The sequence below is a fragment of the Helicoverpa zea genome, chromosome 28 (genome assembly GCF_022581195.2).
Source record: "Helicoverpa zea isolate HzStark_Cry1AcR chromosome 28, ilHelZeax1.1, whole genome shotgun sequence".
NCBI lineage: Eukaryota > Metazoa > Arthropoda > Insecta > Lepidoptera > Noctuidae > Helicoverpa > Helicoverpa zea.
The window spans coordinates 5,492,522-5,701,644 of record NC_061479.1 but is presented as its reverse complement, the minus strand read 5'-3'; the positions used below and the strand labels follow the sequence as shown (position 1 = coordinate 5,701,644).

At 37.4% G+C, this 209,123-nt stretch overlaps 9 protein-coding genes across 11 annotated transcripts; 4 read left to right on the top strand and 5 right to left on the bottom strand.

Annotated features, from left to right (window-relative positions):
* Positions 1–18,672: 18,672 nt before the first annotated feature.
* Positions 18,673–31,021, bottom strand: LOC124643850 (oocyte zinc finger protein XlCOF7.1-like). The gene is made up of 3 exons (XM_047182959.1): positions 30,676–31,021; positions 28,279–29,020; positions 18,673–20,419 (listed from the first exon to the last, which is right to left on the bottom strand). Exons 1-3 carry the CDS (start codon positions 30,742–30,744, stop codon positions 19,212–19,214), a joined length of 2,019 nt encoding a protein of 672 aa, XP_047038915.1. The 5' UTR covers positions 30,745–31,021; the 3' UTR covers positions 18,673–19,211.
* A 1,044-nt stretch (positions 31,022–32,065) lies between these two features.
* On the top strand, positions 32,066–42,398 carry LOC124643832 (protein dj-1beta-like). Its single transcript, XM_047182938.1, has 6 exons — positions 32,066–32,222; positions 34,403–34,532; positions 38,853–38,972; positions 39,445–39,559; positions 41,088–41,233; positions 41,878–42,398. Exons 1-6 carry the CDS (start codon positions 32,137–32,139, stop codon positions 41,980–41,982), a joined length of 702 nt encoding a protein of 233 aa, XP_047038894.1. The 5' UTR covers positions 32,066–32,136; the 3' UTR covers positions 41,983–42,398.
* A 6,380-nt stretch (positions 42,399–48,778) lies between these two features.
* LOC124643869 (uncharacterized protein C1orf198 homolog) lies at positions 48,779–54,595 on the bottom strand. The gene is made up of 3 exons (XM_047182991.1): positions 54,362–54,595; positions 50,969–51,563; positions 48,779–49,259 (listed from the first exon to the last, which is right to left on the bottom strand). Exons 1-3 carry the CDS (start codon positions 54,491–54,493, stop codon positions 49,132–49,134), a joined length of 855 nt encoding a protein of 284 aa, XP_047038947.1. The 5' UTR covers positions 54,494–54,595; the 3' UTR covers positions 48,779–49,131.
* A 5,946-nt stretch (positions 54,596–60,541) lies between these two features.
* On the top strand, positions 60,542–74,060 carry LOC124643802 (oocyte zinc finger protein XlCOF7.1-like). The gene is made up of 7 exons (XM_047182900.1): positions 60,542–61,814; positions 62,362–62,656; positions 66,501–66,681; positions 67,691–67,843; positions 70,571–70,669; positions 71,263–71,402; positions 72,074–74,060. Exons 1-7 carry the CDS (start codon positions 60,683–60,685, stop codon positions 72,165–72,167), a joined length of 2,094 nt encoding a protein of 697 aa, XP_047038856.1. The 5' UTR covers positions 60,542–60,682; the 3' UTR covers positions 72,168–74,060.
* An 8,684-nt stretch (positions 74,061–82,744) lies between these two features.
* On the bottom strand, positions 82,745–87,095 carry LOC124643752 (enhancer of rudimentary homolog). The gene is made up of 3 exons (XM_047182817.1): positions 86,935–87,095; positions 86,678–86,863; positions 82,745–85,936 (listed from the first exon to the last, which is right to left on the bottom strand). The coding sequence occupies exons 1-3, from the start codon at positions 86,935–86,937 to the stop codon at positions 85,814–85,816; spliced, it is 312 nt and encodes a 103-aa protein (XP_047038773.1). The 5' UTR covers positions 86,938–87,095; the 3' UTR covers positions 82,745–85,813.
* Positions 87,096–87,514: 419 nt separating this feature from the next.
* On the top strand, positions 87,515–101,241 carry LOC124643730 (breast cancer type 2 susceptibility protein). Its single transcript, XM_047182786.1, has 9 exons — positions 87,515–87,950; positions 88,932–93,937; positions 95,298–95,472; positions 95,951–96,158; positions 96,599–96,708; positions 96,955–97,068; positions 97,772–97,970; positions 98,493–98,589; positions 99,276–101,241. Exons 1-9 carry the CDS (start codon positions 87,693–87,695, stop codon positions 100,429–100,431), a joined length of 7,323 nt encoding a protein of 2,440 aa, XP_047038742.1. The 5' UTR covers positions 87,515–87,692; the 3' UTR covers positions 100,432–101,241.
* A 385-nt stretch (positions 101,242–101,626) lies between these two features.
* On the top strand, positions 101,627–134,787 carry LOC124643719 (glycogen [starch] synthase). Its single transcript, XM_047182767.1, has 19 exons — positions 101,627–101,827; positions 112,554–112,698; positions 119,260–119,337; positions 119,782–119,888; positions 120,523–120,714; positions 121,588–121,682; positions 122,656–122,758; positions 123,174–123,282; positions 124,009–124,162; positions 125,147–125,267; positions 125,758–125,924; positions 126,387–126,501; positions 126,847–126,924; positions 127,274–127,448; positions 128,689–128,818; positions 129,323–129,404; positions 129,958–130,090; positions 132,276–133,570; positions 134,133–134,787. Exons 2-18 carry the CDS (start codon positions 112,560–112,562, stop codon positions 132,371–132,373), a joined length of 2,076 nt encoding a protein of 691 aa, XP_047038723.1. The 5' UTR covers positions 101,627–101,827; positions 112,554–112,559; the 3' UTR covers positions 132,374–133,570; positions 134,133–134,787.
* A 25,436-nt stretch (positions 134,788–160,223) lies between these two features.
* Positions 160,224–175,512, bottom strand: LOC124643652. The gene is made up of 9 exons (XM_047182670.1): positions 175,203–175,512; positions 171,925–173,685; positions 171,384–171,581; positions 170,796–170,900; positions 169,537–169,572; positions 169,037–169,099; positions 168,173–168,290; positions 161,373–161,402; positions 160,224–160,248 (listed from the first exon to the last, which is right to left on the bottom strand). Exons 1-9 carry the CDS (start codon positions 175,510–175,512, stop codon positions 160,224–160,226), a joined length of 2,646 nt encoding a protein of 881 aa, XP_047038626.1.
* Positions 175,513–179,060: 3,548 nt separating this feature from the next.
* On the bottom strand, positions 179,061–201,680 carry LOC124643800 (carcinine transporter-like). 3 transcript variants are annotated; one of them, XM_047182897.1, is made up of 13 exons: positions 201,560–201,680; positions 193,127–193,292; positions 188,640–188,865; positions 187,544–187,727; positions 186,371–186,500; positions 185,701–185,829; positions 185,066–185,258; positions 184,405–184,510; positions 183,569–183,816; positions 182,974–183,053; positions 182,112–182,287; positions 181,361–181,533; positions 179,061–179,232 (listed from the first exon to the last, which is right to left on the bottom strand). In XM_047182897.1, exons 2-13 carry the CDS (start codon positions 193,209–193,211, stop codon positions 179,190–179,192), a joined length of 1,773 nt encoding a protein of 590 aa, XP_047038853.1. In that variant the 5' UTR covers positions 193,212–193,292; positions 201,560–201,680; the 3' UTR covers positions 179,061–179,189. The 3 variants fall into 3 exon arrangements, with proteins under 3 accessions (XP_047038853.1, XP_047038854.1, XP_047038852.1); XM_047182898.1 differs by lacking the exon at positions 201,560–201,680 and adding an exon at positions 197,239–197,262; XM_047182896.1 differs by lacking the exon at positions 201,560–201,680 and adding an exon at positions 193,904–194,053.
* Between the last annotated feature and the right edge of the window lie 7,443 nt (positions 201,681–209,123).

The following is a 209,123-nucleotide window of genomic DNA, read 5'->3' as shown; positions in this document are numbered from 1 at the left end:
CGAATAGTTTATTTAAATAAGACTTAAGAATACTCGGCTGTATATTCTAAAACTTACATTAATCTATCTATAAACTATAATATTTAAGAACAGGAAATTTATTTGTTTCTACCTGAAAAGCTAAAGCCATGTATTCACTGGGAAACAATGTTTCAGATACACAGTTTCTGAAACATCACGTAGATGTTTACAGCAACAATGTTTCGGAAACTGCCGTCCACACCGTCAGATGTTTACAATGTCGCCCGAGGAAGTAGTGTTGTTGTGTGGTGCCTACATTACATAGATCCATTTCTAGTAAAAAGAAAAAGAAAAGAGAAATTACTTGCTATGAAGACATTTATTTGGCGCTTATAAACAAATGAAACACGCGTCCACACTTGTATCCATATGTTGCGCAACTGATTTGTTTCTGTGCTCCCCGCCACGGGTGGGGAGCACAGAAACATTCGATAAACACGGTAGTGTTTACAGAAACAAAATTATATGTTTCTGAAACAAAATTATTTGTTTCAGAAACACGTAGATTTTGTTTCTGAAACAGTGTTTATAAACAATTGTTTCTCAGTGAATACATGGCTTAAGAAACTACTGAACCGAACTGAATTTGAAGAATTATTTCACTTTTGGGAAACCCCCACGTGAAAAAGGCAAGGTCAAAAACACTCTTAGATATAAGGCCATTCTTGTACATAGTTTAGTATTAAAGAAGTTTATAAATGTCCCTAGTATATTTGGTGCAAAACATACAATTTTTATTTGTGAATTCCGTCCTTTAAACCTATTACGTATTTGTTTTTTTTTTTTTACCAATGTCCTGCAGAAATATAAGGTACTACCTAGACGAACAATTAAATTGCGCAATATAATATTACCCCGTTGTTGTATATGTATAGAGCGCAGATATACGCGAGACACAATTGATTTTCTATGGTTTTATAATTAGCGACTTACAAGCCGTAAAAATTACAAGAAATTATTGCACAATCTTTATCATTAACCCTATGCGGTCAAATTTCTACCATTTGTCATATTGCGCAATGTTAATCGATCGTCTAGGCTACCCCTTATGTAATGAAACGTAATATACTTCATGCAGCTTAATTTAAAAATACTTATTTGTAACTCTTTTATTTAATATTGTAATTTCAAAGTAATATATATATATTTCAAAGTATTATGCACCAAAAAACAATGTATTTTGTAAATAAATGGAATGTATTTGTAATAAATAAGTGATCTCATAGTCTACTTTAAGAATCAAACTAAATTAAATCAAGATATTGTCATGACAACCCTTTATGTGAGAATATAAACGATGAAAAATGAAATATTGCCTTTTTATTAAGAAATAAATAATTTAAAAAGTACCAGAAAAACACGCATTAAAAAAGAAACCTAATCGTGATCGAAGTTCATAACAAAACTTTTCTAACAAGTCCAAACACAGCTATGATACGATTTTCCATCATGAAGTTCCAGTTCATATCTTCCGGCTCCATCATCAGATCAGTTCGACAGTACCACATTGTATTGTCATCAGAACTTCAAACAGCTGACAATTTTCATGACGCTTCGATCCTTGGAAGATGGTTAAGTTAGTTATATTAGACTCGACCAACTGCCCATTTGACCTTCGAAAACCTCATCAGTTTTCTTGTGTGTCAATTTTTAAGCAGCTTAAAATGATTTATAGTAATAAGATTAGATTAGATTATTCTTCATTTCTTCATGCGAGAAGCTGAAAATCGATCTCAGTGGCGTGCACTTGGAGAGGCCTATGTCCAGCAGTGGACTGCGATAGGCTGATGATGATGATGATGATAATGATTCTTCATTGTACACCAATAAAATTAACAACACAAGACATCACAACATACAAAAAACAGTACAAGTAATTTACAATACAATACAATACACAATAGTTTATAAGCCGTTGCTAGTCCCATATCCCGGTAAAACAACTTTCTACAACTAGGTAAAAAGCAGTATACATATTTCCTTTGAATAGCTTAAGCCTGATATAAAGGACATAAGCTGTAGGCATACTTAACTTTTACCAAATTTCATTTAATTCGGTTCAGTAGTTCAGGCGTATAATTTATAGACAGACACTTTTTATTCGGATTAGGTAAACGCCCCGTTGCAAACACGAGAAACAGCTAGTTCTAGTGTTAGTGGCGCTAAAAACGCTGGATAGAAATAATGAAAAACTATTCTACAGTTCTACAGAGTATTAACATTTCTTATAAAAAAGTACTGAAATATGAAATCTGAAAAGTATTACCAATTGATTGATAGCCAAGAAAGGTCATATTTACCCCCCACAACTGAAACACACTGAAACTAAAACACATCAAACCCATAACTCAAAATTACATACACCTACAGAAAAAACCGTACGAAAAAAAACACGCAATCAATAGAGGTGGCCAGCGCGTGGAATAGAGGTGTGAAATATAAATAACGCTTCGAACGTGCCACTGCAGTTGACAAGCGTTCGCACCTCTATATTTATTTATAATCTGTACCGCCTACTGGTCCCTGCCATGTGGTTTGTTTTTTTCTGTAAATAGGTAAGTATTTTTGTTTTGCAGGTGCTCTTGTTAAATGAAATGGCAAAACCTGAGAATCCTACGTATATTAGAGGTATTTACTAGTTCCTACCAGTGGCTTCAGATTAAAAGCCTAGATAAACGAGCTGTCGAATGTTTTTAAATCGGTTTCTGAGATAAACGTATTCAAACAGATAAACTAACTCTGCAGCTCTATAATGTATGGCGAGTTTTTACCTCCAGCATCACTGTTAGGGGACTACACTACACACTATAAAAGTTAACAACCGTCTCCAAATTCCTACATCATCTTTGTATCAAATCGCATTTCAATACTAGAAATGCGATGCGATAGACTATGATTAGAGATAGTCAAACGCTTACTGACTCATCATGTTCCTACTGAAGCCCACAGTGTACCAAGGTCGCGGTAAGCGCGCGAGCAATCCCGCAGTCAATATTTGCCAAATAAATGATTCTACATCATCCAATACGTACTTAAATTAAGCTTTCCCTACCCCTCCCTCCATTTTACAACCGACTTTCTAAGAAGGCAGATTTAAAAACCTCATCTTCAAAACCACTTCCCATTATCCCAATCCAAATAACCACTAACAGAACCAAAACAAATAAATGAATACTTAAATAAACTCAGAAATCAGTAGATCGATGTAACCCAGAGGCCACGTGCGAGCCACGCGCCAAAACTTATGTCAAACGCAGGTCGCCATGTTGGATAGATGCAGTTCCCGCCATTACATGCACGCCTGTGTCTAATTGAGAGGGAACTTATTTGGATACTTATTTAACGGATCACCAGAAGTGGTTAGAATATTTTCATACCTTTGCATCTTGTCAGGATATGAAATAATACCACAGTAGTCGTTTACATCGTCTTTTTCGTTTTAGTACTTCATCATCTCCAGAGCCTTATTCCAACTACATATGTTGGGGCGGCTTCCAGTCTAACCGGATGCAACTGAGTACCAGTGTGCCACAAGGAGCGACTGCCTATCTGACCTCCTCAACCCAGTTACCTGGGCAACTTGGTTAGATTGGTGTCAGACTTACTGGCCTTCTGACCACCCGTAACGACTGTCAAGGATGTTCAATGACAGCCGGGACCTACAGTTTAACGTACCATCTGAAACACAGTCATTGGTGTCCAAGATATACTTAGGAAACCGAAAAATTTGACATGAAAGGTTATTTCTATAAATTCACTCTTTTACGAAACTTCACATTCCGATATATTCAACATACATGGGGTGGGAAGTCTTATATTTTCAATCCACAAGCATACCCCTATATTTATACTTCAAAGCTGAGATAAGATACTGTGTGCGTCTGACATGCATAGTTACACCCCTTTAGATAAATTGTATGTTTGATTTTACGAACATTTGCTTTGATTTTTTTTCCTTTAATATCTACATACTCTTATCAAGTCGTAGTGGTCTACTGGGTAAAAAACCAACCAACTTTTCTTAGTTTGTACGTAGTTTCTAAGTATATCTTGGACACCAATGACCGTGTTTCGGATGGCACGTTAAACTGTAGGTCCCGGCTGTCATTGAACATCCTTGACAGTCGTTACGTAGCCAGAAGCCAGTTAGTCTGACACCAGCTCTAATCAAGGGGTATTGATAACTTTGCTATGAACATCGTAGCAGCGTAGCAGCCTACGCCGTAGCACAAGATCGTAGCAAGACCTACGAAAGTCGGCTATTAAGCATTTAATTTTTCTCGACTTTGTAAACAAACCATTATTCTTTTGCTCTTTCTAACTTATAGTGTTATCCCTCTCGCACACCATATGTCGAGTCGCGTGCGAGCCACGTGCCTCCTTAAAGATTAGCCACGCATTTGTGCGTCAGATCAAAAATGATGTGATTTCATAGAAATTAATTTTATTATTTATTCACAAGCTGTTCCTGAGATGGATTTGTCAAGGATTACATGTGGTAGATCGTTGATTAAATTATCGTCCTATTATGTGTTTATTAAGTAAAAAGCTTTTATGTTATTTTCTGCCTAGTCTTTTCTTGACTATGTTGGGGTCGGCTTCCAGGCTAATTGGATGCAGCTGAGTACCAGTGTGCCACATGGAGTGACCGCCTATCTGATCTTCTCGCATTTATAGTCACTATATACATAGTATAAAAAAGTCGCTATTTCTGTCCCTATGACCCCGTGTCCCTTTGTATGCTTAAATCTTCAAAACTACGCAACCGATTTTCATGCGGTTTTTTTTAATAGATAGAGTGATTAAAGAGGAAACTTTATATGTACTATAACATACATTAAATAGTGGGGAAATACTGTTATCCCGTCCGAAGCCGGAGCGGGTTGCTAGTATTAGTATAATGTTTATTTAGCCCCTTCATAATCAATCGTACTGTGTTTCCAATGGCACGTTAAACTGTAGGTAGGTCCCGGCTGTCATTAAACATCCTTGGCAGTCGTTACGGGTAGTCAGAAACCAGTAAGTCTGACACCAGTCTAACCAAGGGGTATTGGGTGGCACGGGTAACTGGGTTGAGGAGGTCAGATAGGGCAGTCGCTCCTTGTAAAGCATTGATACTCAGCTACATCCGGTTAGACTGGAAGCCGACCTCAACATAGTTGGGAAAAAGGCTCGGGAGATGTACGATCATTTAATAGGACGGCTATTTTAGCCACTAGCCCCTTCATAATCAATCGTACTAGCACTATTTGTAAATTGCAACAAAATGTTTGCGAAATTCGAGCTGTGACAAAGTGCGTGAACAAACAGCACTGGACGGACAAACGTGTTTACTTTATATATGTGTGTGTGTATGTGTGTGTTGTGTGTAGTTACGTGTAGTGAGGGGTTTTGGTGGGGTATCAAATTTTGTGTGGTTGTAAGTACTTCTTAGGTTTTGTTTTAGTAAATTATATTTTTGCGCTACATATTTGAATTTCTTTTGCAAGTCAATTGTTTTTCAGTACTGAAAGAAACATAATCTTCTGCATAGATCTACCTATTTATTTATTTATTTAGGCACACCAACAACTTATTTACAAATACTTTCACATATATAAGTTTACAATTGTAATAAGTCCTGCGTAAATATGTTAATTACAGGTGCGCACAACGTTCAAATTAAAAATAACTTAAATTAAACTAAACCAAACTATGCATAACAAAAATAATAATAAAAAAAAAGAAGAAGAATCGATAGAGGCAAATGACAAGGTACTATTCAAATTGGTCAATTTTGTGCAAAATTTAATTTTTTAATCTACCTAAGTAAGAGATCCTGTGAATTCTACATTTTTATTCATATTTAGGTGTATTTCAACTAAACAGGTTTTCTAAAACTATGACAACCCACTCGAATTGGATGTGTGACGCTAGATTATAAAATCTTTAAGAACACCCTTGAATATTACATTACTTTATTAGAAAACCTGTGTCCCATGAAACTTCTTCCTACGCCTGGATAAAATATAGCCTGTAACCAGGGGATAGTGGAGAGCTTCCAAAAATAAAAGTTTTTTTCCGAACAATGATAGCTATCGGTTCAGTAGTTTCCGAGCCAAAATACAAAAAGAAAGCTGTTAATTATCTTATCTTTACTACCGCATCTGCCGCAATACACATTATTGACTGGCGTGTAGTGCGTGTAGTGTGTTTGTTAACATGCCAGTGACGAGCTGCAGACACGGACTGTGATGACTGATGACGCAGGGAAATTATAAATAGTGATATATTGTCAAATACTGATAAAAATCTTTGAAAATGGTTAGTCTGCATGGGTTTCAATTGCCTGAAATAAGGAATATTTAATTTAATTTATCTATACTAACGTTAGTAACTAGCCGTTTTCTCGCGGTTTCACCCGCGTCCCGGGGGACCATCTTCGCACATCTGGATACAATAAAACCTATATATCTCAGAGATAGTGTAGCTTAATTGCCACCAGTGAAATAATTTTGAAAAACGCTCCAGTAGTTTCAGAGCCTTTTGGGTACAAACAATTCTCTTATTTTTCTGACGTATTATAATGTTACTTTTTAATAACTTGACACTGAATTACCGCATCTACACATTATAACTGGCTGGCGTGTAGTGCGTGTAGTGTATTTGTTAACATGCCAGTGACGAGCTGCAGGCACGGACTGTGATGACTGATGACTTGGTAAATAAATGGTGATTAACGTTGGATTCTATAACTCAGATATCCGCTGTATTGAGGTTAGTGATTGAATTTCGACTGTTACCAAGGTATAAATTACTAGCTGTTTTCCTACTCTCGTTTTTCGTGCAACTGGATAAAATAAAGCCCATGTAACGTGCGGAATAAATAGTGCAACTTCCCAACAGTGAAATAATTTTTCAAACCATTCGGTGCTTTTGGAGGCTTAGGTCATAAAACTTTTTTTCTCTTATATCATAATCGTTTTTTTCTTACATATCATATTACAGTGAAAGAATTATTCAAATTAGTCCAGTAGTTCCCGAAAACAACTACACTAAACTAACAAAACAAACGCTTCGACTTTATACTATTCACAAAGAAAAGTATAAATCAGTTTCAACTCAAACCAAAATACATTTATTTTCAGACTGCATTGGCCCATAGATAGGTACCTTAAAAACAAATAAACATATTATTATCAATAAAATTCGAATATGATCACTTCCCAAATACATCCCTGTCCGCCACTTAAATTCGCATCGTATTTCGTTTCACAGCGCTCCGTACATACAATACTATTTGTGTAACTTTACTGTGCTAATGTTACATATAAATAAATACTTGTTTGTGTGGGGGTAACGGCAGATATTGAGGTTAGCGATTTAGGTAGATCTGAAAAATGAAATAATTAAGTGAAGTTAAGTCGATAACAAAAGTCCTACGTCTTCTTATCGACCCCTCTTGAACATAATTACCTTCTTAAAAGAGTGTCCATGGTATTTCTTGCCAACTCATTGTGAAACCTGGGCTGTCTTTTGTTTCTAAAACCTACAAAGATTTCAGCTCCACCCAGGAATCGAATCCAGTAATTGTGAATGCAATCAATCCGGATGTTGACGACCTCTGTGGCGCAAAGGTCACCAAGCCGGACTGCCGAACCTGAGGTCCCGGGTTCGATCCCCGGTTCGGTCGACATTTGTGTGATGAGCATGCTTGTTGGCCGTGGTCCTGGTGTTACAATATGTATTTATAAATATGTATATATGTAGTTTATCAGTTGTGTTAGCACCCATAACACAAGTTAATTAATAACTTACCTTGGGGCTAACCGACCGTGTGTGAAAAGGTGTCCCGCCATTATTTATTATTTATTTATTTATTTATACTTGATTGCTGTGATGTTCGCATGCCATTTATCTCCATACTGATTTATGAGCCCGATCAAACTATCGGCAGACAAAAAGTTTGCTATATGATAGGCTCAAAGTTAGATTTGAATCACTTAAATTCCGTTACTTACAACTGGCTGCTCCTATAAACAGTTTACATCTTACAAAAGTCTACACATCTAATTATCAAACTCCCCTGTACCTGATAAACACACAAGATATTTAACCTCATGGGTGGCAAAGGGTTGTCACAAGTCACAACACTTTACAAGCCAACATAACTCTCCCACGTAAAAAAACGAACATAAGTTGCAAACTCGTAACATTTCTAAGCTCAACAATACATTCCTTACGCGATTACAACTTCAAAAAAACTCAATTTGATACCAAAAAGGCCACACACATACAAATAAGACACAAAAAAGTTCGCAACCCTAAAAAATCAACTGTTCGCGTGAACGCACCCGAATAGAACAATGACATTTTGACATTTCACAGGAATGGACGACCTAATTTGACATTAAAAAAGGCGCGGATTGAATTGTCAGATAATGTATCGATGTTGCTGTTGTATTTATTTGATGTGTTATTAATTATTGTGTTTTGAGCTCTCCCTTGAAAAAAAATTTACAATTAGTTATAGGTACCTAAAAAGCTCTGCAACCGTTTGACTTTCAAATGCAATACTGCGGCATGGCATAAAGATCAATTTAGTACCTAAGCACATTTTTTTTTAATAGATTGGTCCAGCTCTTGGATGAGACAATGTTTTGGTTTCATGAAACAACGAAAATACAATAAAATAATTGAACTTTGATAAAGTTCAATTATTTTATTTGCTTAAAAACATGGCTTAATTTCTAGTCTTTTAGGTTATATTCCAACACGCAATTTTTTTCCTAAAAACCTAGCTCCAATAGGTTTTAGGTACTGTCTCAAAAATATACGCCAAACTTAACATAACACACACCTCAAAGCAGTCAAAACTCAAAAAACGACAAACAAACCATTACTTCTAACGCACATTTTATTAAAAATCATAAATCTTATATTAAAATAGGACACGCTACAGTAACTTTTGCACTAATATTTACAAATGACAGCTCAAAACCGGTATTATGACTTGATTGCAAATTATCTCACTACATTTAACATTTACGAAGCTTATTTTGAACTTTTAAAGAATGTTTTTTTTTTTAGCTATTGTAAATGATGTGAAATTATTGTTGGGTTGAAAAATCTTGGTGGCTATATTTGTAATTTTTAATGATTACTCTATAGGTACTTTTAATATAGAAAACTTGCTGTTTTCCCGTGATTTTACCAGTGTTCCGTGAGAACCACTGTTCGTACCGGGATAAAATGGACAATCTAAGAAAAAATGGTCGTATTTTTTAAATCGGTTCAATAGTTTCGGAGCCTTTATGGTACCTACAAAAAAACAAACAAAAGATGTTTCCTCTTATAGTTCGGCCATTCAGAGAATGCGTTCCTGACACGTCGCGATTGAACTGACGACGTAACTTTGCAATGGCGTTGCAGTTACGATAAAAATATTTTTGCTGGTTGTTTACCGTTTTAACAATTGAGGAGCATTAAAACAACATTATTATATCAATAATCAATGAATGTTATTACGTCGTCAGTTCAATCGCGACGTGTCAGGAACGCATTCTCTGAATGGCCGAACTATAATTATAGGTATTCATTTAGATTAGTATGTAATGTAGACAGTATTTTATAGGCAGCTATAACAAATTCAGGAACTCCTGATTAAATGACAATACGAAACTTGGATAAGAAAACACATATTAGGTACCTATACTGACACACATTAGAACTAAATAAAATAGCAGTTACCCAAGTTAGCAACAAAAAGCAGGCTAAAATTATACTTTGGTTATTCCAAGAAGTTTTGGACTTATACAACCCGAAAACGATTTACACGTCTGACCTCTTATTTCGACTACGTAATATTGTAGTGTCAGATATATTCTCAAACAAAAAAATAACTAAGTATTAAGTACATGAAAAAACCAACAAAATACCAATTTTTCTCAACTCCACTACGGTCTGCGTTTTGTTCGTGAATTTCGAAACAAAAGTCAATAATCGTTCGCTGGGTTTAACACCTGTCAGTGTCAGCCATTTTGGATTTTAGAAAAGTTAGGTTAGGCTAACGAATTTTTCATTACAAAAAATACAATGTTCCTTGTTTAGGTATGTTTTTGGGTTCCTATATTGTTTTAAAAGTTTCGTTTTATTTTGTAATGGTTCTCGGAATAAAATCATTACTGGATGAGTTGATCTATGTAAATTAACTAGGGTTCGTTTGAATATGAGTGACTATTTATGCCTTACCTACTAGCTTTCTAATGCAGTTTCATCCATGTCCCGTGGATACTACTTCTCACATCCGGATAAAAAGTAGCCAATGACCTTTTTTGATAAATGGGCTACCTGACACTATATTTATTTCTTTAAATTGGACCAGTATCTCCTTAGATTAACGCATTCAAGCATACAAACTCTTTAACTTTATAAGTGCGCAGATACTCTCAGGGTACAAATAAATTATATTTTATTATGAAGTATAGATTAGGGATACTTTACGATATCTTAATAGTAACATTTGTGGACTCGTAACTTACAATACAAAATGAAAATAACGACATATGATACCGTTAATATTTTATTAATCTATATTGAGTGAATTTTTCGCGTCATTAGGTTGCAGATTTATTAAAAAGGGTGCGTTACAGATTATAAATATGAAAGGGGTATTTAAAATGTTTGATAGGCGAAGAATCGGGTGTAAGAAGTGAGATTTTTAGTTTAAATAGATTGTTATGTAAGAAAATAGTTTTTGAACATATTTTTAAGTTGCAGTAAGTAAGTAGTAGGTACCTATAATTTTAAATCTTTCAATATGGGGATTAGACTGACGGCAAATAATGTTTTTTTAGATAGGTATTATCTATAGATTTCTGGAAGAATATTAATAAAAATATGCGCATTCAAACATGAGGATATACTTACGTCATTTTATTTTTAAATTAGATAAGTACTTACATTGCTATGTACTTAGGTACCTATTAGATTTTAGGTTGTATTTATCACATCATAACTTTGGAAGTATTGATGTCTTATTTGTCTTCAAATTAACGGAAGAATAGCTGTGTTATGATCAGAAAATCTTTTCGTTTCTTTAATCTAAGCACTGAAAATGAAGTCTCCAGAACTTAAAATCGAATCCTATCAAGACTTTTCGGGTTCAACTGCAATTTCTTACTTGAAATCGAAACAAACGCACACCGTCGATAACGGACAGGCAAACAGACAGAACTATAGTCAAAATCTACCCCCGAGCTAAGAGCATTGAACAAACTGGAACCGCTACGAGCACAAATGACTGAGCTAAAATGTGTGTCAATTTACTTACATGCGGGGAGTGTTAAAACCTGGAACTCAATATTTATTAGAATATTCAATATTGGAATAAATAAATTAAATTTGTACCTTAAGGGAATACCTACTATGTCATAAACAAAAAAGAGTGACAGATTCTATATAAAAAAAAAAACAAACTCGTTAAATATGTCCTGTAAATGTAACAAATCTTGTCATGTACAGAGGAAGATGAAACACAACAAATAGTGATCTATAGCCATACTTATGTGTGTAGATGTGTGTAATTTACACAGCACATTTATTTGCATGTGTAAATTCACACGTGCACATGTATTTGTATGCGTAAATTCGGGAACGCTCTGTAGGCGCCGAGTAGGTAGGTATAGATAGGAGGTACCTATAACAATGTTCTTTTTTAGGGGAGGTGAAGTATGATGCTATTGTATGATGATAGGTACTGATTTCGTTATTGTGAAGTACCTACCTAACTGAAACTTAAAAGTGCCGAGTTAGCTAGGGTAAGTTAAATATAAGTTATATTGTAAATGTGTTGGGTAGGTAATACAGATCGGACAACCAAGCTATAAACATGTGTTTTCTTTAACTCCCTAATCCCCAAATAGAAAGACAATGTTCATGCACATTTATGTAGGTACATGGGAAACCTACAGCTAAAGAAATTAAACTAAGAACAGTATGGTAAACGGACAGCCAATTACAGGTCTCCACGTATAGATACAGATGTATACAAACAAGTCTGTGAACAACATTATATAAGAAGAGTACTGCCAACAAGAAAGTATGGCTCATACCCTTTCGTATAATAGCGTATCCAGTAGGTCAACTTATCTAAGCGTCCCACAGATAATTTTAACAGCTGGGATTGCGAAGCACAAGCCTCAGGTCATGTCAATCATTGCCCGGTAACAATTTAATAATTTTAACTGCGTTCCGAACATTGTAGACCACTCTAGAACATTCCAGAACTCCGGGAATTACGAATTAAATACTATGCGTGTGTCTGACAGTGATTCGCAGCGAAATATTGCAATTAAATAAATTATTTTGTTGTTTTTAATTGTTTTTTGTGGTTTTTTGTTGTTACATGCTTGGTTGGTTATTGGGTTCATTGGTCTAAATGAAACGGACAATGACTGAGTAAGTTTGGTTAGTTCGATTCCTGTCAGTTAAAAGATTTGGAATTGGAAGTTCGGAAACTGTAAAAGATATTGCTCATTTAGATAGGTCTATAAGGTGCTTTATAACGCAATACTACCCCCCATTCAAGTCCTGGCAGGTAATATTAAAGCACCTTATATAAAATTATCGGAGGATCTCGTGGGTATGTAAGCAGGTCGATCGACCAAAAGCAACATTTGGTGCGGCCGATCCGTGGGTCGGGGACTCGGTGACCATTCTTGCCATGACGAGCTCCTCCGTGTTTCGGCAGTCATCTTTGGCAGTCGATAGGTAAGAGTAGTCAGAAGCCAAAGTCTGACAACCAGTCTTGCCTGATTGCCCAGGTAACTGGGTTGAGGAAGTCAGATAGGCAGTCGCTCTATGCGGCACACTGGTATTCAGCTGCATCCAGTTAGACTGGGAGTCGACCCCAACATTGTTGGCAAAGGATACGCTGGTCATGGATCCCACAACGGAAGCAACGCCATTGTTGAGTTGAGTAGTCATTTTTTTGATATTGAAAACTTACCTACCACTTGTATCCAAAATATTCATACATCTATTATATTTGCATCCCATTAAAAATGATTAAACTGACAGCAAGCGCCATCTATTGGTGAGTAGTATAACCCTCTCACAAGGCGACACCTATATCAACCATGTTTAAAGTGGCGACGTCTATTATCGAGTGGATGTAACTTAGTGGCGCCATCTTTCTATGTTCAAAAACAGCGGTAATACTTGCCCTCGCCATACCACCACATACATTCTAATTTGATTGCAGATTTTATATTATTTAAAACGGCAACAGTTTTATAATAACACGCTAAAACGACCGATTGAGATCCAATTTGGCACAAAAAATTATTGATTTAGATAGAGCTGCGGTCAGTCGCGGTTGCGTTTACGTTTGGCTCTAGTGATTTTGATGAAACTTGGCAGTGATACATCTCATACATCTAGCTGCTTCCTTATACGGGTTGTGGAAAATAGTTTCCCCGGGAAGTGAGTGAAACCGCAGGCAGCAACTACTGTAACAAATATCACTACTCTAAATGCTTGTGGTGATCTAACCCTCTTTTTTCCTTTGAGACGGGTAAAACATGAGATCATTCATGAAACAACAAAATCACTTTGGTAAGCGGCATTTATTAAAAAAAGAACATACAAAAAATACTAAAATAAAAAAATAAGTACAGAAAGAGACTTCAAACGCAGTAGCGCCAGTCGCGCAACTATTCCTATGCAGACTAACAACTAAAAAGTTGCTTGATGCGATCAACGCATTTTCTACATCTAAAATTTTATTTCAAGTCTGTTTCTGCACTTAGAAGTCGTAAAATTAAAAAAAAAACGTTGTGATGTACAATATAGTAGGTACAATTGTTTGATTTCTTCTTGGTAACGATTACATTAATTATGACCGTCCGTCATGCGTTCGTCATTTGACGATTGCTTGCAACTTGCATAAAAACATGCGACGAAGGAGCCGCACTTTAACCTTAGCACGTATTTTTGTATGTTGCATGCATTCGTCAAATGACAGGCGGAAAGCGAACATATGGCCTTTGGTTTAACATTCAACCATAGAAAAATAATAAATCCATTTTAAGTAATTCCTTCCAAGTTTTACGACGATTAAATGTCGTTCACAAAACTTTTACGATGTGTAAAAAGATAGTCTCGGGCCTATTGAGGGTACGGCACGAAAATAAATGTTGCCACGATGAATGAAAATATAACTTAATGCTATAGAAATAAAGATGAAATTACAAAAAAAAATACTTATTGGACATAAGACACAAAATAGTCATTTGGATGAATTGAAAATGGACATATGATACAAAAAAGTCATTATAAATGAATAGAAAATAGACATAAAATACAAAATAGTCATTATTAATGAATTGAAAATGGATACATTTGACACAAAATAGTCAATGAATTGAAATTGGACAAATGAAACAAAACAGTCATTATTAACGCACTGAAATTGGACATAAGATACAAAATAGTCATTATAAATGGATTTTAATCATGCTTGACAAAAGTTCAAAATGGATTTACTATTCTGGCTAAAGCAAACGGGCGACTTTTAATTACAATTACAAACATTCATGGAAATGACGTCACAGCCTAATGGCATATAAAAATATTGATTCCATACAGTAACACCATTGTTCACAAAATAAAATAACTTTCTGTTATAAAATGACTAGCGACCCGGTGATTCCGTTAAAATGAACCGCTCCTAAATGACCGATTTTGTTCAAACTTCACATAAACCATCTACTAAATAGCCCGAGCAAAACCTAAACATTTGGTTTGTATAACTGAGGCCGTTCTTGAGTTATAAAATTACGACGAAAAGTAGTATTCCTGCCGGGGCTGCGGGTTGTTCGAAAGAGATACCGCGGCCCTGGTACATAAAAGGCCTACGACGGAACACGACGGTTTTTAGTCTGACACAAGTGGTAGGTATAGATTGACAAACAAATGAATTGATCAGTATATTATACTTATGAACAATGGTGATACGCCTCAGTTTCAAAGCATATTCTCTATATTAAAAGATAAAAAAGGGAAACGCACTATCCTTGCGCAGTCGGGTAAAATAAAATGAGTTTTTAAGCACGCAAGCGCATTCAAGTACATAGGTAGTTGTAATATTTGAAGAAACTTGACATTTCGTTGACAAATTATAATCTTCTATATTTTATAATTTTGATTTAAAATAAGCTTCATCGGTATTTTAGAAAAAGTGTGTTTTTTTGCGATGGCTAAACATTGCAAAATACACTCTGTATTTTCTGTTCTCTCTCTTAATATGGCAACATTTTATAATTCATACGTACCGATGTACAGGTAGGTAGTAAAGGTACGTTCTGAAAGTGAGTGTGACCGACTTAATGCAGTCGACAGTTGGCATTCAAAACGTACCCTTAGGGATCTGAATTACATATTTTGAAATTTTTCCTTGAAGTTAATAATAGCTTACTCAATTGACTTGGCTTTAAAAAATCTCGATTCACATGAAAATTATATCAACTGATTGAAGTTACCTTACATTATGTTTACTTCACAACCAAATTACAAAACGTCATATGTTTGCTCATTATCACAGCCACAAACAGTAACCAATGCTTTTTATTTAAAAAATGGCGTAACAACCGTATTTTCTGGAACTCTCGAGTAGGTTCGTAAGCACGGCCATTTTTTACAAGGATTAGCGTACGACCGCGGAGGAAAAAAGATGAGCAGCGATGCCATGACGGAAAATTTTCTAAGAAAATCGTCGCCAAAATGCGGGTGTTCGGGGGACGAGGAACGTAACTGGCTACTCATAAGCTTTTGCTCATTTTTTAACATGCTTTTATTAGCTTCTTTCTTGGAATCTTAATTTGACCCACTTCCCGGCGTTCGATGAAATTTTGCACACGCTCCGAGTTTTTTTTTAACCAATCAATAAATACCACTCTGACAGATTCTTGATTTTACAAGGAACTAGTAAGTGATCATGCCTGCCGTACGTTACTTGACCTACAAGAAGGCGTCTGACCTACCTGCCTTATGGCATCTCCGCTATCTTTCCTTCCTCCGTGGTACGGTCCTAAACACACTCTAGCCATTCAATATGATTTATCATAAGCATAATTTCATTTATTTAGCTTAAGCTATAGGACATAACCCTACCACAAAAACTTTTAAACGTCTGTCGAACACTAGTCTAAAAAATGACAGATTATGTCGCTGAAATAAGGTCCGTTTGCAGCCAATTTTTTTTGACAAGTGTGCAACAGATGTTTAAGTTTTTGTAGTAAGGCCAAATATCTTTTACTGCTATTTCTGCTGATCAAAAACGTAAACCTTCTAGCGCAGTCGGCTATATAATCAACGCCATATTGACAAGTAATTTTAAAAAGTATTAACCTAATAAGCAACAATTTTCTGCTCAATTTTAAAATCTCAATACCTATCTAATATAAAATTCTATACAGTATTAACTTTTTTTATAAAGTCCAATTTAAAAGCTCAGAAACATATTTGTTACACACAATCTTATATGTAAAATTTAGGATTATTTGAAGCCAGAAATTTTAGTTTTTTCCTCTTTTTAACCGACTTCCCAAAAAGAGGAGGCTCTCAATTCCGATATGCTTGCCAACTATGTTGGGGTCGGCTTCCAGTCTAACCGGATGCAGCAGAGTACCAGTGTGCAACAAGGAGCGACTGCCTGTCTGACCTGCTCAACCCAGTTACCCGGGCAACCCAATAACCCTTGGTTAGACTGGTGTCAGACTTACTGGCTTCTGACTACCCGTAACGACTGCCAAAGATGTTCAAATGACAACCGGGACCTACATTGGGCCTATCTACATTTAATTATAATCAGTATGTGACAAATATGTTCCCAGCTTTATTCACATATTTAGCAAAAAAAAGCATTTATCCATCTCACTCTTTATATACAGGAACAATATCTATGAGAGAGCAAAAGTTTCATCATAATCTTCACAATCATAAGCTATATATCACAAAATTATGAGGCATGTCAAAGTTTCAAAAAAGTTGCGCGATAGTAGGGCAACTGTTGCCCCACTTTTTTATTTTTTCAATTTGACATACTTCATTCACATTTGATTCTTATAAAAAATATTCTATTGTTAAAATTAAATGACTTTTGGTTAGATTAACTAGAAAAATGTAAGTGTTTAAGTTATACCCGCTGTCTCACTTATTTATCAACCACTTCCGGCAATCGGGTAAAAAGTTTTTTAATCTTGATTTGACATTTTATATCACTACGTTTCGTTTACCATTTTATTCATTTGTCCACTTACATATTTCTAGTTAAAACATAACCTAGTAGCTCCAATTTTACCAATACATATTTAACAATCTGACTAGCCTTCATAAAAATCGACATTATAATCGTGTGTAATTCCAGTATTTTAACCCACTTCTTAATAGAAGGAGATTCTTAATTGACCTTTTTTTTCGTATATTTATTCATTGTTATCATTCAACTTCAAATTGCTTCTCAAAATTATCATAATTCATGACTCAGGAGGTCAGTTTTCTTAAAACAACTCGTTTACTATGAACTTTCACGTTAAAATTTCTAAGTAAACAGTTGTTTTAAGAAAAACGGGTTAATAAGAACATGCATATTGGTAAAATTACGAGCTTAATAATCTCATAAAAAACGTTAATATTCTATCACTTACTTTACTAATATTTACAAAAAAAGCATTTCTTATTAAATAAGTACTAGATAAGAAAGCGAAAATTTTGAGCTTTTTCTGAAAGATACGAAGATATTGCACTTTTGGTATATTTTTATTGAATTTTGAAAATATTTTTGAATTACATTTCGGACAAAATATTTTTATGTATACAGGATTTTATTTTTACTAGCGTCCCGTAGATAACACTTTGCACAGAAAAAGTGAAAACATACATACAGCCTTTCTTGATAAATGGGCTATCTAACGCTGAAAGAATTTTTCAAATCGGACCAGTTACTGTTACAGCCTTTTTATCGTCCCACTGCTGGGCTGCGGCCTCCTCTCACACGGAGAAGGATTGAGCGTTAATCACCACGCTTGCTCAATGCGGGTTGCTGATTTCAGACTTTATAGTCCAGGTTTCCTCAAGATGTTTTCCTTCACCTTTTTATCAGCCATTAGCTTTTGCCCGCAACTTCGTTCGCGTGGAATAGTGACTACCAGCAGATTTTTGATTTGACCAATAGATGGCGCTATATGTCCGGAATATTTTTTTTTTTTTTTGTAATAAAAACTATCCTATGTCCTTTCTCAAGTTTCAAACTATGTCTGTATCAAATTTCACACAAATCGGTTCAGTAGTTTAGGCGTGAAGAAAAGACAGACAGACAGACAGACAGACAGAGTTACTTTCGCATTTATAATATTAGTTTGGATTGGTGTCTGTCTAAGATATACTTAGAAAGTTCATTCAAACTTAGAAAAGTTGCATTGGTACTTGCCAATCGGACCAGTATTTCCTGATATCATCATCATCTCCCGATCCCGAGCCTTCTTCCCAACTATGTTGGGGTCGGCTTCCTGTCAAACCGGATGCAGCTGAGTACCAGTGCAAAACTCTATAGCTTTGTAATATTATTATAGAAACTGAACCACAAAAAAAAATGCGCATTAGTTAAAAAATAATCCTGTATAGATTTAAAAATGACTAGACAGTCTGATATTTCGTTTTTTTTTCTAAATTAATTGTTAATTTATTCGTCTGTTTGTTATTCCATCAACTTATCTAAAAAAAGTTTATAAATAAATCATTTCTGTAATTAAAAGATTCGGATTTAGCTCCTTAATTACATTCGATTCATGCAAATTATTTAGATATTATGATTTAATCTAATTAGCCAAAACAGACAGTATAAAAAAATCCGGAATTAGCAAATACTTTTTGACCGTCAAAAACGCAAAAATATTGCTTACACATGTCGCCACGAAAAATGTCCTCAGAAATAACATAACAATTTCGGCCATAGCGGCAGTTCTCATATAAGGAGATCAGCCAGCTGCGCAGGACATATTATAGTGCAGGCACATTTGCTTGGACACAGGTGCACTCACTATTCCTTCACTCTCATAACCCGCAGGGACTTCAATCGAAAAATACACCAAAAATACAACAGACAAGAAACTTCGTCATCTTTTTTTTAAAAAGCTCTGAAACCTTAAAAACTATGACTGTTCACTTACACTATCTTTGTCCTGGCACTCAAAATCTTTTTTCACACTCAAATTTATGCTCTCCGCGTCCTCCGAGGATTTCATGAGGTTCAAACCTTGCTCAAATTCTCCATTTTCTTGCGTCCCGTGCTTAAATTGCATATGTTTTTCCATGCTGGACTTTTGTACACATCTGTAGGGACAATGTGGACATTTTACGGACTTCTGTCGAGGCCTATACGGTTTACTTTGGTTTTTAACATCGACTTTGTCGCCTTCTTTTTCGTTTAAATGCCTCTGCTTATGTTTTGTGAGGTTAGTTTTCTGTACACACCTATACGAACACATATCGCAACTAAACGGCTTTTGGTCTGTATGTAAGTACATGTGTTTCACTAAATTAGGTTTTTGTACAGTCCTGTAGTCACAAAATGGACACGCGAAAGGCTTGTACCCCGTATGTGTACGCTCGTGGACGACTAGGTTATTCTTTTGCGCACATCTATAGTCACAATATTGACATCTAAAAGGTTTCTCTTTCATGTGAACTAAAATATGTTTCGCAACGTTATTTTTCTGGCCAGATTTATAATCACAGAAAGTACACGAAAAAGGTTTCTCTCCCGAATGAGTGCGTTCGTGGATTTTCAAAATGGCGGGCGATTGACATCTATAAGCGCATTGGCTACAGCTAAATTTCCCAACTTTTTCTACTAACTGATCATTCTCAGTACAAGATTTAGAATGATGTTTCAACCCCCTTTTAGAAGGGAACACATCATTACACTTATAACAAATATATTGACCTTTTATATTCATTGATATATCTTCCGACATCTTATTCTGCAAGCTAGAATCATTTTCGTTTTTATTTTCTGTAAAATTCTGATTCTGAAACTCCGAATAGTATATTTTATTTTGATCTAATGGTTTTAGATTCTCCTTCGGTTCTTCAATTTTCTCTTTCCCGCTGTTTAGACAGTCATCGTGCCTTATTTTTTTAAAGTCTTCTTGGTAAGGGCTGGCGTTTTCAAACTGTCTATGCACAACTAAGTTCTGTGGGTTTTCTCGTATGTTCGTGTAATTTTGTACGTAGTTCTGTGGTCTAGAGTAGAGGTCTATGGAGTTTAAAGCTGGTACATTTAAGTGTGTGTTATATACATACATTTGGTTGTCTGTGTGTATGTTTGGCTGTTGCTGCGTGTGGTCCGGTGGGATACCTGGAATTGAGAATGAGAAAAATTATAACTTTTATAATAGAAGAGAAATCGCTGGTCGATGCAAAAAATATAGTATATTTAATTCTGTTTATGCCTAGACTTAATTAAGGTAGATTTATGTAGTTTAAGTTACTAAATATGTTTGTGAATGTTGGTTCACCTGTAATTGGCAACTATGTAAGCCAACCAACTTTTTGTTAATTTGCACACAGAAACTGTTGGTTTTCCTTTACTAAGAGCACGTTAATGTCGGTCGTGCTTGTGATCTCTCTCGTGGTGTCGGATTGGCGTCGCATCGCGCTATGAGAGTGAAGGAATAGTGAGTGCACTTATGTCTGCGCCAATGCTCTTACACAATAATATGTGCTGCGCAGCTTGCTGATCTCCTTATATGAGAACAGCCACCGTGGCCTAAATCGGCCGTGGGCGCCATTACTAATAAATAAATAAAAATGGCAAAGTTAACATTTATACTAGCTTCCACCTCCTGAGGAAATAAATTCCCGCATCCGGACAAAATGTAGCCTATATTATTCTGATGTATAAGCTACACTGCCAAGTTTCATCAAAATCTATTCAGTAGTTTTAGCGTGAAAGGGCTACATTCCTACATACTAACTTTCGCGTTTGTCATATTAGTAGATTATTAGAATGAGTAATACAGGGTACCAAAAATCACTGGTTCAACTTTTATACGAAAAAACCGGCCAAGTGTGAATCAAAGTAGTACATTAAGGGTTCCGTACCATTATCTATTAAATGGTCAGACACTCACTTTTATTTTTTTTATATTATTAAAACTAAAATATCCGAAACACAGATATTTCTGGAAGCCGACCCCAACATAATAGGGAAAAAGGCTCGGAGGATGAGGATTAAAACTGAAATATTTACTTTAGTCTAGTCTACTTCACAATTTTGTGTGTTATATGGGAAATAGAAAAAAACTGTTGAAACTACGATCTAACTATCACGATTCATGATTCTAATCTAGCAATAGGGTCCCATTTCACCCTTGTGATACGGAACCCTAAAACCAAATTGTTTACTAGTTTCTCACAAGTGATATTAAAACTAGTCGGCGTGACCTTTTACAACATTATAATATAATATATTCAGCAAAGGTTGAAGAGTCAATTTTTATCAAATATCTCTGAAGTTTATATTGTTGCTATGTATTGATTAATGACGTTTCAAAACAATTGAATAAGTAGATCATTTCGATTTTAGGTTGAAAAAATTATAACTTCCGATTTTCTCGGTTTTTTTTTTTCGAAACTAGCTTCCGCTAGCGGTTTTACCCGCGTTTCGTGAGAAATACTTTATGCGCCAGCCGCCAGGATAGAAAGTAGCCTATAGCCTTTTTCAATAGATGGGCTGTCTAAAAATTAAAAAAATAAAGGAAAGCTAATCATATCAGCAGTTCCTGAGATTATAACAAAACTCTTCAGCTTTGTAAGTATTGAGGATGAAAGTAAATAATCATTAGCTACCAAAACCTTGCTAGCATTTGTCATAGTATAGAAATGCTGTCTTGAGCCTCGGAAATATAAACTACTATACGTTTTCCCGCGGTTTCACCTGCGTTCCGAGGGATCTGCTGTCCATATTGGGATAAAATATAGCCTACGTTACTCGGGAAGAGTGTAGCTTTCCAACAGTGAAAGATTTTGTCATATCGATTGAGTAGTTTCGGAGCCTTTATGGTACAAAAAAAAGAATTACTTTTTATTATATTAAGTAAAGATGTAGGCCGGGGGCCGGGGGCCGGGGCTGCGGGATTGTTCGAAAGAGTTATCGCGGCTCTGGTACATAAAAGGCCTACAAAGGAACACGATGGATTTTAGTCAGTGAGAGTCTGACTCACGCTTCTAACCCACAGCGGGAGGGCTCATTTGATTTTTTCCCACCAAAACAAAAAATATAGATATAGGCTATACTTTATAGTGGTAGGTGTGGATACTAGTGCGACCAGGTGGTATACATATGTAAAAACTTCTAGAGAAAACCCACCAATAAAAGATATGGGATTTTCGTGTCTATTGTAACTCTGACATTTACAAAATTACGATTTTATAACAACTAATTTATATTGTATAAATAAATAAATAATTTTGCTTTGTTTAAAAAAATCAGTAATTTTGACATTTCAAAAAGCCAAACTAGTTACAAAAAAGGATGCTCTTTAATTGCATTTTTTTTAGAAAGGTATATAATAATAGTAAACAACATAATTATTCAGTATTGCTGTTTTCTTGTATGAATTAAAAATGTTAATTTTCTCGTCTGGCAAGACATTATGCTAAGTGCGTCAGACCTTATTATAAACTTGAATTAGTCGCGAAATAGTGGCGCCTAATAAATTTTAACAAAAACTCGTCAAGTGTGAGTTGTACTAGTTCTGAGTTGGGTTCCGTATTCTTATTAAATCTACCATTCATTTAAGATATAATTGTAAAATATTTAAGGGTAGTTAAAAAAAACTATAGAATTCATACAGAGTGTGTCGTTCATAATCACATTAAATCCTATCACATATACTTTATGATATTCTATGGCGAATTGTAAAAAAAATAACCTAATCCATTCAGTGGTTTAACCACAGGAGTTATTTTTCGTTTTTATAAGGAGATGGCCAAATTTTCATAGAAAAAAAACCCAGAATCGACAGCAATGAAATGGTTACCAATAGGTTCTTTATGATAGACCTTTGATGGTGCCAAAAAATCCAGACTGAAATCCATGGGGTATAGGAGCTATTTCATATTATCGCAAAAATAGGTTATGTTGAATACATGTTGATTTTAAAGATTATTAACATCAAGGGACATAAAAAAGCAAAGTAAACTAACATTATACAAGCCACTAGTAACAACCCCATAGTTTCAGAGTTGGCCTGGTGATTAAAAGGTCTTGTATTTAACCACTCCAGATACGATTAAGCACCGACCTTACCTACTTGGAGAGGTTTCGCAGTTACATGCAACCTTCACAACTGGCTATGAAATGTTTTTGGAGAAATTGTCTTTGAAAATCGCGCCATGTGACATTGTCAAATATAACAAATGACTTAGCAATGAAAAACGGTCCAATCACGAGTCTGCATTCAACTTCTAACGAACATCAAACAGTAAAAGTAAACTTTTTTGTGAACTAAAATCTTGATCGAAAAAACGTTATAAAAAGAGAACCCCATGGTTTTTAGATGTTTTGAAATACTTTTTAAAATCCACAAATTATACTGAATCCAATCATACATATGAAGTTCCTGTCGACTCTGGGTTTTTTTTTGGCCATCTCCTTTACAACATCATGTGTAAAGCAGAGATAAAGTTAGGAGTATCGAATGTTTTGCTCAGTTGACAGCTGTCAGTTTTCAAGGGAAAATTTCAGTTGTTTGTAATGACTGACTTTTATATGGTGTTCTAATTTTCGTACATTTTTATTCTATTTACTTTGTTTGAAAAATACATTTTTTTATTTTTACGTATTTTTCTTTTTTATTTCTGTTAATCGACATATATTAACCAGTATATTAACGCATTTCATTTAATATGATTATGAACGACACACCCGATATATAAATACAGCAACAATTTTGAAAACAAAAAGAAACCTAAAATAACGGATTTTCGTGCAATTCAAGGAATCACATCCATGTGGGAACTACTCCGCGCGATCGGATAAAAAGCTAGCCTATAGCCTCCTTCTATACATGAGCTAACTAACACTGAAATTTTTTTAAGAAATCAGTCCTTGTACCTGAGAATAACGCGACAAGCAAGTACACAATCTCTTCAGCTTTATAATATCAGTAAAAATTTGAAATTTGACAATTGTCCGGGTAACTGGGTTGAGGAGTTCAGATAAGCAGTCGCACCTTGTGGCACACTGGTACTCAGCTGCAGCCGGTTCAGCCCCGGATCTAGGGGGGGGCAAGCCGGGGCCCATGCCCCGGGCGGCAAATTCAGGGGGCGGCAAAATCAGGCGGCTGCCTGATTTTAAATCCTACATCACAGAATACCATAATTGTTACCTACAGGGCCGTCTTAACCTATGGTGCAGGGTGTGTGTATGTCTCAGGGGCGCCCCACCACCAGGAAATTTCGAAAAAATTACACCCGTTTGATAAAGAAGTTCCATTGTATCATGATACTGACAAGCAAAGTTTCTAAAAAAGTCGCCTTCGCTTTGTTTAATTGATCATTTTGATTATTTTTCACTTTTAACATCCTCCAAATAAGTGAAAAAATTCTCGCTCGCTACGCTCGCGGCTAAATGACAACGTATGTATTGTTTTTCTGATGGTTTATCATTTTTATTGACGCACCGAATCAACGAACACAAATGGCACTCGCTCTAATCACGGTTTCTTTTTATTTGTACATAATTCCCAGTTTCATTTGTGAGTCTTCAGGGCCGTCTTAAGCTATGGTGCAAGGTGTGCGAATAACCCGGGCGCCTCGGTCTCAGGGGCGCCGCGGGACGCCCCTGTTTGATAAGGAATTTCCACATTGTATCATATGATACAGACAAAAAAGTCGCCTTCGCTTTGTTTGATTGATCGATCATTTTGATTATTTTTCACTTTTAACATCCTCCAAATAAGTGAAAAAATTCTCGCTCGCTACGCTCGCGGCTAAATGACAAAGTATGTACTATTTTTCTGATTGTTTATTATTTTTATTGACGCACCGAATTACGAACACAAATGGCACTCGCTCTTATTACGGTTTCGTTTTATTTGTACATAATTCCCAGTTTAATTTGTGAGTCTTCAAACAAATCATTTAAAAAAGTTCGTGGCTTTACAATGTACTTAGTCACTTAATATTGTGTCGTAGACTCAAAAATTTCGCGCTCGCTTCGCTCGCGCAATATTACACATATGTTACTTTCATAACTTCATGACTCAAATCCACGCTATATTACATTTTATAAGTCAAATGTAGCAAAAAATATTTTTTATGGAGTCCTCAAAAACAAAAAAGTTTGCGCTTCCGACTGCTTGTTACTTTACAGCGCTTTTTAAAATTTATTAACTTTTTTGACCCAAAATTAAAAAATTTGCGCGCTTCTTTCGCTCGCACAAATTTTTACAATAAGTGCATTATTCTGTCTCGACTTTTATAACTTAAACCTGGCCAACAGTTTGAGCCTACAATTATTTGGACACTTTTTTTTAAGTCATTTACCTACCAAAAAAATGACTTTCGTTGGTGAAAATAAACATAAGTAGGTAGGCAGGCGGGGCGGCATTTTTCAGTTTTTGCCCCGCCTAAAAAAAATTGAAGATCCGGGGCTGAGCCGGTTAGACTGGAAGCCGACCCCACCATAGTTGGGAAAAGGCTCGGGAGATGATGATGACAATTTGTACCTCACGTAATCTGCGCTTCCGTATACAATTACTTAAGAAGACCTTACCCAATCTCTACGGAACCCCAAAAAATAAAAATAAACTAGTTATATCATATTATAATGCACTTGGTTTTACGGCGGCGTCAGCGAATCTATCTGAATTATTTATAAAGCCACTTTTTTATATAACACATATATTAATGAATACTTATTTCCGACCTAACCTTGAAAACTAAGTTAGAAAGGAGAAAATACAAAAAATATACACGATATTCTTCCTGGAACTAGTTATTATAAAAAACGGTTATAGATCAAAATTAACGCTCAATCCTTCTCTGTGTGAGATGAGTCCTGTGTCCCAATGGGGCCCACCAGGGCCAAGGCCTGCCGGGGTTGCGGGATTGTTCGCACGAGTTACCGCGGCGCTGGTACATAAAGGGCTTAAGAAGGAACATGGTGGGTTTCAGTCAGTAAGAGTCCGACACTCCCTCACGGGGGCACCCAGAGCGGAAGGGGGCATTTGATGATTTCGCATCAATCAAAAAAAGGAGGCCTGTGCCCAGCAGTGGGACGTTAAAAAGGATGGATAAGCACAAACGCATTTTGTCACATGCTTCTGTATAGCGAAAATTTTTAAATTACTTATCATATTCTTACGATAAAAAGCCTATGACCCTTCCTCGATAAAGGGGCTATTTAAGACTGGAATAATTTCTCAAATTGGACCAGTAATTCCTGAGATTACTGCGTTTAAGAAACAAACTCTTCAGCTTCATAATAGTAGTAGAAACCTAGGATAGAATTACTGCCAAGTTTTATCTAAAGCCATCTATATATTTTAGCGTGAAAGATAAACATAAATACAAACTTTCGCATTTATAATATAAGTCGTATTCCTAGTCGAACACATAATTTTGGACCTGTTTCCGAATGACTAATTATATGAGGAGTTAGGAGTTTCGTGGGAACCGATTTGTTAGGTGTAGGTATAATTTTATCTAGTTTTTTTTTGTATACCTAGTATCAAATTTTGATACAACTTTTACCAAAATGGAAATCGAAGTTGGATCTTTACGACAAAAAAGGTACCTAATGATCGAGAGTCTGGCAGGTTGTAATTTCTGGATCTAGTAAATAGTTCAATTTTTTAAATTATTTTTATGTATTAAGTTATTTTTTGGTGTCCAGACCAGTTGTCAGCCACTTCGGCTCTTCTCTCTAAAGAGATCAGCCAGCTGCGCAGGTCATATTATAGTGCACGAGCATTTGCTTGGACACAGGTGCACTCACTATTCCTTCACTCTCATAGCGCGATGGGACAATCCTACACCAGCGGAGAGAGATCAGGCGCAGGACCGACATTTACGTGCTCTCCGATGCACGGGTGTATCTATTACCAACTTTCAGACTCCAGGCTGCTTTGTAGTTAATCTATTAATATTTAGTTTTTCAAACCCCACAAATTGATTTAGACCCGACCCCAGAATCGAACCTACTTATAGACCAATGACAGCTTAGCGGGGCCAAACCAGGGCCAAGGCCTGCCGGGGCTGCGAGATTGTTCGAAAGAGTTACCGCGGCTCTGGTACATAAAAGGCTTACGAAGAAACATGATGGGTTTTAAACAGTAAGAGTCCACTCCAGAGTGATTTCTCATAAAAAAATACCAAAGAGACAGTAAGCTTAGTAAACTTGCACATACAAGGAAGAATATAAAAGTTACATGATCACAAATCATGTCATTACCAGTTTGAAAGAACTCGCTAAACATGTCATCAATATGAATACATAAATTAGTATCTATATATCAATGAAATAATATATTTAATTAAACTAGTTTCCGAATAAATTTACAACGAATATACTTACAATTAGAATAATTTTGAAAGGTTAAAATCGAGATAAAAAGGTGAACCTGTGAATTACTGATTCTCTAAGTACTTGAATTGCATAATATTTGTTTTTCTTCTAACTTCCGCCCGCTATTACGATTGGTAGTGCAGTCGGGTAAAAAGTAGCCTAAAGCGTTACTCAACAAATGAGCTATACTAAAATTAAATTAATATTGTTTAACAGTACATAGGTATAGACAAACTTTTCTGAATTTAAAAAACTCCTTTGGTATAATAAAAATCGTTATACCGCATAGATAGAGCAAGGTGGTCGTCAATGCATTCTTTGTATGAGAAGCTATTATAAATACCCAGTATTACTTCATAATGTTACTGTGCGTTTATGACGATGTTACTGATCATTTATATCAATGTTACCAGACATTTACACAATTAATGTTACAGCAAATTTAGGTGATGCCTAGTTGCAGTTTTGTAATTTCTTTGTTAATTTTCACAATTTTACGTCTGTAAAAGGTAATGTGCCAAGCCCTTTAGGTTAGAGTGCTACGTTTGTTAATCAAAAATGTATAGTAATGTTACTAAGCATTTATCGACGTTACGTGTTACTGCCAGTTTATAGTAAAAAAATAAATAGAAATAACTCACCATTTAAACTTCCAACACTATTGATAGCAGGATTAATACTTTCATAGAAGTACCCATCATCTTCCTGCTCCGATTTTATATGAAACGGCATTGGTAATAAATGTTCCTGTTGGTCCATTCTCTCATGAATATTTGTCACCAACCTTTGTCCCAAGTTTTGGTCCATCATATGCTGATCTTGTAATTGTACCACCATTGGCGTTCGTCTAGCCTCTTCTTGAGTCAACATTTCTTGTTCCATTGGTCTATTCAAATGATGGGACAAATCAATCTCATGGCTCAAATCATGAGGTATATCAGTTCTCAAATCGTTGATTCTACTCAAATCCGCGCTCAAATTCTCATTTAAATTCTGAGCCAGTTGATTCAAATTGCTCTGTAGTTCCAAATCATTACCGAGAGACCGTACTAATGACAAATCCAAGTTTCTACTGAGGTTTTGTCCTAACAAGTCATCATGCCTGTTCAAATTCTGCGGTAATTCATTCGTTAGATTATGTACTAAATCCAATTCGGATGTTAAGTTTCTTTGTAAATGAGCGGGAATGTCATTGAAGTTCAAGTTTCTTGGTAAATGGTTGGTTTTCAGCATGAGTGATGACATTTGACGAGGGGACAGAGGTAATTGGAAATTGTGAACGATGGTGTTGGCTACGGAAGTCTGCATCGCTTGATGAAGTTGTTCCATTGATAATGGGGAGTGTTGGTAATCTGTTGGTTCCAGTTGCTGTGATTTTTGCAGCTGTAAAAAGAAAAGGTGATGGTTAAAATGTGTAGGTAATAATGGTTTAGAAATTGTTAACTGACTTTTATTGATATGAAACAGTCTATAATACAAAATATTTTAGGTTAGTTATTAATTTCTTAATTTTGGATGCAATGAACAATGCATATTGCAAAAACTCAATTCCATTGATTCAATTCAGTTTTAATCGAAATAAAAAACCTCTACTTGATTTAGGCCACAAACACTGAAAAAAAATCTGATTACTTCAGTATTTCCTAAGATCAGCATGATTAATCACACAAACAAAAAAAATACTGTACAACATGAGTATGGGCTAGCCATTTTCTCACTGTTTCACCAGCATTCTGTTGTAATTACTGCCCACACTGGGATAAAATATAGCCTATGTTACTTGGGAAGAGAGTGGCTTTCCAACAGTGAAAGTATTATGTATACATAAGTATTATGTTTATGTATTGTGTAGTTTTACTACATAAATCATCATCATCCTCCTCTGAGCCTTTTCCCAATCATGTTGGGGTTGGCTTCCAGTCTAACCGGATTCAGCTGAGTACCAGTGCTTTACAACAAGCGACTGCCTATCTGACCTCCTCAACCCAGATACCCGGGCAACCCGATACCCCTTGGTTAGACTGGTGTCAGACTTACTGGCTTCTGACTACCCGTAATGACTGACAAGGATGTTCAATGACAGCCGGGACCTACAGTTTAACGTGCCATCCGAAACACAGCATTTACTACATAAATATGTTTAGTATATTGTTTTTTGAATTTTTTTGTTTAGTTATTAATGTTTTTATGTTTGTTGTTGTGCACTTTTGAATCTACCCTACCACCATCAAATCTCTCCATGGCTTTAAGGTTGGCTGTAAGAGAACCCAATTCTGGGTTAAGCTCGCCATTGTACATAAACTATCTTTATTCTTTTTATATGTATTGTTAAATGTCCAAAAAAGAATAAATGGAAGAATTTCTTCACAGTACAAACTAAATGTAAAAGTTTGGTGAGCTTAGATTTAAGGTAATAAAAAATATAATAAAAAACTATTCCTCTTTATTATAATATGTGTAGTATTCCTCTTTATTATAATAGTGTAGGTTATAAATATTACTAGGTTATAAAACTATAGTCAAATCCAAGTTGAATGGTGATTGTTTATAAGTTCAAATATAGGTCAAGGTGAAATTAAGTTTTGTGAACAATTGAGAACAATACTGAAGATTAAACTAAAACCATAAATTATTTTATGTCGATTTAACGAACGACAAAAAAGGAGTATGTATGTGTATGATTTTCTCACATTTGGTTGAATGTATATTGAAGTCAAGTTTATTTTTTGTAAAATAACTTGATTAATAAATGATTAATTACAATAAAAATGCATATTTTGAATGCTGAAACTGATCATAAAAATTTTTATTACTTTTATTTCATCATAGTAATCATACCTAGATTGTTTACAAAAAAAATCGTTTTCTTAATATAATGAATGACTGTTAAGTCTCACAAAAAAATCGTTTCGCGGAATAAAAACTAGAATACATCAGCCGGGAACCAAACCCGGAACTTCAGTCACGTTATCAACAGTTTTTTATGTAAAAAACGACCGCGGTTTGAAATAAAACAAACAATAGTTAAATAAACTTACACTTTCAATGTAAAACTTATAGTTTTCATCGTCGATAACATTCTGATCTTCTCTTTTCACGAAATCCATATTTCCTTCACGAAATAATAGTTAAAAATATAATTTTAACTCCAAAGTTATATGCGATCCATAGTGTTTCTAACCTAAGAAAAACACTGACTTAAAATATACACTTAAGTTACATATAAATGCATAAATTTACACTATATGTCGCTAATCACATGACTTTAATATTAAAATGTAAGAATTATGTAAAAATTGTTATAAAAAGTGGAATTCTTGTTCCCTTTCGGATTGTCTGAATGAAAGAAAGGAAGCTAGTTATAGACAAAGTAGAGTTGCCGTCAACGAACATCTGTCGGGGATACACTAGTTGGATTTAATTTACCCACATCACAATAAAAATTGTGTTTTGCGCACTTTCCTATTTACTATTTAAAAAATATAGTACGTACGCGGAAGCCTTGGAGTACGCGATGTCGCCGACAAACTACAAGAAAAACGGTTGCGATGGTACGGACATGTTAAAAGGAGACCACCTGAGTACATCGGCAATGCGACACTCAATCTCAATATACCCGGTCAAAGGGCAGGCCAAAGCTGCGGTGGTTGAGTGTCGTAAAAAAAGACATGGAAATCTGTGAACTCAAAGAGGAAGATATCCAGGATAGAGCGAAGTGGAAGAAGAAGATACGAAAAGCGGACCCCGTCACAAGACGGGATAAACGCTAAGAAGAAGAAGAAGAAGAAGACTATTTAAAAAATATACAAATTACAATATAAATAAAGAAATAACTGTAAAAAAGGATTAAACCTAAAAACTATGCTGATGAGTTTTTGTATACTTACGCTCTCAGAATAAGCTTTGTATTCAAAATGTTTTTGACAGCCCATTAATGGCGTGTGAACTCCACTGGACGCTTCTGTCCCCTATAGCAGTATTAACGTCTGACGCCCGCCCCAGGATCTTAGTGCTTCAACCCCAAACGGTTCACGTCTCAGACAACACATATTAAATAACCGCTGAGGATTATTTCATTTCCGCAATTTAAGTTTGATTAGTTTGGATTTAAAAAATAATGAAATTGTGTGTTTTCAGTTTTTCCCTTTAATCTGGGAGTAAATAAAAACTGGCAACTAACATACATATAAATCATAGACAATCGGCAGAGATTATTTGCGTTCAGAAACTGAACAAAAACCAAATTTGAAAAAATATATACCGCAAAGCTTTCGATTAAATTAGTTAAATGCTAAGTATGTGGTGATCATAAAATTTATATTATGGCAGGTAATGATTTTATTGAGATCTTCAAATATTGTGATCTCAAAGCCATTAAATGAATAAAGAAAATTATATAATTAACGTTTTATTGACGAGTATCCAACAATATGAAACCGGCTTTTGATAAACTTTGTTTGACCTTCCGATAAATTGACAATAATTGACATCTCGCCTTGATGGTGTTCGCAGTCGGAAGAATATTTTGGAAAAAACATTTACAAAGCAAAACTTTGGTTCAAAATTTGTGCATTGCTCAATACAGGTAAGCTTTTGTACATTTGGATAAGTTATAAATCATTTATTTTAAGTCGCGTTAAGTTTTCCGAACTAACCTCGATTAGGGTTCCAAAAAAGTTTCCTTTCGAATATAATCGGTAATAAATGTATACATTCTGGAAATAAGTGTTTATTTAAGGTATTTTCCAATGGAAATTCCTCTACTTTATTGAAATCTTATCACTGGCTCTTCATAATGAGCTATATAACCATTTTCCTGCTTGCTATTATTTCCTGTTACCTACTTATTTACGAATATAATATGTCTATAAACAATCTTTTTAAAACTCTAAGACGACATACTGACCAAAACTTATTACATAAATGCATACTGAACAAATAAACTGCTTACAATAATGTTTTAATACTTATCCAAGTACCTATTTAAATTGATTTCTAGCCACTTTCCTATATTTTATACTTACTGAGTTTTTAATCAAAGTTGTGTCATGATGAGAATACATTTGCATTTATGCAACATATAAATAAATTATAAACAATTATCTGCCCATTACAATTACAAATTATTGTGTAATTTTAACTTCTATCTTGCTTTTACTACTGATATTTGTAATAATTTATTTTTCTACACACCTCCCTACATCGTAATAACTACTTGAAATTGAAATCTATAAGTACTTCTATACTCTCTAATATAATAAAGTAGAAACATTTTTATTTATTTGTACTCTAAAGGCTCCAAAACTACTGTACTGAAAAAGTCTTTCACTGTGTCAAACCTACACTCTTCCCGAGTAACATATGCTATGTTTTCTCCAAGTATGGACAGTAGGTCCCACATTGGTAAAACCACAGGAAAACATAAGTCTTTAATATATTTTATTCTATCTTTGTTTTCCTATCTTATGCCAAAATTTAAATGAAACCCAGTCATTTCAGAAGTTAAATATTCATCATCATCATCTCAGCCATAGGACGTCCACTGCTGAACATAGGCCTCCCCCTTAGATCTCCACAGATACCTGTTGGAGGCGACCTGCATCCAGCGTCGGTGACCTTTATAAGGTTGTCTGTCCACTGTCTGTTTAATATTGTTTGTATCTAATCATGGGCGTAGCCAGCTTTGGGTTCAGGGTGGGACAGCAGTCAACCTATCCCCCGGGGGACGGCGGGGGCCCTTCGATTTTTGTATCTTGAGCTGTTAATCTCAAACTTGTTAATCTCTTAATTTGAGAGGTTTATATTTTCGGGTACAGAAAATAAACAATCACACACAAGACAAAAGCCAAAACCAAGGGTATAAAGTTTCTGAATACGCGAGCGAAGCGAGCGCGAAATTTCTATCGGACTTAAACCAAATATTACGTAAAATTTAGCCCAAACGTACTTAACTTTTTGTTTGTTGACAAAAGCAAAAATTAGGGCATATAGTTTCTGAATACGCGAGCGAAGCGAGCGTGAAATTTTTATCGGACTTAAACCAAATATTACGTAAAATTTAGCCCAAACGTACTTAACTTTTTGTTTCTTGACAAATACAAAAATAATATAGTTTCTGAATACGCGAGCGTCCTCAGGCACGGTGGAGTGATGACTTGCGCAAGACGGCTGGCAAGAGCTGGATGCGAGCAGCCGAAAATCGATCTCAGTGGCGTGCACTTGGAGAGGCCTATGTCCGGCAATGGACTGCGATAGGCTGATGATGATACGCGAGCGAAGCGAGCGCGAAATTTTAATTATTTTTTAAGACTCAAAACAAAAAACTACATAAAGTAAAATGGGGGACTAGGTACGACACACCCGATTTACGTCCATACGAAAACCCCCTCGCTCGCATAGATAAGTCGATAAAAATAAAGTTAGATAACGTATAGCAACGTCGCGCAGCTAAGCTTCGCGGACCACTTGGAATGCCTACAGGGACCACCAGTGGTCCGCGGATACCGCTCGCTTTCAAATGACGCGCGCTCTGCGCACGTTCGGGAACTCGAGCGTGCATTTTGTTTTGATCGCGCTCTTTTCAAAGTCGACAATTTTTTTTGTGCAATAACTTACGGATAGAACATATGATTGTTGATGTTGTAAGTTAGAGTTAGTAAAAAAAACATTGTTTAATCAGACACCTGGTCAGAGCCAGGGCCCAGGGTGGGGCAATTGCCCCAGCTTGCCCCAGTGTGGCTACGGCGCCCATGTATCTAATTTCAGATTACAGTACCACTATTCAACTGACAAAAAGATACCGAAGATGTCTAACAAGACAGCGCTAGTTATCCTGGCTCAGGGTGCTGAAGAGATGGAGACAGTCATCACGGTGGACATGCTCAGACGAGGTGGTGTAAGTATTTATTAGTTTATTTAAACTTTGTGCCAATAAACAATTTTGTCTACTTATTTTTATGGCTCCTTCGTTATTTTCGAAGATTTTGCCAATATATCAAATAATTGGTAAGTACCTATTGGTGTTTGTAGCACTGAACAAAGGGACAAAACCATTCTCACCACAAGCCATTCTCTACTAATCAACCGTAGGTTTAAAGGGAGATAAAAACTTAGAAGTATTTTTCTTAGTACTCATTGTTTTTGCGGTTTTGTCGCTTCTTGAGGAAATTTTGCACAGTAAAAAAGTAGTTAACATAGCGTTTCTTAATAAACAATAAAAATAAGCTGTCGGCGACGATGAATAAGTGTAAAAGTGATAACTAAATGATAAAAGCAGTGATAATCAATGTTTAAGTTTTTTAAGGTTTTATGATAGTTAGTATGTCTGTTGTTAATTAAAAGCTATTTTCTGTTGTTGTTTTTAATTCCTTTAAAGTTTAAGACTAAAATTGTAACACAGTTAAGCGTATTTAAGTACTAATTTTAAGTGTAACTTGTATGCCCTAGTTTAAGGATTAACGTTTTCAATAAAAAGCAGATATTGCTATTGTTTTAATTATAAAGATAGAATACTAAGGTTGCATAATTAAAATAGTCAGTACAAATAAGGTTGTTAAGTACTAAGTTTTGTATCTGTAAATAAATATAAGTGGGATGCCTATCTTATGCAACCTAGAAAAAACCCTAGAAATAGATTCAAATAGTAAGTCTAGGGTATTGGTACTTTTCCATTGTTGAATTCTAGTTTTCTTTTTGGCCACGAGCGGCGCTAGTAGGATGATCGACAAATTAAACCGAATGTCGTCGAAACCTTACCTTAACGAGAGCCGTTTGAGTTTTTTAAAAGTTTTCTAATTAAAAAGGGATGTTTTTAAGGGTGGATTTTTGTATAATATAAAGGAAACCGGGTTGCATAAGATAGGCATAGCTGGAACGTTATAAATATGCCAAATCACCTGAAAACTGCCCCAAAAAGATTCCCATACATAGGGCACGGGAACGCCCCTCGCTCCCATTGGCTGTCGCACCGGCCATATTGTGAACTACTTACCCGCGCTCTAGCGTATATAACGAGGGCATGTTTTGGTGATCGGGCAGGATCACACGCCACAAAGGCGGCACGCTTATCTATTATAAAAGATCGCTACATTGTGTAGAGATCACTCCCCCCGACTTAAGCTGCATTGAAGCCTCGATCTGTCGACTAGCCATGTCCCATCACCAGTCGATCACTCTCGTATCGGCCTACTGCCCTCCCACGTCCTCATCCTTTCAGTCCTACGACCCGATCCTTTTCACGAACGATCTCAGAGCCTTACTAGGCCTGAGCGACTCTGTAATAATAGCAGGCGATCTAAACGCCAAACATCCCGCCTGGAATAGCAACACTACTTCTCCAAGAGGCAGGTTGCTATTCAATCAGTGTGAATCCCTCAACTTCGATGTCATCGCTCCGATGCATCCCACTCACTTTCCTAATATAGTCGACCACCTTCGCGACGTTCTCGATGTAACGCTCCTCAAGAACGTAAACTTACGTTTACATTCGATCGAGGTACTACACGAGCTCACCTCCGACCACAGACCGGTTCTTGTGGAACTAGCCTCGCGCTCAGGCCCACTCGACCCGGATCGCCCTCCTCCCACCCAGATTGTCACGGACTGGAGAATGCTAAGCGAAAGCTTGAAATCCTCCTCCGCCCAGTTAGAATCAATTCCCGATGAAATCAACTCAGTCGCTGACATGACGGGCGCGATCGGCTCGTTCACCGAGCACGTACAATCCACCGTGGACAAGTGTTCACGTAGAGTTGAAGCGACGAGCTTTCATCGCTTCAAGCTCCCGGATGACGTGCGTGCTCTGGTGACCGAGAAGAACGCGGCTGTCCGTGCCTACAGTACTTTTCCCTGCGACGCTAACAAGTCTCACATGCGTAACTTACAGCGTGCTGTAAAGGAACGCCTTGCTGAGATGCGTCAAACGCGCTGGGACAAGACGCTGAGCGAACTCGAGCCGACTCATCAAGCCTTCTGGCAGCTTCAAAGGAAACTCAAATCCGATGAAGTAGCTTCCACCCCGCCGATCAAACGCCCCGACAATTCCATCGCCTTCGAGGACGATGAAAAAGCGGAATGTCTGGCCAACAGCCTCGAGGCTCAATGGTCGCCTAGTACCCAACCGGTCGACCCGGCTCACCTACTAAAGGTCGAAGCCGAGGTCGAGCGCAGATCCTCCCTACCACCCACACAAACGCAAGAAGACCCCGACGATCCCTTGCCTCCCGTCACTCCAGACGAAGTGGCAGAGATCATCAAACGTCTCAAACCCCGTAAAGCTCCGGGCCCAGATAGAATAACCAATAAAGTTTTCAAAATCTTACCCGCTTCCCTCGTAATGCTCATGACCGCGATCTTCAATTGCGCCATGACCCATAACCTGTTCCCACAGGCATGGAAAGAGGCAACCGTAATCGGTATTCCCAAACCCGGTAAACCAAAATCAGACCCGTCCAGCTATCGCCCTATCAGTTTACTCAATGTGTTCGGCAAGATCTACGAGATACTTATCTATAAGCGTCTCAAAGATTACGTCGAAGCAAAGAGTCTTATTCCATTAGAACAGTTTGGTTTTGGAACCCATCACTCTTGTGTCCAACAAGTCCACCGCATCGTGGAAGGTGTGAGTCACGGATTCCAACGTGGCCAACTCACCGGTACGATTCTCTTCGATATAGCAAAGGCATTCGACAAAGTCTGGCACAAAGGCTTGATTTACAAGCTTTACCAACTCGGTATCCCAGACCGTCTCGTCGTCATCTTACGAGACTTTTTGTCGAATCGCACCTTTCGCTATCGCATAGACGGCACTCTTTCTTATGCCCACCCTATAAAAGCTGGTGTCCCACAAGGCTCGGTACTCTCCCCCATCCTCTTCACGCTATACACTAGCGATATTCCTAAGAACAAGCATGTTCAATTAGCCCTATTCGCCGACGACACGGCAATCTACTGCTCAGGCCGCAGCCCAGCCGCCATAGTGAGACATCTCCAAGCCTATTGCAACACCCTAGGTGTCTGGACTAGGCTATGGAGAATCGAACTCCACCCCGACAAAAGCCAGGCCATACTCTTTTCGAGCCCTCGCCGTAGGCTTCCTCCCGCGCCCCCGTCAGTCACCATGTTTGGTAGGCCGATTCCTTGGAAGGAGCATGCCAAATATTTAGGTGTAATCTTAGACCAGCGCCTCTCATTCGCCGAGCACATACGTAAGGTGCGCTCTAGAGCAGCCTTTGTGTAGATTGCACTTCTTGCTCAATTCAAAGAGCAAATTATCTCTTAAATGCAAGTTACGCCTCTACGTATCGTGCATACGCCCCGTCATGATGTATGCTTGCCCTGTGTTCGCACAGGCAATCCATCGCCGCCTTCACAGAATGCAGGCCCTTCAAAACCGTGCTTTACGGAAAATCACAGGAGCTCCCTATTATGTTCGAAATGAGATTCTTCATCTCGACTTAAAAATCCCTACCATCCGCCAGTATATGAAGCGTACCGCCATACGGTACTTCGAACGCGCTGAGAAACACGATAACTCACTTATCGTGTCAGCCAGTAATTACACTCCCTCCCGCATCAGTAGGATTCGCCGCCCTAGGCATGCCCTTCTAGAACCTGACGATGAGATAACTGTCCTCCAAGAGAGTAGTAAACTCACTAGCACCCTACACAAACACAAACCGCGTTCGTACAAACCTCGCCGCCGAGGTCCGCCGCGACGTCCTGTTCTCTGTCCTCCCGACCCTTGCTCATCGAGCCAGCCCGCGAGCTGAGCCAGTAGCTTTAAATTCTCCATTTAATAATAATGATCATATGATCCAGCCTGTCCCTTTGCTGCCTCCCCAGCGACGCCCTAAGCCGAGGTCCGACCCCATAGGGGGTACCCTTAGCGCAGTCGCTTAGTTGATAAGTTGTTTACGCCCCTGGCTGGAGGCCTTTAATTCTAGGCATCCACAGGGAAAAGTCCGGTTAAGCAGTACACGGCCTCCTAGGCTGAACTGCGAGATGCCATACCAAAAAAAAAAAAATAGTGTTATTGTCTGCACCCTGCCTTGTTGAACAGCATCCCCGCCAGCAGCCCTATTCGGCACCACCCAATCATACAGTCCACACCCCTTCATAAGCTTTGTCTCACTGGTAGACAGACGCTGACGAAAAACAAATGACGTTAGGCGGTTAAAACGTTGTTCTCAAATAACGATTTTCTTATATTTTCTAGGTGAACGTCATCCTAGCTGGTTTGGATGGTAAAGAGCCGGTGCTATGCTCGAGACAGGTCACTCTCGTACCCGACGTCGCTCTCGCCGAGGCTTATGCGCATAATCCACTGTATGATGCCGTAAGTACCTAATTTATTTTTACAAAAAAGTAGATATTTATATTTGCCCTAGTGCTTAGCTTAGGGTAGGTAGTGAAGTCGTGGTGGCCTAGTGGATAAAGAACCAACCTCTCAAGAACATGTACGTGGGTTTGATTCCGGGTCGGGCGAGTGCCAATGCCACCTTTCTAAGTTTAAACTTTCTAAGTATATCTTGGGCACCAATGACTGTGTTTCGGAGGGCACATTAAAATTGTAGTTCCCGGCTGTCATTGAACATCTTTGTGGTGGTTTATTTATTATCATGATTTTTGTGGTTTGATTCCAAGTTGAATCTTTTGAAATGCAAATCCCTATCGCTCTGGGAGTGTTACATACGAGTTTGCCATAGTAATATTTCTTCTATTCTATTCTTTAGTAAAAAAACTTTCATTCTCACTCTAGCCTAAACTTAAAAACAATAAATATATACAATCCAAACCGTATCTTCCAGGTGATATTACCAGGAGGTCTGGAGGGTTCGGAACGCCTGTCCAAGTCCCCGATGGTCGGCACCATACTGAAGAACCATGAGATGGCCAACAAGATCATTGCTGCTATATGTGCTGGTAATATTCGTATTTTATTGAGAAAAAAAAAACTGATAAAAAGTAGATTAATTAAAAAAATTTAGTTTTATATTTTTTTATATAAAAAAACTTAGATAAATATGTAGATGATTAGATAGGTTTGTATATTATGAACAGCAATTTACATTTAAAAAAAAAAAACAAAGTTTTTGTGACACAGACGCGGTCTTTTTAGGTTTCCGTACCCAAAGGGTAAAACGGGACCCTATTGTTTTCGCTTCTCTGTCCGTCCGTCTGTCACCAGGCTGTATCTCATTAATCGTGATAGCTAGAGAGTAGAAATTTACACAGATGTTGTATTTCTGTTGCCGCTATAACAACAAATACTGAAAACTAGAATAAAATAAATATTTAGGGGGGCTCCCATACAACAACTGTGATTTTAAATAATGTTTGTTTGCTTTAATCCGCTAACAGGAACTACCAGATCTATTTGATATTTCACTGTTGGGTAGACTGTTTATCGAAGGAAATGATAAATAAATAATAAACAAAAACAGACAAATTTTTATGTAGGTACAGTCAGCAACAAGAATTCACACGATGAAAATTACGAATTTAAATACTTTATTAGTAATGCTGCCTCGTTGGTCTAGTGGTCGCGGAAGCGCGGCTGCTGTGCTCGAGGTCTCGGGTTAGAATCCTGGGTCGGGCTTTGTGGGTTTTCTTAAACTTTCACAAAACTGCCCGTAGTCTGGAAGTTGGTGATTGATTCACATGCTTGTGATCTCTTTCCGGTGGTGTCGGCTTGTCGTCCCATCGCGCGCAGAGAGTGAAGGAATAGTGAGTGCACCTGTGTCCAAGCAAATGTGCCTGCACTATAATATGTCCTGCGCAGCTGCCTGATCTCCTTAAATGAGAACAGCCGCCGTGGCCGAAATCGGCTGTGGACGCCATTATTATAATACAATCTTAATAAATACAAAAGCTGTGCTCGCCGCGTATATCGGGTGTGTCGTTCACAATCACATTAAATCATATCGCATATACTTTATGATATTCTATGGCGAATTGTAAAAAAAATAACCTAATCCATTCAGTGGTTTAACCACAGGAGACATTTTTCGTTTTTATAATTTACAACATCATGTGTAAAGCAGAGATAAAGTTAGGAGTATCGTATGTTTTGATCTGACAGTTGTCAGTTTTCAAGGGAGAATTTTAGTTGTTTGTAATGACTGACTTTTATATGGTGTTCTAATTTTTGTACATTTTCATTCCATTTAATTTGTTTGAAAAAATCATTTTTTTATTTTTATGTATTTTTCTTTTATCTTTGTGTTAATCGACATATATTAACCAGTATATTAACGCATTTCATTTAATGTGATTTTGAACGACACACCCGATATAACTAGCTGGTATCGAGCGACCTCGATATAAGATTTCACAGAAAATGTTGACAAGACTGATAAAAGTCGTAACTCTTTATTCATTCATAGGTTACAAACACATTCTTAACCAAAGGTACACAAATAAATTATAAATTTTTCCTATCTTTCCCCAGCCCCAACAGCCTTCGTAGCTCACGGCGTATGTGCGAACAAGAAGCTGACTTCGTACCCGACTACTAAAGACAAGATACCGACAGACTGCTACACTTATGTAGAAGGAAGTAGGGTAGTCGTGGACTGTAATGTCGTCACTAGCAGGGTGAGTTGAGGATGGAGAGCATATTTATATCTTCCGAAAGGTCATTTACTAGCTTCTGCCAGCAGTTTCACCCGTAACCTCTACAGGAATCCGGATAAAAAGTAGCATATAGCCTTCCTCGATAAATGGGCTATCTAACACTGAAAGAATTTTTCAAATTGGACCAGTACTTCCTGAGATTTGCGCATCATCTTTCGAGCCTTTTCCCAACTATGTTGGGGTCGGCTTCCTGTGTAACCGGATGCAGCTCAGTACCAGTGTGCCACAAGGAGTGACGGCCTATCTCAACTCAACCCAGTTGCCTGGGCATCCCAATACTCCTTGATAAAACTGGTGCGAACAAGAAGCTGACTTCGTACCCGAGTACTAAGACTGGTTGTAAGACTTACTGGCTTCTGTCTGAACAAGAAGCTGACTTCGTACCCGACTACTAAAGACAAGATAACTCTGTGTCGGATTGTCGTCGCATCGCGCTATGAGAGTGAAGGTATAGTGAGTGCACCTGTGTCCAAGCAAATGTGCCTGCACTATAATATGTCCTGCGAAGTCGGCTGATCTCCTTATATGAGAAAGCCACCGTAGCCAATAATCGGTTAGGAAGACACCACCACTTGTTATTTATCATATTCTTTGCCTCTTTACAGGGCCCCGGAACAGCGTATTGGTTCGGCTTGGCTCTCATCGAGCTGCTGGCAGGCAAAGAGAAGGCGGAACAAGTTGAAAAGGGCATGATCATCTCGGGATATTAAGATCTTAATCGATATATATCGATTGTTATTAATATCGACGGAAATAATAATTCGTAGTCATTTGGTGAGCGAGACATGTGTTTAGTGCAAAAAAAGTTTTGCGCAAAAAATTGCGCTAACTGCGCAAAGATATTAAGTGCTTTTTATTGGTATTAAAGCATGATGGTATGATAAAGACAGACTTGTAGACATTTCCGTTGATATAATTTGTCGATTTTAAATATGATTGTATATTCATATTATAATGCTTATGTATATGATTGGGGTTAGTTTGTATCCAAAAATTGCATTTAAGTTATAAAAGTTTTCTCACTAGCTTAGAGCTATGCTTGGCAATTTTGAAAAGATTGCAGTTTTTTTAAGTTCTTTTGTTTTTATTTGTATATGTTTTGAATAAAGTGTATATCCATCTTTTATTTTAATCTTTCATTTTCCACTTCCTTATTTATTGTTAACCAGCAATGTTTCTGTTTTAGGAAAGATTCACTGAAAAAAATGTTAGGGTGCGTCCACATCTGGCGAATGCGCCGCGAATGCGCAGCACGCGAGCCGATCGCGAGCTGTCCGCGAGCTGCGCGCGTGCATTTTTGTTCGTGCGCCGCTTCTGCTTGGCCCGCGCGCAGCTCGCGCGCGACCTAAGCGCCGCACGCGAGCGGCGCGCAGGCGGCGCGCGACGTCTGCCATCTTCGATAGTACTGAGCCAATATACGGAACTGTAAGGGCGAGAACTGATTGCGCGCAGATCGCGCGCCGCTCGCGCGCTCTATACGAGCCTTGCGTGAGTTGCGCTAAAGACAAGCACCGAACTATTGCAGTGACTGCACGCGCGCAGCTCGCGGACAGCTCGCGATCGGCTCGCGTGCTGCGCATTCGCGGCGCATTCGCCAGATGTGGACGCACCCAAAGACTGGTAATAAAAAATAATAAAATCGGCCCAGCCGTTCCGGAAATTATCGAAACATGAACAAAATAGAACAGAATATATGTTAATCCCTACTAATATAATATTATAAATGCGAAAGTAACTCTGTCTGTTACGCTTTCACTTCTAAATCATTGAACTGATTTTAATAAAATTTGGCACAGCGATAGAGTTGACCTTGAGAAAGAACATAGGATAGTTTTTACCCCGAACTTTTGAAGAATTCTCTCGGAAACGCGATATAACCAAACTCTACGTGGGCGGAAGCTAGTTTGAAAATAAAACAAATCATATGAATCTTTACTACTTATATTTGAGTACATAGGATTATACATTATTATTTAACACTAGGTATATAAATTTTACATACAAGTTTAAGTATTAAATGCAGATTCAAGCCTGAGAAAATAAAAAAGGTTTTTAAGAAATTTTAGTTTTTTAGCTCAATTGAAATAATTCATAAATTACTTGAGTAGGTATACTATATTTTTATAAAGTTCTAAATCTTATCAACATGCACAATTTCATTTCTTAATTTTAGGTTAATTAATCCACACTTCTGCATCACACAATTCAAATAAGTATAAAAAAATCTTATTTTTAGACTTAAATACAAAAACAAATCAGACTTTAATTTTAATACAAATCCTTTACCGTCGTACCACAATTTATTTTAAACTTGAATACTTGTTTAAAAAAAAATCAGATTGAAATAAGGTACTTTTTACAGCCACACATTTTTTAGACAAGTGTTCAACAGATGTTTAATTTTTTGTAGTAAGGCTGCTATTGTCTAATTTCATACAAGGTACCTACAAAACATATGAAAATTATATAGATAAATACAAGCTGTTGATTTGCATCCGTGCCATATTCAAGGAGGTAATTATGCTAATGATTCTCGACCCAAATCAATAAAAAAATTGGTACGTAATTTTTTTTCTTTATTTTTTTTTCGGAATTCCGTAAATGTCATCTAGCCTTATTTAAACTTCGTGCGTGTGTTACTGGCGTTAAAACCGTGCTGCACCCTCACACAAACGCAAACACAAAGCATGCGCAACGATCACTCATAAATTTCATTCATAAAATTGGATTACTTCGGAAATACCACGACATTACAATGACAAAAAAAGCAGTGCATATTAGTTTTTTCCCATCTACTGTAATTCCAATGGATTATTTACGTATTGTATGTCCTCCTCCTGAGCTATGGCACAAATGCAAATCAACACCTTGTATAGAGTAGTATTTCCAACTTCCAATTATTTTTGTGGCTCTGAATCTACTGAAACGATTTGAAAAATTCCTTCACTGTTGGAAGCTACTCTCTTCCCGAGTAACATAGGCTATATTTTATCCCGGTACGGGCAAAAGTTCCCACGGGACGCGAGACACAGCTAGTTTATAATATTATGAGTATTCCAATAATAAAATATATAAACTAAAGCAGTCTGTATTATTGAGATTCCTATGAGGAACACAGCTATTTGGCAAGTCATAATACTAAAAAAACTACACTATTGTTTTTTCTAACTTAAATATAAGAAAGAGAGAAAATTATAAGGCTGGTTAAAAACTTAGTTTTTAATTGCGAAATTGTATTGCCATGTGATTCATGGTATATGTTACAGCCTTTTTATCGTCCCACTGCTGGGCTGCGGCCTCCTCTCACATGGAGAAGGATTGAGCGTTAATCACCATGCTTGCTCAATGCGGGTTGCTGATTTCAGACTATAGTCCAGGTTTCCTCAAGATGTTTTCCTTCACCTTTTTATCAGCCATTGGTGTCCAAGATATACTTAGAAAGTACATACAAACTTAGAAAAGTTGCATTGGTACTTGCCTGACCTGGAATCGAACCCACACCCACATACTCGAGAGGTTGGTTCTTTTAACCACTAGGCCACCACGAACTTCATGGTATATACATTTTTTTAACTTGCTCTTTTTAATTATTAAAACAATGTTTTCATTCATTTTTCTATGAACCATGGACTTTTGAGACATTCATTGAGTTGAAGACGACATGATGAAGTTTGAAAGACAACGTTAATAAAATGTACCTCTAGACTAGATATTTCATTTCACGAAAGCGGTTGCGCCATACTTGTGTGTACCGACATTGTGTTTGCATGCGTAAACAGGAGCGCCCAATAGTGGTCGAGTCGCCGAGTCATACAAACACAATGTGCATGTACGGTAGACCGCACATCAGTGGTAACTGTCATGCACCTTAACTCAATAGTAATAAGTACGATTTTCCTATAAAACTGTTACCACTGACCCGAAGTTGACTGTACATTTACACTCACAAACAAACAAGGTCCTATGTACTTGTGTATGATGCAACTTTACCATAACACCTGTATCTAACACCGTGTCTCTGCAAATAAAGATCTCATTCTTCTCTCTTATGGCTCACCCGCTTTCGTGACACAAAAAAGTCGTAATGAGTGACCAAATAATAGTATTAGTGCAGTCATTTAAGCGAAAAATACGGTCTAACCTCCGAATTTTTTTACTGTGAACCGATTTGCATGAAATTTTGGTATTAGGTTCATCTTACCCTTAACTTCAAAAGTGAATATGATTGTAACTCCGCCACCCCCCCTGGGGGTTGTTGACACCCCCTTCTTTGGGGTGAATATTTTTTTTGCAAAATAATCTCGGATATCGAAAGAAGACCTAATTTTAAGCTAAAGTTGTCTTTAAAGTTTTAAAAAAAATCCAATACTTTTCAAGTTATTGGCAATTGAAAATTCCCAATTTTTCACGTTTTTCATCGGTTTTTTGCAAATATCTCCAAAAATATAGGTTTTATCGAAAATTTATAAAGAACAAAATTGTAGCAGGTAAAACAACGAACAATTTGTTTTTTTATAAAAGGTCCTAAGTGCAATATTAAGCTAGATATTAAAGATCAAAGCCGTTTTTTATTTTGTCTGAAATTTAATCGACGTAGTTTATGCCATCTATTATTTTAGTAAGTTGATCAATTTACCAGTTTTATTATTTTCCGGTGACATATGTACACATTACAATAGTTGTGACTCTTTATTATACTGCCTACTTTCACATTGCTCCAAATATTGACACTCCGAAGTTTTCAGTTACTAAGTAGAAAAAAATATGACAAGTTTTTGGACCGTAACTCCTTCAATTTTCATGCTATCACAATTTATAAAAAACCACTGTAAAAGTAATTAAGAGAGCTACAACATCCATCATTGCAATATATAGTAAAGAACTTTTTTCTAAAACGGTGAACGGTTAAAGTGCTTAAGAGAGGCTGTGATTGCGCTGCCACGCGCTCTTTAAACAATCATATCTCCGTCAATTTTTGTTCGACAGAAAAAACAAACAAACCAAAATGTTTGTCAGAAAAATACCTAATTTTTTTATCAGTACACTTTTATACGTATCTGTCGTAATTTTTGAGATATTATGAAAAACAAGTGGGTTTTTCTTTAATTTGAAATTTTGTTCTTTTCGTTAATCGTGACTTTTTTGAAAAATATCTGTCCTGAAGCAGCCAAACTGATACTATCTATCAAACTCTTCATAATAAAGTTAATCCTAGGCGGAATACGATTAATTTTAATTTTGGTGGAAATGGCACTTATGAAACCCATTGATTTAAAAGAAAAAATATAAGATGCTCCCCTTATTTGCAATACAGCTCACTTATTTTTTACGTGCAAAAGACTTTTAATAGTACTCATCTTAAAGCTTATTTCAAGCACTACAAAACCCATTTGTATTCGAATGCATAAAATGCATCTACTCGCCGCTACATGGCATTGACCACAACGATTAAATTTCAGACAAAATAAAAAACGGCTTTGATCTTTAATATCTAGCTTAATATTGCACTTAGGACCTTTTATAAAAAAACAAATTGTTCGTTGTTTTACCTGCTACAATTTTGTTCTTTATAAATTTTCGATAAAACCTATATTTTTGGAGATATTTGCAAAAAACCGATGAAAAACGTGAAAAAATTGCGAATTTTCAATTGCCAATAACTTGAAAAGTATTGGATTTTTTTTTAAACTTTAAAGACAACTTTAGCTTAAAATTAGGTCTTCTATCGATATCCGAGGTTATTTTGCAAAAAAAATATTCACCCCAAAGAAGGGGTGTCAACCACCCCCAGGGGGGGTGGCGGAGTTCAAATCATATTCACTTTTGAAGTTAAGGGTAAGATAAACCTAATTCCAAAATTTCATGCAAATCGGTTCACAGTAAAAAAAATCGTAGCAATAATGCTTCAATGACTGCACTATATTACATAACAGACTTCATAGAAAAATATTAAAATCGCAAATCTTACATATTTATTCACAAACTTTCTTACGTTACACAATTTAGATTCAAAATAACAATTCGTGCGATTTAATTACCAAACCTTAAACCTATGTATAATCATCGGCAAGGATATTGAGCCCTGACCTTCACCTGCGCAGAAGTGATTTATTGGTTTATTGCCATAAGTGTACAGTGCGCAAAGCGATCCCCACTTCCGCCGAGAGCTCATTATCCGTGCCGATAACTTATTTTCTCAAAATGGTTTCTCCAAAAAAAACTCAAAAGATCTCGTTCTCATTTTTGCAAACTTGACTAGGCTTCAAAGAATTTGCTTTCACATGAATCATATTTAAACAAACTATGTAAGTTGTGTCATATAATCATGTTACTAAGAAAGAATATAATACTATGACTAATGTTAGGTATACTTTAGCATATCTCAAGACACAAGATTATGGAATTTCAATGAGTAGGCCAAAAGCCGAGAACAGTTTTTTTAGGTCTTTTGCAACAAATTAATGAGATCTTTATAGTGTGAGTTTTATATTGTGCACATCGATACTAATATTATAAAAAGGAATAAAATGTATTTTTGTTTGTAGTGGATAAACTTAAAAAGTACTGGACAAATTATTTCACTATTGGAGAGCTCTTCCCGAGTAACATAGGCTATATTTTATCCCAATACGGGCAGTAGCCAGTAGATCCCACGGGATGCGGAAAACGGCTTTTTTTATATTCTTGTAATTCAATTGTTAAGTGAAGCATAGATTTTCATTATGCTATGTCCACATTATAAAGACTCACACTGCTACAGTTCAGTGATCCAAAGTTCCAAAAAATATTTTGTGCCGTAATTTTAAAATTGTCATACATAAGTATAGTTATCGGCACGAATCTTGAGCTCTGACCTACATCTGCGCAGAAGTGATTTATGAGCAGATAACCAATCCCGAGTGACGGCTATGACGCGATGCGCTGCGGGCCAATCGCCGCTTCAGCCCGCCCCCGCGCCTCACTTCATACCACAAAAGGGACCCAATAAATTACTTCTGCGCAGGTGAAGGTCAGAGCTCAAGATTCGTGCCGATAACTATAACTCTTAAGATATTGCATCGTAGTCTCAATTCACATAAAAATCGTAATACCGGCTTACATCAATTTACAAAAGTCATAAACACACAACTAAAATATGTATAACTAAAAACTAAATATTTACCCTAAAAAGTCTACAGAACACGGAGGATGAAAATATAGCGGAGATGCCATAAGGAAGGTAGGTCAAGCGCCTTCTTGTAGCTCAAGCAACGTACAGTAGGCGTGATCAGTTACCAACTAGAACTAACGAGGCGTTCGGGTTCCTTGTCAAATCAAAACTAATATGTCAATAATTGGTCTTGATTAATTGGTGATTTTATTTTGGAAATAATAGGCTTATAAGGGCGGAGCTAGTAACGTTCCTCGTCCCCCGAACACCCGCATGTTGTCACGCTACTTTCTTAGGAAATATTGCGTTATGACATACTATTTTTAAAAGGAGTAACCATGGACTTTCTTTCTTTATTTTCTACACGAAGCTGCTTTTGGAATGGGCAACTAGAATCAAACTTATTTATATTTTTTGACGTTCATAAGTGCTTGTAAATGCCTAAATGCTGAGGAGTTTTTTGCGCCACTTCTTTCCAGCAAAAACACATAAGAAGGGGTGAAGGGTGGGCGTTTTGAGGGCTGTCTTCTGTAAATTTCTGACGTTCGAAAAGTGCTGTTTTGCAGCTAAGTTTGAATAAACGAATTTTGATTTTGAATGATATAAATGACTTGACTTTGACATCTCCGCTAGTGATTTTCTTCTCCGTGCCACAGAAATACACCCACACATCAAACCGACTCAAATGATTAAATTAGTGTTAGTAACATTACCAGTTATCTAAAAAGTCGTAGCCAGTCTTAGGTACTGAATCCGTGAGGGTTTCAGTGGATTGGAAGTCTGTACCTGATGATGCTTGACTTGAAGATAGGAGACCTCTATTCTCTTCTGAAAGATCTGTAAGACAAGAAAATTAGAGATTAGAAGGACCAAAAAACATTCGAAATTTATATCTATAGCATCCTATTAAAAAAGTCGTGGTGGCCTAATGGGTAAAGAACCAATCTCTCAAGTATGAGCGCGCAGGTTCCAATGTAACTTTTCTAAGTTTGTATGTACTTTCTGAGTATATCTTAGACACCAAATGACTGTATTGCGGATGGCACGTTAAACTGTAGGTTCCGGCTGTTATTGAACATTCTTGGCAGTCGTTACGTTTAGTCAGAAGCCAGTAAGTCTGACACCAGCCTAACCAAGGGGTATTGGGTTGCCCGGGTAGCTGGGTTGAGGAGGTCAGATAGGGCAGTCGCTGCGTTATTGCGTTGCGTCATGATATCTCTTCTACTCATTTTGGTCTGTATAGTCTAAACTCTAAACCTTATAACATTCCACACTCTATAACCTATCATACAAAGTCTCGATACATGACATAACGCTACGTATGATAAAAACATTATACATACAAAGTGATATGTTTACAAAACAGCAACTATTCATAGGAGGCATATTATGTTTGATAAGACACGTATTATTAATTAATTGTTTATAATCATTGTGCGTTTGTATTCGCTTAGGTGAATTGATCGAGTGAACTGTGACCCTACTGAAAATAATTTTTAGTGTATATAGACTCTCCATCTATCTGTGTAGCCTTTTCCCAACTATGTCGGGGTCGGCTTCCAGTCTAACCGAATGCAGCTGAGTACCAGTGTTTTACAAGGAGCGACTGCCTATATGACCTCATCAGCCCAGTTACCCGGGCAACCCAATATCCCTTGGCAAGACTGATTGTCTTACTCATCACATACAGAAAATCTTTGGCAGTCTTTACGAGTAGTCAAAAGCTAGAAAATCTGACAACCAGTCTTGCCGGGGGTATTTTGCATAGTCTCAAGGCACACTGGTACTCAATATCATCCAATTAGACTGGAATCGAACCCCAACATAATTAAGAAAAGGCTAGGCGGATAGTTACTTAGTGAAGACTGGCTGATAATTTTATCCCGATGCAGAGAAACTAACCACATCTATAAGATGTAAATAAGGTTTAAGCAGATTACATATTTAACACTCGTATATACGCGATTTGTATGCTAACCGTGCTCAAGTTATTTATAAATTGTGTAACTCTTTGGAGAGCATTACGATTAATTCTCTGCGCATAGTATTTAATATTAATAAAGGAAACGGTAGACGTGGGATTGTTGCTAATGTTGCTTTTAGTAACGGAGATGTTTATAAAGAGGTTTGTACGGATGCGTGCTGCAATAATACAGTTCAAAACACGAAATATCGGAAACTAGGTATACAGGAGTGATACGATAAAGTTTAGTTTAGTTTTTTTAAACCCGTTCGTAAAGTCCTGCTATCGTGCTAGGAACAGAGAATAGTGCTAGGAGTGTAGCGAACTTGCCAAACTGTAGTCTAGATTTTTTTACACGGAATGGAAGAGGAAAACATATTGCGCCGACCCCAAATAAAATTAGGAACAGGGCAGAAAGAAGAAGAAGACTAGACTTTTTAAACGGTAACTTAAAGAGAAGAATTGTATTTTTTCCCTATTGACCAGCATCGAACCCGACGTAAAATATTTTATATGCAAGATATTTAGCAGGAAACAAAACTGCAGAGGCTTGTTAAAAAAATAAGAGTAAATATGTACTCACCACTATTAGACTTGACAACACTGCTTCTATAATCCTTTTCATACTTATTCTCAGCTTGAGGACTTTTAAAGTTAGTCCTAAAAAAGTTCTCCGACGAAGCCACAATCTGCGTTTGAGGACCCAACGAGACCAAACACTCTCTCTCTTCGTCTTTACTCTTAAAATTGCCTATAAACTTGCTTATAAAACCTGGTGACGTCACTTCTCGATTCGGGCCTTCTTTGTAAGAACTTCTTAAAACATCATGGGACTTTAACGCATTTTTCAGTTCAGAAACTACTTTTGAATGCGATAAAGCCAATTCTGACATAACCGGAGGAGGCGAAGTCGGTTTAACCTCCTTAGGCGTTCTGCAGTCACTTAAAATACATAGATTCAACTGGCTTTTGGTCTGATACAAAAAAGGACTGCTATGTTCGTCTCTGTAAGAAGTATTTTCGTCTTGTATAACTTTTTGGCCATGGTCTCGTCCAAAGAATGACATTAGATCATCCTTGCGGACTGGTGGATCGTTAATGTCAAAATCTAGTGAGTCTAGAAGTGCGTATTTTAACGCTATGTCTGGTTTGATTAGAGATTCGTTTATTATTTCAGTCTGGAAATAAATGAAAGAAGTTGTTATTAAATAAGTAATATCAAGGGTTTACATATGTACTTTGTCATTAAATATTCAGTATTTTACTGAGTTATGGTAGGACTTGCCATTAAAGTTCCTAAATATTCAGTATTTTACTGAATATTCAGTATTTTACTGAATATTTAGGAACTTTAATGGCAAGTCCTACCATAACTCAGTAAAATACTCTATGCATAACTCTATGCAACCAATGGGAATACATATGTATAGTTATCGGCACGGATAATGAGCTCTCGGCGGAAAAGTGAGGAGCGCGCTTTATGCACTGTATACATAAGGCAATAAACCAATAAAACACTTCTGCGCAGGGCACAATATCCTTGCCGATGATTATATCTCTCAATATCTTTACTAATATTATAAAGAGAAAAAAAATGACCGTTTGTAATGGATAAACTCAAAAACTACTGGGCCGATTTAAATAATTATATCACAATTAGAAAGATACATTATCTGCGAGTATCATCATCATCATCTCCGCCATAGGACGTCCACTGCTGAACATAGGCCTAACCCTTTGATCTCCACAAAAGATTAATAAGCAAAGATTTACAAAATTCCTATGCTTATTTCATATGAATTTTTATAAATAACTGGCTTCTGGTAGTAGGATTACTTCTTCTTCTTCTTCTTTTTGTTTATGGCTCCTTCATTTGTATCGAAGATTTTGCCAACGTCAAGGTAGGAAATGACACTGATCGGTTTTTAATTAAAAATAAAATAATACTTATTATTCTCTAGTGACTACAGCGATTGTAGAGCTGAAAAAGGGGGACAAAACATTTGTTAGTATTTGTGACAAACACCACCGGATTAAACCTGTACTGTGGGAAATAATTCATGCACCTAAAAAAATTAGCCTATACCTTTCCTCTATAAATAGGCAATGTAACACTGAATTTTTTTTCCAAATCAGACTCTGCTTGGGGTTAGTGTGCTCAAATAAATAAACGTAACAACATATAATCTATATTAATGAATATAATAAAAACATTTGATTGTTTTGAAAAAAACGTTCATTGTTGGAAAGCTATGCTCTTCCCGAGTAACATAAGCTCAATTTTATCCCAGTATGGACAGTAGTTCCCACAGGACGAGTGAAACCACGGGTAAAGAGCTAGTAGTAATATAAGGTGACAGTTTCAAGAGGTAACCAATTAATATAAATGTATACAGAATAGGTTGATTCACCAATGCTGACAAACAAAGCATATGATTTTGTTTATATTTCCTGATAGTTTTGTTGCCAAGTTAAATAATAAATCAATGAGATAACATGATAATAGCTATTGTGTTTATATGTTCATTATTTAGTATTAAGTTACATGTATTTCCTTGTTGTCCTACATTTATATCTACACTTAATATTGTTAACTTCAGTTTGGTTATTTAAACAAAGTAATCCCAAGAACTACTGCCAATCACAGGTACTACTAGTCAGATTTAAGTTGAGTGACTTGAAAGTTAAATAAGGATCAGATTACAGATCTGGGTGTAATGTTATCTTTAGTTAGTAAAATTTTCAGTGTGAAAGCATGAAGTGTTTCCCACAGGACAGGTGCTATTCCACTAGCAGAAGCTAGTTATTTATAAACATTCATACTAAATAGGTAACATATAATTGAAGAGGAGTATTTTGTAAATCTGAGCTTATTGTCATGTAACTGAGTCCATGTGAACATCTACACTAATATAGTAAAGAAGAGTCAGTTTTAGTTTGTTTACTTTAAAAGCTTTCAAACTACCAATTTGATTTTTTTTTTCATTGCCGGGAAAAGTTATATTTTATCCAGGTATGGAAAGATGTTCCTCTAGGATGTTGGTGTAAGAAGCATGAAGATTATTTGTAAAAAATAATCAAACAAAATATTGCTAGAGAATTTAGAAGACAATTATAGACATTGTTTTACTAAAAGAATCATGTTTTGGATTTGTAAACCCCCAAAATGCTGCATTAATAAAAGACAATATGATGTGTTGTCTATTGAAAAGAAATTGATCATGCCTTTAACAATACCTACCAAAAACAAATTAAAAATACATATTTGTAAAATTTATAATAAACAAACTATTATTTAACTTTCATTGAACTTAAGCATTTTTTTTCTATTATAAAATTAATTGGACTAATTTAAAGTAAAATATTTTCGCGTGATTTCCTGGATATAAATTATACTATTCGTGTAGCAGTTCTATAGGTAAATGAAGTTTCAACTGATTGAATTTGGCGGCTGGTTGACGCTTCGCGTGACCAGAAGGCTGGCTATTACCTCGGACAAAGAATCAGCATGGCGATCCAACGAGGTAATGCTGCCAGCCTCTTGGGCACGCTCCACATTGACAGCGATGGGGACGAATTTTTTGACGCTTTTTAGTTGTTTGTTTTACTAGGATAGTTTTCGATATTTATTGTAAATATCTATGTAAATAAAAGCTATAAATTGGGTAAATAATTGATTTTCTTTGTTTTTTTTTTTAAACATAGATAAGTTACTAAGAAACCGTTTTAGAAACTAATTAATTATAGAATTACTAAAGGATAAGTTAATGAAGCTTAAGTGGGCAATTAACGGTCGGCTATCACATAAATACTCCTTAGTATGATTCACATTTTAATAACTGACTACTTAACTGTAAACTGCCTACTACGTATCGTGCACGAATTCAAGCGTGCATTTATTAATTTTCTTCACATATTACTCAACATTAATCACTATTCACGAGTTATTTAAGTCTAAAGGAAGTAGTTTTTATACCTTTTCTTTTTCCGTGAGCGATTCCCATATATTTTCGTAAGAATTTTTTGCATCCTCTATATCTTCGTGGATTTTCGAAGCCAAGGGGTTCATAGAGCGAAAATATTCTTCAGCAAAGGCTCCCAGCGCCATGATGAAGGGTTTTTATCAAATAATTCACTGTTAACGTTGTTTTAAGTTATTTTTAAATCTTATTTAAATAAACACACGACCATCGCCCCAATGTCGGATAATAAATATGGAGTGAATGAATGAAACCGTTCGATGACAGTAATGAGGATCACAGACAGATGATATATGAATGATCGAGACGGATTCTCGCCACAGAGTGTCTTTGGTTAGCACGTGTGCCTAGAATTTTCAGCCGTTTTAAGTGTTTTGGTGAACTTTTGTGACTTAGTTTTGTGTTTGTGTGTTGTCCTTGTGTTTGTCTCCAGTGGTGTACTGTTATTTCGGTAACTTACTAGTTGTTTATAAGCATAATGGATCAAAATAAACCTCCCGATCCCGTTCCTCCCGACATCCCTGCATATGCTCCTCTTTCCCCCAACTATCCGCTATCCCAACTCGCTGATGTTGCTTGCAGCATCGCGGACTCCCAGACCCCATCAACCTCGTATACCAGGAAACGCTCCGGAGATGATGCTAACATTAGCGTGTCAACCCCGCCATCCAAACAACAAAGGAACCTAGTTGGCCGCAGCAGGTACTCAGCTACTGATAAGGCACCTTTTATCGTTCATGTCTCTCGATTGGAGCCCCAGCCTAACGCCGGTACCTCTCTACACCCTGTTACTTTCGGAATATTCCTACAAAAACATAATATTACTAACGTTGTCCGTGATGGTGTTAAAAAAGTTGGTAGGAACCGTGTGTCTGTAGAGTTTAAATCCCCTCAGGATGCAAACTCATTTATTATCAACAGCATTTTACATAAGAACTGCTATGTTGCCTCAATCCCCACTTTTAATATAACTAGGATGGGAGTTGTGACTGGTGTTCCCACAGATTTAAATGAAGAGGAAGCCCAAAAATACTTACAGGTCCCTTCAGGTTGTGGTGAAATCCTGAAAGTTCGTCGCATAAGCAGGAAAGTAGTTATAGATGGAGTAACTGAATTCAAGGCAACAGAGACATGTGTACTTACCTTTGATGGCCAAGTATTGCCTCAAAGAGTTTTTTGCTGTTACACTTCCCTTCCAGTTCAGCAATATGTTTATCCCACCATCCAGTGCCGTAAGTGCTGCAGGTTTGGTCATGTGGAACTAGTGTGTCGGTCCAAGCCTCGCTGCAGTAAGTGCGGCCATGATCACCCTGGTGATGGTTGCAGCACTTCTGAGGCGGAGGCATTCTGTGTGCTCTGCTCAGGGAATCATTTTGCAAATAGCAAGTCATGCCCGGAGTTGGGTAGACAGAAGGCCATTAAGACGGTTATGGCTGAGAAGTCCCTTTCATATGCTGAAGCTAGCAAATCTGTCCCACTTGCTTCTCGCAATTATGCGAATGCTGCAAAAGCAGTTCCCGCCCCCACTCAGTCATACCGCAAAACTGTTTTCCTTAAGCCAAGGACCCATGCCCCTCTATCTCCCTCTTATGATAAAGCTGCCCATCAGCAGATTATTAACTCCCCTGCACCTTCACAGCCTGATGGCTGCGCTCTGAATAACCCATTCATTGATAGTAATGTTTCCTCAATAATAGATATACTTATTAAACTTCTATCTACAATCCTATCCACCAATAATACCCAATTACCGTCCAACGTTGCCTACCAATTAACTAACCTTTTATCAAATATTAGAAATGGCGCCTCGCCAAGTATTCCTTCAATGGAATGTGAGGAGCGTGTGGCATAAAAAGCACGACCTCATATTCCTCCTCAACAAATTCAAGCCTCTGGCTTGCTCTGTAGCTGAGACTTGGCTCACCCCGAGTCTCAGTTTTAATATACCACTATTTAATATTCTCAGATGTGACAGATCTGATGGCTATGGAGGGTCGGCTCTCCTTGTTAATAATCGTGTCCCCCTCTCCACCTTGTCCCTTCCGGTTCTGGATGGTGATATGAATATAGTTGCGTGTAGAATTGAGGGTATCACTGTTTTATCGGTGTATATTTCCCATCCTCAGCGTAGGTTTTTAACCACCATTAGGGACATTTTGAATAGCATAGTAGGACCTGTGCTCGTCATGGGTGACTTCAACTGTCACCACTTTAGATGGGGCTCCAATCGTTGTGATTCGTTTGGGGAAGGTTTAGTAGAAATCTTGGATGATTTAGACCTTTGCATCTTAAATGATGGTAGCCCTACTCGTAGATCCCTTCCAGGACAGCAAAAGAGTTGTGTAGACCTCACATTCTGTTCAGTTGAGTTGGCGGCATCAATTCATTGGGAATGTACTACTCTGACGCATGGTAGCGACCATTTCCCCATTGTTGTAACTTTAATTAATAAAACTTATTTAGAGAAAACTTCTCCTCCACTATTGAAGTACAACTTGTCCAAACCTGATTGGTCGAAGTTTGCATCTTTACTGGAGGGGAAAATTAGTACGCTTCCAAATTTAAATTCAAGTTTCCAAGATTCTTCTGGTCACTGCCATGCTAAGGGCTGCTACGATGGCTTTATCTCGGCCATTACCTCAAGCGCAGACTCTACCTTTCCGTTGCGCAACTGTGCCAGAAATAAAATCCCGTCACCCCCGTGGTGGGATCAAGAATGCACATCGGTTATTAAAGAAAGAAAAGAGGCCGAAAAACAGTACAATGATGCGATGAATAGCGTCAATCTTATACGGTACAGACGAGTGTTAGCTCAATCTCGACGGCTTCTTCGCAAGAAGAAACGTCGCGGTTGGGTTAAGTTTTGCACTTCTCTATCCCCTTCCACTCCTATTTCAGCAGTTTGGAAGAGCATTAATCGTTTCAGGCGAGGCTGCTCCCCATCTATCTCTTCGCCTATCTCGAGACAAACTGCTGAATCCTTTTTCGACAAAATTGCTCCAGCCTATGTTCCTTCTTCCTCAGAACTTCTGCTCCCGTCTGTAAATATTTTGGACGATCCTATGAATGAACCATTTTCGTTGGAGGAACTTGATGCGGTGTTACGTCATGTTAGGGATTCCGCCCCAGGCATAGACGGCATACCGTACTCATTTGCAGTTCATTTTGGTTTTGAAGCAAAAAAGTATTTTTTAGGAATATTAAATTATTGTTATCAATTTGGTTGGGTTCCCGAACAGTGGAAAGCTCAGATAGTAATTCCCCTTTTGAAGCCCGGCAAGACTGCTGATGATCCGAATGGCCTTAGACCAATTGCTTTGTCCTCAGTGTTGGCCAAGATATTGGAACATTTAATTAAAAATAGACTTGAGTGGTTGGTGGAGTCTAGGGATTTACTGCCGAGCCATCAGTTTGGCTTTAGAAAGGGGCTTAGCACCATGGACAGTGTGGCAATTTTGGTTACTGATATCCGTACAGCCTTTTCCAAAAATGAATCTGCTGTAGCCACTTTCCTTGACATCTCTTCCGCATACGACAGCGTCCTTCTTCCAGTTCTCAGGCAAAAATTGCAACAGCTGAGGATTCCGGGTAAGATGGTACAATGTATATGCGCACTCCTCATGTCTCGCTCTTTGATGCTCAGAGTGCAGGGGGAGGTATTTGAGGTGAGACAGACGTGGAAGGGCCTTCCCCAAGGCTCAGTTCTGAGCCCACTACTATACAACCTGTATACAGCAGACATTGGCTCCTGCCTTAATTGTGACTGCCACCTTCTACAATACGCGGACGACCTAGTGTTGTATGTAGTAAATTCATCTATTGCGGACGCTGCCTCATCTCTCTGTCTCTCCCTGGACTCTCTGCACACATGGCTTTTGAACCATGGTCTCACGTTATCCGCCCCAAAAAGTTCGGTAGTGATTTTTTCCCGAAAACTACTGATCCCTCAGGTCTCAGTTAACATTCAAGGACAAGATATTCCCATAAATAATAAAACAAAATTTTTAGGCGTTTTCTTAGATTCAAAATTATCCGGGATTCACCACTTTAACTATTTGATCCAAAGATGCGAAAGAGCAATCTCCATCTTAAAAGCTCTCGCTGGTGTCTGGTGGGGGGCCCATCCCTTCACTATGAAACTGGTCTACAATGCCTTAGTCCGCAGTATCCTGGACTATGGGTCACACTTGGTGATTCCAAGCAACAAAGGTGCCTTGGCCGGTTTAGATAGGATTCAATCTCAATGCCTTCGAATCATCTCAGGTTGCATGAAGTCGTCGCCTATTAACGCCTTGCAGGTCGAATGCGCGGAACCTCCTCTAGCCCTGAGACGTCAGTACCTTGCTTCCCGTTTCCTATCCAGGGTTATTCCCAAGTCGTCCCACCCCCTCATCCCAAAACTCAGAGAGCTTGACACTCTTTGTCACAGCTCCAAACATTGGGAACACAAAGAAATCCCCCTATTCCTAAAAGCATACCGGTTTTTTCAAAATTTAGAATCCCCCATTGCTCCATATCCCAGACTTCCTCTATTTAATTACCCCTATGAAGTACTTTGCTTCACCCCTAAAATATTCTATAACATTGGCATATCCAAAAACTCCCCATCGGCAAATTCGGCCTTTAATGCGGTTTTGGGTGAACGATGGATTGGGTTTCAAAAGTTCTTCACGGATGCTTCCAAATCAAATGGTGGCTGTACTGGAGCCGCGGTTTACTATCAGAACTCTAAAATAATTTTGAAATTCAAATGTCCGAAGGAGTCTTCTGTATTTACAGGCGAGTGTGTGGCACTATTGGAAGCTTGTCGTTTTATAGAGTCCCATGAGATTAGCTATGGAGTTATCTTTACTGACTCCCTTAGCTGTCTCCAAGCCCTATCCCAGAATCCCTTTAGAACTAAACTCCATTTTCCTATTGTCCTGGATATTAAAAAGTCCCTTTTCTCCTGCACTAGGCAAGAGAAAGAAGTTCACTTAGTCTGGATTCCTAGCCATTGCGGTATAGCGGGCAATGAATGTGCCGATGCATTGGCCAAAGATGCGTGTTCATCTGAGTCTGCTGACCTTGTACACTTCTCCCTTCAAGGGCATGACCTGCTAAACCTCCCTAAATTGAGTCTTGAGACCTCGTGGCAGGAATGCTGGAACATCTCCAGCAAAAAGAAGGGTAGCTCTTATTTCGCCATTCAACCGGTTGTAAAACCAAAACCGTGGTTTTCAAAATTTAAAAAATACCCTAAAAGGGTAATTTCAGTCCTGTGCAGAATACGGTTAGGTCACTGTTGTACACCGGTCTTTCTGCGCAAAATTCGGGTGCAGGATTCATCCCTCTGCGAGTGTGGACTGGATGAGGGTACCCTGGACCATATATTTTTTGACTGTCCTAACAACTCATCCTTTGATTTATATGGTCGTCTCCAAAAACTTAAAATTCCTCTCCCTACTAATTTCCGTTCCCTCTTATCCCACTCCTGTCCAGAACTGCTCCAGATGCTGTTGATGTTTATACATCAAAACAATATTAAATTATAAACTGTGGCCTATATTTAGGCCTCAGTTTGTATGGTTGTGGTATATGTATGTTATGTGTTACTAACATTTTCTTGTTATTTTTATATATGTAAATGTATTTCTGTTTGTTTCAGTGCCGTCCTACTAACACACTAAGTTACACAAGATCGGCCACAGCTCCGTCTTAAATCAATATATAATTATTATTTTTATTTTTTTTTCATTAAAAGCACTACTTGCTTGTCATCCCACTTGTCATTGGCAGAATCGTCGAATTGACATCGACACGGATTGCCATATCCAAAAATAGAATAGAATAGAATGATCGAGACAGAAAGATAAACAGCTGTTTCAACACAACTAAATTTTTTATCAATTAAATCAGGTTAATGTAGAAATGTGATATGTTTACAATTATATAAGGCTGTTCCTAAGGCAGCACCTTATGATTAGTAAAAATCGTCAGCTTTCAACGATGATGAATAGTGAAATATAATAAAAATTTGACGTTACCAACATTTTCTGAAGCTTTAATTTCATACTTTGAAGCTGAAATATCTAAGCAGCAAGGTTTAAAAGTGTATCTTTTTTGGTTTTTTGTCTGACTTGACTGAATTATTTCATTCATGATTGAATATCAGGTCAAATATTTTATCTGTTTCACTTTTGTAATGGGTTATGGGTGGACATTGAAATGTCAAAAAGACAAAATGGCTTACATTAGCTTTATTTGTTTAGTGTTTTCGACATTAAAATGTAACGGTAAAACGTGAAAAGTGTGTTAAGTTATAAACTGTAGCAACTATGTTGCATAACACTGGTCCTTACGGGCCGAACGAGGCGCCGGTTAACATGGGAGCGCCCGTGAACATGACACCGATAAGTGGACACTTGAATATAGCTCATAACATCAATAATTTGAGCAAAATAGCGCAGCAAGGAGCCCCAGCGGCTAGCGGGCACTACAACCTACAAGACTATGCCCATTACAACCACTCTCCACTAGTTATTCCCTCACAAATGGGTCAATATCCGAACTATCAACAACTGGGTTTCCAACATACGTATATGAACCAAAATGCTAATAACATCAACGATTTGTCGTTTCCAAACGGTATGTTTCCAATGAATTTGAATATACAGAACGAGCACAATGCCAACATGATGAATAGCGCGTACGATAAGCGATTTATCGACGCAGCAAGGCACGACAGTTTACGAGATCAGAATGTAATAAAAACTCCTTTAAATATACCTCAGATACCAAATAAATCGTATATTAAACAAAACAGCGTCAACAACGACTATATACACAGCAATATATATCACAACGCGCCTAATAACTTAGATTTAAGCATAAAACCGCAAGAAAAATTACAAATAGACAGCACAAGGCGGAAAAACATTGAAAACACTGTGAAGTTAATTGAGGATATTCTAATAAATTCATCGAATAAACCTAGAGAACAGCCAAGCACTCCTATTGTACCGAACAATACTAAAACCAATCTTCCATCAGACGTGACAATTGAAAAAGCCCCAAAGCCTTCCAGAAGTACCGAAAACTCACAAACTACCACCACATCACCACAACCAATAAAGGAATTATCAAAAGAACAGTCAAATACGGACAATAATGAACCGAATAACACCATTAACAGTAGTAAAAGCAAAACGCAGTCTGAAAACGATTCTTCAAGTGAGGAAGAGGATTTAAAACCTTTAGGTATAATGCAACATTTCATAACGGAAGACGTAGAGGTCACTACGGACAATACAATCGAAATTAAAGTGGAAAAAGCCAGTTGGGCAGACTCGGATTGTTACACACCGTTTGTAAAAGATGTAAATGGTTTTCATAGAGAAGGACAAGTGAATTATAGGATTATTGAAGGAGATTGTAGCGTTTCTGAAGCGGTCGCTGCTTATAAAAATGGTGAATATATTTTTGATGTTTTAATATCTTCAATAATCTTTATTTGCATTCTATAAATTGTCAGCATTATCCTACTGCTCTCATTCCAATTTTTTAAGAGTTGGCAAAGCATGCACTAAGCATATACTGTTACAGCCTTTTTATCGTCCCACTGCTGGGCTGCGGCCTCCTCTCACACAGAGAAGGATTGAGAATTAATCACCACGCTTGCTCAATGCAGGTTGCTGATTTCAGACTAAATAGTCCGGGTTTCCTCAAGATGTTTTCCTTCACCTTTTCATCAGCCTTTGGTGTCCAAGATAGAAAATATAGTAAGAAATAAATGCTATTCTATTCTATACGTGTTGAAGCAATTATGGACCTTATCAGGCACAGTAAAATTAACTTTTAAGTAGGTTTGATTGCATAGAGTTTTTATCGAAATTTATTAAAAGCTTTCCTGTTTCACAGGAAAATTAAATTTTTATCAATTCATTTTTGTAAAAAGAAACAAACAAAGCTCCTTTATAATATTACTTTTATATGTAGATTAACATTTCAATTCCAGACATAAAACCGGAAGGAGTATTCGAATGTCCGCACTGTGCGCTCCTATTTAAGCACCCAAAACGGTTTCTAATCCACAACAAGTGGCATACCTTCGGCCTAACGAACATTAAACGCATGGAAATAGCCAAAGTAAGAGAACAAAAACGGTTTGAACGCAAAGAAGCAAAGATTATAGAGCGAATGAACTCCAAGGAGGTTACGGAAGAAGTGAACGTAGATGGTAAAACTTTTCCGTGTAAAGATTGTGATAAAGTGTTCAGTTCTAAAAGTAGTTTGAAGAATCATAGACAGAGGTGAGTTTTTAATGTAACTTTTATATTATTATAATCATCATCATCATCATCATCAGCCTATAGCAGTCCACTGCTGGACATAGGCCTCTCCAAGTGCACGCCACTGAGATCGATTTTCAGCTTCTCACATCCAGCTCCTCACATCCAGCTCCTGCCAGCCGTCATTTATTATTAAATTATAATAATAATTCTAAAGTAATAATGTAATAATTTTTGTGGGTAAATATTTCTGTTTCTTAGCCTCTTGGCTAGTTTTGACTGCATTTACGGGCGGGTGCCAAGTAAATGTAGCGTGTAGTGTGTATGTGTGTATGTATCATATCATATCATATCATTTATTGCAGTCCATAATGTACATTTGGTGGAAAATATAAAATAATAGAGGTAGTCACAATTATGGACCCTGATGGGCACAGCAAAATAGTTAGAAGAGAGGAAGGCGTTTAATGTAATATAGTAGTATCACAGATTATATAATAGTTAGTAGTATGAAGTATAATATTTAAGTATTTATTTATATTATAATATTACGTATATTTTTGTGTAGCATAACTTCGTTTTATAATTATTAATTATTTAATAATTAAATTATTATAATAATTTAATAATCATTTATTTGCTTGAAATATGGTGTTAAATAAGGTGTTAACAATAGGGTAATATCCAGGGTGGAAATAACGAAATAATATTTAGTCCGCTTTTTAGATAATCAAAAAACATCGGATACGTATTTTTTCTTTTTTTAATTAACCGTAAAATTACAAAGATACAACACTTCAAAAATTAGGAGTGGGGGCCTTTTACGTCAGAGATTTCTGAAAATTGTAGCACTTTGTGACGTCACACTCAACTTTAATACGCTATGGCATCGTTCAGACCAAACGTATTGTCGGTCGCTGACTGTGAGCGCGCGTTACGCAGTTTATTGCTTTTCCATATATATTGAAATTGTCGTTCACACCGAACCGACTATACGCTGTTACGTCGTCTGTTGTAGCTGACTCTCAGTGGCCGATTATTTTACTACGCGACTATGCACGGCGGACGCGGATTGGCTACGCGGACGCAGTTGCCGAATAGCGCCGCTCCGCCGCGTACGCACCGCCGCGCCTCGGTCGGTACAGCACGTCGATAATTAGTGTCCCTTTTATATAAACTTAAACGTATTAAAGATAGTAACTCATCGAATGTTTTACTGTCATACGAAAATATTTCTTGAACTTATTTGGATAAAGTCTATATTCGAAATATAAAGTATGAAATTGACCAAGAAAACATCTCTTCAAATTTAAGGGATGTACCCACAATCTCTTCTTTTTATTATTTTCGTCTTCCTCTAGAGCTTCGCAAATGGCAACTATCTGAATGCGCATCATTTAATTACCCGACTGCCAAAGAAGGAGGGTAATGTTTTTCGAGTGTATGTAAGTATGTATGTATGTCTGTTCCTTTGTGACCTCCTGTAGCCTAAACGGCTTGATGGATTTTGATGTATGAGGTATCGTTAGATTTGTCTTGATTACGGGAGTGTCATAGGATACATTTTATCCTAAAAGTCCCACGGGATATTTTTTCTAAATTTCCCTTTAAAAAAATATGTATGCGGTATCATTAGATTCATTTCAATCACGGGAGTAATAATTAATATAGGATACGTTTTTTCTCAAAATTCCCACGGGAACATGTTAATTCTGCGTCAACGCAAAGCAACTCATGCGTTAGCAAGCAAAAAGATAGGGCGTGGCCTGGCATGCGGCGCGCGGCGCGGTGCGGAGGGGGATAATATGCTCGAGTATACAGCCCGAATGCGGGCACACGCATAAGGGCACACGTCGTTGACGGTCTTCAGCAGTAATGACTCACCTAATTCTTTTTCTTCTTCACTACCAACAGTCCAGATTGGCGGTAAATTTATGTTGCGGAGTAACATCACTCGTAATCTAAAGCCAAATGTCGTCGAAATAATTTAAAATGGTACTTACATATACATAGTCTTCTACATCTACAACATTTTCGTTAAATAAAAACAGCTAAAAAGTTATAAATAAAAGAATTATTATTAAAAAAACAAAATACCCGACTGCACACTAAAAAAAGAGTAAAACAAGCCCCACAATAATATTTAATTTATAAATATTGATGGAAAGCATCGCAGGCGGGGACCACCTTGACCGCCACCAACGAAAATTCTGCTAAATGGTGCACAACCGAAATGACTATAAATAAGCCTCTGTTGGTCCCCGCCTGCGATGCTTTCCATCAATATTTATAAATTAAATATTATTGTGGGGCTTGTTTTACTCTTTTTTTAGTGTGCAGTCGGGTATTTTGTTTTTTTAATAATAATTCTTTTATTGAAATATCAGTAAAACGTCTGATTTGAAAAAAATAAATTACGCTAGTTTTGTCGTTTATAAAATACTACGAGCAATTTCAAATACTGAGCCCTTTTATGTGTAGAATAGTCAGCCGCTCAGCGTACGCATCTAGTGTGAACCTACAAGAGCCTATTCTTTTGTTCACACATGTAGCGCATCGTACGCTATAGCCTATTGTCGGCTTGGTGAGTACGCGTTCTGCAGATTGAGTCGACGTTCACACTGGGGCAGACAGTGAGTATACTCACAGTCAGCGGCGGACAATACGTTTGGTGTGAACAATCCCTATATCTTAATATGTTCTGATCCAATTTAAAAAAGGAAAAATACGTATCGCTTAATTTTGGACAATCTACAAGACGGACTAATTATTACTTTTTAGGAAACTAGCCTATTATGTAAGTTGTAGTGTACAAAACATATTTCACCCTTATCACGGGTATGAAAAATATTGGAAGTAGCAAAAATGTTGTGGTGACCTAGTTGGCAAAGAACCAACCTCTCAAGCATGAGTGTGGGTTTGATGCCAAGTTGTACAAGTACCTTTTATCAAAATGCAGCTTTTCTAAGTCTGTTTGTACTTTGGATCCGTTCAAGTATTACGTAAGCACTATGGGGGTGGGGGGTCTTTGTTTTGCTTATTTTGGATGTAGGGGAGTCCAGATGATGATTACGTCATCGATAGTTATTTACTTTTTTAGACGAATGGCAACGCTCACATTGTCTTTGCTTGAAAACGAAACGCATTTTCGGGGATTCCCGCAAATATACATGCATACGTATAGGCACTCGCTTTAGAATCGATTCGGGGAATTACCGCGCGCTATTCACTTATCTAAATTTCTTCTGTCAGTGTATTGTTTTGTTCGGATACTAAAACATTATAATTATAATATAAAAAAAATACATTTTTAACTGAAAAATGTTTACGTAAGCATGGGGGGGAAGGGGTAAAAGCTTTGCTTACTTTTGCTGACAAGGGGGATGGGGTGAGGGGGGGGGGGGTAAATAATTGTAATAAATCTGCTAATATTTGACTAAATACGTAATATTTGAACAGCCCCTTTCCTAAGCAGTATCGGGTTGCCCTGGTAACTGGGTTGAGGAGGTCAGATAGGCAGTCGCTCCTTGTTAAACACTGGTACTCAGCTGCATCCGGTTAGACTGGAAGTCGACCCCAACACAGTTAAGAAAAAGCTAGGCATATGATGATGATATAACCTGAGATACTCGCGTAGTGTCGACGGCGCGCGTTGTTCCACGAGCTCCTCATAGAGATGTCAGCAACCCCAGCGGGGCCCAGCAGAGCTAAGGCCCGCTGGGACTGCGGGATTGTTCGCGCGAGTTACCGCGGCCCTGGTACATAAAAGGCCTACGACGGAACATGACGGTTTTTAGTCAGTAAGAGTCTGACACTCCCTCACCTTCTATTTTGGAAATCGGTAATCTTTTTTCTTCTTTTCTAGGTCTCATCCGACCCGTATAAGAGAGTGTAAGATCTGTCACAAGTCTATGTCATCTTGGGCGGCGTTGAGAGTGCACATGGCTACCCATACAGCGGAGAGCGGCGCGGGGTACCAGTGCCGCGAGTGCCCCAAGCGGTTCAAGTACTCGCACTCGCTAGCCAAGCATTCTGATACACATTTGGTGAGTAAATATACTAATATTAGGCTATAGGCTACTTTTTATCCAGGTTCGCGAAGTAATTTCTACGGGATGCGGGCTATAGGCTACTTTATATCCTAGGTAGGTGTGGGAAGTAGCTTCGACGGGATAGGTACTGGTGAAACTGCTGTATAAAAATAGTAATATTAGATTTTTTAGGCTATATAGGCTACTTTTTATCCAGGTGCGCGGAATAGTTTCCACAGGATGCTGGTAAAACTACTGTTGAAAAATTAACATCAAGAAATGATTTCACATTTTTTGTTCGTTTCACTATTGGATAGCTACACTATCCCCGGGTTACATAGGCTATATTTTAATCTCGTGCGCGGAGTAGTGACCCCGGGCTAGCTAGTGCAGTAGACAGACATCTGTGTCGGGCGGATATCGCGGTGTTCGGCGTTGAGAGCGCACATGGCTACCCACACAGCGGAGAGCGGCGCGGGGTACCAGTGCCGCGAGTGCCCCAAGCGGTTCAAGTATGAGCACTCGCTAGCCAAGCATTCTAATACACATTTGGTGAGTTATATTTACTTAAATCGCATCCACAAGAGGATTTTCCGATTGGTTTTTCCACACTGGGGAATTTTCTGCTTGAACTTTGCGTGTGAAGCTAAATCGAGCGGCAAAAATCAGGCACTTGGTTTTAACTGTCATCTTTTGCACAGGTACGTAATTGTGAATTAATTATTTGAAAAACTGAAGCGTTTGTTTTAACATTCTTATTTCAGGAAATATACATACTTCAAACAGTATTTCTGTGTCTAGATGTCTGGTCATTATATTAACAATGGTTATTTTTAACCAGCTGTGCGGAGTGGTTCTTGATAGTGATTTTCAGTTACACCCGCTACCCGAAAGAACTACCCTCACTGGCATATAAAAAATAACCTATGTGTTAATCTGATTAAGCTTTATTACTGCCAATTTTCATCCAAAATGTTTGCACGTCAAACACACAAATATTCACTTTTATAATATTTTGTTTCAGGAAAAAACCCATGCCTGTACCGACTGCCCTAAGAAGTTCGGTTCTCAAGCGCTCCTGAAGATGCATATGAAGACACACGAGCGAATGTTACGCGGCGCCACATTCCGGTGTACCTACTGCGGGAAGGGGTTCTTTGAGTCGTATAGTTTGCAGGTGAGAAGGTTTGACTGAAGGTATTCAATTTGAGTATCATATCATATATATTATAAACTTCTAAAAGGTTCTTCTAACCTACAGACAGACATGTGTTGCTGAGGAGTTTGTTGTGCCACTTCGTCCCAGCAAAAAAACATAGGAAGTGGTGAAGGGTGGGCGTTTTGGGGACTGTCTTTTGTACCTAAATGTCTGACGTTCGAAAAGTGCTGACTGACTTTTGATTTTGATTTATCGTTTATTGCATTCCATATTGTACATTAGGCGGAAAATATAATATGATAGTCACAATTATGGACCCTGATGGGCACAGCAAGATAGTTAGAAGAGAGGAAGGTGTTGAATGTAAGATAGTATAGTTATCGGCACGGATAATGAGCTCTCGGCGGAAGAGTGGGGATCGCTTTGCGCACCAGTGGCTAGGCGTCCTTATAAGCCGATTCCCATCGGCTTCCCTTTCGAATTTAAAGAAAGAAGCATAGGTATAAGTTATAATAAAGGTATAGGTATAATTAATATAATCATTTAAATCACACAATTTAAATATGTAGGTATAACAAAACGCCTACCACCGTAAAAAAAATTGTCTATAAATTACTTGAAACATTTTGCTCCTACTAAACAAGCCGGTAAGCGCCTCGGCTTCCTCCTCCAAACAAAACTACGCTTGCGTGACGTCATCCACGCCGCGCCGCGCGATGTTCGCGGCATATGGGCGAGCGGTAAGCCGGCTCACGGAGCGGCTTCCAGCCAATCAAAACTCGCGACTGAACGAGAAAGAACGCGTCAAGAGTAGAGTAGCTATATCTGTCTACGCGCGAGTGACAGCGCGCAGCGCTTAGAGCTCTCAAATATGTAAACAAACAAATCAGACAAATTCCCTCTCATCTTATTCTGTTTTATCTTATTTTGTTTTAGATAATATCATTAACAATTTGTTCGTTGTATTATTTAATTGAATTTATTAGCGTGTGTATCATTTGGAAATAACATAGTTCGTGTGTGTATTGTGTAGTGAAAATAGAGAGACCTACGTTGAAATGAGTTATTTTGGTAAGTAGACACTTTGCATCAGGTTTCTTTTTAGTGTACCTACTTTTAAAACTTAACTAGGATAGCATTGGTCGCATTAGACTGTTTTCTGACAGATTATTTACTTTAGGAAGAAACTTGTTTTTCAAGGATATGTTTTGAGAATAAAAACGTGTTAGGTATAAAACTCGAGCACGCCGCTTGGGTGAATTACCTATCAATATTACGTCAATATTAAAATTACTAACGTCGTGACGGATTTATGAAACATGAAATGTATTCCTATACGATAAATATCAATGGCTAACAGGCCGTTGTAAATTAAATAAAATGTATTGTTTCTAGTGCCAACTTTTCTCAGATTCTAGTAGTTTATGGAATAAAGTTTTGTAGATATTAATAATCTGCAGAATTCCTCGAAAAACATGTTCAAACTATCAGTCTCTCAGTCAGTGCTAAAAGGTGGAGAATCCCCCCCCCCCAGTTTTTTTTTTTGCTGCGGCTTCCCTATTTCAATAAACCACCCTTCGCCACTATTGCGCACTGTCAACTTAAGGCAATAAATCACTTCTGCGAAGGTCAAGGTCAGGGCTCAATATCCCTGCCGATGATTATACAGTGGAGCGTCGATTATCCGAACGTCGCTTAACCGAACGACCGCTTATCCGAACGTCAATGGCGCGGGTCAATGCCCACCCCCACCACCGACCGCGCGGCGCAGGTTTCGCGCGCGCCGCCCGCGCGTGCACTTGTTATTGTACCTACTCGCGTGTTTTGTGTTTCGTTTTTAATTCATTCGTGCACTTGTTAATTTTGCCGCGTGAAAGTAAACTTTTTCTTTAAAATGCCTAAACGTAAACGTGTTGTTCTTTCTATGAAAGATAAATACGAGATTAATAAACGGTTAGAGGAAGGCGAATCTGCAACCAAGTTATACGTGATCTAGCCGCTCGTAAGCGGGTAGGCTTGCTTCGACAGACGAAAATTCAAGATTTTTTTAAGTGTTAATTGTAATTACATAGTAAAGATTAGTTTTACTACAAATTGTCTGCACTTTTTTTTTTGTTTATTTCCTATTTGTCATTAAAGATATTCATAAATGTAAATAATATGGTTTTCATTTACCTGAACGTAAATTCGTATGGCTGAATCAATATACATACATACATAATTACATTAGTTCGATTATCCGAAAATACCGGTTTTCCGAACACCCATGTCCCCCAATTAGTTCGGATAATCGACGCTCTACTGTACATAGTAGTGTATTATTTAGTTAAGTCGTGGTGGCTTAGTGGGTAAAGAAACAACCTCTCAAGTATGAGGGCGTGGGTTCGATTCCAGGCTAGGCAAGTACCAATGCAACTTTTCTAAGTTTGAATGTACTAAGTATATCGTGGACACCAATGACTGTGTTTTGGATGGCTCGTTAAACTGTAGATTCTGGCTGGTCTGGCTGGTCTGGCTGGTCATTAGAATATCCCAGTCAGAAGTCAGTAAATCTGACACCAATCTTACTAGGGGCTATTGGGCTGCCCGGGTAACTGGGTTGAGGAGTGCAGATAGGCAGTCGCTCCTTGTTGCACACTGGTACTCAGCTGCATCCGGTTAGACTGTAAGCCGACCCCAACATAGTTGAGATCAAGATAGATTTTATGTGAATATTTATGTAAAATTGTATTATTTTTTTTTCAGGTACACGAAAGAACTCATCGCAACGAAAGGCCATATTCATGTGATATCTGTAACACGGCCTTCGGAACTAACTCTAGTCTCAAGAGGCACTTGAAAGTGGTAAGTTACAAGTAATATGTCGTTGGTGTGTCGTACCTAATCACATTAAATTAAATACGTTAATATATGTTGATTAACTCAAACAATAAAAAAAAAATTTCAATCAAATAAAATAGTATAAAAATATGCGAAAATTAGAACACATTCTAAGAGTCAGTCATTACAAAGAACTGAAATTCTCCCTTGAAAACTGACAGCTGTCAACTGGTTAAAACATTCGATACTCCTAACTTTATCTCTGCTTTACACATGATGTTGTAAATTATGAAAAAGAAAAAGTACTCCTGTGGTTAAACCACTGAATGGATTAGGACATTTATTTTACAATTCGCTATATAATATCATAAAGTATATGTGATAGGATTTAATGTGATTAGGTACGACACACCCTGTATATATATATCTAGATGTACAAAATGAATCCTATATCCATTGGTCATGCGCCATCACGCATGAAGCTGGACTAATTAAGTTGAAAATCAGAGGGGAGGTAGCTTAGATCCGGGATATGGACATAGGAGTTTTTATTACCATATAAATATAATACCATACAAATAATACCCATATTTAAACATATTTTCCCTTGCCCACAGTCCCACAGCACTTCAAAACCCCATCAGTGTACAGTATGTCGGCGCAACTTCTCCACGGAGTCGATACGAGACCGCCACGAGTCCAGGGTCCACGGCAAACCCGAAGACTTCAAGTTTCCCTGCAAACAGTGCGCTTGCAAGTAAGTAGCTATATCATCATCATCATCATCATCATCATCAGCCTATCGCAATCCACTGCTGGACATAGGCCTCTCCAAGTGCACGCCACTGAGATCGATTTTCAGCTTCTCGCATCCAGCTCCTGCCAGCCGTCTTGCGCAAGTAGCTATATACCTAGTCCATTTACACAGTCCCATAGGACGTCGAAACCCCATCAATGTACAGTACAGTTTTCACCTTTTAACCGACTTCAAAAAAAGGAGGAGGGTATGAATGGGCGTGATCATCATCTCCGGAGCCTTTTCCCAACTAAGATGGGGTCGGCTTCTAGTCTAATCTGATGCAGCTGAGTACCAGCGTTTTACAAGGAGCGACTGCCTATCTGACCTTCTCTAATCCAGTTACCCGGGCAACATAATCCCTTTTGGTAAGACTGGTTGTCAGACTTTCTGGCTTCTGACTATCCGTAACGACTGTCAAAGATGTTCAAATGACAGCAGGCATCCACTAATTTTATGTGCCGTCAGAAACACGGAAAATCTCGTTATGCCAAGTTGTTCACCCATTCATTGACAGTATTATCAGGGTAAATATTTTATCCGGGTGCTGAAAGATGTACCCCGAGGACGCAGGCGAAAATAATAAATATGAAAATAAATAAGATATTAACAAGATATTATTTTCTTTCCAGATATTTAAAACTAAAAGATCTACAGAAGCATGTCTACAAAATGCATCCGAAAGGTAAAAGGAAGAAAAAGTCAAAATCTAGCGAATCTGAATGAACCTTATATATAACGGAATAAGGTACAAAATTCTATGCTCCCAAAAACATCTTTATGCATCATAACAAAAAGTTTATCACTTTACCATCTATTTGTATTAAGTTGATGTCAATTTTAAATATTATTTGGTCTTGTGAATCACATTATTTATGGTGAATTACTTTAACTTGAAAAAAAATCCACTACTGTATAAAAAAAAACCGGCCAAGTGCGAGTCGGACTCGCGCACGAAGGGTTCCGTACCATTATTTATAAAACCGCATTTACCTGTTGCCGTTATAGATATCGAGCAAAAAAAATCACGTTTGTTGTATGGGAGCTCCCCAAAATATTTATTTTATTCTAGTTTTCAGTATTTGTTGTTATAGCGGCAACAGAAATACATCATCTGTGAAAAATTCAACTCTCTAACTATCACGGTTCATGAGATGCAGCCTGGTGACAGACGGACGGACAGACACAGGAGCGAAACCAATAGGGTCCCGTTTTACCCTTTGGGTACGGAACCCTAAACATTGGGAGTCCGTTCCCAATATAATAACAGAAATTCAGTAGGATTCAGTTGTTGTTACAATTCGTAGCAAAATAGTAATTGTTTTGTATATAAAAAGACAGAATAATGTAAATATATATTATTTGAGTGTTCATTTCGAATGTTATTATAGAAATATTAATTAGAAAATGTTGTTATATATTTTATGTAAATAGACATTTTTTATTATATTTTATTTGTTTAAGATTATAAAGTTAGGTAATTAAATTATATTGTATGTAAAAATAATGAATAGAGAATTTGTTAGCAGACAAAATATTTTGTATATAATTTCTTAAAGAACAATAGAAAAATAGTGAAAATTATAAAATTCAGCAAGGAGATATAATTGTATACTTAATTAAAGATTTCATCATTATCATCCGCCTAGCCTTTTCCAAGATAATACAGGATGCAGCTGAGTACCAGTGTTTTACAAGGAGCGACTGCCTATCTGACCTCCTCAACCCAGTTACCCGGGCAACCCAATATTATTGCTATAACTTGGTAACTTAAGTTGTAACATTTTCTTGTTCATATCGATATGTCAAACTAGTTTTTGTAATTTACTTTTAAAAGATCTAGCGAGAGGTTTAACAAAATACCCATATGTAAAGACCTTTAGATAAGTTTTGTAATTAAATCTAGAGTAGTTAGATGTTTTGTAAAATCTTCTAGTGGAATAGAGATGGAGTAAAAGTTAGGTATTCGGCATTCGGCTCAATAATGGTCATGGCACATATGATCGTCACAGCATGGCGTAGATCTAACCCAGCGATTAACTTGTCATTTGAATTTGAACCTTAAATCGTATCTCATATGAATTATTTTATAACATCATCTGCTTAGATTTCTTACCAATTGTGTTGAGGTCGGCTTCTAGTCTAACCGGATGCAGCTGAGTACCAGTGTTTTACAAGGAGCAACTGCCTATCTGACCTCCTCAACCCAGTTACCCGGGCAATTATAAAACATTTTATATTGTCAATATAAAAAGTCGATGGTGGGGTTACAGCGGGCTTGTTGCTACCGAACATCAGCTGCATCGTGCCGTCCATGTGTGCCATGACCTTTAGGGTTAAATAGTGAATAGTTGGGGGATAGTTAATGGCCGAATATGATAATAATAGTCGTTAATATTTAATTTATTTAAACCTTACTTCAATATAATTTTCAAAGCCAAATTCTTCACCTAGGCCGAAAAAATTATTCGCCGAAACATATATTTGCTCCATCTCTATTTTAAGAACATAATAGAAAATAAATACAAAAATATCACTAAATAATAGTTTAAAAATGTAGAATAAAATGTTATATACGAAATTACTAAAGATATAGTAAATTACAAACTATAAGAACTATTATGTATTTTCATTGTGGAAACCTGTTAGTGAGTTGCAACATTTAATTACAACGATAACCGAACAATTTTCAGTTGTCAAATCGCCGATGTGACCAATGGGCGGCAAGTATACGACTGGTTATGGTTTGGTTATCGTTATAGTTAAATGGTGTATAACTCAGTCTTACTGTTGTGATTTTAACATGGGTAGTATGTTAATAAAATATGATTGTCTGCCTAGAATTTTGATTAAAAAGACTAGATTTTTTTAATTTAAAAAAATGTTTTACTGAAAATTCTTTGATATTTTGGATTCACTGTTCATTACGAAACTAGTGTTTTTAGATCTTTTAACCTAAAAAGTTGCTTCTTTCATGGGCGTAGCCACACTGGGGCAAGCTGGGGCAATTGCCCCACCCTGGGCCCTGGCTCTGACCAGGTGTCTGATTAAACAATGTTTTTTTTTACTAACTCTAACTTACAACATCAACAATCATATGTTCTATCCGTAAGTTATTGCACAAAAAAAATTGTCGACTTTGAAAAGAGCGCGATCAAAACAAAATGCACGCTCGAGTTCCCGAACGTGCGCAGTGCGCGCGTCATTTGAAAGCGAGCGGTATCCGCGGACCACTGGTGGTCCCTGTAGGCATTCCAAGTGGTCCGCGAAGCTTAGCTGCGCGACGTTGCTATACGTTATCTAACTTTATTTTTATCGACTTATCTATGCGAGCGAGGGGGTTTTCGTATGGACCTAAATCGGGTGTGTCGTACCTAGTCCCCCCATTTTACTTTATGTAGTTTTTGGTTTTGAGTCTTAAAAAATAATTAAAATTTCGCGCTCGCTTCGCTCGCGTATCATCATCAGCCTATTGCAGTCCACTGCCGGACATAGGCCTCTCCAAGTGCACGCCACTGAGATCGATTTTCGGCTGCTCGCATCCAGCTCTTGCCAGCCGTCTTGCGCAAGTCATCACTCCACCGTGCCTGAGGACGCTCGCGTATTCAGAAACTATATTATTTTTGTATTTGTCAAGAAACAAAAAGTTAAGTACGTTTGGGCTAAATTTTACGTAATATTTGGTTTAAGTCCGATAAAAATTTCACGCTCGCTTCGCTCGCGTATTCAGAAACTATATGCCCTAATTTTTGCGTTTGTCAACAAACAAAAAGTTAAGTACGTTTGGGCTAAATTTTACGTAATATTTGGTTTAAGTCCGATAAAAATTTCGCGCTCGCTTCGCTCGCGTATTCAGAAACTGTATACCCTTGCTTTTGGCTTTTGTCTTGTGTGTGATTGTTTATTTTCTGTACCCGAAAATATAAACCTCTCAAATTAAGAGATTAACAGCTCAAGATACAAAAATCGGAGGGCCCCCGCCCTTCCCCGGGGGATAGGTTGACTGCTGCCCCACCCTGAGCCCAAAGCTGGCTACGCCCATGGCTTCTTTATTTATATTTAAAAAATAATATTTTTATAGAATTGTTTTTGTTAATAACTGTTAATTTTAAAACTGATTTTAGTGTAAATAGTAAGAAATATGTAAATAGGTTTATGATGAAAATAAATAATTATGTCGATTTAAATTCGTTTGTGTTTATACTTACTATAGTTCGGCCATTCAGAGAATGCGTTCCTGACACGTCGCGATTGAACTGACGACGTAACTTTGCAATGGCGTTGCAGTTACGATAAAAATATTTTTGCTGGTTGTTTACCGTTTTAACAATTGAGGAGCATTAAAACAACATTATTATATCAATAATCAATGAATGTTATTACGTCGTCAGTTCAATCGCGACGTGTCAGGAACGCATTCTCTGAATGGCCGAACTATATAAATTACAAGACCCAGACCACAGCCAACAAACATATTCATCACACTGATGATGAAATGAATTTATTATATTTTAATGAGTTTATTCACGCACGCGTGTGACACTGCCTTACAAAAAAGAAATAAAAATAAAAATTACAGTCGTTAGAAATAAGAAAAAAAGACGAATTACAATTAAAATACAGTAATGGGAAATATGTGTCACACCCCGCGTGAAACGGCCCTCGCTCAGCATAATGCTGAGACCCTATACGGGACAAAAGCCTCAGCGCTGATTTTCAGCGAGAGCCGAAGCTGACGCGATGATGTCTGCCGGGGCAAGAATTAAATAAAGTGTAAAAAAAATAAACTAAACAGATATCATAATAGAAAAAATAAATAGAATAAAATCGACTAAATAAATAAATATTCCTTGGCAACACTCGGGACAGACTTTTGCGCAGATTTGGTTCATTCCATGCCAAATAATGTTGACTGTGCAGGAATCGAAACTACTATAGTTACCTAGTCACGCATTGTCAATCTATCAAATGGTAGTTTGATCTTAAACTATCACTTCGGCAGTTTGGCATGGTGACCATTGCACCAACCAAACAAATCAAATATCGTTTATTCAAACCTGGCAGCAAAACAGCACTTTGAACGTCAGAGATTTACAAAAGACAACCCCCAAAACGCCCGCCCTTCACCACTTCCTATGTTTTTTTGCTGGGAAGAAGAAGTGGCGCAACAAACTACCCAGCAACACATGTCTGTCTGTAGGTTAGAAGAACCTTTCAACCATGGTTTATACATATATGAATTTATATACAATGTTTATATTGTAGTATACAATATACAGCCACCACATGGTAGCTAGCACCAGCACATGGTAGCTGGCTGTCTGAAGGCACAATCTTAGAAGAAATTCCAGGGTACTACATAGACAGAACCTGTTCCCAAGTTAACAAAAACGGAGGTATTGTTACCTACATCAGAACAGTTTGGAATAACGTTACTATAGTTCGGCCATTCAGAGAATGCGTTCCTGACACGTCGCGATTGAACTGACGACGTAATAACATTCATTGATTATTGATATAATAATGTTGTTTTAATGCTCCTCAATTGTTAAAACGGTAAACAACCAGCAAAAATATTTTTATCGTAACTGCAACGCCATTGCAAAGTTACGTCGTCAGTTCAATCGCGACGTGTCAGGAACGCATTCTCTGAATGGCCGAACTATAGCACGGAAGCCAATCTAGCTGACGCTGACAGTTTGCTCTTAAACATCACATATGACATTACACTTCTAGCAATATACCGTTCCCCTTCTTTTACTAACGCAGACACCTTCTTCAGTTCCCTTGACGCTATACTTTCAGATCTAAAACATAAGCAAACAACCATAGTAGCTGGTGACATTAATATTAACATTATAGACTTAGAAAATAACCAGGCTTCTAGCTATTCATGTCTCATGGCTTCACACGACCTGACTCCCGCGATTACTGCTCCTACGAGATGCGGTTCATGTATTGACCACATATTTGTTAAAACCAACGCAACTGCAGTCGGTCTCGTCTGCAACCTCTCCATCACGGACCATGACTTAGGGCACCTACGCATTATGCGGTTAGCCGGAATGCGGTCAGCCGTCCGGCTAACCGTAGGAAACGGTTGCGCTTGCGGTTAGCCGGGTGGCGGATAGCCGCAACTCCAACCGGAAAGTGCGTTTAGAAACCGTAGTGGTTTGCGGTTGGTTTTTATCGGAATATTCTGCGGATTTAGTATTCCAGATTGCTGGCCTATTTTGTATCTCGATTATAATTTTTTCGGTAACGAAATCCATATTAATAAAGTATCAGTTAAATGCGCGAATGTTGGTGAACACGTTTACCGTCAATGGCGGGCAACCGCAAACTAGCATATCCGCGTAGTGTGTATGGCGACCGTCCGGCTGGCCGCCGGTCGGGCCGCAGCGCTCAGAACGACCGGAGCGGTCGGGCGGCAGCCGCGTCGTAGTGCGAATGAAAACTACATTCTCGTACAAATTTTTTATTGCGGTCAGCCGCACGGCTGACCGCAGTCCGGCTAACCGCATAATGCGTAGGTGCCCTTAGCGCTGTGCAGTGTACATCTTAAGCCGAACACGATACAAACCAAACGCTGGAAAACTAAAACTGACTGGGATGCTGTGGATGCCGACATCGCTCAATCCGACTGGGAACCCATTTACACTTCCTCCTGCGTTAATAACTCGATAAAATTATTTAACAATATTGTCACCGGCGCAATCAACAAGCACACAAAACAAATAAAGATCTCCAGGAAACTTGCTAACATCCAACCCGGCTTAATAAGATGCATGAGACAACGTGACAAACTACACCTAGAATGCAAAGCTAACCCTAGTGATGACACCAAACACCTAATCAATACACGTTATAGAAACTACGTGCACATGTTACTACGCAATCTTAAAAACACACACAACGAAAAGGAAATACACATAAATAAGGACAACCCTAAAAGACTCTGGGCGGCTATAAAAAACATCTGCGGAAACAAGAGCACCCAAAACAGCGCTACAAGACTAATTACATCTAGCACCTCCCCCACACAAGCACTTGATACCTGCAATCAGCACTTTGTCAACGTAGGAGAACAGCACGCAGCCAAAATCCTCAACAAACTCGGGATACCACACAACACACTAATAGACTCTTACCGGTCACAACAAAACAACTCACAATCATTCTTTATGAGTCCTACTGACGATGAAGAAATCACCAACATTATACGGAATCTAAAAATAGACAGTGCACCTGGTCCCGATCAACTCACAGTTTACTTAATCTCTAAATGCATCAATAGCTTTATCAAACCATTAACCCACATATTCAATTTAAGTCTAGAAACCGGTGTCTTTCCAGATTCCTGGAAGACGGCATCCGTGACCCCCATTTATAAAACTGGACCTAAAGACGACCCTAAAAATTACAGACCCATAGCTCTCTTAAGCATAGTCTCAAAAATATTAGAGAAAATAGTTAACAAAAGACTCACAGAATATCTCGATAAAAATAACATAATTTCAGATCGGCAATTCGGCTTCCGTCAAGGTAGATCCACCGAAGACGCAGTGTCACTTCTGACAGATCGAGTTTCCTTCTATATCGAAAACGGACAATACTGCATTGGTGTATTCCTCGATCTGGCAAAAGCTTTCGACACGGTGTCGACGGGACTGCTACTAAAAAAACTCGAGCTCATTGGCATTAGGGGCAACACACTGGAATGGTTCCGCAGCTACCTCACACACCGTAAGCAATACGTCAAAATAGGTGGACATAAAAGCAAACTCCTCCCAATTAAATATGGAGTACCTCAAGGCAGCACGCTGGGCCCCACCTTGTTCACACTTTACATAAACGACATAGTAAGCCTGCCCCTGAACGGTGCTGAAATTGTCACATACGCCGACGATACAGCCATTGTCTTTCATGGAAGGTCCTGGGACTGTGCACGGGAACTGGCTGAACGCGGACTTTCTGAGATAGCACAATCCTTAGACCATAATCTACTGACACTAAATGTAACCAAAAGCAAGTTCATTACGTTCTGCAAGACAAATTCTACCTGTCCTCCACGCTCATTCACTCTAAAAATACACTCGTGCACACAACCGCAAAATAATGACTCCCAACAACACTGCGCCTGCGACACAATCGCACGTACTGACACCATTAAGTACCTCGGAGTCATCATAGACCAACACTTAAACTATAAGGCACACATCTACTCACTGTCTGCTAGAGTCCGAAAACTAATTCAGGTTATGAAAAAACTTAGGGACTGCTCACCACTAGACGTACTGAAGACGGTATACTTCGCTCTCTGCCAATCCGTCATTCAGTACTGCATACGCATATGGGGGAGTGCTGGAAAAAGCACTTTTATAACTTTGGAAAGAGCACAAAGAGCTCTAATTAAGGTAGCCTTAAAATTACCGTTTAAATTTCCTACAGACACATTGTATGGAAAGTTCCGTGTACTAAGAGTTCGACAGCTATTTATACTCATGGCAACTCTTGCCACTCACGCCGTCATCAAAAAACGCGCCGACTACCAGGACTTACTTAGAAAACGGATCTTTAGAATACCTTTACCAAATGCCAACTCTGAATTAGCCAGACGTTGTACCCAATACTCAAATCCTAGCACGTACAACAAGATCAACAGAATTTGTGACCTTAGAGACTGTACTCACAATATATGTAAAAAGAAGATAACTGCAGCCCTACTAAAACTGTCTTACATCGAAACCGAAGCTCTGCTGTAGTACCTACAAAGCCACCAACACCATCAACATACCTACAAAGTCACCCACACCATCAACACTATCACTCTCACACAGACACCACACACCACACACTCTCTCACCTCACACATACACTCATTCACACATGCCCTCACATACACACCAAACTGGCATAAAAGCCCGATTAAATCACCTTGTTTTAAATTCATTTTCTTTATATTATGTACCTCAATTTAAGTTCCAACATCCTTAGCTCATAATTTCCTTTACTATTTCATCTCCAAAGATTTGGTACCTATGTAACTTTATAATATAAGCAATATTAAAGCACTCAGAGCCACAAGATACAAGCTGTGCTTAGTTTGTGGCTCAACAGTAACTACCACAATGTAAAGTTGCTTTTTTGACAATAAACATTATTATTATTTGTATGTCTCTTTCTGACCTCGGGACTACAGAGTCCCGGATTTTTGGAAGGCGAACGTGGGGCCGAAGCCAACACGCTGAAGCCCTTTTGAGACAACTTTAATGAAATGGTATATAACACACAAAACCGACGATTATCCCTGTATACACTATAGAAATGTACCCAAGGACAATCCCCGGTTCTGTGCTAAACTATTGCTAACTATGGATGAAAACTACTTAGGCTATTGTGATGGGATGCTAATGGACTAGGAATGGGGAAACTACGGGAACTATGGCACCTGCCGATGACAATGTATTAAATACATGTTAAAATGGCAGGTGGAGACTCGCCAACTCACTTACTGGGCCCCCGGGAATCAGTCACTGAAAAGCAACAAGAGGGCAACAGGGACATGAGCGGCTGAGAAGGGTGAGGATACCTCGGCGGACTTTAAACGCAGATCACGCGCTCCCTGTGGGTCCAGCATCACCGGCCCACTCGCCACTTACCACGAGGCACCTACCCTCCGAGCAGGACTAACCTTGCTCTAGCGACTCCACTCTGACCGGCCGATGAAGGCAAGCCAAGAGGCGGGAGACCTATCCCCCGTCATGCTTCACTCCGGCAAGCCGGATTATTATATTTGTATGTCTCTAACCGACCACGGGACTACAGAGTCCCGGATTTTTGGAAGGCGAACGTGGGGCCGAAGCCAACACGCTGAAGCCCTTTTGAGACAACTTTAATGAAATGGTAACACAAAACCGACGATTATCCCTGTATACACTATAGAAATGTACCCAAGGACAATCCCCGGTTCTGTGCTAAACTATTGCTAACTATGGATGAAAACTACTTAGGCTATTGTGATGGGATGCTAATGGACTAGGAATGGGGAAACTACGGGAACTATGGCACCTGCCGATGACAATGTATTAAATACATGTTAAAATGGCAGGTGGAGACTCGCCAACTCACTTACTGGGCCCCCGGGAATCAGTCACTGAAAAGCAACAAGAGGGCAACAGGGACATGAGCGGCTGAGAAGGGTGAGGATACCTCGGCGGACTTTAAACGCAGATCACGCGCTCCCTGTGGGTCCAGCATCACCGGCCCACTCGCCACTTACCACGAGGCACCTACCCTCCGAGCAGGACTAACCTTGCTCTAGCGACTCCACTCTGACCGGCCGATGAAGGCAAGCCAAGAGGCGGGAGACCTATCCCCCGTCATGCTTCACTCCGGCAAGCCGGAGGTGGGGGACAGTATACTCTCCCTGGAGCACTCGGATATATAGCCCCGCGGGGTCGCTACTCCCCGTCATCCGCCTCAGATGCCCTGCGGGGCGGATTATTATTATTATTTTCTGGTATGTCTCTACCAGACCTCGGGACTATAGAGTCCCGGATTTTTGGGAGGCGAACGTGGGGCCGAAGCCAACACGCTGAAGCCCTTTTGAGACAACTTTAATGAAATGGTGACACAAAACCGACGATTATCCCTTTATACACTATAGAAATGTACCCAAGGACAATCCCCGGTTCTGTGCTAAACTATTGCTAACTATGGATGAAAACTACTTGGGCTATTGTGATGAGATGCTAGTGGACTAGGAATGGGGAAACTACGGGAACTATGGCACCTGCCGATAACAATGTAATAAATACACGTAAAAATGGCAGGTGGAGACTCGCCAACTCACTTACTGGGCCCCCGGGAATCAGTCGCTAAATCGCAACAAGGGGGCAACAGGTACATGAGCGGCTGAAGGGTGAGGATACCTCGGCGGACTTTAAACGCAGATCACGCGCTCCCTGTGGGTCCAGCATCACCGGCCCACTCGCCACTTACCACGAGGCACCTACCCTCCGAGCGGGCTGCTAACCCTGCTCTAGCGACTCCACTCTGACCGGCCGATGAAGGCAAGCCAAGAGGCGGGAGACCTATCCCCCGTCATGCTTCACTCCGGCAAGCCGGAGGTGGGGGACAGTATACTCTCCCTGGAGCACTCGGATATATAGCCCCGCGGGGTCGCTACTCCCCGTCATCCGCCTCAGATGCCCTGCGGGGCTTATTATTATTATTATTTTTTTTTTATATTCACCCTACATTACAAAAGGAAAAAGTTTTGCAAATAAATAAAATCCAGATTTATTATTGCCAAATTTTTATTTTACACTTACTTAGGTACTTAATAGTATCTATCTTAAACATAGAGAGTAACAAATGAGGAAGTAAAAAAAAATGACTTACACATCTTGTACCTACATAACTTAAAATAAGGGTGCTTCTACACGGTGCAAGTAGCACATGCGCAGTTAATATGCATTTAAAACACGTGCGGGTCCAGCGACTCGCGCGTGTATAATCATCGGCACGAATCTTGAGCGCTGACCTTCACCTGCGCAGAAGTGATTTATTGGATCCCTTTTGTGGTATGAAGTGAGGCGCAGGGGGCGGGCTAAAGCGGTGATTGGCCCGCAGCGCATCGCGTCATAGCCGTCACTCGGAATTGGTTCTTTGCTAATAAATCACTTCTGCGTAGGTGAAGGTCAGCGCTCAAGATTCGTGCCGATGATTATACCAAAGAATTTTTCTTTCCCACCCGCGTGCACTTGTCACTTGCTCAAGTTAACTTGCTCCAGCTACATGCACCGTGTAGACGCACCCTTAAAAACACACTTATTAATAATAATTAATCATTTGTTTTAAAGAAAATATAGCGATCTTCGTTTTTAATTTTAATTTAGCTGATCAATATTTCTAGCTGCGCTGAATTGCACCATTTAACTATAACCGAGAAATGTTCAGTTGTCATATCGCCGATGTGACCAATGGGCGGCAAGTATACGGCTGGTTATGGTTTGGTTATCGTTATAGTTAAATGGTGTAAATCGCCTTTAAGGTTAAAACAATTAGGCGCATTCTAAAATCCAGTTTTAGAGCGCTTTTCAATAATCATCAGAATATATTTATTTATTTATAATTGTATATATATAACAATCATTACTTTTTCAATTGACCCGTTAATTAAATGACAGAAAAAAAAGATTCTGAAGTATTTTTGAACTTTTTGAAGTCTGTTCAAAATGGACGTGTTTCCTTATTCAATTAGACGCACACACAACAGCGTAGTAGAAAGTTATTTTGAAACTCGAAATCAACAGGAACGTAGTTTTCATAGAATATCTTTGCCAGTGTGAAGTTAGCTATTTGACTCATCGCATAGGTATACCTCGTTTAACGGTTGTTCACATTATTCTATATATTTGTTGTTATTCTTTATAGAATTGTATTTGTTGGTATTGTTTATAGAATTTATTGTTATTTCTTTGATTAGCCCTATTCAAGTCATGTTAAATGCCTGTCTCTAGGAAGCAAATCAACAGATACATAATGGAATATACAAAATGGCTGTAAGATAAGTAATACTTTTTTTTTCTAATGAATAATAATAATTTCTTTGTGTGACCAATCTGTTTTCTGATATGGGTGAACTTGCCTGATATAAATGACATTTTATTTATTTTTGAATACAGATTTTGTAAGTACATTATGACTATTGTGAAGTCATTTTTAGCTAACTTCGGCGTGGCATAGTTATTTAATGAAAACTATACTTTGTTTTATGATCCATTTTCTTACTTGAAAAGTTATTTTTGATACCCTTTTAAGAAGTTTTAAGCAAGCAGTCCTGCTTTTTTGAGTTCTTTTGAAATTTAAATCACACAACCACACTGTGTATCAAAAAACCTGATTTATTATTAATATTAAATTAATTAACATCATTAATTTAATTTCCTCACCACACAGTTTAATTAGGTACTTATTGAAGAACTAATATCGAAATAGTCTTTGTTATATACCAACAAAAAAATAATTAAAACGAAAACATATTTTGAGATATATTTTACAAATTAATGGCGATTTTTGGAGGCAATTTTTTTATGTTATAGCTAACTTCGGGTTAGCAAACTTATTTGAAAAGAACTATAAACCCCATTTATCCTACTTTTGAAACTGATTACAAATCTGTTTTAGCGCAGTCGGGTAAGACTGAAAGATGATTTTTACAGAAATTGCCTTCAAATATCACTAAGCTACAAATTAATGGAGTACTAGGCACATGGAGTAAATATGAATATACATATATATAAATATTTACCTTCTAACTTTTAAGGTAATGAAAGTATGTAGTAAAATTGGCGACTTCCGTTCACACATGTGAAACCAGTTTTAAAAGAAATATTTAAGCATAATAATAAGACAGTTTTTAAAGAATTTTAAAATCAAGAAACTGAGAGTATCAGGTTGAATTATCCAAAATTATTGCTGTATTTAATTAAGAAGCCTATACCCATATGGGATCCATTTTTTAAATAAACAATTAAAACAAATAATAATTAACATACTATTGTAAAGAAATGGAAATAAAAAGGCTTTAAATAAATATAAATAATAATTAAGAAAGTCTTCTCAACATCTTTGATTAGGAAAAGGCACCAGAATAATAGCACACAAATTGAATGGCCTATGAATGGGCTACATGAGCATAATTGTGCTCTGAAATTAGTTGCGATCCATCATTAACTTTGGTTCATACCTAAAATCAAGTTCAATTCAGTTTTGTATCCAAAAGTTTACATTTAAGGTTTCATTTCACATCCTTATTATGAAAGAAATGGAGTTATCATAGATTGAAATAGTATTGAGTACAATTAATTTACATAGTAACAAAACTAACAGAAGTGAAAATATTTGATACAGATTTATTTTAAAGGTATGTTAAACAAAACACACAAAAAATTCTTAACATTGAGTTTCACCATTAAACTTTAACGATAAACAATCCATTTTTAGTTGTCAATCACGTATTCCGACCAACGGGACAGCGATTTTACACCTGCTTATGGTTTGGTTATAGATACATAGTGCACACACCCCAAGCAAAAAGAACTGAGTTGACTTATTACCGTTAACCGATAGACGAAGACAATTTGTACGAAAGTTACTCAATTACAAATTCTAAACCCCATCTCTGTCGTACCACAAAAACTTTTAAACGTCAGTTTAACACATGTCTAAAAAAATGTCAATTTATGACACACTTTTTTTAGACAAGTGTTTGACACAGTTTAAGTTTTTGTAGTAAGACCACATATCTACAGTACTTAAATACTTACTCCATGTGTTTATACTCTGTTTAAGAATGTTGTAAACTAATCGCCCTGGCCTGCGGCTTGACGTAGTAAGACGTAGATCTTCTCTTTAATCCAGTCTTTGTTGTATGGTGCGTACGTGTTTGTGGATTTCTGGTAGACTAGACAGCTTAGGTCTGCGAGCTGGAATAACAAAAATCATTTTTTCGAATGTATTACTAATGATATTGGCAGTGACACTCAAGTCATGTCATGGCAGTAGAAGTCGTGGTGGCTCTCGAGTTTAAGGGCCCGAGTTTGATTCAAAGTCAGGCATACCAATGTAACTTTTCTAAGTTTGATGTACTTTTTAAGTATGTCTTAGACACCAATGACGGTGTTTCGGATGGCACTTTAAACTGTAGGTTGCCCTGCATTACGGGTAGCCAGAAGCCAGGAAGTCTGACACCAGTCTAACCAAGGGGATAGGGCAGTCGCTCCTTGTAAAGCACTGGTACTCAGCTACATCCGGTTAGACTGGAAGCCGACCCCAACACAGTTGGGAAAACGGCTCAGAGGATGATTGGCTGTGACACTCATGAAGGAAAGTCTTTGTGTTTGTTTTCAAATTGTGATCAAATGGCTGTATAGATTTGGATAAAACTGTGCAGTTATGCAAGTTACACATAAAAATTTTCATTTGTTGTTTATTTGGAGTGCAGGTGGTAGTTATCGCAGGAAGTGGCCAGTATTCTCTAGATAAAACTTTCGCCAGAACTGAAAGTAGTGCTGAGCTAAAGTTGTGGGTAGAATTGAAACTTGATCCACCAAATACATGCTATCTTAAGCATTCTGTAGGGACCCTATACATATTCATAAAAGCAACATTATATACAGTTAGTATACCATCTAATTATAGATAGTTACATTAAGTAAATTGCTTACCTGATCGATAAAATCGAACAATTGCGATATATCATATGTGATAGTCGGCGTATTAGGATTTCGTCTTTTCAGATGCTCCTCGTATATTTTACATACGCCTTCCATACAGTCGTTGACGCTCTCATAGTCGGAATAAGTCCTCGTCTCAGGCCTAGGCCCAGGTTGAACCAATAAAATCGTGTGGGACTGCAAAAAGTAACCTATTTTTACCCGCCATTTGTTTTATCAAAATACAGCGGCAATATAAGTTTACTTACCATTTTCGATGGAGAGGATATAAATGTAGAACGTTTGGATGTTCTTTATAAACTATTTGACTTTATTTAGGCTTTTATCGCTGTTTTTCCAGAAATTTACTAGCGGCCGTACCGAAGCTTGCCATCCGTTCTGAAACTGCGTGTGGAACAGATAAAAAATTGAGAAGGTTGCGTGGGATTCATTTCCTTTATATTTTATTTCGCTGATTTAGATGATTTGATGACTCGAGGTTGATTGAATAATAAAGTTGTCGTATTATATGTTATCAAATTTAATTAATGGACCCTAATATTTGGAATATTTCGATGATCAACATCAGAAAAATATTGATTTCTGAACATTTCATCGTCTACGATCAGATCTACGCATCCTTCTTCAATGACCCATTGTGAGCTCTAATATGTATGAAAGTTTTTGGTTTTCCAGCAGGTTTTGGCAGCTGAATATTTATATCTTAATATGATTAATATCACTTTAAAATTGACTCATTTGAAAATACATATTTTTTTAATAGATCCATAAAACTGCAGAAAATTAACCCGGAATGGAACGTAACATGATCTAACTTTTATCTGTCAAATTTGGGACGTAAATAGCAAAGATTTTTGTTAAATTCGCGCTAAAACTATGTTTAAAAATACAGTGTGTTTATTATATAATTCTTGTTTACACAGATTAAAAAAACTCTTACATTACTTAGAACCATTGTGTTATAATTGGAAACTTATTTAAAACTTAACTTTGTACTGAAAAGATAATGAGTGACCCTGTCGAAAACTTAGAGTTTATTTTCAAGAAACATGATGCAAACAAGCCTAAAAGTCTTTACAGTGACAATAAACAACAAAACCAAAACAATTTAAAACCCCAAGATGTGATATCCAGTGTTTTTAAGCAGCTTAAAGCAATTCAATGTGCAGATTCTGTGACAAACAAAAGTAGTGTAAATAAAGACTTCTTAAAGTTCAAGAAATCTAATTTCTTGAGTGTAAATAACTTGCCGGTGTATGAAGAGGTAAGTTTTAGTATATATTCATTACTCTTTTGGAACTATTATAATCATTCTTGCTAAGTTTTTTCAAAAAAGTTGAGGTTGGTTTCCAGACCAAAAGATGATTTTGAGTTCCAGTTTTTGTAATGTTTATTTCGCTTTGTTGGTTAACCGTTGGTCCTAGGCAAAAAGTGCCCAGGTGGTTTTCGCCTTACTTTTAGGTATTCTATACGATGGAAATGAAAAACTAGGCATTTTCTAAGTCCCAAAAACCTTGCACACCCGTTGCTACACTCCAACCGTAATGGGCCTTTATATCTGTTTGCTGAACAGCAAACAGGGTTATCAAATAGTTTCCTATTAGATTTCTTTTTCTATCTCCTATTAGATCATTATTAAATCATTTTTGGGAATATAAATTAGGTTGAGTCTAACTGGCCAATGGCACGGTCAGTGGGTTGTCTTAGTGGTTTGCTTACAATGCAAAACAACTGGCAAGAAACTATGTTAGCTTAAAAGTATAAACCATCATAATCATCATCAGCCTTTTACTGTCCCACTGCTGGTCTGCGGCCTCCTCTCATACAGAGAAAGATTGAGTGTTAATCAACACACTTCGACTGCAAGCAAGCAATACCTCCTATCTGACTCCGGGTGGATTTTAAAGGGGAACAATAAAACTTAATAAAATCCTTATTCCGAGGTAGGTATAATGAGATACTGAAAATCCAAGTTTTCTTTATTTACGCATAGTATTGATTAATAAAGTTTTTTGTTTTTATTTTGAATCTTAAGCTACCTTAAACCTTTTTGGTAGATACAAGTTTTTTGAAACAAAAATGTCAGATAGGAGGTATTGCTTGCTTGCAGTCGACTTGCTTAATGCGGATTGGTGATTTCAGACTTTACAGTCCAGATTTTCTCAAGATGTTATCCTTCACCTTTAATTAGTTTTACTTGTCCAAGATATACTTTAGAAAGTAACTATAAAATAATTAATTCCAGGTACCAAAATCAGCAAAATTTGACACCCAATGTGTGTCAGACACTCAACTAATAAACCTTATTGAAGATGCAGAAATAGTTGACACCCATAGAGGCATGACACAGGAGTTTGAAACTACCTTCTGTCATAATACTGAGAAAGAGAACTTTATTGATTATAAATCAGAAGAAGTTGATGGTAAAGGAAGTAAGGAAAGAGGTAAGGAAATGGAGAAGATGGTAACAATAGAAGAAAATAGAGATGTGATAAATGATAATATAGCAGAAGATAGAACAATTGTTAATGGAGAAAATAATGAAGATATAGATATGGAACTTGGTGTTATATCTCCAATAATGTGCAGTAATAATGTTCTAGACACAGTCTCAAAAACAGACACACAAGACAGTAACATAGAATATACACAGGTTGAAGATTTCAGTCAAATACTTGATGATGCAATAGAAACTGACATTGATAAGTCTATAGAAAGACCTTTAAGTCCGATAATTTTCCACAAAAATATAAAAATTAAGTCTAAAACACCATCACCTTTAGTTTTTGCTTTAGACAAATTTGAACAGTTTGAGAAGATAGCCGTGCCAATACTTGAAAGTGACAATGACTTAACTACTGTTAAACGTGTGATCAATTCCCAAATTTTAAATAAAGAACTTCATATACCAATTGGTGAAGATATACAAATAAATGAAGGTGATTTCAGTGCCATAGAGAGTAAAGATTTTAAAGAAATTAATATTCTGAAAGATAAAACTGTTGAACTTAAAATTCACCCTATTAAATCTCTAGATTCAGACACTTATTTAGAATTTATAGAACTAGACAAAGCGACATCAGATGACCTTATAAAAAAGGTAATGAATGAAGATTTTGAAAAATTAAGCACTAAAGCAGAAAGTGAAATTTTGAAAGATGAAATTTTATTCAGCAGTGATGAAGAAGAAAATTATGTACACAAAAGTTACCAGGATCTTCCATTTACTTGTGCTTTAGAAACTTCTTTCTATAATCAATCTGATGTTCTAGATAAAACTATGTATGTAGGTTTTCAGACAGCTAGTAATAAATCTATTCAGGTTTTCACTGAATCTTTTAGTCATGCTAAAAGCATTTTGAGTGGTGAAATTACGATCACAGATATGGTTAATAATTGTGATAGAGAGAAAAATAAAGAACTCGGTGATTTAGATGGTCAAGCCAAAATGGACTTTGATGCTGAAGAAAAAGAGTTCAATTTTAGACAGACGGAATTACCAGAACTAAAAACAAGTAATAGTATCAAAAGTATTGAAGACAAACTGCCAAGTAATAAGAAATTTGAAGGTTTCAAAACAGCTAGTAAAAAGGAAATAAAATTATCTCAGAAAGCACTGGCTAGGTGTAAGAAAGTCTTTCAGGATATTGACTTAAATGAGGATTTTGAGAGTAAAATTGATGAAGAATATTTAGAAGAAGAAATTGCAAGAGAAAGTGAGAAAATAAAAGAAGTCACTAATTCTCCAAGTAGGGAAATAAGTAAGAATATACCTGAGGAAGATATACAAAACATTGATGACGTAATTATTCAAGAATTTGAAAATATAGAAATGTCCTTAAAAGAGGATAAGGAACCGGACAAATATAAAGCTAATAGTGGATTTAAAACAGCAAGCAATAAAGATATAAAAATATCTGACACAGCCTTATCAAAGATTAAAGATATATTTAAAGACATTGATTTTGAAGAAGATTTGAATGAACATGATAATATAGTCGTTAATGCAGAAAATAATAGTTTTGAAACGAAAGATGAACAAGATCTAACTAATACTAATTTAGTAGGATTCAAAACAGCTAGCAACAAGAAAATAAATATTTCCGAAGAAGCACTAACTAAAACTAAATCTATATTTGACAATATTGATTCAGTGCAGTTACCAAATAAATCAAATCAAAAATTGGAAAAAGAAAAACAGGATACCAAAGATTATGAACAACCTTCTACAAGTAAAGCAGTGTTTGTTGGTTTTAAAACTGCCAATAACAAGAATATAAATATTTCAGAACAGGCTTTGGCTAAAACTAAGAATATTTTCAAAGATTTAGATGCTGTTAAACTTCCGCAGAAAAATAAAAAGGACATAAAAGACAACACAAGCGAAAATAATACTATAAATGAACATTCAAACAATAAAACTGGAGTTGATGTTATAAAAGGAACAAATAATGATAATCCTATAGACGTTATAGATGATAATGATAATATATTTGAAGGAATTCATTCACAAGAGTTTCAAGTACCTATGGAAATGGACACATACAGTCCTAAGAAAGACAAAATTGATAACAATGAATGTGATTCTGAATTGAATGGGCCATCTACCAGTAAATGTAGTTTTGTAGGCTTCAAAACTGCAAATAATAAGAACATCCAAATATCGGCAGCAGCGTTATCCAAAACTAAAAATATATTTAAAGATATCGACTCTGAAGATTTTAAATTCCCCGATAAAGGTAAAAATAAAGATGGAAATATATATGAAGCTGATAAAGAAGATAAAACACCTGCAAATGGACTTAATTTTGGAGGTTTTAAAACTGCAAATAATAAGGCAATTAAAATATCTAACTCTGATCTAGCTAAAACAAGGAATATATTTCAAGACATAGATTCTGATGACTTTAAATTCCCTTCCAAGGTAAAGAACAATATTTCTGAACGAACCATTGAAAATGACAGAAGAAATATAGATGAAAACACAGATTTTAATAAGCCTTCAACAAGCACAGAATCTTTTGTTGGCTTTAAAACAGCAAATAATAGAAAAATATCAATATCTAAAGAAGCTTTAGCTAAAACTAAAAATATATTTAATGATATAGACACAGTTAAATTTCCCGAAAAACTAGATAAACTTTCAAGTATAATTAAACCTATAGAAAATGATAATATAGTAAATGAAAAACTGAAAACAATAGAAGATGAAGATTTTAATAAACCTAGTACAAGTATAGCAGGTATCAAAGGCTTTATGACAGCAAGCAATAAAAAGGTAGCAATTTCAGAAGAATCTTTGGCTAAGACTAGAAATATATTCCAGGATATTGATGCAGTAGATGTTAATATTCCTGAAGGACACACGAAAAATGAATTTACAGACAAAGAAGATGTAAATATTGAGTTAAATGAGCCTTCTACAAGTAAATTAGGATTCGTAGGTTTCAAAACGGCTAATAATAGAAATATTAAAATATCTAAACAAGCATTAGAGAAAACTAAAAATATTTTCAAAGATATTGACGCTAATGATTTTGGATTTTCTAAAGACACAGGCAGAGAAATTATAAATGAAGGTAAAAGTGTATATCCGGAACCGGAAGATACTCCTTCGATAACTAGCAAAGGTTTTGTAGGTTTTAAAACTGCAAACAATAAAGTTATCAACATTTCTGAAACAGCTTTACTTAAAACAAAGAATATTTTCAAAGATTTAGGTTCAGTTGAAATTCAAAACTCAAAGAAGGCGAAAACAGATTACCCAGACATTGTAATAGATGATGATAATATAAAATTTAATCAAGATAAAGGTGATGACAATACAAAGTTCAATATTCCTGAACATAATATACCTACATTTCAAGGATTTCAAACAGCTAGTAACAAACAAGTCAAAATATCAGCTGAAGCTTTGATTAAAAGTAGAAAGATCTTTCAAGACATTAATACTTCTGAAGAATTTGACAGCAAAGAAAACAACACTATTATTGACTCAAACAAAGAAACTTTTGATGCTAATAAAGAAAAAACTAACAAACATGAAGATAATATAGACACGAATACAAAATCAAGTCCAATATTTAAAGGATTTCAAACAGCCAATAAGAAAGCTGTAAAAGTATCTAAAGAAGCATTAGCTAAAAGCAGAAAACTTTTTGAAAATCTAAACACTGATGATGACATTGAACCTCCTTTCCACGGATTTCCAACGACAAATAATAAAAAAGTTGAATCTTTAAAAGATTTGATTAAACCTACAACCTCTTTGGAAGGCAATAAAAAAACAAAAAACAATTTCAAAGGCTTCCAAACTGCCAGTGATAAAAAAGTTTGTATATCTGCAGAGGCTTTGGTTGAATCTAGAAAACTGTTCGAAGATTTTGATAATAATGACCTTATAAATAAAGAAAGTAATACAAACAATATAAAATTTGGTTTCAAAACTGCTACCAATCGTGATATCAAAGTTTCTGATGAAGCTTTAGCTAGAACTAAAAGATTATTCTCTGATATAGATGATGTTAAAGATAGCCTGAAAAATGAAGTAAATATATCAGATATAATTAACACACAAGTATTGAACAACTTTGACGAAAGTCTACATACAGAAGATTTTTTTGAAAACGAAGTGAAATCCAAAAGATCTGGCAGTCCAATACTGTCTTGTCCAAGAGCGAAAAGGAGGAAAAAATTTGAAATACCGTATTCACAGAAAATTAAAGAACCGGAGATTATAAAAATACCATCGGAAACTAAAGATGTAAATAAAATTATATTCACAAAAGATTATAAGAAACATAAGACTTTAAAATTGAAAGATTTAGCTAAACTTTCAAATCAAAATGAAGACAAAATTGATCCTTACTTACTAAAATTCACATTCGAAAATCTACTCGAATTTAAATTCGATAAAAATCGAAATGATATTTCTAACGAAGTTATGACTATAGAAAAACTAAAAGAATTATTCCAAAATGCGGTCAATGATAAATTAATACCAAAAGGATGGTTAGATAATCATTTAAAACTTATTTTATGGAAGTTAATTTCTTATGAATTTAAGTTTAAAATGTCCAATGTTTGTAATGCAAGAAATGTTATAGACCAACTAAAGTATAGATATGATAAAGAACTATATAATGCACAGAGGTCAGCTTTGAGAAAGATTTTTGAAAAAGATGATGTTCCATCTAAAACTTTGGTGTTGTTTGTTGCTGGGATTTTTGAAAATGGCGTCAGTGTTGCCAGGTATGTATTTTAAAATTATCGCTTTAACAGATTAAATGTTGCATATAACTGAGTTCAAATCCAAACTCTTATGAATCTCTGTCCCTTAAAACCTGTGTATACTTATAGCAATATGATAGTTTTCTGAGTCTTGAGTAAACTATTTCCAGCACCCAGATTAAAAGTAGCCTACGTCCCTTCTCAGACTCTAGACTATATGCCTACCAAATTTCATCTTAACCGGTTCAGTAATTTCGGCGTGAAAGCGCGATATAAAAAAAACTGTTATTATTATAGTTCGGCCATTCAGAGAATGCGTTCCTGACACGTCGCGATTGAACTGACGACGTAACTTTGCAATGGCGTTGCAGTTACGATAAAAATATTTTTGCTGGTTGTTTACCGTTTTAACAATTGAGGAGCATTAAAACAACATTATTATATCAATAATCAATGAATGTTATAATTTTGTGCCAAACTGAGTGTCAAATAACTTGGTAAACAATATTTTTCTAAATCTATACTGCGCTATTACAAGGTTATGTCAGCGGTTTATATTTTGTAGTGCTGTGCTAAAAATAACAGGCAAGTATCGTAATCTGTTCTTATACAGTTATAATATAAAATAATACGTTTTGATTTTCTTTTTAAGAATTGGAAAATAATGGACTATAAGACTTAATTATAACGTTTATGAAATATAAAAATAAAACTATGACCAAACCGCATTTTTATACTTAGATTAAAAATGGTAACCCCAAATGGCGTTATGGGCCGCCATTTTGTGACGCTAAAACAGTCGTCCGTTGTCGTTTCGTGCGCATAGACCACGTTTTTCAAGTGTTTTCGATCTGTTTTTATTTGATTACCCGGCTTTTGTTAGACCGAGATATCAGGATTGATTCTGTTATTGATAATAATATAATTATACATGTAGGCGAAGATGATGATGAAGACACCACCTCCTCAAGCAAATCGGAGTCTGATTAATATTCTGTTCGCACATTCAATTCAATGTACTTGTAACAAAGAATAAATAAAACAATTTTATTATATGAATATTACCTTTTTTTGGTTTCCACTTAAATAACTAAAATATAAAACAAATGATTCCGCCAATTTAAAACGAAAATAATCTTAAAATAATGCGGCGGTTCATTTTGAAGGAACGGTAACGAACTCAGTGTTATGTTGTGCCCATCACTATATAGTCGTGACTAACTGATAGGTGTCAGGAACGCATTCTCTGAACGGCCGAAGTATAACTATTACATTCTTTTTTTTTTATATATTCATAACAATACTATTACTTTAGAAAGTATCTGTCTTTTATCCGACTGCACCAAACAAAAAGGTTATAATATTTTTCTTTTTTTTTCAGTCCGACCACAGACAACCTAGATCTCCTACTGTCAGATGGCTGGTACTGTATCATGACGACTATAGACAAAATGTTGGCCCAACTTGTGTGCCAAGGTAAAATAGTAGTTGGTACCAAACTTGTCACCAATGGCGCGGAGTTGGTGAATTGTGAGCCGGGGATTTCTCCTTGGGAAGTAAGTATATGACATTTTTGAACTGGTTTATTTAAGACTTGCACCTCATCATCTGCCTTCATCAGCCTTTTTCTAAATATGTTCGGGTCGTCTTCCAGTCTAACCGGATGAAGCTGAGTACCAGTGTTTTAGGTGAAGCAACTGCCTATCTGATCTCTTCAACCACATTGATATGACTGTTTGTCAGATCTTCTGAGTACCCGTAACGACTGCCAAAGATGTTCAAATGATAGCCAAGACCCATCAGTTTATCGTGCCTTCCGAAAAAAAAGTTGAGGTGTTCAGATAGGCATTTGCTCCATGTGGCACACTGGTACTCAGCTGCCTCCGGGTAGACTGGAAGTCGACCCCAACACAGTAACATAGTTGGGAAAGGCTAGGCAGATAGATGGCTTTAGATATTAGAGTTAAATCCTAAAAAAATAGAGGAGGTACTCAATAGTGTTTTTCTTTAATTACTTTTCTAATCTTCTTACAGGATACTTCAGCAGTCCGTTTAAAAATATTCGGCAACTCCACCCGCCGCGCTCACTGGGACGCGCGTCTCGGTTACCATGGCAACGGCGCCATGTTGTCGCAGCTGTCATCTGTCAGGGTAGATGGCGGGAAAGTTGCAAGACTGAGAGTTTTTGTTACTAGAGTATATCCTGGTTTGTATGTTGAGAAGTTTGAAGATGGGAGTACGGGTAAGTTTTCATCATCATCAGCTTTTTCTTATGGCCTCTTTTGATATAGAGAATTATTTACTTTGTCATTCAGTCATTGGTGTCCAAGATATACTTTGAAAGTACATAAAGATTATATTGCTACTTTCCTGACCTAGGATCGTTCCCGCACACTTAAGAGGCTGGTGCTTTAATCATTAAGGCAGCACTACTTCTTTCACTCAGAAACGATAAATGGCTTGAGACGCTCAATTATGACGTCATATCTTCACTTCTTCACTACGGCCTAATCTGCCTTTTAAGGATTCGATCGAACGTCAAAAAATATACAATGACAGACCCCTAAACGCTCACCATTCACTTCTTCCTATACATACCTATGCCATTGCTGGGAAGAAGAAGACAATTTCCATTTGTTGACCGTTTCGTCTGTAGCTTACCTCGTTGTTGTGTTTTTTCAGTGACAAGATCTGAAAGATTGGAACATCTTCACCAGATGAAAAGTGAGGCTGAAAGACAAGCTGCTATGGAGAAGATTTACGAAGAAGTGGAGAAAGAATTTGCTGATGAGGTAAGATAAAAATAATGAGAGAGTTTGTCAAAAAAAAAAAAAAATTGTTTGAAAAATTCTAGGTATAATCGCTCCAAAACTGCTTGACCGATTGGAAAAATTCTTTTACTGTTGGTAATGTACACTAACCCCGGGTAAAATAGGCTATATTTTGTCCAAATACGGGTACTAGTTTCCACAAGACGCGTGTGAAACCGCGAGAAACGGCTAGTGTATATTAAAATAGGATTTTTCCTTACATTTCAGGACTCTCAAGATTCAGAAGGATTTTCAGAGTTGAGTAGCAAGAGGCCGTGCTTGGATAGCGGCTCGCAAATAGCTAAATTAATGAAGACTAGCAAGGATCCTTCCGAATTTAGAGTGAGTGCAAACTTTACTATAATAATTCGTATTCTCAAGATTTATTTATTTATTTTTACATTTATTCAAATTGGGCTATTTATGACAAACGCTCATCTATTGGATCCGAACAAGGTGATATAAAGGCCTAAAGAGTGACTGTTGAGCACGGGATCTTCGTTTCGATTTCTAGTTCGAGTCTTAAATAACTTTGTGGGTTTTAAAATCTTTTACAAAGTAGCCCGGAGTCTGTAAATGTCGACATTTCACACCCGTGTCTGAGAAGCTGTGTAAAACTTCTTTAAATGCTACTCAGTAGCAGTCGTTGTTACAATGCCACGTCAGAAGTCAAGTGGAGTTGAGAAAACTCTGACACTAAGGCTTGTTAGGTGATTAAAATTGCAGCTCACTCGATAAAAAGATGAGTCACAGCCCGTTGACTGACAGCAAAGTCTTACTAATAGGATCCCATTTTACCCTTCTTTGGGTAGGGGATCCTGAAAATTCCTGGATATAAGAAGTTAATTAAAAACTCCTGTTTTCATTATTTAAAAACACCTTAAACTATCTTTATAAGAATATCCTAATACGACTGCTAAGAACCAAACACTATTCAAAAACGACATCATTTAAAATCATGGTATTACGTCTAAGTATTCAAATAAAGTTAAAATTATACATTATTCTGCTTGTAAAATAAAATAAACAGACATATTTTCTCTAGGCCGGTTTAACAGCAAGTCAATCCCGTCTCTTAGAAGCCCACAACAGCAAGAAGCGAGAGGATCTCTTACAGAACATACAGCAGAAGATAAGAGATAGGATAGAGAAGACGGGAGTTGGGGGGAGTAGGAATGTTGTTACGCTGCTCAAGATTAGAGTGGCGGGAGTGAGGGAGAAAAGTGGGGTGGAGGTTGTTAAAGGTATTTTATTAATTTTGCACTCACAAAAAATACAGATCTTTCTTCTTTTTCATCTTGTGTAGACTGGCTGATTCCCATGGTTTTCACCCGCGTTCCGAGGGATCTACTTTCCGTACCGAGATAAAATATTGCAATATGATATTCATTAAAATCAGGTACTTGGGGTAGAACATAGTGAAAATCCATAAGAAAGAGTAGTATATAAGAGAGTACGCACATATAGGAAGAGTATATAAGAGAGCATACATATAGGGAAAGTTTGTAAGTAAATAAATAATGGACTACATAGGGGGTGAATGTAAGGAGGTACATAGGGGTGGTGCAGAATGGTGTTTATGAGGGTAATACATAGGTAAAGGACATAATGGCAGGAAATAAAATGATAGTCGTCACAGGTAAATAATTGTGGGCGTGCCTGCAGTGCCCACTCAAAATCTATTAAATAGAATCTGAAAATCTATTAAAAAAAAGCAGATTATAGTATCTTGGTGTTCTAGCGTCAGTATAAATTATATTTTTCAGGCATGATGTCAATATGGAAGCCGGCGGATGCAGTTCTGGATATAATTAAAGAGGGCGCTTGGATCGATGTGTTGAATGTAGTTCCTACGGCTGTCAGGTAAATATTAGCATTAGTTATTACCCGATTGCGACAGAAGAAGGGTTTTTAAAATATTATTTATTTTTTGTTTTTTTATTAATTACTATGGTAAAATGGCAGAACGAATTTTGATGTTTGGGGCGAGATAATTGGGGCACCCACCATGCCTTCTGGAGCCCTTTATGTACCAGGGCCGCGGTACCTCTTTCGAACAATCCCGCAGCCTCGACTGGCTTTGGCCCTGCTGGGCCAATCTGGTGTTTGCTGACGCTCTCTGAGCGCGTGGAATAACGCCAGGGCTTGGAGATGGTTTAATGACGGCTTGATCTGTCTGTGGGTGTTAGTGGGAAAAAGCTTTGGCCCTACAAGATACAATAAATTAGAATTGTTGCCATCTGATGTCCTCCTAGCCTATTATCGGCTACGGCGACTGTTCTCATGAAAGGAAATGAGTCAGCTGCGCAGGACATATTATAGTGCAGGCACATTAGCTTGGACACAGGTGCACTCACTACTCCTTCACTCTCATAGCGCGACGACAATCCGACACCAGCGGAGAGAGATACAAGCACGACCGACTGCAACGTGCTCTGCGATGCACGGGCCGATATGTGTTGCCATTTAAATATCCTTTGTCCATATATATCTGTAGTCATTTAAAAATAATAAAGCTTTGTCATTAATATTTCTGATATTTATTTCAGGTACTCTGAAATTCAAATCTCAGCGGGCAGACAATCAGTATTCAGCAAATCAAAATACAAAGAATCAGAAATCTTCAAGCCTTACACAAACCTACTAAAACGCAACTGTTTCACCATAAAAGATTTAGCCAAAAACACCACAATGACAACCGATTACAACGAAATCGATACAGTAGGTTTCATATTTTTAATCGATCCTTCGGTCCGAGATTTCGATTCTAACAAACAGCCTTTTCAAAATATATTTCTAGCTGATGCAGATAAAAATATTATATGTATCAATTTTTGGGGAGGACTCAAAAAGTTTGGTTACCAAAACGTTTTAGATACCGGCCAAATAGTTGCCTGTTTTAATTTGCAAAAACGAGCTGGCAACACTAGGAAAAGTATACCACAGTATAGAGTGACGGAATTTACGTATTTTACGAAAACTCCTAAGAATGAAAATGCTAGGAATTTGTTAGATAATTTAAGCAAAAAGTTTTTATCTCTAGACAGGAGGAAATTCATTGAAGACTGCGTTATTTTAAAAAATAATTTCGCAGTTTTGAAAGCGAATAACGAAAATATATCTCCGTATAGAATTAATAATTCTGATTTTAATATTTCTAAGAATAAAATGTTCATTGATTCTCCTTTAGCTAGACCTAGTAATATAGACTCAAATTTCAACCTTACTGGCTTAGATTTTGAGTCCACTTTCAAACAAACTGATTCGCAAAATTTATCTGAGGAAGTGTTATTAAGAAAGAGAAAAGTCAACGAAAAAATTGCTAGACTAAAAATGTATGGAGAACCTCCGCCGTTATCAACTATTCATATTATAAATAAATCTAAAAACGCTTCGAATTCATACAAAAGCCCCCTAAATAGGAATACCAACATTTCCAAAATTACAACTGAAAATCCAAAAAATAAAACGCAACTGTCAAATTCCAAATCTGACAGTTCTATCAATGTTGCCAGCGTAATAAAAACTCCCGAAAAAGGGGTGAATTTAAACGAGTCCGTACCAAGGAGTCCGTTATTAAATAGGACTTATGTAAAAAGTGTTAATCCGGTTAAAATTAATTTCGATGTAAGAGATAACAATGATAGTAATGTTGATCATTTTGCTGAAGAATTTGATGGTAGTCCGCCTTTGAGTTTGGATTAAAATTTATACAAAAAAACATAAAAAATTCAGTCATAGTCCTTTTGGTAACTTATTCGAAGTCTCAGGCATGTTTTATTTGTGTAAAAGTTAGCCATCTATCTATAAATCAGTCGCCTTGAGTAAGGGTTAACTTCGTGATTTTCTCAACGTTCAAAAGTGCCTTTTTTAATGAAGTTTAAAGTATTTTGAAAATATATTAAGTTGATGTGATTGATTAGTTTTTAAGTGTAAGATTTGCTACAGCGTTAAAAAATATAATATTACTGATAGTTATAGTAACATGTAAAGAAGACAGCAGGTCAACCTACCCGAATCTGTCAAACGTTACCAATCGAACATTAACCTTCCATATATATTCCGTATAATTTATTTAGTCATAATGTATTGTACAGGTAGTTATTTCCCGGCTGTCATTGAACATCTTTGGCAGTCGTTACGGGTAGTCAGAAGCCAGTCACTGACACCAGTCTAACCAAGGGGTACTGGGTTGCTCTGGTAAGTGGGTTGACGGGGTCAGATAGGGCAGTCGCTCCTTGTAAAGCGCTGGTACTCAGCTACATCCGGTTAGACTGGAAGCCGACCCCAACATAGTTGGGAAAAAGGCTCGGAGAGTCGGAGGATGTGTTGTGATAAGGTTGAAAATGTGTTGAAGAGATTTGACAGATTAGGGTAGCTTGATGTGCTTTCGTCTATACATATTGTTTTGTACTCTTTTTCAAATTGTGATAATAATGATAGGTTACTATTTTTGTTAAAATACTTTTATTGTTGTAAATATGTAAATTGTTGATTAAAACCTTTTAATGATTACTTAACTTTTTTTTTATTTCAATCGTCACAGTTTTCATAAAACTTATTCTAAGATTAGTTAATTTTCCGCGGTTTCACCCGCGTCCTGGATGAGAACTTCCCGTACCTGAAAAAATTATAGCCAGTTACTCGGTTATAGTGTAGCTTACCTGCAGTGAAAGAATTCAAATAGGTTCAGTAGTTTCGGAGCCTTGATAGTAATAACAAAAATGATTTCTAGTATAAATACATCAAAACGAATAATTTGAAACATTGGGAACTACATAATTTAAGAAAACTGACATTAAAATCGGGCAGAACACACTTGGCAACTAGTTCTTTGGTCTGGCAACCCTTTATAAAACAGCTGTCAGTTCAAGGTGACCTTCAAAGCGAGCGAGTTTGACGTTTTGTAACCTACAAAAAATATTTTCATTTGAATTCCCTACCCGCGCAGACATGCACTATGCGGTAATATCATCGTAAATAACTTCGTTAATCAAGGAATTGTGTAAAAGTATCATAAAAACTAGTTTTCAGTGTGATTTTATGTGATAAAAGTGCCTAGATCAGCTTCCGGCGTTCACATCAACTTTTTTTTTAATCCGTAAGTATTTATTACTTTTTATTTTCTTAGACACGTCGTTTCATACGGCCGTTCGGCGTGGTTAAAAATAGTTCTTTTTATAACATCGCATTATGTCGTAAACACGGAAGACGAATAAATTAATCTAGTGATTTAAAATTCGCGTTCAATAAAATTATGAATTCGAGATAAGTTTTATAAACCTGATTTTTTATTGAAATTGATATCGCGAAATATTTTTGGGCGTAGATAAGGCTCCACGGAATGCTGCCAATGCTTTTGTAATATAATTATAAAAAGCAAAGAGTTATTATCTATGAAAGAAATATGTCTTGTTTACTTTTGTATGAAAAACAATTGAATTATTAATTCAATTGAATAGCTATTGTTTTACATACTTTGCAATTAAACCAGTGACTTGTTTATTATTCAAACAGGTTTTTAGAAAATAATTTTCTAGACAATACTCCTTATTACCTTTGCAAAATATTAATTAGTTTTATCTTTAAACTAGCTTCTGTCGACGGTTTCACTTGTGTCCCATGGAAACTATTCCATACTGACTGATTAAAAGTAGCCTGTAGCCTTTCTCGATAAATGGGCTATCTAACACTGAAAGATTTTTTCAAATTGATCTATTACTTCCAGAGATAAACAAATTCAAGCAAACAAACAAAACTTGCAAATCGAATTAAAAAACGGTTATTCTATTGGTAAATTATAATACATCTGATTAGCAAATATATGAATTAATTTACATACACTATTTAGTGATCCTACACAAATTGATATTCAAATATTTTAATTCTGAACATATAATACCTATTTTGTTTAGCTGAAAATGATTGGTAAATATGTAAAATTCAGTAAATTGTTTGGCTTCGTCACATTGTTGATAAATAGATTGACAATTAGTCATGACAATACCTAATTATTTGTGTAATATTAATTCAATTCATGAATAAAAATCTTATGGGATTTTTAATTTTCTGAATTCACCAGGAAGGAAAAATTATAGCAATTCAAAATGAAAACAAACTGTTTCTGTGTGACAAATAAAAATAAGCTCAAATTTTACCTGCTTATATTTTAATTAATTATTACGAGAATATTGAAAACATACCTACTTTTTCAGAATCACAGTAATGAATTCTTGCAATTTATAGTTCATCACAGAATGTCACTTAGATTCAATTTTGTGCATTAAACCATTAAATGTTGATTACAAGTCGTTCTTCAATATTAATTTGTAAAATATATTTCTATATACAATCAGTATTTAGCCTAAATACAACTAGCCGGCTGGTACTGAATATTAATTTCAATGAACCCAACATCCAACATTCAAGTGTATTGCGATAAATATTACATAATCAACTAGTCTTTATCAGTTTCTCAGTTAAATAATTACTTCTCTTATAATGTTCTTTATTAAGGTCTTACAGTTTATGTTCTCCTAGTATCTAGCACTTTCGTTTATGACTGACACAGCTAGCTAAGTTAAAAGAAACGAGTAAAAAAAAAATAACCAAGGCAGGTGATCATCTGAGAGTCCAATCCCTAATGAATACATAGGTCCATTGGTTCATAATATTCATATTATTTATTTGCATTCCACAATGTATAGAGTAGGTATTACAATTTGGCTTAGAGCTAGGTACAATTGTGGACCCTGTAGGACACAGCTAATCAGCCCAGCGAGGCCAATCATTATCGGATTCGCGACACATAGCAATCAAAGAAAGCTATAAGGCTAGTTTTTATCCCGGTGTGTGATGCAGTTCCAACAAGACGCAGATAACATGAGTCGTCGGAAGCCAGAAACACTGACAACAAGACTCACCAAAGGGTATCGTTTCATTCAGGGTGTGATAGGTAATTGGAAATATGCTAGGTAGATGCTGATAATCAATAATGAGGGGTTCCACGCGCTCCTCAAGGAGACGTCAGCAAACCCTAGCGGGACCCAGCAGGGCCAAGGCCTGCCGGGGCTGCGGGGTTGTTCGAAAGAGTTACCGCGGCCCTGGTACATAAAAGGCTTACGAAGGAACTGGGAAGGATTGGGGGATTTTAAAAATAAACTTCTTGAACAATTAGGTAATATAGAGTCCAAAATTGACCCACAATCAGTTGCTATCCGTGTTCTAATCTGCGAACTCTGCTAACCCCGTGTAGGAAAGGCCTTGAAGATACCGCGAACAATAACAAACTCGTGTCGGTCGACACGCTAAATATTGTGAGTGTATGCGTGAAGAAGGAATGGTAAACATTTTTACTACGTACGTACGTGTTTTGAAAGGAAAACGTCATTCTTACAATATCAACGTAAAACTTTAATAAGCAATAACTGCTAGGCTCTATGGATTTCTCTTTACAAAAGTTTTCGGGCACATTTATTTTTCGGCTTTCTATATGCCTGTCATCAAAACGGAAAACGTCTTGAGGAAATCTGGATTTCGTAGTCTGAAATTACCAATCTGCCTTGAGCGTTTCATTCCTACTCTGTATGAAAAGAGGCTGCAGCCCTGTAGTTCATTACTGCTATGCTTTTAGATTTCAAAATAGCTCCTTGTTCCTTTTACGAGGTAAAGGAGTACACAGATTTATTGAGCCGTTTTTATAGGTCTTATGCCATCGAAATGTCTTCAGACTAGTCTAGTCAGAAGATTTTTACACTACGTTTATAACTCCTGCTATGTGTGTCCGCTGTCAAAATAAACACGACAATTAAATATGTATGCGTACATATTGACAATACACACACATCGATATCCTGATCTCCCATCATAGATATAATATTACTAAACAAGATTGCGCACGCTCAAAATATATATTTACGAAAATGAACTCTATTATAACGCAATAAGGTACTAAATTGGTTGCATAATACACAGAGGCAAATCCGAGCCGAGAGGGATAGTTCGAACGGAGGCTGTTTGTCTCTTTCTAACACATTGCCAGCATAAAAAAATGTTGTGATCAAAAGTTTTGTCTTCCTAAAAACAATTGAATCACTTATATTTTTATCTTATTTTAACAATTGTAAGTCAACAAATTAATAACAATTGCATTAATTTATTCGTATTTATTATTAAAACATAAACAACATAAATTTTTATTTTGCTTTTTTTTATTTTCTAGCGGTAACCCTGAACATTCTTGGCGCGTAATCAGCATTTAAAATTTTGTTTATATTTTTTTGTATTCAATCTATTTAAACTATTAAAATGGTGAAAAAGTGTTGCGTTTCTACTTGCAAAAGTGAATCCTATGGTGGTTGCAATATATCGTTCCACAGGTTAGCTAATAATAACATTTTCGTAAACCAAACAACTAGGGTGCCCATGAATTCTTGTAACGAGTCAAAATATGGGTGATGGATTTTAAAACTGTTGTACTATTGTTATAGCTTCCCAAAAAATGAAGAAAGGCGACATAAATGGCTCAGCAGTCTATATATGAAGTAGAAATACAAAAAAAACAGTCTTCACTTCGAATCTTCCTGCTTTTATACTGCTAATTTCCGCTAATTATTAAAAGCCTTTATTAGTATCTTAAGGTCACAAACTGCGTAAGTTAAAACTTCAATACTAATCTGTGTTTAATAATCTTAGCAAATTCGGATTTGTCTCACATAGCTTAATCTCATAGTCACCCTATTAGAAAGGGACAGACAGCCTCCGTACTAACTGTTTCACTCGGCTCGTTTTTTGGGTTTATATGCGCAGTCCTGTTTACTAATATTATGTCTATGTCTCCCATCCACTATTCAATGTATTGACATTAAAATCATGTATGTGTGCGTGACAAACCGCGTGGAAGATCATTATCATACAAAATTATATTCGTGTTTCGGTAATGACATGTTTGATGAGTTTGTTTTTAATATTAATGTGATAGGCAGATGATTTGAGAGTGAAAGATTGTGGTGATGCCTAAAAATGGACGAGTGATAATTATTTTGGTTACTGTAAGAGCGATAAGTTCCTTAAATAGATCTTTAGACAAACTTTAAAGGTACCAGCTGGTGGCGGAGGTGCCCAGCTCGTCATCTTTCTTTAGGTATATCTATTATCTTTCAATTTTCTATAATAATTATTACATAAATAATAGGATAACACTAGTGATGGGGAAAGACAGCAGAAAACTAGATTTTTTAAACTTCAAAACCATCATAAGGTATCGGGTTGCCCAGGTAACTGGGTTGAGGAGGTCCGATAGGCAGTCGCTTCATGTAAAGCACCCGTACTCAGTTGCATCCCGTTTAATTGAAAGTCGACCCTTGTATAGGTGGGAAAAGTTTAGGCAGAGCTTTTACATAAAAAGCATTATTCTTACAGCCATTTTATCGTCCCACTGCTGGGCTGCGGCCTCGCCTCACTCGGAGAAGGATTGAGCGTTAATCACCACGCTTGCTTAATGCGGGTTGGTGATTTCAGACTTTATAGTCCAGGTTTCCTCAAGATGTTTTCCTTCACATGGAAAGAATATTATAGAAGAGAGATTATGTATCTTTAAAATATGTTTTGCTCATCAAATAAACGCGAACTCAACAAAACAGTTTATCTAATACATTGACCGAGTAATCGTGAACTTGAAGATATTTGTGCTATAACAACTGATAAGATTTGTAATAATATCGATCTAATACTGAAACTACGTAATATTTATGTTCTAATTGGTGTTTTCACTTGTTTATTAGAGGAAACACAAACCTCACAGTTAGTAGGCCTAGATAATAATTGCTCTATGAACATTGGATATGAAAGCCAGTCTTATTTGTAGTCCTGGCCAGACTGCGGAAATGTCTCATCAGTCATCATATGCCTTTTGCCCAAAGTGCCACTGCACCTTTTACTGTATCCAAGACCCTTATAACTCCATTGACGGAGTCGTGTGCCTTGCAAAACACTGACCATCCATTTAATGTCGTCTGATATCAACTCGTCATGAAGAAGGAGATTAGCCTTTTTATTGGTACTGCGAGACTGGCATCATTTCATTCAAAGAAAGACAGGTATCGAATATACCCCTAAAAAGCACATAAGTATAAAAAAGTTACAATCGTACTTTTCTTTTTTTTTTAACGTCGTCAAAAATCATCAAATGACCCCTCCCGCTGTGGGTTAACAGCGGCGAGGGAGTGTCAGACTCTTACTGACTAAAAACCGTCGTGTTCCGTCGTAGGCCTTTTATGTGCCAGGGCCGCGGTATCTCTTTCGAACAACCTGCAGAGTTACAATCGTACTTGGAATTGAACTCGCAAGCGTAAACCAGTAGACTACCACGACACGATGTCTACGAATAGATTTGATACTCCAACCCCAATAAATTATGATTAGAGCAGGAAGATTGTCATGGTATGGGCATGAAATGAGGAAGGATGATACGCATGCAACAAAGTGTGTGCTAAGTATGAATGTAGATGGATGGAGAGGAAGAGGAAGACCTCAGAAAAGATGGATGGATTGCCTGAAAGATGACATGAATAGGAAGGGAGTGATGAAATTATCTTTCCTCATCTCTTTTCTCTCTTAAAGAGTTCTTCAGGTTCTTCTGAAATGAAATAAAAATACATTTATGCTAAAGACCTGACTATATACACTTGCAGATAACACGTTATCAGACTCTAGCGTATGTAATAGTGTTCTTATCAGTAGAACATATTCATTGAGTCTTCATTTACTACGGCTTATGTCAGCTCTGTGTGATAACTCAGCATTTATCTTGTTGCTATCAACTTGTAAAATATCGGGTGGTCCGAAAGGTTAGGTTGAGCCGCAAAGTCTAGATTCCTCATGCTTACACGAAGATGTGTGTTCCGCGATCTTTCGTGGTTTGAGAATGGTTGAATGAAACTGTTGGTTGAAGTTTTTTCTCATTTATCTTGACGATTAAGTGGTCTGATTTATTGGATGTTCCATATAATCGTATTGATAATATCATCATAGGCCCCGCAGGGCATCTGAGGCGGATGACGGGGAGTAGCGACCCCGCGGGGCTATATATCCGAGTGCTCCAGGGAGAGTATACTGTCCCCCATCTCCGGCTTGCCGGAGTGAAGCATGACGGGGGATAGGTCTCCCGCCTCTTGGCTTGCCTTCATCGGCCGGTCAGAGTGGAGTCGCTAGAGCAGGGTTAGCAGCCCACTCGGAGGGTAGGTGCCTCGTGGTAAGTGGCGAGTGGGCCGGTGATGCTGGACCCACAGGGAGCACGTGATCTGCGTTTAAAGTCCGCCGAGGTATCCTCACCCTTCAGCCGCTCATGTACCTGTTGCCCTCTTGTTGCTATTCAGTGACTGATTCCCGGGGGCCCAGTAAGTGAGTTGGCGAGTCTCCACCTTCCATTTTTACGTGTATTTATTACATTGTTATCGGCAGGTGCCATAGTTCCCGTAGTTTCCCCATTCCTAGTCCACTAGCATCCTATCACAATAGCCCAAGTAGTTTTCATCCATAGTTAGCAATAGTTTAGCACAGAACCGGGGATTGTCCTTGGGTACATTTATATAGTGTATACAGGGATAATCGTCGGTTTTGTGTCACCATTACATTAAAGTTGTCTCAAAAGGGCTTCAGCGTGTTGGCCTCGGCCCCACGTTCGCCTCCCAAAAATCCAGGACTATAGTCCCGAGGTCTGGTAGAGACATATCATCATAGTAATCCTAACATTATCCTTCGTCATTTGGATCTATACAGAAGTAAGATACAAGATTTAAATGAATAATTGTTTACAATTTATTTTACTTCATCTTAGCATAGGAAGTCGGCTGCTGAAAAGGGCCTTACCCATTGATTTCCAAAAGGGACGGATTTCGCGGATTTGTGTCCAGTACCTATGTATATTTTTTGGCTCTAAAAGAGTGACAGAAGATGAGGAAAATCTACGCAGAGACATTTTAATTCCAAAAGATTCATATCCTAATGAGCTATTGAATATGGGATCCGGTATCACAAAAGCCGGCACTAGTATTCCGCCATATCGCTCTTGTTTCTATATCATATCTCTAAATCTATCTACAATATAAATATCCCTTTCTAAATCCTCTTCCTGCATAATAAACAACAAACAATATTATTACTTGTCACTTATGCAAGTGCACGCTTTGGCTGATTGCCAGCTGTCTCCGACTTGACTTCTTTCAAAGACAGTTTCGTATGACGGTCGAAATTACATGTGGGAGATGATTTAGAAGGTTTGCTTGAAGAAAAGTAATATTTGTCATCGTCTCACTGCATAGTAACCTGCCCCTTTTGTAGAGAGGAGCTTCTTTTTGGAAGGTGGAAAAGCATCGTATAACCCCTTCTTGAGATTCCATAAAAATTGTCCGCGAACATTTTATTCATGAACAAATCTTGTAGGAGTCTAGAGGTAGACACACTTGACCTCATAAACCTTTATAAGCATTATTTTTTGTCTGTTTCACTCAGTAGAGAAACTGGCTTAGGCATTACTGACCTTATCTGCGGAAGAATTTATTTTCATTGCTTGCCTGAAAGCGGACTGTGGTTCGATTTGAAAAAATTGTTCAGTGTTAGACAACGTTTATCGAGAAAGTTTAACTGGGCGTGCGAAGTTATTTCCAATCCCAAAGGACGTGGATGAAACTTGGCGGAAGCTAATATGGAAATATATTTACTTACTTTGTTTTTTCTTCGAGAAAAACACACGTAATGTTGTGGCAAAGTGATGTCATATGCACGTGCTTGTAAGATTCGCTCCGATTGCCCCTAACAATTCACTGGTTAATTGCATCGTTTATGCACTAAACATACTTTCTTGTCGCGAAAATACTTAAGCATGGTCGTGTTAAAGATTATTATTTACTCTGTCCCCGCGGTTTCAGCCGAAACTTCTTCACGTACCGGGTAAGAATGTAGGCTATGTCACTCGGGAAGAGTGTGGTTTTCGACAGGGGAAGAATTTTTCAAATCGGTTCAGTATTTTCGGAGCCTTTAGGGTACAAACAAAATATGTTTCCTCTTTATTATAATACAGAAAATATCAGCGACGTACCTCTTTATTGCGTGCTTTAGTGCGTCCTACCTGTCATGACTTACGGAGCCGAAACGTGGACACTGACGGTACGGCTGGTCCACAAGTTTAAATTAGCTCAGCGGGCTATGGAAAGAGCTATGCTTGGCATTTCTCTGAGGGATCGCATCAGAAATGAGGTAATCCGTCAGAGAACCAAAGTCATCGACATAGCCCACCGAATCAGCAAGCTGAAGTGGCAGTGGGCTGGCCATATTAGCCGAAGAACCGATAACCGTTGGGGTAAACGAGTTCTAGAGTGGAGACCACGCCTCGGCAAACGTAGTGTAGGACGTCCTCAGGCACGGTGGAGTGATGACTTGCGCAAGACGGCTGGCAGGAGCTGGATGCGAGCAGCCGAAAATCGATCTCAGTGGCGTGCACTTGGAGAGGCCTATGTCCAGCAGTGGACTGCTATAAGCTGATGATGTACCTCTTTATTGTGGGATTCTCAGACTCCATTACACCTTTCTCTATATTACTAATCCGGATCTCTTGAGACCTTTTATTTAAGATGGGAATCGTCAAATGATCCCTCTCGCTGAGGGTGCAGCGTGAGGGAGTGTCACTTGCTAATGCACCAATGGCTCATTAAAGTTGAAGGAAACATCTCAAGGTAACCTAAACTATAAAGTCTGAAAGCGCCAACCCGCATCTCTCGCACGTGGTGATTAACGCTCAATCCTTCTCCGTGTGAGAGGAGGCCGCAGCCCAGCAGTGAGACGATATAAAGGGCTAATGATTGCCCGTTGTGTCACCTTGCTTTTTAATGCAGCTTTTTAATATTTATCTTTTTGTAATTTTAATTGGTATACATACTAAAGAATATATCTAGATATCTATGATGATGATGAAGTGGTACTTTTGATAAATTAATTACAAATGTTCACGGGGGCGCGTCTCCCTACGTCATTGGACATTCGTGCCAGAATTAATGTTTGCTATACAAACTACTTAATGTCTTCCGGACACAAATAAACAAGTTTTGAGCTACGTTCTAACTGGTTAACTAATTTATTTTGAAGGTTAAGATTTGAATTTCAGTCTAATTAGATTCGGTTGATTAGCTGAATATATTTCGCGCCAAATAGCTTTGTAACTCTGAAGTTAGCCATTTCACACCTTTTTTTTTTAATTTTTAACGACTTCAAAAATCATCAAATGACCCCTCCTGCTGTGGGTTAGCAGCGGTGAGGGTGTGTCAGACTCTTACTAACTCAAAACCGTCGTATTCCGTCGTGCGCAGTATTGTTTTGTTAATGTTTTTGACTGTTGTGAAGTTAATAGTAGCCAACTTCGGAAAAACAAAGCTTCGAGACAATATCTGTACGAAGAAACGCGTAACGAGTCGAATGGCTATCTTCAGAATTGTAAAAATATTTGGCGCGAACTGTGCAATTGAAATTTTTTATCCGGGTGCACGGATTAATTCCCTCTGGACGTAGGTTGAAGCCGCTAGTGTAAGTTACCCTATACTATTAGATTTCTGGTCTATTTAGACCACTATCGTTTAAATAAACTAGCAATCTTATAGTATACTACCGTCTACCGTCTACCGTCTATTGACTAGCGGAAATGCCATAAGGCAGGTAGGTCAGGCGTCTTCAAGTAGGTCAAATACGTCGCAGCATTCATTCTAGTCATTTTATCCTCTGTGATTTACACTCTCATATCATTCTTTATTGCACACTTAACAATACATAATAAAAAAAATAATAAAGACAGTTTATGTCATACATGTCATATCTATCTATATCTCCTATCATATAAAGGCTCAAAGGAAGCTACTTATTATTATAGAAGTCTTTAAAGATAATTATTCAATACAAAAATCGATTAAACAACATTGTATTCGATACTGAGCTCGTTTGACTCATTATAATACAGTATATTATGTATTAAGCTATGTAGGTAAGTAATGTAAAGTTTTGTTAATAAATGCGAGAGTCTGTGTACATAATCAGACGACTATTTTGTATTCATACAACGCAATTATTATGTCAACTTAGTTGCTGTATTTTGGCAAATTTTAAATACTTTATCAATACTGGGAACTTCATCCCCATACACGAATTTTAAAGAGCCTCTGTCACTATCAAATAAAATACCGTAGATCTTTGTTGGTAAAAGAATTTTCAAAATTTATTCAGCAGGCACAGATAACTACAATGTCATAAACATACATAACCTACGTATTTATAAAATTAGTTGGATGACGTTTGACGATAGTAGAATTTACCGCCCGCCCCGTGACAGTTTCTTTTTATTTATTTTTTATGTAAATAATGTTGCCAAGATTCTTTGGGATAGGTCAGAAAGAACATAGCTTTTCTACATGACGTCTAAAATATTTTTAAATACCATTGCCAAAATCAAAACGGAATGAACAACAAAAACCGGCCAAGTGCGAGTTGGACTTGCACATGCAGGGTTCCGTACCATCCCATTTATAAATGTGTGTCAGTATGAATAATCGTTTCTTTTTCACGCTAAAATTACTGATTAGATTTTTTTAAAGTTGACACCTATACACCAGAATATACCTACAGGCTACTTTTCATTCGGGCACGGGCAGAAGTTCTCTCGAGAAGCAAATGGAACCGCTGACGGACGCTAGTAAACAAATCAATCGATCAATTGTGTTCTGTATTCTTCTTTATTTACCTATCATTTTGATGTTTTGCAAAATTAAACCATATTTCTTCCCCCACAGGCCACAATGTCGCGCGACAGATCATCGAAGCGGTTCTACCGCGCTGAGTCTACTCATGACCTGCTCTCCTACATGGACAAGGGTCAGGCTGCCAGCGATGAGAACAGGTGGACCTTCGAGACTGCTTGGGAGGTCGCTAACAAAGGTACGTTCAACTGGCAAGCTTTTTTCTTAACTAAAAGAGTAGTAGTTTCATTACTCCAGTGTCGTCGATTAAAAGAATGAATAAAAATTAAAGACGATTAAATACTCATTTCACAACACTGGCATTTTAGAAAACCATTTTTCATTATAAAGTTATTAGGCCTCGGTCTCGAATTTTGCGGGCAGCGGGGCGGCAGCGGCGGCGGCGCGGGAGCGGCAGGATCTTACGCGTATAATCAAATGGACCGGCCCTCGAATACAGCGGCGCGGGCGCGGGCAACGAGCGGTGCACTCCAGTCAAGCGGTGACCGCCCGCGCCGCCGCCGCTGCCGCCCCGCTGCCCGCAAAATTCGAGGCCGAGGCCTTAAGAATAAATTGAGCAAAAACGCGATCGAAAAATACAAACCGTGCGTGTATGTATTTTGGTAGATGGTTAGACGCAACAGTGCTGCCATCTTATGGAAACCTGCTCAATTTAAATGCTCTTATATATTTTTTAGCCCGAAATCTTATGAGACCTAGCTTCAGTCTTCTAAAAAAATCTTCTAAAACAATGATATTTCAGCACAATCCCGGCGCCAAGTCTGTAACTTAACACTCAATTGTCTATGCTCAGGCGCTGTTAAGTCCTTGTAAAAACAAGAATGACTCGTTGTCTTACAAATACTGAGACGTTACAAGTGTGCCAGGGACTTCAAGAAATGGGATCTTTTGTGTAGACTAGTTTTAGTCTGCCATTTTATGCGCAAATGAAATTATTATATATTTGGGCCGTATATGTTACTATATTACTAAGTATGTTTAGGACAATAATAACTGATTAAAAGGTGAAGGAAAACATCTTGAGGTAAACACATAGGAAGTGGTGAAGGGTGGGTGTTTTGGGGGCTGTCTTTTGTAAATTTCTGACGTTCGAAAAGTGCTGTTTTGCAGCCTAATTTGAATAAATTACTTTGGTCATCTAGACTAAATTCTGCGTGTGTAAAAGCGTGGTGATTAACGCTCAATCCTTCTCTGTGTGAGAGGAGGCCGCAGCCCATCAGTAGGACAATAAAATGACTGTCATATTGCCTTCACAAAAGCCACATTTTTTTTCAGCGTATATGATTTTCAAGTCAAATGAGTCGATAGATTTCTTGTAAGAGAACCCAACTTTGGGTTAAGCTCGCTTTAGTACATAATCTTCTCGAAAATATATTTATAAATAGCAGCGTTTTACCTGAAATAAAACGCATATTAAATACTTACCTTATTTGAAGCTTACTAGTTTGAGATAGGCACCTACGTGTTTTCCGCTTTTATCTCCGTCCTTTTCTACCCCATATCTTGCATCTCTCTCGCACACCGACCAGTTTCACTCCCCACCAGGCAGGAGGCGACGAGTGTTCTCGGCGGCCACAGTTCGTCATTGAGTCGAAAACACCAGGCAGAAATTAAAATGTAAGCTTCAAATAAGGTAAGTATTTAATATGCGTTTTATTTCAGGTAAAACGCTGCTATTAAATTCTTGACCGTTATTTGAAGCTTACTAGTTTGAGACGTGTTTGTTATCGCCTGGTGGAAGTGGACGCCAATGTGAGCAAAAGCACAATGAAATTGTGTATGTAAATAGGTACTTAGGTACACGAGTAATCACATGTAAGTATGTGTATTGCGTCCTGGAATACTAATGTAATCAAAGTTAACTGGTACTGGTACTCAGCTACATCCTGTTAGACTGGAAGCCGACCCCAACATAGTTGGGAAATGGGCTCGAAGGATGAGTAATAAAAATTAAAAGAGAGATGCAAGAACAAAAGCAAAATTGATTTCATTTTCTAATAGTAATTAACAAAAACATTGCGATACTTCTTAATAACAATAGTAACAAAAATATAGACATTAATCAGCTGGATTAATTAAATAATCGAGATAACTTGCTACTTCTATTTAGTGGGTATCTTTCCCTTCTGTAAAAATGGGCAAATGTATTGCCTGATCGCCAATTACCCTTTGCTAATATATCGTCCAAAAGTATATTGTCAACACAGATTTTGACGCTACCGCCGAGTGGAAGCTTCCTGGGGTTGTAGTTATTCCTGCCTCTTTTAACAATGTCTTAATCCACCCGCATCATCGTTCGGGTGCCTGCCTTTGGTTGGCCTCTAACGGATATAAATAAATTTAAGGAATTAGCCGATGTCCGTCTATCTTCTAACAAGGCTTTAGTCTTTCTGACCCAATACACTGGACTTAGATTTATATTTTCCTGATTATCCATCAAACAACAACCCGACTGCCTATGACTAGAACTGTCGGTCTTAGAGCCAAAGACTGGCCATAAGATTAAATTATCTTTGTTGTTTTTGAAATGTTCTGGGTCTATTGCAAGCAAGGAAAGATCATGGACTCGCCTTTCCGAAACAAGCTAGCAAAAGAAAGAGCAGCAGTGTGCCTGGAAGTTGCAAATGGATTATTCTCGTCTACGTTTACTGCACTTAAGTAGGTTACCAATTGGTCATTATTCCAGATGGACGGCTTCCCGGGGAACAGGTTTGCTCAGCGCTATTGATTTTAAATTGTGTCCGACTAGAACGTGTGAACCTAGCTCTCCAGTGGTTTCTGCATTGCATAGTGTAGCTATAACTGACTTGTGTAATAAAATAGTATTGTATGTTAGTTTATTTACTATGTGTAAGTCTGCTAAAAATTGGGTAAGTATAGGTCCAAATAGGGATTCAAGGATTCATAGGATCCAATTTCATACTTTTCGCCCCAATTTAACCATCGACTCCAAGCTGATTGATAAGTGTTGCGTGTGGATTGAAGAAGACTTCAGTCGGAGAGACTCCTTGTCCCTCCCCCCCCCCATTTCCCTGACCTTGGCAGGGGGTATCCCCGTTGCTGTGTCTATCGGTTTCTGCTCGAGGTTCATCAGTGTGTAGGGTACTGCTAATGATCGGGACTTCAAATCTGCTCGCCAAAATACCTGGTGCCACCGAAGGAACTACTATGAGATTAACTCCCGTTCCTGAATTGAGATGACTGAGGACCTACGGTATAAGGTAAGGTGGCGGTAATACCCATGCTAGCGGGTAAGTCAAAACTTGAGAAAAAGGTATTGTGGAACCCCGCTTTCGGGTCCTTCAGATCTAGGGGCACGTAGTACACAACTATGTGTCCCTGGGCTCGCTTCGAGGCAAGTAGGTCCACTGCTGATACAAGATGCCACTCCGGTGGAGGTTTGTGTCGGGAGAGATGGTCTGCCTGACTGTTGAATAGGGCTGGTATATGATTCACGACGTGATAGATTTGATACAGCTCAAGATAACTGAATACTCTGTACGTCAAGTTCGGTAGGCTCCTTGATCGGGTGCCACCTTGATTTCTTAGATATGACACCACAGTCCCATTTTTGCATTGAAAAATGGCTGTTGATCTCTTTAGCAACTTGCCGTGATTTTCCAGTTAATACTGCAAGCATCTCTTTCAGATCGCAGTGAAAGCCTTTTTCTCTCTCGTTCCATGAACCCATTACGGGAGTTCCGTTCAGTTGTGCCCCCATCCTACATCGGAGGCGTCCGTGGTTATAAGGTGACAGGGAAGTGGCGAATGAATATCCAAGGTTTGGTGGCAGCTGACCAGCCACCACTTTAGATCTGCTAAGGCATCTGCTGGTAGGTTCAACATTGCTATACTCCATTCACCGAGCCGTGAGCCCACAATGTAACCAAAGAATGACACTTTTTCAAAATGGTGGGTATAACCCGACCGATGACAAAAACGTCACATTTTTATGTAAAATGTTCTTAGTATCGTGGTCTTCAATTAAGTAGGGTTCTATGTATGACAGTCAAGACTTCTAGGTTCATTTTACATGTAAACGATTTACTACATATTTCATTAAAATTAAGAAAATAATTTACGGCCTTTATTATACATATTTGATTTCAAATAAGTTTGAAAAGATTGCATAAGTTCCACAGACATCGTTCTAAAATATCATTTCTAATGTTGTCAGTATATTACTTTCGTAGTTATTTTTATAAAATATGATCATTACTTCAATCGTGACTTATAAGAACCCTTTTTATGGTTTGTTCACCGTTTGGCTCACGGTTCCATGAATAGGGTAGGTATAGATTGCTGTTCAACACTGCATTGAGGAAAGTGAGGAGAGCCCGGTAATGCAGTCTGCCGTATGGAACAATGAAAACTTGCGAAGTTTAAAAGTCCTATCAAGCTATGCAGGTCTTCTAAGTTTGTCGTGCTGTTTGTCACGTAGTGCGTTTTGTCATTATCTTGTTGATAATGCTTGCGATTTATTCACTTGCCATCCAAAACGTGGTGCAAATGATCCCAAAGTAGGCAAATATATCTTGGTGAGCCACCAGAAAATCGAGATACACAATTATAAGTAACCCTTGAGTTTTCAAAGTTTGAGCCACCCAAATTGGTCAGGTGGCGAAGGTCTTGGGTGCCGTGCTTAAGCCAAATGGTAGGCACGTAATCTGAAGCAGTCTTCTTCTGTATACTAGTCGAAGAACATGTCTGTGACCTCCGGCTACCGGAAGGTAGAAGTAAGCCTGGGCGAGATCCACTTGCACAGCCATTCGTCTTTCTTAAGAAACTCTAGCACCCGAAAAACATTTATTAAACTGAAGGGTTCCGTAATTATGAACTTGTTGAGAACCTTGAGATTGAGTATTGGACGGTTCTTTCCGTCGCCTTTTGGGCACAAGAAACGTATTGGAAAGAAAGCTGGCAGAATTTGCAGCTATCAATAGAACTTTTTGTTTTATCATTTGGGATATGACGACATCCATCTCTTTGGACTCTCTGGTCAAATCTGGCATTATCTATCAAAGGTGGCTCTTGGCCAATGGTATGCGATACCCAGTTATTATTTTTGACAAGAAAGGCGGAGCTCCCATTTCTTTCCATTGGTCTTGATATAATGTTAGGCAACCCGCCTGGAAAGTCATAACTTACGTGCCTTGTTGGACGCATCAAAGTCCGCCTGCGGTCCTGGACGCTTTCTGTTTCCTCTGTTGGACATGGTTCCTATTGTAATTTACTCGTGATATCCCAAGGGAGCTTTTAGAGTTTTGCGTCACACGCCATTCAGCGTGAGTGTGATTACCATTTCCCTTCGAGGGAAGGTTATAATGGCGACTCTTCGAAAGTCGATCCAAAAAGCCACCCTGCGAGGGTAGATTGCAATGATGGTACGACCCGCAACATGCATGATTGGTACCCTGCGAGGGTCCGTGATAATGAGCCGACCCCTGCGGGGGGTGGCTAGTATACTTACTGGTCCCTGCTTTGTAATGATGCTGCGACTCGCAAAATGCAAGATTGGTACCCTGCGCGGGTCCGTGATAATGAAACGACCCCTGTGGGGGGTGGCTAGTATACTTACTGGTCCCCACTTTGTAATGATGCTGCGTCTCGCAACATGCAAGATTGGTACCCTGCGCGGGTCCGTGAAAATGAGCCAACCCCTGTGGGGGGTGGCTAACATACTTACTGGCAGTCCTAGGCGGAGCGTACCAAGTCTTTCAAGGCCGAAAAGCATCACACGCCGAGATAATGAGCCGACCCCTACGGGGGGTGGCTAACAGACTTACTGGCAGTCCGAGGGGAGCGTACCAAGTCTTTCAAGGCCGAAAAGCATCACACGCCGAGATAATGAGCCGACCCCTACGGGGGGTGGCTAACAGACTTACTGGCAGTCCGAGGGGAGCGTACCAAGTCTTTCAAGGCCGAAAACCATCACACGCCGTGATAATGAGCCGACCCCCATGGGAGGTGGCTAACAGACTTACTGGTAGTCCGAGGGGAGCGTACCAAGTCTTTCAAGGCCGAAAAGCTTTCTTGACACCATCAGCCCTCTTCAAGTGCGGTAGTGATCAGTCCGAACTAAGGAGATGCTGGTTGGACCGCACCTCACACCATTCTTTTTTGTCAAACCGTTGAACGCCTTGCAGGATTGAACTAGGGCCACAGGTGCCTTAGGAACTTCGGGCTTGCTTTCTTTTCCATAGTCACGTGCACGGGCTGTGGTAGCTTTATTATTTACCGCATCTGTATTTGCTTTATAAGTCACTCATTCTGAAAACAAATTACTGAAAAAAAAGTACACGGAAGAAACTCGTGACAAAAAAGGGGTAGATGTACAAAATATTAACACTTGATTTCGCAAAATCGAATATCGAACGGTAAAACCGTTAACAAATTGTATAAAATATTATAAACTCACCTGTGTTCTGCGAGAGCACTGAGTTTATTTTTCAACGAAATACTACAGCGGTTGGTTAGACAACCTTCTCGGGCGGAAAACAAGACGCCAATGACGAACTGTGGCCGCCGAGAACACTCGTCGCCTCCTGCCTGGTGGGGAGTGAAACTGGTCGGTGTGCGAGAGAGATGCAAGATATGGGGTAGAAAAGGACGGAGATAAAAGCGGAAAACACGTAGGTGCCTATCTCAAACTAGTAAGCTTCAAATAACGGTCAAGAATTTAATAGTGTATAAAGGATATTTAAAAAAATATTATAATAGTTTTGCTTTTGTTTTCCAGTGGGAGGCATCTACACGGTGATCAGATCGAAGGCGTATGTCTCCACCGAGGAGATGGGAGAGAACTACTGTTTGCTGGGTAAGTTTCAATATTTTTGGCCAACTTACATCTGATTATTCTGACCTCGTTGACCTACTGTTCCCTAAGAGTGAATGAGTACTCGGTTTGGATTCCCGGTTCGGGTCGGTGATTTCCGAATCGGGGACCTTGGTTGGTGCGTATGAAAAAAATTACAGAATAATTTGGGTTCCATCAGCGCTTAAATTGCAAGATCATATAAAATCTTTTAGGTTAAGGGTTACTGGGTCTTGCAATGCAAATGATTAATGGAAATAGGATGAGCTTTTTCCACTAAGAATCTTACATTCACAGCTGGATTTAAAGATATACACATTTGTGCGATGCCTTTTTCTTTGCCCGACATTTCTGCCTGCACCACATTGACCACGGTGGGTGGTTAAAAAAAATTTAGTTATTAGAAATAACTTACAACCTTATATTGACAGTGTATATTTTTTCTAGGACCGTACAAGGAACAATGTGCGAGAACAGAAGTGGAAGAGGCTGAGTTTCCTCCTAACTCACCGCTCACTACTGCCGTCAATGCCATGAGGAGCCAAGGATATAAGGTATGTTGTAGAAAATATACCATAGCACACTCTTGCAAAAACACGGGTTCCAGTGGGAAATCTGAGTTTTAAGGACTTTATGCACGTTTCAAAAGGTTTTACGTTCACGTTTAAAAAACTGCGCATTTGAGAAAATCAACTGTTCTAAATGATCTATACTGATGATTGATGCCAATGTTAAAAGTGTCGGTATTTTTGTGTAAATCGTTCTGTTGTTTAGATATTGTACCCACGCGGTATAAAATATCTCTTTTGTCATAAATAAATATAATTTAGAGGAGTATGAGTGCTTTGAGCTGCGACGACATCAATTTAAAGTTAGCAGTGCCGATCACAACTCGTCTCTTATCAGAATTCCAGTCTCAACGTATGCAACTGAGTACCAGTGCTTCACTTGGAACGACTGTCTTACTGACCTTAAGCAATCTGATTTTAAGGGCTCAAAAATAGTACAAAAAATTACATGACAATACTGATTTTGACTGTCTCAACGCTTGCAACTAGTAGAAATACCAGTGTTTTACTTGGTTACTATTGCCTTCTCGACCTAGTTACACACGAGCAATATATTTTAGGGGCTCAAAAATACAATAAAGCACTTTCTAATATTAACCTTTCTTTTCCTTCTCCCAAGCTCCACACCGGCACCTGGCTAGTAGACGGCAACCCTCAAATCATCCTCTTCGACATCGGGTCCGGCGCGTGGCAGCTGGACGGCTACAAGCAGGAGTTGTGGAGCACGTGCGGCATAGGCATACCGCATCTCGACATCGAAGCCAACGATGCCGTTATACTCGGCTTCATGGTGGCGCAGTTTATTGGGGAAGTTAGTAAAAATTATTATTATTAGTAACCCTCGAATCACCACCAATGACTGTGCTTCGGATGGAACGTTAAACTGTAGGTTCCGGCTGTCATTGAACATCCTTGGCAGTCAGAAGCCGGTAAGTCTGACACCAGTCTAGCCAAGGGGTATTGGGTTGCCTGGGTAACTGGGTTGAGGAGGTCAGATAGGCAGTCGCTCCTTGTAATGCATTGGTACTCAGCTGAATCCGGTTAGACTGGAAGCCGACCCCAACATAGTTGGGAAATGGCTAGGCAGATGATGAACCCTCGAATCATCCTCTTCGACATCGGCTCAGGCGCGTGGCGTTACAAGAAGCGACTGCCTACTTGTACATACTCCTGAACCCAGTCAACACGATACCCCTTGGTAAGATTGGTTGTCAGAAACCTATTTCCAGTAGGTACCTGGTTGTTACAATTTTCAAATAACTTAATTTCAAAATTATAAATCAAATAGTATTTTTAAATGGAGAACCTGAGTTTAAAATAATTTGCCCAGGCGGGCATTCAATATGACTGTAGCTTCCGTCCATGGTGTTTTTGAATCCCTTTTGTACCCGGATGGGGATGATATTCCTATAACGAATTTATATATAAACTCTCGTCCCTCCCCGACTAAAGATTTTGTGTTATGAGTAGTGCAAAGCGGTCGCCCATGTCAGACTTTTTGAAGGACAAATAATCGGACTTAATTTTTGTAGAACGTGTGCGTTGCAATATTGCTATCAGCGTGTTCTTTTTTTCTACTACAAAAAATTGGTCACCGACTATCTGAAATGGGCAGGCAGCTATACTAACACTACTTTATTTTATATGTATAAAGATTTCTCAGTCTATATACACTTGTCCCCAGTTCCGCAAGGCGGCGGAGGGCTACAGCGACACGCCGCCGCGTGTTGTGGCGCACTTCCACGAGTGGCAGGCCGGCATCGGACTTATTATGCTCAGGTAAACTGTAGTTATTATTATTTGAGGAATGTATTATAAGACATACCGATAGTTGCCGAAAGATCCATTAAAATTAAAGCTTCTTTAAATCTATTTTTAACCCTCATTATCTTGTTCACAAAGAAAGAGTCGGTCATCATCATCCTCCGAGCCTTTTTCCCAAACTATGTTGGGGTCGGCTTCCAGTCTAACCGGATTCAGCTGAGTACCAGTGCTTTACAAGAAGCGACTGCCTATCTGACCTCCTCAACCCAGTTACCCGGGCAACCCAATACCCCTAGGTTAGACTGGTGTCAGACTTACTGGCTTCTGACTACCCGTAACGACTGCCAAGGATGTTCAATGACAGCCGGGACCTACAGTTTAACGTGCCATCCGAAACACAGTCATTGGTGTCTAAGATATACTTAGAAAGTACATACAAACTTAGAAAAGTTGCATTGGTACTTGCCTGACCTGGAATCGAACCCGCGCCCTCATACTCGAGAGGTTGGTTCTTTGCCCACTAGGCCACCACGTCTATACAAAGAAAGAGTCGGTAACAGATTTAAAGACGCTTTGACTGCGGATTGTTCGTTCGTTCGTTAGTTAGACAAACTTCCATCCAGACGCACAAACTTTCACTTTTGTTATTTTAACAGCACAGGCTCTTTCCGCGACCCTGGGAACTTCTTCACGTACATGGAAATATCGCTTTAATGTCACCTGTGGATAATATGAATTTTTCATATCGGTACCAAAATTGTGGAGCTAATTTAAAATTAGGTCAAATTACGTATGAAGCTATTTTACTACCAAGTTTCATTAGAAAAACACTCAGTAGTTTTTACGTGAGAGAGGAACAAAGACACTTATATACAGATAGATATACTGCCATTTTTTTTTTAGAATAGTAGGGTTTACATAAAAAATAACATTTAAATAAAAATGGCCTTTGAATCCCTAATTAAATAAATCATTTTATGTATTTCAGGACCCGTCACGTAGATGTGGCTACAGTGTTCACGACTCACGCCACTCTGCTCGGTAGATACCTGTGTGCTGGCAACACTGATTTCTACAACAATTTGGATAAGGTATTGCCACTCATATTTTTCACATCATCTTCTTATGTTTTATATTGAAAGGTTTACTGTATATAGTTGTAAATTCCAAAAAAAAAAAATGATACACATTTAAAATATTTCACACAAAAAGTTATAGTGAAAACTCTCACAGAGTTTTCATTCTGTATTTTTCGTTATAACAGCAATTTCGCAGACGATTTATATCTGATACATTGTCTTAGAAATAAGTGCCCGTTTTACTTTTTGGCTAAAAAACTTACTATTTAGGTCTCACGGGTTACTCCTTTAATAGAAATCGGTTAAAAGATTTCTTTTATTCATTTCTTGGTGTAATTTATTTCTCTTCCTTCTTAGGTTAAACACAATTTTCTTTTCTATATATAATGTTCGTCAATTTGATAGCAACTTATTATATTTCTTACAGTTCTCAGTAGACGAGGAAGCAGGCAAGAGACAGATCTACCACCGATACTGCATGGAGCGAGCGGCGGCACATATGACTCATATATTTACAACCGTTTCCGATATCACTGGTGAGTTTCATCCTTATTTGTTTAGCCATCTGCCTAGCCTTTCCCAACTATGTTGGGGTCGGCTTCCAATCTAACTGTAAGCAGCTGAGTACCAGTGTACCATAAGAATTGTCTGCCTATCTGACCTCCTCAACCCAGTTACCCGGGTAACACAATACCCCTTGGTTAGACTGGTGTCAGACTTACTACCCGACTGCTAAGGATGTTCAATGTCAACCGGGGTGTTACGATATACTGTAGGTATATCATCCGAGATAAGAAAAAGCTTTTTGGAAAGCTGCTGAATGTTAATGTAAAATAACGATAAAATTATTCAAGACTAGCCCCTTTCCCGCGGTTTCACTCGCGTCCCGTGGGAACTACTGCTCGTACCGGGATAAAATATAGCCTATGTTACTCGCAGATAATACAGCTTTCTAATGGTGAAAGAATTTTTTAAATCGGTCCAGTAGTTTTTGAGCCTATTCATTACAACCAAACAAACAAACAAACAAAGTTTTTCTCTTTATAATATTAGTATAGGTTATTTACATTTAAACAAATGCCTTCTGATATGGAGTCAATAGTCAAGTCAGAATCCGTCCTAAGGTTGTCTGAAAGAGATCGCTCTATTATAGGCTATATTTTATCCCGGTATGGCAGTAGTTCCCACGGGACGTCGGTGAAACCGCGGGAAAACTGCTACTACCTTATAAAGTATTAATATCTATATAATTTTTCTATCAGGTTACGAGGCAGAACATCTCCTGAAACGCAAGGCAGACATCATAACCCCCAACGGTCTGAACGTGAAGAAGTTTTCAGCGTTACACGAGTTTCAGAACCTCCACGCCTTAGCCAAGGACAAGATTAACGAGTTCGCTAGAGGACATTTTTACGGGTAAGTTCATATTTTATGTCCACCTAATATTATAAACTAGCTTCAGCCAGCGGATTCACCCGCATCCCGTGAGAGTTCTACATGAAAAAGCCTACCCTATTGCCTTCCTCGATAAATAGGCTCTCTAAAGCTGAAATAATTTTTCATATCGGACCAGTACGTCCTGAGATTAGTTCCCTAGAGGACATTTTTGTGGGTAAGATAATAAATTTAAACATTACAGTCTATAAATAGTCATGGTGAATGAAAAAAAAGTAACTAGTCCGTCTTTTAGATAACCCTAAAATAATGGACACGTATTTTTTCTTTTCTCTCACAAACAAATTATAACGAAGATATGAGATGCTCGAATTTTGTCTTATGTCAGTAGTAACTACACATAAACATGACGTTACCAGCCCCCATTTCCAACCTTTAATGCCTTGTATAGTTACCGGCACGGATATTGAGCTCTCGGCGGAAGAGTGGGGATCGCTTTGCGCACTGTACACTTAAGGCAATAAACCAATAAATCACTTCTGCGCAGGTGAAGGTCAGGGCTCAATATCCGTGCCGATAACTATATCTTAGTGATTTTTAAAATTTTATTAAAATAAAAAAATATGTACCCAATTTTTTTTTTTATCTAAAGGACAGACTAATTAAAATCACTATTTTTTAACCCTGTCACCGCGCTTATTCCTAGCAACTTCGTATATTATTTTACATTTTCATCATATCATCATCTGCCTAGCCTTTTCCCAACTATGTTGGGGTCGAATTCAAATATAATCGAAAGCAACTGAGTACCACGTGTCACATGGAGCGATTGACTATCTGAATTCCTCAACCCAGTTACCCGGCCAACCCAATACCCTTGGTAAGACTGGTTGTCAGACTTACTGGCTTCTGACTACCCGTAACGACTGCCAAACATGTTCAAATGACAGTCGGGACTCATCAGTTTTTCACCAATTTTTTAAAAGAATAATATTTTGTCCACAGTCACTTCAACTTCGATCTGGACAAGACGCTGTACTTCTTCATCGCGGGCCGCTATGAGTTCGGTAACAAGGGCGCCGATATATTCATCGAGGCTTTGGCTAGACTTAACCATTATTTGAAGGTAAATATTACTAATTTTAGTTGGTAGTTCTGTTCATTTAAAATATTTTTGGTAGGTTTTGAATGCGATTGGAACTCCTTCCCGCATATATTTAAAAAGTACAGCCCATATTGTTATTCTGATATATGTACATAAAAAATATACCTTACATACAATACACCAACTTTCATCAAGATCTAGGTATCCAGAATCAAAAAAAGAAGAACTAACATTCATATAATTTTAGCTATTATAATGGCTCGTACTTCTACTTCCTTTTTTAAGTAAAACAATATCAAACACCCTTTTTTTTGGATTTTTTTTTTTCAATAGGACGCATTTTTTTAACCGACTTCTCAAAAAGGAGGAGGTTCTCAATTATGAATTATGAATGTTTTTATTCTTTTTTGCAATTACATACTTATTTGTTTGTTTAGCTGGCTGACAAAAAGGCTCCGAAACTCCTCGACCGATTTGAAAATGTTGTCTAAATTATTAATTTTTTTCACAGTCATCAGGCTCAGACATGACAGTAGTAGCGTTCATGATATTCCCCGCTAAAACCAACAACTTCAACGTTGAAAGTCTACGCGGTCACGCAGTCACTAAGGCACTCAGAGACACCATCAATGATATACAGCAGAAGATTGGCAAGAGGATGTATGATATCTGTCTAAGGTGAGTGGAGTTAGGGTGTACGTGGCCGAGTTTAGGGCGTAAGTGGCCGAGTTTAAGGTGTAAGTGGCCGAGTTGACTTTAAGTGACTGGGTTAAAAGTGTAAGTGGCCGAATGCGGGTTGTAAGTGGCCGAGTTTAGGGAGTAAGTGGCCGAGTTTAGAGCGTAAGTGGCCGGGTATAAGTCGTAAGTGGCCGAGTTAGGCTGTAACTGGCCGATAATAGGCGCAACCCCTGATAAATAAAAAAACCAGTAGTACCTATAGACGTTTTGTGTCTCATACTCAGCACTCTCTCAGCCATACCTACTTTTATGTGTAAATGTACATAAATGTTTATTTTTGAATAACCCGGCGATAGAATGAATTTCGTACGAATTCAGTTCCACATGTTTTTCGATACGTTTTGTTGTATTTTAAGTAAATTATATATCTTATCTTTATCTCATTATATATCTTGTTTGTAGTGGTCATCTCCCCGACGCGTCAGATCTCTTACACAAGGAGGACACGGTGCGTCTGAAGAGATGCATCTACAGTCTACAGCGAGATGGTCTACCTCCCATCACTACGCATAATGTTGTAAGTATCAATTTAATACTAGTTTCCACCCACTTCCAAGGTATATAATATTAAAAAACACCACTAGAAATGACATTTATTTTGATAACATGTGTAAATTAACATTACTTTAGAAAAAAGCTACAGAAAGAAAAGTTAAAATAAGGCATCGAAAAACTTATCCTACAATTCCTAAAAAGTTATAGCATATTTTTCTTTTCTAGCACTTTTTCTAGTTACATTCAGAATAATACAGCACTAAAGAAAATGATTGTATAATAAATCTTTTCTTAATATATGTACTTGAAGCACTCAAAAAGAACCACGAAAGCTGCGGATATTTTAAAACCTTTTTATGTTTTCTAGGTGGACGACTGGAGCGACCCCGTACTGAATTCTATCAGAAGATGTGAACTTTTCAACACAGTTAATGACAAAGTTAAGGTAAGACAAAACATACAGCATATTATTATATTTTCAAATAATACTCACATTTTTTTTTAAATATAAGAACTTATTTTGGATACGTACATTTTGTACTGATTTTGCCAAATAAAATAAATAAAAAAATGTGTAAGAACAATAAATAGCCTAATAATGATGATATTATCATTTGAGACGGGTGGGTTGGACAACCTATAGTCCGTTAAAAGGCACAGTTACAGACGTTAAAAGTCATAACACCCTTTTTTCTCTTAGATCTAAGCAAAACTCTTATGTAATGTTCATTTAAACACCCTTACTAAGTTCTCAAATTTACTTTTTTTTCTCAAAAACCAACCCTATATTCCAGGTAATATTCCACCCAGAATTCCTGACCTCCACGAATCCCCTCTTCGGCCTGGACTACGAGGAGTTCGTGCGAGGATGTCACCTGGGAGTGTTCCCCTCGTACTACGAGCCGTGGGGATACACCCCCGCCGAGTGCACTGTCATGGGCATACCTAGCATCACTACTAATTTATCAGGTAAGATTTGGCGAGTTTTAGGGATTTTTCCGAGTTTGATGTCTTCCAAGTTTGATGACTCTTCCGAGTTTGATGACTCTTCCGAGTTTGATGACATTCCGACTTTGGTGTTTTGAGTCTGATGACTTTCACTACTAATTTGTCAGGTAAGTGACTTTTCCGACTTAGGTGACGTTTTCGACTTTGGTGACTTTTCCGAGTTTGATATCTTTTCCGAGTTTGATGACTTTTGATGATTTTTGCAAGTTTAGTGACTTTTGCGGGTTTTGATGACTTTTGCGAGTTTTGGTGACTTTTTCGACTTTGATGTCTTTTCCGAGTTTGGTGACTTCTGAGTTTAGTGACTAGGACGAGTTTGTGTTATCTATTGGCAGGCTTATTCTAGGTTTCTTATTTACTATACCTCCCACCAGGTTTCGGTTGCTTCATGCAGGAGCACATAGCGGACCCGATGTCGTACGGCATCTACGTGGTGGATCGCCGGTACATATCGCTCGAGGGCTCCGTGCAGCAACTCGCACAGTACATGTTTGATTTTGTGACCTTATGAGTTACTGACTGCTGTTGAATTCTAGTGACTTCTTTTGAATTCTAGTGACTTCTGTTGAATTCTAGTGACTTCTGTTGAATTCTAGTGACTTTTGGTGACTTGCTTGTCTGACTTTTTCGAGTTTGGTGACTTTTCCGAGTTCAGTGACTTACAACTTTCGTGACTTTCGCCTCTGTTAGTGACTTAACTATCTATAAAAAGACTAATACTTACAACTTTCGTGACTTTCGCCTCTGTTAGTGACTTAACTATCTATAAAAAGACTAATACTAGAATATCTCGTATGGTTTGGGGCAGGTTTCGGTTGCTTCATGCAGGAGCACATAGCGGACCCGATGTCGTACGGCATCTACGTGGTGGACCGCCGGTACATATCGCTCGAGGGCTCCGTGCAGCAACTCGCACAGTACATGTTTGATTTTGTGACCTTATGAGTTACTGACTGCTGTTGAATTCTAGTGACTTCTTTTGAATTCGAGTGACTTCTGTTGAATTCTAGTGACTCCTGTTGAATTCTAGTGACTCCTGTTGAATTCTAGTGACTTTTTGTGACTTGCTTGTCTGACTTTTTCGAGTTTGGTGACTTTTCCGAGTTCAGTGACTTACAACTTTCGTGACTTTCGCCTCTGTTAGTGACTTAACTATCTATAAAAAGACTAATACTACAATATCTCGTATGGTTTGGGTCAGGTTTCGGTTGCTTCATGCAGGAGCACATAGCGGACCCGATGTCGTACGGCATCTACGTGGTGGACCGCCGGTACATATCGCTCGAGGGCTCCGTGCAGCAGCTCGCGCAGTACATGTTTGATTTTACCAAGTGAGTATGTTTTTTTTTGTAATTTGTAAATATACAATGTTTTCCCGCACCCGGACAAAATATGTCACTCGGGGATAGTATTCCAACAGTAAAAGATTTGATCAAATCGGTTCCGTAGTTCCGCAGTCAAAAAATAAAATAAAAAGTCGTACATTTTTATTATGTTAGTATAGATTAGTCGATAACAGCTTTCGCCAGAAGTTACACGCGTGTTTTGTGTGAACTACTTCACGCAACCGGATAAAAAAATAACAAATAGTCTAACGCTCAGAGAATTTCACAAATCAGACCAACAAATTATTGATTTCTGACAGATACGCGAATATTAGACATTTAAATAAAACTAATTTTACAGATTTTACAGCAAGCATATTTACTCACGCGTTATATTTATTTACGCAGACCAGTAACTCCTGAGATTGGCGCGTTCAAGCAAACAGACTTACTATTCTTTAAAAGTTAATGAATAATGTGTATGTTTCTTATATTATTTCTATTTTTTAGACTCACACGGCGACAGCGTATTATTCAAAGGAACAGGACAGAGAGATTGTCAGATCTACTGGATTGGAGAAATCTAGGCATTGTGAGTACCGTTACCATTTATACCTTATCATCTTACGAGCCTTTCCCCAACTATGTTGGTATGTGCGAAAATTAGAACACTGTATAAAAGTCAGTCATTACAAACAACTGAAATTCTCCCTCGAAAACTGATAGCTGTCAACTGATCAAAACATTCGATACTCCTAACTTTATCTCTGCTTTACACATCATCCTCCTCCGAGCCTTTTCCGAACTATGTGAGGGTCGGCTTCCAGCCTAACCGGGTGCAGCTGGGTACCAGTGTGCTACATGGAGCGACTGCCTATCTGACCTCCTCAACCCAGTTACCCGGGCAACCTAATGCCCTTGGTTAGACTGGTGTCAGACTTACTGGCTTCTGACTACCCGTAACGACTGCCAAGGATATTAAATGACAGCCGGGACCTACAGTTTAACGTGCCCTCCGTAACAATATTAGAGATTGATATCTCACATAATTTAAATGAAGCTAATTTCAAAATTCAGTCTAATCGCAAATCAACCGATAGGTCATATAAATCAAAAATTAAATATATAAATAATATATTCCACAGTATTACCGCCAAGCCCGTGCCGAAGCGTTGAAGATAGTATACCCAGACTACGTAGACCACATGGACCAGGAACTGGGCAAGCGGTTCAACTACCCGCGGCCCATATCCGAACCTCCCAGTCCTACGCATTCTAGTAAGTGTATTAATTGCTTTTATACTTTTTTAATAGTTTGTATACTTTCGTTTAATAGTTTGTATACTTTCGTTTAACGGATTGTATACTTTCGTTTATTTGTTTGTATACATTCGTTTAACAATTTATTACGGAAAAAATGTTGAATATGTTTATTTCTATAGAAAGTTTTCTACTGGGGTAAGAAATTGGTATTCGGTTGTCATATCTTTTGCGAAAATTGACTATGATGGGGCTGATTAAATAAAACATTGACTAACAGTCAAATTGGAATTTCCTGCCGTGACAGAAAGAATTTCAAGTAACATCTAAAATTAAGTAACGATTAAGTATTTCGAGGATAGTCAAGTAATAGATTTTTGGATACCTGATAAAAATATAACAAAAACTCTAGGCAACTGGAAATAACTATAGAAAAAAATAAAGCAAAATTTTGAAACCACCAGTCCGCCGCGAACGCGACCAATCGCCATCACCCGACAGAAAAGACGAAGAATGTCAGACTTCTGACACTCAGAACGAAGTACAAAAGAAAAACTTAATAAATCTGCAGAAATCTTTGGAAATACTCGATATAAATGACGATGGGGACGACCCAAGTATCGAAGTCAGCTTTGAGAAACCGAACTTTACCGAGTCGGAACACGAGAATTACCGAACGCCGAACGAGAATTTTTTAGAGCCGTTGAATGAGGCTGTCGCTGAACAGATAGATCAGTTGATCTCGAAGCTACAAGATTGTGCTGACGGGAACTAGGTTAGGTTTTTTTTTGGGCTGTCTGGGTTTTTGTGTTTTCCCCGGGTTTTTTTCGAAAAATTATGTGGTAGTGATTTTGGTTGGGTATTTAGAAGGTGAACAATCTTGGTAAAACTTATTACTGAAATGGATATTAAAAAATCTACAGCTTAAAATAATGTTTATTGGTTGAGTAATTGTTATTATTCAATTTACATTGATATTTAACTGCATTTAATTTTCAAAATGTATCTAACAGGCTTTTGATATTTTTTGCTCCTGCACTTTCCTTCCTTGGAGATTTAGATAACATTTTTAACAAAATTCAAAAATTTTTAATTTTTAATCTGAGTTTTTTAATAAGATTGTTTACTTTTAGTTAAATGCCTAACCGAGTGGTTCAATGGTTCAAAAAGGCGTTATTGTTCTTTTCTGTCAAAATAAAGTTACATCAAAATTTCTATTTTAGACAGAGTTTTGAAGAACTTTATTCTAAACGACTTAGTTTTTTTTACACGTCTGTTCGTAAAAGATATAAATAGGGAGTTAAATTCATGTTATTATTCCACAACATATTTTTTGTTTACAACCCTAAGCGTCATCTGTCAATAACTATTCCGCGCCATACTTTTGACATAAGAATTCCAACATTCTTATTTCAAAAGTATGGCGCCTAAAATAGTTTGAATGGTGTTGACAGATGGCGCTTTGGTTGTCAGCCTAAATATTACGATGAACCCGGGGAAAATGGAAACTTTGGCGGCCCAGAATCTCGGTTTATCACGATCTGATTTCTGGTCACAGTTTGGCGGGACTTTAGAAAGGTTTTGAAAAAAAGAATAGCTTTTGTGGTAGTTTTTACTGTTAGTCTGGCAACACTTGAAGTTCGGCACGTGTTTTTTTTGTTTACACTAGGATTTTGGTGGATTTTATGCACAGGGTGATAAGCACGTTAAGTGAGCACTATAATGGTGCTGGTATTTTTTTTGAGTAGGTAGATTTTTGTTAGCTTTTGTTGTCCAGTAAGTGATAATAGATTTAGGTCACAGCCTCACAGGAATAGATGAGCTTTATTGATTTGTAAGGGTGAAAAATAAACAATTTTATGTCCTCAGAAATATTATAAAAAATTTTCGACATTTTTTATTTTGAACAATACTTGTGAAAAGGTTAAAATGTGTACCTATAAAAAAAAGAATGCTCAAGATCTTGTACCTAGAGTAAAAGTAAATATACTGTCTGGATTGCATTTATTTAAAACTTCAAAAAGACAAAACATACTAACTTAATTATTTCCTCTGCATTCCATTTGCAAAGACCCTTCAAAACTGTTAAACATAAAGACGAAATTGTATGTTCTTTAACTTTACATACAATATTTTTTGTCTCCTCTCCATTGTCAAAAACTCTGTCCACCACCGTGAACTAATCCCCCCCTCTGTCCACCAGGAGGTACAACACCGGCCGCGTCAGTCCACGGTTCTGATGATGAAGACGAGGTGGATGAGGAGCAGGAACTAGCCGAGCTTAGGATCAGCGATAAATAAGTATAGTTATATACTCTAAGTAAGTTATGTAAGTCTTTGTCTGGTAGAAACAGATTTGTGGAGTAATTTCTGCTGGAGGTCAAAGAAAGTTGTAGTTTGGTAGATTTTGAAATGTGTTTGATTCAATGTACATAGTTGAGGTTCGGTTTCTACCAAAGTTTGAAAAACTACTAATTTGGTAGATTTTTAATACGTTTTAATCTTCGCAGCTAAGATAGGAAATATTTAAAAAATATTGTCTGCATTTTTTTGGCAGAAATATTATGATGTTTTTAGGGAAGAACTACCATATTAGAACTTTTTTTGATCTTTAATACAGACCAGTGGCATGTCCAAAAGAGTAAACTTATGTTAATATCAGTAAAGAGAAGATTGAGATTTCCCATGAATCTGTTTCTATTAGATACAGAACGATATTTTACTATTGTGTTGGCAAAAATCGCAAAAACAATGATTTACTTTAAAAATCAGTGAAAAATGAAATACAAAATTGTAAACCGAATTATTTACAGAAAAAAATTGATAACAATTGATATATTCTATAGGCTATTTACACTCAGTTAAAACTTGTTTACAATTGGTTTAAAAGTTATTTACAATTGGTTAAAAAGTTATTTACAAATGTAATAATATCTCTTACTTTCTCCCCTTCGCCAATACTGTATTTAAGTCAATATAATCTATTTTTTATACTTTTAACGATCAGTCCTTACGGGTCATACAAGACGTTATAAGAATTAAAATTAAGAAGTGCAATTTTGAAGTATATTGTATTCAAATATATATATTTTATATTGGGATGGGTAAAAATTATCTTGAAAACATAATACCTATATTTTTGGTATCTTAATTGGTGGATGACAAAAAGCAACTTAATGAAATAAAATTCTTATTTAGGCTCTAAAAGCTAAAAATACTTTTTTATATATTTTATACGAAGTTTTCCTATAAAATTGATTATATGAATTTATTGAAAATAATGTCATTTCTTCCATTTCATAAGTTCCTGTTACATTTAAGATTAAATATATATATTTATATTTTTAATGAATTTCTAAAGAAACTTAAGTAATTATCGTGTTCCTTCTTGCCTCTACTTCACATATATATATTATATCATTTACTAAACATTTTAGTCTCGAAAAACGCTCGATTTTAAATAAGCAATAAATGATATAAGGTATATTTTCTTGCCCTTTTTAGGGTTCCGTAGCCAAAATGGCAAAAACGGAACCCTTATAGTTTCGTCATGTCCGTCTGTCCGTCTGTCCGTCTGTCCGTCTGTCACAGCCGATTTACTCGGAAACTATAAGTACTACAGTGATGAAATTTGATGGGAATATGTGTTGTATGAACCGCTACAAAAATATGACACTAAATAGTAAAAAAAAGAATTGGGGGTGGGGCCCCCCATACATGTAACTGAGGGATGAAATTTTTTTTTTCGATGTACATACCCGTGTGGGGTATCAATGGAAAGGTCTTTTAAAATGATATAAAGTTTTCTAAAAAACATTTTTCTTAAAGTGAACGGTTTTTGAGATATCAGCTCTCAAAGTCGTAAAAAGTATGTCCCCCCCCCTCTATTTTTATAACTACGGGGTATAAAATTCTAAAAAAAATAGAGGTGATGCATGCTAATTAACTCTTTCAACGATTTTTGGTTTGATCAAAGTATCTCTTATAGTTTTTGAGATAGGTTGATTTAACTGTAATTTACGGAACCCTTCGTGCACGAGTCCGACTCGCACTTGGCCGGTTTTATATGTATAATTTAAGTTATTTTCTTACATAATATATTTTTTGTACTATCTACCTATGAAAATGTATAACCCATTTACTGCGGATTCCATAATATAGATTGAAATAATATATTAGATTAACGACGTCAAAAACCATCAAATGACCCCTCCCGCTGTGGGTTAGCAGCGGTGAGGGAGTGTCAGACTCTTACTGACTAAAAACCGTCGTGTTCCGTCGTAGGCCTTTTATGTACCAGGGCCGCGGTATCTCTTTCGAACAACCCGCAGCCCCTGCAGGCCCCAAATTTCGATCTTATTGTAGGTATTCGTTTGTCTCTTCGCGGTCCTGGTATATAAAGGGTAAGAGTCTGACACTCCCTCACGCTGCACCCACAGCGGGAGGGGTCATTTGGTGATTGCCCAACAAAAAAAATGGATCAAAAATGTCATTGGTAGATAGTACTTGCAATAGTATTCTATGAAATATTTGTAGAATAGAATTATTTTTATATACATAATTTATGGTAAACTTAGTGTTTAAGAATTTTTAATTTAATATATCTTTATTTTTAAAATATATATAAGAGAAGTATACTCATATTTTATTAATTGAACAAAACAGAGTTGGAAATGCATTAAAAATTCATAAAATAAAAAATAAGTTTTTTAATATTATGTATTTTTTTATAAATAGGTATAAGGATAATATTTTCTTCTATGTAATTTTATTTCTTACATATCATTTATGAAATACTAGCTTTTGCCCGCAACTTCGTTCGCGTGGAATAGTGACTACCAGCAGATTTTTGATTTGACCCCATAGATGGCGCTATATGTCCGGAATAATTTTATTTTTATTTTTTTTTGTAATAAAAACTATCCTATGTCCTTTCTCAAGTTTCAAACTATGTCTGTACCAAATTTCACACAAATCGGTTCAGTAGTTTAGGCGTGAAGAAAAGACAGACAGACAGACAGAGTTACTTTCGCATTTATAATATTAGTTTGGATTTTTAGTATCTAACACCGAAATAGTTTTTGAAATATACCTAACAAGGTATATTGCGGTAACGGATAAAAAGTGCCCTTACGTTATTCTGATGTACAAGAGCAGTATGTTATTTACTGCGAAGTTTCATCAAAATCCGTTTAAAGCCATTCGCGCGTCAAGAAGTTACAAACATACACACTCATAATTTAAACTAGAAACACGTTTTATAATAATTTAGAAAATGTACGTTGGTCCGTATATTTTTAATCTTTCGTAAAATATATTGCGTATTCCATAAATGATGTGTGAGAAATATAATAATTTATATTTTTATATTATGTAAGCTGTATTTTGAATACTTAATATACTGCCATCTATCGAGTTTCCTTGTAAACGCTTTGTCAGACATTTTTAGGCTAAAATCATGATTTTTTTTTTTAAATTTTCTTTAAAATAAAATGAATAAAGGACAATGGGCACTTTGTATGGGATTTGGTACCCGCTCCAACAGTAACGTATGATATATCATTAGAAAGGTATTTACGTGAACAATAATAAAAACTATGGGGCTTGCCTCAATTAGCTGTCCGATCCGAGTAACGATAAAAATTAAATCGACATAGAAACAAGTATGTCATCCATATATGCAAATTCATTAAGAGGCATATGTCGTCAGTATAATAATTTTAAACTCAGTTAATAGACATCTTAAATTGTTTGAGATACACTCTATTATAATCTAAAGGTTGTAATAGTCTATGGAGTCATACTACGGAAACACAATCGTCATCTGATTTGACAAAAGTTCAAAACATTTCTGAAAACACAACTAATCATTTTAGTTACATACTATCTTTAAACATACTGGCTTCCATGTACCTACACATTATATGAAATAAAAAAAACCTGTTATTAAAACACGATAATCATTAAAAATTAATTGATTGTAAATACTGAAAGACTTTCATCAAATACATAAGCTATATTCTGCGTGAACTGCAAAGGTTTGCGCACAGACTTTTTTTAAAGCAGTGGGCAGGCAAACATTCTAAGAAGGCCAAATTCTTGTTTTTTTGTTACTTTACCAGTTTTTATTCAATACAGTTGGATTTAAGAACTACATCTACGTTGATGATTTATGAACATTATACATTCTATTAGTCGATGTCACGCGAAATGGACAAGGAATTGGGACTAGTCGTCATAGTAAACATTTTTTGGCTTGCCAAGACCTACGCAATGGTACTAGAATCAACACTGTTGGACAGGGTACCAAAACGCCCATCGTCCTTTGGGTTTTAAATTTAATAAACCAAATTTTGACTATCTTTTGGTCCAAAATTGTTATGAAAAATGTCTGACATAGCGCTCAAATGATTTTAGTCTTACAATAAGTCTGAATCGATATATTTCCATCTCCTCGTGCCATAAGGTTAGAACTTTGTTATCTAGTAATGATAAATAATAAAAATGTGTTTTTTGAATACTATTTTGTTTCATTTTTGTATACCTCAAGTTCTAACTATGTATATCTTGGACACCAATGACTGTGTTTCGGATGGCACGTTAAACTGTAGGTCCCGGCTGACATTGAACATGCTTGGCAGTCGTTACGGGTAGTCAGAAGCCAGTAGGTCTGAAATCCAGTCTTACCTAGGGGTATTGGGGTGCCCGTGTAACTGGGTTGATTATCGCCACAACTTCTAAAGCAAAATACATTTTGAAGTAAGTAGAACATTTTATTTATTCATTAATAAGCTTATTCTACAATCATCTTAAAATAGGCTACTTATTATAAATATGCTATTTACATAATTATCAAAATATCAACGTGCTGAGTTTACACAAAGTTTTGTGTTCAATGCTTAAACATCATTTTTCTCAGCAGCCGCATCAGTAGTTACATCAGAATCGACTCTTTCAGTAGTACTTTCTGTGTTTTCAGCTAAAACATTTTTACTGTCAACAGTAGCTTCCTTGCTATCTACATTTGCGTCTTTCTCAGTAGATTTGTCTATATTGTCAGTCTTTGTGGAATCATCTTTACCTTTATTTTCTGTAGAAGCATCCTTGATCTCAGTTGTGCTGTTTTTACTGTCAATTGGGGTGTCTAAATTGTCAACTGTATCTTTTTTCTCAGTAGAGGCATTCTTCTCGGCAGAGATATCTTTCTTTGCAGAGTCATCCTTTTTCTCTGCAGAGCCATCCTTTTTCTCTTCAGATGCATCTATTTTCTCTTTTGAATCATCTTTTTTCTCAGTGGAGGCGTCTTGGCTTATTGCGTCATCTTTCTTTTCAGTAGAGATATCTTTCTTCTCACCAGAGTCTACTTTCTTCTCACCAGAATCCACTTTGTTCTCACCAGAGTGTAATTTCTTCTCCAATGAGGCGTTATTATCTATAGGGTTATCTTTCTTTTCAGCTTCTTTGTTTTCCGTTGAAGTATCTTTTTTCTCAGCTGAGACGTCTTTTTTCTCTGCTGAATCAATTTTGTTTTCGGCAGAGTCTACTTTCTTTTCTATAGAGTCATTCTTTATCTCAGCAGATATATCTTTTTTCTCCACAGGGGTGTCTGTTTTTTCAGTAGAGATATCTTTTCTCTCATCTTTCTTTACAGGTTCTTCAACAGTTGTGGTATTTTTCTCAGTTGTATCTTTGTTCTCTGGAGAAACATCTTTCTTCTGATCTTTAACGTTTATATCCTCTGTCGATGTAGGTTTCACTTCATTGGATACCTCTTTATTTACAGCAGGTATTTCTACAGATGTGGCTTTATCGTCAGTAGGTTTATCTTTGTTTTCATCTAGAGGTTCTTTTTTCTCAGTAGATGAATCTTTTTTCTCAGCTGAATCGCCTTTGTTCTCAGCAGGTAATTCGCCTGATGTCGGTTTTTCCTCAGTAGGTTTATCTATGTTTTCAGTCAGTGGCTTCTTATCCTCAACTGACGCATCCTTGCCAGTGGAAACTTCGTTTTCAGCGGGTTTTTGTACTGATGACTCTTTTTTCTCAGCTGAAACGTTATTCTCGGGCAATATAGGTTTGTTTTCAGCGTTAGTATCTTTGTTTTCCCCAGATTTTTCTGTGGATGAATCTTTTTCTTTTGAAATGTCTTTCTTCTCAGCGGAATCTTTCTTTGATTCATCCTTTTTTATATCTTTCTCTCCGGAGTTCTCAGTTTTCTCTACTGATGCGTCTGGTACTTTCGACTCTTTATTTTCTGATGAATTTCCTTCAAGTGGACCTTTGCCTTCAGATGAATCAATAGATATTTCTGGCGTTATCTCAGTGGCAGGATTAGGTTCTGTTACTGGTACTTCCTCATTGACTGTTGTAGGCTGTTCAGTGACTTCTTTGTCTTTTTCTATATCTAAGTTGGAATCTGTCGTTATTTTATCTTCAGCCTCAGTTACTACATCAGTAGGCTCTGTTATATCTTCAAATGTGGGAGTAATATCTGTAGCGTTTTCTGTAATATCGTTGGGTAGTTCATTTGTTGTTACTTGATCTGGTTCTGTAGTAACTACTGGAACATTATCATTTTCGTTTGAAGCATGTTCTGTTGTGATTTCTGGATTAGCAGAATTGTTCTTATCATTATTACTATTCACATCTGTTACAGGTTCCTCAACAGACGGAATAGTTTCTTCATGTACTTGTGTAGTGGTTTCAGTGGAACTTTCAGCCACTGAAATACTTGGCTCAGTCTTAATTTCATTCGGTTCTTCAGTATTTACACTAGGTTCCTTATTATCGACTTCTGGTAAGTCTACATTAACACTTGGTTCAGTTTTATTTTCCTCAGGAACTTCATTATTTATAGTAGATTCAGTTACTGTTTCAGTGACTTTAGGTAATTCAGTTGGCTTATTTTTATCATGGTTATGTGGCCTTTTATTTGGCCTAGGCCTATGTTTTTCAGGAACAACATTTGGTTCAGTTACAATTTCTAACGGTGTTTTCGTAGTCTTATGTTTCTCGTGATTATGAGGCCTTTTCCCAGGTCTGGGTCTATGTTTCTTTGCCATATCAAACATATCAGGCTCAGTTTTATTCTCCACTGGTTCTTCACTATCGTAAGTTGGTTCAGTTACTTCAAGGCTAACATTTGGTGATTCTGTTGGCTTGTGTTTTTCATTAAGTGGTTTTTCTTCAGCGGTATCTTTGTCTTTATCAATGTTTACGCCAGGATGTGGTTTCTTACCATGTTCAATTTTATTTTTATCGGATTCTTCAATATCTATACTTGGTTCTTTATGAGTTACTTTCGGAAATTCTGTTGGTTTATGAATTTCATTTTCATGTGGCTTTTTATCAATATTTTTGTGAATATCATGAGCAGGTTTGTTAACTCCAAAAGTAAATATGTTAGTACTATTATTTCCATTTACAAGAGTTTTGATGTTATTCATTATGTCATCCATGTTTTTGTTAGCATAGAAAATGTACACGTTTGTTACTTTGTCATTGCCAACAGTATTGCCATATACCGTTTTAGCTTTAACGTGAACGGACTTAGTATTCTTAGGTGCATCTTTTCTAGACTTTTCTAATTGAGTATCTATTTCGTCATGTTTTGGCTCTACAATTTTGTCTTCAATTGTTTTCTTTTCATCTTTGTCAATGTTTTCATGTACATTTTTGAGGTCCTCAGGTTTGTTGATGTGTTCTGCGTCCTTTTCAGTATTTATTGTTGGAACTTTCTCAGTTACTGGTTTATGTTCATCGAAATATTTCTTTACTTGCGCTGCTATTTCTTCTTTGATGAACTTAGTTGTTCGCTGAAAAAATAATATACGATTTTACATTAGACTTAATATGGTTAGGCATCATTAATTAATGAGTTTTAGATTTGGTTTAAAATTCAAAAGCACATGGTCTAAATACATACCTCTGATAAAGATGCAATATATTTGGTTCCTAAGTCGCCCATGAAAGACCAGAATTTCTCCTGAAAAGCAAACAGGTTTGTTAAAAACAATTTCACAATCAACCTTGATAAGAAATAAGAGAGAATATAAAGTTTCAAAGCACTTCTTGAAATATTTGAGAAGCTTTAAGTAAAATTATATTTTGGATGCGATGTCAATATATAGGAATGATTTTACATAAAGAACTACTTACGTTGTTAATTAAATCCATCATGTAATCCAGTTTAGTGTTGTTTTCAGCCTCTTTATTGTCCTAAAAAGAAATAGGTGCATTAAAAAGATGAATTAGACTGTCGAAGATACAGACAGCAAAGGGAAATTGTGTACCAGTATATCTTATAGGTCTAAAAAGAAGCCGTGATTAAATGAATAGTATCTACAAATAAAATAGGATATCTTAGACACCAATGACTGTGTTAAACTGTAGGTCCCGGTTGTCATTGAAAGTCCTTGGCAGTCGTTACGATTAGTCAGGAGCCAGTAATTCTGACACTATTCTTGGGTCCAACCAAGGGGTCTTGGGTTGCCCGGATAACTGGGTTGAGGGGGTCAGATAGGGCAGTCGCTCCTTGTAAAGCACTGGTACTAGGCTACATCCGGTTAGTCTGAAAGTCGACCCCAACATAGTTGGGAAAAAGGCTCGGAGGATGAGGATCTACAAATCTCTGCCGACCTCAGCGTTCTTAAAAATGACGTGTAAAAGTGATTTTATGTCCAACTTGCAAAATAAACGATTTCATTTCATTTCATTTCTCATTTTTATTGAATTATTTACCTTGTTATTTTGGACAGGACACTTTTCCTCTTTAGGCTTCTCAACAGGAACTTTAGTTACATCTTCCACTTTCTCAGTATGATCTTCCAATGGTTTTTCTACGTCTTTCTCCTTAAGAATAGGCTTTTTTGTTGTAGTTTTAACTTCGTGGTCAACCTCTTCTTTGCTGTAGTGTTTTTCATCAGGTTTTTTGTGTTCAATTTCTTTATGTATTTTCTCATTTTTATCAACCTTGTTATCCTTGTTATGTTCAGGTTTGGGTTCTATAGGATTTTCATTATCTGATTCATCTTTTTTAGGAGCAATATCATCGGGTATCATTTCTATAGGTTTTTCTATTGAACTTACGTCTTTTGGTTTCTTTGTAACTGGCCTCTCTGCTTTAACTTCTTTCGGTTTTTCTGTTGTATGTTTTATTTCTTCGTGTTTCGGGTTTTCAGTCTCTTTCTCTTTGTGAGATTCTGTAACGGCTGGTTTATGTTGGTTAACATTAGGTTTTTCAGTGGTAACTTTATCCTTTTCAGATTTATCGGTTTTATCTTTTTCAGCATTGATATCTTCTAATTTGTTTGCTAAATCAGCAGGCGGATTGTTAATAACAATATTATTCTTAATAATGTTTGTGAACAAACCTTCCAATACATTTACCATATTAGGACTCTTTGGATCTTTATCTTTAACTTCAACGCCTGGTCGTAGAATTTCAGTTTTATTTTTAGGCTCACCCAAAATGCTGTCTATGACACTATTCACATCAATAGTTTTATCTTCTACTTTTTGGGGAATAGCTACAGAAGCATTGCCTTTCACGAATATATTGTGTAAATCTGTGAGTATCTGGTCGAATTTCTTTACTATATCTATAGGTGGTTCTTTTGTGACCTCACCAATAATAAGATTGTCACCATCATTCTCTGCTGAACCACTTTCATAAGACCCACTACCACTCTCACCAGAAACACGACCACTTTCGTCCGAACCGCTCTTACTCTCATCTGATCCTCTAATAGGTTCAACACTTAGATCACCCGTACTAATATCTTCATTTGAACCGCCACTATCTTCAATTGATCCGCTGTACAAAACACCAGAATCAATATCACCAACAGAACTGCTGATATCACCACTTTCCCCCGAATTTATACCACTTTCATCATCACCAGACACATTGCTTTCATCAGAGTTGCTGGTAACAGGTACTTCTTCGGAATTGACGAGGTAGCTTCCAGAGTTCTCATCGCTGCCTGATTCGGCACCTGAATGGGCGGCAGATTCACTGGAATCTGAATTGAAATCCACTTGGATGGAGCCCGAGCTGATGTCCGTGCTGATGGAGGCCGAGTCTTCGTTGCTGGTGCTGCCGGACTGGAAAATAAGTGAAGTTTAGGTATATATATAAGAAAATGGTAATTGAGTAAGGAGTGATGGAGTGGTGGTAGAAATAGAAGTTTGAATATTAGACCGTACGAATCATCAGCTACTGGAAACTTTACTGAGAGATATGCTTCCACCGGTTCCACGGTTTCACCCGCCACACATGAAAACTACTTTATATACCTCCGAATATATCCTAACCTATAGCCATAAGGGTTATCCAATTTCACAGAAATTTTTCTTATAGGACCTTGCTTGTTAAGCTTAGCGCGTTCAGACAAATAAATAAATGCTTCAGCTTTATAATATGTTCTTAAATACTTACGGCACTGTCCTCATTGCTGTCTCCATAACCGACGTGGAAATACACGGGAGGGTCGTTTAGGTTCTGAAAAAATTTTTAGATGTAATTCTCTCATATAACTTCCTAGTTCAACTTGCAGTGTATAATTTTTTTCAGGGTCAACACATAAAATATTGTAAGCACTTATTTTTTTAACGTTATTATCGTATGTATCAATACATACAAACCGTAACATCTATTATGTTTTAAAAAGAGTAACCATGGAGTTTCTTGCCCGTTCTTCTCCATAGGAAGCTACTTTTGGAGTGGGCAACGAGAATCAAACTAATTTATAATTTTTGACGTTCATAACGCTTGTAAAGGCCTAAATGGAATAAATGATTTGATTCGTTGACGAAGCCGTACCGTATTTTGAAATACGCTACGGTGGCTCTTAATACGGAGATCGGATATCGGCGTAGGAAATAGGTATTATAGTGCATAAGCATTTACGTAAGAACAGGTGCTTTCAAATGTCTCACTCACAGGGAGATCAGGTACAGGACCGACATTAACGTGCTTTCTGGCACACGGGTGTATTAGTCACCAACTTCTACACTCCAAAGGCGAATTCGGTCCGACTCAGGAATCGAACCCGGGACCTCGTGAACAATAGTCATGCTATGCTACTATTAGACCAGCGACCTTTTGATTGAGGTGGAAAAGGGACATTTAATAGTTCCCTTTAATCATCCTCCGAGCCTTTTTCCCAACTATGTTGGGGTCTGCTTCCAGTCTAACCGGATTCAGCAGAGTACCAGTGCTTTAGGTACAAGGTGCGACTGCCTATCAGACCTCCTCAACCCAGTTACCCGGGCAACCCAATACCCCTTGGTTAGACTGGTGTCAGACTTAGTGGCTTCTGACTACCCTAATAATAGTTCCCTTCAATTCCATACTTACATTCCAAACACTTCCTCCTTTGCCATTCAGGTCTACTCCATATGTTTTGATATCATTCTTAGCATCAGATGAAACATTGCCAGCAGCTTTGTCCTTGTATGAATTGATTACAGTGCTGTTCTCGACCTGAAAATAATTATTTGAAATACGATACGAATAACAAAACGTGACTCTTTATTCAGCCAAAAAAGGATGTTTTTGCTTAAACTGCAAGTTTAAGATAAACTCCCTTAATACTCTTATATTACAAAAAGGCCTTAAGGTAATACCTAAGCGTATTATAAACTAATATTAATATAAGCACATAGAAATAGAAAACGAAAGATAGAATGTAGGTAATAGAATGTAGGTATGTAAATAAAGTATTACATAAATAAAAAAGAGTCCTCTTACATACATTGTCTAATTTTGATTAGACATTAGAGGTGCACTCGCAAAAAAATGAAATTTTTGCATTTGCATTTTTGCTGTGATTAAAATTTGTGTTTGCATGAAAACAGATAGACTCTTTAGCTCTCTTAATAGTATCAGATAGTAACAAATTAATAATACTCACAATAACCGGTTTTTCAGTGACAGTTTTCTCTGCAGATGATAATAACTTCTCAATATATTTCGGTAGTTTATCAAGTTTGGGACGAGAAACCCTAGGACTTCTTGAGGGATGTCGCTAGAAAACAAAACACAATCAAAATATATTCAAAGAGGTACCTAATCCCTATTGTTTGTTTGGTTTTGTAGACAAAACTATCCTCTATTTACAATCATAGGTTTATTCATTTTTGACTGCCTTGAAATTGATTAACAGTCCTTATAAGTAATTTATTAATTAGGCAAAGTATTCTAATTTATTAACACATAGTTGCTTACCCCGTAACGCGACCGCCTTTTCACTCGCTTGTTCTCTTCAGGTACCTGTAAATATTAAATAAACAGATTAATTAAGTATTATAAAAAATCACATGTGGACGAATTGAGAGCCTTCTCTTTTTTATGTCGGTTAAGAAGTATGTCGGTATTTGATGTTCATCCTTTCTTTATAGATGAGCTATTTAACACTATTTAACACAAATAATTTTTCAAAACGGATCAGTAGCTCCCGAGATAAGAGCTTTCTAACAAACTCTTTGAACTTTATAAAATTAGAACTCACCGTATCTTTTCCCGAGACATCTCGTTTCCGTCTGCTTTTCACTCCGTCATAGTTGTCAGGGTACTGTGAGTCCTGAAGAAAAAATAATTTTATTCAAGAGAATTTAATAGCTACATAAAACAGAACATTATATGTAAGTAGAAGGAAATGTGAACGACTTTATGCAACAACATTCATAAAATTTGTAGTCAGATTTGAAGATTTTTTTTTTTTTTTTTTTTTTTTATTTTTTTTTTATCTATTTAACTACCCAATTATTAATATCAGCTTACAAAAAGAATACTGTATCATTTAATTAGCGTCGAATTATTAGGACCGTTGAAGATGTTTTCTTCAGGCTATTAAAAAATAAAACAATGCTGTTACGCGTAATGACGTTTAGGTACGTAATTTTGCTATTTTCTGCATCCATTTTGTTTGTCAATACCAACATGGCGGACTTTTATACATATATCAAGAGAATATCGATTATAAATGATCGCAAATGAAATGAAAGATGATAATGCTACAAATAGCTTACATCATCTTCATCGGGTGGCAGAAATTGGTATCCTTGTCCATTGGTGAAGTTACGCCGAGGTTCATTCGATTCCTCTGGTGAATCCTTCAAACATTTTAAGATTTTTATCATCATCATCCTCCTGCCCTTATCCCATCCATTGTTTCTTTGGTCGTCCTCTACCACCATATCCGTCCACGTTCATACTCATCACCTTCCTCACATCATCAACATTTTTAAACTACGTGATTATTGTAATGCACGCACCTACCATTCACCTCCATACTGATTTATGAGCCCAAACAAACTGTTAGCAGACAGAAAGTTTATAGGGCCCTTAGTAAACTGAGATAATAAAGTCGTGGTGGCCTAGTGGGTAAAGGACCAACCTCTCAAGTATGAGGGCGCGGGTTCGATCCCAGGTCAGGCAAGTACCAATGCAACTTTTCTAAGTTTGTATGTACTTTCTAAGTATATCTTAGACACCATGGACTGTGTTTCGGATGGCACGTTAAACTGTAGGTCCCGGCTGTCATTGAACATCCTTGGCAGTCGTTACGGGTAGTCAGAAGCCAGTAAGTCTGACACCAGTCTAACCAATTGGTATCGGGTTGCCCGGGTAACTGGGTTGAGGAGGTCAGATAGGCAGTCGCTTCTTGTAAAGCACTGGTACTCAGCTGAATCCGGTTAGACTGGAAGCCGACCGCAACATGATTGGGAAAAGGCTCGGAGGATGATGAGTAAACTGAGATAAGTAGTACAATGATAGTTATGTTATTCTTCAAAACAATTTGGGCCTTACTACAAAAACTTTAAACCCTGTTTTACACTTGTCTAATAAAATTTTGGCTGCAAAATGAACCATATGTCAACGTCATAATTTGACATTTTTTTAGACAAGGCATAAACTGACGTTTAAAAGTTTTTGTGGTAAGACGGTTGATGTTTATTTTAATTTTTTAAAATCAATGTAAATATTTGTTTTCTTATTTTCTTTGTGTTGAGAGTTGTTACATAAAGTAATGGTCGTGTCTAAGTAAAGAATAAAAAAAAACGTATGTGTGGATATGTAATGGATTTACGAAATGTAGGTTAATTATTATTTCAGTGAGATGGATTGTAAACCCGTTTTTAAATTTTGGACACTTATTTTGTTTCAACAGTGGACCATTTGATTAGAAATGAGAGCAAAAGGATAGTAGATGATATAGCTTACATAATCTTCATCTGATGGCAGAAATTGGTATCCTTGTCCATTGGTGAAGCTACGCCGAGGTTTATACGAACCCTCTCGAGATTCTTTCTAAAATTGTAAGATTTTTACTATTTAACGCGGTGTAAACACATGTGTTTATAATACCTAATATGTAGTACCTAGTATATATAGTTTATTTCCCTCAGTAGATTTATGCAGTTTAAGTTACGCCATGTCGTATGTTCGTAAATGTTGGTTCACCTGTAATTGGCAACTGTGTAAGCCCTATTTAAAGCCTCCTATTTTTGTTAATATGTACACAGAAGCTGTTGGTAATAAATAAAATGAAAGTAAGAGGGCAACCAACATCATGCTGCCCCGATTTGACAGTGGGGGGCAAAACAAATAATAGTAAAATTGCTAAATCTCACCTCATGTTTTCCTGAGACATCTCGTTTCCGTCTGCTTTGCTCTCCGGGAAAATTGACAGGATTCTGTGTGTCCTGAAGGTAAAAGTTATGCTTTTATTCAATGACATATACCAAATAGTGATGCTGATAGTCGAATTTCGACCTTAAACTGTTCAGTTAAAGTTGAATTTGTAGTTCTAAGCGAATGCAGAAGATCGAGTAAAATCACGGATCAAAAAAGGAAAATAGTATATGTTTTCTTACGTTTTCAGCTGCTTCCTCTGGTGTCATTTCAGTCACGATTTCTGAAGGATCCTGAAAATATTGACGGTACAAATTAACTCTTTTGTTACAGCCCTTCCAAGCGGATTTAATCATGTAGCTACTATCAACTAGTTTACGCCAGCGGCTTCACCCACGTCCCGTGGCAATTTCACGGACTCAGATAAATAGAAAACCACACAAACATAATACCTACTTATATACCAAAGTAATGCCTCAGATAAAATCATCCATATAAAACTCTAGTAGTCTGTTCGGTATTGATCTAGTTGAACAAGAAGTTGACCCTGAATATATTTGCAAAAAGGTTAGGCTGATAATTCACTTTATACTACAGACTCTTTAACTGTACTGTAGGAACTACATACTTCAAGCACCCGGATAAAAAGCCCATAATCGCTCTCGAACAGTAATTTACATAATATGTTATAATAATAATTTTCCACACTTACATTTTCAGAATGCTTGCCCCTTACATCCAGCTTAGGATCATCTTCTGGTTGGTCAGCCTGCAAAAGTATAATTTATGTTATACTACCGACCCGCTCCGGATTCACACGGGATGACAGTATTTCCCCACTATTTAATGTATGTTATTTTACACATGTACCTTCCTCTTTAATCACTCTATCTATAAAAAAAACCGCATGAAAATAGGTTATGTAGTTTTGAAGATTTAAGCGTACAAAGGGACATAGAGACATAGGGATATAGGGACAGAGATCCACCAACAAGGTGGACAGACGATCTTATAAAGGTCGCCGGAAGACGCTGGATGCAGGTCGCCTCCAACAGGTATCTGTGGAGATCTAAGGGGGAGGCCTATGTTCAGCAGTGGACGTCCTATAATGATGATGATGATGATGATGATGAGGGACAGAGAAAGCGACTTTGTTTTATACTATGTAGTGATTCGTCTGTCCTAGCGTTATGCGACCGATAATAGGCGAAGCATATGTTTCGTCAGATATGAACTTTCTTCAAACTTGCAGCTCAATCGATAAAAAGAAGTTCATCATCATTCTCCGAGCCTTTTTCCCAACTATGTTGGGGTCGGCTTCCAGTCTAACAGGATGTGGCTGAGTACCAGTGCCTTACAAGGAGCGACTGCCCTATCTGATCTCCTCAACCCAGTTACCCGGGCAACCCAATACCCCTTGGTTAGACTGGTGTCAGACTTACCGGCTTCTGACTACCCGTAACGACTGCCAAGGATGTTCAATGACAGCCGGCTGTTTTGGCGATTCGTGACCGATAAATACGCTACGCATGTTTCGTCAGTATGTCATCATCCTCCGAGCCTTTTCCCAATCATGTTGGGGTCGGCTTCCAGTCTAACCGGATTCAGCTGAGTACCAGTGCTTTACAAGAAGCGACTGCCTATCTGACCTCCTCAACCCAGTTACCCGGGCAACCCGATACCCCTTGGTTAGACTGGTGTCAGACTTACTGGCTTCTGACTACCCGTAACGACTGCCAAAGATGTTCAATGACAGCCGGGACCTACAGTTTAACGTGCCATCCGAAACACAGTCCATGGTGTCTAAGATATACTTAGAAAGTACATACAAACTTAGAAAAGTTGCATTGGTACTTGCCTGACCTGGGATCGAACCCGCGCCCTCATACTTGAGAGGTTGGTCCTTTACCCACTAGGCCACCACGACTTTTCGTACTGTTTCGTCAGTATGTACCTTCCCAAAACTTACAGCTCACTCGATAAAAAGAATTTAAATACCTATTTTAGTAATCTTACCTCATTGCTTGATTCCTCAGCATTACCAAAAGGCCTTTCTATGATATGATAGTAGATGATTTCTCTTAGAGACGATTTCTTTAGTTTTGGACCAGAAACCGTTAAAGCGCTCCCATCTTCATTTTCTTGTACCGTGTAGACTTGGTCTGATGGGGTTTTTAGCTGTAGAAAGAATGAATTAATAAAGTTAGATTAAAATGTTTGAGGTAGTGTATATAAACGCCCAGGCTCTTTCATACGTCTCTAAAAAGATCAGCCTGCTGCACAGAACATATTATAGTGCACGCACATTTGCTTGGACACAGGTGCACTCACTATTCCTTCACTCTCATTCCTATCTGTCACATGTCATACTAACAACTACTCCTTTATTATTTAAGTCATCTCTCAGGTAATCAGTCCATCTTTTCCTCAGTCTTCTTCTGCCTCTCCATCCTTCCACATTCATGTTAAACACTCTATAACATGCGTGCCACCCCTTCTCATCACCTGCCCATAGCATGATGGTTATGTAAGAAAAATATTGCAAGTCTCACCTCTAATTTCGATAGAGAATGTCCTGAAGTCCATTGTAATCCTATCCATAGGATGGATATACTTAACTGTAAAAGAGAAAACGTATTAAAATAAGGATAATTTAGCACAGTATTGGCCGGTTTCTGAACGCCCTTATCGGCAGTTCTATCTATTTGCTAGCTTTCGCCAGCGGTCCCACCCGCATCCCGTGGGGACTACATCGTGGCATAAAGCCTATATCAACACAGAATTTTTCAAATCAACCAGTTCCTGAGATTACAATGTTCAAAAACAAATTCTTGAGCTTTATAATATGAAGTTTATATGAGACTAGCTATGTATGTCCAGAGCGGTTTCACGACAAAACTATTGAATCTATTGGGATAGATAGTTCTTTATTTTAGCATTTTTGATCTTAATCTAGTTAAAGTAGGTGACATAATGGGCGAGATGCTGGGTGAAACTATGGGAAATAATAGTATAGAGGTACAAAAAAGAATCTTACCAATAGGTACTTCATAGTGGCACAACAAATTCGTCAATGGCGGACTTTCTAATTGATCAATCATTTATATATTATAGTAGTTAATTGTTATTTTATCTCTGCGTTGTCTTATCACTTTCTCATACATATTTGAGGTTCTGCTAACTGTTGTTTTAACTGTCTCAGTTAATTTGATTACTATGTTTTTTAAAGGGATCTAATTTGTGGGATAGTTTAAGTTTTGGGTTGGATTCGTAGGTTATTCTATTTATATTTTATTTGGAATTATATTATAATTTCAAAACTTTGTAAGAGTGTACTACTGAATGGGTTTTGTTAGATTTTTTGTTTGTTTTTTTAGACTATTTTTATCCAAATTCGGGAAATAATTTCCTCGGGAGGCTGGTGGAATCGCGGAAAACACCTAGTATATCTAGGTACTTAAATAGCTGAAAAAATTGGATGAATATTCTCATTTCAGGAACTTTTTTACTCGTTGTGAAAAAATATTTCAGCGTGCTTTATTGAAAAGGATATATTTTATTCAGATTTGCGTAGAAGTTCCCACGGGATTCCAGGCTAGTTTTGATCGCTTTTGATAAGTCATTGTAAACCGGTTTACACAAAAAGTTAATGACGTTACAATAACTGACAGTTACCGGGTCATTATTGAACTAATTGATTGATCATTACTTGGTAATAGTATCTACAATACTATATTTATTTTTTAGTAATTTCTGCACGTGACTATTATTATATTTTTAACCATCGACGCAAAAAGAGAGGAATTATAAGTTTGACCGCTGTGTATGTCCTTCTGTGACACCGTAACTCTTGAATGGATGAACCAATTTGGATGGTGTCTTTTTAGATGCAAGCTGGAAATCAGATAATAAAGTGATTCATTTTATACAATCGATATAGGTTATTTTGGTGGCTATGTAGATATTTGTTGCTCTCTCAGGCAAAAACTATTGAAATATTTTTTAACTTGGCTTAAACTTCATAACAACATATACTTTGTATACTTTTATCTGGGTGCGGGAAGTGGTTAAGAAGCTATGAAATAACTCAATAACAAAAAATACAAGTCCATTTTATTTCACGAAAACTCCATACAAATAAATACATACTTAAATTCTAAAAACGAAATCAAAATACTAAGCCAAAGTACCATTTAAATTGACCATATTATACTCCCGATTTTTCTTAACATCGCCTACTTGGATGACTTTATAATCGTTTTCTAGCTCATCGATAAAAAATCGAGACTGATTATTCGATTCTATCTTGTTTACGATTTTAGGTTTATCTTTATCCGTGTGTACAAGATTCTGACTTTGTTCTATATGACCGGCATTTGTATGTATGTGTCCGTGATAAACTACGTTAGCCATAGGAATGTTCGTTTTATGTTGTGGTAAGATCGGTTGTTGCAACGCGTAGACAAATGGTATCGTTATGTGGGACTCATTCTTTCTAATCATCATATTCTGGTGGAATGGTATGCCTTGGTGATTCCACTCATGTGGTATGTTCTCATTTTTTTTATGCACCGGCTTATGTGTTACTGTAGTTGGCTTAATATGTTCCGTTACGGGCGCCGGAGTGATCACATGTATTTTTTCCGTCAATTTCTTTAAAAACGCTTGTAAAATCTCTGTGTTTCTGTCGATTTTTTTCAAAATCTGGTCTGTTAAGTTACCGTTTCGTTCTATTGAAGTTATTAAGTTTCTTTTTACTTTGTCTGATAAATCTTTGGCTGGTGTTGTTAATGTCTGGTGTGTTGTTGTTGTAGGTACTGTCGTATGTATTGTAGTAACAGTCGTATGTTCTTTCGGTTTTGTAGTAACAACTGTCGTTTGTACCACTGGTGGTGTTACTGTAACCTCTTCTTTAGTAGGTGATATATACTTTTTAGGATAAGCATTTGACTCATCGTAATCCATATATTTAATTTCAGTAATATTATCACTTTCTATCAGAGATTCTAGGTTGCTCTTTTCTTTTTTTAGTCTATTGAGTTGCTCGTTAATATGTTTCGCGTGCTGTTTTAGCAAAAACTGCATCCTTTCCTGTTGATCTCTGATTTTCTTAGACATTGATGTTTCGTGATGGTCTTTGTGATCCAAATCCACTGATCCATCAGATTTTGATCTGTTGAGTTTCGTTATTTTAGATATTTCCGATACGTTTACTAAGGAAGAGTACAACAGTCCATTTTTATTAAATCTTTTGTTTATACTTGTGTGTACTTCTTTGAATCCTGAATGGAGACCTGTTGAATTCTTCGGTATTATTTTGACAGTTACCTTATAGTTAGCTTTTGGAGATGGTTCTAGTAACGCGTTGACTATATCTTGTTCTTTTAACACGTTTGGGTCTGTATCGTTCGTTGTTGTAGTAACCACTTCAATTTTCTCATCAGTTTTTTCAGTATCAAGGTTTTCACTAATCTTGCTAAGTCCTGGTATTTTGCCAAATAACAACGCGTTATTTGGTAAGTATTCCTCTCTTGATCTAGAAATCTCTTCCATGAATATGTGAGGGTATTTGGACATCAGTGGATTATGTCTCGATCGGCCGTCGAATATTTTAGTGACGAATGTCTGAGGCAAGGTATCTTCAGATTGATACACTGGTACAAAGTCATCATCTTGCTTATCATGCTCAGCTTCAGAAGTCTCTACTTCTTTCACAATAGCCCTGTCAGCAAAAACGTTTTCATCAGACACTACAAAAACATTTTCGTCTGAATGTTTCGATATGTGTGGGAGATCTGTTGCAATAATCCTTATCTTATTAATCTGTCTTTTATTCCGTTTCTTGTTTAAAAATATTCTCTTCGTCGCCATCGCTTTTGTGTTCAAATATCTACTCAACTTTATTTTGCTGTTCAAGTTCGATATCTTTTTGACATTTATCGATCGCTTCTTGCGCTTAAACAGATTTGCCAAGCCAAATATTTCTGCTGGTTTCAAGTTTTTATCAAATATGTTTTCATCGACCACTAAAGGCAGTTCTTTGTAATGGTTTTTGGGACTGTAAGGGCTTTTTTCTGTTTTAATAATATTATTGTCAAATATATCTCGATAGTCATCATAGGGCATGAAATTATGATCATATATCACTTTGTATTCATTGGAATGGTAGTCACCTTTATTTTTGAGAGATCGGCGCTCTATTATATGCTCATCGTTAGGAGATAATGCACCATATTGTCCTTCATTAAAATCTTGATTTACAATTGTTTCCGTAGTAGTTCCTGGATCATTGTTTGGATCGTAAGTTTGATGGTAAGTCTTAAGGACATTTTCTAGACCAGTAAACAGTCTCATAGTTTCACTGTCGGGGGCTTGATCAACGTATTGATTGAAACCAACTGAGAATCCGGACCCATCGATGTCTTTGATAAAGAATTTCATTTTTCCTACATCATAATACGACTTTGTATCGTAAGTTTCGTCGCTAAGTTCAACGTTTAAGGGTAACTGTAGTCTCTGTGGTACTCCATTTATGTCTAGAACTCTGTTATAGTCTACTTCGACTTCGCTCATTTCTGCGGAATTAATGCTTTTAGTATTTGTTAAGAAAGTAGGACCAAAGAATGGTTTTCTCCACTCTTCGCCAGTATTTGTCCCGATAGCTGGTGAACTTTCTTGCATGGGCACTGTTTTACTTATAGGGTGCAGCTGTCTATGAATAATACTATCCAAAGGTATAGAATATTTGTTCACCAAAACGTGATCATGATTAGCGTGTTTTAAAGGATCCTGTATCCGTTTCTTAAAATGAAGTTTTCTGCGCTTTTTAACAGGATTCTCCTTATTTGTATCTGGCTTAGAGTCCGCATTCGAGTGTATTGCATTTTGTATCTTATCTATTAAGTTCCGAATGAGTTTCTTTTTCTTTTCCCCTTGCATGCCTTTGCTGTCGAAATGCGTTTCTATTTCTACATACAGTTCGTCATCTTGATCTTCCTTTTTATGTTTGCTCTTGTGTTCATGTTTTTTTTTAAGTTTGACGTGTCGTTTTAATCTTTTGGTTTCATGTTCGTTAATATCATTGGTTACTTTATCATCGCGGGGAAACCGTTTGAAATATTCTTCAATGAATTTGTCAATGTGAGCTTTAGGTATGCTGTTGATATCATATTTTGCAGTGGTTGTTTCTGGTATACGTATTTTTAGTTTGACTGGTTTCTTTGGTTTTGATATTAATGGTGTCCTTTTTATTGGTATTGATGGTGGTGCTGTTGAAATATCGGCTTCGGGTCGACCGAATTTCATTTTCTTTCCATTGTAAATTACTTCTATGATGCCTTTTATGTTTTCTTTTGAGGATCTGAAATTAATAATGTTAATGTAACGATGGTAATGAGCAGTAGGGTCTTGAAAAAGGTTGTCATGGATGTAGGGTTTTCAGATTTTTTTTTCGAAAAAAGAGATACGAATTGCAAATCATTTGAAAGTCAAAATTAAAAAATTAATATCATGAGACTAGTTTTTGAAGAAAATATTCTACATGGATCATTTATTTATTTAGGTATCTTCGTTTACTTACTTGGTATCATTTTCTTTGATTGGATCATTCCCGTCAGATGTTATGTCTATTATAGTTTTTATTACCATATTCGGTGGTCCTGAAAGATTAATAAGATAAGATAAAAAAAATAAAAAGTCATTTATTAAGTAGTAAGTAGGCTGAAAATCAGCACTTTTTGAAGGTAAAATTTACAAAAGACAGCCGCCAAAATGCCCGCCTTCACCACTTCCTATGTGTTTTTGCTGAGAAGAAGAAGTGGTGGAACAAACTCCCCAGCAACACAATTGTGTGTGTGTATGGTTTTACCGTAGGTAAACGTACCGTAGGTTGGTAATGTGTAAAAAAAAAAAAAACAATTAAACAGTTTATCATGTTGGCTAGTACACACCTTACCCATACCTATTACTCAAGTAAGTACAAAAAAAATGTGTTGAAAACAAGTGAAATTAAAAAAATGATAATTACTCCATTCAGTGAACTGGTACTGGGTTGCCCTTGTAACTAGGAGGAGGTCAGACAGAGTACAGACAGAAAAGTGCCTGTGTTGTAACATACAGGGACAAGGCAAAATTTGGAATTAATTTTCAATAGATTTTCAACCTTATCACAATAGTGGAAGGTTAATATTCGATTGGTAAAATTTTACAGATTCTAGTAGTTTGAACTGCTGGCGTCTGCACCTTCTTGAGGTTTGATTGTTTCTAGGTTAATTTTCAAAAGTTAAATTAAGACTTCCAATCCTACCTCAAAGAGAGTCAGCAAACCCCAGCGAGGCTCACCAGGACCAAGGCCTGCTGGGGATGCGGGATTGTTCGAAAGAGTTACCTCGGCCCTGGTACATAAAGGGCTTAAGAAGGAACATGATGTGTTTTAGTCTATAAGAGCCTGACACTCCCTCACGCTGCTAACCAACGGCGGGAGGGTCATTTGATGATTTCTCATAAAAAAAAAGTTTACTACTTCTACCTTTAACTTTAATTGATTTCTTAATAACGCCTTCATCTGTTTTACCAGCTCTTTCGATCTGCTCTTTTAGTTCATTGCAATTAAGTATTTCAGCAATAAATCTGTCTTCTATTGGTTTAGGCAGTAGTTTAGTTTGGTCTTCAACATTTTCTGTTTCCTCTGGTTTAGTTCTTAATCCGCCTGTAAAATAGATTAATGTTTTTTTTTAGTTCTGTATGGATGATCTTGTTTTTCATTAGCATTTCAAATGTTATATAGGAATGAATTTTATTCAGTGCATAAACTTTATCAACTTATGGTTAAATAAGTTTTATAGATGCGTATAGTTTTATCTTGTTGTGTTTTAGTACAAAAAAGAAGCGAAAAGATATTTAGCGAAAGATATTTATTTTGTAACCGATTGTACGGTCACAGTCGTCATAGTAGGCACGGCGGCAACGCGAAACCGGCTTACTGACGCGAGCGCTGCTCCAAGCGCGTAAGTTGCTATCCATATTTTGCTGATTTTAGGGCGGATAAAAAATAGAAAAACAAAAAGTTCTGATGATGCAGATATTTTCTGTTAATGATTAACCATGAAGGACCACCAGTTTTTTTTGTGCACTGCTTAAAATTCATTCCTGTATAGTTGTTCGGTAGGCATTTTGATAAGATCGACACAATATGGATCAGCTTTATTTACTTTATTTGGACACAGCTTAAGGGTGATAGATACTTTTGCAGTAGCTTATTTCTAACATTACAATATAATACAATATGTTATATGACTGTATTACAATAGCATATACCTGTATATCTATAATACCTTTTTTATCAGGAGTCTCATGCAAATTCGTCATCAAAGCATAAACTTTTTTATAAACGTCATTCAAATCCATATGCCCAATGATGCCTTGTAAAAGTATATTATGTACTGTAAGATGCAACAGATCTTCTGCTTTCTTCTTCTTTTCATCTATTTGCACCTTAGGTGCAACAATGACTTGAGCATCTTTATGTGCATCTATTACTATCTTTTTATCTTTATTAGGTTTGTTGTTCATAGATTCTTCTGCGTCTAGTTCTTCAAGTAACGTTGAAAGACGGTTCGCTAATACGTTTTTGATTTTCGGATTTTTTATATGGAATAAAAAGCTTTGGGTTTCTGAAACAGAGTTTTGATTTAGTGTATTGAATAAGGGACTGAAAGGCTGATTTTTGGTCTTACATGAGTAGGGACTGATTTTTGCTCATAAATAGTTAGAGCACAATGTAATAAATAATAAGTAATAAACACGTTTCCCAAAGGAACTATTTCCCGCTCCTGGATAAAATTGGTATGTGTCCTTTCTAAGACTTGGCGTGGCTAAGTCAAAACCACGTGGATCGATCATAAGGATAAACAACGCTTGGCGCGATCAGTCTGTGTATGGGTGACCATCTCATCATGACTAGTTTCTCCATGCTTCGGAAGATATTTTTAAATTGGTCTCGGCTGCCACTTGAACGGGAACGGGTAAGTGGGTTGAGGAGGACAGATAGGCAGTAGCTCTTTGTGGCACACTGGTACTCAGCTGCATTCAGTTAGACTGGAAGCCGACCCCAACATAGTTGGGAATCGGCTCGGGAGATGATGATGCTTTACGTAACGCTGGCGACCCGTCCCGCCTCCGCACGATTGGAATAAACCTACAAAATAACAGTATTTCTCCACCATTTAATGGATGTTATTATACATACAATATACCTTCCTCTTCAATCACTCTATCTATTAAAATACGTTGCGTAGTTTTAAAGATTTAAGCAAACATACATAGGGCTATAGGGACTGAGAAAGTGACTTTGTTTGATACTATGTAGTGATGGTGGAAGATAGTTTTACCTGTAGAACGTTTAGTTCTGTATGAGTCATCATTTTCACCGTAGTTTATTTCATAGTTATTATCCGTGGCTTCAGAAGTGAACTCATCGCGGATTATTTTATCATTCATGTGGATATTGTGTTTATCTGAAATTTAATAATACAAGAAGTGTTATTATTTAATGTTTTGGTTAGTAGTTTAGGCATAAAATCTACAATAGAAACAACTGTTTACTATGCATTTTCACGTTTAATTTTCGAAGTAAACAATTGTTTTAAAACAAACAGACGTTTTGATTCGGTATTTGGCCTTGAAGTTTTTAATTTTTGTATTATTTTATCACTTGGGTAGTATTTTCCTCAAAGTTGGGAAAAAGGCTTTCCTCTTACGAATATTACATTTACTTCTGAAATACCTCTCTCCGATTGCAATACGTACTTGAATCCGAGGAAGGCCTAAGCGTAATACACTTAATATTATTTGATTTATAACATGTTTGGACTTTAAAGAGACTATGACCCTTGAGTTTGTTTCGGCGTTTCTTCTCAGGGATGAGTTAGGAAATGCCGACCCCAGCGTTCTATAAATGCGTTTAAAAGTGATGTAATGTCTAACTTGCAAAATAAACAATGTCATTTCATTTCATTTCGTATAAAGATGCCCCATTTTCTTATTTATACCCACAAATAACTTAAGAGTTTTTAACCAAAACATTACTATAATCATCATTTCATCTTCAGTCACAATATAATCAAAATTAGCCATTTAGCCACTTGACCAAAATTAAATAGCCAGGTGACTAAAATTGTTTTTAATACCTTTCTGACTAGCAAGTAGTCCATCAATGTCAATGAATACATTTGTCAGTATCACAGTGGAAGTAAAAGTATTGATTAATTAAGCCATTTTTGCCCAATGTTAAATAGCCACTCGACTAAAACACTTATGTAAGAAAATTTTGGAATCTTAATTGGACCCACTTTTCGCGTTTCGATTAGGATGAAATTTTCCACGCGCTCGAGTTCTGATGACAATACAACACTAGCTAAGAAACGTCATTACAAATCCAATATGGCGGGCTTCCCAAGATGGTGGACTGGCTTTTTGAAATACACCCCCACGATATGGGTATTAAACGATAGGGTTTGTTGTCAGGAATATGATTTGTGTAAAAAGTATTGAAAAAAATATAAGTTAAAATTAAAAAACACGATTAAAAAAAAAACATACCTTTTTTACTAGCAAGTAGTCCATCAATGTCAATGAATACATTGGTCAGTATGAGAGTGAAAGTGAAGGCTATAGCCAGAAGTGTAACACAGAACACCCTGTAGAATACCACGTCGTAGTCGCATCGTGTCATATGTAGGGTGTTGTTTTTTGGATTGCTGAAATTTTATAAAAAATATAGTGTCAATGCAAACGTAAAATAAGTAGGTAAGCCACCATCTTGTTTTAACGAGTTCTTCCGTGTTTCGGAAGGCACGATAAATTGGTGAATCCTGGCTGTCATTTGAATATCTTTGGCAGTTGTTACGGGTAGAAGCAAGAAAGTTTGATAACCAGTCTTACGAAGGGGTTACTGGGTTGAGGAGGTCAGATAGGCAGCCGCTCCATGTAAAACTCTGATACTCAGCTGCATTCGGCTAGATTAGAAGCCAACCTCGACATAATTGGTAATGCTGGGCAGATGATGAAAAGCGTGTTTAACGAAAACTAACGCTTGGTAAATAGTATGGTGGAATTCCTTATTTATCCAATTGTATGAAACCTATGGGCACTTGACAAGAAAGTGAATGCATTATAAGCATTTGTTTATGAAAACTTTTGGTCACAAAACGGTTACAATCGCTCTTAGATTTTCCATCCATCCATTGTTTTATTTTTACATAGTTTTTGTTAACATGCCAGCACAATAGCACAATTTAAAAAAGATTCAAACGAATTGAGAACCTCCTCCTTTTTGGGAAGTCGGTTAAAAAGATTTCAAGGTTTCATTTTTTTTTATGCTGAAGAGGTTTTTTTGTTTACTTGTCCCAAACGGTTTTGAAACTACTGAACCGAATAATTTTTTTTTTTCATTGTTGGGAAGATAGAAATCTTCTAATATCTTAGTTGGCTGGATTGGGGGCTACACCATCCCCGGGTAGCATGGTAATGAAATTCATTTCAATGTAGTTATTACAGGGATGTTTACAGGCTACTTATTGTCTGAATTCGTTAGGTTCCAAACCATTTTTACTTAGTAAAATGATCTTATTATAGGGAAATATTAAAACTAAGTAAGTATCAAAATATTCATCCGCATCGCTGTCAGCTGGGATCGTGCCCAAAAGGCTGGCTGCATTGCCACGCTGGATGGCAATGCATATCCTTTCACCGAAGTATAGGCCAGCCCTTTGGTCACGAGTGGACTCCACTAATCGCTTACTAATTTCTCGAAAGAGTCTGTGGGCACTTGGGCCCCATGGTCCCAGGGTTACAACCCCAAACGGCTCAAAAATGCAATTGCCGTTGAGGTTTACATATTTGTGCCGCTTGAGGTTTTCCGCGGCTGCAGCGTTTTACTTAGTTGAGTCCATGGAATGAATATAACAGGTTTGTGCGAGTAATATTCCAAACCTACTCTCACGCTTTGACCAGACGAATCCGAAACTTTGTTTTAATGCTTTTTCAGCAATATGGCTGAAGAGATGAGCAAGCTTTTTCCCAGCAAAAACAGGAAGTGGTGGAAGGGTGGGTGTTTTGGGGGCTGTTTTTTTTGCAATATGACGTTCAAAAAGCGTTGTTTTATAGTCAAGTATATACAAGTATATAGGCTGTTGATTTTATCATTTTACATGACCTTTTAAAATTTAGTTACACCACAGTTTAGACCACGTAGACTAACGTAAAACTAATGTTAAAAAATAATGCTTGTTCATACTTACAATTGGAACGTCCTTAAAGGCAGGAGCTTTAGCCACGAGTGGAAAAGATTTCATAAACAAAAGGCGTTATCGCAAAAAACTCTTTTATCTTTTAATCTTTTCCAAAGGAAAAAGGGTCAAATTTTACAACGATAAGAATTGCTATTGATTCCGAAGTAAAAAAATAGATTTTTTTGGTATTGTTGGCATGAAAATTGACCTTGATTAAAAGTGTTGGCTATTTCCCTAGTTTCGTGCGAATTCTGATAGAATTTTCACGGTGACAACGTTTAAAATCTAGCACATAGGTACGTTTTCAACACGTTTATATTAGCTTCACTCGTAACTATGTATTGTATGTAAGAAAATCTTGGAATACTAATTTGACCAACCCCGGTCTTCGTTTAGGACGAAATTTTGCACACGCTCTGAGTTCTGATGACATTATATGACTAGCGTGTTTTTTAGGTTATTAAATTTGTTTATTATTTGTTTATTTTTGTTCATCTTATCTTCTGTATATATAAAAATGAAACCCGCTTTCCGTTGTCACGACATAACATGAAAACGGCTTGACCGATTTGGCTGAAAATTAGAGGGGAGGTAACTTAGACCCGGGAGAAGGTTTTAGGATAGTTGTATATAGATTGTCACCATCCGTCTACGGGACGCGGGTGAAACTGCGGGCGAAAGCTAGTCTGAAATAAATTAACATAGGTTCAAGTTAGGATAATAACCAAATATACATAATTTCAGATTTTTTACAAAATATTCATCATCATCATCGTCCTGCTTTTATCCCAATTTTATTTGGGGTCGGCGCAGCATGTTTTCTTCTTCCATACTCTTCTATCTGCCGTCATATTACAAGTAACATTCTTCCTAACCATGTCGACTGTCACTAGATATTATTGTAATAATTTTGCTTTAAATTTTGAATAATTGTGCGTAGGTAAGAATATCGAAATTGTAGAAAGTTTTGCACGTTTTCTAAGTACCTACCTAACTTCAGTTTTAAAGGAAAACAAATCCGGATGGACTGTAGTTATATAAAGGGGATATCCTCGAAAGTAATATAAAAGTCGTGGTGGCCTAGTGGGTAAAGAACCAACCTCTCAAGTATGAGTGCGCGGGTTCGATTTCAGGTCAGGCAAGTACCAATGCAACTTTTCTAAGTTTGTATGTACTTTCTAAGTACATCTTAGACACCAATGGCTGTAAAAATGGTGAAGGAAAACATCTTGAGGAAATCTGGACTGTAAAGTCTGAAATCAGCAACCCGCATCTCTCGCACGTGGTGATTAACGCTCAATCCTTCTCCGTGTGAGAGGAGGCCGCAGCCCAGCAGTGGGACGATATAATAAAGGCTGTAACTGTAACTGTAAACTGTAACCCTCGTAAAATATTTATATTTATTCTTTATTTGCTTTTCACGAGTTTTATAAATCTATACTAATATTATAAAGCTGAAGAGTTTGTTTGTTTGTTTGTTTGAACGCGCGCGCTAATCTCCGAAACTACTGGTCCGATTTGAAAAATTCTTTCAGTGTTAGATAGCCCATTTATCGAGGAAGGCTACAGGCTAGGCTTTTTATCCGGGTTCACGCAGAGGTTCCTACGGGATGCGGGTGAAACCGCTGGCAGAAGCTAGTGGTATATACACAGGGTTTAATGGTACGAATAATCGTGGACTCCCTGTTAGGGCTCAGCAACATCAGGGTAAGTAGACGAATGTACTTTTAAAAAATCTAAAAAAATATAGTATCAGCTGCCAGTGGTAACATTTGGTTAAAACTATTGTTTGTTATTTCCTCGTTACACAAACCTGCTTCTGGTTTTTAAGAATAGTTTATAAACTTGGCTTATGGCCCTTTTTCGATTTAATCCATACTTGTATGGACATATATGTCCTGTACATGTCTGCTACCTGTTGTAGGTCACAAGTAGTACAGTAAACTGCACATTAGTGGTAACTGTCATGCACCTTAACTCAATAGTAATAAGTGCGATTTTTCTATAAAACTGTTACCACTGACCTGAAGTTGACTGTACCTACTTTATTTAATATTGATTACGTAAAAATCTAATATTTGTTTCGCAATGCAAGTATGTAAGTAGATACAGGTACCTAACCTAAAAATTTACTGTTGGTCTCCATTATAATGTTAATTTCAATTACAGTAGAAACATAGCTTGAATGCTCCGCTCCAATGCTTCGATTTTGAATAGGTTATTTACTTGTTGACACTTTATGTGCAAAACAATGAACGTTTTCCAATTGAGAGATTTGAAAGAATAACAATGTGTAGGTATGTATTAGATTGATAGTAGGATAGTAGGATATTAGTAGGATAGTGGGATATTAGTAGGATAGTAGGATAGTGGGATATTAGTAGGATATTAGGATATTAGTAGGATAGTAGGATATTAGTAGGATAGTAGGATATTAGTAGGATATTAGGATATTAGTAGGATAGTAGGATATTAGTAGGATAGTAGGATTTGTTCGCGCCCCGGAGAACAAAATGAATAGCGGAGATGTCATAAAATCTCCTAAGAAAGTAGCGCGACAACATGTGGGGCGAGGGGGACGAGGAACGTTACTAGCTCCGCCCATACACGCCTTTTATGAAACTATTTTTAAAATAAAATCACCAATCAATCAAGATAAGTCTTTGACGGATTGGTTTGATTTGACGAGGAACCCGAATGCTTCGCTAGTTCTAGTAACTGATCACGCTCTTTTTACCTATAAGAAGGTGACCTACCTACCTTGTGGCATCTCTATTATTTTTCCTTCCTCCGTGGTTTTCGCAAACATAGCGTTTGTTACTGTTTGCTAGAGCGAGTACACCAGAAGAAATATTTGTGTGCGTCACAGTGTTGCATACCATTGGAATCAAGCGTCAAAAAATTACTTGCTTCACTTGTAAAACTATGTAGGTAAGAAAATCTAAAAAACGGCACCCAGTAAGTATTCCTTTAAGCGTAAAGTTCGCCATCATTATTTAAACTCTTTACCTAATTGAGTCGTCGTCACTCTTATTGATTTTATATTTTATTTTTATGTTGTATGTATAATATATAAACAACGTTATTTTTTGTTTGTGCGAAACCTGAATATAGTTTTTTCAGAATCAGTAACTGAATCGATTCCAATAGTTTTTACACCATGTTATATTTTTTCCCAAAATTATCTAAAAAACTTTGAATGTTGGACACCACAGATAGGTATTTATTCTCGCACAACAAAGGTCACAGCGAGTTCATAGCGGGCGCGAGCGCACAGTGCTACGCGTTGCGCGGCATGTGTGCGTTTTGTGGTGATTATGTATTTTTACGGACAGTCCCGTAACTTAACAAGCATATAACTTTGTGATTTTTCATGATACGGTTTTGAAATTTCGTACATAGATTCTTTACATAAAAATACTAGATAGGTGTATCAGGTTTCGCATAAACAAAAAATAACGTTGTATATATATATTATTATGTATTGAGTATTTATGTATTGTATTATGTTTTTATTCATATCTATTCATGACTTTCTCTTTTTCTTTTGTACTACCTATTTATTCTCTCCCTTTAACCCGATGGTTGACTGGTAGAGAATGCCTTGAGGCATTAAGTCCGCCAATGTACCTATTTTGTACATAAAGTATAAATCTATATCTATATCTATACATATAATAAATCTGTAAAAAAACTGTGTCTGTACATTGAATATATTAAAAAAATAATAATTGGGTGGGGTTTAGGAACAGTAATGGAGCACAAATCCAAAAAAAAAATTATGTCTGTATGTCTGTATGTCTGTATGTCTGTATGTCTGTTTGTTTGTACACGCTAATCTTCCGAACTACTGAACGGATTTCAATGATTTTTTCTTTGTTGTATCAGTATTAGGCCTGGTCAACATATAGGCTATAGTTTATCTTCGAAACTTGAAGACCTGATGCAGAACTCCAACAGACCAATAAAACTATAAGAGATACAAATATGGTGCCGTGGCAAAAATTGTTTCATTTGATGAGCATTTTCAGCTGAGATAATAAATTTGAAGATCTGGAACACCTGATGTGGAACCCCAAGAGCCCAGCTTCTCTGTACCATATACAGGTATGTCGTTTTAGCAACAGTTGTTCAATTTGATAAGCACTTTCTATTGACTTATACAAATTGAAGATCTAAAACACCTAATGTGGAACTCCAGGGGCCCAGCTAGACTATAGCATATAGAGGTATAACGTTTTAGCAAAAGTTGTTCAATCTGATAAGCACTCTCTGTTGACTTATAAAAATTGAAGATGTAAAACACCTGATGTGGAACTCCAGGAGCCCTGCTAGACTATATGAAGCATATGAAGATATGACGTTTTAGCAAAAGTGGTTCAATCTGATAAGCACTCTCTATTGACGTATAAACATCGAAGATCTGGAACACCTGATGTGGAACTTCAAGAGCAATACTACACTTGAAATGTATAGAAATGAATGTTATGAAATAGGTATGGTGAATCAAAAAAAGTAATTAGTCCGTCTTTTAGATAACCCTAAAATAATGGACACGTATTTTTCTTTTCTCTCTCTCACAAACAAATAATAACGAAGATACAACAACGCTTGAATTTCGTGTTAAGTTACTGCTTAGTACAAATTTTACATACCAAGACGTGGCGTCACGAACCCCCACTCTCCGACTTTGTTGTGTTATATCTCATTATTATTTTGTAATTCAAAGGGTGAGGATACCTCGGCGGACTTTAAACGCAGATTACGCGCTCCCTGTGCTTACCATGAGGCACCTACCCTCAGCAGGGCTACTAATCCTGCTCTAGCGACTCCACTCTGGACGGCCAAGCCAAGCCAGAGGCGTGAGACCTTCCCCCGTCATGGGTCACTCCGACCGGTAAGTGTATGTGTGTTATGTTCTTAAAAGGGGAGTTGTTGTGTAATGAGTTTTTATATGAATAAATCAGTTGTTGTCAAGCACTGACGTCTATTACTACATACACTCCCTGGAGAACTCAGTATATATAGCCCCGCGGGGTCGCTACTCCCCGTCATCAGCCTCAGATGTCCTGCGGTGCCTATATCTCATTATTATTGTCGTTATTATCTCAAGAGCCTTTGTCCCAATTATGTTAGGATCGACTTCCAGTCACGATGCAACTGAGTACCAGTGTTTTACAAGGAGCGACTGCCTATCTGACCTCCACAACCCGGTTACCCGCTCAACCCAATACCCCTTGGTAAGACTTACTGGCTTCTGACTACCCATAACGACTGCCAAGAATGTTCAATGACAGTCGGAACCTACAGTTTAACATCCCCTCCAAATAACGGTCATTGGTATCCAAAATATACGTAGAAAGTACCTACATACGAACTTAGAAAAGTTGCATTGGCAGGCACTTGCCAGACCTGGAATCAAAGACGCACGCTCATACTTGAGAGATTGGTTCTCTACCCACTAAACCACGAATTCCACTAAGTCACCACGACTTTGTCATCTATTAAATGTTTTTTTACGTTATAATACGTGTAGTATTTTTGCCACACACAACTCAAATGCGGACTAATTAGAATCACTACTTTTATCCCTATGGTCACGTCTATTGCGACTATTCAGATCTTTGATTTTGCTGACCCCATAGTCGCTGGCATAAGGGACAGGATCCGCGTACGAAGTCGCGGGCAAAAGCTAGTAAATAAATAAATAAAATCTTGGAATCTTAATTTGACCCACTTCCCGGTCTTCGATTAGGATGAAATTTTGCACACGCTCTGAGTTCTGATGACAAATCGAACTCAGGTGATGTATAAGGTATTAGGTCTTCTGCCGGAGCTGTGGGATGGTTCGCGTGAGTTACCGCGGCGCTGGTACATAAAGGGCTTAAGAAGGAACATGGTGGGTTTTAGTCAGTAAGAGTCTGACACTCCCTCACGCTGCACCCGCAGCGGGAGAGTCATTTGATGATTTCCCATCACAAATTTTAGTCAGATATTTTCATGATAGCTATATTTTCAACAAAACATAAGGTACCTACCAAAAAAAAACAACATATAATATAATATTATGCATTACATTTATTAATCCAAATATTTTCATAAGAATGTTATTAACAATATAATTGCATTTTTGTTCACTATTGCTTCACATAACAAAAAAATAATCATAGTTTCAACATATTTTGAAACATTCAAAACCTCTCAGGCCAATTTCTCCGACAACATAAACCTCACTTTTCTTAAAACAATTGTTAACTATGATCTTACGTTAAATTTTCAAATAAAACAGTTGTCTAAAAAAATGGAAGTTTATATTGCGAATAAAATTGGGCCCTTTACAGCACCCGCACACTATAGAATGCAAAAAAATATTCAAAGAAAATCCTGATTCCAATCAAAGTTTTCAGTCGGTCTGATACCGGCTAAATACCTGATCTTTGTAATGTGCGTACTACCATTCATCTTCATACTGATTTATGAGCCCAAACAAACTGTCGGCCGACTCAAAGTTTGTGGTGTGCTGTTAATATGATTTTGAATTCGATCTCGTGGTTGCCCGAGTAACTGGGTTGAGGAGTTCAGATAGGCAGTCGCTCCTTGTAAAGCACTGGTACTCAGCCGCATCCGGTTAAACTGGAAGCCGACCCCAACATAGTTGGGAAAAGGGTCGGGAGATGATGGATTCGGTCTCGTGTCTCTCCTATTTGGTCCCCTACAGGAACCAAGAGGACCTGATTATCATTAGGATGTAGTTCCCATGTTTTTCGGAAGGCACATAAAATGGGGCCCACTTACCATGTGAACATCTTTGGCAGTCGTTACGGGTACTTAGAATATAGAAAGTCTGACAACCAGTCTTACCAAGGGGTATTGGGTTGCCCGGGTAACTGGGTTGAGTAGGTCAGATAGGCAGTTGCTCCATGTGGCACAGTGGTACACAGCTGCATTCGATTAGACTGGAAGCCGACCCCAACATAGTTGGGAAAAGGCTCGGCAGATGATGTTGGCTTTCCTACCAAGAGAGGGCATTTGCAGCCATTAAAATTTCAAAAATCTTCACAATTATTTGTCTATCTCGTATAAATAAGTACAAAAATTATAATAATTTAGCGACTGCATTATTTTTAAGTTAACATTTAAATTAATTTAAAATTAGCAATTCGATTAGTTTTCGCCTACAAACGGCTTGTTAATCAACCTAGAGACTTTTTGATTTTCTCGTTCAATCTGTAACAAGAGAAAATATATATTTTAATTCATGCTTCTATTATAAAATATAGCCTATGCCATCCGGGATAGTGTAGCATCCCAACAGTGAGAAAATTTTTTAAATCTTTAGGGTTCCGAAACCAACCCTTTTAAAAATTGGTCACTCCCGCTAACTTTTAAATTTCTACACATACTAAAAGACAAAAACAAGACATGAAAATCTGCGAACTCGAAGAGGAAGATGTCCAGGATAGAGAGAAGTGGAAGAAGAAGATACGGAAAGCGGACCCCGTCACAAGACGGGATAAACGCTAAGAAGAAGAAGACTAAAATACAAAAACCCACCCTGATTTCTAAAGCCCAACTTCACCAACAATATAAATAACCATTCTTCTCAAACCACTGTTTACTTTGAAACATGAAAAACATTTTCATCCAACAAAAGATTTCTAAAAACAACTGCCTGCTATCAATATTGTAAACAGTTCTTATAAGAAAACTGACGTAAGATTGTCAGTGAACTTGGAAACGAAGATGTAATATATCTATGTAAGTATTTGGGTCGACCATTGGGGTCGACGACTTTATAAAGGTCGCCGTCGACGCTGGATGCAGGTCGCCTCTAACAGGTATCTGTGGAGATCTAAGGGGGAGGCCTATGTTCAGCAGTGGACGTCCTATGGCTGAGATGATGATGATGATGATGATGATGAAGTATTTGGGTAATTATATACAATAATCCTCATAAGTATTAGGACTACTCAAATTTTTATAGAGTTTAATCCCCTTGACCCAGAGAGCGTAGAAAATGTATTGGTGGGCCACTTTTTCTTCCCAGCAAAAACACATAGGAAGTGGTGAAGGGTGGGCGTTTTGGGGGCTGTCTTTTGTTAATTTCTGACGTTCGAAAAGTGCTGATTTGCAGCCTACTTTGAATAAATGACGTTTGATTTTGAAAATACTCACTTTCTGACAAACGCCCGTCTCTGAGCTTGGATATCAAAAGCTAGGGGATCCATTTCGACCTTCGAGTTGCTCTCAAGACCTGGCATTATATCATCCATGCCTTGACTCTCACTGTCAACTGTGGAAATAAAAGATATCGGGTGTCAAACCTCATCACTTTAAATCCTATCACATATAGGTAGTTAATGGTATATGATTCGGTCAGTGGGTAGTCAAAAGCCAGTAAGCCTGACACCAGTCTTACCAAGGGGTATTGGGTTGCCCGGGTAACTGGGTTGAGGAGATCAGATAGGCAGTCGCTCTTTGTGAAACACTGGTACTTAGCTGCATGGGTTAGACTGGAAGACCCTAACATAGTTTGGAAAATTCTAGGCTGATGATGTGTGGGCTGCGGCCTCTTCTGCCTATCTGACCTCCTCAACCCAGTTACCCGGGCAACCCAATTGGTAAGACTGGCTTCAGACTTACTGGCTTCTGACTACCCGTAACGACTGTCAAGGATGTAGGCCGCAGCCTGCACGGGGGACGATAAAAAGGCTCTTTTAGTTTTCAGGGTGGGTTAGTTAAAGTTATTTTTAATTTTTTTTTTCGCGGTATGAAATAGAAATGGTCATGTTTCATATTCACACTTATATCACATCATATCATATTAGGAGCTCGCGCACACTACAAACTTTTGGTCAGCCGATTCATAAATCAGTAGGAAGATGATCAGGTATTTGCCCGGTATCGGACCAACTAAAAACTTTGATTGAAGTCACGATTTTTTTTTGTGCGCGAACTCTTGGGGAACAATCAAAAAAACAAACAAAATAATGTTACCTATTTATTATATTAATATTATAGATATATTATATGTGTTACCTATTTCACTGGCGTGGACACTGCCTTCGTAATAGACATTTCCTTCGTTATCCGGTTTAATATCTGAAAATATAAATATAATTTGAAATTACTTCATCATGAGTAATTCTTCATCTTATCACAAAACATCCTAGTGCCAGATTTTCACAAACCGCCTGACGGCTTCATCCTCCGAGCCTTTTTCCCAACTATGTTGGGGTCGGCTTCCAGTCTAACCGGAACCGCCTGACGGCCTCTGACGTAGAATTATTGGAGATTTATCATCAGCCTATCGCAGTCCAGTGCTGGACATAGGCCTCTCCAAGTGCACGCCACTGAGGTAGATTTTCGGCTTCTCGCATCCAGCTCCTGCCAGCCGTCTTGCACAAGTCATCACTCCACCGTGCCTGAGGACGTCCTACACTACGTTTGCCGAGGCGTGCCAAGGCGTGGCGTGGCGGGTATTGGAGATTGTAATTGAATAATTCGAGATTAGTATAATATTAGTAATTGATGCTTACCAAATTGTTTCAAATTCGATTCTAATTCCTCGTTGTCTGAAAAAAAAGAAAAAAATATTAAAAAAAAAAAAAAAACTGACTAAACCACCGTGTCACACCCGTGATTGGATCAAAAGATCGCCCAGATCCAAAGGTTAACATGTTTCATAACATGTTTAATCCAGAAGTTCATACATTACAATTTTAACATGATATCATTTGTTGGCCAATACGGCTGAAGAGATCAGCCAGCTGCGCAGGACAAATAGTGCACAGCATTTGCGCAGACACAGGCACGCCGACACTCGCGGAGACAGATCAGGCGCAGGACCGACATTTACGTGCTCTCCGATGCACGGGTGAAACAATCACCAAGTTCCAGACTACGGGCTGCTTTGTGAAAGTTTAAGAAAACCCATAAAGCGATTTCGGCAGCCGCGCTTGCGACCAGTAGACCAACGAGGCAGTAAAAAAAAATCTACTAAATCTTATAGCTCTATTTACTACATACTCTCTCATAGCTCTATTTAGTACATTTACTTTTACTATCAGCTTTTTAAATGTATGAGAAGTGGGCATTGTTCTTTGTTTACTTAGTGATATTGTAATCAAAATAAATACAAATAAAATATTGTAATCATTCCATTCTTATTTCGTTGTTGTGTTGTCTTCCGATTGTAAATTCCAATGGGCTGATTTTTAATTGTTTCGTCGAATTGACACTCGATTTTGTTTTGATATGACGAGCCCGTATTGTGAAACACTTAAATACTTGGAATGTAAAGTATTGTAGTATTTTTTATAGTTCATTTGAAGTTTGTATCATTATAGGTATTGTAATTGTGATTTGATATTTTTTGGCAGTCGTCACAGGTAATCAGAAGCCAGAAAGTCTGACAACCAGTCTTAAAAAGGGGTAATGAGTTGGCCGGGTAACTGTTTTTTTTTTTTTTTTTTTTTTTTTTTTTTTTTTTTTTTTTTTTTTTTAAAGTATAGAAGAGGAATCCTGCACCAACCACCTATAAAATTAGGATAAGGGTACAAGAACGATGCCGATTAATAAATACTTATAAAGACACTGGGAACAAAGAATAGGAATGCCACTAACTTCTTCTTCTCAGCAAAAACACATGGAAAGTGATGAAGAGTGGGTGATTTGAGGGCGATCTTTTGTAAATTTTTGACCTTCAAAAAGTGCTGAGTTACAGCCAAATTTCACACAAGCCAAGTTTGAGTTCGATGGAGTTGCTTTTACAGGTTTGATATTATTTTGAACCAACCTGGAAAGAATGCCGCTATATCTGCTTCAGTTATGGAAGTATCGTCAGTTGTGGAAGAAATCATTGTGGTCCCATCTGTCGTTGAAGATTGTGTAATCGGTGGAGCTGAAAACAAAGGAAGACATATTAATACATTCTAAAATAAAGAAGAAGGTTAATAGTAAGAGAGGAGTCAGGCAAATTGACACTAAATAGGTTTTCTAAAATACATGAGACAGTAACTCGGGTTGTCGCAGCTTCAAGGTAAATCTGCTAAATCGAATTGAATGAAAGTTCACACATATGTAGTCTATGGCCTAAAAAAGGGCATAAGCTTTTTTACTTCAGGTGTGGGTGGTTTCCACCGGGTAAAACTGCTGTCAGAAGCTATGTATGTGTATATAAATGCTTATGAAAGTTAAAAGAAGTAACATTGGATCCAAGATATTTGAATTGTAAACCACCTTAACGGCCGTTCTCCAATTCCTATACATAATTTTGACATTAGCTCCATAAAAGTCTACATAGGATGACTTTAAGATAAGACTGATGTCAATTTCCTATCCCTAGTAAATGAACCAACAGATGGATAGGATATAGAATACTTACCAGTTGTTTTAGTAACAGCTACAGTACTAACAGCAGAGGTACTATTAACCTTAGTAAGTGGAGTTAACTTTGGCGTTGAAGTTACTTTCTTAGGGTAAATAGTGAACAATCGGTTGAGTTTGGTATTCGATGGCACATTAACCGGTTTTGGGGCTGGCGTTGTGGGCGAGGCCATTGAAGCTGGTAGCGTTTTCATATCTGAAAATTAAGGTTTTATTGTTTTTGTAATGTTTGCAATGGCGTCCAGATTGTCAGTCATGACTAATCAATCTTTCTAAGGAGAGCAACCAGTGAAAGACATATTATAGTGCACGCACATTTGCTTGGACACAGGTGCACTCACTATTCCTTCACTCTCATAGCCCGATGGGGTGCCAATTCGATACGACCGGGGAGAGATCAGGACGGGCATTTACGGAAGGTACATTTTTAAGTCGTCTGTTTTACATACATATTCTGAAAATCTAGCGGTTATGTACAAAGATCATTACATACACAAGTGTAATGATATAATTAAAGTAAATATAGAAAAAAAACTTACCAAGAAACTGCAGCCGCCTCAAAGCCTTTTCCACGCACCACCTCAACATCTGCGGATTCAAATTTTGATGAATTTCATTGCAGAAATTCGTCGCCATTGTTGAGAAAGGATCGTTAAACATTTTAGTATCTTTCGCTTCCTTTGATTCCTTTGGCGCTTTCGTTGTTTCTAACACCAGTACATTTTTCAAAACCTTTTTTCGAATAAGCTTAGTATCTGTAGCATTAACTATAGTTGCTATAGTTGTCTTGCCACGATCCCTCCTCCTATTCTTATGTCTAGAATGATGGTTAATCCATCTCCTTTCTCTCTCTTTAGTAACAAATGCTTGAGAATCATTGGATTCAAAAACAGGCAGTAATATTGTAGTTTCTAGTTCATTACGTTTATTTTTAACGTTCCGAGGATGTCCTGTACTTTCAGAATTACCCATAACACTTGTTAGAACATTATTCTTCATTAAATTATCAATGAACGTGTTATTAAAATAGTATTTGTAGACTAAATCATCTATTGTTTGTTCATCTTTTTCTTTAAGTATCAAATCGTCTTGGTTTTCAATTTTGTTTGAAACTGGGATTGAAAATAGGTTTATTTTTACTGATTCTGGTGGTGGGGTTGATGTACTAGTGACGGGAGACATTGGTTCAGTTTTCATGGGCAAGTGATTAGCCTTCACTATACTTGAACTTAGTTTCGTTATTATAGGGTTCCTACTTTCTACGTAGAGCTGTTTTGCCTTCTTCAGTATTCTAGCGAAATTGTTCTGTCTGTGCGATATTTCGCTTTGTGTTTTTGCTATTAGATTTTGCTTCAAGTTTATCTTCTCGTTCTGCGCTAACATCAATTTCTGTATGTTATAAAACTGTCTCTGCTGTTGTAGAAACTTCTTCTGCTGGTTTTCAAATTCTTTGAAATTCCTCGCCATTTCTCGTTCTTTATTTTTGAAGTAATCCTGCTTGGTTGCCAATTTGGCATCAAAAAGTTTCAGTTTCTCATGAAACTTTATTAAATACAAGTATTTAAGATCGAAATCTTGAAATTTGTTCGTGATCACAGCTGCGTTTTTGACAAATTCGTCATTCACATCGCTTATTCGTCCATGTATGTCTTTTATTTCGTTGTGTTGCTTCATAATCTTCTTAAACGTCTTCGTCAACATTGATATTACTTTTATAAGACCTCTTTCAGTCACTGGCTTGCTTTTCTGTGGTTCTTTAGGCACAACTTTGTAAACATTTACATCAGGTATAGGAGCGTTCTGATGCCACACCGTATTATCTTTATCAAATATATTCCTATCCATGACTTTGCTGTCATTACGTACATTATTATCATGAGTCTTATTAATGTCTTCTGTGAATTCAAATTTTTTAATTATCTCAGTTTCAAAATCATATTTCATGCTTCTTTTTGGAGATGTAGTATTTTTAGTAATAGTGTCATTGTCTTTTATGTCTGAGCCAATAGCAAAACGTTCTGGCTCATGGAATCTTTCTCTAGTTAAAGTATAGTTGCTTCTATCGATTTTGTTTTCGATGTGTGTGTCGTTTTTATGTGTGTGTGACTCATTTTTGTTATTGTTTAGTAGGATGGCGACTTCGTATGGATAATCGTTGAATACTGAGGTGGGTCGCTGTTCGCTGGTTGGTTTAATTGGTTCGGGAGCTGGTTCGTGGTGTTCCTCAAGGGTTACGCTTTGGCAACCTTTGCCGATGCAGTTTTTTATCAAACTCTTTCTAGTACGCTGTTCTCGTATGCCTAGAATTAAATCGTTGTTTTATATTTCTTTGGGATAAGTGTGTTCTAAACAAATATGAAAAGAAACGAAGAAGAATTCTGTTTTCAGTTACATAGTCTTGTTTGGTACATAAAATTGAGAACCTCCTTTTTTGAAGTCGGTTAAATATTGTTTTATCTATCTACAATATGTTATTCTAAAGGTTTGGTAAGTCAATCTGTTTCTAGTTTAGAAAAACGCCGGAAGATTTTTTGATAATAATTGCTTGAAAAACAGATTGTTTTCAAAACTTTAGCTACACACTTTCGAACACGCATACTCTTGTGCTTGACATTGATAAGAAAATACTTTAGAAACTAACGTAGTAACGTTAGTTTCTAGAGATTGCAGTATTTTTTTAGAAAGATTAAATAATTTTTGAACGTCGTTTACATCAAACATATATTCTTTATTACGTACACCAATTTATATTATAAAAAATGCTAAACTATCAGAAAGGTGATTTTTTTTTATTTGTATTCTACTAAAGGTATTATGGCATTTTAAGGGCTTAAAGAAAATATGGTCTAAAACTGCATTAAAGGTACTTAAAGATAGCCACTTCACTATCGACAATTCACTATACATTTTAGAAATAAGAGGAATACCTTCTCCAAGAGTAAAATTATCATTGAATATGTAAATTGTAAGAATATCTTAAAATGAAAAGGCCTATAAAAAGAGCCAAAAGTAATGATAATGAACTCCATTAAATCTCTGGTATGAAAGCAGTTATAAGACAATAGAACAAAATACCCATTTGTTTTATGAAACATAGAAACCCACATCACAATACAGTGAAATGGACAAAGTCAATACTTTTGAAATGGGTCTAGAAGTTGTTGTCTGAAAGTCTCCTGACTGTGTTTATTTTGCCACCGACTTCTAGAGACATGTTATATTATTGCATACGGAGTTTATATATGAGACCCTATAAAAAGTGTGTCAAACCTTATCATATTAAATTAAATACGGAAATATAATGGCTTATATACTTCGTTTAGCGCAAAGAAAATAATAAATACACCTTTGCAAAAAAAATAGAAATTCGAATTAACTTAATAGAATAAAAATGTGCGAGTATTAGAACACCATTAATGAGTCACTCAGAACAAAAGTTTTTTTCTTTGAAAACTGACAGCTGTCAATTGCACAAAATATTCAATACCCTATATTTTCTGCTTTACACATGATGTTGTAAATTATGAAAACGAAAAATGATTCCTGTGGCTAAACCACCTAATGGATTAGGTTATTTTTTTTTTTAATTCGTCATAGAATATCATAAAGTATATGTGATTTGATTTAAGGTTTGACAGACGCGATATAAAACACTGCTTTATACATGATGTTGTAAATTATGAAAACGAAAAATGACTCCTGTGGCTAAACCACTGAATGGATTTGTCCTCCTAGGATATCGTTAAGTCTATGTGATATGATTTAATGTGATTACGTTTGACACATACAAAAGTATAAAAACCAAAAAAATACTTACGGCGAATCGCCCTTTTGGCCCTTTTAACGTATTCAGAAACAAGTGGAGAATCCTGCATATAATTCGCGCCGAACGCATCGAAATTATTTTGCAATATATTGTCCACATCTAGCGAATTCTCGCGAAATATAAAATCTCCAATCCTGCCTTTATCGAACAAATTTTCTTTTAATCTATTCCGAACCCAAACACCTTTGTTTACAATGTTATTTCTCTCTAATCTCGGTTTTTGGTAATTCACTTCTGCTTCCAAGAAATTGCAGTTAACTGATTTAAAGAGAACGATTAGAGTAATAATTTTGGTGTACATATTAAGCGCATAGCTCGCAGTCTACTGAGTAATGATGAATGAAAGAATTCTACGTATGACTTTGCTGTGAAATTTGAGCTCGTTTGTTTGTAAATTTTGTTAAATAGGCTAGTGTTGTGCTTTGGATGTTTTGTCGATAGATTTCTCATGAGTATTGTGTGCAGTATATCTTATTTGTATTTAGTGTTCGATGTCAGAATATAGATATGTATAATGTATATGTTATGGACCATGTGATTAATTCGGGCATTATAAATAATGCCCGAGCATTATGAATAATGTCTAGCTTTATCGGGCCAAGTGATTAATAACTATCTTAACTTAATTATTTATCACATTGCACGGGCATTATTATATTGCTACATGACAGTAGGGCAATTTGATAATAAAGCTATATATTACGCGGAGCGAGGGCGGGGAGGGAAGTACGCATGGCGTGACACGCTTTGACCAATCAGAGACAGCCATTCTTAACATTTATATGCAAAAAATAGTGGATTTTTAAGGCAGAAGTCCTTGTGAGGAGGCGCCCGGGTGTCAACACTGTGTGGACAGCCCCGAGGACACGGTGGACCACACAGTCCAGGAGTGCCCTGCGTGGGAAGAGCACCGCCGGGTCCTAGTCGAGGCTTTAGGCGGCGGCGACAGGGAATGGGATGCCGTCGCCTCCTTCTGCGAAGCAGTCATGCTCGAGAAGGAGGCGGCGGAACGTCAGAGAGTTCGCACCTCTCATCCGGGCCGCCGCGCTGGACCAGGTAGACCACGGGCGCCGGGTGTCGCGAGATGACTCCCGGCCACCGTAGGCGTGGGTCTGTGGGCGGTGAGTTCGGGTGGCTCGCTCATGTCTATTTTTAGGCAACAGACCCGTGTCGGTGGCGCGCGTTGTTCCACGCGCTCCTCAAAGAGATGTCAGCAACCCCAGCGGGGCCCATCAGGGCCAAGGTCTGCCGGGGCTGAGGGATTGTTCGAAAGACCGCGGCCCTGGTACATAAAAGGCCTACGACAGAACACGACGGTCAGTCAGTAAGAGTCTGACACCCTCACCGCTGCTAACCCACAGCGGGGGGTCATTTGATGAAAAAAGGCAGAAGTCCTTCATAATTAATCCAAATCATGAGGCTGATTATTTAAGTGGTTTAATATTTAGTTTATTTTAAGTTAAATGGCAATAACAATAAAAAAATTGAAATTAAATATGTTTGTATTACTTTGCCCAAAAGATCACGGGCAATATGTATAGTGCCCGGTCAATTTGATTATTTGAATAATTATTATCAAATTGCGCTCTCATATTGGGCATTTTTCATAATGACCGGGCATTATGTATACTGCCCAATTTATCACTTGGTCCGTAACATATATATCCTTTAAAAGTTAGTCACGTGCGTGATATTTGGATAGGAAGAATTGTGTCAAAACCAACACTTCGAAAGGATTAGGATTATTGGAAAGAATTTAAAAAATCTAAGGACAACATAATAATGACTTACAAGGCCGATTCCGGCCACGGTGGCTGTTATGAGGACATCAGCCAGCTGCGCAGGATATATTATAGTGCACGAGCATTTGCTTGGACACAGGTGCACTCACTATTCCATCACTCTCATAGCGCGATGGGACAGCAATCCGACACGACCGTAGAGAGATCAGGCGCAGGACCGACATTAACATGCTCTCGGATGCACGGGTAATATTGAATCAATCACCAACTTCCACGAGCTGCTTTGTGAAAGTTTCAAAGATGAGAAATTAAAACTATCGATATTTTCACACATATCGATAAAATCTTTTTCCCTTCCCTCATTCTCAAAACCACAATATTTACGTTCGCCAGCGTATCGAGTTCGGATATTCATTATGATTCACATTTTTTTATTTATTTTTTCTACAAACATCTAGTGTTTACAACTGCAAACTGTTGAATTGGGTTTTATCTTATTTCTTGAGATAAAGGATCGATAAAATTGTCCCTGCTTCACATTGTAGGTTTCTAGGTATTGTATTTTCATCTCGTCATTTCATCCTTATGCCCGTATTCCAATTTATTTGTGGTCGGCGCAGCATGTTTTCTTCTTCCATACTCTTCTGTCTAAGTTTGTATGTACTTTCTAAGTATATCTTAGACACCAATGACTGTGTTTCGGATGGAACGTTAAACTGTAGGTCCCGGCTGTCATTGAACATCTTTGGCAGTCGTTACGGGTAGTCAGAAGCCAGTAAGGCTGACAACTAGTCTAATCATGGGTTATTAGGTTGCCTGGGTAACTGGGTTGAGGAGATCAGATAGGCAGTCGCTCCTTGTAAAACACTCAGCTGCATCTGGTTAGCCTGTTAGCCGACCCCAACATAGTTGGGAAAAGGCTCGTTGGCTGGTTGGGAAGATGATGACCGCGAGAAGAGTAGCGTGGTGACTGTTTGAAGACGGGAAAGAGAAAGAGCCTGGTTGAACATTCCTGGGCATAATTTCTGATAATACCTATTTGCAACAAGGAGCAATAAAACCTCTACAGTGTTTAAAGAGAAGTTGGGAAATTCTTCCTCATTTACTTTTACACAATTCCTCAATTTACGTTCCCAATATTTGTATTTGTTCGCCGACCCCAAATAAAATTTTGAACAGAACAGAAGGAAGAAGCTTATAAGAGCTAGGCATTTGATATTACTCGTATGAGGCTTACGTCAAAACCCTTTTCTAGCAATTAGTTCAATAGACAATATTGGGAACGGCCATGAATTAATTTTTAGTTTGGTATTTAAAGATTGCGGTATGTAAATACAACCAATTTATATTGTTTTCTTCTTTGGTGGGAAATCATCAGGTGACCCCTCCCGCTGTGGGTGCAGAGTGAGGGAGCGTCAGACTCTTACTGATTAAAACCCATCGTGTTCCTTCTTAAGCCCTTTATGTACCAGCGCCGCGGTAACTCGCGCGAACAATCCCGCAGCCCCTGCAGGATCCATTTTAGTCATGACTTAATTTCATGTGCTATGTATAAGCGTTAACAACTCTGTATTAAAAAAAACAGGTTGACACGTTTGCAAGAATATATTATTTTATACCAATTTGGTTATTGTGCCTACTGTATTTTTACACTTCTGTGGTAAAGTTAGAAAAATTGGCAGACTTTGATGATCAATGTCAATCTACTGAGCTTTTTAAATGAAATTTTGTAGGCTTCTAAAGGCTTCTGGGATAGGTAAAACGATATTTTTAGGTAATTCTCGTATTCCCAATTCCCATTCCCAAAAAAGTGGGTTTTCATTGCCTGACTAGCCTATTTACCAACTATCTTGGGGTCGGCTTTCAGCCTCACCGGATGCAGCTGAGTATCCGTGAGTATGAGTTTTACAAGGAGCGACTGCGTATCTGACCTCCTCAATCTAGTTACCCGGGCAGCCCAATACCTGTAGGTAAGCCTGCGTGTCAGACTTACTGGTTTCTGACTACCCGTAACGACTGCCGAAGATGTATATACATAAGACAACCGCGAACTTCATTTTCCTAATTAGTTTACATAGGAATAAAAAAAATAAAAAACTTATACCTATCATTTTACACATTTAATTTCGTCATTGTGATTCTACAAATAAGTAGGTACATAACTTAAGTCATCATATTTGTGCACATAGTAAATAAATAGATTGATGAGAAAACAAAATTAAAAACAATATTTTCTTCAGTAACGAGATTCTTCTTCAGTCACCTTCTTGTTCTTCTTCCTGAAAACAAAATAGTATTATATATATTTTTTAAACTTCTTCGATAACTTATATCGTAAAAAAATCGACTTAGTCAGACAGGTCGGTTGCACCATGTAACTGTAATCCCACCCAAAACAAAAATGTGAAAGACTGCCAAGTTCGATAATATGGGAATGCTTCGCCTATAAAAGAAGTGAGATCTGAATAAGTACCAAGTTCCATACATATACCTCAGTTAAAAATAGTTACTTTTTAATGATGTTACTTGGAAAGTTTTCATACACCTTGTTGATGATGATGATGTCCTCCTAGCCGATAATCGGCTACGGCGGCTGTTCTCATGTAAGGAGATTAGCCAACTACGCAGGACATATTATAGTGCACGAGCATTTGCGCAGACACAGGTGCACTCACTATTCCTTAACTCTCATAGCCCGATGGGACGGTAATCCGACACGACCGGAGAGAGATCAGGCGCAGGACCGACATTTACGTGCTCTCCGATGCACGGGTGTATCAATCACCAGCTTCCAGGCTCCGGGCTGCTTTGTGAAAGTCTTCTAAAACCCACAAGGCGATTTCGGCCCGACTCGGGAATCGAACCCGAGACCTCGTGCTTAGCAGCCGCACTTGCGACAGCTAGACCAACGAGGCATCACCTTGTTATAAACCTACTAAACGCAATGAATCAAGTATTTAATTTTCTATTAAAACTTGCCAAGTAACATCATTAAAAAGTAACTATTTTTAACTGAGGTATGTGTATGGAACTTGGTACTTATTCAGATCTCACTTCTTTTATAGGCGAAGCATTCCCATAATATCGAACTTGGCAGTCTTTCACATTTTTGTTTTGGGTGGGATTTCATTTATTTTTGTAAGGTTGTTTATTTTATTTTTTTCTTATGATGAAGTTAGTTAAAGGAATGTCTCATTTATACTATCTTTTAGATTTTTTAATAAGCACTATGTTTCTTACAAAGAAATGAACTAGATTAACTAAATGGACTAGATTTATTTATGTTATCATATATTATGTTCGTGGATCAAAGTTACACATTCGTTATTTTCGAAAGTGATTCACACTTGGCCGTTTTCAGATTTTTATTTTACTTCTAACTACACTATTTTACTTCTAACTAAACTAAATACAAACCATTCGAAGATATATTATATAAATATAGATAAATTTAGTTCGTTTTAGTTCCTTAGGGGTATAAATTTACACCGGGTATAAAACACCTTCATTATTTTGAAACCGACTCACACTTGGCCATTTTCAGATTTTTCCCTTTACCTTGACATAAAGACCTACCTCCATGCCAAATTTCAAGTCAATACGACCATTGGAAGTGGTCTAGGTTTTTGATGAGTGAGTCAATGAATCAGTCAGTCAGTGAGTGTATAGTAAAAATAGCGATTTTCTGACGTCAATATCTCAAGACCTACAATAGGTATATTAATGAAATTTTGTATTTTAGATAAGTGAGGGGGTCTCAATAGATACTAGAAATTTGATATGCGTAAATAAAATATATTTTGAGTTACAGGGGGGTCGAATTTGGCCCGAAATGGTTCGTGTAATATAACCCACGGCCGGTGTGTCGCTTTTTTTGCTCGAACTTGGCGGACACACTGCCGTGTGTCACACCACACCACACCAAACCATACACAGCTAATAAGGCTAACGGCCAGTTTCTTCATCAAAAGTTAAAGTTAAAGTTATGGCTAAAGTAATGTCTAAAGTAAAAGTAACGGTTAAATTCAATTTTTCTATTCGTTTTGCTGTCACTTTAGCCTTGAAAAAACGAATTTGATCGTTACTTTTGCTTTAGACATTACTTTAACTTTAACTTTTGATGAAGAAACTGGCCGTAAATAAGGCTTAGCTAAAATTGGGCTTGCCTAAAAGCTGAGTTTTCCCAAATTGGGCAGGTCGATGTAGGTTTCGTTTTTGTTCAACTTGAAAAAAATAGATTCTCACTTTGCACTGTATGTATGTACGAGTAGGTATGTTTGTGTAGGTACATCTCACACAAACATGTAACATTTCTCTAAACCGGTTTTGATGCGTTTTTTTAAATTCTAGGTTATTATTGAACTTGGTTTATGTTTTTTGTAAAAGGGTTTTAGCACCAAAACTTACCTATTACAACACGGGAAGTCCCAGAACTTTTGATCCAACCCGTATTCTTCGCCATCTTGTATAGTCTGTGGCATCTCCTTGCCCATAGACTCGGGCAGGAATAGACAGAGACTGCCGCCGAATATACCGAGCGCGCCGAGGATTAGTAGCGGGATCTCTCTGGCTATTGTCGCCTAGAAATATACATATAAGATTGCCCTTGTACAAAATTGTGCAGAAGTGTTAAATAAATAAATAAAGATATGCAAAAATAGAGGGGTAATTTAGAAACTCTCTTTTGGGGAAGTCGGTTAAAATGTGGATTATTTCTATAATAAAGACAAATCTTTACTGATATTTTAAATCCTCGGTATGTGTATTACGCAATTACACTACGGCTGAACTGACGGAAAAAATATAGGTAAGGATCTCCGTTTTTGGAAGTCGTTTAAAATGTGAAGTATTTTTTTATTTTATAGACAAATCTTGACGTCTTGACTAATTGGCTGTATGAGTGTCAATAAAGAATTGTTCAACTCAGAAAATGCAACTTTTTTTGGAAGTTGTTTCGGTGAAAGAGTGGAGCCCAATTGGAAGTTTACTGTGATTTGTTATTGTTCGTGTAGAATAGCATGGTATAGTCTGTGGCATCTCCTTGCCCATAGACTCGGGGAGGAACAGACAGAGACTGCCGCCGAATATACTATATAAGATTTACTTTAAAAATGATTCTTTGCCAACCATGAAAATAAAAAAATGAAAAATCACTTACCATATAAACAATATAAGGCGTCAGAATCGTAGCCACATAACCGGTGATATGTATGAGCGCGACGCCCTGAGCCCTCACCACCGTCGGCAACAGCTCGGCCGCATACTGCATGCCAATGTTGTACGATATGTTCACTGCGAAACGACCTACTATCGCGAGCGACGCCGAAGCTATGCCTACGACAGAAAATAAAGAGTCATCATCATCATCATCATCATCATCACCATCATCATTCACTCTCTCACGAGGTCACAAGCAGGACTGACATTATTGATTCAGATGTATGGGTGTATCAATTTCCAATTGCCAGACTCTGGGCTGATTTGTCATAGTTTCTTAAAGTTTCAAAGCGATTTCGGATCAACCAGCTTGACATTTCAAAAGAGCTCTAATAGACCTCATCATCCTCCGAGCCTTTTCCCCATCTATGTTGAGGTCGGCTTCCAGTCTAGCTCTTATAGACCTACTATAGAAAAAAAAAATGATTTTGACTTTGAACCCGGGGATCGAACCCGAGACCTGGTGCATACGAGCTGTGCGATCACCAGACCAACGACGACGCAGGATACATACATAGATATACAAGAAAAGGGGTGAATAGATATTGGCAATCAAGTGATTTTAGTGAAGCCAAAACTCGAATATCAGTTCAGTGACTTTATCATCTGCCTAGTTTTTGCGAACTAGGTCGGGGTCGGCTTCTTTTCCATCACTCTTTCTACCTAGCCTTTTCCCATGAGTACCACTGTGTTACATGGGATAAGGTTACGAAGATGGAAAAAATAAACGTATGGTTAAAAATGTCATTATTTTTAAGGAATAAAAGAATTATTTATTCTTAGGAAGATACTCAATAACTTACCAATAGGTGCAGTAGTGGCCAGAAGACTGAAGATGCCACTAATCACCATAGTCCCAAAAGCGAGCCAGCGCCGACCGATACTGTAATAACATCAAAAGTAGCTTTCAAAATAAAGTCCGAAGTGTGAAGAGAAGGTTAAAGAAAAGACCAGTTTGATTCTTTTAAAGCACCATGTACTAGCTTCCATCAGCGATTTCAAATGTGTTTCTTGGGAACTACTCTTCACACAAGGATAAAAAACTAATAGCCGTCCGCGATACATGGACTATCTAAAAGTTCCTAAGGTAAGTGATTCTTCAAAAAACCAAAGTTTTCAGCTTCAAAATATTCCTAAATATAAAGTACTTTTCAAGTTCAGTTCACTTTCTCTCCAACACGCACGACCACTAAGAAGAGCTCCTTTAGAAGACAGTAATAAATAAAATTTTGAGTTTGTGTTTGAAATACTATTTTTGGGACACAAAAGATTAGACAAAAAAAGAATCAAGTACAAAGGTTCTGCTTCTTTCTAAAGAAACCTCTTCCAGCAGACCCACCATAGAATAATTCTAAAAGAAACTTTACTAAGCAAAATAAAAGAAAAAAATATACTCACACATCCAACGTCAAAATCAGCAGTATATCAGCAGGGAACTCCGTAAAAGTAGCCACAGTAAAGGTCTTAAACATATCCAGGCCCAAAGACCCAACATTCCTCACGTGGCCATCGAAGACCATGGCGATGGACATCCATATGAGGACCAGGAGAATGCTGTGGCGACGGAGACGAGGAGTCTTCACGAGGTCCAGGACGCTGTAGTTCTTGCATTCCTGTTCGGCTTTTGCTATTTCTGTTGCTGTTACCTGATGATGGGTAAATGAAATGTTAATCTTCCGGCCTATTTCCAAGTAACTGTGTTGGGTTCGGCTTCCAGTCAAACTGGATGCAGCTGAGTGCCAGTGTGCCACAAGGAGCGACTGCTTATCTGATCTCCTCAACCCAGTTACCTGGGCAAACCGATACACCTTGCTAGGACTGGTTGCCAGACTATCCAACTTATTACCCGTAACGACTTTCAAAGATGTTCAACTGACAGCTGGGACCCATCTATATGACCTGCCTTCTGAGACACGGAGGAACTTGTCATGACAAGATGGTCACATATTCTCAGAACGACTTCACCAAGCATTGTTTATATCTACCAAGTGATTACTAATCACTTTCCTAGTTGGGTTATGAGCGTTCTTGTTACGCCTATGTATTTAAAGCCATCCATCCCTCCCATCGCGCTATGAGAGTGAAGGAATAGTGAGTGCACCTGTGTCTCCGCAAATACTCGTGCACTATAATATGTCCTGCGCAGCTGGCTGATCTCCGTATATGAGAACAGCCGCCGTGGCCGAAATCGGCAGTGGACGCCATTATTATGTCTTTAAAAATTATCATCCTACCCTAAATTCTTCAATAACTTCATCCGGTATCTTCTTCTTGTTGATTCTCTCACATTTCTGCATTATCTTGATCGCTTCATCTATACGTCCCTGTGCTATTAACCATCTGAAAAGAAAAGTATTTTCTTTAGTTTTTATCACTTGAATCAAGTAGTAAAATTTATGTAGCTCGAATCCTAAATGTTTGATCACTTATATTATAGTTCAAATGTGAAATATTAGCAATGTAAGCTACTTTCAGTATTTTATGTGCAAAAATCTGATTCTTCATAGGGAAAGGAAAGATAATGTTAAAGAGAAAATTAGCCTAAAAATATCCCGTTATCAAACTTTCAAATTAAATACATTTTCTATAATTGGTTGTAACTACTTGAATTTGCTCTGCAAAATTTCTTCAATCTCTATACCCAAAATCCACCAATTTCGACAAAATTTTCACCACAAATTCTCCAAAACCCCTTGCAACGATTCCCAAAATATCATCACCCCTGAACCCTTACTTTTTAAATAACAGACCTCAACTGCCCGGGTAACTGGGTTGAGGAGGTCAGATAGGCAGTCGCTTCCTGTAAAGCACTGGTACTCAGCTGCATCCGGTTAGACTGGAAGCCGACCCGAATATAGTTGGGACAAAGACTCGGAGGATGAAACCTCAACTTACCTTGCGCTTTCAGGCACCACACAGGGTGTTAAAACTGCCAGGGCTAAGGGTACGCTTATTATTAACGTGTATATTTTCCAGTCGTTGACTGCTAAAGCTATCCAGGGTAGGAGACATGCTGCGAAGGTGAAGTAGACAGCTATCGACATGTTCGCTACGAAGGTACGCCATTTTAGACCCACGTATTCGAGCACTGGAAATTGAAAATATGTTTGTGAATTTTCTGGTAAATGCAGTAATGATGGAAATAAAAATGTGATTTGTAGGTGTCGTCAAATAAATTTGTAGCTCTATAGAAAGGAATTTGATACATTGCAGTGTTTTTTTCAAATATTTTGTCACTAGAATTCAAATTTGAAGAGATATTTCAAAAGGGATAACTGAATGTTTTCTTTTGTTGGCAATCTCAGAACGTGATTAGTTATCCCTAGGCTTATTTGGTTAGATTTAAATTCAAAAGATTCCTTATAAGTTGTACTTATAGTTTTGTAAAAACCAAGTTACTTTTCTTTCATCTTTCTTTAACTTTTCGATTGAATTTTATTTAGACAGGGCTAACAACATATGTTAGATCAGTTAATTATTTTGTTTTATTTAATGCAGTTTAATGTAAATACTAATAAAGCCTTACTCACCAACAATATACATGATAATAAAACAGTTGTCGTACGCCAACCCGACAATGAACCTGCACAGACAGAATGACCAGAAGTCGTTTGTGAACACTGATCCTACGCCGCCTACGAAGCCTGATAGATTCGCTCCTGAAATAACAAAAATTAATATTGTAACTTACAGGTTAAAAGTGTAAGAGGAAATAAGGATATTGTTGTTAAATGATGGGGACTGTGCTTTTTTGAGATCGTTTTGAGCATGGATTTGGAATACAGTGGGAAAAACTAGAGTATTTTGTTGGAAAAACGAATATTTTTTGGAAACTAGAGTATTGCGTTTGGAGTTTTTTTGCTAAAGCTGAGTATTTTTTGGATGTAGACCTTCATAGAAGATTTAATAAAGTGGTTTTCAATCGTTTAATCAGATTCATTACCATTGTACTGCAGACATGTGCCATTTAATCTAATATTGACAAAATCAGAAACTAAATTCGAAATGGTCATGAGCATTTTGAAGGCATTCGTAAGTACGTTAGGAATTAAGTGCAGAAAAATATTAGATTTAATAAAAGACTGGCAGATAGAACATTAACAAAATGAGAACTCAATTTGAAATAGCCGAAATCAACAATATTATTTCAAGTCATCAGCATATTACCAAGAAAAATAACTTCCTTATACATTTACTTACCAATCAAAGCAGGAATCCTCCCATATTTGTCAGCTATCCAGCCAAAGATGAATCCTCCAGCGATGCCACCACAGAAGAATATAGCCTGAGCTGTTGCAGGATAGTTATCTCTCTCGCACACCCAGCCTTGCTGTAATGGTAGAAAGAGATGGTTAGATTCCGAGACGAAACATTGGAGAAGAAATCTGCGCCGATTTTGATTAAACATGTTGCCTAAGAAGGTTGGAATACCAGCTTTTATCTAAAAAAATAGTATCCAAATACCTAGGTTTATTCGTTTAAGACGGTACCCCGAGCAAATGACCTTGAGCCTCTGCGCCATACAAAGTCGGCGCAAGAAATACGTAGCGAGAACGCTCATATTTTGGTTTAAAATTTTTATAAAATAAAATGTTCGTGTTTTGAAAAAAATAAAATTACCATAATGTTCGTTATTAAATTACCTATCTATTAGTTTAGGTAGCAAATAAAAATAATAGTGACTTTACGAAGAGATGCATCTTATTACTGATTATTTCTCATTTCTGTGGTTTCGTTGTGACCCTCTAATTAAACATTACGATACTTAGAAAAAAAAAGAAAACTACCATTTTGGAGTCAAGATTATGTAGTTTAATGTATTTTTTATTAGAAGGTATTGCTATTGGATAAAGAGAAGTTGACTTCGAAAAACTGCACAAAAAACGACTGCCGCTGCGTTTTGCACGGGAACGCGCCTTAAGAGTGGCGGTGAAACCCATACCAAGCAGTCAAACCTGAGTGCGTCGAGGGTCAAAAAATATTTTATTGTAATAAGAGATTTTTGGTTTCCGTATCTAAAATGTAAAATAAGACCCTATTACAAAGACTTAGCTGTCCGTTTGTCACCAGGCTGTCTCATATGAAAATAATAGCTATAGTGTTGAAATTTTCAAAAATAATGTAATTTCTGTTGCCGCAATATTAAAGTTTTTAAAATATATTTTTCTTCCTCAACTTTCCTGTGAAGTTGCGGACAGTTAGAAGCCAGAAAGTCTGACAACCAGTCTTACCCAGGTGTATCGGATTGCTCGAGTTACTGTGTTGAGGAGCTCAGATAGGCAGTCGATCCATGGCACACTTGTACCCAGCTGCATCCAGTTAGTCTGGAAGCCGACCTAAATTAGGGAAAAGGCTAGGGAGATAAGGACTTACCTGTGAAGCAATACTCTCATACGGCACATCAGTATAGTTAAACTCCCATCTATTCTCACACTTCCTCACTCCCCACTCCGGGTTGGGTAGTAAGGTTCCGTTTTGCAGAACCTCTGTCCAGTTGACGTCGTAGACGGAACATTTGTCGTACTTGTTGTCTATTAGAGGGATTGAGAGATGACGCCTGTGGATAATGGAATGGGAGATTAGTTGACTTATTTATTTAAACGTTGTACAACATGAAACATGTGCAAAGGCGGACTTAATGACATAGGGACTCTTTCAGTTATTAGTTAGTTTCGATTATAGGTCGACAATTAGAAGCGTTTTATGGCGTAACTATGAGTAATGCTGACGATTTATTTAATAAGTTTGCTTGCTTGCACTCCTCTGTGTCAGGAACAATTGGACCGATTTTTTAAGAAAGAGTCTCTCACTTATTAAGGAAGGCCAGGCGACTCTTTCTGCGGTAAGTAGACCTAATAGCACGCCGTTGAAACCGTTACAAAGAACTAATCCTTACGGATGTATGTATATGCCCCCTTTTTCACGCAAAAACATTTTTTTTTCAAGCTATTATCTATTGCTATTTAATTCAAGAAAAATACTTAGATATTTACATATTTACAATACATATGTATAAATAACTATCCTAGTAAAACAAAAAACCACTATAACTAAAACGCGTCAAAAAATTAATGGTCTTGATTAAACTTGGCAGCAGTATGGCTTATTAAATGTGTGCTTAAAAATCACTGGGGAAGCTAGTAAAAGATATAGAAAAATACCAAAATTGCTTGTAAATCGTAGTAGGTCCCGGCCGTCATTGAACATCTTTGGCACTCGTTACGGGTAGTCAGAAGCCAGTAAGTCTGACACCATTCTAACCAAGGGGTATCGGGTTGCCCGGGTAACTGGGTTGAGGAGGTCAGATAGGCAGTCGCTTCTTGTAAAGCACTGATACTCAGCTGATTCCGGTTAGACTGGAAGCCGACCCCAACATGATTGGGAAAAGGCTCGGAGGAGGAGGATGATGCTTGTAAATCGGTTAAATACGATTACTTTCGCATTAATAATACTAGTCAAAAATCCTCACCTTTCCTCCACACTTAGACCCTGTAACTCCGGCACATAACACCAATGCTCCTCAGGCACCACAGTCATGAAGATCTGTCCGAAGTACACGAACGCGAAGAAGAAGGAGTAAGGTATCATGAGGAGGAAGAGGATCCGCTGGTACCAGCCGAAGTCACCAAGGTAGGGGAGGAGATCATCCAGATCTTTTAGTTTGGGTTTTGGCTGTTGAGCTTCGATGCCGTTTGCTGTGAAAGAAGAGTTTGGGTTATGAAAAGTACAATTATGTACATGCAAGTAAAATAGTGAAAACTTATAAAAGGTTCCAAAGATTTCTTCCTGTTGCAGTCTGCTAAATAAATTTAATCATTAATATTATTAATGATTAAATAGTTTCAAATGTTCTTATTAGAATGAAAGAACACTTCCAAGTTTTCTCCAATCTGATGACTACCTCCAATAAAACCGGCCAAGTGCGAGTCGGACTCGCGCACCGAGGGTTCCGTACAAAACCTGTACAGATAAAAAGTGAGTCTCGCGCCAACCGTTCAGTTTAGAACAATCATAGTTATGATAATTTCGTGAGAGTCAACTGTTACTGTTACAGCCTTTTTATCGTCCCACTGCTGGGCACAGGCCTCCTCTCACACGGTGAAGGATTGAGCATTAATCACCACGCTTGCTCAATGCGGGTTGGTGATTTCAGACTTTATAATCCAGGTTTCCTCAAGATGTTTTACTTCACCTTTTTATCAGCCGTGAGAGTCAAAATAGTTAATATTTTTTATTTTATAATATAACTAAAATAGTAGGCCAGTATCTTGCAAAAGTTATTTATATACAACATTATTTATATACAACGTTATTTATAGTCATCATTCAGAAATTTGATTAAAAATAACTAATTATGTCTTAAAGGTCATTGGGCATATCTGACCCGCTTTGTAAAAAGTGGCGGACATGGATCAAAGTAGTTTTAAATCATGGAGAACGGTATGAGGTTTTTTTGAATATAAATATTTTATTAAAATTCCATGGAGACAAAAGTCCAGGATCGTTTGAAAAATATAAAAGACAAGCAGTTACAGAGGATTGTACAGGTTGCAATGCTAGTTTTTATTGTTTAAAACTTTTCATAAAGAAGGAAGATGCCAATTCGGATGACCAGGATCTGATGAGGATCTGGAAACCCTGAGAAATCGAGGGCAACTCTTGAATATTGTAGGCACGCATCGAGTCATAATCAGACATGTGAGTGTATTTTTGAGGGTACTGGTAAACAGTGAAGGTTTGGAGCTGATTTGATTATGGGGACTACAGAGAGTCGAGGGAACTCCTGAACGGTATGTTGCAACTACCACGTGTTTGGGCTTATTTTAATAGTATTGGTGAAGACTTTCCACATAGATAGGTTTGACTGCCATTGTGGGATCGATAGCAAAGATCAGATATAGTTATGGGAACTCCTTTACAATTTATAACGTAACCTTGTGTTGGAGCTAATTTTATTTTAGGTGATGAGAATTCACTACTAACTTGGGTTAAATCAGCCATTCCAGGAATGAGATCTTTTATTTTTGAAGGGATTAATCACCTAACGAGCCCCAGTTTCAGTTTTTTTTCGAAACCGCCTGACGACTTGTAGCTGTCGAATTGTAACAACGACTTCTAGAGAGTAGGATTCGGGGCTGCTGGCTTTACGTTTCTAGAGCCTTGACAAAAGTGTAATTCTGTCCCTTTCTTTGTTTTATAAAGTCGGCTTTATTTTATTTTGTAGCATTTTGCAAACAAATCCAACTTCAAACATATAAAAAAGCAACAAGAAAACAAAAGCAAGAAAGAAATGAAAAAGATGTTAGGTGCATCGATCTAGAATTCGGTGTCTAGAGGATGCATCAATATTTATTTAACCACCGAGATCTAGACCGATGCATATAAACAGTTTTCTTGTTGTTTTTTTTGTAAAAAGTTTTTATTTTCGTCAATACGAATAATATAAGCCCAAACACGACGTAACTAAAACATGCCGTTAAGGAGTTCTCTCGACTTTCTCACGTCTCCATCATCAGGTAAGCTCTAACCTTCACTGTTTTATAGTATCACCAGACATACATCTGAGAATCAAGTTTTAATCCCATGCATGCCCACAATTTCTGATAGTTGCCCTCGATTTCACAGGATTTCCATCATCAGATCCTGACCTGATGACAATGGAAATAAACGGTGAGTATACTCTTTCACTACAAAGAAATGATTTTTCAAATCCGTCAAACGTGGTCGTTTAAATTCCCCATTGAAATGAGGAAAATATTTGATGTTTACACCTGATTTTCTCTAGATTCCCATGGTTCACATTGATGCGACTAATGCCATAGTAAATCAGAGCCTTTATCATTATACTGTGCTATATTTCGTTCGTATCCGCCGTGGGTATGGTTTCCATACTAAGGTGCCCAATGACCTTTGAATGATTTAAAATTTTTCACAGTTCAGAGGCAATTATATTTAAGAAGTGTTTGATATGAATTTCACTTTTTATTCAAAACTTTAATATCTCTACGCGTTCATGTGAAAAAGGGTAGGTAGTAAGTTTATAATTTAAAAAAAAATATTTTATGTCATGTAAGCAAAAATAAAATTTTAATATTTATGTTACTTCAAATTTATCATTTTCGCAATTTTTCCTTTATCTGTACTATATAACGTGTCTTCTTGTCGAATTTCAAGATTCTGAGTTCACGGGAAGTACCTTGTAGGTTTTGATTCCCTAGCGTGTGACGGAAATTCGTCTAAGGTGTCGGTAAAACTGCTGTATCTTTTGATCGCTTTAACTTAGAAGTTTGATTTTTTCATTGCTTAAAGGGACAATAGACCTAGGTATTTGGTATAAATTTCAATTTGGTACCTTTATTCGTTCGTGAGAAATAAGGTAGTAAGTTTCATTTTATTAAAATATTTTTATTATATTATATAACAAAAAAAAATGTAATTTTCGCAATTTTTCCTATATTTGCATTATATGACAATGCTTCATACCAAATTTCAAGATTCTGAGTTTACGGGAAGTACCCTGTAGGTTTTGATTCCTTTGCGAGTGTCGAAAATTTGTTGAAAATATCGACATATTCGGTTGTATCTTTTGATTGGCTTGGCTTAGAAGTTTGATATTTTTACAGCTTAAAGGGGCAATAGACCCAAGTATTTCATGTGAATTTCAGCTTGATACGTCCACGCGTTCTTAAGATAAAGGGTCTTGACAGACAGACAGACAGACAGACAGACGGACAACAAAGTGATCCTATAAGGGTTCCGTTTTTTCCTTTCGAGGTACGGAACCCTAAAAACAGAAGCTATCAAGAAAGAAGCAACGGCTAAGGCGTCCTACTGGGAAAACAGGATTGCAAAATCTTTTTGGTTCCCCGAGGCAGGGTAGCCTTAGGCAGGGTAGGACTTGATTTTAAAATAAGATTTTACGTATTTCATGGGGAGACCCATAGAATAAGGAGTTATTCGTAAGTTATGGTGTTAATAGCACGGCTTAAAAAAATCTTGTTGACTTAACTTCCTAATAAAGGATTCGGCCTATATACCACTATCCCTAAGTGTGTTGCACCATTTGACTATAACGATAATCTAACCACAACCAGCCGTATACTTGCCGCCCATTGGTCACATCGGCGATTTGACTACTGAAAAACTTTTTTACAAAAAACTATTTTTAGGTGCATCGGCCTAGAAGTCGGTGTCTAATGGATGTTACTAAGTTAATTTTGCCACCGACTTCTAGGCCGATGCACCTAAAAATAGTTTTTTTTTTTGCTTTTTAGTGTTTTGGGAAGTCGGTTTAATTTTTTTGTAAAAAAGTTTTTTATTTAAAGCTTTTCAGTGATACGAATAGTTGTCACTATCCATACAAGTGAGAAGTTCTCATCAACACAAAGAATATAAGTCCAAATACGAGGTATTTTACATATTCAGTTGTCGAGTTCCCTCGACTTACTTTCTCTGGTCTCCATCATCAGGTCAGCTCCAAACCTTCACTGTTGCAAAGGTCTTGTCAATACAAATAATTTAAGCCCAAACACGAGGTAGTTTACATATTCAGTTGTCGAGTTCCCTCGACCCTCTCTGGTTTCCATCATCAGATCAGCTCCAAATCTTCACAGTTGAATAGTGCTTTTAGGCGTACACCTGAGTGTCAAGTTTTTACCCTGTGTATGCCTACAACTTTCGAAGGTTGCCCTCGATTTCTCAGGGTTTCCATCATCAGATCCTGACCTGATGACTATGGGACCAACTGGCAGCTATTCCGAGTCGAACAAAAAAAGAATCACGTAAATCGGTCTATAAACCTCGGTAATCGATGTACATACATAGAAAAAAAAAAAAAAACATACCGGCCGAATTGATAACCTCCTCCTTTTTGGGAAGTCGGTTAAAAATGGTTACGGTTATCGTTATAGTTAAGAGGTGCAACCCAGGATGAGTTGCTGTATCTTTTCTTCTTACCTCCAATGCTCATTTCCACATGGTCAGTTCTGGTAGGGTCCAGGGTCGCCCCTACTACGTGTGCGTTCTTCTCATGTGATTCCATTCTCGAACAACGTTTTAGCCTTAAAAGACACTTTTCTCGACGTGATTTCGGAGTCCTAAGACTTCAACTCGAAGCGCTGGTCTGTGGACAAAGAGGAATGTTAAGTTAAGGTGCTCGTGGCTAAGTTACAGCTGCAAGGGTTGATCATAAGGTTAAGCAACGCTTGATGTTGTCGGGCCATGGATGGGTGACCATTTCTTAGAGATGATCAATGAAACACATCCCAATAAAGGACCTCCTCCTTTTTGAGAAATCGGTTAAAATTTATTCAAAGTACATAGGCTTAAAAATAATAATAAGTTCAGTAAATGGTGGGGTCCCTGCTGTCATTTAGTCATCTTTGACAGTCGTTACTTGTAGTCAGACGAGTTTTTTAATCATTATCTCTCGAGTCTTTTTCCAACTATGTTGGGGTCGGCGTCCATTCTAATGGGATGCAGCTGAGTACCAGAGTTTTACAAGAAGCGACAGCCTATCTGACCTCTTCAACCCGGTTACCCGGCACCACTAAAGTTGTCAGACTTACTGGCTTCTGACTACCCGTAAGAACTGCCAAAGATGCCACAGTTGGCTAGGTTGCCATTAAAATAAAAACAAGGGAAATATAATAAAAAATAGACTCTCCTACGGACGTGGTCGAGTAAAAATAGATAGGCATATGAACTATCTAAACATAAAAAATATTTACTTACATGATAACGCCTTAATTTATAAACTATAATTAGAAATATGTAACTATAAAAAACTAATTGAAAAAGTATAATATAAAACTATGTAGTTATCCGAACAGAGACTGAAACACAACTGATTTGTAAAATCATCCTACATAGGCTTTTTATTTTAAAAAATGTGCTAACTGCCGACTTATGTAGCATTAAGATGTCATAAATAATTATGTATTTGTAGTAGTTTTATTTCTTTTACAATTTAATTACATTTAAGATCATGTATTGAGAAGAAAAATATGCGAGTACAATTTTAGGGTACCGTGACGAAAAAACAGAAAACACTTTTTACATTTTGTATGACCGTTTGATTCTTTTTTTTTTTGTAGCAAATACTAACCAAATTGTATTAAAAAAAAATCGCGTACAGTTTTACCCGTGTCGCACCTTGATAAAATGTAGCATATTCATTTGGTTCGAAAGCACTAATCTCAGAAACTCGGAGTCAATATGAAAATTTCTTTAAATGTTAGATAGCCCAATTATCGAGGAACGCTAAAGATAGACTATTCGAAGCCAGTAAGTCTGACAACCAGTCTTACCAAGGGGTATTGGATTGCCAGGATAACTGGGTTGAGGAGGACAAATAGGCAGTCGCTCCTCGTAAAACACTGGTACTCAGCCGTATCCGGTTAGACTGCAAGCCGACCCCAACACAGTTGGGAAAAGGCTCGGCAGATGATGATGCTATAGATAATTGTTTAATTTTTTTTACCGGAGTTGTTTTCACGGAACACGGGTGAAACCGCGTAGAGATGTCAGAAACCCCAGCGGGGCCCAGTAGGGCCAAGGCCTGCCGGGGCTGCGGGATTGTTCGAAAGAGTTACCTCGGCCCTGATACATAAAAGGCATGCGACGGAACACGACGATTTTTAGTCAGTAAGAGTCTGACACTACCTCACCGCTGCTAACCCACAGCGGGAGGGGTCATTTGATGATTTCTGACGTCGTTAAAAAAAAGGTATATATACTGAACCCCGCCAACTTGACAATTCATTATCTATAACAACCGCAGTATTTAACATACTTGGAGTCTGTACAAACATCTCTACTAATACTTTAATACCCAGTTTGTCTGTTTATCTCTCACAATACCGGTTATCACCGGTTGACGTACATTGTAGAACAAATATTGTTTATTACCCTAAAGTCTGGCTGCTTGGCAACAACAAGGAAAAATAATAAGAAAACTGATTTCTAAAAACACTGAAAATATAAGAAATAAGACGTTGGAAGTCGGTGTCTTGAAGTTACTGCTGTGTTAATTTTGTCACCGACTTCAATAGCGTTGTTATATGATAATAAGGTTTGATATACAGTTTCAGTGTTTTCAGAAGTTGGCTCTTTCTTGTAAAAACTTTTTTATTTAGTTCTAAAAATCAGCCAACTATTTTTTCCGAAATAGCCGCTACTTTTTCTTTTAAATAACCGAATTTATTGTTTTCTGTGGTTCAATGATTAATCATATTGCCTACAAATGGTTGTAAAAAGACTACCCTATACACCAAATGGCAGACCAATAGCAAACCAATGGTACACCAATCAAATGTCATTGGAATTCGATTGGTCTTATTTTAGTAGCAGAATGCCGGATAAGGTTCAAATCAAAATCAAATCAAATCAATTTATTTATTCATATACATTTTGGGTATTAAATATGTTCACAATTTTAATAAAATTAGTACCAGTACAAGGTTAAACTGCTATTGCGATTAGATTGCTATCCAATAGTCACATAATATTAGTAGAATCGGGACCCTGTTGTCAGTCTCTAAAATGATCTGGGGCCTCTCTTAAGCGGATCTCCTAAGTTAATAACGTCAAAATTTAATAGAAATTGAATCGCAATAGCAGTTTTAACCATATCGGGCATTCTGCTACTAATAAAAGACCAATCGTATTCCAACGACATTCGATTGGTTTGCGATTGTTCTGCCATTTTGGTGATTTTGGTCTATACGGTAATTTAAGTTTACGGTAGTAATACGCTTCAATCGTAATTGAGTCGTGATTGGATCTCAGTCGGATGTGAAGCGTATGTCGCTTAAGTAAAATTAGTAGAATCGCGCGACATAGCTACATAGTTAAGTGTTGTGCATTCCTCAGCTAAATAATAATGCATGCCTGCATGTATGGGTTGCATTGATGACCTATTGTTAATAAGTAATGGATACTCAATTGAACGCCATTGGTGAATCACGTGTTTGAAATATGCGTTAGTATCTATACCATGTTGTTAAAGCTGAAGTTTGTTTGCTTTTGAAGGTATTAATATCAGGAAGTAGGTCGTGGTGGCCTAGTGGGTAAAGGACCAACCTCTCAAGTATAAGGGGGCGGGTTCGATCCCAGGTCAGGCAAGTACCAATGCAACTTTTCTAAGTTTGCATGTACTTTCTAAGTATATCTTAGACACCAATGACTGTGTTTCGGATGGCACGTTAAACTGTAGGTCCCGGCTGTCATTGAACATCCTTGGCAGTCGTTACGGGTAGTCAGAAGCCAGTAAGTCTGACACCAGTCTAACCAAGGGGTATTGGGTTGCCCGAGTAACTGGGTTGAGGAGGTCAGATAGGCAGTCGCTTCTTGTAAAGCACTGGATGGACTGGATATGGATTAATATCAGAATGTAATGTATTTTTGTGAAGATGTTTGTTACAGTTTTATGAATATGAAGCGGGTGAGTGTCAGTATGACGAGTGACATGGGAAAATGGAAGAGGATGACATATTGCGCCGACTCCAAATAGAATTGGGAGCAGGGCAAGTAGAAGAAAAGGTTTGTTACAGTTAACAAAAAATCTGTTGAATGCATTTTGATGGAACTTCAAAGATATAGATACAGATACAGTTAGTTGTATGTGTGCCTGTATAATTTTGATTAGAGAGATACATAATGTACTAATATGTATTTTAAAACTGAAGAGTCAGTTTGTTTTCTTGATCGCGCTAATCTTAGGAACTACGGGTTCAATTAGAAAAAAAACAACTTTTAGATAGCCCATTTCTCGAGAAAGGCTAGTCTTTATACGGGCCCGAGCAATAATTTTCACGGGCCGCGGGCTTGTTCAATGGCGAAAGTTTTTCCTTATATTGAGGAAGGGACTGAAAAAAGAAAGCATAATATCTAAATGTTCTCGTGTTTAATTTCGCATAATTCCTAAAAGAAACGTTATCAGTAATCACAATATCTTGACCTTGGCAATATATTTGTAGCACAAAACAAGGTGAAGGTCAGACTGTCCGCGATCGACTACAAATAGCCACCACGCTTCAGTTAGAGTATTTAAAATTCCACGCCTTTACGTCATATTACACGTGGTGTCTTCATGAATGTCTACGGATTTTTTTCATTGTCTTTATTAACCGAATTCGAAAAAGGAGGTGCTCAGGTTCAGCTGTAGGTAGTATGCTTCAGCTGTAGCTTGTGCACGATTATCTCGCGTTTGGTTTAACTGATTTTGATGGGGACTTCAGAATTTTGAGAGACTCTGAAGTTTATGCGTTTAAGTGCTTTTTAAAGTTTCAAAGGTTTCTTTTTTGTAAACAGTTTTTTTGTTGGATCTTTTTTAGATTTTGCATACATCACGACCAAAATTTTAATTGCACAATAATTTTTTTTAATGCAATATTGCGCAATGTGATCTGGTATGTTACACAAATCTTGTATGTATCTTACATATGTATCTTACACAAATCTTAAATAGGCAGATAGGTTGCCACGTGGAAAAACTTATTTTCAAATAGGTATACGTATAAATAGTGTCTTGTAAATACATTATCACATTATGACAGTTATCCAATATGCTGAACAAACAAATTACTCTTAATAATAGTCTATATTTGTAGTGTGAAGTAAAACGCGAATGAAAACGTCAAATATAATTGTTTTGTTAGCAACTGGCGGCCCGTTGTGTCGCGCATGGATAAATAATATAGGTAAATCTTCCTCAAAAAACTATGGTGGTATACTTAAATTCGATTAATTCGAAAATATCATCTCATCGTCTGCCTAGCCTTTTCCCAACTTTGTTGCTTCTGCTAGATGCAGCTGAGTAACAGTGTTTTTCAAGGAGCGACTGCCTATCTGAGTTCCTCAACCCAGTTACCCAATACCGCTAGGTAAGACTGGTTGTCGAACTTACTGGCTGACTACCCGTAACGACTGCCAACTGACGTTATAAACTGCATATGCATGGATGCTTGTCCTTCTTTCACAAAAAAAAAACAAACTAGAATCAATTTTTATGAAACTTGTCAGTAATATAACATCAGTATCAGAATTATACAACATGTAACGTAATTAACGCACACCCTCAAACACGCCAATTACAATATTATGTTATAATCATAATACATACACTGAATTTTTAATTTAACATGTATATGCATTGTTATTTACTAAATTAGTTATACCAATTCTTGGAGAACTTTTTGGTCATACTACGCACGCAAATAACGCGCCGCGCGCCGCTCGACTCGACACAACATAACGAAACTACGGAAAAAGCCGTACACAATACACGAAGTCTTATTACTTTGAGTTACGGTCTATTTGAATTTGTTTTGACTGTACACGGTTAATATGAAAATAATTTCCGTAGTTTTAATTATTTTTGGCATAAAAAATTACCTATATTAAAAATGATATAAATCGATTCAGTAAACGATTCTGAATAAACTAATTTCAGTATGTGCGTTAAGTTACATGTTGTATATTGTTAAGGGTACTCTTAATCCAGTGGCGGAAGTATCACGATAATTCTCGAAAATTAGTGAAAATAGTCCAAAAATCCTACCTCTATTTTGGCAGTCGGGTAAAAACACCTCAAAACAAAAATATCTAAATACGCCCACTATTGATGTCTTAAACCTTGACATACCTTGGACGCTCCCTGGATCAATACTTAATACAAGGACATACTATTTTTAGATTTTGACAACAGAGTAAAGAAAGATGAGCGGAGATACCATAATGCAGGTAGGTGAGTCGTGGTGGCCTAGTGGGTAAAGAACCAACCTCTCAAGTAGGAGGGTGAGGGTTCGATACCAGTTCAGGCAAGTACCAATGCAACTTTTCAAAGTTTGTATGTACTCTCTAAGTATATCTTGGACACCAATGGCTGATAAAAAGGTGAAGGAAAACATCTTGAGGAAACCTGGACTATAAAATCTGAAATCACCCGCATTGAGCAAGCGTGGTGATTAATGCTCAATCCCTTTCCATGTGAGAGGAGGTAACAGGTAGGTCAGGTGCCTTCTTCTACGTCAAATTCTTACGGTATTCATGACCGAAACGATCAGTTACGAGTGAACTAACGTAGCGTTCGGGTTCTTTGAGACATCTGTCAACGATTTTTCGTATTGCAAAAAATGGTCGGGTCCAAAGAAGGCGTATAAGGGCGAAGACAGTAACGTTCCTCGTCCCCCGAACACCCGCATGTTGTCGCGCTACTTTCTTAGGGGATTTTCCGTTATGGCACCTCCGATAGTCATTTTGTTCTACCTGTGTCTGATCAAGAGTCTATAGAAAGAGATAACGCTATATAATATAGATAGCGGTATCCCTTTTCGGCATGGGAATTTAGATTGAGTCATCATATTCACCGTCTGGTTTTACCCATGTTTTGGAAAAGCACGTGTGTTACGATCCCAATATCATATCTATCTGTTGTTTTGCTTACTAGCGATAGGAATTCGATCTCAGTGGCGTGCACTTGGACTGCGATAGGCTGATGATGATGATGATAGGAATTTGACATTAATGGGGTTAATGTCAAAATTGTATCTTTAGTAACCTATCCAATTGCTGTCATTGAACATCTTTGGCAGTCGTTACAGCTAGTCACAAGCCAGGAAGTCTTACACCAGTCTTACAAAAGGGTGTTGGGTTGCACGCGTTAATATTAAAAGATTTCTTCAAAACAGCCTAGTGGGATTGGCACGTTAAACAAACCTATTTAACTTGATAATAATATAAGTCTAGCTGGACATATGAGCTTAGCTATCGTCCTAAAAACCCAAAACACACTTCAAACTTTTAGTCGGCCCACAGCTTGTTCGAGCTTATAAATCAGTAGATACAGCATGAAAATGAATAGTGGTACGCGCATTACAAAGATCAGGTTTTTAGCCGGTTCCAGACGGATTGAAAACTTTCTTTCAACGAAGATTTTCTTTAAAAATATATTTTTGTCAACCATCGCATCGGGTCAACTGGTGGCCGACAGTTTAGTTTGCAGTGCCTATGCCTAAACAAATTCGAAATAGTTGTAGGTTGATATAATTATATTATTTTAGTTTTAAAACAAAGTCCAATAAATTACTGAAAATAATTAGCAATTAATACACTTTTTATGTACAAATCGAATATAATTTATTATTGATGACGTATCTAATTATAAGAATGTATGTCACAGTAGATAATATTCCATACAGTAACATGTGTTTATTTTATTATCTAGATAACTTAGTAGGTAATAAACTATACTCAGCGAATTAATCATAAAACGTTTAGTTTATTAATAGGTAAACTGTCAGTTATATAAATGGATAAATGGTTGATTTATTCATGCTTCTATAACCTAGATATACTAATATAATCAAGAGGCTTTAAACTTTAAAGGCTCCAAAACTATTGAATCTGAATATTTGAAAAATTTTTTCACTGTTTGGAAGTAACACTATTCCCGAGTAACACACTGCTATGGTTATAAGAAATACTCTTTACTTTGAATGTTCATAGTAAACAGTAAATAAGGCTTTATTTATTTAGATCAATATTTAAATATCTACAATGCATATCAAAAACTATGTATCTTAAAAACAAAAAAAAAACACGAAAAAAGATCAGCATGGCGATCCAACGAGGTAATGCTGTCAGCCTCTCGGGCACGCTCCCAGTCGACAGCGATAGGGATGAATTTTTTGACGCTTTTTAGTATTTTTTTGTTATTAAACAGTTGTTTAAAAAAAAGTTACGTTTATGCTGTCGGTAATCTTCTGCATGAGTCTCGAAATGTTATTACTGTTAAGCATGATTTTATTGTCTGTGAAAAATTACTTATTGTCATTAAGGTGCACCTATGTAAACACAGCTATATTTATTCAAACCTCAAATAACTACTTATCAGTATTATTTGCAAAATTCTACAAAACAGCTGTATTGATTTCACGAAAATATTTAGTAGGTATCGAAAGAATTCTTTTTTTAAGTCTACGTAAGCAATTTTTTTATTTATTTTTAATTTAACTAACATGATCAACTGAACTTAAATCTTTGTTTAGTACTTCACGTCAAAATTATCATTTTTATACGCACACAGAAGACTAAATAGTTGGCCGACAATAGACCCGATGCTTGTCAATTTTTTTTAAGAAAATCTTAATTCCTGTCTAGGTTTTCAGGCGATCTGATACCGGCTAAATACCTGATTCTTATAATTTGCGTACTACGATTCTTCTTCATACTGATTTATGAGCCCAAACAAACTATCGGCCGACTAAAAGTTTGTAGTGTCCGACACTAACAATTCAATTAAAAAACGTAAAAATTTACGGTAAAAAGTAAAAAAAAGAAACTAAATATGTGAAAACTCGAATAATAAAAATATGATTGATGACTCACCAACGATTTTCGGTGGTTCCCGCCAAAGACGCTATGCACAGATAATATACGAAAATAGAATTAGAAAGAGCGTTCGGATACGTGTACCAACGAGCGGTTTAACTGACCGAATGAACGACTGTCTTATACATTTGTGTTACTTATTAATTACTAGCCGGTTTCACCCGCGTGTTGTGGAAACTACTGCTCGGACTACTAGCTACTAGCGGGATAAAATATAGCCTATGTTACTCGGGAAGAGTGTAGCTTAAAACAGTGAAAAAAATTCAAAATCGGTGCAGTAGTTTTTGAGTTTTCTCATTACTAGCCGTTTTACCGCGGTTTCACTCGCGTTCCGCGGAAACTACTGCTCATAGTGGAATAAAATATAGCCTATGTTACTGGGGAAAAGGGTAGCTTTCTAACAGTGAAGGAATTTTTTAAATCGGTCTAGTAGATTTTGGGCTATTCCGTCACAAACAAATATAAAAAAAATTCGTCTCTATAATATTAGTATAGACTAGCCGTTTTCCTGCGGTTTCACTCGCGTCTCGTAAGAACTACTGCTCGTACCGGGCTAAAATATAGCCTATGTTACTCGGAAAGAGTGTAGCTTTTCAACAGTGAAAGAAATTAAAAAATCGGTGCAGTATTTCTTCAGGAAACCAGTTAGTAGTCAGTTATCTATTACTAGCCGTTTTCCTACGATTTCACCCGCGTACCGTGGAAACTACTGCTTGTATTGAGATAAAATATACCCTATGTTACTCGGGAAGAGTGTAACTTTCCAACAGTGGAAGAATTTTTTAAATCGGTGCTTTTGTTTTTGAGTTTACCCAGTACTAGCCGTATTCTTGCGGTTTCACCCACGTCCCGTGGAATATACTGCTCGTAGTGGAATACAATATAATAGCCTATGTTACTAGGAAAGAGTGTAGCTTTTCAACAGTGAAAGAATTTTTCCAATCGATGCAGTAGTTTATGAGTATTTTTATAACAAACAAAAATACTTCCACTTAATAATATTTCTAGCCGTTTGACCGCGGTTTCACTCGCGTCTCGTAAGAACTACTACCCGTATCGGGATAAAATATAGCCTATGTTACTCGGGAAAAGTGTAGCTTAAAAACAGAGAAAGAATTTTCGAAATCGGTTCTGTAGTTTTTGAGTTTATCCAGTACAAACAAACATACAAATTTTTCCTTTGTATTAGTATAGATTATTATAGTATGTATTGTCAGTCAGTTTGCTTGAGTAAATATAGGATCGTACTAGTTTAAATATGGTTGTTGCTAATTGATGTTTTTCTGGTTTTAGTTTTAACTGGTATTCGAATAATTTTGCTTGTTAGCTTTTTTAATGGAAAGACCCGACGATTGACGCGTGGAATGGAATGCTTTTGATTTCGAACTTAAACTTATTCGTCTTCTATACTATATTACCATCTTTACTAGTCTGTGCATACTAACATAAAAAGAGGTAATATTTTTTTGTTCTTTTCTGAAAAATTCTTTCACTGTAATTGGTAAGCTACACTCTTGTCGAGTAACATCGGCAAAAAAATTTCGGGTAGGTACGGTAAGAAGTACCAGGAAAATATTGCAAAATAATAGGTCTCATCTCAAAACATAAACCAACATTTAACGAATTAATCCCTTTTTGAATGTTCCCAATAATAAGTAAGTCTGACGCCAGTCTAAGCATGTTGTATCGGATTGCCCGGGTAAGCGGGTTGAGGTGGTCAGATAGGCAGTCGCTTCTTGTAAAACACTGATACTCAGCTGAATCCGGTTAGACTGGAAGCCGACCCCAACATAGTTGGGAAAAGGAAAACACCTTGAGGAAACTTGGACCCGCAGCTTGGATCAGCAACCCGCATTGAGCAAGCGCGGTGATTAATGCTCAATCCTTCTCCGTGTGAGAGGAGGCCGCAGCCCAGCAGATAGATAGAATATTAGAACCTGCCGCTAATGAACATAATAATATTGCAATTGACTGTACTTATAAACTGTAATAAGTTCTACAATAAACTGCAGTACTGCACAAAGTCATGGTTACTAAGGGAACAATGTGTTCAAGTGTCTTAATTAATGTGCTTGCGCCATTGATTCGCGTGTCTCATAGAGTAAGTAATATGTAGATGGTACAAATTGTTATCATCTTTTTTTTTTTTTTTTTTCTTTATCTTTCTTTTTTTTTGAGAAAATAACAAGCGGAGATTTGCGGAATATCTCCTAAGAGTAGACACACTCTTAAGAGTACACTAAAGACTTTTTAGTCGGCCAACAATTGAATACGGCGCTTGATAAGTACGACGTATAGTAAAGACGCACATAGAATGATAGTGAGTAGCCGGTGTCATTGGTTGTCATCATATGCCTAGCGTTTTCCCAACTATGTTGGGGTCGGCTTTCAGTCAAACAGGATGCAGCTGAATACCAGTGGGACACAAGGAGCGACTGCCTATCTGACCTCCTCAACCCAGTTGCCCGGGTAATCCAATATCCTTAGATAGTTAGACTTACTAGCTTCTGACTACCCGTAACGACTGCCAAAGATGTTCATATGACACCCATCATATGTCATTGGTTGTCCTAAATAAATACGTAAATAATGCAGAACATATAAAAATCAAAGTAACGCCACATCTGCAGAATATTCTTTGTCTCTGCTTGCGTAAGTATTATTTTCAATCATACATCATTAGCACGAAGTGAACGCGGGACATCAAAGTATCTCGTGGTCAGTTATACTAGTAAATTCAATAAAACTGTGCATGTTGACTTATTGACGTGGATCGTTAATTGTTTAGAAGATGGTGTATACTATATAACTAGTTTATTTTTAACCGACTTCTAACAAAAGAGGAGGTTCTCAAACTATGTGTCTCTTAACTGCGGAACTCGCATTTAACCAATCCACTTTTTGTATTTTTGTACTTAGTTTACAAGAAAAAAATCTGCTGACTAGTGGGTGTCCAACAAGTGACTGGATAAAATGTAGCCTGTGTTAATGGGAGTTTGTCTAGCTTTACAACAGTGAAAACATTTTTCAAATCGGTCCAGGAGCTTTTAGGGTACATACAAGAAGAAATCCTCTTTTTTATTATAGACTAGCTTCTGCCCGCGACTTCGTACGCGGATCCTGTCCCTTATGCCAGCGACTACGGGGTCAGCAAAATCAAAGATCTGAATAGTCGCAATAGACGTGAACATATGGATAAAAGTAGTGATTCTAATTAGTCCGCATTTAAGTTGTGTGTGGCAAAAATATTACGTAAAAAACATTAAATAGATGACAAAGTCGTGGTGACTTAGTGGAATTCGTGGTGGTTTAGTGGGTAGAGAACCAATCTCTTAAGTATGAGCGTGCGTCTTTAATTCCAGGTCTGGCAAGTGCCTGCCAATGCAACTTTTCTAAGTTCGTATGTACTTTCTACGTATATTTTGGATACCAACGACCGTTATTTGGAGGGGATGTTAAACTGTAGGTTCCGACTGTCATTCAACATTCCATTCTTGGCAGTCGTTATGGGTAGTCAGAAGCCAGTAAGTCTTACCAAGGGGTGTTGGGTTGAGCGGGTAACCGGGTTGTGGAGGTCAGATAGGCAGTCGCTCCTTGTAAAACACTGGTACTCAGTTGCATCGTGACTGGAAGTCGACCCTAACATAATTGGGACAAAGGCTCTTGAGATAATAACGACAATAATAATGAGATATAGGCACCGCAGGACATCTGAGGCTGATGACGGGGAGTAGCGACCCCGCGGGGCTATATATACTGAGTTCTCCAGGGAGTGTATACTGTCCCCCATCTCCGGCCGGTCGGAGTGAACCATGACGGGGGTAGGTCTCACGCCTCTGGCTTGGCTTGGCCGTCCAGAGTGGAGTCGCTAAAGCAGGATTAGTAGCCCTGCTCGGAGGATAGGTGCCTCATGGTAAGCACAGGGAGCGCGTAATCTGCGTTTAAAGTCCGCCGAGGTATTCTCACCCTTCAGCCGCTCATGTCCCTGTTGCCCTCTTGTTGCTATTCAGTGACTGGTTCCCGGGGGCCCAGTAAGTGAGGTGGCGAGTCTCCACCTGCCGTTTTTACATGTACCTAATACATTGTCATCCACTAACATCCCATCACAATAGCCCAAGTAGTTTTCCTCCATAGTTAGCAATAGTTTAGCACAAAACCGGGGATTGTCTTTTTTTTAACGACGTCCACCGGGGATTGTCCTTGGATTCATTTCTATAGTGTATAAAGGGATAATCGTCGGTTTTGTGTCACCATTTCATTAAAGTTGTCTCAAAAGGACTTCAGCGTGTTGGCTTCGGCCCCACGTTTGCCTCCCAAAAATTCGGAACTCTGTAGTCCCGAGGTCTGGAAGAGACATACAAAATAATAATGAGATATAATGCAACAAAGTTAGAGAGTGGGGGCTCGTGACGCCACGTCTAGGTATATAAAATTTGTACTAAGCAGTGACTTAACCCGAAAATCAAGCGTTGTTGTATCTTCGTTATTATTTGTTTGTGTGAGAGAGAAAAGAAAAATGCGTCAATAGAGAGTGCTTATCAGATTGAATCACTTTTGCTAAAACGTCATATCTGCATATGCTTCATAATAGTCTAGCAGGGCTCCTGGAGTTCCACATCAGGTGTTTTACATCTTCAATTTTTATAAGTCAACAGAGAGTGCTTATCAGATTGAACAACTTTTGCTAAAACGTCATACCTCTACATGCTATAGTCTGGCTGGGCCCTGGAGTTCCACATCAGATGTTTTAGATCTTCAATTTGGATAAGTCAATAGAAAGTGCTTATCAAATTGAACAACTTTTGCTAAAACGTCATACTCGTACCTGTATATGGTACAGAGAAGCTGGGCTCTTGAGATTCCACATCAGGTGTTCCAGATCTTAAAATTTATTGTCTCAGCTGAAAATGCTCATCAAATGAAACAATTTTTGCCACGGCACCATATTTGTATCTCTTATAGTTTTATTGGTCTGTTGGAGTTCTGCATCAGGTCTTCAAGTTTCGAAGATAAATTATAGCCTATATGTTGACCAGGCTTAATACTAATACAACAAAGAAAAAATCATTGAAATCCGTTCAGTAGTTCGGAAGATTAGCATGTACAAACAAACAGACATACAGACATACAGACATACAGACATACAGACATACAGACAGAATTTTTTTTTTGGATTTATGCTCCATTACTGTTTCTAAACCCCACCCAATTATTATTTTTTTAATATATTCAATGTACAGACACAGTTTTTTTACAGATTTATTATATGTATAGATTGGTAGGTAGGTATAGACTAGTTTTAACCAGTAAACCAGTCTGATAAGCAAATTAGTTAATTTGATGAATGATTTATATAACTACCGTACTAAGTTCATCAAAACCCAATCAATCATCATCAAAATTCAATCGGAGAGAATCGAACCCAAGAATCAGACCAACGAGCCAGTTAGGCAAGTATTGTAAGTTCATTTAGCTAAAATATATTACATGTATGGCTAAAATGGCCTTGCTGACACATCTGTCAATCAATTTGTTTGTTCTTTGACCAAAAATAAGGTTGAGTCAACGTTTATTTTTATACTAAGATCAATTTTATTATTTTTATGTTTGATGTCTGTTACTATGGATAATTTGTGGTTTCAGAGTATAGGTATATACTTAATGGTAGACTTGAAAAAATTGAACTCAAAAATTATTGCATATTTTTTTTTTACAATTTTTGTCCCGTCTATAAAACTTTAGAGTTCGAAAATGAATATTTTTATAAGTAGTTTTAAATAACGAAAAATGTTCATGGTTCTCGCTGTGGTATAGATTTGTCATGCAATGTACCCTGCAAAGAAAAGAATCCGTATGTACTAATATAATAAAATTTTTGTTTGTTGGTTTGTACCCTAAATTACTGAACCAATTTGAAAATTTATTTTACTGTAGAAAAGCTACATTCTTCCCGAGTAACATAGGCTATATTTTACCCCGCTACGGGCTATAGTTCCCACAGGACGCGAGTGAAACCGCTGCAAAACGGCCAGTATATGTATAACAATATCTAGTCTTCAAACAATCTAGTCTGTTTAAACAGGTTATAAACATCTAAAACATTTGCGCATAACACGATGATATCATCAATTAGTGTCATAATGACTGACTGATAAAAACTGTTGCTACGTCGGTTAAATGTCAGTCATAACTATCTAATGGGTGCACCAAAAATATTGTGTAATCCTATAATTAAAAAAGTCGTGGGGTTCGATTCCAGGTCAGGCAAGTACCAATGCAACTTTTCTAAGTTTGTATGTACTTTCTAAGTATATCATAGACAACAATGGCTGATAAAAAGGTGAAGGAAAACATCTTGAGGAAACCTGGACTATAAAGTCTGAAATCAGCAACCCGCATTGAGCAAGCGTGGTGATTAATGCTCAATCCTTCTCCGTGTGAGAGGAGGCCGCAGCCCAGCAGTGGGACGATAAACAGGCTGTAACAATCCTATAAGTATAATGGCGTCCAAGGTCGATTTCGACCTCAGCAGCTGTTCTCATATAAGGAGATCAGCCAACTGTGCAGGACATATTATAGTGCACGCACATTTGCTTGGACACAGGTGCACTCACTATTCCTTCACTCTCATAGCCCGATCGGACGGCAATCCGACACTACCAGAGAAAGATCAGGCGCAGGACTGATTTTTTCCGTGCTCTCCGATGCACGGGTGTATCAATTATCAATCACCAACTTTCAGGCTAGGGGCTGCTTTGTGAAAGTTTCTAAGACCCACTAAGCGATTTTGGCAAGTAATGGGTATCGAACCCGAGACCTCGTGCACAGTAGCAGCGCTTACGACAATCAGACCAACAAGAACCATTATTAAAGCAGAGTTTAGCTCGTGGCTAAGTCAAAGCCATGTGGATCAATCGATCATAAGGTTAAACAACGTCCGTGGATGGGTGACTATGTTGTTTTATCGAGTTCTTCCGTGTTTCGGAAGGAACAATAAACTGTAGGTCCCGACTGTCATTTGAACATCTTTGGCAGTCGTTACGGGTAGTCCGAAGCCAGTAAGTCTGGCAACCAGTCTTACCTAGGGGTATTGGGATGGTTGGGTAACTGGGTTGAGGAGTTCAGATAGGCAGTTGCTCTTTGTGAAGCACTGGTACTCAGCTACATCTGGTTAGACTGGAAGCCGACCCTGACATAGTTGGGAAATGGCTAGGCAGATGGTGATAGGAGTAAAAAAGACATAAAAATAAGCTTGCATAATATTTATTTTGTAATTATTATAATGTCCGTATTTATCACAGATTTTAAATATATTTTGCACCGTACAGAATGGCATTAATATACAAAAAATGCTGCTTAAATATTATTTTCACAAAGTATAGGTATTTTTTTAAATATTGCAATAACAGTTTTGGTCGTTATTTTTAAGTCACTTAAAACTATAAATGGCTAGTTAAGAACAGAAGTGATCCAAGTAACATTTTTGACAAAATGGAGCTAAGTCGATTTTTGGAACTTTTGAGTATGAAGTGAGGTTGTGCAAAAGTAATCCAAGTGCTAT

Excerpts from the sequence above, each read along its gene's own strand:
- LOC124643719 (XM_047182767.1), top strand. The coding sequence starts at position 112,560 with ATGTCGCGCGACAGATCATCGAAGCGGTTCTACCGCGCTGAGTCTACT. Across the intron at positions 120,715-121,587 it reads TGGCGCAGTTTATTGGGGAA|TTCCGCAAGGCGGCGGAGGG; the intron begins GTTAGTAAAAAT and ends ACTTGTCCCCAG. Across the intron at positions 126,925-127,273 it reads CAGTTAATGACAAAGTTAAG|GTAATATTCCACCCAGAATT; the intron begins GTAAGACAAAAC and ends CCTATATTCCAG.
- LOC124643869 (XM_047182991.1), bottom strand. The coding sequence starts at position 54,493 with ATGGCGCTGGGAGCCTTTGCTGAAGAATATTTTCGCTCTATGAACCCC. Across the intron at positions 51,564-54,361 it reads CGCTCACGGAAAAAGAAAAG|ACTGAAATAATAAACGAATC; the intron begins GTATAAAAACTA and ends ATTTATTTCCAG. Across the intron at positions 49,260-50,968 it reads TGTTGTCAAGTCTAATAGTG|ATCTTTCAGAAGAGAATAGA; the intron begins GTGAGTACATAT and ends CTTGTCTTACAG.
- LOC124643752 (XM_047182817.1), bottom strand. Across the intron at positions 85,937-86,677 it reads TGTTCGATTTTATCGATCAG|CTCGCAGACCTAAGCTGTCT; the intron begins GTAAGCAATTTA and ends TTGTTATTCCAG.
- LOC124643800 (XM_047182897.1), bottom strand. The coding sequence starts at position 193,211 with ATGGAATCACATGAGAAGAACGCACACGTAGTAGGGGCGACCCTGGAC. Across the intron at positions 182,288-182,973 it reads GGCCACTACTGCACCTATTG|GCATAGCTTCGGCGTCGCTC; the intron begins GTAAGTTATTGA and ends TTTCTGTCGTAG. Across the intron at positions 179,233-181,360 it reads GACTTCCCGTGTTGTAATAG|GAAGAAGAACAAGAAGGTGA; the intron begins GTAAGTTTTGGT and ends TTTTGTTTTCAG.
- LOC124643652 (XM_047182670.1), bottom strand. The coding sequence starts at position 175,512 with ATGTACACCAAAATTATTACTCTAATCGTTCTCTTTAAATCAGTTAAC. Across the intron at positions 171,582-171,924 it reads GAGGCGGCTGCAGTTTCTTG|ATATGAAAACGCTACCAGCT; the intron begins GTAAGTTTTTTT and ends CTTAATTTTCAG. Across the intron at positions 169,573-170,795 it reads TATAGCGGCATTCTTTCCAG|ACAACGAGGAATTAGAATCG; the intron begins GTTGGTTCAAAA and ends CTTTTTTTTCAG.
- LOC124643832 (XM_047182938.1), top strand. The coding sequence starts at position 32,137 with ATGGTGTTCGCAGTCGGAAGAATATTTTGGAAAAAACATTTACAAAGC. Across the intron at positions 32,223-34,402 it reads TTGTGCATTGCTCAATACAG|ATTACAGTACCACTATTCAA; the intron begins GTAAGCTTTTGT and ends ATCTAATTTCAG. Across the intron at positions 41,234-41,877 it reads GTAATGTCGTCACTAGCAGG|GGCCCCGGAACAGCGTATTG; the intron begins GTGAGTTGAGGA and ends GCCTCTTTACAG.
- LOC124643802 (XM_047182900.1), top strand. The coding sequence starts at position 60,683 with ATGTTGCATAACACTGGTCCTTACGGGCCGAACGAGGCGCCGGTTAAC. Across the intron at positions 66,682-67,690 it reads AGCATTCTGATACACATTTG|GAAAAAACCCATGCCTGTAC; the intron begins GTGAGTAAATAT and ends ATTTTGTTTCAG. Across the intron at positions 70,670-71,262 it reads TCAAGAGGCACTTGAAAGTG|TCCCACAGCACTTCAAAACC; the intron begins GTAAGTTACAAG and ends CCTTGCCCACAG.
- LOC124643730 (XM_047182786.1), top strand. The coding sequence starts at position 87,693 with ATGAGTGACCCTGTCGAAAACTTAGAGTTTATTTTCAAGAAACATGAT. Across the intron at positions 96,709-96,954 it reads AGAAAGAATTTGCTGATGAG|GACTCTCAAGATTCAGAAGG; the intron begins GTAAGATAAAAA and ends CTTACATTTCAG. Across the intron at positions 97,971-98,492 it reads TGGGGTGGAGGTTGTTAAAG|GCATGATGTCAATATGGAAG; the intron begins GTATTTTATTAA and ends TATATTTTTCAG.
- LOC124643850 (XM_047182959.1), bottom strand. The coding sequence starts at position 30,744 with ATGGATTTCGTGAAAAGAGAAGATCAGAATGTTATCGACGATGAAAAC. Across the intron at positions 29,021-30,675 it reads ATAAGTTTTACATTGAAAGT|CTGCAAAAATCACAGCAACT; the intron begins GTAAGTTTATTT and ends TTCTTTTTACAG. Across the intron at positions 20,420-28,278 it reads TAGTGTTGGAAGTTTAAATG|GTATCCCACCGGACCACACG; the intron begins GTGAGTTATTTC and ends TCTCAATTCCAG.